This window comes from Pelobates fuscus, chromosome 9, assembly GCF_036172605.1.
Source record: "Pelobates fuscus isolate aPelFus1 chromosome 9, aPelFus1.pri, whole genome shotgun sequence".
Taxonomy (NCBI): Eukaryota; Metazoa; Chordata; class Amphibia; order Anura; family Pelobatidae; genus Pelobates; species Pelobates fuscus.
Window position 1 is genome coordinate 53,285,449 of NC_086325.1, and position 288,358 is coordinate 53,573,806.

A 288,358-nucleotide genomic window follows, 5' to 3' on the forward strand; every position below is an offset into this window, starting at 1 on the left:
GCAGGCTGAAGGGTCAGTGTTAGGACCCGCTTAGGGGGGGTCTGCCTTGACGTTGGCAGGCGGGCATCCCTCCAATGGCCATTGGAGCAACTAAATGACCTCCATTTGTCTAAATATACATAGGGATTAAGGAAAAAGCGCAAGTAACATTTTCTTTTCTTTGGTTTTTACTATATATTGGGGCTGATGTGTGTTGTAGTCCTTGCTGCTTAAGCGCAGGACTTCTCTTTTTGTATTTGTATTTACTTTGTATCACACAGCCTGGTTACAATGCTGCTACCCATCCCATGTGTTCCCTATTAAGGGTTAATAAGTAAAGGGGTGTATATAAAAAATACCCCTTTCTGTCTCATTAGAGATATCTTTGCCAGAAGCTCAAGGAAGCAGGCTGAAGGGTCAGTGTTAGGACCCGCTTAGGGGGGGTCTGCCTTGACGTTGGCAGGCGGGCATCCCTCCAATGGCCATTGGAGCAACTAAATGACCTCCATTTGTCTAAATATACATAGGGATTAAGGAAAAAGCGCAAGTAACATTTTCTTTTCTTTGGTTTTTACTATATATTGGGGCTGATGTGTGTTGTAGTCCTTGCTGCTTAAGCGCAGGACTTCTCTTTTTGTATTTGTATTTACTTTGTATCACACAGCCTGGTTACAATGCTGCTACCCATCCCATGTGTTCCCTATTAAGGGTTAATAAGTAAAGGGGTGTATATAAAAAAATACCCCTTTCTGTCTCATTAGAGATATCTTTGCCAGAAGCTCAAGGAAGCAGGCTGAAGGGTCAGTGTTAGGACCCGCTTAGGGGGGGTCTGCCTTGACGTTGGCAGGCGGGCATCCCTCCAATGGCCATTGGAGCAACTAAATGACCTCCATTTGTCTAAATATACATAGGGATTAAGGAAAAAGCGCAAGTAACATTTTCTTTTCTTTGGTTTTTACTATATATTGGGGCTGATGTGTGTTGTAGTCCTTGCTGCTTAAGCGCAGGACTTCTCTTTTTGTATTTGTATTTACTTTGTATCACACAGCCTGGTTACAATGCTGCTACCCATCCCATGTGTTCCCTATTAAGGGTTAATAAGTAAAGGGGTGTATATAAAAAATACCCCTTTCTGTCTCATTAGAGATATCTTTGCCAGAAGCTCAAGGAAGCAGGCTGAAGGGTCAGTGTTAGGACCCGCTTAGGGGGGGTCTGCCTTGACGTTGGCAGGCGGGCATCCCTCCAATGGCCATTGGAGCAACTAAATGACCTCCATTTGTCTAAATATACATAGGGATTAAGGAAAAAGCGCAAGTAACATTTTCTTTTCTTTGGTTTTTACTATATATTGGGGCTGATGTGTGTTGTAGTCCTTGCTGCTTAAGCGCAGGACTTCTCTTTTTGTATTTGTATTTACTTTGTATCACACAGCCTGGTTACAATGCTGCTACCCATCCCATGTGTTCCCTATTAAGGGTTAATAAGTAAAGGGGTGTATATAAAAAATACCCCTTTCTGTCTCATTAGAGATATCTTTGCCAGAAGCTCAAGGAAGCAGGCTGAAGGGTCAGTGTTAGGACCCGCTTAGGGGGGGTCTGCCTTGACGTTGGCAGGCGGGCATCCCTCCAATGGCCATTGGAGCAACTAAATGACCTCCATTTGTCTAAATATACATAGGGATTAAGGAAAAAGCGCAAGTAACATTTTCTTTTCTTTGGTTTTTACTATATATTGGGGCTGATGTGTGTTGTAGTCCTTGCTGCTTAAGCGCAGGACTTCTCTTTTTGTATTTGTATTTACTTTGTATCACACAGCCTGGTTACAATGCTGCTACCCATCCCATGTGTTCCCTATTAAGGGTTAATAAGTGAAGGGGTGTATATAAAAAATACCCCTTTCTGTCTCATTAGAGATATCTTTGCCAGAAGCTCAAGGAAGCAGGCTGAAGGGTCAGTGTTAGGACCCGCTTAGGGGGGGTCTGCCTTGACGTTGGCAGGCGGGCATCCCTCCAATGGCCATTGGAGCAACTAAATGACCTCCATTTGTCTAAATATACATAGGGATTAAGGAAAAAGCGCAAGTAACATTTTCTTTTCTTTGGTTTTTACTATATATTGGGGCTGATGTGTGTTGTAGTCCTTGCTGCTTAAGCGCAGGACTTCTCTTTTTGTATTTGTATTTACTTTGTATCACACAGCCTGGTTACAATGCTGCTACCCATCCCCTGTGTTCCCTATTAAGGGTTAATAAGTAAAGGGGTGTATATAAAAAAATACCCCTTTCTGTCTCATTAGAGATATCTTTGCCAGAAGCTCAAGGAAGCAGGCTGAAGGGTCAGTGTTAGGACCCGCTTAGGGGGGGTCTGCCTTGACGTTGGCAGGCGGGCATCCCTCCAATGGCCATTGGAGCAACTAAATGACCTCCATTTGTCTAAATATACATAGGGATTAAGGAAAAAGCGCAAGTAACATTTTCTTTTCTTTGGTTTTTACTATATATTGGGGCTGATGTGTGTTGTAGTCCTTGCTGCTTAAGCGCAGGACTTCTCTTTTTGTATTTGTATTTACTTTGTATCACACAGCCTGGTTACAATGCTGCTACCCATCCCATGTGTTCCCTATTAAGGGTTAATAAGTAAAGGGGTGTATATAAAAAATACCCCTTTCTGTCTCATTAGAGATATCTTTGCCAGAAGCTCAAGGAAGCAGGCTGAAGGGTCAGTGTTAGGACCCGCTTAGGGGGGGTCTGCCTTGACGTTGGCAGGCGGGCATCCCTCCAATGGCCATTGGAGCAACTAAATGACCTCCATTTGTCTAAATATACATAGGGATTAAGGAAAAAGCGCAAGTAACATTTTCTTTTCTTTAGCTTTACAAGAAGCTAAGAGACAAGGTGCACATGTGGCATTATTTCAAGAAACCCATTTTAAATGGGGGTCCAAACCCAGATTTAATTCCCCTTGGTTCCCGGTTGATTACCACACATGCTATCATACAAAAAAAAGAGGCGTGTCCACATTAATAAGCAATACTGTTGCATTTGAATTAGTACGTAAAATTGGAGACAAAAAAGGTAGATACCTTATTATACAATGTCACATTAACAACCAACCGTATACATTGATGAATGTCTATAGCCCTAATGAAAATCAAACTGTGTTTATTGCTAATATCTTCTCTCTCTTGTCAATGTACAGTTTTGGGGAGGTAATCATTGGAGGCGATACTAATTTTCTCTTAGACGTAGATATTGTAACGAGATAATACCCCTACACGCAGGATCCAGCTAAACAGAAGACAACACAGAGGGAAGATACGTCTACCGGTCCTTAGAGTGGCCGGACTCGACGTATATAGGAGAAGTACAGAGTCAGGAACGATCCAAGGTCAAGGGCACAAAGAGACAGCGTAAACTAGGACTAGCCGGGGTCTGGTACACAGGAAACAGCAAGCCGGCAAACAGAACAGATAAGGATAAAGCGAAAACTAAGTCAGAATACAAAGCCAAGGTCAAATACGGAGGAACACACCTGAACACCACAAGCGCTAAAGGGAACTGTAGCAGAAATCACGATAGGGCAAGGAACCAAGGGAAAAGGGTAAGTATATGTAGCATCTAAAGTAATGTGATTGGCTCCTGTCATATCCACACCCCCAAAAGGTAAGTGTATGGGGTGTGTGGCATGACAGGGGCCAATGGGAGCCTTTTGGCAATTTAGGCTCCCACTGTCTCTTTAAGAGCGCACTCGAGACTCGCGGCACGCTCTTAGATTCAGGCGGGACACGTGACCGCTTCTCGCGGTCACTGCCCGCCTTCCTGTTTGAGCAGTCGGATGAGCCGCGCGCGGCTCGTGCAGCAGCATGACCGCGCGCGGCTTGAAGAGAGGACCGCGGCCGGCCCCTGGAAAAGGTGAGTAACGCTACAGATATGGACCCATCCGCTTCTAGAACGGTAAATACAACCACCTCAAACAAATGACACACACAGACAACCAATATTCGCCAAACATTAATGACACACAACTACATAGACCCTTGGAGGATCTCACATCCGACAGAAATCGACTACACCTGCTACACAGCAGCACACAACAGTTACTCCAGGATAGATAGATTTCTGATCAAAGCTACATCCCTAGAGAAAGTGGCACACACTGACATTGGCGTTATCACATGGTCTGACCATGCCCCTATCATGCTGACATTATCAGATCACTACCCCTCGAATGGTCGCACCGCCTGGAGATTAAATGAGTCCCTACTTAACGACCCGGTAATAGTCTCCCAAATCACAACAGACTTCCAACACTATTTTCCAGAAAACATACAAACTGACACAACACCAGATTTCATCTGGTTAGCACATAAAGCGGTATTAAGAGGCAGCTTCATAAAACACGCGAGCCAGGCTAAGAAAACACGCCAGGCACAATATCTACAAATTATTACGAACATAACGTCGCTAACACACAGAAATAAACATACACCATCACCTGACATACAGACTGCCCTACTCAAGGCACATTCCGACCTACGAGACTTCGAACTGGCCAAAACCACATATCCACTGCAAAAAGCCAAACACAAATTCTTTGCCTATGGCAATAGAGCTGGAGCAAAATTGGCTTTGCAACTCAAACAAAGATCAGCCACCTCCAGGATTGCCTTCCTAAACAATAGCAAAGGTCAGAAAATCATAGATCCAAAGAAAATCGTAAATGAGTTCTCTGACTATTATCACAAGCTGTATAATTTTGGAAAGGGAGGGGAGGTGAAGGTCCCTACACTAGAGGATATTAATAGCTATTTGGAAGATGTCCAACTACCTTACCCGTCAGCAGACAAAGTTAAACAACTTCAACAACCACTAACCTCCGAAGAGGTAACCAAAGCCATAGCAGATCTCCCCCAAAATTAATCACCAGGACCCGACGGCCTGCCCAACCAATACTACAAAGAGTTCTCCAACCTACTAACACCACATCTAACAAATCTCTTCCGACATAGCATGGAAGAGGGAGCGTTACCAGCAGAGATGCTTTTAGCCCACATTTCCACCTTGCCCAAACCTGGTAAACCCCCTACTGTATGTAAAAATTTCAAGATATGCTGGAATACATATTATGTTAACAAAACATACGTGCAAATAGAATACCAGGAGCAATCGCTGTGATTTAACAAACGTGTATGTGGTTCACTGTTACCTTACTGTATCACTTTCACTGACCTCCTTATGTTTATCTTATTTGTTAAAATATATTTTTATCTCAATTGTTAAAATATACCCTTTCTTGACAATACTGATAAATTATTGAATGCTGAAAATCAATCAATAAAAATTATATTGGAAAAAAAAGTAGACAACCAAATTGGGTATGTCCAGTGTATTTTTGTAGCCACATTGGCCAAAGTTAGCATTCATATATTTGTTTTTTGCATTTTTCACATAAAATCTGCCCTTTCACAGATGATATCATTAGCATAATACATTTTACTGCTCAAACAACCTTTTAGTCACTTGTGTAAGATCTGTGATAAACATAGAACAAAACCAAATGAACTGAAATATGTCATTTTTGTCACAAATACAAAGTGACCCAACACACGGAATATTAACTCTCCGATAGAAAAAGGAATACTACCTAAACCGGACCTTAGAATGGCCGGACTGAAGGTGATAAAAGAGAAAGTCAAAAACAGGTCAAAGTCAAAGGGAACCAGAAAACAGCAAAAACGAATAACCAGAGCCAAGTCTAGGGAACCATAAATCATACTAGTCAATGAGGAAGCCGAGGCAAAACCAGAATAACTACAACACCAGAAAAGTACTCGCTTTTGGGATACTAGCAAGCTAGGAACCACAACAGGGCACTTAAACATTGGTCAAGTGAGATTTTATATGTCTGGGGAAATGATTGATGTAGTCACTCCCCCAAAACGTAAGAGGGTGTCTGTAAGTCCCGTCCATAGTACTGCCTCTCATCTGACATCGGCACGCGTGTGCTGTGTCATAAAAAGGGGCGTGCGCATAGCGCCCGGCTTCTAGGGGACTATCCGATCGGGTAGAAAGATTGAAGGAGGCGGTCCCCTCAATCGGAGGAACAGCTGATCGGCGAACCACCAAGGTTAGTATAGGATTCCTTACAATTCTTACAAATGTAATACTACAGTAGAAAAAATTCATATACCGCATGGAGATAGACATAAGGGTGCAGGGATAGTATCTCAAAATAGAATGTCAGGCTTTTATCAGAATGGTATCGCCTGTAGATGTGGCCACATTATTTGTGTATGGGACAAGGAGAGGGGCAGAAGAGTATGAATAAAGAGAAAAAAGAGAATAAAAACTGTCAATAAGAGCGTTTATGATTTAGGGTATGATGACCCTCTCTGATAATCATACTAGGAGGAGAAACCAAAATAATGTGTCTCTTACCCCAGTGGCACTCCAGCCACCCCAAATCCCTGCAAAGTTCCTCATCGCTGAGGCTACAGAGAAGTGTCTACAGCCACAAACCCTATAACTTCTGAAATTGAACAGATTGTTTTATTATTTATTTATTATGCTTTTTATTACGAAATGCATATATTTACATTCTTCTAATTTTAGCTTTAGATTACAAGACAACTGTAGTTGTATGGGCTGCCCTCCGGAGGAGCTCTTGGACATGTCTTTTATTCAGATTATTTTTTTTTATTTTTTTTTATATTCTTTATTTTTATTGTGCAAAGGGAGGTACAAACATATCTGTAGTGCCACAATAACAGTTACAGACCTTTCAAAGCTGACAATCTGTGACATAAGAGTACAACGGCACATTTTTTAATAGTTAGAATATCGCTGAGTAAGTCAGAAGATTAGTAAATACGTTTAACTATAGCAAGAGATGAGATTTGCAGGAAGTAAATTGACATGACATGCATAGTAACTTCAAGAGTTATAATAAATAGGAGACAGGAGTCTAACACGCTTGCTTGAGTAGCCTAATACCCTACTGCATCTTATACATAGGCCTATCGCTTAGTGGGTCTGAGCAGGCTGCTCTTGGGCTGGAGCCGCAGCGAGACAATCATTTTAAAACAGTGCTAAAGCATGGACATTACGGGTTAAACAGTAAAAACATTAGCATGGGGTGGGGTGAACCACGATTAACATAGCTAAAATAACCTCGCTAGAGTAGTTGTAGTGTGGTATTCTGTTTTGCAATATAACAATATATGGGCTTTGTATGATGAATATACATTTAACATGCTGGAATAAAATTCGCTGAAAAAACATATAAAAACAATAGGCCATAGTCACCAGTCACTGGTGGGAGCAGTATGAGGTATGAACAATTATCTCATCTGCAGTGATAAGTGTCCCAGTCAGCCAACTCTTGCCGGAGGCTTTGCACAGTCCCGGTTAGGTGCCCAGGCGTATCTTGATCTCGGGCGCTGCCTGTGCTCGGGAGGTTCCCCCTTCCGTGATTGTGTATCTTTGTTGGTCTGGTTTGGTGTTGTCGCCTTTTTGGGCCTTGTCTCGCTGGACCCCCATGGGCCGGGTGCTGTAGCGCGGCTGCGGAGTGTTGCAGGCTCATCATGGCCGCAGGGCTCAGTGTTTCTGTTGCTGGGGTCAGCTCCAGTAAGTCTCTTCATGATGTGCAGCCTCTTAGCCGCTTGTGTTGCAGCATTGGTCGGGGAGAGGTGCTTGGTGCTGCGCTGATCAAGGTCAGACGCTTTTTTCGTGTGCGTCGCTTGCTTTAGGGTCCCTGTGTTGCTTGTGTGCGGGTGGGAGCGCGTGTTTCTCAGGGCCCTCTGGTATCTGAGTTGCCTGACGGCCATCTTAGGTGCTCGGGGTACCTGCTCATAATATTTGCGTCTCGCCGCTGGTCTTATCCACGAGGCCACTGTTAGGTCAGCTTGTCGGTGGGTTGCCCCTCGCTTTGCAGGGCTTTCCTGAGGCCTGCACATAGCTGGTCAAACACTTCCACAGGGGATATGTGTGCTTTAGAGCGGTTTCTCCGTTTAGTTGATCTAGGCTGGGCGGCCATTTTGACTTACCTTGTGGGTCAGTTGCCCCGCCATGTCTTGTGGCTGTATTGCATGCTTTCCTTGCTGGTCTGTGTGGCCAGGGTTTGTGGACCGGGATATCCCCCCCCGGTCCAGTGGGGGGGGGGGGAACGGGACTCTTTGTATTCCTGCTGGGGGTTCAGGCAGGGGGCGGGAGACCGGCCGTCTCTCCCGCCCAGACCCGGCACCAGGCCGCAGCCTCGCTGTCTCGTCTTGATCGGGCAGCATTCCGGTTTTCGGTATCGGAACGCTCCGCCCGTCTTTCTCACTGATTAAGTCCCTGTTTGGTGCGGTTTGTGGGCGGCAGGAGTCCCGGTAAGATGCTCGGGAAGGTAGTTTGTTAGGGAGCTCCTGCATAGTGCTACCATCCGCCATGCTTGTCAGGCCCCGCCTATTCAGATTATTAAAAACAGAAAATATGTCTGCCTCCACAAACAAAAAATATTACAAAAACTATACATATTAGCGCCACGACTGAGTAAGCTTTAGTCTTTTTATATGCTCATAATTTACAGTTAGCATAACATTTTAATTTGATGAATTTATATTTCCAGATTGGAACAAAATTAATATTCTTTTAAACCTGTATCTTGGTTTTTCTTCCTGTGAGATATTATAATCTATTTCTATTAAGAAAGTCATACTAGAGCATTTACATCAAACCAATCTATATTTAGTTCTGATTTCATTAGGGACTTTGTAAATGAATAAAGTACTGTTGTCAAATATGGTTAGCCGTGTGCAGACATGATGACACAGGGATGATGCGAAATAAAAGAAAGCTTAATAATAGACCGTACGAAAGCATTTTAAATAAATAAATTACATATCAAAGTAAGATATACAGTGTACAAAAACAGGTTACAATTCTTTGAGTGGCCTTTCGTATAATTGGAGAAAATGTGGGTTTGAAATGTCTCTATTAACGTATATTAATAGAGGCTAATTTACAAAATGTTTAAATTGGTGACAGCTGTTCGTGTACAATAGAGCATTTTTTTTAAAGGCCTCTTTATACGGATTACTAAACAATTTTTAATTTTTTTATTTATTGTTTGCTTTAAATAAAAGTAATTCTGTCAAACTGTGCAAATTTGAAAGATTTCATGATCTCCTGCACATAACCGGCGTCCGTGTTTTATCTGACGAGAATCGGGTAGTGTTCACAGAATATCTCGGGAATAAGGCAACACCGATTAGTATTGATGTGTGTAAAAAAGTTACTGTCACTAGGATGCCAGTTCTTCAACAAGCAAATATGAATGATTGTTTTCTTGTTGGTTTGAGTTTTGTAAAATGCTTTCCTGGCATGTTATGAATCTTACCGTCGGCATTCTAATTTCTATGAAAGTCTGGACACTTTCTGGCTTTACTCTAGAGACTTTTTTTCACGTTGACAATTTGTTATTGAGTTTTGTTAAGTTACTGTCACGGGTTCGCTAGTCTGTTTCTGTTATTCCTTCATTTCTCCACTAGTCTTAGTACCAGATGTGCTGAATACGGTGATAGTGTTACCACTGTGTAGAGTTTCACCAACATAATGTATGCAACCAGTCGTATTGGGTAGAAGAAGCAATCTGACTTTATTAGGCCACACTTGTTTTTTTTTTATACAGTGCCCCTAGCATGGGGTTTCCAAGACAAAATCACAGGGGTTTCCTTTCCACAAGCCATTGTGTTTGAGAGATAATTGAGCTCCAATTAAGATAACTCAATTATCTCTCAAATAAAAAAACTAACATATAATTTTAACATATCACAAAAATACATAAAAACAGTACAGGAACCCCACAAAAATGATATTCCCGAAAAAAAGTCCCGATCTGAGCGCACAACATATCCAAAAAGTGCTCAGATCGGTTTGGTAGAACAAGAGTTAGGTTCAAACAAAGTTTTGACCGACTGGCCACGAAGTGGTAGCCCAAAACAGTTCCAGAAAATTGGTCAGGCTGGCTGGTAGACTTTCAGGGTTTACAAGAGGGACCACACAAGGGAACAATTATTTGGTAGTGATTCCATTCGAATGTAGGGGGATATCAGATGAAACAAAGTACAAATAAGGGAAGGATATAGCTTAATCCTTTAATCCTGTCGGGTGCCCATCTATTTGCCAGTTGGGATGATAATTTCATGAAGCAGTTCACTATACTTCAAATGCACATTCAAACTTGACATTTTAGAAATAAAATCCAAATTTGAATCAAAGTTGCAATATGGATGTTTACCAATGTTATATGTAGAGGCACAGGTATTTTAGGCAGTAGAAGGTTCATAGAAGCAGGGAAGCTGTGGAACACACAGTTAAAGTGACAAAATTATTATTATTTTTTTTTAAATTGAGATTGCTGCTGAAAGCCATCATGTAGTTCTGGTGTTTCCTATCATTGGGTCCTAGCTCCCAACCGAACATGAGATGTACACCTGTAAATAACATAACGGTGATCAGAGTAAAGCCCCACCACCAGTTATTTTAGGTTTCCATGTGCAGTTCATTTATGAGGTGTTTTTGCACGTGCTGAAATGCCCTCTCTGTCTTTTGCAGTGTAATAACTCTAAAAACACACTCATGCTGTGAATTGTGGGGATGGATGTGAAATACTAGAGAAAAATAGGACAACAGGTAATTGAGAATTTGAAACCTTAATTTGAGACATTTGTACAGTAAGCGTGAGATACACCACTATATATCTCATAAGTCACCCTACTTAGGAGGCACAGTCTGTATTTTGGGCCCAAACCCCTCCGTACCGCTTTTATGTCCTGATGTCCCTCTTTTCTAGGAGCTCCATATTGTTTGTGTGTCTGAGTGTATAACAGATCTCCACAGCAATAATACGCACAGTAATGTGTATTTAACCCCTTAAGGACACATGACGTGTGACATGTCATGATTCCCTTTTCTTCCATAAGTTTGGTCCTTAAGGGGTAACAATAAATGTGTTTAGAAATCAGTCTGAGTAAATAACATACATTGTTCTTGTTCTAAATTACATAAACTGTAATTAGTAAGTCACCTAGAATTTATCAAAACAGCCCCGACCCTGGTCACACCCCCACCCCCATAACACTCCTAAAATGAAAGTGTCCATCTTTGTCCATTTTAAATGCTGGGAGGTATGCCGCTATGCATCCTGCAACAGAGCGGAACTGGAATTTGAGATGTCATTTTTAGGTGGAGGAGATGTGAGGTGATGCAGTGTAGCCCAATTATTTTCTGTAAAAATACTAAGGAGTAGATCTAGTTCTATGTCTCCAGTGGAAAAACTCCTACTTCACGTTTTGCACTTTTTATTTTTGACAGGGCTTTTTTCTAATGAGAGATTTATCGGGAATTCTAAATGAATTTCAAATGTTATCCTAAAGTAGGTTCTGGCTATTTGGGCCTTAAATTTGAAATTCATATTTCTCTGACAATTCTCTCTTCAGCGAATAACCTTGTGAACGTCAGTAAATTGCATCAATTTCAGAACTTTCATTCTATTACAAAGCAAAGAACCAGCGACTGGGAATCTAGATTTTCTCCCTTTAACCTGGAAGATATGTCATGTTAGAAATGGACGATTGAGACCTTGAAATGTGTCATGGAAATACCTATCCCTTGTAGCATGACATCACTGAGATGGAAATAATTGCTCTCAAAACAACATCAGAGAAATTCATGGAGCTGGTAAACAATAGAGCTCTGTCTTTCTTAATAACATAATGGGTTATCAGTGTTTTTCTGAACAAACAAGGGGTAGGTAGAACTGTATCTGAATGGCACGTTTTTATATAAGCAAATGTATTTTGGTGTGAGTTACTTTTGGTCTCACGTCAGACACGAAAAAGGCTGTTTTATAATTCCTGCATATAAATCACATCAATAAAAGTAGTACTGTCCAAATATAGCGGATATGCTGCCTTGATCTTCCGTGTTTCCAAAAGAACACCTATATTTGAAAAAGAAGAGCATATAGTTTAAGTGATGAAAAAAAGGGAACAGTTAGGAGGTATTAAACACCCCAAATGCACTAGTTCTTGGATGTCTCATTGCTACAAGGTAAGAAGTGTTTTATAATTTAGAACTTGGAATTCCCCTTTAAAGTGTGTGTGGTGTGCTTTTTGCCCCTTTTTCCTATTTCTTTTCATCCCTTCCTGTCCCCTTCCCCCCCCCCCCCCATCTTTCTCCCCTCTCTCTCTTCCCTACCGCACGCATTGCCAGAAGGTTCCTCTCTTTCCTCTCTGCATCTATGGAATAATAACGTCCTGCGAACGCTATGGGCATCAGAGGGTATCAGTAGCCTTTCTACTAGAAATGCATTTTAGAAATAACTTGGCCCCAGGGATAAGAGGTACACCACAGGGTTGTTGTGAATAATAAATAAGTTTAAAAAGCAGGAGTAGCGATATTGATTGCACACACAATTCCTTTCAATTGCACAGCTTTTCAGGAAGACCCTCTCAGTAGATAATTATAGATTAGAAATAGCACAAGGCGGAGATGTCCTCAGTCCCCCTTCCTGTTTGCCCTCGCTAAAGCAGTTTCTGGAGGCAGTCCGACAGGACAAGGGTATAATGGTGTTCTCCCAGGGTGATATGAACCATAAAGTAGCGGCCTATGCCGACAACATGCACTACTTCGTGGAAAGACCATTGGTCTCACTGCCAAACTTCATTGCCTGGTTTAAGAAATATAGCCAGCTCTCTAATTTGAAGTTAAACATGGATAAATCCAAGATACTTTGAGTCTCATTATTGGAACAACTAACTGACCATCTTCTGTCCCAGCTCTCATTCACATGGTGTACAAGTTGGTGTATATAGGGGTTTGGTTGACAGTGGACTTGGGACACATATCAAGATAATTTTCTCCCGTTCTGAGAACACTCCCGCGGACATGGCGAAATGGAGTGGACAATGTATAACATGGTTAGAAAAGATTAATACTATTAAGATTAATCTGCTGTCAAGGCTGCTATACCTATGTCAGACAATCCCAATAAAGATCCCCAAAACCTATTTTAAATTACTTAATATGTTGATTCTTTGATTTGTGTAAAAGGAGGGGATGGCAAGGATTAATTGAAAACAACTCTCATACTCCCGAAGCAACAGAGTAGGGAAGGTACGACTACCTTGCCTGTTGACATTTTACCAAGCAGTTCATCTCCTTCAAACAGTTGATTGGTGTGTGAAAAAAAGTCTCTAAATTATGGGATCCCTTGGAACTCAAGCGAACATAGATCAGATCAGACTCCCTCTGTAATCTGGCAAGACAGGATGACAGTAAAGAAAGTGACCTCTAAGCATCCACTAATAGGGTGCACACGTGAAATGTGGCATGCAATAAGGTGTAAATACCAACTGACAACTTACCCTAACCCGTTGATATCAATCACACATTGGATTGGTTGGTGGAATACTCCCCTCCGAGTTTCAGGAGTGCAATATGGGGGATGACATATATTTTCAACAGATATACAACTGGTAATTCTTGAAATCATTAACCAAACGGATTCTAGAATGTCCTACTACGGGTCTAGAGAGGCACTGATATTTGCAGATACAACAACTTTATTCAACACTTCAAGGTAAAAACAATATATGCAGAGACCTCTCTGGGTTTGAGAACCTTTGCTCTCAAAGGTGGCACTTGATCTAAGGAATTCCGGTTCTGTATAATTTTGATCTTTACACTGCAAGTGCCTCCAGGGTTTGTATCAAAGTGTGAGATAAAAAAACACAATAGGAAAACTATTTCTATCTCACACCAAAGCTCAAAGATTCAGGAACCAAGCTATAAATTGCTGACACACCCAATATACTTTACCATATCTGTACAGGGGATTACCTAAGTTAATAGTGGCATTATTTTTAATTAAACACATTTGACCAGAAATAAACACAAACGGTCTATTTTTTTCTGTGTGTTTGTATATATATATATATATATATAAACCAAGAAAGTTATGGTGGGTAGCTTTGAAACAGCTTTATGGTGGACAACTTTGCAACAAAACTCAGGAAGAGATGCTAGGCCAGTGAACCACTCATGGACAGCCGTTTTATTGTTAATGCACCTCATCAGCATGAGGTTACTTACTGGCTTGCTATTGAGGCCTGATTGACTGGTGTGCAGATTTATGTTGATTTGTATTGACTACCCACTGACTTCAGGTAGAAGGGGTTGTCAATAATATTTTTTCCCCACCATAATTTACACACACACATATATATATATATATATATATATATATATATATATATATATATATATATACACACACACACACACATTTTTATATCTCCATTGAAATATATAGATTTCATATGCCCTTCATAATATTAATTAATAAAATAAATGATGCGCCAAATAAATTAACGTAGCAACAACAGATGTACAAGAAATAATAAAGTTGCTAAAACACAGAATGAACACAAATTAATTTTTCCCTGGTTCTTTATTATGGTATGAAGAAAACATCATTGATTCTGTGCTTGATGCAGACATTATATTACAAATGTATTACAGAAATATGGTGTGACTATTAAAATAGGATTACACAAAAAGTATGAACATTTGAGGTTTACAGTACAGTAGGTTATAATTATATATATATATATATATATATATATATATATATATATATATATATATATATATATATATATATAAAAACAGACTTTTAAATATACATAGGATAATATTAGGAGGACCAGAAAAAAAAAATTGTAGACAAAATATCATGTCTAGGCTTTTTCTTTCAAACAAAGTTTTTCAGTAAAACATAATTGTGAAAAAGCCTTGAAACCGGGGGGACGAGTCACCTGTATACTACAAATATATACAGAGGTGTGCAAACCAAAAATGTTTTTGTCACAGAATTTTACAAAACTTATTTTTCATTTTCTGTTGTGAATAGTTGTACTGCGGCAATATATGCTTATTTGTGGTGTGTTTCATAATATATATTTTATATATTATATAAATACACGAAAAAGTAACACCAAATTGAAGACTGCATGAATGTGATAAAAATACACAGTTTCATTTTTCAAGGATCAAGTTCATAATTTTGTATAACCCATGGGACTTTTAATATACTTTATTTTTCCAGGTAATTTATTTTGGGCATAAACAATTTTATACAGTTTGCTTGACACCTCTACATCATCTGTTATGTCAAAAAACATAACCATTATTTTAGATTTGTAATACACAGTATTACTGACACTAACAATAATATTTGCATATTTAAAACAAAGTATTATAAATGAAAAATCTATAATGTAACAAAACATTATGCTATAATAATTTGTATGTACACTCACTCACAGAAGTATTACTACTTCAATTTCTTGTTGGAAAAAAACCCCATAATTTAGAAAATATTTCAATTATGTACATGTTTTCAGAAAAGAGGTATTAACCACTTTGCTAACCTCAATTTTGAAAGGTTTTTTGATTTCCAGTCACGTGACTGATTGAAAGATATGTTTTGTCTACACAGGTCCGGGATTTTGGGTGTGTTGCCCCAAAATATCATCAAGTATTGTTAAATTGTTAAGCCAGTCTTCATCAGTACTGCTGGTGGTCCCACCTTTCATAAGACAATCAATAAAGTCTGCTTCATTGCAGTTTGCAGACAAGATAGAATTATTTTGTGAAGGAACAAAGTCATACTGATGAAGTTCTGCTCCCGAACTCATCCGTTCATATGTGTCTGCTGTTTGGACTGACGGAGGTCCGTAATTAGGCGGACCAAGTTGTCCAGGGTTAATTTGGTTAAAAGTGGATACACCTTGTGGCATTGATTTCATAGCACTGATAGCTGCCAATTGTCCCCTCGACAAATTGTTTCCTAGATTAGGATTGTTTAGAGACCCAACTCCTTGATTTGCCTGTGCAATACCAAGTTTCTGCATTTGTCTAATCTGAACCCCAGGGGCTATCTGGTTTGGAGGAACCACACCTTGATGAGTAAATTGCTGACTTGCCATATTTGGTCTGACATTTTGTTTGTTAAACAGTGGGTTGTTTGCAAATTGTTGCACGCTGGGATCCATTTGGTTCTGACCAGTCATTCTAGAAACGCCAGCTTGCGTCCACATCTGGGAAGAAGAGTTGGCATAGACATTTGGAATTCTCGATATGTTGGCCTGCCGTAAGTGTTGTTGAGCTGCAGAATGGTTTGTTAATGAATTGGAAGTATAGCCGGACAATGTCATCCCCGGTCGCACTGTAGATTGGCTGTGCATTGTTTGACAGCCGGAGGGCATACTTAGTGCATTCTGGTTCTGTCTAAGTGGAATATTAAAATCTGAAGAGGATGGAAATATTCCTTGCTGCTTTCCAGTGTTGTGCGACATCATCACCATTGTCCCGCTATTCTGATTAATGGCTGTTGGAGTTATTCCAGAGCCCATGCCTGTCTGAATAAGCCCTTGCGATGATGCGATCATGCGATGGTTTTGAGGAGGCATTGACATAGGCTGGACACAGTCTGTACGTAAAGTCTGTGGAAGTGCTGTTGAGATAGAAGAATAAAATTGCATTATTTATCAAGTAAATATTGAAATGGAAAATGGCTTGTTAGTGACCAGGAAGAACACAGAATTTTAACAGTATTACTTGACTTATGAACAATATATTTCCGTTTTGTAAGTTACTAATATTTGGGTATCATCTAATTCAGTGATTTTTGCCACAGTTCTCAAGGACCCTCCCAACAGTCCACATTTTAGCATTTCCTTATTCGGTTCCAATGAGTGTATTAAAAAGCTGCGCAGTTGTAGTGGTTGGGGTTGTTAAAGCGACACTGTTGGCACCTCATTGATATTGTTACAGTGTCTGGAGTCCCATGGCACTGTCCTTCCATTCATTGTTAACATGTTTCTAACATTTTAATGCTAAACAGTCACCAGCAGCCAATCCCAGTTGTGCAGATTGTCATTGCCTTGAGCAGCTGGCTGAAGGCAGTCAGCTGACACTCAAAGCAACCATTTCTGGTATAATTCCATAAGACTATACATCTGCCGTAGCCATAACTCCAATAGGGGCAAGGCTGTGGATGGCCAGTGACCTTTATTTCGTTTTAAAATGCTTTAACATGAATGGTGAAACCGTGTCAGATGATTCCAGGTACTATATCCAATTCAATGAGATGAATTAGTTGTAGTGCCTACAGTGTCACTTTAAGGAATCGTCTGAGAACCACTCATGCAACTACAGATAATAATCCATTTAACAGCTAATGGTGTCAGATACAGTGGAAAATAATAAGAGTTCATGTGGATTCAGTGGTTCCTCATTTCACCAAAAACAAGAGAATGTTGGCACATCAATATATATCATGTATATCTACATGTATGTTTGTGTGGTTAACAAAGATCATAGGGGACATAGTTATGAGAAAGTTCATGTTCTAAATGTACACATATGTTGATGGATTATATGGAGGTAGCCTCTTTTGGCGAGAGGTCCGACAGAGGAACTTTTAGAGGTCATGCATGAACACATATGTGACGAACCGAACCTCGTCACAGGCTCCTGGAGGAGCCTGCTAGCCAGCATGTTGCCCCAGGATTATGGGCCATACAAAATACACTGAAAAAAGGCTTGGTTTGTGCAATTTGGCTTATATTGTTTTTAAAAGAACCGCACGCAGGCGATGATGGAAGTCCAGAGGTGTTCAGGAGTTTCTGTGTCCGATTTTAGTTCCATAAGATTTATGCCCAAACACCGCTGCCTGCGTTCGGGGGAACAAGATGGTCACCACCTCGAGATCGTTAATCCGAAATGAGCCCACCGAGACGAACACTTAGAACACTGGGTTTGAAATTGCTACAAAGTATAAATTGGGCTTAACAAGCACTCGGGTGGTCTCTAGTTCGTGCGGCTGTTCGGTTCCCAAACAATATAAGCCAAATTGCACAAACCAAGCCTTTTTCCCAGTGTATTTTGCATGGCCCATAATCCTGGAGCAGGACCCTGGCTAGCAGGCACCTCCACAAGCCCGTGACGAGGTTCGGTTCATCAAAACATAGATCATCTGTCAAACCTGAAAGCTCTGCAAGATATGCTACAATTCAAAATAAATGTGTAGATCTAAAAAGGAAAGCTTGTATGCTGTAAAGAGGATGAACACAATGCATAGCACAGTGATACCAATATATTCCAAAGGTTTTATAATGGCAATATAAACAAAGCTCTTTCAGTAAATGTGTTAGGAGTATTACACACACACACACACACAACAAAATGTGTTTGAATATTCTTGTGTTTAATATAGTACTTGGCTCTTACTTTGAAATTGATTCATCTGCTGGGCTACAAATGTGTTGCGCTGTTCAGGGGTCACACCCATCATATTTGGTCGATGCTTTACCTGGAGAAAAACAAAACAAAACACAAGAGAACATTATTAAGAGTCATATTGGGTTACAGTATATAAAATGGTAAACTTTCTGGTTGTAGTTCAAACAAGTTTATATGGTACTACAATATGTTTTATTTTAGGCTGTTTCAGTGACCAAAAGGGTTATCAACCCCCCAAAAAAACGCTTACACTGTGTTAGATCTCACCAAATCACACTATTAGAATTAGCCTAGACAAGAACACACTCAGAGTAAATGTAACACTAATACAAAGTAACCTCAATTGCTCTTTCAAATGGAGTTGTAGAAATAACCTTAGCAGAACAACAAGATGTCATTGCATTAGATGGCGTATCCATTCTTAATGCAAAGCATCATTTAATATATATATAAATATATACACACACACACAAACACACACACACATTTACATCGAAGCAAATCCGTTAGAGCTGTGTAATATTTATTGAAGGTGTTAGTTTTTCCCCATTGGGTGGATTTTGATTGCATTTCAATTCACTAGGTCATGGCAGAATTCACCTCAGTAGAAATCTATTGTTTTCATGAAAGAGGCAGGTCTTTGGCAAACTACATTTATTTTGCTTGATTTTCAAGAACTCACCCCAGATTTTGGGTCTAGAACCAGACACTAGCGAAGATTGATTAATAGAGTGGCCGGTATGGGTGCAGTATGCTTTAGTAGCGTTGATGGTATTTGGTTTTGTCCAGATTGAGATTTCATTTTTAGATTCTTAGTTATCTCACTAGATGCAAGGTGGCAAGGCCATTTCTCACTTTATGGACAGGAAATAGTCACTTGAGGAATTCAACGTATGTCTTTTTCTTCTGCCATGGGTGAATGCTTAGATCAGTTAAAGAAAGACCGATTGGTATATTTAAAATAAATAAATGATATTTAAGATTTGATTTGACAGTCTTTATTTTTCTGAAAATAAAGTACAGATTGGTCACTAAAATTACTTGGGAACAACAACAACAAATTGTGCGGCTTCTTTAATAAGACATCTTGAGTAAAGGTAATGAGGAGGAATTGGGAAAAACTGTAGACTGTACTTTGTAAAATTGTGCAGTTTCAGCCAGTGATTGTATCAGCCAGTACATTATTGGCATGTATGTCAATGAGTATCAAAAAATTGGTCCTTACCATCATTTTTATCACTTGCAATCCCCTATTACAGCCAGGATTGAATTTTCTACTCCCTGTCAAGTAGGTCTACTACATGGCTTGCCAATTCTGAGATCTTACATGCAATGGCAGATAGCAAGATATAGTCCATGGGAATAATTGGCCAGACCCAGTGTAGCAGTACTTACCCTCTCCAGGGGCCGTCCGGGTCCTCTCTTCTCGCCGCGCGCGGTCCTGCTCCTGCACGAGCCGCGCGCGGCTCAGCCAACGATGAGATCAGTCGGGCGGGCAGTGACCGCGAGAAGCGGTCACGTGTCCCGCCTGACACTAAGAGCGCGCCGCGCGTCTCGGGCGCGCTCTTAAAGGGACAGTGGGAGACAAAATTAGAATCAGTCTCCCATTGGCCCCTGTCATGCCACGTTCCCCATACACTCACGTTTTGGGGGCGTGGATATGACAGGGGCCAATCAAAGTGAACATTAGGGTATTTATACTCACCTGTTCCTTTGCACCTTGCCCTATCGTGGTTTCTGTTCAGTTCCCTTTAGTGCTTGTATCGTTCAGTTGTTTTTTTGGTGCTTGACCTTGGCTTTGTTCCTGACTCCGCTCTCTCTTTATCCTTGCTTGTTTATCCGCTGGTTTGTCTTCTGTGTACCAGTCCTCGGCTTGTTCTACTTTACGCTGTCTCTCCGTTCCCTTGACCTCGGCTTGTTCTGGACTCTGTCTTTTCTTGTACTCGTCTAGTCCGGCCATTCTAAGGTCCGGTAAGACGAATCCTGGTTTCTTGTCTCTTGACTATCTGGACTATTCCTGCGTGTTGGGGTATATTACCGTGACACCCAGCCACATGTGGACACTTTAACAAAAGCTCTTCCTCTTTAAACACAGAGTAGTCCAAAGCCTCAATCCCAAAATATTTCACCTTTGGAACATTTATGCTTTGTTTTCAGTTAGGTACAGACACACGTAATAAAAAGATTTATTTGGGGGGCGGGGCCTGACTATCATGGCGGTCTGACGCATCTTGCAAGTGCTCCTCTGCCAATTACCCAATTACAATTCTACCCTGAAATATACTGTTTTCGGTCGCTGTCCCCAACCACCCTCTAGGATTTACATGAATTCCGCCACACGTCGTGTACCCGGTGAAGGGTACATGTAGTGGCTACAGCTGTTTTTCCAGAGGAACCGGGTGAGGCCTAGTAGAACCTCTGGAAGGAGTGGCGGTTACTCTCCTGTTCCATGCAAAGCAGCCTCAAGACAGAACTCTCTATGCTGCCTCGTACCCCCCCTTTGGATCGTGGGTTATCCCGGTCCCCACCTGGAGGGCTACTCATCTACGCAGGAGACTTGCGGTACTGCCGAGACACAAGCTGCAGCCATGAACGGCATATCCAACATGGCGGCGGCCGCATGCTCTCAGCACACCAAGATAAGAGGTGGACAGGCTGGACATCCACCTTAGAGCATTTTGGCTCCAATTGCACAACAGGTACTTTCTGCCAGCCACACATGTACCTCCCGCAAAAGTACCTGCACAGGCACACCGAAACCCTCACGACCATCGCATGGCTACTGGCCGATACACAGCCATGGGATGCGGAGGGACAAGTCCAAGCCCGGTCGGGAGTCTTCTGACGGGGCTGAGTTGAGAAGCAGACAGCAGATTACCATGTACTGCCTGACTTGCCACCAAGGTGCCATCTTGCCAGCCTTCATGGCGCTTGCCTGACTGACCAACACCATTAGATGAGACTGCGCCTTGCCACTGACTGGCATAGGCTGAGAGTCAGGAAGCCTTGATACACCCCAGTAATGCATAATGTCTATAGCATGTCCCCAACCACTAACTAATCTGGACTCACTCCTACTGCACAGAGCCCCTCGAGGTGGAACGCACATCTCTCATAATAGGCACTAAGCATGTTCACCCCGTGTCTTTCAGTTATTTCATACCGTTTCCCCTCACCTATAGATTTTTTAAAACGTGCCGATATTTCTATTGCCACAATGTTATACTATGTGTTTCTCAGACCTTGCTACTGCTTTTGGGACAATGCAAGACTGTCTTGTTATCTGTGCACAACAACAACAACAACAAAAAATAAAAAAATGTATTCCCTGAAATAAGAATAGTCATGACACATTTTCTTACTTTATTGGGCTTTGTGATGGGAGCTCCAGATATTGGAGTTTGGTCCACACAACTCATGTTTTCAGAAAACATGGCATAAGAGTTGTTCAAAAGGTGGCACATGATTATTTGTGACCATGCACTTCATTCTGTATACATTTTATATATGAATTGGGTGTGAGACTTTTGGCTGTCTTATACACTAGCACCTTCCTTATGTTTTCACTGTCCCTATTTAGTAAAATCACATCCTGGCACATCCCTTAGATATTGATCCCGTTCAAGTGAAAATCAAACTCATCTCCTTTTTTAAATAATTCAAAAACATTCTTAGAAAAGAGAGAATGCTACATTGACTATAAAAGAGGATCAGAAACCGAGCCTGTGAGGACAATAGCAAAATGATTGAATCACGTGGCTCTCATCTGCTATCAATTCTATATTTTGACTATATAAGGCAAACAGAGGAGTTAAATTGATCTTGGCAGACTAGAATATGTATCAATGCATTACAGAGAATAATGCATGTATGAGGTCACTCCCTGTGCAATACATGGGGTGTGACAACAAGATCAGCCAGTAGGATATCTACACACCGATGGTGACATCGTATGTGATTATTCCCCATAATGACAGAGCATAATACATGGTTTGCCATGGTGCACTAGGGTGGCCCTAATATCAGGAAGGAGTGGTGAGAGTTATACTCCTCATCGAAGCTGAATGAGCAGCAACAATTAGCTGCTGGCCTCGTGCGTAACTACTACTAATCTTTAGCAAACCACGGCATACATTTCCCAGCGCTGCCTTAACATTAAAATAACAGAAAAGTTAAACTACTTGACGTTTGCCCTTATAGCTTACTATAATATTTCTAGAACACCCCTTTATGAATCAATCTTTAGAAAAGTGCCTCTTTTAATCTGTACATTTGCTGCAGATTTGGATGCGCAATGTACAGATTTACATTTACACCTACTTGAAGCTGACCTTGTCATCCATACCTTTTATCGAGAACACACTTACTTTAAATATAAAAGTGATAAGTCAGTAACTTTTTGCAAGGCACACAGCTCACAATAATGCAATACTGTATCAAACTTGCATTTAAATTGCCAATCCTCAGAAGGTCAGTGCAGCCTTGTGTGGTCAGCAACACTAAACTACTACTGGACGATACAATGAAATCAAAGCGATGGGTAGAGGGCTCTATTAGAACATCCTTATCACCAAACGAATATTTAATATTCTTGAACAAGCACACAAAAATTTTTATATACCTATATGTCACAATTCTTAAAAGGCATCTAGACAAACTAGACCAAGCTGCATGTTCCTCTTTTATATCGTTCGTAGGTAATTTTAGAATTATTATCCCCTTGCTGCATGTCCTGATTGACCCACATTCAGAGCAAGCTAAAAATATCTATGGGATAGAAAATGATGCTCACGAGTGCAGATAAAGGGTATTGTAAACCTTAAGTCAAGAGGTTGGGGATAACCCACAGAAATCTGAGAAAGGGCTTAACTTTATATCTTGTTTTATCAAAATTGGTAGCATTTTGTAGTACTGTATAATATTTTTGGTTTTCATTGACCCTGTTCTTTATTCCCTCCTATCTGTTTTTTTTCTAATGGGTATATGTAGGTACACTTTTTCTTCGTGTGTGCCGAGGTAGCCATAGTATATACATCTACCTTTTTTGTAACAAGGCAAGTTGGGCTCCCCATATTTTGAGCAAGTCTGGCAACATCATTTTTTCTCCCTTACCGTTAAGGAATGCTACTTGGGTTATAGATATATTTTATTGCCCAAAGGCAGATGGAGGAATACTACCCCTTGAGTATGTTGAGGGATTCAGTGCTTTATTCCATGTTCTTAAATGGCCTTCAAAAATCGAGCTTACAATTCCATTCATATCGATTCACATCCAGTACTCCGTGATTTAGCCTTTGACACCAGACTTTCCTACAGACATTTTTACTCTCTGATTGAGTGTGTTCTACCTAGAGATGTTAGTTCACTAGAGGAGCTTTATTTTTTGCTTTTTTTAGATTATTTCCTTTGTCTGGTCTTTTGACCATTTAGTCAGACAAACATTTAGTTACTAAACCCCTAAACTTCGCAATGTGTTTCTTAGCAGCCTAAAATATATGAATACAAATGTGGAGTTTAGAGTCATTCTAGCTGTTTGTTTTAATAAGGGGGTACTCTATTATCCTGATTTAGGGCTGGACATTTCGGACAGATCTTTTTCAAATATTTATTTATCTATTATTATTTTAGTACACTTACACTTCTGCGTTTTAGGAGCGAATCTCTATACGTTTTGTGTATATTGAGTTTTTTTTAAAAAAAGGAGTATAATGTAACCAAATAAAAGATTAATAACTTTTTAGTCTTATTCTTGCAACCAACCAGACCATGTGTCTGGCATGGGTTCTACTCTCTGTTTTTGTGTTTGGGCTAAAAATTTACACCTAATTTCCCAAAGACTGAGAAATAGAATTGTCCCTATAGAAGAAAAGTGGAGCACAAAAATAGGTGATTCTAGTAAAATATGGGTGAGGTCTTGCCAAATGTGGTCATGAAAACTGGGTTGAAACAGCATGATGGAATGTTCGATATAGGTCTTGCACAAGATTCTAAGAACTGGTGTGAAACCTACAGTCTTGGAATGATATGACATTCTATGCATTCTATTTTTTTATGTGTTAGGTGAAAAGAAACAAGCAGTTTTTTTACAAACCTGCATCATCTGCCTCCTCATGATCTGCTCCTTTAAGATTGCGTTCCTAATGTAGCCGTTAGCTGTGGGTGGAGTGGGCCCAGGGCCGGCACTTGGTATGGAGCCTGGTTCTTGTAATCTGGGAACAATTCCAGCACTTGGATCCTGCCAAGAAGAAAAATGAATAAATAAATAAAAAATACTATAAATCTGATCAGGATGATTACTAATCTGAAATTTCACCACATTTTGTGGTGTTCACGTTATTTAATGTGCTTTTCAGTCATACTGACAAGACAAATTTTGTATTAAGGAGAACATAAGAGAGCTTATTCGAAATGTAGGCGACAATACTAGAGCATTATTTTGTGAAAGGGATAGCGTCTTAGTTTTCGCAGTTAGTTTGTCAAAAAAATTGTTTTTAGGTGCAAGCGGAGGAGAAGTCCAACTGTCCAACTGTCCAACTGTTGGTCAAACCACCTGAAAATGGTGGAACAGACACATTGCACTATAACTGCTGCAATAAGCAGTAATTATTATGGTGCATGGATTTCCCTGGTGTTACATCTTCCAGGACAGTATAAATTTGGAACCATGTGCTACTGTCCTGTCTCCCCCCACACCAATCTATCACCAGCAACAAATCCTAATAGTGGTTTTTCTCCCTGGTTTCTGACACACACTTAATCTTATAGCATATCGTTATTTGTTCTACACAGGTACGAGCAACAGAAATAGGTTTTCTTTTCTAAAACAAATTCTACATGGATAATCAGACGCTACCGTATAGACATTTATATAAGCTATCACAGTGTTAGGACATATATCACACATAGATTATCTTGTACGACCGCTACAGTAGGAGATCACTTATCTGATATTGTGTATCCTACAGAGCAAATACTTTATTTAATGCCTGTTGTATTTTTTATTATATTTCATATTGATAACAGTATATTTTATGTATTCAGTACTATATTTGATCTCATAGTACTAGCAGCACATGCCTGATAATGTATTCCATTTCATACTGGTAACATTAAATCGTGTATATGTGTTATTTAGGCGACATTTACTAGGATTTCAGTTAGTCGATGGACAGGGGGGCAGAGCGATCCGGCATCTGAACACAGACTTTGGGGTTAAATTTTTGTAAAGGTGAGCCAGTACTAGGCACCATAACTCATTTCAATGAAGTTGTTATGGTGGCCGGGGTGTTCCTTTAAATTGTGTTGATGCCAAGAGTCTCCCTATAAACCTTTCAGACTATTAACTCTTTCTACATCAACGGTGTTACTGTAGTTATATTTATTTACTATACAGCTTAAAAATACTGCTGTGTTTTAAGAGGAAATTCACAAATATCAGACAAATATGTCTGTCATTAAAACATCTGCAAGAAAACAGTGTATAGGCCACTTGAAACTATATACATCACATTGCAATTTACAAGATGTAACATGCTAATAAACACTTAGCACACCGTAAAATGACGGCTATTGATGGGATGTCCAGATTTTATGTATTCATGATGTGTGATCACTGGCCTCATACACCCATTAATACGGCTGGATGTCAACAAAACTCTACATTCCTGTCCAGGGAAAACCAAACTAACTTCTTTGTCACTGCATAAATGTTAAAAAAAAAAAAATCTAAACAGGAAGTTGCTCACAAACTTTAATCTCCGGAAAGATCAAATCCCTTGCCATGGTTATGGTAACTGAGAGACAGAGGTTTATTTACTAAATAGTAAATTGGAATACAAAGCCAATTCCATAAAAAATGTCTCCACATGTAGTTTTAATCAGTCACAGCTTGTTTGTTGGTTTTTTTAATTTCCCACAATTCACAGTTTAGAAAACAAGTCCTACAATGTACATTTGGAGACTCATCCAGTTGAGTGAACACGATGTAACCAGGAGATTTTGATTGACCTCTTTATAGGCTCATTTATTCCACAGTCAAATTAAAACCGGATAAAGAAAATAAATAAAGAGAATTCTGGAATTTGTTGGCACAAATCCCAATTTTTACAATTGTTTATCTAAAAATCTTTTGCTATCCACTAATTATAAAAAAAAGAAAACGAACATATATTTCTACTTGAAGTTAAACCTAAAACCAGCTGTAGGTAATTTGCTGAAAGTTGCACCCAATGGTTTTCCTCTCAGACAATTATTGACGTTGGATAGGCATAAGGCTATCCTAACTATAAGATAAGGCCAGGGACTAATGAAAGTATTTAGAAAATCGGGCAGACTAGATGGGCCGAATGGTTCTTATCTGCCGTCACATTCTGTGTCTCTATGTTATTGGGTTCGGATATTCAGCTAGTTAGATTAGTAAATACTCTACAAAAAATTAAAGAGAAATAAAAATACAACGTAGCATTTGCTTACACCTGCTAAAAAGTCTGTAAACTATTTTTTTTATCAGAGTTCAAGTCCAGTTCCAACTCTTCAGCAGTTTTACCCATGGCTGGGGACATACAAGGCTTACCAATCTCTGGGAATTCTGAAATAGTCTGCAATGAACACATTTACAGAGCATTCCAGCTACCAGTTGCATTGTGTTGTCATGGGTTATGCAGAGAATTAGCTGAGCAATAGTTTATTAGTCAGCAATGGGCGGTGGGGGGGGGGGGGGGGAGGGGGTGGTTGGCATGGGCTGGTAAGGCTGAGCCCCACCAGTTTTTGTTTCAATACAGGGAGTGCAGAATTATTAGGCAAGTTGTATTTTTGAGGATTAATTTTATTATTGAACAACAACCATGTTCTCAATGAACCCAAAAAACTCATTAATATCAAAGCTGAATATTTTTGGAAGTAGTTTTTAGTTTGTTTTTAGTTATAGCTATTTTATGGTGATATCTGTGTGTGCAGGTGACTATTACTGTGCATAATTATTAGGCAACTTAACAAAAAACAAATATATACCTATTTCAATTATTTATTTTTACCAGTGAAACCAATATAACATCTCAACATTCACAAATATACATTTCTGACATTCAAAAACATAACAAAAACAAATCAGTGACCAATATAGCCACCTTTCTTTGCAAGGACACTCAAAAGCCTGCCATCCATGGATTCTGTCAGTGTTTTGATCTGTTCACCATCAACATTGCGTGCAGCAGCAACCACAGCCTCCCAGACACTGTTCAGAGAGGTGTACTGTTTTCCCTCCTTGTAAATCTCACATTTGATGATGGACCACAGGTTCTCAATGGGGTTCAGATCAGGTGAACAAGGAGGCCATGTCATTAGATTTTCTTCTTTTATACCCTTTCTTGCCAGCCACGCTGTGGAGTACTTGGACGTGTGTGATGGAGAATTGTCCTGCATAAAAATCATGTTTTTCTTGAAGGATGCAGACTTCTTCCTGTACCACTGCTTGAAGAAGGTGTCTTCCAGAAACTGGCAGTAGGACTGGGAGTTGAGCTTGACTCCATCCTCAACCCGAAAAGGCCCCACAAGCTCATCTTTGATGATACCAGCCCAAACCAGTACTCCACCTCCACCTTGCTGGCGTCTGAGTCGGACTGGAGCTCTCTGCCCTTTACCAATGCAGCCACGGGCCCATCCATGTGGCCCATCAAGACTCACTCTCATTTCATCAGTCCATAAAACCTTAGAAAAATCAGTCTTGAGATATTTCTTGGCCCAGTCTTGACGTTTCAGCTTGTGTGTCTTGTTCAGTGGTGGTCGTCTTTCAGCCTTTCTTACCTTGGCCATGTCTCTGAGTATTGCACACCTTGTGCTTTTGGGCACTCCAGTGATGTTGCAGCTCTGAAATATGGCCAAACTGGTGGCAAGTGGCATCTTGGCAGCTGCACGCTTGACTTTTCTCAGTTCATGGGCAGTTATTTTGCGCCTTGGTTTCTCCACACGCTTCTTGCGACCCTGTTGACTATTTTGAATGAAACGCTTGATTGTTCGATGATCACGCTTCAGAAGCTTTGCAATTTTCCCTCTGCAAGATATCTCACTATTTTTGACTTTTCTGAGCCTGTCAAGTCTTTCTTTTGACCCATTTTGCCAAAGGAAAGGAAGTTGCCTAATAATTATGCACACCTGATATAGGGTGTTGATGTGATTAGGCCACACCCCTTCTCATTACAGAGATGCACATCACCTAATATGCTTAATTGGTAGTAGGCTTTCGAGCCTATACAGCTTGGAGTAAGACAACATGCATAAAGAGGATGATGTGGTCAAAATACTCATTTGCCTAATAATTGTGCACTCCCTGTAAAGTAACACCACTGTCTTTTTTATTTATATATCAAATCTATGGAGTGATAAGAACTAAGTGTGTGTTAGGAGAGAAGACATTGAAGTTATGCATTAAAAAAGGGTTATGTGCTGCAATGTGGTCTAAAGTACGAAAAGTGGCAGTCACCATGGAAACCAGTGTAGCCAGCAAGCATATTACCAAAAAGTCAAGTTCTGCCCCCAAAATCTCAATTCAACTTTAAAACTTCTTCACCAGTCAGAAAATATATACAAAAATACAAATACAAGAAGAAAATATTCTGTCCACATAGCACAAATTAAAACCAGAGGTGCGGATTCCATTGTTCCTCCGTAAAACAATGCGTCGTGCATGGCAAAGGAAACATCAGTCGAAGGTGGAAAAAACATCCTTTAATTTTATTTCCAAATCCCCCCCCCCCGCTTCATGTTTTCATGTTTGTAGATATTATATGGCTTTGTTTTTAACTGTGCCTAGTTATGTACACTAACGTGGTCTGAACAACTGCCACGTGTATAAATCATAACTTTTTTTATGCAATCACCACAGTATTTGTGATCGGATACGATATCAGTGCGGTTTCAGCTTTCATACTGTGTATTCACCAGTGACCACTGTTCGTCAATGAACCTGACCGTTAAGAACGTTTTTCATTTGGTTGATATTCCAAATGCTTCCAGGCCTTCTGTACTCATTCCTTCTAAACCGGTTCAGAAACAAACTTCAGGAGACGCATTAGCTATACATTTAGGTATTGCCTAAAGTAGGGGAGGGGGGTCACATTTTGTTGTTGGGTTCCCCCACCCCATACTTCTATTTCACCATCAAAGAAATGTTGACGATTAGTGGTTTCTCCTGAGAAGTGGTAATTAAGTTCCAAAAATACTCTGCTTGTTCATAGTGGAGCAAAATCAGTTATGTTGAGTAAAAATATAATGGAAAACCTTATTTTTCTCATTTCAGAAAATAGGATTTTATCAGACTGCCGACATAAGCACATGCTTTGTGAAAGTCCAGAGGCAAAATTCTATATGAACCAAAAACCTTTTCTGTGAAAGTCTCTGGCTCCTGTTTCCAACTCTGTCAATCACGGTTTCCAGTTTCACCCAAGATGTCTTTGAAAAGACTTTTAGTTTAGAATTTATTTGGTCACAAAATAGCCCGTAGCTATTATGTGGTATTGGTGTTGGGCTTCTTAGACTCCTATTCTATCGTTTGTTCTGTCATTTCAAGTTACCAGCTTTCTCAGTTAAACACTGGTTTTAAAACATATTTTAAAGTTTAATGGCTACTTTGTGTGCCTGCATATTTCAGCATGAAATTACACACAAGAAATATTAGGAGACATAGCATTGTGCAATATAGCACTATGCAAACATCTAAGGCTACACTGAAAAAACCCAAACATTACATTTATCGAATTTGTAAAAAAAAAAAACCTATATAATACCAATGTTATCAGCAGAAATAATAAAACCTGTATCTTTAAAACAAGTCATTTAACTTTGAGTTTTTCTCATCAGATCAGACAATTTTAGTGATGTGTGTTTGGTACTTAAAGTTTAGCGCTCCAAGTCTATTCTGTGTCTGCAAATTGTGGTACAGATTAAAACTATGTGTTGTGTTTTTTTTTCTATGTAAACGACAATTTTAAACAGTGTTATTTACTAAAGTGAGAATTCTTAGTGAAATCAAAGTTAATTTCAAATTTAAGGCCACATTAACTGACCTGAAAGCATTTTTGTCCTTAAATTTGAAATTTACTTTGGATTCTCACGTTGGTGAAACAAAGCCTCCAGTGGTTACACTTGAAGGTTTATTTACTTTTTTACTTACTGTGTTTTAATACCTTGCACTGCGCAGAAGAGACGCCCAATTTGCACAGATTTCACATTAGCAGCCCGGAACGCTTGTTCCAGGCTGACTAATCATGCCTCAACAACACGGTCAGAGGTGGAGTTACACCTTTGGCAGCAGAGGGGTTACATTCGGTATGTGCAGCTTTTCATAGCGAAATTCTGCACACACCGAGTCCAGGCACCATGGCCACTTCAAATCACTGAAGTGGTCATGGTGCTTGGAGTAACCTTTTATCTCTAGGTGGGCATTTCTGTCAGAAACATTGCTACGGACAGTACAGTTTCTGTGAAGTCAGGAGGCAGATTTGACGAAGTGAGTATGGACTACTAGCTCACGCCGTACAAAGTATTTGGATGACTGAAAATGGAAGCTATGCTTCCCCAAAATAACACGGGACACTTTGTGAACACCCAAGGTATACTCAAAAATATAGAACGACAGATAATAAAATGATGGAATTCCACTGATAGCATAATTGCTCCATAAGCACAACAATAAACTACAATGTTTATGATGAGCTGTCCCTTTAACTGGATTTAATATATTTCAAACCATCTGGGAATTTCTCAGCTTCCCACTGGGGGAGATTTTTTTCTTTGCACTTGGTCTTAAACAGTTACTCCAACCACTTCTGCTTTTAGAAGTGGTTATGGTGGTAGGAGTCTGGATTTGCATATACTGATATATTTGCACTTGTGTGCCTGGGGGCAAGTTACACCCATGGTGCACGTGACATTGGCAGCCCAGAACTCTGTTCCAGAATGCCAGATGTAAATTCTGTGAAAAATATACGTCTGTCGTCGCTGGTGACAGCCGTGGTCATATTCTCACTTACAGGCAGCCACCCTCCCATCTAGCAGTCCCTCCCGCCTTTCTGTATTGAATTGAATTGAATTTTTTTTCAAATGCTCTCCTCATCCTCCCTCCCCGGCTCAGAGTGTGTGCATGTGGGCTCAGGTCTGTGAGATGCATTTGATTGGACCACGATCAGACACTGCTGTTGTCAGACAGGGCGTGGAAAGGCATCGCTGGGAGCTTCACCTGGCCCTGGATACCAGGTTAGTTTAACCTTTAATTTTTAGATAATAAGGGTTGGAAAACCTAGTAGATAATACCCAGTAGTGCTTTATCAACAAAAAAAACAAAAAAAACAAAAAACGATTAGAGTAACCCTGTAGGGTATTTCCTGCACTGAAGATTTGCACATTAGCAAATGACAAACACATGGATAAAATGCTTCCGAAACTAAAAATGTATTTTCAAAACATAACTTTTACAAAATGAATCCTTTCATAGAGAAGAAACATGTAATTTAAATGTAGCTTCTCTTTAATGCGAACACTGTTCCAAAGCCTATATCCAGCTGGCTTTTTGCCTCTATGTCAGATAGTATTTATTATTCTGCAGTCACAGTTAAGCTTTGAATAATATGGATTGCCTCTGGGGGAATATTTAAAAGAGGATGGATCTAGTTTGTATACTCTACACATGAAAGAGGCTGCCCTTGTCCTGCCACCAAAAATCTTTCCTGTGTCTTCGTTCCTCCCAAAACACGCTTGTTGCGTGCAGAAAGTCTGCTATTATTGAAGCCAATAAACGTTAATGCAATGAAAATCATTTTGATGTCTAGCTCATGGCTATTGCATTAAAGAGTCACAACAATGGTGTTTCCAGTGTTCGTGAGCACCACAATTTAATTCCTGCTAAACGCATGCAGCTGAGAATGTCGATACATTGTGCTTTCTTTCCCTGAAACATTTGGCTGCTTAACTTTGAACTTCGAAAGGCCCCAAGGGACTGTCCTCTAATATAGAATATACAGAGAGTTTGATCTCCGTGCCCTCGTTTTCTGACTTCTAAGAATATGAAGTTTGTGTTTTTACTTGGAATGCTAATAATAAATCCAACATTGATATGTACAAGAGTTTTACTGAAGCACTTTGATGTAAAAAAGAAAAAAAGAAAGAAAAAAAAAGATAAAATATGATTGACACAAACAAAAACACACGAAGAGGTGCAGGCAGGCCGATCGCCACTAGTGGGAAGTACTGCGTTTCTTCAGAAACTGCAGCAAGCCATGCACGGTTTCACTTCTAAAATGTGGTCTTTGTTCAGTGATTACAAGAGATTCGTGAACTTAGTTGTTACCCTTTAAAAAACCCTTAGAAATAACAAGATGTGTCACTTTAACAGAGCAAACTCAAAATACAAACCTTAAAAAAGTTTGATGAAAATTATGGTTAACGAACGTAAATCTATATTAACAGAAACTGAGAATTCCTTCTTGGGTGGTCTCAAACTCCGGATTGTATACATGTCAGATTAGTTCTGTGTGATAGAATGTATAGTTAAAGTCATTACTAAATGATAATGTGCACTCATTTCCAAGCACAACATGAGTTCTGCTGTGCGATACATAAACTACTTTAACATATTTCATTCCCCATGGGTTCGCCTCAGAAATAGAACGGGTTTTTTGCTTCCGAGTGATTTCAAAACCAAAACACATTTCACCTTTCACACTTGCAAACAGAACCTAAAACATAATTTTATGAAAACTAGCAAGCCCCAGGTATTCATAAGAGAAAAGTAGTACCCACGATGCTCCACTAGCGGGTGCGCAGCAGGGAGAGCACAGTGTTGTAAGCAGAGATAAAAAATAACCCTAATATTTATTAATTCTAAACATATAGATATAAATATAGCTAAACACAATGAGGTAGCTTTAAAGTATATCCAGGGAACGGACGAGGAGGTAAGTGGAAAGGGATACAGACTTTACATCTGATATGCAAGATGTCCACCTAATACCAACTGCCCCTGGACAGGTAGATGTTTACTAGGCTAAAGGTAGCAAAAGTAGTAATAGTGTTAAACTCCTTACAGAAACAAAAAAGGAATGAATGGAGAGGGTGTATAAGGAGTAAAGAGTGAAAGTACTCAAACAAAATCTCCACTAGACCCACGGCCAACTCCTATAATCACCCCTCCCTAAATGGTACAATTGCTTGATGTCCAATAAGGACAATACGTTTTTTGTAGGTCACTCCCAGTGCATGAGTGGCACACTGGCATAATTGCCCAAAGTATATTAGTTATGATTGAGATGACCTAAATGGTACCAAATCTTCTGTGTGATCATACAGGTAGAGGTGCACAAGTAGCCCAAGATGAGAACCAGCAGTTGGTGTTTCACGATACATGTCAGTATGGGTAAAGTCAATGGCTAAAAAGGTACAATAACATTGTTTCAGCTATGAGATTGAAACATACCAAATACAAATCTGATATTCTCTTTATAGCACTGGATTAAACCATTGTTACAGGGCCCCAGACTCTCTGGAATTACAAATGGTTTCATGAGCCTTGGGTGAGAAAATGAAATTGAAACCAATGAAACCAATAAACCAATAAATCTTCGGGAGAAATTATAATCAAGTTAATTTGGCATTGAAGCAGATGCCAGATTAAACCAAAATGTATTTGAATCCGATCATGAGATATGATGTATAGTACCTTCCCAGCACGCCAAGATTTTGTGCCAACTCTGTAAGGACTAATAGGATATCCCTGCCTATTTAGCAATTATACGGTGGGCAACATGTCTTTCAATATGCTTAGTATGCTTGAATTTTTTGAGAAACAGGAGAGCTTGGAACACCAAACCCAGATTTTATATATTTTACACCAGGGGTGGGGAACCTTTGGCCCTCCAGATGTTTTGGACTACATTTCCCATAAAATTCTTACAGCTATAATGATAGCAAAGCATCAAGGAAGACGTAGTCCAGAACATCAGGAGGGCCAAAGGTTCCACACCCCTACACCGCAGCTTGTTAACAATCGTTAAAGCTCTTTGAAGGAACAAACCAAGCATCATGAAAACTATGGTTCGCTGCAGTGGTTATGGTGCCAGAAGTGCTCTGGTGCCTTTGCACGATAAGATGTAAAACCGTTCTGATAAAGTTTTATAAACTTACGTGTACGTGTGTGAACCACTGGCTTTCCAACTCTTCCCGAGTTGTGTTTCAAAGCCGTTGTATACAGCAAACACAAACCCACAGGAATCCATGTTTGAAATGGAATAATGAGGCAAACGGGTGATTCCCTGTTCTGATTTGCATATGTCCACCAAGAGTCCCTTGCAGTAGAAACATCACTGCAAATTTGAGATTTCTGTGGGAAATGCAATTCTTATGACTTGACTGGTGTGTGCAGATGTATTGACTATCCACCGACTTCAAGTAGAAGGGGTTTTCAGTCACAATATATATATATATATATGTATATATATATATATTTATAAAAGCTTTGTTAAGCTAATTTGCATATACCCACCCAGAATCCTTTGTAATATATATAAAAACATACACACACACACACACACACACGTTTTTAACAGAGTTTTGTTGTACTTGACCATTGTGCTAAAAAAGTAATTCAACACATTTTCAAGGCAATATTAAATCCCCTATAGTTACATATTTAGCTTTAGTTAGTCCATAAATGATTAATAAATACAACAGAATAATTTGAAATGTCAAATTCTCTTACTCTATATCCCTATGATAAGCACTGACTTCAACTTTGTTTCAAAACCGAACACAGATGTAATCAAACTAACAAGATTATTTTAGGGTTGATAACCCTTAGCTCTGAAGCCTCTGATCATTGTAACCTGTGGCTTTAGAGGAAACTTTTCTCCTTCTGATAGCTCGCTACAAGTTAATCATTAGTCCAATTTACTTTCTCAGATTTGAAGTTGCATGGTGTTAGATGCAGAAGTTAATTGTCCCATGGTTCTCTCCGTTTGCATAATACACATGCACAAGCAGGGAAACTTGGGAAAATGTTTATGTGAATCACCGCAAGTGTAACAGGGAATAGTTTATCCTATTAGATATTGCTGCCTATGTAATTCCAGTAAAACCGAGTCATTCCCTTTTTTTAGTATTTTGAAGACTAATACATTGAACGTTGCCACTGTTGTCTGAAACACATTTTCACTTTTGCTGCAGTTATTTCTTTGCGTTTTTTTCAAACCACATCTAATATGGTTTGCTTGCTCACAAAAAAGGGAGTTGTATTTACAAACTGTAGAACAAACTAACATAACAGGAAAAGAATGAGAATTCAGTAGCTATTGGAATTTTCTTTCCAACCAGCATTTTATTTTTGTTTTGGTATACATTTTGCAAGTTGGGTTTTCAGGCCACCACAACTTGCTGTTTGGTGAACTGACCCCACGGACTGGAGTTGACGAAAATGTAAAAGTACATTATGGTTCTATCAGACTTTTCTCGTTTTGCTTGATATACAGCTATGTGAAAATCAAAATCGTATCAAACACTGGCTTCTAAGCTTATCTCAAGGGCTGTCAGTTCCTAGACGTTTTGTTTGAAGAATGTAAGTGATCCATGAGTAGATGTTATTGTAAAGATGTTCTTTTAAGTTTGTCTTTATTCTGTCCTTGTGGTTTTAGCACATCGAAATACACACAAAGAAAAAACGAAAAAACCTTTGATGGGGAACTACAAGAAGATCCTCACACGTGACAGAGCATAGAACCTCTACATGAAGATTATGGACCAAAGTGAGTTGATATTTATAGTTAGAAAACGTTTTAGCGTGAAGAATACAATTGCTAATCTTTTCACGTACGTCCCGAGACACTCCAACAATACTGCAATGTGGTCCATGGCTGATAATCATTTTCAGAAATCAGTCTGAAAATGATTTAATTGAATGTTGAAAATACTTGCTGAGGTTTTGGACTTTACTGGGATGTGGGACATCGCCAGTGCTGCGAGATTATATTTTTTATGACTAAAACGCGTACAAGTATTTATTTCACTACAAAATGATATTAGTCAGGGAAGATGCATTCTTTGCCATAGTATAACCACACAAGTTATAAATAAAGATAACAGACAGGAGGTGATCAGCGCTTAAGATTATATTTACGTACGATACAGAGGATATTCTTAGTATATGAATCTATAAGTACAAAGCATGAAACAGATTATGGTGCAGTACAGGAGATGTTTGTGAAGGGAGTACAAATGGGCAAGAGTGCACACACGCTTTTTAGAGCTGTCTCAGCTCTATTATGAAGGCCTTAATGGAATAATCCCTGTCTATGGATATAAGTGGAGGGTCTTTGGAGCTTGTTTTCAGGATGGAGTAGGTATAGGTGAAAAAATACAAAATAGGAAATCCAATGGTATAGTATATACAAACAATTGGTATTGATGGAGGAAAATATGCTACTTACGTCACCCAGAGCAATGTCCTGCTCTGGTATGAGGAACTTGAGGTGGAACAATGCCCACGTAGGGATATATGCTGGAACCGGAAGGATGATGAGGCCTGTATGAAGGATGTATTCCATAGTAGGTTTATTAACTAAAATGCTGGAAACAGCTATATAAGTAAAAAACAAAAACAAACTGTGGATAAAATAAGTCCTCACCTTGGCGAAACGCGTTAAGTGAGGACTTATTTTATCTACAGTTTGTTCATTTGTTTTTACTTCTATGGCGGTTTCCAGCTTTTTATCTAATAAACCTACTATTTTATACATCACCTGTGGAATACATTCCTTGTGTGTGAAATTCATACATGTATAGATAAAAATATAGTAATGTCTGGCAACCAAAGAAAAACTTTTTAATTGGCTACACGAGACCCACATTTATAGAATGGTGGAATTAATACTATAAGTGTAAATGTTACTCAGATCAAGTTACATACTAAAGCATAGGTACATCAAATCTTGGTTTATCAGTTTGCAATTTAGTATGGAGATCATTACATTGTTGATGTTTGGGTGGGAGAATCCTAGTGTAACATATGCTTATAGAATGGCTGGACAGGAAAAATAATAATCTTTCCTTCAATGGACTACAAGTGCAAAAAAAAAGTACATTATATCAGTGGCGTACACACAATCCATGGGGCCCCGGTGCGAAACTGATCCATGGGGGCTCCCACCTCTCATAGACACACACACACATACATACAGACAGATACATACACTACACACAAAGACATACATACACATAGAAACACACACAGACACACAAAGAGACACACAGACAGGCACACACATACATACAAAGACACAGACAGACATACACAAGACGCACAAATACAGACACACACATATACAAAATATTTTAGTCACCCTCATGTTTTCTACCTTTTAGGTGCAGGTGAGTGACTTTCCCTGGGGTCCAGTGGTGGCTCAGGTTGATGGGAGTCAGAGTTCCCACTCTGACTCCCTTCTCTGCTACCTCCCGCATGGGCTCTGTGTGATAGCTGGGAGGAGTGACCGGGGCAGTCACTTCCTCCCAGAAGTGATGTCATTACAGCGCCCAGCACTGACCGGGCCCCCTGAAAATCATCTCCATCGGGTGGCCCTAACAGCATGGGCCACCCGATGGACCCCTTGGACGGCCGCAAAACATAGCGGCGGGCAACATGGCGGCCGGACTCCCTGGAGTGACGGGTCAGGTCGCAGCTGCGACCCCTGCGACCCCTATATGTACGCCACTGCATTATATATTATATCCAGGCCTCTGGTAGAGGACCTGAGAATATGGAGGGGAGAGAAAGTCAATTTCTATTAAAAAAAGAATTTAAAAAAGCGCATACACAGAATATTGTGGATGCCCTAAGGTATAATATATACACTATATGGACACAATTTTTGGGACACCTTACCATTACAAAAACCATTACATAAACAGGGACTATTATGACATTGCATTCTAAATAGACATTAATACACCTGAATTCAATAATTAAAACATGTGTCCCAATATAATCTCTCTCTTTCTCTCTATATATATTTCATGAGACTAGGAGACACTTCCCAATAATCACTTGACCCTCTGAATGCTCTACAAAATGCTGCTAAATTGATCATTAAATGAAAGAAATGCATTTATATAGTCCTAGGGTTTTGTATAAACATTCCATTGCATCCTCCATGACCTTGAGAGAAATAGGATCTATTACACAGACAGTATTGCCTCCTACACATGTTCACTTAGTGCGTGTCCTTTATAAAATACTTTATTACAATATAAAGCAGAGTAATATGAAGGGCTGTGTTAACAATGGTAATTGAACGTGATAACAGCTGTCTGGCTGCTTTTTTTTACTGGGTACAATAGGCCTCGGTGATCTCCATCATAGAGATCAGGTTGTAAAAGCAAGTTCTACGCGTTCCGACAGTCAGCACACGTGTATCAAATTGTCTCACGTTAATAAATCATATAATAGAAATAATGACAATATAAGATCCATTGTATTAGATCATCTCAAATAAATAAGGCTGGATTATTTCCATCCCTAAAATAATTAAAATGTGTTATCCCATCCTCTGGGACTTCTATATCTTTATTGTTTTCTGGAAGCTAGTTAGAGAATGTCATTCTGGATTTATATATTAAATTCAGAATCTCTACTGTTAAAGTATTGCATTTTTGTTATAGAATATAACTGTATGCATGCAACCCATTATACAATTAGACACCTCATCAATCTATACCCTAAAACTATATTGTTCAAGTCAGTCATTAAAGGCACACTATATGCATCCAGACCACTTCATCTCATTGAAGGGGTCTGGGTGCAGTGTCCCTGTCCCTTTAACCCTGCAATGTGAAACATACAAGTCCTAAGATTCCCATAGTTTTGTGCCATTTCCACTATTCTTTACTTATATGCAAGTCTCACTCAGCAAGTGTTCATTCCGTTTTGCACTTCCCTTTTTCCTCCTGTCACTAGTTAAAGTCAGTGCTCCAACTTGTTGCACATTCACTTCTTTAATAGCAGCTGTTCTCTCTGATCACATTCCGTCCTTCCTCTATGAATTATTTAACGTATCCTTCTTTACCTCAATGCCTGTCCTCAAATAGCTCTCCAGGCCTTTCTGCCAGTCTTCTTCCAATTCCCTTCATTTTGACTAAGTCCCTCTATGCCACAGGTGTCCAACCTTTTGACTTCCCCGGGCCACATTGAGAGAAGAGAAATTATCTTGGGCCGCACATAAAATATATAAAATCAATTTATTTATATAATAAAACTTCAAAAGCCATTTTCTTAATTTTGATATTTCATTTGTTTAGCAGATAACTCCCTTATTTATTATCCTGATGCGGTATTGCCATATTTAATGATACCAATTAGGGAGCTATCTACTAAATAATCACACACACATATATTATAATATATACACACACATACACACATGCAATCACAGACCCACAAATGCATACATACAATCACACACACACAAATCACATAAATACACACACACATTATCAGATATATAAACACACACACATTAGCAAAGACATACACAGTTACAGACCCACACACATACAATCACAGGCACACAATCAGAGACCCACACACATACAGTCACAGACCCACAATCTCATACACACATAATTACTGGCATACACATTCATACACACACTTAGTAACTAAGAGGTCCACACCGCCTCCCTACCTTGCAGAAAGAGCACAGTAAGTAATGGGCTCCCTGGCTCCTGGCAGCTTGGATGGCAACTGAACCTCATTACAAGCGGTTCAGAGCTGCATGTAGCCTGCGTGTCGGACACGCCTGCTCTATGCGGACCCCTCTATTTATGCTAGTGCTCCAAACTTAACTAACCCATCTCTCTTTGAAGTTGACTCACCCTTTAAAGACCCTTCCATTGGAGTAAGACCACCTTATTAAAGTCATTAATCCCAATGACATCTGGCCACCATCTTGAAATAAACACATTTTATCCTCTGCCTTTATATGATATGAGACCAGCTTGTACCACTGATCTACCACATACAGTAGCTAGGTCAACAGCGACGTAGGAGATCACGCTCTGATGGGATTGGGACTTCGGCGCACATACTGCGAAATGATCTGATGTCCATTCATGCACATTCTGATTCCGACACGTTTTCTTAATAACTTGAGCACAGCTGCTGGATATCGGTTTAAAAAAAAAAAGTTTTAAAAAACAGCTGTGCGGGGCAAAGGAGACAGGTGTTGTGGGGCCCTGTTAAAGGTTTGTACCCTGGACAGCTGCCACATTTACCCTAAATCAAGGAGGGCTATGATACAACTCTTTTGTAAACACCCCTGGATACAGAATTGTGAACATCTATCCAACCCATTCAACAATTCCTTTGCAAAGTATTCAGATACAGTGTTTGGTACACAGTTTTGAACATCTATCCTCTGGCTGACGAACAATAAAACAAATCTATCTGGCTGGACAACCTTTGAAACAGCCTACAATGAGTAAAGTAAAGTGAGACCATCCGTCCCTGATTCCTTATTGTATTTACAAACTATAACAGACCAATTTTTTTTCCTGTGTCATTTCATGATTGCAGTGTTAAAATCATTGCCATCTGCAGACTCATTTCATCAGACTTTTTTTTTTTCCATCCTTGGAGCAAGGTCATGTGGGACAAGCACATAAAATGAAGCTTTTCACAACTGACAGTTCTTTATGCCTTCCTGTAAATCTGCTCCTCTCCCTCATTTCAAATAATTTTCACCCTTCGGCTTCCTCTCTGTAGAAACGCAAGCTGAAATACATTAACGAGGAGAGTTGTGTTTCTCAAGATGCTCATGGGGCAATTAATGGTGTTTATTTGCAGATAAGTGAAGCATTGCAAGTTTCAGTTTAGGAATCTTCGGATGCTTCACGTGATTGGTCGGTTATTAGCTCCGGGTCACAGAATGAGACCCTCATCCGCATTAACATATGCTCTGAGCTCTTCTGTATACTATCAAGCAGAACAAAAACTGTAGTCAGTGCAGAAAAATTACCAGCTGCAAATCCTGCCCCCACATAACACAGAGTTCCAATAAAGTATTCATGTACATATGTAACAATACAAAGAGGTGGGTGGTCTGATTAGAGACACTGTGTGAAACAGTCTGACACTTTTCTGCACTGCAATCAGGACTCCTCTAAAACATTGCCTTACGGTGGCTGATTGACTTTTGCTCTGTTTTACTTAACAGCAGGGTTTGGCAGTTTTTTGTCTTTTTTTGTTGGTGTTTTTTTTTTTTTTTTAACATACACATAACAGATTAGCGAACATTTAAAAGACTTTTCACATTGTTTCGTGGCTAGTTTACAGCTCCAGTTTTAAACGGTGAGAATGAAAATGTAACAAGTCCTTATAGGAAAATGCATTCTGTAATCTAGAATATTTCATTTTTGCAGAACGTGTTTGATACCAGCTGCGATTGTCTCTTGAAGAGGTCATCGCTCATAAATTGAGTAACACAGGGTGACATCATCTCTTGCATCAACGACGAGGATAGTCGAGGTAAATCATCACCTTTAATGATTCCTTGTTAACAAAATCTCTTGACATATGGAACAGTGACCTGATCTGATTCGTGGAGTTGCGGGGGCTTATAAACCCAAAGTACGCGGAAGCACATACATATTAGCAAGGTTACAATCATCATTCTGTAAGAACACTGCCTTCTATTGACTTCTCCACTCGGGCTTTGCAGTCAACAAATCATTAAAATCTATTCCACTCTTCTGTAGACTGTCAGCAACACCGACCTCTGAAAGCGAACATTCTAAAAGTCTACAGAAATGGAAAACAGACAAAAGACAGAAAAACAGAAATGCTACCAGCCTTTTTACAGCCAGAGGGCCTAACTGCTCTCAAATCCAGTATCTCAGTGGACACTCTACAGCAACAATGGTCACATGCATTATCATACGCATCCACATTATCATAGAAAATAAAAGAAGAAAATACAACCAAAAGTATAATTAGACATAAAACACCTATTGTTTAATCATGTATTTAGAATTTCTGGAGAAGTAACCTATGTGCCCTGGAATATAATATGTGATTGTTTAAAGAAATTCCATTTATGGGAATAAATATTTATAAAAGTATTGTGGTTAATGGAACTGCGCAGGCATACTTTCTCACAATGTACAAACGGTTTTCCCATCTTCGCCTTCTACATACTTGAGTGTATTGTCACCAATTGTATTTAGAAGTTGATTATTTTTACAAAGGGATCAGGGTAGAATATATCCTGAGAAGATACTGTGTCAATGAAACGTAAAGTTAAGATTATCAAAAGTAAAACGTGCATTTAAAAAAAAAAAAGAATGCGTTCGTTGTGATAACGGTTAACGGTGTCTGGGAAGCGAAGGGTTTAATCTTGTTGGTGACCTCTGGAAAATCCCCTTAAATGGACAGCAACTAGTAAGGAATGATTTATTTTGCTGTTTGTAAACCAAGCGGTTTGGAGGAATTTACAATGGGTACCTGGTACTGCTTATTCCATATCTGTTAAGGGCCCAGTCATAAAGAGCACCCAACCTTAGAATGAAACACTGCAAGAAAACTGAATTAAAAAGGGAGCTGTTACTTTTTTGTTTTAAAGAAAATTGTATTAAAATATATGAAACAACTAAAAAATATGATAACAAAAATCTAAAAATAAAATATTGATACTAAATAAATAAAAGTCAACGTATGCCTCCCATAACGAGTTTAAACAGGGCCTTCTTCAACCTATTGTTCCTGTAAGTGGTCTTGTAATTGTCCTATTTATAGTTTTTTTTAAATTTATTTATTTATTTTAAATTATTAATTTTTGCGTGCAAAGAATAAGCAGTTACAAATGTGTCTGTAATGCCTGAACAGCATATACACACGTTTGAACAATAATCATTAATTCGGTAAGGCATAACATGGATATAACACTGCACATTTATTTATTTTTTTAATGATAATGACCTGGAGAGTAGTCAAGAAAAGATCATATTTGCAGAACATGCTGGTATCAATTAGTATAAAACACTCATCTTAGGTTTAAACAAGGTGATGATCAAAGATGCGGTAACCCTGCGGTTAATAAATCCTACGTTGTGTTGGCTGACTACATGAGCGAGAATTATAACTTGGTAAACTAGGTATACTAGTGCTTTACCTCTGTGACATATTAGGCAATTGAGAGACATGACATTAGGCTGACCAAGCACAGGGCACTTGTCAAGACTATCATCTATTGTAAAAGACATAGATTTCTCAAGTGTTAACTATGCTAGTATATGCATTTTTGCATCTGTTGTTGCCGATACTGGGAGCTCAGTATCACGGGTACTGATAGTCCTGACCGCAGTTGCTTGGTGTATGTGGGCACCCCGACGCCTCGGCAGAATGCAGCCAAACAGTCCTCTTACGAGCTTTCAACGCTCTACTGGGGAGTTTAAACCCTGGATCAGTCCATGCCACTCGAGCTCTCTCCTTCTCTTGTGGTTGAATCTTGCTGTCCTGGGTCAAGGCTGGTGCCTCACTGTCGTGCGGCTGCCGGTGCGCTCAGTGTGTTGGTGCTTAGTGCTGGAGGGAGTGAGTATGATTTCTCTCTGCTGCTTGTTGTGGGGCATTCTCCACTCTTTGTTGACACTGACCTCCTCGGCTTCCACTGCTCCGTCGCTGCACAGATCTTGTTAGCCGCCTGCTGCTTTGGTGTGTGGGACCGCTTGTTGGTTGAGGTAGCGTGGTTAGGATCGCCGCCATCATGTGTGGGGTGTTGTGGCAGTCTCCCGCCCGCGTCTCCCCAGCGGGGTCGGCTTGTGTAGTAACAGGCTTGTGGGGTGCTGTGGTTGACTGTGGTAACCACCAGCGGTCAAAGGGGGGGGGAGAGGTCTGCGTCTGCAGGACTTCGGGGCTGGATGACCGACCGCGTCCTCCGCCCCGCATCAACTGCTAGGCCGCAAGTCGGACCTGCCTCGGGTAGTGCGTCCGGAGACTCAATGTTGTCCCAAACCGGTCCTGCCGTGGGTTCCGCGATGCGGGTAAATATATAGCCCGGTTCGGGTGTTTAAATTGCAGTCCAGATAGCTTAAGGTCTGCTTTTTTGCAGGAGCTCCGGTTCTATGAGTCTTCTCCGCATGGCGGTCAAGCTCCGCCCCGTCCTATTTATAGTTAAATCCCCCCTCTCATAATATTGTAAAGCGCTACGGAATCTGTTGGCGCTATATAAATGGTGATAATAATAATAATAATAACATCCTGATGGCATTAATAAGTATATGTAAGGGCACACTCAATACAGCACATGAACAGACAATAGCACATATAATACATAAAACGCACATAACCAATGAGTACATGAATAGGATTAATATACTCATAACACAGGTATGGGCCAAGCTGTTAGAAAAAGCTTGAGACCCAGATTTGGCTACAGCCTAATGTTCCTTTCGTAACTCAAGTCCTTGATAAAGTTAAGGACAATTGTCTGATGGATAAACTGACAGCGCAGGTGAGAAACACAGCACACAAGTTTGAGAAAATCTGGGAACCCTGGGAAGTGACTTTATAGACTGAAGTAGGCTCTCTAACAGGCCTTGCATGCGATTTTTTGTCCCTGGCTAGACCTAAGGAATCATCATTAGGTTTATTTTAAAAAAAAAGTGAAAAAGCTACTCAAAGAGGGGTTGTAAGCAGGGCCGTCTTTAATGCGGGGCAAACGGTGCATCTGCCCCGGGTCCAGTTACTCGTGGGGGGCCCAAGGCAGCTGCTCCGTGGGCCCCGCTGTCCTTAATTATTTTTTTCCCTCATGGGCCAGCCGGTGCGACTGCAGCCGGGGCCCCACACACTTAAGAGGCCCACCGGGTGGCCCATGTACTTAGGGACACCCGGTGGACATTTGTCAGCAGGGGCCCGGTCGGGCGTTGTGGTCCTTTAACAGCGCTACCGGGCCTCCTTGCTTACCGACAGAATGGGAAAAAGTGACAGCTGCGAGTCACTTCCTCCCAGGGAGAGCACCCACGCGGGAGAGACGAATGAGGCAGAGAGGGGGGAGGGGGGGGACTGTGAGAGCCAGAGCAGCCTCCGAGCAGCCTCAGCCACCATACTGAATGGCAGGAAAACCAGCCTACAAGGTAGGAAAGGATGGGTTATGTGTCAATATGTGTGTCAGTATGTTTCAGTAGGTCTGTGAGTGTGTCAGTATGTCTGTTTGTGTGTTAGTTTGTCTGTTTGTGTATGTGTAAATATGTCCATTTGTTTCAAGCACATATCCAGGTATTGCTGTGCTTTGTGTCCCTTTCGAAGATGCAATAATGGGAATATAGAAAACGTGGATTAGAAAGATAATCTAAAATGGTCTTACATGGGAGTATTTAGAACAAATAATGCAGCCACAATAATATTGCGCCTGCAGATGAGCAACTTTATGCCAAAGCGTGGAATGATGAGATCGCTTAGAAACGCAAGTCAGTTCCGCACATGGACCTTAGTGCTGTGACCAACAACTGTATTTATAGCACACCCAAGTCAATTTTCCAAATTTTTTAAAAACCTGTAAATGATCATCAAGTATCATCAGATCGTGACTGGGAATAGTTTTCTAAGATTGGGAGCGGATGTAAATGGCTAATTGATGTGTATATGTACCTGTGTATGTGTGTATCTATATGTTGTCAGTGTGTGTATCTGCGTGTGTGTATGTGTGTGTAGCTACATGTGTGTCAGTGTTTGTATCTGTGACAGGGAGACAGCCACTAGAGGCTGGATTAACCCTGAAACGGCTATGTTTTCACTGCAGTATTAAAACTAGGGGGACCTGGCACCCAGACCACTTCATTGAGCCGAATTGGTCTGGGTGCCTATAGTGGTCCTTTAAAGTTTTACTGAAATGCTAATATGAACACATAGATATATATACATAAATATTAAATATTCCATTAGAGACAGTCTTGAAATGGAAAGCTTAAACATTTCATTAGTACAGATACATAGTATGTCTGTGTATACTTTTCCTATGGTAATTAACAACATAATCGTAAAATGACAATGACAACACATTTACAAAAACAAAGCCAAAATATGAATCAACAACAACCAAAAACGGGGCTCAGAAAACCGATAAGGTCTGCAAAAAACGTCATACGAAGCATCTAAACCTGGCATCCTTTCTGATCCCTCTTACTTCTCTGTGAAACACAAAATCCAATTACTCTTCCAGTTTAAAAGGTAGCTGAACTGTGCATTTAAATAGGTTTTCTCCAGGGAAAGAAGCATGAGTAAGCTTGATAGCTGGAACAAAATAAATTAGGTCATGAAGCAACTCTAGATTTCAAGTCTTGTCATATTTTGAACGGTTATTGGTTTATCACTCAACATCAAGCATAACAGGCAAATCATTAAACTCTTAAAGGGGGCAGATATTACATACAGTCACACACCTTATCAATATTGAGCATCTGGAGTGGCCAGGGCAGGGCTGAACTATTAGATTTTAGATTATTTACAAATATCAATTTTTGCAACTAAAACGTAATTTAGAAAAACAATGTATCTTGTTTGCCCAGATTGATTTCTTCACACATTTGTAGTAGTTTAAAGTCAAATTACTGTGAGTATTATCGCTGTGGAGCTCTGTTATACACTGTCACGTTAACAATACGGAGCTCCTAGAAAAGAGGGGCATTAGGATAGATAAGAGGGACGGAGCGATTTGGGCTCAAAACAGGGACTGTCCTTCCTAAATTGAGACAATTGGGAGGTATGATCCTATATTCCTGGTGGTTAAATAACCCATTACAGGCTATTCAGATTACATCATCACAGGTATTTTAGTAGCACCAACCTTACTGGAAAAAGAAATAAAAATTAGATTTAGCATGTGATTGAGAATAATACATAGATATAGGGCCAAAAGGGCTACTGGGACCCCCTAGGTGAAAATGCTGTAAACTAGAACATAAAATGTGCATGTGGAAAGGTAATGTGATTAGAACTGGTAAACATGCATCATATGTCAATCCTTAACAAGTAATACGCTAGCAAAATGTATTTCCCAAATAAAAGGGGGATAGCACCATCATTTGTCTTTAACCATCACGCCTTTTGTTCTGTATGTTGTATTTTCCCTTTAAAGAGAACTTTAATGGTGTCGCTTTAAAAATAAATAATACCCTTCCTCGGTATAAAAAAGTATTTTTCGGTCAGTTTTATTGCAGTTGGATAGTGGGAAGAATCAAAAACGTAAATGGAAATAAATAAATGTACATGGCATATGAATGCTAGAGATAGACCGCATAGCTTTCTGATGCTTTCTTGGGCTTTTCAATGAATCCGCATTTTTTTTTTCTATTTGTTTGACCACTTTTTGGCCTTGCTTTGCAGTATCCCATGCTGCCGTTTTGCTTTTAAGCGGAGAAGACGTGCTGATAGTGTAGCAGATAGCCCCTTTTATATAGGTGATCTAAACGGGGACTTGAACCACGGGCCCTCTGATTAAAAGACTGTTGCTCTCCTGACGCCTATATATTTTAAAAATTGTGACCAGTCTGGTAGCTGCTCAGATCTCAGTTACTTACAATATTTTTTTATTTATTTTTTTACAAACGATAACGTAGTAGTGTATTTCAATTTGCAAGACATGTTTTCAGAGGAAATTCAAAGATAGCTCAAAGATAGGTCTTGGTCAAAGATCGCTCATTATTCATTCTATTCTCTAGGTTAGGACTATTATGGCAAATTCACCAAATTTTCTGTAGTTCTCCCACAGTGCCGATACATAAGTGACACTGATGGTTATATGATGTCTGTGATTCTAAGTGGTTTATAAATTGATTTAATTTTTTATCTTTTCACCGTATCATGTCTTTTTGCTTTATACACTTCTCACAAACATTGAATCGAACGAAACAAAACCCCATCCCCACAATTTCATTTTTAAAAATCCGTTTTTTGGGGGGCGGAGCCAAGCAGCGATCCGAAGCGGACGCACTTTCCCCTAGCTCCGTGGCTAGCCACGAAAAATAACGGGGAAAATAAGCGCAGAGACCGGGACACAAATACCTCCAACAAGCAGAGGAAGTACTCACGAATACCCGGATGCCCTTCGTTTGTCCCGCGACCGCCAAAACCCGGCGCCGAGGCTCTCGGGCCTACCACGTGGGAAATTTGCGGCTGCAAAGCGACTCATACTGGCTCGGAGCGGGCCTAACAAGGGAAGCAACCCTAGAGTGCCACAGCCAAACCTCACTGATAGGAGATATGGTGCGCAAATCCCAGAAAACGACTCAACCCTCACCCAGAGACGGCCAGGACATCGGCCACATGCTGACCTCCAGGACCAGGGATGCAATACCCCCAGGCCCGGCTAAAGCACCCGACCAACCTGCTGCACAGCTCTCTATGCCGGAGGCCCCGGCGATCGCAGATGGACATGTACCGTCCACTAAACAGGACATTTACAACCTGTTGGTACACATCCAGCAAACATTCTCAGCGGAACTCAAAACAGTGCAGACGGAGGTACAAGCAGTAACAAGCAGGGTCCTACAGGCCGAAGGGGATATTGCAGGCCTGAAACAGGGCATGGACACCATTAATGAAACCGTACAACTACTACAAACAGCACAGGTTCACCAAGGCATCCGGATGGCCCAGCTGGAGGATAGAGAGCGGAACAAGAATATCAAAATCCGCGGAGTAGCAGACACCCTCCCGTCTGAGGAACTCCCTCACTTCGTTAGGCGCCTAGTCTCCTCCATCATGCCCGCAAAAAACGCTAAACAAATAGCCTTCGATGGTATGTACCGCATAGCGAAATCCTCACAAGCCCCAGCTCAGGCCCCACGAGACATTATTCTCTGCTGCCAAACCCTAGCCAACAAGAACAGACTCCTTAACGCAGTAAAGGGCAAGACCCCATTACAATTTGAAACGCACACCCTCACGTTTTTCCAAGACCTCAGCAGAGCCACCCTGCTTTGGCGGAAATCTATGCAGCTGATCACGAAAGCCTTGCAAGGAGCTGGGCTACCCTACAAATGGACTCTCCCCAGAGCTCTCACAGTCACCAATAATGGACAGACTTACAAGGCAACGGGACCCTCAGAAGAAGCCATGTTCCTCCAGACGCTTGGACTACAAGCCCGGACCAGTGCGGCGGGTACAAGCCACTCCTGGGATGCCTCCAGAATCAACCCTTTTGTGCCCAGCAGTACCGACGACTTAGTGACCTGAATCAGATCGGGACTTCCAATTATGTTATAATTCTGTTATATTTCTTTCATATTCCCTTCTCTCTCACAGTTTCACACCTTTAATTGTTACTAAGCCGACCGTTTAACTTGCATGCCTCGGACAGAACGCCATGTTTAGACATGGTACATATGTTTATATAAATGTTTTTTCATTCTTACTACTGGCTAGTGCAGACTGTCATCCCTAGACCGCTAGAGCCAATGTACCAAGCTATATACCTCCGGGACCCCCACTTACGCAACCTACGTAACTAATCGACATAGGGATCAGACGCACAAAGCGACAACCCCCTCCCCCCCCCATGGCCCCATAGGTTAGGGGGCAACAACACCACTACCAGGAGTTACACCTCATACCCATAGTCACCCACGGTTTGACCGAACCACCTAGTAGACCGAGATATATGATGTTAACAAACCTGCAATCAAACACTCCTATGTGACTTTAGCCATCACCTAGATGCATAAAATTTTAAAAAGGGGCCACCGCGTAAAGGACACCACCACTTTTGTACATCAACATTGTTTTATTATCTATTGTCTTTTGTATTGCACAACTGTATTACATCACCCGAACAAAATAAAGAATTAAAAAAAAAAAAATCCGGTTTTAAAAAAATAAATAAAAAATAGATGTCCATTATTAAGTTTGTATCAATTTATAGCTATTCTGGAATTCGAAATATTTGGTTTTTTATTTCCCCACACAGTGACAAAATATGTTCAGTACCAGGAAATTGTGTTATGACAGCATTGCAATGATAGGGACAATAGCTATTGTGTGAAGCATGTGGAGTATAAAGTATTTGAAAACAGAACAATCGCGGAGAGAATTCATAGAATGTAGATTTGACGGAGTGCCCGTGTGCTTAGGTAACTGATGGTTTCAGTGGAAGGTCTGATGCACTTGGCATCCATGTTCGGAAATGTTGAGGCTATTCCAAATGTTAGATTGTATGACTTCCCCCTCTATCTGGATAGTCAGATAGTCTGGTCATTTAAAATGACATGCTACTGGTTTTACTTTGTGAATTTAATTAGCCGTTCTCTTCACTAGTAGAATGTAACATACGGTACACTCATGACACAGCAGCACTAAGAATAGCTGTATTATAATTCTGCACGTAAGCATGCATAAAAAAAAAAAAACTGAAACCCACGTATACAAAATTTACGCTCATGATGAACTGTACCATCATATAAAGATAAAATGTCTATAGAACCGTATATTTTCGAAAGGAAAAAAAATAAATAAAACAAACTGTATTACACTCGTACATCAGTTGCCTCTTCAAATCCCCTATCGAATTTATTACATTCATTTCACAGATATACTAAATGATTTGTTCACACTTGAATGGAATTGTAACATATATAGAATTTCACAATTAAGTAGAGTGCTCGATTCTTCTTGATGATCATGATAGGTTATCTTAAAGTTAAAGCGGCACTGTCACGCCCCGCCCCACTCCTCCGGAAAAATGAGTATTTCATAAAGATAGAATCTTTCTGAAATACCAATTTTGACTGTATTGGAAATTCTCTGAAAGATTAGGCTGACCACGTGCTTATATCACTTTAGGGATCCTTTTATTACATATAATACTACTACTACCTCCCAGAGTGCATTTCTTCCTGGAATAGAGAGGGACAGTTTTATATTTTTTTTATAAAAAAGTGTCTAGCGTAAGGGAGTAAAAAAAGACTTGAAGTGGCAGGGACCTCTTTTCTGTCTTTGAGCACTAATCCAGGGTAATACCACACACTTTCAGAGTGAGCCAGAGAGGCCGGTGTCACCAGCAGTTATTTCCTGCTTGCCTCATGGACCTCGGGAGAAGATGGTGGGTGCAGAGCAGTCAAATTTCGTTGAGGATCAGGGCTTAATCACAACATAATTTCCAACACAGTTTCAATGTATCTCCAAAACATTTATGGTTACAAAGTTAGCCGTCATAGTTCTAGATGAGTTCTCGTTAATGGGGAACTTCCCCTTTCTCAGGTTTTACTCATGATGTTTTCATTTCCCTATAATTTTTGAGGTGTGAAAATTTTTAATTAAATTTAGAAAACAACCCCCTCTGCCTCCACATTCCTGCAACTGGGTACCTTCATGTTAGCTTCCTGTCAATCTAAAACATTAGCGAGTTATAGGTGATTTTCAAAGCGTTATTCAATGGTGTTACTCCCAGAGACGTGACAGTTCCTCTGTAGAAGAACAACACATTTGTGGTAGGATATATTAATGTGTAAGTATTTTCCAGTCGGGGACCACGATCTGAAACCTTGGGGTCTGGGTGGATTGTTTTTAGAAGATGGAGTTGTGGCTTTTCTACCTCCAACATCTACTCTAATCTAATCCAATCATCCAGGAAACTTTCTGCCACATTTTCTGCCCAAGACAAGGGAGAAGAAGATGTTCGGGTTTGCAGCCAAGTAGAATGCCTTCTCTGATATGCTCATTACATTCTCCTTAACATTACAGTCTCCCTAACATTAGGAGAAACCAAATCAAAAGTAACTTCCCCATGATGCATCTTGTATTGTTGAGGTCATGCTGTGTAAATGGGGCACGTCATCCCAAAGCCAAAGAACCTCAAATCTCTTCCCCGGCTGTATCCACAGCAGTTATAAACCATGTATCCCGGCTGTGAGTGATTCTTAAAAATAAAAAAATAAAAAGAACACAGGCAAATTGTGTGAAGATTGAAGGCAGAAGTTCTTGCATGCTTCTCATTCAGATTGCAACAAAGCAAAAATTTTTATTTTTTTACATACAACACATTATACACACACACACACACACACACACAGACACACACACAGTAAGTCATCGGCAAAAACATTTTTGGACTATATGTAAAACATAAAAAACACATTTATACACATATGGTCATAAACATGTTAAATATGCAGAACATTTTTTTTTAAAGAAGAAGAATTTGTGGCATTGCTCACAGCATTCCACGATGTAGCCTGAAAGCGTGTCCACAGTTTACTAATGTGAGAATGTTCGAGTGTCTCTTCCACAGGGTGCACTTGGAAACTATGTCAGGAATCTGATCATGCTTATGTCTGGAAATGTTGGAAAAAAGATTCCTCTGCCTGTAAACAGTTGCCTTAGTATTGGGAAGCAATGAACTGCAGAAATTTAACACTTTCTCGTTTACGGACTTAAAAACTACGTAAGCATCAACCCTAACGGCCTGGGCGAGCAACGTTCAGATTTAACTTGAGATACTGCTAAAAAAGTTATACAGAATAGGTACCTTAAAAAGAGCGCTCTGGGCACCATAACAACTTCATTGGGATGAAGATGTTCTTGTGTGTGAAGATCCTGGGCATCATCTTACCTTAAGGGCTTTAATGAACATACAGGTACTGTCTACACAACTTTGCTTACAAACAGTTTAACCCCTTAAAGAAAGCGCTCATTATCTCCAGGCACCATAACAACTTCACTGAGAAGATGTTGCCATGGAGCCCTGAGTGTTTCTTTAACTCTGTGGGTACCAAAGCCCTATTTCCAGCTAATACAGCCTGCAGGCCACACTGAATCTGTGCGTTTTTAAAAAAATCCCTATCAAAACGTTACATGTATAAAAATATTTAAGAATTAGTCCAAATTTGGCCATCCATTTGCTTAGTTCAAAGCAGCTTTTTCCTATGGTGGATCATGATACGCGTGTCTTTTTAATCATTACTCAAAGATCATTCAAATGCCCTGCTCACCTTCTGAATCTTTAAAACTGTTAAATGCCTTATTTATTTTGAAACAGTTGTACCGTAGCATCACATTCCCAGCCAGCAAACTGTACATATATTGAATGACTGTGAAAGGTCACAAATCACTACTGGTTTTGAGAAATGGATATTAAATATTCATGAGCACAGAAGATAGGACATAGATTGCTTATGTTGCATTATTATAAGTGAAGTGCTCTGAAGGTGGGATTTGCTTCGTGTTAACTTTTTAAATGACAGAAACGCTTAAAATAATGGCACGCTAGTACGTGTCGCCCCAAGGGTTATAAAGTGAAACTGTGGCTACAATTTGTTACTATTTGAAGTCGGTCCTAACTCTCAAAAAATAATGTACTGGGGTCAGCAAGCCATCTCTAATTAGGGTTTGCGAATGCAGTTTCAGTTCTTGCTGGAGACGAAGTCTGTGATTGCGCATGCACAGATTTCTCAGAACTTCCTTGCATTCTCTTGCTGTGCACAGTGTTCGAGTGAGTGAAACATGGAATGCTGGGTTATACATTCAGATCGTGACTTTCTCCGTATCACTCAGTCACTGATCACAGCACTTACCTCCAAGGCAACCTGGCAGAAGAGATGTACCACTTCCAGTATCTAAAATACTCTGGGTTTATGGCGGCGGCTCAGAGTGGAATTCTAAATATACATCAAAGCTTATTTTATGGATTGGAGGGACAGAGAAGTTTTGGTAAGGGGCCAGTTCATTTCCCATGTAGGAAGAACATTTTTACTAAATACATCCTGTCCTGAGATTTCAGATTTAACGTGATGGATTTAGCCTTGGTACAAAATATATTTATTGAGGGGAATATATGTTCATGGTACACTCCTATGTAAGCTTTGAAGACATCAAGACTCCCAGGAAATTCTATTATTAATTCTAAAGTAAGGAATGTCAAATGTTATGAAAAATAAAGACTTTTTTTGAAGAAAAAAAAAAAAAACTAACTGACTTAAAGAACCCTCAACCCCAATAAGTTGTTATGGTGCCTGGATTCCCCCCTGGTGTAGTCTCAACATTAAGTGTTAAATTGTTCTTGTTTAACATTAAAGGTGTATCTCCAGACATCAGTATGTCCCTCTTCTCTTCTGCTCGGTCTAATGGGCAGCAGTGATAGGTTGAGAGTGTAAGCTTAAAGAACACATTTTTTTACAAAAAAATATTTTTACATTTTTTTTTTAATTACGGATGTTTAATAAGCCTCAAGATTTTGAGAGCTAATTCAGGAAGGGTGTTGACAGGTCACATGACTAATATAGTTCAAAACTTTTGTGCAGACTACTACCCAAAAAAGCAACTGCAACACAGTAAACTGTACACCGCCTAAAATTCTGATACCGAGCACAATCTGACAAATTAGTGGGCTAAACATAAAACACATTGAATGGTCACATGAGAAAAGAAATACTATCACGATATAAATATAAGTATTCCTGGGAAAAGGTCCTCTGGACCGGGAATGGGAGGGACAATTTAAAGGGGCACTATAAGCACTTCTGGCAAGAATTCAAACTGTAGGATATATTTGGATAAGTCTATTTATTTGTTACTGTGGAATTTAAAGCATTGAAAACATCTTTAACGTGGGTTAAGCAATTTTATTTTCGATGCTCTATTTTTATTTATTTTTTAATAAACTTATATTTAAGTTTGAGCAAATTGCATCACGATCCAGTTCACGCAATGCAAAGCCAGGGAGAATAAATAGAAATATTGTTTCATTTCGCTGTATGCTTTCTCTAAGCAGACTGCCAGGTGCAAAAGACACAGTTTATAAGAATGATTAACAGCGAGCTAAAATGGAGGCGCCCAGTTGCAGGAGCTATGGATTTTTACATTTAATTTTTATTTATTTTTTACACCGCAAAAGTATTACAAATTAAAAATAGTGAGATATATATATATATATATATATATATATATATATTTATATTATATATTATATTATTTATATTATATTAGTTTTTTGTTTTTTTTTTTGTTTTTTTAACTCCAAAAAACCTTGAAAGTCATAGGTCCCTTTAAACTCTGGTTACAAGTAGTGGCTGAGCAATTTATGGTACTTGCAGAGGCCAGAAGGGTCTTTTTCTTCTGTAAAGCCAAGCTAATAGAACACACCAGTACACACAAACAGGCCAAGATTGCAGACTGTGTAAGAATTTTTTGTACACTCATAATAACATTGGATGTGGAGGTCTGCTGGGTGGAAAAGACAGAAAAAACAGCTGCAATCCAATTAGTTGTCACTGTCCAGTCAATCTAATTCAGCTTGGTGCCGCTCTTCCTTTAGCCTTCAGGAGCCTGCCAGAACTCAGGAAAGAAGTTGTCTGCCCACTTTGTCTCGGCAGCCAAAGGAGCCCTTCCCAGCTCCAACTTCCAAGGAAAGAGGACTTGGCCAGGGATACAGTCTGTATCAAAGCAGCAGATCCTTCACAAGACAGACATCTGTACAATGCACAATGGAAACACTTACATTTTATTGAATCCCTAATCTCTCTTGGTTTTAAAGAGGAATTGTCCCATTTAAGATATCTGCAGAATCAGCTAACTAGAAGTTAGTTATGGGTTTTGTATACAGTTTTTATTTTTATAGGAACACTCCGGGGACCATAAGCTCTACAGCACACTGTAGTGGTTATAGTGTGTGTCGTCCTTTCCTCTCCGCTTTTAGTACTGAGAGCAAGAAGATGTAATGGTTATAATGCTTGGAGTGTTCCTTTAATGCAAATGAAAAAAGACAGGTGGATTTATGGAAACAAACATTTATGCAGATATTTAAAAAAAATAATAATAATAAACACTCTAAAGATTTAAAATGTGAGATGCCAGTTCAGGGTCTTTGTGACACTGACAGACAGACAGACAGACACACACACACACACACACAATAACGGAATCTTGGGATTCTCATCATGGGTAATTACATAAAGGAACAATGAATAAAAATACAGAATTTAATTTTCAAACTGGCAGGTCTCTTATATCGATGCAACAAGGAATATCATCCTGAAATATGGTGTCAATAGGGAGGGGTTACTGCCCATACATCCAGGGCCACAATGGACATCCTGAAATAACTGTTTGTCAAGTGGATAATTTAAAGAAATTCCCAGATTACTTTGCCGCCACGTTTTCCCAACCTATTAAACCCCAATTACTTCCTGTGGGGATATGGTGTACATGAACAAACAGCGCATATTTGAGCAGCTCAAGGACAATATCTGTGCAGAAATATGAGCGCTAAATCCTCAAACATTAACTAATGTTATGAACAATCCAATCCAAAGAGCCAGAGTTTGCAAAGCGGCAAATGGAGCTCATGTAAAAGATGTCATCTTCCGTACCTAGTCAAACAAATCTCCATATGTTAAGCTTTCATTGTATATAATATCATTGAAATTGGTTCATTAATACAATTGTTATTGACTCCTCAAACCCCATAATGAATTTTGGCCCACCCTGTATATCATACACACACACTATATATAAATATATAAATTGTGTAAGTATTAATGCAACACGGCTAATATTTCAGCAACATTAACTCATTTTAATTGCAATAAAGGTGTCAGAATGTTATATAATTGTGATGCATTGGGCACTAACAGAAAGAAATGTGTGTAAAGACACAGGTAGCCGGCATTGGGAAATAAATCATATTTAATATTATATATTAAAAAAGGGAAAATATGGACACAATGCTCATCTTCTACAGACAGAAATAGATCACAGGATGCTATAGTGAACTTAACAAAAGGTGCTAGACTATAAAAGAGGATCTGATTTGCCTTTTAAATATTGCCTTCATTGTCAAAGGTTTGAGCTGCACTGATATGGCTTTGTTTTGTTGAATGCTTGGTTAATACCACTTGGCAGGGCCGGACTGGGAAAAAAATTCGGCCCGGGCATTTTTCGATCACAGCAGCCCCCTGAGAAAGGGGTGGGGCTAGAGAGGGTGTGTTTTGTCATCACTAATGACAAGCACGCCCCCTCTCAAAGTGAGCATATTGGTTTAATGCGCAGAGCCCTGCTGAAGAGCTCTAGCATGGGAAAAAGGCCCTGTATTTGTTCTGCGCAGCGTAAGCAAATGTAATAACATGCTTGCGCTGTGTTTGGTTTTAACTTGTCTCTGGTGTCTCCATAAGGGGGATACCAGAGGAAAAAAGGGCCAGAAAAGCATATGGTGCATGTGTTTGGAGCCTGCTTGTGGGATTGCGTGTGTGTTGAGTAAGCCGATTGTGGTGTGGTATTGTGTAAATAGGTCAATTTAATTTGTGTTTGTGGTGTAATATATGTGGCTACGGGCTGTAGCGAGTGTTTATAGGGGGCATAGTGTGTATAGGGGATGTAGTGAGTGTGTACATACGGGCTTTAGTGTGTGTAGGGGTTGTTGTAGAGAGTGTGTGTTTAGAGAATGTAGTATGTGTTTGCTTGCAAGGAATGTAGTGTGTGCATAGGGGATCCAGAGTCTGTATGTCAGGAATGTAGTGTGTGTATGTGGTGCAGTGTGTGTAGGGGATTTTGTGTGTAAAGGACCCAGAGTGTGTATAGGAGATTGTGTGTGTGTGTGTGTGTGTATAGAGGATTCAGAGTGTATATAGGGTAAGGGATCTAGAGTGTATCTGGAGCGTAATATGTGTAGTGGTGCTGTAGTATATAATATTGTAAAGTGCTACGGAATCTGTCGGCGCTATATAAATGGCAATAATAATAATAATATTATGCATGCTGCACCCTTCACACATACACACAGCACACCCAACACACTGCACCCTTCACACATACAATACCTCCAAACACATATGTGTTTGGAGGTATTGTATGTGTGAAGGGCGCAGTGTGTTGGGTGTGCTGTGTGTATGTGTGAAGGGTGCAGCATGTGTGTGTAAGAGGGGTGCTGTGTGTGTGAGGGTGTTCTTATCTACTGTCACATTCTATGTTTCTAATGTATTTGTCTGTTAACTTACTGAGGGTTATTTTATATATTAAACATACGTGTGTGTGTTGTATATGTGTGAGAGTGTGCTGTGTGTGTTGTGTGACTGAAGGTGCTGTGTGTGTGTGTGTGTGTGTGTGTCTGAGGGTGCTGTGTGTTTGTGTGTGTGTGTGTGTCTGAGGGTGCTGTGTGAGTGAAGGTGCTGTGTGTGTGTGTGTCTGAGAGTGCTGTGTGTGTGTGTCTGAGGGTGCTGTGTGTGAGTGTGTTGTGTGACTGAAGGTGATGTGTCTGTCTGAGGGTGCTGTGTGTGTGTGTGTGTGTCTGAGGGTGCTGTGTGTGTGTGTGTCTGAGGGTGCTGTGTGTGTGTGTGTGTCTGAGGGTGCTGAGTGTGTCTGCGGGTGCTGTGTGTGTGTGTGTGTCTGAGGGTGCTGTGTGTGTGTGTGTGTGTGTCTGAGGGTGCTCTGTGTGTGTGTGTGTGTGTGTGTGTCTGAGGGTGCTGTGAGTGAAGATGCTGTGTGTGTGTCTGAGGGTGCTGTGTGAGTGAAGATGCTGTGTGTGTGTCTGAGGGTGCTGTGTGAGTGTGTGTGTGTCTGAGGGTGATGTTAGTATGAGTGTGATGTGTATGAGTGCTCTTAGTGTGAGTGTTTATAGCAATGTAATATATAAATATAATTATTATTATTTTTTTTATAAAAACTAAAAACTATGTATCCCACCCCCTCCCTTCTTACCTTTAGCCTGGGAGGGGGTGGGAAGCCCGGTTTCCATGGAGGGGGGTGCCGTTCTGCCTGATCCCTGGTGGTCCAATGGTGAGAGTCTCGCGAGATCTGATCGTTGCCGCGGTAACCGCGGCAACGCTCAGACCTCGCGAGAGGATCCGGCGGAGCTGCTGGCTAGAGCTCCGCCGGTCCTCTCCTCCTCCTGCCTCCCTCCCTCACTCCCCAGGAGGCCGCATCTCAGTGTCTCTGGGCCGGTGAGGGAGATCTTTGATCTCCCCACCGGCCCATGGAGGCACAGAGCAGGGCCGGCGCTCGGGTAGCGCTGGCCCTGCAGGGGCTGGTAGGGGAGATCCTGTGATCTCCCCTGCCGGCCTCGGCCCCACGGCCATCGCAGCCCACCGGGCATTTGCCCGGTATGCCCGATGGCCAGTCCGGGCCTGCCACTTGGGTTAGTGTGGGACAGTGGGACTTAGGATTAGAGGACACTTTGCCTTGGAGATGCTGTGATACTGTTAACTCACATGATTCTCAGCCAGGTGATTGATGAGAGCGAGCTCACAAAATCTTGAGGGAAACTGCCCCCCTAACTCGTATATCTAGGGTTCCTAAGACTATAGGCCAGTATGTTTTTGTGCATGTATGTTGGTGTCTGACTCTGTCCCGGTGTCGGAGTCTGAATGTCCAAAGTATAACTGTGTTTGTATAACGGTGTGCTGATTCCTGGATATCTTAGTGACTTAATGTCTATAACTATGTCTGACTCTGTACCTGTCAGACTATGTGCATGTATGTCTATGTCTGTATGATTGTGTGCCTGTATCTATATATTCTCTGTATGAGTGTATGCCTCTAAGTTTGTGTCTGTATGACCATGTGTCTGTGCCTTGATGTCTATGTCTGTATGACTGTGTGAATAGTAAGAAACAACCAGGAGTAGATCACATATGGATCCACGGCACGTTCGCATATAAGCATTCACTGTCTACTTAAATCTCAGCTCCGCTACAATCTCTTTAGCAGGTGTCATGCAGATGACCCACAATTTAAAAGGGTGCAAACACACTTAGGATGAAAAGGTCTGTTATGTACGGTGTCATACAAGGCATTTTAATGTGTGTCATAATGCAGAGCATTTTACTTTCAATAGTGCTGCCTCTGTCACTGCAGAACATTCAGTCCCATATGTCTGAGAATGTATTATTACCCAATGTGCCAGTATTTATATGTATATAAATAAAACCAAATTCAAATATATAAGTTTGCTGGGATTGGGGTGATTAAAGCTATCCAGGTGGTAGATCGTGTTAACATGGTTATCAAAAATGTAGTTCCCATGTTTAGCCACTTCAGCTTTAAAAGTTGAGCCTCTAAAGGTTTTGTTTAGCAGCGGAGTGACTACGTCTATACTCAAGAGTCATTTTCACAGAGTCAAATGAATGGTCACCGTTAACTCTAAAGTAGAGGGTAGTTTGGGTGAGATGAGCTGGAAATTTGATTAAGAAAGACATGGAAATTGTTAAATAACGAGATAATGATGTCCAAATTCAAAATTCAGACAATAACGTTTCCTTTTGTTCAGTTGTTTTTGTTACACATAACAGAAGGGTTCAGCATAATTTGTGAAGGCATTGGCATATCACAAGAACAATTTTTCTTGGAAGAATTTAAATCCATACCTTGTATGGCACATACAGCAGGCACATCAATTAAAAAGAGATTAGAACATTTAGGCCGTAGGTCTGCTGAGAAAGAAAACATCTCCTTTTTTGGCAGTCCTAACAAAATTCGGTACCTTTCCGTGCTTAAATGGTACATCCTGAAACAGTTATCTTAAAGGATCTCAATGGCAGTCAAGGACTATGCCACAAATTAATATTTAGCTTGTGATTCTAACTACATTATCTATTTGCTGATGTGTGTGCATGAGAACGTATAAATGGTGGAAACAAATTTGAAAGCTAATCACTTCTCTAAAAATGATTCTAATGTTAGAACTGGGAAGCCAGGCATTTCTGTCCCACATGATTTCACTTAAGCTAACTATATATAGTATATTGCAGGTGAGGTTTAAAAATATAGACTTTGTCCCATATTTTGCTTTCATTTTTTCAGACATTGTTTGCATTCAGTTCACTTAATTAAAGATTAGGCAGCCTGTGTCAATGCAGCATCTCTGAAAACCTGAAAGGCAAGTCAGCAGTGCAAAAAAGGTTCACCAAAACCAAATCCGTCTATACACCGGGTCTGATTGAGACCTGGATGATTCTTGGTCCATACAGCTACGTGAATGCTTGTTACTTTGTAACTCTTTTAAAATGTTAAATGTAGAATGTTAAAATGTCCAAAGTGAATTTTGAGGAACCTTCTGCACTCCAGACGTTGTGGACTACATCTACCCTAATGTTTTGCCAGCATTATGGCTGTAATAGCATTATGAGAGATATAGTACCCAACATCTGGAGAACCACATTTTGCCTAAGGTCTTAGAAGATATATACAATTAGTTGTTTACCCAGAAACACTAGGTTTGAACGCACCCAGTGTGGTGACTCATGGTGTCATCACCCATGGTCCCCTTACTTTACTAAACCATATAAGCTCTTCTGGTCTACAACCTGGCCAACATTGTTGTGAGGCTAGGCTCTCTGATGGTGTCAAAGCATTGCCAGGGGTTACTACAGCAATGCTCTAATACAATTAGTGCAAGTGTTGAAGCTCGCTAGAGAGATATGCAATGTCTTACCTGATGAAGGTGAAAACCTGATAGTCTCTGGGTCCCCATGCAGTGGGTGATCAACAATCTCCCTCAATGGCTCATGAAGGGACACAGCACCCACACAATGGGCTAGCATTTTGCCCCCTGGGCTCCTTAAGGCAAGCTGCCTTTGCTGCTGTAATGTAGGGCCACCCCTGTTGGTGTAACCCCTTCTGATGGAGTCATACAGTGTTGTCCACATCCCTATAGTGACTCCAGTGGTAGAGACAATTGCTCAAAAAAAACCCTACTAAATAAAGCTAAAAATGCACTGTCCCTGTGGATAAGGTGTGGATAAATACACACTAACAGTGTATAAAACCATTCTGAAACATTACTGATACACTGAGCAGGATACCATTTTATTTTTGTACAAACATCCTCTTAATTTGAATGTTGCCATTCCATGTGTCATTTTGAAATTATCCAGGACTATATTATGTTTTTTTTTCCTCGGTAGACAAATGATGATCGCAGAAAAACATTTGGCCCAGCTAGTCTGCCTATTTCCTGCAATAATGTCCTATAAACTCCCCATTTGTTCCCTGGGGATTTATTCACTAAACCTGGAATTATCCACAACGGTAAACCAATCTGCACAAGTTGGCAAAACGTAACTTGGAACAAAAAATAAATAAATAACCAAATTAGTTCACTTGGATGTGTTGTTTTTTTTTTTTTAAACTCTTGTTTCTCAAAACTACTTCCTGATAACTCCCTTGGCTTTCTATATGATAGATATAAATATATATATTTAGGATAACTTTGAGTGGGAGTGATTCCAGACACATATGTTTATGCTTTATATATGCATTCATAATATTTTTCTGCATGTATTTTCAATAATTCAACAATATGCAATTGCCATTAGTATTGACTTTGAAATTTTAAATCTTGGAGAGGCAATGTTCAATGGAGACATGATAAATATATGAAAGTGTCCCTAATACAGTTGATTATCTATCTAAACCCAATAATGGCGCAAAGCTGTATAATTGGAGCTATCGCTAAGGAAAGCAGTGGGCAGATTCAATGTATTCCATAGGTTGCCGTTGTGATCATTCTACTTTGAGAACTTTGCGCCATTTTTTTCCTGGTAAATCCCAGGTCACGGAATCCTTTTAGATTGACTCAAGAGCTTTGGGTCTACTAAACATAATTTTGGGGTCAGAATATGAAATGGCAATGAGTTTTCAGTTTCAAATAGAAGTGCTCATTCAATTATATGCAAAATATATATTATAAACTGTTTGTATCAGAATATTAAGAAAGAAGAGGTTGTGGTGGCAATTCCTATCAAATCAGTGTTGTGAATGAAATCCTAGATATACAACACACAGCAGCATATTCGTTATCAGTGGGGCGTGAGGATTTTGCTCTAATTGATGCACCGCTCTCAGTCCTGATGACGATAAATAGTGGACCGCATCAGTTTTACAGAAACGGATTGCAGATTTTTTCAGAAATGACAGCTCGCACGGAATAGGATTTTTCCCAACAATTTATTATGTAGGGAGCTCAGAAAGGGATCTAGCCCCGTAATCCCACCATAAACCTTATTCCCAGACACCACAACCACATAACCCCTTTAATTTTCTTCAGCAATCACTTTACCCAAATCTCCTTAATCCCAACCAACTCACACCATGATTTTCTCACTACCCCAACATTCTCTAATTTCTGTAAATTATTCATTCCCCACTGCCCCCATTGCAGTACTCCATTACTCACCTCATCCCCATAACTACCTCTTCCCATCCCCATAGTCTCCTTACCATAGTCCCTATAACAAATAAAAAGAAAGAACTGTTCCATGGGAACCTCGTAATCTTGCCACCACCAGATGCAATCATGTAACACCATCACAATTTCATTATCCCATCCTATAATCCCAGCACTCTAAGCCCCAATCACATTATCCCACCCCATATTCCCAGACAACAATATACATTGTCTCGTAAACCAAACCCTAATTGCAAAATATCACCCCACTATGGCATCATGACTTCATGGTTAATAATATTTGACCGTTATTCTGATCTAAAAGTATGGAATGCTTAAAGAAAAAGGTCACATGGAACATTTTCTTTAACCTGCAATATTTGAAAAAACGTGCAGCTTTTTCCGCATTAGATGTTACCATCATAAGTACCGCATACTGTTATTTTGCTTTGAATACAGCCAGTCTATCCTAACCATAACAACATTACATCCATCAGAAATAATGGACATTCGTACTTTGCCTGTTTCCTAGAGAGTGCAGTGACTTTAAGAATACGTAGTGACTTCTTTTAATCCGTTCTCCTGGGTACTGAACTATTTGGACAACACAAAGTCAAAAAAGGCAAACAGACTTGTCATTGTTAGAACAGCAATCATGAACTATTCCCAACGCCCCTCAGATCAGCAAACAATCAAACAAAAATGGATTTGCATTCCAATAAGCAAATATGGAACTCTGATGGACTCTGTTGTGTTGCTGGTCAAGGTAGCTATATGGACAACCTTGACAAGGTAGAAGTTTGTAATGTATATTTCCCACAATTCTCAGCTAGTCTGACTCTCGTTTCTGTCAATGGCCATGCAATCCCAGTTTATAAAAATATTTTGATCATAAAATTAAATACAATTTCGGAACAATATATAGTTCATTATTTTATACTAATTGCTTGAATTGTAATTTTTTGAACAGTTATATTATATTTTTTTATTGTAAAGAGGGCACTTTTAAGTATTCAAATAATTCTTTATTTCAGTCAATGGTCATGTGCACACAGCACCAAACAAACAAAAAAAATCCAGCATTTCTCGTATAATATCACAATGTATGCAAACAGAATTCCATCCATGTACAAGCAATTATATTGTTCTCAAACTAAAGTTTATTGCATCATATACTGGCTGGAATCCGCAGACTTACAATACAAAAAATATAAATAAATAATAGTTTTATGTACGTTTGAGTGCAATACACTGTATTTTATTGCAGACCGAGGTCACATTAAATTATTTTTCCAGTCCCTGTATTATTTCCAGCCTGTCATTACCCAGAGTCCTGGTTTGCAAAGCATACGTATATTTATGGGACTAACAGCTAAGTTGATTTAAAGGGACACTATAGTCACCAGAACAACAACAGCTTTAATGCAGCAGTTCTGGTGAGTATAGTAAGTCCCTGCAGGGTTTTTAACTGCCTAGGCTTTTACTGCCTCAGGACACTGCCTAGGGACACCTCCAGTGGCAGTTACTCAGCACTCTCGTTCAGTGTCTCTACGCTCCACATGGAAGCACTCTACGTTTCTCATAGAGAGATGCATTGATTAAATGCATCTTTATGAGGAGACGCTGATTGGTCCATCTCGGAGATTTGCTGTGTATGCGCGTATAGCCTCCCAATTCTTTCCTATGGGAAAGCACTGGATTGGCTGACATCAAGTTTGATCACCTCCGCCAAGGGGGTGGGTCATCAGGGAGGCAACCCGCATAGTGCTGGAAAAAGTTGGGTAAAATCAAATTTTTAATCGGGGCAAAGTGAGGGAACACTATAGTGTTCCTTTAAAAGGATAGAATAGGCATCAAAACAACTTTAGGGGGGCGGAGCTAAGCTACCATGCTGAGAGGTCGCACAGGAGCAGAGCTCCGTGCCAAAAACGCTCATAATACGACAAAAACGGGGCAAAAACCTATCTAATCGTGGATTAAACAACCTGGAGAAAGAAGCCCCACACGGCAGACTCGGGCACCAAGCATCTCGACTGCAATCAGCGGCTACTAACCGGGGATAGACCTGAGGCCTACTAGGACAAGGCGAGGGAGGCGGCCGATCCCCACGCTGACAGTAGCCACTCATCTGGAGGTCTCCCCAGCATACTCACCTCCCCCCCCCCCTGCCGGTGAGGGATATCCTGGCAACCTAAGCCTGTGACAAAGCGGCAAGAATACAGCGGTGCCTATCCCATATTACCGGAGCGGCGTAAACAATCATGGCGGACGCCACGTGTAGCCCCCGGCACAATCATCAGCAACTCTCCCTAGAAGAAAGGCTAGATCGCCTGTTGGCAGCCTTCTGGGCTAAACTCTACTACCAGGGAGGCACAGGAGCGGAAACCCCACCAGCGGCAACCATGGGCCGGACCAAGCAAAGACGCGCGGCTCCTGGCCGCGGTAATAACAAAGTTAAAAAGGCGGGAAGGAGCAAGCCGCAAACCGGGACCAGCGGTGAGGCGTCGTACCCACCAGCAGGGACTACCCCTAAGCAATTTCATCTCCCTCCGGACGACCTGCACTCACCACGTGGAGTACCCTCACAAGAGACAGCAGAGACTTACTCCAGCAACCCACCGTACACCCACAGCACCCTGGAGAATGCATGTCCAAGAGGCTGTACCGTCCTGCACGCCGGCGATCAAAGAGGCTTCCAGCGGACTTAAGCACCTACCTGCTAACAGCCTCCCGTCCCTGGGCATCGGCTGACATTAATATTTCCTCCACCAGTCCCTTCCCTGACGGATTGAGTGGGACTTACTTTATGTATATACCGATATAACAGTGATTAACAGTGATCTCCCCTGCTCCCTTATTAGACCAGCCAGTTACAGCACCCAAACAGGATATCTCACTATGTTTTATATGCCGGTAATGCTCATCTTGATACTCAACTAAGTGAGATTTAAGCAGTTTAAAATGCATACACATATCGACACTATCTTGGCTGTCAGTTAGCCTAGTCTGTTGTTTCATTATTGTTTATTATTTACTGACAAATGCTTACTGTGTCCCCGTCATTGTGCACCAAAAGTGTGCCTAGCATGTTCCCACATAATGTGGGAGTCTCTATGCGGAGGGTATAGGTTAAACTTTGTCAGTGTTTAGGGATCACTACCCTGTCTCGCTAGGTTACTACCCGCGGGTATTAACTCCTTCATGTTATTCTACTGTTAGTGTGCCCTGTTATTAAGCCCTAAGCCTTATATGTAAATCGGTATGCCTAACACAAATGCCGATGTATTCAACGATAGGCATCAATTAATTTGTTATACAATTATTTTGTTATACTTTATACTAATCAATCATTTTTTGACAACGTAACCGTTTCGTTAAACAAGATGTACATTACACAATATAAAAAATGTGCAAATTTTTCTGCCACTGCATAGCTACTGTAACCTTGAATTACGCTGTTGTGGCGTCCGTTAATATTCTGTAACCACCTGCACAACCAAAATAAAGAATTAAAAAAAAAAACAAAAAAAAACAACTTTAGCTCAATGAAACAAGTTTGTTGTATAGATCATGTCCCTGCAGTCTCACGCTCAATTCTTTGCCATTTAGGAGTTAAATCACTTTTGTTTCTGTTTATGAAGCTCTAAACTAGGCATAGGCAACCTTCGGCACTGCAGATGTTTTGAACTACACCTCCCATGATGCTTTGCCAGCATTATGTGTACAAGAGTATTATGGGGGATGTATTACACAACATCTGGAGTGCCGAAGGTTGCCTATCCCTGCTCTAGACACACCTTCCTTGCCTGTGATTTATAGTCTGCTTGACAAAATGTTTCACTTTTTAATCAGATGTTAACTTGCTTTAGACATTTTCCATCTCCTGCTCTGTAAATTGCACGTTAATCACACACAGGAAGATCCTGCAGGGTGTAGATGCAGAGGCGGCTCTCTAATTAGGCGATTTAGGCGGCCGCCTAAGGCCTCGCGCTTATGGGGGCCTCGCGGCCGCCTAAATCGCCTTAGGGCAGTGTGACAGGTCGGGTCCTCGGTCAGAGACCGAGGACCCGACACAGGAGGGGGCCCGGCGGCTTGCCCTTAATGCCGCCGGGTGCGAGGCCCCTCCTATGCCTGCCCGTGAGAGAGCCAGCCTGTCTGCAGCTCCGCCGAGCGCAGAGCTGCAGACTGAGTGGCTCTCGCGATCTCAGCCAATCAGAGCGTTGCCGCGGGTTACCACGGCAACGCTCTGACTGGCTGAGATCGCGAGACTAAACTTACCACGTGGTCTGCAGCTCTGCACCCGGCGGAGCTGCAGACCGTAAAGGGAGCCCACCGGACCACCAGGGAAACAGCCTGGCCACCCACTGGACCACCAGGGATCCTAAGGTATGCCTCCGCTCCCCACCCTGCCCTCCTACCACCCTCTGTCCCAGCCCCCACACCACCATTGCCCCAGCCACCCCACCACCACTGCCCCAGCCACCCCACCACCATTGCCCCAGCCACCCTCTGCCCCAGCAAGCCCACCACCACTGCCACCCCACCACCACTGCCCCAGCCACCCCACCACCACTGCCCCAGCCACCCCACCACCATTGCCCCAGCCACCCTCTGCCCCAGCAAGCCCACCACCACTGCCACCCCACCACCACTGCCCCAGCCACCCCACCACCACTGCCCCAGCCACCCCACCACCACTGCCCCAGCCACCCACTGCCCCAGCCACCCCACCACCACTGCCCCAGCCACCCTCTGCCCCAGCCACCCCACCACCAATGACCCAGCCAACCCATCACCACTGCCCCAGCCACCCCACCACCACTGTCCCAGCCACCCCACCACCACTGTCCCAGCCACCCTCTGCCCCAGCCAGCCCACCACCACTGCCACCCCACCACCACTGTCCCAGCCACCCTCTGCCCCAGCCACCCCACCACCCTCTGCCCCAGCCACCCCACCACCCTCTGCCCCAGCCACCCTACCACCACTGCCCCAGCCACCCCACCACTACCCTGTCACTGTCCTCCTACCACCCCCTGCCCTGTCATAGTCCCACCTACCGCCCCAGCCACCCTCTGCCCTCTGCCCCAGCCACCCTCTGCCCCAGCCACCCTCTGCCCCAGCCACCCACTGCCCCAGCCACCCACTGCCCCAGCCACCCACTGCCCCAGCCACCCACTGCCCCAGCCACCCCACCACCACTGCCCCAGCCACCCCACCACCACTGCCCCAGCCACCCTACCACCACTGCCCCAGCCACCCTCTGCCCTCCTACTACCCTGTCACTGTCCTCCTAGCACCCACTGCCCTGTCATAGCCCCCCCTACCATCCCAGCCACCCTCTGTCCTCCTACCAACCCCTGGCCCAGCCACCCTCTGCCCTCTTACCACCCCCTGCCCCAGCCACCCTACCACCCTCTGCCGTCCTACTATCCTATGCCCCCTACCATCCCCTGCCCTGTCACAGCCACCATACCAACCTCTGCTCCCTACTACCTGTACCCTGTCACTGCCCTCCTACCACCCCCTGCCCAAGCCACCCTCTGCCCTCCTACCTCCCCACTACCCTGTCACTGTCCTCCTACCACCCTCTGCCCCAGCCACCCTCTGCCCTCCTACCACCCCACTACCCTGTCACTGTACTCCTACCACCCTCTGCCCTCCTACCATCCTATGCCCCCTACCATCCCCTGCCCTGTCACAGCCACCCTACCACCTTCTGCTCCCTACCACCCCGTACCCTGTCACTGCCCTCCTACCACCCCCTGCCCAAGCCACCCTCTGCCCTCCTACCTCCCCACTACCCTGTCACTGTCCTCCTACCACCCTCTGCCCCAGCCACCCTCTGCCCCCCTACCACCCCACTACACTGTCACTGTACTCCTACCACCCTCTGCCCTCCTACCATCCTATGCCCCCTACCATCCCCTGCCCTGTCACAGCCACCCTACCACCTTCTGCTCCCTACCACCCCGTACCCTGTCACTGCCCTCCTACCACCCCCTGCCCAAGCCACCCTCTGCCCTCCTACCTCCCCACTACCCTGTCACTGTCCTCCTACCACCCTCTGCCCCAGCCACCCTCTGTCCTCCTACCACCCCACTACCCTGTCACTGTACTCCTACCACCCTCTGCCCTCCTACCATCCTATGCCCCCTACCATCCCCTGCCCTGTCACAGCCACCCTACCACCTTCTGCTCCCTACCACCCCGTACCCTGTCACTGCCCTCCTACCACCCCCTGTCCAAGCCACCCTCTGCCCTCCTACCTCCCCACTACCCTGTCACTGTCCTCCTACCACCCTCTGCCCCAGCCACCCTCTGCCCTCCTACCACCCCACTACCCTGTCACTGTACTCCTACCACCCTCTGCCCTCCTACCATCCTATGCCCCCTACCATCCCCTGCCCTGTCACAGCCACCCTACCACCTTCTGCTCCCTACCACCCCGTACCCTGTCACTGCCCTCCTGCAACCCCCTGTCACAGCCACCCTACCACCCCATACCCTGTCACTGCCGTCCTACCACCCCGTGCTTTGTCATAACCCCCCTGCCCCAGGGGAACCCTACCACCCTCTGCCCCAGCCACCCTCTGCCCTCTTCTGTCCTCCTACCACCTCACTACCTTGTCACAGCCCCCCTACCACCACCTGCCCCACCACCCCCTGCTCCAGCCCCCCACTACCCCTTGTCCTGTCAAAGTCTCCTACCCTCTCACAGCTCCTCTACCCTGTCACCCCACACCCACCCAATCACAGCCTTCCCACACACACGCACTGTCACAACTTTCCACTGCACACCTTGTCATTCCCCAACCGGACCCTATCATTACCACACACACTTACATCCCCTTCACATACACTATCACCATTCCCAAACAGTTCAGACCCCACACACTGCCGCCCCTTACACCCAGCCAAACTTACATAACCCCTCCTAATCCTGTCACTCTCACCCACTGCAACCATACAATACTCCTTGCTTTGCCACACCTACCCTATTGCATTAACCCCCCCCCCCATCAACCCTGTCAGACTCACCTTCTCTTGCACTGTCACACTCACCCCCCGACCCTGTCACTCATCCTCTATCAGTCTGTCCCACTCACCCCCTTCACCCTGCCACACTCACCCTATTACATAAACCCTTACAATCCTGTACTCCAACTGTGCAACACTCACCCCAAACCCTGTCACACATAGGTAGACAATGCCAGATACACTCATATATACATATTCCGGCACTTATGTATACACGACTGCAAGGCTATGTAGCCATACCCCTCAGTCATGTATAAACGATTGGCATAATTGCTAATTAAATTTGTTTATTGCAAATTAAGTTAGTTTGCATATTATGCCATAACTACAGTCAGAGAGATCATAATGCGGCGGCACAGGGAGCCGCTACACTGCAAGCCTCTGAACGATGAATACAGAGACTAGCTCTCTGTATCCAGCGCTGCAAGCTCGTCCTTAAATACAACAACAGCTCCTTATACACACAATGCAACCCCTATTTTTAACTTTAGGTGTTAGTGGGGGCCTCAAGTTTGAGTTTCGCCTAAGGCCTCACAAAGTCTAGAGCCGCCACTGTGTAGATGGCTATTAACAGAGTAGGAGATACATTTTAAATTAAAATAGACTGTGTGCAATAAGTTTAAACATGAGATCTTTATTTACGGGAAGTGTTTAGTAAGACTATGCAATGCATATACAGTGAGGTGTGACTAGGACTGCATAAACAACTGGGATTTAACTCAAATGGCAGAGTAAAGGGACATGATCTATACAACAAAACTGCTTTAATTAAGCTGAAGTTGTTTTGGTGCCAATAGTGTCCCTTTAAGAATAAAGCGTGTGAAAACAGAGAGCTGTTTTGTCAGCACGAGAGGGACCTACACAATATTAGGCAGGTAGTGTTGTGGCTGATCAATACACACACACACTATAAGAATTATTTTTTTTTGCTTTTGAGATGAGAAGTAATATAGTACAGACACACAACCTTACATACACACAAAAAAAATATACACATGGTATGTGCGTTTTTTGTTGTTGACAGTATCTCTCTGTACAGAGTACTTAAAAAAAGAAACATTTCTATTAAATCAGACTGTGCTACTGTATCAGGGACCCTCTGTGCATCTTCCACCCATTATTTAACAGTGTACTTTCTCTCATCCTTAACTCCCGCCATTTTCAGAGTATAATATGACCTTGCGTTATGGCTCCCCTCGTTACGCTTCCCTCATCTACTTTACTAAACTATTTGATGTGTTACGATGTTTCCCATGATATAAAGGTTTGTTTTCTATTACACTGTGCAGACTTCTGACCCCGTAGCAGAAACTCCACATAATATAATCTTGCCACACAAACAAATTCACATTTTAAGATCAAGTCCATACATGATTTGAGAGCCGTTACAACATACAGCTTGTATAGCAGTTAAATAAAATGCATCACATTGGTCAGGAGTTCATACAACTCATACATTCTAAATAATTCATATGAACCTAGAGTTTTAAAGGGGAAAAATAATTAAAAATAATGGTCGAGTCAAAGGGATTAGTATGTATCAGTGTTGGCTAACTACATTTCCCATGATTCTCTATCAGCCTTAAATAAAATGGTGTTCACAAACATCTAAATGCCTAGATTGGCCATCATGGCATTCGTAGGACTGTTCAGCCCTGTTTTGTTTGTTCCAATATTAATCATTAAATTGTGAATCATCCCAGATTTTTCCACACGGTGAGATGTTCGGGGCAGCTAATAAAACATGCTGTGTTCCTTCAAGCAGCTCAGACTAGATCAGTTCCTGTTTACGGCTGAAACTTCCCCACCCACACATTGTAAATTTCTCCAAAATGCCCAGAGAGAAGAACTCTCTCCCCCTTCTCCTCGCCTTCCCTGCGATCGTTTTACATGGAAACTGGGTACTCAGTACTGCATCGTACAGCTAAATAGGTGGTCTGTTAATCTGGGGCACAGCTCTCCCTCTGAAGCTACAGGCTGGCAGGCTGCTTCCATGGCATTGATGGAAATATTTAATTGCACTGACCCGAAGTCCTTACAGAATATTAACTCTTTTACAGCTCATCATGAAAAATTAATGTAGTGGTTTGCCAGTTGGGAAAGTGGAAACCAGCCACATGACTTGAGCAGATCACTTGCACTTTCGATTTTAATAAAGCTTAATTCTTCATTTAATCTATATTTATAGTTTATGTTTAGTTATAGTTCACTTATAAGGCTACTTATGATTACTTTGTCATTATGGCTATAGAAGATTTACTTTGTGTTGCCCTCCATGAGTGAGAATACAAGCCAGTGGTACAAGTTCTCCTGGCGGATGAGGGTGAAGGGAGTCGTGGGGAAACATGGTGTCAGTGAGTACAGGGGAGCATGACAACATGGAGTCATGAAATCTGCACTGGCGTTCAGCGTCTCCTTGCTCTTCGGGGAGGCATTGTACGAACCCCATGCATAAATCGGAAAGCATTTGATTGGCTGAGATCATCATGACTGATAATCTCTGCCATAGAGTTGAGACTGGCCTGGCCTGGAAGAAAAGGTGAGTAAAATCACCTGTAATCTCAACAGAAAGGGGGTCAATCACCTAAACAGCCACTTCAACACTTCATGTCAGAAACATGTTTGTATTCCTGGCACTATAGTGTTCCTTTAAGGTCAAAATAGCCAAAAATGGAAACATACTCTAAGTCAGCTATATTTGTAGTTTGGCTATTTGGACATTACATTTTAAATTAACCTTGAATTCTCGGTCAAGTGACTTATTCTGATTGGGTTAGCCACGCTGGTGGGAGCTATATGCAGTGATAAAAAGATAGAGGATTGCAGTCTGGTCTCCCAGCAATCGTAGAAAAAGATTCAAAATATAGTATTTAAAAAAAAAAAAATTGTGTAAAACAATAATATATTTTAAAACATGGCCAAATAAGGTCTGAGAACAGGAGACCAGGCCAGTTCCCATGTTGGTATTTAGCCAGACATCAATACAGTTTTAACATCATTCCAAAATTGATGCTGTGTGTGTGGGGAGGGGTAGGGGACCACTTTTAACAGGACAGACAGGGTATTCACTACAGTTCATGTTACAAGACATTCAAAGTGAATTTCAAACATTGAGCCAAATTGCAAAAATACTTAAGCTTAGCTATAGCCACAGATTTTGACCAAATTTTGCAATTTTGTTTTCAAATCTATCTGAATACAACACAAAATCTCGACATGAATTTAAAAAAAAAAACAAAAAAACAACACATTATTTTACTCTAAATGCAATTTCACATTTTTCAATGAAAATAATTTTTCTTAAGGAGGAGGGGTGACTGCCAAGAATGTTCAAATGCCCGATGGCCAACTGATAAACGTCATAATCTTATAGCCTGTGTACTAGCCGCTAACTATAGTATCATGTTGTACAGTGTTTGTTTTCCATACAATTGGATAATATGAATGGATTCTTTATAAACTTGATCATTTGAAGACACTGTGTGGTTTAAACACCGCAGAACTAAAAAACTGATTGCAAAATTCAGAGTAAAACTGCACGCTATCACTGGTTTTTAATTCGCAACAATTCGCTGTTAAGTGAATAAACCTGCACATTTTTACAGCATGGAATGATATTTCTTGTATTATTAAGACTGCGGATGGATTCAACGTTGTGTCAATGTGTCAATCAACGTTGGTATCCAGACAGCATTTCACGATATCCATTTATAGACTGGCCCACTTCTACTGCCTCTGGACACCATCTAGTGGTCCAAAAACTTTAAAAGTAAAAGTTGTGTTACAAACTCCGGTTATAAAAACGAAAAGCTTTATTTTGTAAAACTAAAAATGCGCTCTACAAGATGCCAAGTACTTGTTATGTAAGAATTAGGATTGCGGTGTGACTTCTTGGGGCCATCATACACCCAGTTCTACAATCCCTCAAGATTAGTGATTTTTAATGAATTTGTTCTATTTATAGCAAATTATTGAATTTTTGAGCTTGTCAAATGGGCACGCCAACTAGACAACCTTTAAATAATTCACCTGGCTTAATACGCAGGACTGGAAATATCGATTAGCTCATCCACCTGTAATGAATACGATAATTGAGCAGAAAAGTGGATTGTCTTTTCTTTATTTTTTTTTTTTTTGTCAATCTTTATTTTATTGAGGCATGTGATTATGGTGTTACAGAATAAAGAGAGGGAGACATGCAAGGGTCATACAGGTTGTACATATCATGGTAAATTGCAATATCTCCGCAGATTAACGGCCTCATTTTATATTTTATAAACAAGCTTAACTGAGAGAGTGCATAGTAAAGTAAAAAGGTCAAGATGATGGACATTCAGTGTGTTAAACATGGCTTAATAACATATGTTTTTAGCAGTAACAGACGAGTGATTGTCATATTATAGCATAGATTTTTAAACAATGGCGTATTGAGAGTTGCCTGCACATTTTTGTCATTTAAGGAAAACACGTTTAAACATTTCGATAAGAATCTAAGTAGTATATGTTTCCAGCTTAGTTCAGTAGATTTTCTGCGCTTATTCCTAAATTATAATAAGGTCAAGATGATTATCTATATTTGTAGATTATTATACACAGTATTTTAACTCGCTTAGCAAACTGTATTGTTAGAGTAAGAGCAAACAAACAGGTGAGAGCACCCAATGGCCAACAGCTGTGGACTAGACACCGTCTTTTCTTTATTTCAACACTTGAAATTCTAGTAAGTTTACGTTTATTATGACCGGTAAGTTTTGATTTCTGAATTATAGCCTGCGTTGATATTTTTGAGCCCTGTTAATAGAAGGTGCCCCAAATCATTATAAAAACAATATACTCTATGCAGATTATCTTCACCCAATCTATAGTTTCCTCTACCGCTAACTAGAAACCGGTTAACATTTTATTAATCATACCTCCCAACATTTCAACTTACCAGAGACGCTCACTTTCATTATAAAAAGGGTTTTTTTTTTTTGTTTTTTTTTTTTAAATTCTTTATTTTTGAGTGCTTGAGTGAACATAAGTATCTCACAATGCCACAACAGCATATGCAAGATTGGTATTATTACAGCATTGTACAGTTATGACATTTAGGTTTAGCACATTTTTGGTATAAAGTTAGTCAAGTAATACATATACGTCTTATGGTTGTACACAGAAATGAAAGTAAAGCGTATAAACTAGACGTGGTGAGTAACCGATAGAAAAAAAAGGGTTTTGATGACAAGGTAGTCAGGAAGTAAGACGATATACTCTCCAATAGCCATTTATTTAAATGAAAATTACATTTAGAAGAATATTAACCTATGTTATTTACACAGACTCCTTTCTAGGTGAACTGTAGTTTAAAGACAGATTATGATGGGTTTTATTACTACATAATTGCTCCGTTACATGCTACTACTCAAAACAATCTGGAGCTCCCAGGTAGGAGGCACGTTAGGATAGAAAGAGGCACAAAGGGGTTTGAGGACAAATGAGGCATTAAAGCTCCCCTGTCACCCCCTCCCCTCCAAAATGAGTATTTCATGAAATCTTTAGTAAATACTCCAATTGACAATGTAGGAATTTCACTGATAGTCTAACGCAGTCAAAAGATATACTAAGACAACGTAGGGATAAATTGTCCTTATAGATTTCCTACACTCTACAAGATTTGACAAAAGGCAGAGCTACCACCATAACGTTTTGTCATTTCCCCATGCCGTCACTAGTGCTGTAAGGAAATAGGCTTGAATATGAAGGATCCCTTAGCAGTATCCTCCTTAGACAGTAGTTTGTATAAGTTTGGCCATAGACTTAGTGCAAGTGTAATTTCCTTAATAGCAGTATATATATATATATACACACTGTTCAAAAAACCGGTTCAAAAACAGTTTGACACAGAAACGGGGAAGGATGTGTCAGGAACATATTGGTACCATAACCACAAATGTTTCTAAATTGGTTTCTGATAGCACAGACAGGTTACAGGAACAAAGACCAGTAACATGCTTTACCAGTAAGACATTTATCATTCTGGTTGTAACGGATCGCCTGGCACCCCGACTGAGTACCTCCGTTAAAGGATGCTCCTAGCGTTTCCTGAGGACTCCAAGCACTCTGGCAGACACCACAATCACCGAATCTGAGAAGCATATAAATCCTCTCAAGCCTCTGAATGCTGTAGACAGTTGAATAGGAACCATACGAATAGGTTTGCACTCCTAGCAGTCAAACTGAAACAGCATGCAATAAATCCTCCCCCAAGAATGAGACGACACTTCACTTTGAGGGTTAAAACAGGAACTCTCGACTGGCACATCTAGTCTGGCTTTTATTACAATTGTACACTTACAGGCCACACCCAGGGGGAGGCATAAAATAACCAGTTACATACATGGTACAACCCCCACGTCTCCTCCCCTCAGATAAACATATAACATAATTAGAGCATACACATTTTTACCCAAGTTCTGGATGTACCCCAAACACAGGGGGTACACCTTTAAAAAGCTCTTATTCCGGGGGACAACATATCCAAAAATCAGTTCATTCGGATAAACGGTTCGGGAGTTATAGGGTTCCAAAGATTTGACCGACCGCACAGACCAACTAGCCGAAAACAGTTCCATAAGTTTTGGCCTTGCGGTCGGTCCTCGTTCGTACGATGAAAAGGAATGAAATTCGTGCCATCCAGTCGAATCTCGGTGGTCGCTAGACTCCCCATAGCAAATTAAGTATAACTACCGAACGGCCGGTTGTTCGGTAGTTCCAGCACGAAGTAATGGGTGTATGGAGGTCTCAGCGGTGTTCGCCTATATGCGTATCCGTTTTTAGTTCCATGCGTTCACAGGCAAACACCGCTGTTCGTGCGCAAGATGGCCGCGAACACGTGTTAGTCCCGAAATGGCGGCCACCCGGACACTGAGACAAAGGGAATGATTAAAACGACACGAACGGTTTTTACTACCGAATCCCAGCAACGTATTTAAACATATTCCAGGTGTCCATAGTCTCTGTACAGTCCATTTAAAGAGCCAGAGACAGCAATATAAAAATCCATTAAGCCCAGATATAGTTTTTAAAGTGCAATATGTCCAGGGGCCATAGTCGCAGGGCAGGAGGCGGGCAAACAGGCTTCTCCAATGCCCAGTGGCGAGGTTGGTTTCGCCACACTGGTCTATATGATCTGATCACATCCCATAAAGCTCTTCCAGCAGTGGTTTATGGGATGTGTAGTTCAACCCTAAGCAAGGGCCGAGATAAAACTTTCCCCTTTGAGGTCAGAGGGTGAATGGCCAGTCTGATGGCTGCAGGGATTTTGCCAATTGCTGCAGTTATATTAAAAGAAGTTATAATCAGCTCTGTTCAGTGACAAAATTACAGGAGACTTTTTTCCACTACATATATTATATATATATATATATATATATATATATATATATATATATATATATATATACACACACACACACACACACACCTTTTTATTGCTCAGAGTAACCGTAAATCTTTATTTAACCCCTTAAGGACCAAACTTCTGGAATAAAAGGGAATCATGACATGTCACACATGTCATGTGTCCTTAAGGGGTTAAAGCGAAGGTTCTAAAATTTTGTGGAATTAATGGTCAGGCTTTTTTTTTTTTTTTTAAATGTGTTTACAGTTTAAATTCTCTATATATCTCTCAATTATAAACTAATGGCCTGCTCTATTTAAAAGACTGATTTAAAGCAATTAAAGCTATCTATTTATCAAGCACCAAGGTGGAATTGGTACAGAAGTCCTTATGCAATGCATCGGCCCTTCCCTGATGTATCAGTCTAACAGGGGGAAAGTTTACAAGACTACGCTGTTGCCTAGAGCAGTAGCTGTCACACAGTCTGCATGGTAAATGAATGGTTTAGGATTTAAGGATTACCCAATTGTGTTAAAATGAGGAAATCTGTTCATCCCAAATTGGTTTGAGAACCGCTGGTAGATATTTAGTAAACAATACCATTTTAAAATGTGGCTGCCAGTTCCATTTTTTTTTCTTTTCTTTTTTTTTTTGTTAAAACCCCCAATCCATAGAAATAAGGTACTTTATGTGAAATAATATTCTTCTTCAGGTTATCATCACAGATAGAAAGACAGGATGACGCCCTTGAAAGAAAGATTGATTTATGCCTCGGTCCTACCCTTTTTAAAGGGCAATAAATGCTTGTGTTAAAGGGAATCTGTCATCAAAATGATATATAATCATATTTACATTGGAACAAGCCCATTGGAGGTAGCCTTTAGTTTTATAACCGTGTCATGTTACATATCTATTTTCGTGCATTATATAAAGAATATATTAGAATAAAGAAGCAAAAAAAAAAACTTGTACAACATTTACACCAATAAGGAGGGTCATGATAGTTCAGAGATCGCTGTTTAGCAAACTGTAAACTGTACAGTCATTGCATAGAGAGACAACCCAAACACCATAACAACTGATGCCCTTTGTATACGTCCTAGCAGTTCTGCAATCTTGACACCGTACAATTATTAAAATAGAGAAGTTCATTAAAATCTCAGTTCCAAACCCCACTCCCAATAGATTTCATAGGAAAAAAAAAATAAAAAAAATAAACAGTTTCCCTGTAAGCCATACCAGATTACACAATGGAAGACACATTTGTTCCAGAATGTAAGGATTTCAGTTCAGTAAAACATAAAATCCCTAAATAAACCTGACATACAAAGAATATCATTTTTTTTCATACATATAATATTCCATAAAGGAGAGAAATTACACACGCACTCATGTAAGGGTTACAATTAATATTTTATTTATTCATAAACACACATTTTGTCAAATATTTTTCTGTCGAAATGCTGACTTCAGTGTAACAAAAGACTGATTCATTCTTTATAAGTTCTTCTCTGAAGATAGAGGCATGATAAGGGAAGCATGAAGTCATTCGAAAACCTGTACTATTTAATTGACGTGCATTCTCTCTCTGTTTGTTTGATGGTGGCACGTTAAAGATGGATAGTAGCGCAGATTATTCACGTGTGGCATGCATTCATGATTAATAGCTTGCGGGACCACAAGAAATAGGTTCAAGATGAAAGGTCAGAATATGAAGCCTCGGATCCCATTACAACTCAGCTCCCTCCCCACTCTTATAATAAGGAGACAAGAGGGAAACTTTACACAGTGACACACAAGGGAACGTGTTCGAGTTTTCACTGTCAGACTAGTTATGTATACGGATTTCTCCTCACCTTATACGCAAGCATCTTGTGCCTGGATATTAGTATCTGTAATAAAAATCAGATACAATATTCGAAGTAGAAAAGGTTTTGCTTTGTGGTCATTTTTTTTTTTTGTCTCCTTTTTGTACTGCAAGCTTGCTATGCAACTCCGCCCAAAAATACTAATGGATAATAATGGTGAGAGAGACAGGCCAAACATTATGGAACACGTCATTAAAGGGACACTGTAGGCACCCAGACCACTTCAGCTCATTGAGGTGGTCTGGGTACAATGTCCCTACAGGGGTAACCCTACAGGGGTAATTAACCCTACTGGGGTAATTATTGCAGTTTTTACCATGCAGGGTTAACACCTCCTCTAGTGGCTGTCTACCAGACAGCCACTAGATGGACTTCCAGGTGCTTAGACAACTTTTGGTCATCTAAATAATGCTGGACGTCCTCACGCTCTGCATGAGGTCTTCCAGCATCACTGGAATCCTCATAGGAAAACATTGATTAACGATTTCCTATGAAGAAATCCTAATGCAAGCTCAGGCATTGCCGCGCATGTGCATTAGGTCTCCCCAGCCAGCTGATGTCGGCGGGGAGGAGCGTGGCCAGAGCTAGACCTAGTACCGAGTGACTTCAGCGCTGGATTCAGGTAAGTGATTTAAGGGTTTTAACCCTTTCAGTTCTGCAGGAGGGGGGGCGCGAGGAAGGGGGCACTGTAGAAACCTATAGTGCCAGGAAAATGGTTTTGTTTTCCTGGCAATATAGAATCCCTTTAAAACATGGGGCCATGAACAAGCTAGTGAACAAGCTAGTCTGATGCTATAGCACAAAGTTTTGGAATGATAGAACAGAGCATCTGGATGATGAAACACACCCGCAATTTGCATAAGGCAATGATCGCAGACTATTAACAAATAAGAAACCTTGGGCTAAAGAAAAAAAATTATAAAATCCTGGCTGGACCTAAAAAGCAAGAGGTCACCATTAGAATTTAAGTCTTTGCACAATTGTATTTTTTTTTTAAAAAAATCTGTGACTACAAAACTAGTGTAAACCCTGGGAATTTGCCATCTTTCAACAGAATAGAATATAGATGGTTATCGTGCTGCCGTAACATATTAAAATCCAATGTAAAAAAAATAAAATAAAAAGTGCAAGTGTAAGTTTACACTAGAAACTGCTTTATTTCTATCTGACCTTTCTATGTGAATATTCTTATTATCTGAATTGTTAAGCACCACTTGTCTTGTGGTTATACGGTTATATCTTTCTCTGCATAAAATCTAACCGGCGGAAAAAAGTAAGAGCAATAGCTAATCTTGTCACCACTTTGTTCCGGAATAGGACCGTTTTGTTTGCCCTGCCTGCTGTATCTCATCCAAAGAGTACAGGTCTATATCATTCATTAATTGGGCCTATATGGGAATTTCAAGCCTTGACTCTTTATGAAGCCACAGTAATAATAAAAAAAATAAGATAAAAAAAAATATTTTAAAAAAAAATTGAAATCATTGACAGTGAATTTAAATACCCAATTTCTTGTGTGTTATTCTGGTTATGCTAGTGTTATTCTAAGATTCAGGGTTTGATATCGGCCTCGCCAAATGTTTGTATTTAATCATCTCTATTCTAGTCATTTTCATCTTTACAACAGCTGCTTTTTATATTTGACTAAAATTAAAATCATTTTGTGCATTTGATTAAAAACATTTTAAGCAGCGTAATAAACAATATGGGCAACAGTAGCTCATCTGCCATAATGTTCTCTTTTCTTGAGGGCCTCATTATAAACTTTACAGTCAATAGGTAGCCTTTTAGGTCGATTTATGTTAAACCACAGTAATTAGGATTAGGGTTCTCCACAATCGTATCACCCTGTCTACGACAACAATAGATTTTTTTTGTTTTGTTTATTTTTCTTAAACACGATAGTGAATTTTGAATTTTTTTTTTCCTGGGCATTTTTCCTTTTTAAAAGCTTGTACAAAGAGAGGACTTTGCAGGATTTTGTGACCCTAAAGTCTTTAGGTTCCAGTGAAATCTTTCTAATATTTGATGTGAGTGACAGCCTGATGCATAAATTATGGTGCCAGGAAGTCCTCTCCCCCCCCCCCCCCCCATGCACGTACTTGCTTGTAACGTCTGCTATTTGCAAACACTGCTGCAGCTATGATGTCCATTTTTCCATCTGACATCAACAAAAGGAACCTGTACTCTCTCCTTTCAACACACAAATATTTGTACATGCGCAGTGTGGGTGCATCTACATTTTAGGCTCTCACATTGATCTGGACTTGCATGCCTCCTCCAGTCCCTGCCCATCTTTCATATCTTACAATTCTAGGAGGAATATATTTGTGTTTAACTATTAATTTTCAGAATATTTAAAACTTCTGCCATACTATTTAACAGCTGTAATTGTACACCAGGAATAGCCAACAAGGAGACCTCCGTTGAAATTTCTGTCGATAGCAGTCTTTTAAAAACAAAACAAAAAAAAACAAAACTATTTTTAAACCAAACTTTCAAGATAAAACGGACAATATTCACATGCTACAGTAGGATTACATACATGCCGGTCATGACACGTTTATCTCTTAGAATATTATACCGTGTTAATTCTTTGTTACCCGCTTTTTATTCTTGTTGGGTTTTAAGGTCACGTTATCTATAGGTTATAGATAAACATGAATTATCATATTTATATACTCCGTTTCGAATGAAATGCTGAAAATGAAGTGCCTTTCGGTATTAAACTTCCCATGTGAGTATCTAAAAGGCCCGTTCTTGTGGGTTTATGTCACAACAGCTGCGCTTTCCCCTCAGCTCTGCTGTTTGCTATAAGGATCAAATTTCATGTCTTTGTGTGTTCCCACTCCAGCTGGCAATGGCCCACATTCCTTCTCCTTACACAAGCTGCACTTCTTTCCATTATAGAGGGGAAATAAAACAAAAAAAACTATCTCGTCTACAGCTTGAGTTCCAATCCTAAGGCACAGGCCCTTCTCATTCAGAGAAATGGCTGTGAATACCAATTCTTTACTCAATTAATGAACATGGATAGTGAAATACAAATCAACAATCAGGATGTACGCCAGTAAATATTACCAGCAATCCAGACCCCAGTATAACCGAAGAAATTAAAGGGATACTCCAATGATCATAGTCACTAGATTTTATTTTTCTGGTCATGCCGCTAGAGCACTATGGGTGCAGACATTGACAAATCCGTTAAAAATGGTTTGGTAAAGAGATCGGAGAATTCCCCAGCATCCAAAGCTCACCCCCTTAAGACATTTTAACAAGGGAATCTACTGTTCTCCTGTCCAATATCTTGAAAGCCCTGCAAGGACACAATCTCGGTTTTCTGACTTAACACAAGCAAAGAGTGGTTTAGATTGCTGGGGTGTAGGATGACTCCACCACCCAAAACTGCAGCTGGCCCTTGTAGGTATGGCACTGCTGAATGAATGGACACAAGTCTCCTGCATTGATTTGGCTTTGCCAGAAGGAATAGTGGCAGTTGTGATGTGCAGAAGTGGCTGCCGAGATGCAATATGACCAAATTACTCTCTACCCCAGCACCCAGCAGATAAGGAGGAAGCCAGATTTCATCAAATATGTCATGTGAGTTTGCAGAACTAGACAGTCCTATGTTTTTGACTCCACTCACAACTACCTTCAATTTATAAAGTGTCCTTTTTAGATACAAGAAGTATATAAATCTGACAGCCACTAGCTGAAGCATTAGAAGGCTATAGTCCATCATAGACAATATCTATCTGAGCCGGAGAACATGAAGGCTGTGGTCCATCATGGTGCGATCCTCCAACCATAAAATTTTGGTGGTTGAAAGGGTGGAAGAAGAGCCGCGGACTTTGATTTAATGACTAAAAATTTATGCAAACAGTTCTCGCATACTTGAGTAAGGCCAAATGTATTTAACACTTAAATGTGTCACCTGGACAGTTGTTCCTGATGTTCCAGCTATGGTTGGCTGACACCCTGATGGAGTTGTAGATACCAGCAGCTGGAATGCCAGATGTTTCCTTTGTTCTTCTAATGCACTGAAAACAATTTCGTGAGCCATGTTTTCAAAGGAATTGGTAATTACATTGTGCTATAGCACAGCTTCATAAACTAGTTATTTCCTACCTGCTCCAAAAATCCCAAACCATGGTGCACTTTAACAGAACTCTATATTGTTAGAAAATACAAAACTCTATTCCAAACACTATAGGATCCGTCTGCTCGAGTGGTCCCTTCCCGACGAATAAAGGGTGCTTCCTATGGGGTTTTTCAAGGAGCAAAGCGTGAGGACGTCCAGTGAAGGTTCATGGAGTTAATCTCTGCGTAAGCCCAGGAAGTGCCACTAGTGTCAGTCTGGGTGATGGCCTTGCAGGGTTAAGGGGGCAGGGACACAACACCCAGAAAACTTTAATGAGATAAAGGGGTCTGGGTGTCTACATTGTCCCTTAAAAATTCACACAATCTTAAAATGACCTTTAGTTACCCAAATATTTTAAATTCATCCTCCCACACAAATAAATACTCAACTTGCTACCATTTCAGCTACGATTATATTACAAATAATGCACTGCATTTCCTGTAAAATTGTGTTTACGTTCGTTTCATTACATGATTCACCAGTTTTAACTTTAATATACTTCCTTCCTGTACGTTGTTATATTGCAGGATAACACTATAACTTGTATTTGATAGTATGAATAATGCTCCAGAAATTGTTGGTCCTCATATTAAGCACCTCCTATGGTTCATAATCAAAAAGCTAGGACATGTCAATTGACCCCCTCAAGACTGATTACTCAAAATTTGCAACCTTTTGGCTAAAATAGCCCAAATGTAACTATTACCAAGTTGCTTCATTTTCATAATCAGCTGTTTTTTTGCAAATTCACTGAAGCAGCACAGCAAAAAATACAAACATTCCTTTTTCAGAAGCTCCTAGGGTGCACTGATCTATGAAAAATATATGGGTTTCAATGGTTAATTATCCTGTAATGCTGTACTTGTTTAAGTATATAAAATGTTTCACTTCCTCTTTTATACATAATTATGTACAGTTTTATGAATGAGAACTGGCCAGCATGTTTGTGTGTGCTGCAACATTTATTCCTACTTCATACTTAACATGTATAGCTTGGAGGAAAGACGAGTCAGGGGGGATATGACAAAACATTTAAATACATAAAGGGAATCAACACAGTAAAGGAGGGGACCATACCTAAAAGAAGAAAAACTAGCACAACAAGAGGACATAGTCTTACATTAGAGGGGCAAAGGTTTAAAAATAATATCAGGAAGTATTACTTTACTGAGAGGGTAGTGGATGCATGGAATAGCCTTCCAGCTGAAGTGGTAGAGGTTAACACAGTGAGGGTGTTTAAGCATGCGTGGGATAGGCATAAGGCTATTCTAGATATAAGATAAGGCCAAGGACGAAAAAAAAAAAAATTTGGGACAAGAGTGGGGATGGCCATAAAGACAGACCTGAGGGACATTATTGGACTTTGGCGTCTCCAGAAGGCTCCTAATTTTCAATCTATGACTTGGTGTCACTTTAAACATCCAGCTTTATATAATGAAAAAAAAAAAGTTTTTCCTAAACTTCTAAAAACTTCAATGCACATTCAGGTTTCAAACAATGACCTATTTTTCAAAACCTTCTGATTAATATATAGTTGGTCGCTTACCGGTCTCGTTTGAGGAGGTAAACCACTCGACTGCATTTGTCTTTGAATTCGTTGTGGCTGCATAAGCTGCCGTATCTGTTGCTGGAGAAATTGGTTGTTGCTAACTTGTTGAGTTGGTTGCACAGCTGCAGACTGGTGCTGCTGCTGCTGCTGCTGCTGCTGTTGCTGCTGTAGATAATGAATTAGTGAACCGGGGCTTGAAGATAAATTCATCTTTTGGCCTGTAGAATCAGGTGCAAAATGAGAAAGTGGCTTGGTGTTATTAAAAGAAAACTGATCATGAGCCACCGGTGTCTCGCTCACCATACCAGGCTGCATGCCATTCGATGACTGTTGCATAATCATATTCATATTTTTGGTCTGATTTGTAGACATGGACTTGAAAAGGGAGTTTTGCATACTGGGCTGATTGTTGGAAGGGTTGAGACTGGAAATTAATGTATTCTGGGGACTAAATGGCTGCTGATGAAGTGCCGGACTTGAAAGTTTTTCAGGCTGATATGGTGGTGATGGTCCAGCGTTGGAGGCCACCATGTTGTTTTGTGGACTTTTGATGGCATTGGCTGGGTTGCTGTTTGACGTAATGTTAGTTAGCATTGAGTTTTGAGGGCTGAAAGGCTGCTGGTTCAGAGCTGGGCTTGTTATCTTTTCAGAGACATACGAAGGAGAATGTCTGTTGGTTGGAGTGCTCGTGGAAGTCATGTTTGAGAGCATAGCACTTTGGGATCCTTGTATATTGTTCCCTTGTAAATTGTTTGTGTTCATACCTGTCACAATAACATTTTGTGGGCTGAAAGGTTGCTGGGGAGAAGAACCCGGTCTGTAAGGTGGAGATAGACCTGTAGGTGAAATGGTCGGCCAGTTTGAGGTCTGCACCTGTTGCTTCGATGAAGACCCTTGTTTACTTGCAGCCAGCTGTTTCAGTTGCTGTGTATGCCAGTTTGCTCCAGGCATATTCGGCATAGATACTGGTAACATGGATTGAGGTTGGCTCTTATTTTGAGATGGGGGAATTGGTGACTGGACTGGTTTATTTGAAGGAGGAACTGTATAATTTGTCCCAGCAGATGATGGTCTAATTTGAGGGGAACCAGCAGAAAAATCTTTGCTTGAGATATGGCTGTCCAAGTGAGATGTGGTCTGTGGGGACAGCTTTGGTGTTGTACTCAAGCTTGATTGTGAATGACTTATAACTATTGGATCCTTGCTACCCAATATATTTTCAAGGTCCAGTTCATTAGGAGATGGATCAGGCATTTTAGTAAGTTCCTCCAAGAGATCCTGCAATTCTTGGTCTACAGATTGCAGGTTGCTGGTCTTTTCATCGTATGAAGTCTTTTGACCAATTTCGGTGCCCTGTGACACAGAAAATGGGGAGGTCATACCCCTACCATTCATATGGTTGTTTTCCAGCAGAGCAGAATGACTGCTCACTCCCATGGATGAAGAACCGTGGTTGGTCGAGAACGGAGAATGCTGCAATTCTGAGCAAACTACACTAGAGCTGGTATTTTGGGACTGACCCATTGAAAGTGTAACATCATCAAGACAAAGTCTTTTACCATTACTCGAATATAGTAGATCATTCATTCCAGAGGACACAGGGGAGCTGTCATCATCTAGCTTTCTCTTTATGGATCCTTGCAGCTGGAAGAGAAGAAGGATATGCAGTTTTAGGTATACTTGAAGATCAATATAAATGTAATAAAATGAGAACAGTTGAACAGATTATACATATGTAAAAATGGATCACTCAATGGGAAATGCCAATACAAATTACATCAAATATATATATGCAAAGTTAAAGGTAACCTATAATCTAATAATGGAAATTTATACCGGCGATAGAACTTCTTGGTGGATGTACATTAACTTTATTAGCATGGGGATGAAATATTGCAGTGCACAAATTCATTTCGATACAGCAATCTGATGATACAAGACAAATCATTAATTTACAATACTCCCTTAAAAGTGTTTTTCGAGCATAACGGCCACGTCTATTATAAGACTGAAATATAGTTTTAATTTTTAAGCAATGAATATTATATATGAATTTAACCCAGGCAGAATTATATCAACGATAATCTCTTTTTTTTTTTACCTGTGATTGGCTTCTTTCTTTATACTTTGGTCTGCTGTAATATTTTGTTTTTTTATAACTCCTATCATAAATTTATATATAAACATATACACACACACCCACACCCATATCTAAGAGTCTGATGCATCTAATAAAAGTCGACTAACAGTCAACAACTAATTAAAAACCCACAAGTTGCAAAAAGATATGTCTTAATTATATATTATATCCCACCAGCATTAGCCATTATCCAATATTTATTCTTGCATTCAGACCTGCCATGTCCTCTCCCTTCGCACGCCAGCAGTAGTGAAAAGTCGGTGGGAGGACAAGAAAAATAATTACACGGGCAAGTGTGTATGAGCGTGAATGTATATGTAGATTTGTATGTCTGTTTTTAAATCTATGTTTGTATACATGTATCAAAAAACAGAGAATAGAGTCAGCGCTAATATATCAGAAAGAGGTACAAAGGGCAGCAATCCCAAACAAGGACTCCCTCACATGTCCTTGAAATAAATGAGAAAGGCAAACAAACAAAGGGATGGGACTGCGCCGGTGGGCAAAGTAAATGGAATTAAAAGTCCTGGTTAAGGAAATAATATTGAAATAGAGTCCAGTATAATGGAACTTTGGTCCTATGTTGGTCTCTGAAGTTGTAGAGTATCGCTCCTTGCAGATATATGGAGGAGGGCGATGAATGATGAAGATAATAATGATAAAGGGTGATCCAAAAGGTATCCAAATAAAATAGGAGAGATAATACTCACTTTTTGTAGAGCTTAATCCAGCTCAGGTATGAATAGCTTGCAGACATCCAGGGGTGGAGATAAAACAAAAAACAGTGATGGTGCAGTATGTTCCAAAAGTGGATAAAAAGTATTTAAATATAGTAGATCCACTCACATTTAATAGAGCTTATACTAGCTCTAGTGTAGTAGGCATACAGCGGTATAATACCCGCCTCTGGGATATGTGGTGAGCGATCTTGAAATGGTTCTTAAGATGGTAACAGGATCTCAGGGAGAAGATAATAAAACAGCAATAGTGCTCCCAGTAAAATAATGCAGGTATATAAAATATAATAAAATATACTCACAATGTATAGGGCAGGCTAACTGCTCTATGATACAGGTACGGGTAGTATAATCCCCACCTAAGGATTCTTTAGAGTATAGGAGATACTTTTGTAACATACTGCACCATCACTGTTTTTTGTTTTATCTCCACCCCTGGCTGTCTGTCACTACACCGAAGAGGACACTCACCGCATATCCCATAAGCGGGGATCATACCGCTGCAAGCTATTCATACCAGAGCTGGATTAAGCTCTACAAAAAGTGAGTATTATCTCTCCTATTTTATTTGGATACCTTTTGGATCACCCTTTATCATTATTATCTTCATCATTCATCGCCCTCCTCCATATATCTGCAAGGAGCGATACTCTACAACTTCAGAGACCAACATAGGACCAAAGTTCCATTATACTGGACTCTATTTCAATATTATTACCTTAAACCAGGACTTTTAATTCCATTTACTTTGCCCACCGGCGCAGTCCCATCCCTTTGTTTGTTTGTATACATGTATGACTGCAAGTGTGTGTCACATTGTCTATATATTCATGTGTGCAAGTGTATGTGTGTGTTTGTGTCTGTATCTTAGAATGTATGTATAGCAATTTAGCAAATGAGTTTTAGGTGATGGACCAACTTTGTTTGTAGATGTGTGTGAGTGAGGAGCTAGTTATAAATGCATGCAGCTCATTTGAGAATGGCGGATAAATGTATGTAAAAGGGTCGTGTTTTTCTACTTTTGCCTAGCTTCTATATTTTAGGGAAATTTGTCAAGCCCTGTTTTAAAGGGAGTCCAGTTCATAAAGGGACACTATAGTCAACAGAACCACTGAAGCTTAATCTATAGCATGTCCCCGCCACCTTAGCACTGTAAAAACTGCTGTTTCAGAGAAAAGGCAATGTTTACTTTTCTGGCTAGTTACACCTCTAGTGGCAGACAGTCAGATGCCCACTAGAGGTGCTTCCTGTATCAGTGCTGCACAGTGTGCTGCACTGGTGTTCAGCATGTCCACGCTCTCCTCTCTATGAAGAGATGCCTATTGGCTCAGTGCTGTGTTTTGCTGCGCATGCGCAATAGCCTCCAAATGCTTTCCTGTGGGACAGCATTGGATTGGCAGAGATAATCAAAACTGGTGACCTCAGCCAAGGAGGTGGGGTCAGCTGTGGAGAGATCGCCATGTTGTTGGAGAAAAGAGGAGTAAAACCACTTTTTATCTCCGGAAATACGGGGGGCAGGGACCAAATGCTGCATCCCAGTACTGTATAGTGTTCCTATAGGTTCATTGCAATGTATTGCTTACAAAACTAACAAACTTCATTAATTTAAGCAAAAGAAGATCACAATTGGATTTCCACCAAATGAAGTGTTGTACTGTTTTATGTACAGAGTAACAGCTATAAGCGTAGTCCTCTCTCGTATATTGCTACTCTGCTTTTTCTCAGTGTTAAAGATATTTCATAGTAAATGAGTAAATAAAAATTAAACAATTTGCAAACGACAGGGTTGTCCTCATATTGTCAGCATGCTTTTAGACAGATTAGGCAGTAATGTGTTCTAGGTTAAGGCCAATCTTCTTCCGTTGCTATGTGTGTGTATAATGGTTAAATTTGCATTATCCACAATGTTTTTATTTAATTTGTTCATTAAGTAAACCAGTGAAGTAGATGATGGGGTTAAATAATTTATCCGGTGATCTGATTTAACCAGATACGGCTAAAGTGAGATATAAAACACCTACTTCAAACTTTCCTTACTGTGGACCGAGTGTGTGATGGAATCCCAATCCTGTCTTGGCTCTCTATAATTTGCTCCCTATCCTTGCAGATACTGTTGAAGAAAAGCAATGGAATACCTTCCTCCCATCCCTACCCCGACAGGTAGACAAAGAGACAATGTTTCAATAATGTGCACTTCCCCTGGAAAGATATCTGCAGGCACCCATACCCATCACTGGTAAATAAAGGTATGTTTACACAAATCAAAGATCTCACTAAACACAGCTCACAATTCCAATCTAGTAAGAGTGAAATTCTGTGAAGCTTGTCGCTTTAATCACAGTGACCAAGGTGTCAACTTGATTAATCTATCATTAACACCACTGCTTCACATAATGAGAAACAACCTTTATAGCCCACAAGAACAGCAAACAAAGAAAAAAAACGAATCATTGCGTCGTTAACAAGACACAAACAATACAAAGCGGCTTATGAACAAAAGGGTAATAATATAGGTGTGGATCAATTATTTCTGCAGTCCAAATGAGGTGTAAATTGGGACGAGTAACAAGTAGCACATCAGCTATTTTTGGAATACAATTCCCATGATACCCATTCAACCTTAAGAGAATTTTCGCCTAATAGTTGGTGTATGTATCACCAGTGTTAATTTTATCGACTAACAATTTTAGTCAGATTTTAGTCGTCTAAAACTAAAACAATTAAGATGACTAAAATAAGACTAAAATGACTGTTTAATCAAAAGACTATTACTAAAACTAAATTGGAATTTGCTGCCAAAATTAACACTGTAGATCACCATTTTTTTTTGCCTCTACGGGCAATAACCTAGTTATTAGCTCCATGGAGCTGGTAGGCATTTGAAGGGACAGTATGAAGTTAACAGTTCGTTATGATGGGTTTTTCTTCTCTCCCTCCATTAACTGTTAGTGGGTTTTTTTTAATTTTTTTTTTATAGTTTTTCATGCCATGGCCGACGACACATGCTTAAAATAACACTGCAAGCAGGTTACTCTTGGCACCATAACAACTGCCTTGCACTGTAGTGGTTATGGTGCTTGCATATCTTTTAAAATATATTTTCAGAATAATATACTTAAAAATGTATGGAATTAACTCAAGACCACATTAATTTCAACAATTATGAGATCACTGGAAGTGTAAGCACTTTCCTTTGGGATTCTCAATTTTTTTTTTTTTAAATCAAAGCAAACCAGAAACTAGAGGGTAACAAACAAGGCCCTGTCCTCTCGCCGCTATACCAAGAACTTGTCACATGTCAGGTTTGTCATGGAGATCAATACAAGTCCATCTTAAACAGCCTCATCTTCTTCTTTGAATGTCAGTGAGTGACTCTATATTTGAGCAGGATGTTGAGATAACATCCAACCCGTGACTTTACAAAGCCTTTCATGACTTTACCAGGCACATGACAAGTGGGATTCCTTGAGGGGGTTTTAAAAGACAGATGCAGAACTATGGGCAGAGTTTATTTTTGGTTTCCTAAATGAAACCATGAGCTCATGTCAGTGGGCTCTAAAATAGGAAACACTTCAAAACAAAGCCGGGACCATGTAAGAGGAAATGCCTATGGACATCAGTGATGCTTGTTCTGTAAGCGGTTTTAAAGAGATCCTGTGTCTGTGATGGACTGTAACGTATATAAAGCGCTTTAAAATAAGATACGTTAAACAGTGTGCAATTCATGTTGCGGAAGTACATAAGTGAGGATCAAAGTATTGTTTTGATTCTTCCTGTTTTTTGATTACATTATTGACTGTGCCTGCATATTGGTTGCCTTTAACCAAGTGATAGTCATATATTCATTTATTGGAAATCCAAAAAAAAAAAAAAACATTCTAAGAATCTTCACAGTTAGCTGTACAAAAAAAACCAAAAAACACAAAAACAACTCTGCATTACTGACTTGCTTAATCAGAAACGATAAAGCACAGCATGATTGATCAGATTTACTAGACAAATCACCTGTAGATTAAAAAAAAAAAAAATATTAGATGACGTAATAAACTTAAAAGTTTTTTTTGTTGTTGTTGTTTTGTCTAAGACAAAGTACTAACTACCGGTAGAGTATTAAACTTTTTCCAAATGCTCAGGAATACTCTGTAATCATTTTGTAATCTGGGAGGTTATTTTTTTATTTTTTTATTAGGTCACTTGTCATTTATCGAAAAGCTGATGTCATAAGGTACCTTCCTGAAAAAAATTTAAACATTTTTTTTAAAAACCCCCACACATTTCTGAGGCGCGTTTTTCAATTTCTTTAATACATGTAACAGAGGGACACAGTTTTTTTCAACGAGGTCCTTCTCGTGTTTGTACAGACAAATATCCCTCTATAGATCCCTATATAGAGAGTAAACATGGAAGGCGTATTTTCTCTCTTTATATAAATGTCGGTCTATATGTTTCTAATATTGTTAGCATTTGGTTAAGGTTTTAAAAGACTTCGAAGTGCAATGTAATGACACCCACCATTACCCTGCTGAATAAAGACTAAAGAGCTTGTTCTCAAATTTATTTATTCCACAAACATTTTCTAACCTTTGTTTGTTGCAATTATCACTCGAGAGCATTAATCTCTAAAAGCATCCATTTCTAAACAGCGGGAGATAAAATAAAACACACACAAAAAAAAAATAAATGTCAAATTCTACATCTCAACTGCTTCATTCACCGAAACCAAGGTCATTTCAATGTGACAGTATTAGATGTCCTATGAAATGTGTTAAAAAAAACCTTTAGTGCTTTTATTTGGAAGATTTTTTTCCCTAAAATTATGCTTAGAGAGTAAAAAAAAATTCAGTAAAATAAATAAATTTTTTACACATCATATAAAGAAAATAAGATAAAAAAAACCCAAAACAAAACATTTTTCATGTAAGAATTAGCCAATGCACACCAAAGTAATCCACTGGTCATGCATGGGCCGAACAGGTTGCGTCAATGTGTTACAATTCCTCTGATAAAGCAAGACAGTTCTGCCGAATCCCTTGCGGTATGAAAACCCCACGCGCTGAATCTTTATATGGAATACGATTAATTAATAGTGCTTCTATTTCAGAAGCTTATTTACATTTTAGAGGGCAGTATGTTCTACCACCACACACTATATGCAGTGTGTATTGAATGTTAAGGAGAAATTAGACCATTTGTTGTTGCCTGATTTGTTACGACGGCTGCATTTTGATTGCATAATAAATATTTCTTTACTCGGGTCAACTAAACGAGGAACCGTCCCTCCATGAAGCTTTCCTATGCCTTTGGCATTTGCATTTACTGCTGTATGTGTATAAACATATTTGTGACTTCGAAAGACATGTGCCTTGACTCAGAGGTCTTTAATTATTCGAATCCTTAGGATTCAGCACAGTGGTAAGAGACCAACTATCCTAGAATATTTAATTTTGCAACATCTGGAGAGCTACCTGTTGCCATTAAACTTGCTAACCATTTGAGAATTTCAAGTAAAGCAGTTAAACAGAAACTATGAAAGAGACCCCCCCCCCTCTTTTTTTGTAGAGCCAAATATTTTAGCCTATGTATTAACTAGTGACTTCAAGCACCATAAGCATTAATGTAATTTGACTAGGTCCTGTCCTATGGTGTTTTATACCCCACCTTCTATAGACTGTAAGCTTGTTTAACCCCTTAAGGACCAAACTTCTGGAATAAAAGGGAATCATGACATGTCACACATGTCATGTGTCCTTAAGGGGTTAAGTAGGGTCCTCTTCAACCTATCGTTCAGCAGGGTCCTCTTCAACCTCGTTCCTGTAGGTTTTTTGTAATTGTCCTATTTATAGTTAAATCCCCCTCCCCCCTTTTAATATTGTAAAACGCTACGGAATCTGATGTAACACTATATAAATGGCAATAATAATGCCTGGTGTCTACATGCAGACTCTAACCCATAGGCTGCCAGAGGTGTAACTCCACCTACAGCAGTGTCATTGCAGCATTATACGCCAGCACAGGAGAAGAGTTCTGGGTGGGTAATGTTAATTCTATGCATGTTTGGCGTCTGTCATCAGAACACACAGCCTTCTGGCGACAGACAGCCATTGGTGGCACGGACCTACCCTAAGCCCGCTGTCCTAATGAGGAAGAGTGATGTCAGCAGGGGAGGCTAAGGCTGCAAGGAGAACATGATTGGAAGAGTTAATCATAACAAAACCAGTGTTTTCTTAAAACACTGTTTCTTTGGCAGAGTAACTCTTTAAGTGTGTACTTGATAGAATATATATATATATATATATATATATATATATATATATATATATATATATAATTTTATTTTACTTTTTATTTTTTTAATTATGAGGGAGTACAAAAGGTTTAAGAATTCCCTTCCACATTCTCTGAAGCAAAAAATTAAATAAAAAAATTAAAAAGCAGGTCTATTTGAGTTAAATAAAACAAACCAGAAAACTGCTAAACAATTAAGCACTTGTACATCTCTGTACACCGGAGGTAAGTCCCTAAATCTTCTTGTATTACACAATGCTCTAATAAAATGCTTAAAGGAAACCATTTATCCACAAATTGCATGGATGAGAAGATCACATATAGCTAGGTACAGATTAAATATACACATTGTGCTGATGAATTGAAAGGTATACTTTCTTGTTGAAATTGTGTTCCTGGACTTCCCTTGTTGGTGGGCAATGTGCACATGGATTAGGTTAATTTTGTATCATAATTGCAATCCTACACTGATCATAGCTTGTAAAAAAAAAAAAAAAAAAAAAGAAAAGAAAACAAGACTTCAGAGACTCAGATTTTGATTATGCAACAAACAGGAAATGGTTATTTGAGCTCTGGTGATTAGTCTCTTTGCCTTGAAGACTCACAGTTTGCTGGGAATATGTTGTTTACCCATGCTTTCAATAAAAATTAGTAACAAAAAATGATGTTATTGTTAATGTGTTGTACTATGTGGTAACTTTTCCAGAAAGGAATAATATTGATAAAATATATTAAAAAATAAATAAAGAAAATGTACATATATTTTAATCTACACAAAAATTATACTCTAGTAGTCGGTTTACATAAAATTTGATCATAAAATAATTATGGCCCAACACCTGCCCATTAACACAATAAAAAAAAAAAATCACATTAAATTATAGTTTGTGAGTTCAGTACGCTCTTTTTAGGGAAAGTGTATCGTTGCAGTCATTATCTACTTGTACTATGTACACATTACATAGGTGATTGACATTTTAACCCCACGCAGAAAAATTGGGTGCCCCCTCTTTCCAAGATGGCGTTATGCCTCTCTGAGTTTTAGAATGTTTTTAAATGAGCCCCTTATAAAATAGACCCGGTTCAAGTGGTCACCCTTACTATGGTGCTAATCTATGGATTATGGATGCACATGACCCCCTAGCGCAATAACTGTAAATACCCTCTTTCATACAGGTCTCATGCCCCACTAAGATAAACAGAGGTTGCGATAGAGTCTTTTTCAGAACCCCCACCTCTTCATAAACATAAAATGATGTCCTTATGGGCAGTGAGGTAGGTGATCACTATTTGAAAGGTTATCACCTGCATTCTAAGAGGACAACAGACTCCTTGTTTGAAGGGAAAGATTTAATCAGAGCCCCCCCTCCCGCTAAGGCAAAAATAATTTTGTGCATATGTTGCAGCCGATTGCCTATTTTGTGGTGGTTACCGTAAATTTAGTAGGACAAATGCCCCTCGAGGGGTGTACATATTGGCCCCAAAAGATAGCGTACCTCTAAACCACAACAACGAGGAAGTGCCAATACCATGTAAGGTGCTGGGGTGTCTTTAATATCATTTGATTCCTGCTTATACTCCAGAAACACAGAAATGTATTGGACAACAAGGTCTTCCTCTGTAGCCCAGAAGCACTGTGATGACCCAGGCATCACCTGCACTGAAAGAGTTTTGCTGTATTGTTATTGGGACAGTACTGCAGATGAGAAGCAGAAAGTCAGAAATCTACTTGGATGTTTCTAGAGCTTAAATATAAGATCTACCATATAATCCATGTGCTGGGCTGGTGGCCCATAATCTCAAAATTTATAAAGATGGTGTGATGGGGTGAGAACATTGGCTGGTATGATAATAAGTGGGCTTTTTGATTGTACTTGCCCCAGGCCAAAAGTTGCTAGCCCTCTCCTGGCTTATAGTACAGCTCACATTACTCTGTAATAAAATCTTTCATTCCTTCGACACTGAAAAACAAGTTTATTTGTGGTTTCAAAATGCATGAATAATGAATGACATGAATAGAGAACATACGTTCCAAATAGTTCCCCCTTTACAACAAAAGAAAACCCCAGCAAGAAACCAAAAACAGGCTGTTCACTTACACACAGACATTAAAAGGAGAGGGCAGAAAACTACAAAGATCAACAGTCTTGTGGTTTTAGACATTTAGCAGAGCCAGGATATGAAATGGCATATACACCAGGGAGTCGACTTTAAAGGTTTTATTCTGTCAACCCTATTACTGGCGATATTAAAAGGCTTGGCCATCCACTTCTAAGATGTTGTTACCTAGAGGACTAAATCTAAGAATCAAAGGGGCCACGTACATCACTTCCGATTTAAGTAATAAAGGGCTGAGTCAGAATGCGAAGAATTTTAAAAGGCTACTCTAAGCAGTGCTTGTGTATTGCAACATTCTAAACTCTGGCCCCCCAATTTTTTTTCATTTTTTAGAATTCTTTATTTTCGTGAGTTACAAGTAAGAAGATAAGCATATACAATAAACAAATTGGCATGCATGCATAAAAAGTATTAGATGCAACTGGATCCAGAATGGACAAGCATCAAATGTTACTGTATCCGTTTGGCAATGTCAAGTAAAGGAATTATTCTACACATTTTGTGTTCATTGGAGAGGAGGTTAAATAAAGCATTTTACAGAGAAGTCGGGATCTGGAGTACGTTATGCATGTGAACCTGGTAGCTATGTAAAATACAAAAAGGAAAAAAAGGGGGGATGGGTTTGGTATAGCATGCCTCTGATGTTAGCTAGGTGGAGGTTTTGATGGTCAAGCATTGTGACAATCATCCCTGGAATTTGCAAAAAAGGCAGAGGTGGCATGGGGGAGGAGGGGTATATGGATGGAGAAAAGGGTGAGTGTATATTATAAATGTTAAATGGGACCGGTCCATATAGGGGAGTACAGAGATATGAACAGATTAGGAGTAGAGTAGCAAGGAATATTACAAAGTTCCGAGGATCACAACCAGAAATAAGTAATTAGAAGAGAGAGATTTTCTTTTAGATTTTCTTAGTAGGAATGTCTCTGTTCAGCCAAGAATTGCTAATTTTATGGAAGGATTTGGGTGCATCATGTAACTGTGAAGTCGGTTTATCCACTTCCATTGCTTCCAAGGTTATCTTCACTATTGTAGTCTGCAAAGGGATTTCACCTCACCTATTGTTCTGCATGCGCAGCCTCCCAATTTAAACAGTTTAATTGTCATAAATGTGACAGCTCGCAAGAAAAACCACCCATCTATATCAGGGGTTCCCTAACCAGTCTGCAAGGCATATCAACAGTCCAGGATTTAAAGGAAAATTTAGGAAGACAAACATGTATGACTATTGCAACAGTGTTCCTCTACCTATTTAGGTCATTCCCCTCCCAACCTTGGTGAGGGTTTAAAAAGTGAATGTTACTAAAGTAAGAATTCAATAGGAGTTTTCATATTCTTATAAATATTTCAATGTAAATTTCAAATTTAAGTCCAAAATAACCAAATGAGAAAAAAAGTCTCTATGCCCGTTGGGCTTCCAGTTTGACTACTTCAATTTGAATTCTCACTTTATTGAATAACCCTGTGTCATTGATAATGCGGCAATGTTACCTACATTCTCCACGCTTTTAGAAATCACACTGAACAACGTAACGTAAGAATAGAACATTAAACTATGCATGCAAAGCTAATTAATCTCAAAGGCAGCAAGTGAGCATTCTGAGACTTGAGATAATGGCTTCCATCGTGCATTTTACTTTGCCAAGGTTAATTTCCTAGATTTGTAGTTAAAAGGGGAATAAATATGAGAAAACCACCGTAACAAAAATAAAATAAAAAAAGAAGACTATTCTACATATTTTACTGTAATGCTGCAGGCTAATTCAATGCCTATCACGTTGCTAGATATATTTTTATTAACGCGAGATCACAATATTTTTTGCTCTATAAATTTCATCACAGAGTAGGTTCTGAGGAACTTCCCAGTGGAAAACCGGTGAACATTGCCACGATTCTAAGATGTTCGTAAGTCCTAGAACCAAAAGCTACAGTAACGAAATCCCAATATGGGCACTGACGTTTGGGTCCTCCAAAGACTGTATCTCAATGGTATATCCGCAGAGTACTGTAGTTATGAAAGATGTCCTTGATTGCCTTGGCTGCCCAAGCAAAGAATATAAACCTTGAGAATATGTAATTTGTCAAGCCCTTTGGGGTCGAAACGTTGCTGTTGTGGTTCCTAATAAAGTACCTGTCTTGAACCAAGGAGTGCCTGGACCTCTATTACTCTATTAATTTTTGTAAATCTGGTGTTTGATTCCGGTTCAGCAAGCACCCTGGCTCAGATTTATGGGAGTGAGTGCAGTTCCACACACACTACTAAAAATTTGTAAAAGACATAACCATAAAGAATTTCAAATGTGTTATTAGACAGTATGAACCAACATGAGGACACAATTTGACCACACATTGCCTGATATCATATATGGTTGAGTTGACTTCACTTTCTTACAAAAATAAATAATAAAAATTGTATAAATTAGCAATGGGCAGCATGAAATTATTAGACTCATACCCTACCTTTTGACTCAAACAATTGTATCTGCTTTGTGCTGTGGATGTGAACATCTTGACATAATGCTTATCAGCAGGTCAGTTTTTACCCCTTTTATCGGTGTATACATCAACTCTAAGAATACATCAGATTAGCTCTTTCATGAAAGCGATTTGATGACCAGATTGAGCTACGCATCACCCAATACAATACCCAAAAATAGCTACTTTTATAGGGCTCACGCCGACCTCACACCAGAAAGATTCTTCAACACAGCAGCAGTAAAAATGTTTTAATGAGTTGTTAAATACAGATATTTCCCACCCTCACACGGACTTTCAAATTATCTTTCACTGTGACCTGCTTTGGTCCCAGACGTCTTGGGTTTCTTCCCATGACATCAATTGTTCTGGACATCAATGCACTTACTGCTGTTGCATTTAGATACAGAGTAGAGTTCAGGAGAATTGGAGAAAATAGCCTGCAGGCGCTATGGTGAGAAGAATTGAGCAGTAAAGGGACGATAACTTGTTAAATGGAATATGGTGGAAATGTAAAATGTATAGATCTACTGACACTCCCCTCTCATCAGGACTACAGTAATTATAATGAATTATATATACATACACTTAAATACATGTATATTTAAACAGAGTATACACAATGGCAAACTCTAGATTGTAGGATCAAACGGGCAGGGTCCTTATCAACCTATTGTTCCTACCAAAATCTGTAATAGTTTGTCTAATTTGTTGTTAATGTTCCCTTAATAATATTTCAAAGCGTTTTAGCATTGTTGGTGATATATAAATACTACTACGACTACTAATAATAATCTCAAAATTAGTGTGTTAGGATTAGAGTTAGGATTAGGGGTAGCATGTTTATAGTTTAGTATATGGCCCACTTCTGCCCAAGATTAGGACCCCCTAAACTGCACAAAGAGGAACTGTGCATTGTTCTACATGCATTACGCGGAAGAATTGCACAGATTATGTCCGTACCCATTTAGTGCAGAATTCATAAATATGATGATAGATACACACACAGCACTCTAGCACTTGAACTATTTTCTCTATTAACCCCTTACGTACCATGAACATTTTTCATTTTTCTTCTATTTGGAAGATTTCAAAACCATTTTAGACATCTGAGGGCTTATTTAACAGAAAGAGGATTAAAAGGACATTGTTATAGACCTTGCAACCTTTAACCTTACATCAAAGTCTAGCGATTGCTGCATTTCTTTACAATGATTATAGTTTGTTTCCACAATTTCTCTTGAATAGGAGAGCATTCCCGTCCCTGGGTAAGAGAACCTTATTAAAAGATGCCAATGTCTGCACAGAGAGAAAGCAGATGTCTAATTAGGTCAGCAAGACACAAAGAATGTTGCAGAGTCGTTGTCATATATATTTCTTTCAAATTACATTAGAATAGAAAAATGTATAAAAGAAAATGTATTCTATATATGAGCTGCCTTTCTCTGGATAACAAATTATGTATTCTGTGAAATGCAAAGTATAACTCAGCATTAATTTCTGTGCTAATGAAAATAAATAAATAAATAAATAAATAAACAACATAATTAGCTCAAATTCGGCATCCACTGTAGAGGCAGAAAGGAAAATATACAATCTTCTTACAGGTAACCCAAGTGGATCAAAAGTCTGGAAGAGTCTCAGTAGCTCTTTTTATTTTTAATTATAAATTATATTTAAATTATTATATAGAATTTTTTATTATAAAAGTTGGTTTATATGCAAAAGATCAAAAAAACGGGTCGCAAGAGTATTCTGAGAACGGACAGCAGCTGAAATAGCCTGCCCTTCGGTTGGTCCCCGCTCAGAACTCAAGCTGGTTTTAGCTTATCTTGCGCCATTGCAGAGAGAACATATCTGAAGCATATCAGACTGGTCCCACCCATACGGGCAGTCTAGATCCGAAATGCCAGCAAGTTCTCTTTGCACGAGAGATACAGCAACCCCAGACGATCGTTTCAGCCTTGTTAGGCATCATCAGTGAGGCATAGCTGATATCTCTCTAGGCACCGTGAGCAAGGGGTCCACGTCTGGATTATATGCAAAAGATGACTATTGTCCAGTTAAATAAATGGCACCTAAACAGAGTAGAGATGATCAACAGTCATCTCTCCAGATCGTATTTACCATGTTTCCCCCACGATGATGGTACACAGAATTGTTAGGTCCTTATTTACAGGTATTAAAGAAAGATGAATAGATGTAACCTCTGTGTTTTAGAAAGGTCACCTCATAGTCAATATTGTCCGGTAGTATGGTGAAAGAAAAATCCAAACTTTCCTGTTCCTCTGACAAAGATGAAGGAGACCCAAAATACTGAATCAGTGCTAGTGTTGAAGGTGGGCAAAACTGAACTATACGATGAGGTATATTAAACCCTTAAAGCATCAAATGTTTGTTCATATTGCCAGGAGTTTCGTTTTTTTTTACGCCAGCTGTATACCTTATTCTTTTGAGATTTGTACAAAATACTAACTTCATCTATTCTACACATCTACCTTACAATAGCCATATATCTGTCCTAATCCTAGCTCCACCAGTAGAGGAAGAGAGAGGAAGCTGGTGAGCCCATTTAGCAAGAGGCGTTGAAAGTCAAACTCTCTTGCAGATGAAACTCATACTTTTGTGCTGGTTCTTGCATTTTGAAACAATTCCCCGCAATTTTATAGACTTATGAGACAAAAAATAAATAAAAAATAAATCTCAAGAAGGTTAATTATGAACAACAGGAAAAGTTATCCGTTCAAATGAATTTAAATGGATTTGTGAAAAAGCAATATCCCCATGCCCAGTGTTTTCCTCTTTCAATTAATTACTGCAAGTCATTCAACCAAAACAAAAATAATTGGTTAGAGTAACCGTTAGCAGCATGGTGTCATTCACCCCAATCCCCCCACCCCTTCCCCAATGCTACATAAAAAAAAACAAAAAAAAAAAACACTTACCTGTGATCAAACACAGAGGCCAAGTTCTCCTTGCAGCCTGTTTATCTCACTGCCAGAGGGAGGGAAGTCCAGGATGACTGGCTGAGGGAAGGACTTGCGCAGCATGGAGGGGGATGGGGGGGTGTCACCATTAGGGATATGTTGCCGGCATGTTTTGCTCGCCGACAACAGGTGCCAAATATGCACAGATTTAACATTATCCAACCAGAAGTGAAGTTACACCTCTGGTATCACTGTGCTACATGTACTGTGTTTCAAACCGAAATGCTGCACATACAGACTCCAAGTACCATAACTACTTCAAATGATGTAGCCATGGTGCTAACACTTTAGTTCATTTTGCTTTCAGAGATGTTATATATTTCTGTTACGTCCTTTACTTGTTAGCCATCACAAAGGAAATATGGTTTGCCCAGTTCCCCTGTATATTCCGCTATCCCAGGAGATCTTCGCTCTAGATCTCCATGCATACCAGATAGATCTCCTGTAATGGAAGAAAGTTATCTGGGGTATCGAAGAGACTGGCAAGCTTCAGGACGCAGTAGAGTAATCAAATATGTTCCCAAGAGTCAGGAGACACATGCCACTCTCCATCATTCCCATGCTTGGCATGCCTGGGCACCCATGTGTTCTATTAGTACATGCACATTTTTTATCTTTAATAAGAAGAGTTCTAGTTATTAATCTTAGAACTGGAACCTAATTCAAATAAGTTTTGAAGAAAAAAAATATCACTTGGGATATATCGAACTTAGAGGGAATATGTCTGAGGTTCTTTACTCTAGTTACTGTCCTCAGAAATTTACTGACCCAAATCTGAATTTTGTAAAAAAAAAAAATAAACAAATCATAATCAAACAATCCAATAATTATTTTAGTTCTAAATATTCGAACATCAGATTTGCAATTTCAGGGCTGATTCGGAGTTTAGTGGAAATCCTTTTGCCCGTTTATATTATTTAAAGGAGCACAGGGCCGGCGCTACCATAAGGCGGCCCAGGCGGCCGCCTTAGGGCGCACCGGCCCTGGGGGCGCAAAATCAGGCTGAGCGGAAGGAGGGAAGCGCACTGCGCTCCCCTTCAACCGACGACCTGTTGTAGCGTGGCCGAGCGCCCGGTTCTGCGGGCGCGCGAGGGAGCACTCTCCCATGTGTCCTTCCTCTTCAGCTCCCTCGCGCGCCGCATGCTGATACCGGAGCCGGAAGATGACGTCATCTTCCGGCGCCGGCATCCCTACGCGGTGCGCGAGGGAGCTGAAGAGGAAGCACACATGGGAGAGTGCTCCCTCGCGCCCGCCCGGGAGCCAGCCAGCCAGCCAGGGAGGGAGGGAGCCAGCCAGCCAGCCAGCCAAGGAGCCCAGGAGCCCAGCAGCACCACTGGACCCCAGGGAATCCCTTCAGCACTCCAAAAAGGTAAGGAGGCTGAGGGATTAAATAAAAAAAAAAAAAACATGTGTTAGTGTGTGTGTGTGTCTGCTAGTGAGTGTCAGTGTGTGTGTGTCTGCTAGTGAGTGTCAGTGAGTGTGTCTGCTAGTGAGTGTCAGTGAGTGTGTTTGCTAGTGAGTGTCAGTGAGTGTGTCTGCTAGTGTCAGTGAGTGTGTCTGCTAGTGTCAGTGAGTGTGTCTGCTAGTGTCAGTGAGTGTGTCTGCTAGTGTCAGTGAGTGTGTCTGCTACTGTCAGTGAGTGTGTCTGCTAGTGTGTCAGTGTGTGTGTCTGCTAGTATCAGTGAGTGTGTCTGCTAGTGTCAGTGTGTGTGTCTGCTAGTGTCAGTGAGTGTGTCTGCTAGTGTCAGTGAGTGTGTCTGCTAGTATCAGTGAGTGTGTCTGCTAGTGTCAGTGAGTGTGTCTGCTAGTGAGTGTCAGTGAGTGTGTCTGCTAGTGAGTGTCAGTGAGTGTGTCTGCTAGTGAGTGTCAGTGAGTGTGTCTGCTAGTGAGTGTCAGTGAGTGTGTCTGCTAGTGAGTGTCAGTAAGTGTGTTACTGTGTGTCTCTTACTGAGTGTGTTTGTTTGTGTATTAGTGAGTCTGTTTGATGTCTGTTAGTGAGTGTGTGTTTGTCAGTGAGAGTGTGTGTTTTGTAAGTGAGTGTGTATGTATGTCTGTCGCTGAGTGTGTCTGTCAGTAAATGTGTGTGTCTGTTAGCTGGTGTGTATGCATCTGTTCGTGAGAGTGTGTGTGTGTCTTCAGCACTTACCTTTCTCTAGCGCCGGACTCCCTTGGCGCTGGGGATCCCTCCGCCTCTCAGCTCCGAATGCTCTTGCCACGCACGCATTCAAACCGCCCATAGGAAAGCATTACTCAATGCTTTCCTATGGACGTTCAGTGTTTTAGAATAGCGGAAGCTCCTCTAGCGGCTGTCAGTGAGACATCCACTAGAGGCTGGATTAACCCTCGGTGAAACATAGCAGTTTCTCTGAAACTGCTATGTTTTCAGCTGCAGGGTTAAAACTAGAGGGACCTGACACCCAGACCACTTCATTGAGCTGATGTGATCTGGGTGTCTGTAGTGGTCCTTTAATTGTGTGTGCATCTGCATGCACTGGCGTACATACCGCGGTCGCAGGGGTAACCACCCCTGCAACCCCTGCGACCAGGTGCCCGCCGCCATGTGTTGGAGGGGGCGAGGATATGAATGACATCATATCCCTGCTCCCTGTGTACCACACAGCGCGGCTGGCGCCCTGTGATGGGGCTGGGCTGCAGGACAGGACTCCAAGGAGCCAGACAGCATGCATCCAGGGGACAAGATTGAACTAGTATGTAATTGTGTATGTCTCTGTATGTATGTATGTATGTATGTATGTATGTATGTATGTATGTAGGTCTCTGTATGCCTGTATGTCTTTGTATGCATGTTTCTGTATGTTTCTGTATGCCTGTATGTCTCTGTATGTACAAATGTATGTGTCCATATGCCTGTATGTCTCTGTATGTACAAATGTATGTGTCTGTATGCCTGTATGTCTTTGTACGTATGTGTCTGTATGCCTGGATGTCTCTGTATACCTGTATATATGTATGTGCCTGTATGACGGTATGTCTCTGTATGCGTGTATGTCTTTGTATGTATGTATGTGTCTGTATGCCTGGATGTCTCTGTATGTATGTTTCTGTATGTCTGTCTATGTATGTATGTGTCTGTATGACGGTATGCCTCTGTATGTATGTCTATATGCCTGCATGTATGTCTCTGTCTGTGTCTGTATGTCTCTGTATGATTATTTCTGTGTTTGTATGAACCTTATTTTAAACGAGGGTGGGGGGCACCAAAATGCATCTTCGCCTGTGTAACTAAAAATCCTAGCACCGGTCCTGAAGGAGCACACATTATGTTGCTTAATTGAAATAATACCCAAATTGTTACAAACAGAGTTTTTTTTTAAAAAAAAAGTCTAAATAAGGCTTGGGGAAATGGACAGTACTGTACACTGGTATGTCTTTTTAAAATCACAACAGACTGCAGGCTCTTTCTGTCCTTCATAGTATAAGAGTTCTAGAAACTCTATAGCTTTAAATAAAGCACTAATGACTCTTGCCAGAGTCACACATAATGCAGATAGTTTTCCATTCATTCACCTGGCAGCAGGGAGATAAGCTATGTAAACAACTGTGCTACCAGATCAAAGTTGAAACCAAATGTCTGCTAGATTTGTGTGTGTGAGTTATACTGAACACAGTGAGACGTTTAATTCAACTGCAACGATCAAAGGTAAAATGACATTTCGGAGACTTGCACGGATCCCCGTTTATGAAATATATCCAGATCATACATTAAAACCAGCTATGCAACAATGCAAAAAATAAAATGAAAAAATCTGCAGATTTTACAGGTTTTTCTAAAGATAATGAATTCTTCAGAGTTAGCACTGACTGCAATATGTAAGCCGATCCCTATTTTCCAATGCATTTAAACAGAACAACAATGCATATGCACGATGTGACATACATGAAATGTCACCTAGTGTCACAGCCAATCTGCAGTAATTATTGGCATCTCTGGTTATACTGCAGTGATGTTAAACAGGTACAGGAGGTCAAGTAAGGGTCCCCTCTCTCAATATTGTGTAAAAATAATAGCGCTTTAAATTTCATTGCTTCCAATGGAAACCATGCAGACAAGGGATATGCTGCCTCAAGTGACAAGTGACATCAGTGATCTGTTATGGTACTATTAATGCAGGACAATATAGCATCCGTCTGCATTTCAGCACAGTGTTTCCTGTTGAAAACAAATGCTGAAGGTGCAGCTAGCTGCTACAAATCTTCAGGAAGGTAAGTATTTTTTGTAGCACCTGTGCAAATTCCCAGCCTGCATTTTACATACCTTAAGGATTAATGTGCATTACTGTAAGTATATGTTTAAGTCAATATATTTAACCCACAGTAGTTTGAAGATCCTGCTTCAAGTGTGATGGTTTATGTTGTAGTTGCCTTTAAATTTTGTAAAAAAAAAAAAAAAAAAGAATATTTTAGAATCCTATCCTTGTCGCGAGACTTCCTGTTTCCTGTCGCCCAACATTTTTGGTGTGTGAACATGTGCTAGCGACAGTACTGCAACATTGTGAGACACAGACATCTGTGTGCCAAACACATGACCAGTCATGGACTACAAAACATATGTCCAAACCTTCAAGCCAAGTAAAAATCTGAACCAAAACACTTAAAAGTAAGATTGTTTTAAGAATTCATTTTCCCTTATAGAGTTACAGATAGGTAGATATGTAGCTAGACAGATAGAAATACAGCAAGTGCTAGGTACAAAAAAAAGATTGTGATAAGACCAAACACACTATAACTCCCTACAGTGCAAATACTAAAATTACTGTTATGTATCACCTGCATACTACAAGACTGGTTTGTGATCACAAATCCTTTAGGAATATACCCCATCTCTTGGTTTAAGAAATAAAAAATAAAAAAATAAATAAAGTGTTAAAACAAACAAACAAAAACAGCATCCATTGCAAAGGGTATATGTAAGTATGCATTAACAAGTCTGAAACATAATGTATGTCTGTGTTCATTTGCGTGTCAAGCAGAAGTGGTTATGGTGGTTGAAGTAACGGTTTAACTTTATTTTTCGAACCTCTTAAATACATTTATTTTTTCCCTTTGGGAAACACCATGAAAGATCGAAAACTAAAGTTTAATTTCCACAAATTCATTACCTGTAGTTTTAAAATGTATTTGAGTCTATTGATGTAACGTTTTAATTCAATAAACAAATACACGTTGAATATTTAATTCTTCTGAAAAGATGGATATTTGGTTAGAAAAGATGGCCTCTCTAAAAAAATGAAAATAAAAAAAAAGTGCAATATCTTTCACTTTCCATGTTCCGGTTTCCTAATGTATGATGGTTATAGGGCTTGTTCATGCTTTTGCGCCAGTTTGTGATCCTTTGCACAATACAAAATAAAGAAACGATGGCCAAGTAGATTTGTGTCCCAAAATCAAGACACTTTGATGGTAAGAATACATCCTGTATGGAAGGAATAACCTATTTATGGTAAACAGCATGAATGCCAATGGCTGAAAAAGCACAGGGGATATTGCTTGTTGCAGGCAAGTTGACCCAAATAAGCGGATCTGTATTCTAATTAGTTATAACAAATGTAGCTCACAGCAGTGAAAGAATTACATTTTCATTCAACTACTTTTTAAATTGTATCACATATCATAAAGAGAAGCTACTTTCAGACTTCTGCATATTCTATGAACTTCATATGCTTGATAAGCACCTAAATATCATAATGGAGACAACAGCAGAAAGTGCAATGCCGGACTTGACATAAATACAAAAAAAAAAAGAAACATCGGTTTGGCTTTGTACAGTGAGGATGAGATTTGGTTAAAGAAAGACTTCAAGTACCATAACCACTATAGCACACTGTAAAATGGCTTGACAAGTTACACCGGGGGCTCTTGGGCACTCCTGGCACCATAACCACTACTACACATAGTAGCGTATATAGTGCTTGGAATGTTCCTTTAACCTTCAGTTTAATACATGTTAAAGTATCTAAATTAATACTTAAAAAAAAATTACAAAACATTAAACCTGTATGTTTCCTTTACCATAAGCAGTTGATGGCACCTAAAAACGCTTAGCAGCCTAGAGATGAAACAGACAAAAAAGACGTTCAGGCACCAATTCTTTTCTTCAATTAAAAAGTTAATTGGCAGTAGAATAAGTCATGCAAAGAAATACATTTTTAGCTCATATAACATTTAACTGGCAAATAAGAACTAACAGTAAAGATTTGCAAAATGAAAAAATAGATAAAAATGGAAAAAATATTTTAGGTTTATATAGCTTTGCTATTTAAAAAAAAAAAATTTTTTTTTTTTGCCAATTAGTTCAGAAACAAATCAACCTGCCCGTAAAACCCATTTAATTTCACATACGCTTGGCAAAACCGAAAAACAAGTCCTTTCCCAAGTGCAAGAGAGACAATTTCTTGAAATAATGATTTTATATTTTTTCTGGGTAAGAGTTGCATTTGATGAATGTGAGAAATAACGTTTCTGTTGCAGCTTCCTCTTTTTTCTGTAGAAGGCAGAATATTTTTCCTATAGCTGTAATTAGCAAACCATTCATTTCCCATGATCATATCTGACCCCATGCCCTGCACTACTTTAAAAGTCTGTTTGAAACGTAACCTAAATAAGATAAAATAACTCACAATAATGCGTATTTTGCAAACAGCGCTATTAGTAATATGTACGTACTGACATTATGACCAGCTTTTAATGTTTAGATGTAAAAAAAAAAAAAAACACCCCAAAAAAAACCTAATTAATATTTTTATTCTTGAGAAGGGATTTTTTTTCTCCCCCTTTTATTCATTTTATCCATTTACCAACCCATCTGTTTCCTGAAAGAAAATTTCTTTCCCTTGGTAACACATGGCAACAGAAAAGCAAACACCAACAAAAACAAAGAAAAGCAATAGACTAAAATATGAGGAAGTGCTTCAGACAAAAAAATAGCATTAAAAAAAGCACTAACATGACCCACATAGTGTCTGATCTGCACAATCAATAAACGGGGCCAGGGAATCCAGCACTGGATAGCTTTTGGAATACAGAAAATTCGGTCAATAAGTTTGGGAATATGCATAAAACATCTACTGAAAATAATAGGAGGACCAGCACAGCTTTGAAATCAGAAACTTCAGATTTGCATCAAATTAGACTCTCCCTCATTTGCTATTGGTTTTTTATTCCAGTTTTTAGATCGGATCTTCATAATAACTCCCCCCCCCCCGCATGCTGGAATATATAGTAGATTTGGCAAGCGTTGCATCCATGTTCGGGAATGACCGTAAGTTGTGCTTATAGTGTATATGGTAGATGCCTGGCCAATATTTTAATGTCGCAGATGGTTATTTGGTATCTAACCGGTGTGAGTATTGCAAAAATACTGTAATAGTTGGTATTTTTCTCTAATCAGAATCTGGGAGAATGGTGAGAGAATTGGAGACAGAATATCCATCTCTATTATACGTGCAAAGTACACACATTGCTGTATGTAAAACAACGATAGATACAGACACATTAGACACACAGTAACACCCACTGCCACACACGCTAATATACATACAATGACACACATTGAAACACAATATGCATAAACTCTTATACACACACACAAACTTAGACAAAGTGTACACACACCCCCCCCCCCCCCCCCGCTTATGTCACTCCTTGAGATGTTGCGTCCAGGCCCTCAATGTTCAGAAAATAAGCAGGTTTATTGGGAATGTGTAAAGCAGCGTTTCGACCTCCGAGGGCCTTTGTCAAGCTCACTTGACCTGTAATCTATGTGAGCTCCACAAAGTGGCTTAACCGAAATTTGACTAACTCGTCATTCTATTATATTTATGCTGTTAGCATTAACCAAGCTTTAGTTCAATAGTTTTTTCAATGGAACTTAGAGGGTTATTTATGAAATATGTAATATGATCTGAGGAGTTTTTGAGATTTTAGACCAAAGTAGTGAATCTGGACATATAAACTATATATATATATTTTTTTGTAAATCTTTATTTTATTATGGCACATGCGTTATGGGGTACAGAATAGAAAAAGGAGGCATTGCGGGGTAACACAGGTTAACAATAACAAGGTGGTATGCAATACACTCCTAGGAAAGACTGCCATATTTTTTTGTTTTTGTTTAAGACGTCATGTGTGCAACATAATGATACAAGCTTGGTCAACTGAAGTGCATCAAAATTAAATAAAATAAAGTAAAGAGAACTATCAATGCTTAACAATATTAGAGCAGCTACCCTGGTGCAGTCCTAAATTACCAACAGGTCTGTCAATGTACCTCATCTTATATTATGTCAACAAGCTTAAACCATTGATAAATAGCAGGTAAGGTATGTGCTGGACAATGCACATTTTTGATAAATAGGAACATAGCTATAGTTTCCTGCAGGCATTAAATCTGTGCACTATTTGCTGAAAACATGCTTGAAATACTTGCGTAAATGATATGTTTAGGTGATGGGAATAGCATGTGTTAGCCTAGTAGGCAGATAAGCTACATATATTAAACAGCTCCTATTGCGATTGGCAAAGTAGTGAAGCAGCTGACTATGATTCACTGGTAGTGAGTGTCAGAAAAAGCTGCGTTAGACATGCATTGGGCAATAGGAGTTGTGCCTATGGTGGAAGCTGTATGGCTTTGCGTTTTCTAAATAAGAAACATGTGTAAATAGGCTAAACACGACAATCCTGCACTTTGCTCGTCTTAGGCACTGCTAACAAGAGGGTAAGCATAAATAAAAGAGGCTATGGGAACATGCTGTAGGAACCGCCAGTCCATCATGGCAATGCAGGGCAAGAACGGAGTAAAGAAGTGGTTGTGGTCATTGAAGGCAACAAGGACAGTTCAGGTGCCGGTTATACGTAGTGCAGTCCATTACCGGGGTTTCTGCGGGCAAGTCCTGCGGGACTATCGGTTCAGCCGATACCTCTGCGGGTAGACGCTGACATTTGTACCTGCACTATCCCCATGGTTAGGGTGAGGGGCGAGTGGTGGGGAGCCGCCCTCCTGCCCCGGGTCGTTGGTAAGGCCAGCACCCGTGAGCCACAGACTCGGTGTCTCGATGAGGCCGGGTCTACCCCTTCATGAGCGTCCTGGAAAGCCCGGTTGTTCTGCCGCCGCCTGTGGTGGTCGGGCTTCAGGCGGTGTGGTCGGTGCTGCGGAATTGATCTCCGTGTGGCCTTCGGCCCAGGTAGGTTGCCAATGTGAATAGTGAGTGCGACTCTGCGTGAAGTGCCCGAGGGCGGCCCCTTCCCGCTCTGCTCCCTCTGCTTTACTGCCCTCTGTTCCGGGACAGGGGGTGTCTGCTTACTACGTTGCTCCATGTTGTCCCAGAAGCGTTGTAGTATGATGTCTAGTTGTGTGGAGTAGTACTCCGTTAGAGTGAGCTGCTTGTCAGGATGTTGTGGTGACTTGAACTCTGCTCCCATGTGCTTGTCCGCCATCTTGCGCTGGCCGTCTCTGTTACCGCTTGGTCGGGAGAGTGGCAGTGCCTTGTGCTTCAGGCTGGCGGGGACCGGGATGACCCCCACCGGTCCATAGGGGGGGGAACGGAGATGCAAGCGTGGTCTTTCTATGGCTGATAGGCACAAGGGAGCATCCGTCCCCCCCCGCGCCTGCCGCGTGTGTAGGCAGCAGGTGCCGATGCGAAGATTCCTTGCATTTGGGCAACATGTTTAGTGTCCCCCGGTATGTCCCAGCTTTGTCTGTCTCGTTAGGGACTGAGAGTGTCTCGTAACCGCTTTACCAAGCAGGTTACCGACTCAGTTAGTCGCTTGGTGCGGAAGCCCCAGGGAGACACGTCTGCACGGCTCAGCGGTCAGGCCCCGCCCCCATATAAACTATATTTAATTCCTCCCCCCCCCACCCTTTGGCTAGTATGGCCTTTGCTTTGCAATTTTCCAGTCCCCTGTAACATAATTCACAGCTATGGAAAATTGTGGATAGTCCCCAAACTGTGGCAATTACCGACAGATAGTAGAAACCAAAGAAAAAAAAAGTTACCTGCGCTCTTTCCACATCCCTATGTATTTTTAAACAAATGGAGGTTTTTAGTTACCTCCAATGGCCATGAGAGGGTATGGCCACTTTTTTTCTTTTCTTTCTGCTTTTTTTTGTTTCTTTCTACTATACGTATTTTGGCTGTTGTGTACTATGGTCATTGCTGTCACCCAGGAGTAGTGGGAGTTTGAGCGCAGGACTAGTTGCTTTGTAATTACCGATAGAGGTCTTGAGGCCCAGTCATAAAACTTTGATAAACTTTATCTGCTTAATGCCCAATTGTAGTAAATTGAAAACCGAACTGATAAACTGATTTGGAAAAGTTTCAAATTAATCTATAGTTGCAGTTTGAATATTTTACCTTAAATTTTGCAGTTTACTTTTCAATTCACTATTTAGTTAAGAAGCCTCTAATTATCATTCTGAATGATATTGTGTCAAAGAATCAAATTATAAGTGATTAGTTGAAAGACATTAAAGGGACACTATAGTCACCTGAACAACTTTAGCTTAATGAAGCAGTTTTGGTGTATAGAACATGCCCCTGCAGCCTCACTGCTCAATCCTCTGCCATTTAGGAGTTAAATCCCTTTGTTTATGAACCCTAGTCACACCTCTCTGCATGTGACTTGCACAGCCTTCCATAAACACTTCCTGTAAAGAAAGCCCTATTTAGGCTTTCTTTATTGCAAGTTCTGTTTAATTAAGATTTTCTTATCCCCTGCTATGTTAATAGCTTGCTAGACCCTGCAAGAGCCTCCTGTATGTGATTAAAGTTCAATTTAGAGATTGAGATACAATTATTTAAGGTAAATTACATCTGTTTGAAAGTGAAACCAGTTTTTTTTTTCATGCAGGCTCTGTCAATCATAGCCAGGGGAGGTGTGGCTAGGGCTGCATAAACAGAAACAAAGTTATTTAACTCCTAAATGACAGTGAATTTAGCAGTGAAATTGCAGGGGAATGATCTATACACTAAAACTGCTTTATTTAGCTAAAGTAATTTAGGTGACTATAGTGTTCCTTTAAATAGAACTTCAATGGGATATCTAGTTTTCAGCAGAACAGATTTATCAGAATTCTGTAATATTTTTTCCAGTACATTTTCTGTATAGAGCGCTCAGGCGGCGCCCCTTCCTAAGGTGCGCCCTAGGCGACTGCCTAATTTGCCTATAGGAAGCGCCGGCCCTGATTTTACCATATCCAAGACACACCACCCAATATTATCTTTCAATATTATGCTGGCCAGTAAAGGAATTATTAATTCCCAAGTAAGCCTTCAACTACAGAGAAATTCAACACGGCTTAGAATATAGAATTTCTCTCTTTGTATAGAAGAAATAGCAAAGAAATCCCCCCAATCATCTCTCTGTTGGTAGATGTCACTACAGAGTAGGTTAATGGATGTGGGATTTGCTTTAATGAGGTACTTCATTTGCTATTTTGTCATGGCTGTTTGGCAGCTCTTAAGTGTGACATTTAGTGTCTTGTCTTCTTCCCAGAGCCTTACTGATATTTCTCAATGAAGTTACAAACGTACATACAATATGTCACGGCTTGGCAAATTTGCTTGGAATCTAGGAGCCAATTGAAAAGAGAGGGTTTTTCTTTGGTGTTAAAGTTTAATTTTCAGCAACAAAACAGCTTAATGTAGTTGTTCTGGTGAGTATAGTCAGTCCATGTAGGCTTTTCAATGTTAACACTGACTTTTCAGAGAAAATACATTGTTTACATTGGTGCCTGAAAGCAACTCTAGTGACAGTCACTCAGAAGGCCATTAGAAGTGATTCCTAGCAGAGATCATCAAGATTGACCAGCATGGCATGGGAAAAAAGGGGATCGGAGGGGGTCCAGTAACCTAAATACACACACACTTTGTTTTTATCTTAATTTAAATCCACCCAGCCTCCCTACCATTAGGAGTGGTGTGTTTTCCTGGGTTCAGTGGGGCTTGTGTAATCTTAAGGCTCTTCTTGCTCTGCTCCGTCAAGCTCTGTTTAGTGATGTCAGAGCAGGAGTGACGTCATATCCTGGCTCCTGGCATCACTGCAGGGCGCATGGGGAAGCAGAGCGAGAAGAGCTTTAAGCTTTCGGCTCCCTCACCACATGCCTTCACACTCCCCTGGCTGATAAACACCCAGGCTTTGACAATCACACTCCCCAAACATAGCAAATTTGAGCACAAGAGTCATTTGTGCATACTCAAGCAGGATTACTCTTACAGAAGGGAAGAGAGAGGAAGAGGGAATGAAAGTATGTACAACGTATAAAAAAAAAATAAAGTATAGAAGTACATCATACACTATAAATCTAACCGATCACACTCAAATTGCCGAGCTGTGGTACTGGGTTTCAAAGCATATATTAAGGTCACCATAAATGGACCACAGATAGGTGGGAGTCAGTCTATTGTACCTCTGCAAACTCCCCGTCCTGACCATTAACTTCTCACATCTTGGTCATCTTTCAAACTGGTTTCACCCATTCTCCACCCAAATTCCACTCATCACCCCTGGACCCACTTCTTTCTGGCCCTATAAGATAAAGTAATCATCAGGATGGAAACCATCTGTGCCACCAATGACCGGTAAATGAAAACTTTTTTTTTTTCTCCATAGTGCAGATCCTAAAGTTACAATTAGAACCCAAGACCTACGGCTAAGAATTTCAATAATTTGTGCACACTTTCATTCCCTCTTCCCTTCTGATAATACCATTATGAACTGGATTCCGAAATACACATCTGTGTGACTTTGTTCTTATTTTTTTTTTTAACATTAAGGTTTGTTACAAAGTCACATCAATCAAGTCATTTTAGATAACATTTATTGGCAGTCTTTGTGCTATTTTAGAAAATACCGGTTTAGGGTCCTCACTTACCATCAGAACCACCCTAATGCATATTTATTTCTTAAAAATGTATGCTACCAATATCCAAACTCAAATGACCCTTATTTTAGGGCTGTTCACCAAGTAAAAGCAGTGTGCAGCCATTATTTGTGATAAACTGCCATGCCTACCGCTTTCTTTAAGGCCATGACATGATAAGGACTAGATTTATGCATCACCTCTTCCAATACATTTTCCAAATAAAACCGTGTTTAAAGAAAATGAATATCATGAGAATATTTACATCATTTTCCCTTTACAGTCTTGTGTAAAAGATTAAGATCCATTGTCTCCAAAAGGCAGCCTTTTAGCTGCGGTTATTAATATTTTCTACATCCGTATACTTGGAGAATTTGTGATTCCTAGGCCCCGGGATATGGCCATCTGTTTCTAAACACAATGAAATTGCTTCACCAGCAGGTATCTTGTCCTTCGAGAGTCACTACTGTACCTGTATGACTAATTACACAGCGACAAGGATGACTGGTAGCAAGAGAAACAATTCTCTTTGGACAACGATGACTGCAATGAGTAACTTGGCATTAAATCACAGGTGCCCCCTCCTCCCAACAAAAATAAATAAATTAACCATTGAACTAAAAAGGTAAAATTCCCAATCCGTAGAAATTGATATTGACTTATAATTAAAACGTGGGTAAGTCTTGTAGAAAAAAAGAAAAAGAAAAAAAGAACCTTCAATTAAGACCATGTCACAGAGTAAATCAACTCCCTTATGACAGGATACAAGCTTTTGTTAAGCAGACTTCCTGCCACATTCCAGAGTCTAAGAATGATGACTCCATTTGACTCCAGAACCCAGCCAGCTCAGATCTTACATTCCCTAACAAACGCGGTCATCTGTTTTAGGTCTTAAAAAAAAAAAAGGCATTGTTTCAGCATTTTGACTTAACATTATGTGATTTTAATTTTCTGGATATTGAAGACTTTGTTCATACTTTCGGTATATTAGTCCAATAAATCCTCACCTTATTAAGCATCTGTTAATGTTGTGATCTAAATGAAATATTCTTACAAATAACAGTTATAATGAAAACAAAATGCATCTTTTTGCCAATTAGAAAAATGTTTCTAATTACTGGGTATATTTGCGGCTTCTCTGAATAGCACAACATATTTAGAATCTTGTTTGTTTGCACCAATATATTTTAATACCCTATACCTATGTAATTACATTAATTGATACATTGATATTAAATATAATTATATGTAAAGTAATGATGGATAACGTGACAATAAAACAATGCATTTCATTTATACATAAGAATGTGCTAATATTTCTATGTTCATGAGTAACTTAAAGCTTTGTTTTGCCAGCTGTGCTAATACAAATAAGACATGCCCTATTCTTCCCTATGCTAACCTTTGTTAGCAGAACGGATTGATGGCTGTTATAAACATAACGTTTATTCAAAAAACATGATGAGGAAATTGAACATTTTTTGCCAATCTTGAAATATTGCTGGGTTAGGGAATTTTTCAGCTAAGCGATTTTTCCCTAAAAAATGCCATTTCGTTGTCAATTCACCCCAATATCTGCTTTATTGAATAAAAACCAGTCAATTCACCCCAATATCTGCTTTATTGAATAAAAACCATAGTGTGGTTTGTTACTAAACAAGGGAAAGATTAGATGCCAGCCTGTTAGGATAGATTAGCCACATCATAAAATAAAGGAATTGCTTCTAATATGGAAAAGGATTCTGCAACAAATTGAAATAAATATTTATTGTTTAGTATATTGTCAAAACCTACATTAGTAAACTGAAAAGTCTACTACATTCCTAATCTGAGATGTAAAGCATTACCTTCATCATTTGCTTAAAGGTGGGAGAAAATGAGACTCGACCATTTATGTTTAAAGATAGGGACTATTTTTATGTTACTCACAAATGACTGAAGATGCCAAATTTAACTTCCTTTAAGTAATCCTTTTTACCCTAAGGCATTTAGATAGAATATTTTATGCTGCAAGTGCATGTTGCCATGACAATACAAGCCTACAAGCAACATAGTAAAATCAAACTTTAGTGAGGTCAAAATGCCCATTAATAAAACATTGTATCAACATCAACTTTTGAAGAATCACTGAGAAGCTATTGGAGATAAAATCTGGTACCTACAGGCACCACGAAATAATAATATAATGAAAAAGATAATCCAGAATGGATTCTCCCTCAAGTGCTAAAATGTTGTATTAGAGTCTTTATATCTCGTATTGGGGATGTAGTACACTTGACAAATTGTAACATGTTTTGAGGCCATTAAATTACACACAATAATACGTTTGATTTTATTGACCCTCCAAGAGAAAAATTATATTTGATCATTCCTTTATAAAATGGTCTCTCATTAATTTCAAAGGGTATATTTGTGTGAATAGAAGAATCATGCAAGAGCTTCGATAGACACGAGTGCTCTTTATTCATGAAAAAATAAATAAATAATCAAACCATTCCGAATGGAACAGATGTACTTCCCAGAATCCCCTGCACAGGAGGTGTTCATGATAACCATACATATTCCTTCGAACGAAGAAAGACATTTGGTTGATACCATGTATCTGGGATAATACCACAAAAATAATCAGGAGTTAGAATTTATTAAACAATTACAAAGTAATGCATTTGTTTCAGATACTTTGCATTTAGGTTGGATGTAGTCACTCATTATACAGCTCAACATGTCCACAATAGGTAATTGGCAAAACTGGCTGATCAGTTCATACCCTACAGCAGGGGTAAATAACCTTTGGCACTCCAGTTGTGGTGGACTACATCACCCATGATGCTTTGCCATCATTGTGGCTGTAAGAGCATGATGGGAGATGCAGTCCACAACATCTGGAGTGCCGAAGGTTGCCTATCCCTGCCCTACAGTGTGTTCGAGAAACAGGACACTCAACAGGCAAACCCGCGATGGAGGATTGCATATCCAAAACAGACGGTACTGCCAGGGCACTTGGGAGGTTTGTTACGATTACATTATTCCAAATTGAATGTGTAAAATGATAGTAAAGACAGATGGGCTGTCTCACTAGCACTATGAATACTAAAACTTCATAATATTGCTTTTTTCATGCCAGGCTGCACAAAGGAACAAAAAGTGCTTCGAAATATTACAAAAAGTGCCTGTAATGGATTAATCTGTACAACATTAGTTTATTAATCTGCAACACAATTCAACAGTCCCTCTAGCACTGGAGATGTTAAGGATTTAATAACGATAATACAATCTTAACAAGCTCTTAGACTGGAAGGAATGCATTTGCCAGATTAAAGTGCTTCTTCTGCAGTCATAATCCTTCTAACAATGTAAATTAGAAATGATAACAGAACATGCAGAGTTTGATGATGTCGATAGTTTTTTTATTTTTTTTTGTAAATGACAATATTAATGACTGTGTAGTGTTTGCTTCTATGGTATAAACACTCACAGAGAAACATTATAGAGCACATTTTTCAACATATTTTTCTTTTAGATACCATCAAATTCTTAGGTTAGGGTCAGTGTTAAGGTGGTGTAAGGATTAATGGTTGGGGCAGTAGGAGTTTATGTTGAGAGTTAAGTGAAGGGTAGGGATAAGTGTTAATGTTTATTGTAGTCTAGTGATAGATGAAGTGTTCTTTGGAATAAACTATGTGCAGAAATATATAGGATAAGAGACCCCCAAAGAAAGTTTGGAGATAAGTTTTTTTTTGTTTTTTTTTTTATTTAATTTTTTACAATATTTGTAGTATATTATCTGTATAACACATTACATCATGGAATCCGTTTAACCCTGTCGTTTCCCTTTAATCCAATTCTTCATGCATATATGCAGAATAAAATATACAGTCTGCCACCTAAGGAATGTTTATAGAGTTAATATAAGAGTGATTCTGGACATAGACAGACACTATGTGTCATCCAGAAGAAATAAAGGTCTATTTATGGCTTTGGCGCAAAAAGCTCTAAATATAGCAAACACAAATCAATTAACTGACTTCTAGGAAACATTTTGCTCTGATATAATGGAACAATCCGTTTGTTCAATAATTGCCCTGGCATGGACATTATAAATAACACCAAAGTTTTATAACTTGGCATAAGACCTGATCAAGAATTCTAGGATATATTTTGTTATGCCCATTGTCCCCAACAGCCGGTGTTCAGTGAACGTAATGTAGGACAATTTGTTCCTACAGAAAGATATTGAACTTTGTTAAACATTGCAAAACTATTAGGTTTCTGATCTGTTCATACAGAGATGGGTCTTTATGGATTTTCAAAATAATGGAACCTTAAGGATTCATTTGAATATAATAACAGTAAATTGGTTGTTGTAGGATTTTAAAGAAAATAAATGTAAAAAATAAAAAAAAAATCTGCGGGGATCAAGAAATACTTACTTTTTTCCCCCCACTGTTGGCAGGTTTGGACAAAATAGGTAAAATACCTGGAAATTTCACAAATATTAGAGGCATAGGACAGACAAGGAGTCATGAAAATGTGATGACTTCTAGAAATTAAAACATCCCGGCCATGATTTGTTTTTTAATTTAGCTTTCCTTTCCTCCTATATTTTAAGGATTATACTTCCTCCCTCACCACTTGCCACTTATTGGTAGTTATCGTTTCTTCCATGCCATATATCAATACCTGGGAGCAGCCATTTTGTTTTCCTCTGTCCATGATGTCTGCTGTTTGACCTTATATGGGATTGATTTTGTGGATGGATTGGCAACTTAAACTGATCCTAGCTTTTAGCGCCGCCCATTGTCTAGCCCATTTGTCAACTTGACCGCTATACGTAAGAAATAGTAGTCCCTACATTTCTTTATGTATAAGTATGGGTCATCCAAGTATGCAACGTGTATTGAAGGATGATGAAAAGCCTGTGGTAAAACAATCACCATTTAGTGGCTTCATCATCAATAACCTGTGGACTATGTAGGCTTGCAGAATTTTATTTTATTTTATATTTCCACATTAAAAGTATAATTGATATTTTCTCAGACAAGTAATCTAAAATCGGTCCCTCACTTTACTAAGCTCCAATATCCACCAACCACTCGTATCTGTGCATTATACAAATTACCACAGTTACTGCCTTATTAATGGGTTAACAGTGACCCCTGAATTAGATGTTTAATGGTTTTCTTAAAGGTCTGCTTTAAGACTTGCAGTCAGTAACAAGTAGAGTACAATTAGCATCACTAATAACTTTGTCAAGTCCATTTTTGGTTCAGAATTCTACACAAGGCACACAATGTATTTAAAATGTCAAAGCACTAATTAACAGAATGAGGCTTTTAACATAATGACCAAGTCCAGAGTATAAGAAGATGCAAATTATGTCTTTATTTTAAAATCATTACAGTTTTATTATTGTCTTAGTTTCTATTATTTTAGACAGTCTGCTCGACCTTTCAAAAAGTAGTTTAAAGCAGTGGGGCGGACAGGGGAAGGCAACCCCCGGTTTCGTTGGGGAAAAATATATTTTTTTGGCATTGGACTACAAATAAATGTGTGTTAGCAAACACACTTGTCTGTCATGATTATATCTGCAGTATCCATTATTCTTCCCTTAATCAGATACATCTTCAAAATTCCTTTTCAAATATTTAAAATATGGCCAGGGTCCATTATCACAGGAGACTCTCAAAAGGACCTGAAGGTCTCAAGGACCTGCAGAAAAGGTTAAACAAAATATATTTCTGTTCCATGACCCGTATCCTAAAGCTGATAAATACGTGATCTTCCATATCCTAATTGCAGCATGATCACTAGTTGCTAAAAACTGTCTCTCCTCATCCACTGCAACCATGCAGGAGCTTATCAGATACAGCTCTCAAGTAGATATATATGAACTAGCCACAGGGAATTTAATGCTAAAAACAAAGCTGGAGGCATGAAGTGTGGGAAACCTGGGCCAAAAAACACCCAACGTGAGACCTCAGAGGAAGACTCCTGGTACACACACACAACATTGACATACGGTATGTCGTCAAACGGTATATTCAGATGCCTTATCGATCAGCGAGCTACCCACTGCTCGCTATGCTTAGACCCATGCTGGAGCTCTTGTTTCCTCTCCCCCCACTCTGTTAAACCAAGTTCTAACCCCATGCCTTACAGATGTATGCATGTTATACTAGTCCTACTACAATTCATACAATGCCTCACACCCCATTCCCACTTTTCTTTTCTGTACCCCTAAGCTTTATGGGAAAATAAAAATTGTCAAAAAACAAGACAAAAAAACCCCTTCATCTTCAAAGTAAACCTGATAATAAATACATCTTTAACAACATTGTAAAACATACCCTACAGTCCCGGCATTGGCACCCTTTAAATTGGGATGCTGGTGGGAGGTAAAAGGGGCAGTTTGCCACAAGGATTGGCAGGAGAGCCTGGCATGAATGAATGCCACCTGTCAATCATCTATGATAGGCCCATGAGGACGCTGTTTCAGTGCTCTCTGCCGGGTCCAGGTGCCCTGAGTGTGATACAAACTTGACTAATAATGCCCTAATGCTACAATTTTTGGGGAAGAGTTCCCTGGTGCCCCCCATACCGGGACACCGGTGAACAAAGTCGGGACAGGACCTGAAAACTGCAAGTGGGAAAAATGTTGGGAGGTATGCTACACAATTAACTGCTGATGAGTGAATCGTGAGCGCCTGGAATTTATGTCATTTAACTTATTACATATTGAGTGAATGAATCCTAACTGGAATTTGCAAATATAGGAAAACACTATCAAACATTAACATTCTTGTAAACAACCATTAGCTATATGCAGTTGCTGAATAAAATCAACATTAGAACATCATACATATATAACACTGCATTAGGAAGTGAAACAGAAAACAAACACACAAAAAAAGGTTACAGGAGAAATATGACGGTTTAAAAAAATAACATTAGTCATAGCTTGCAAGGCTTGCTCAGAAAAAGGGCATGCTGCATTGTATTTTCCTGTAAATGATGTAATAACATGATGATATGATAGTATGTGGCATGTGCTATATAAAAACAGCTTTAAATGGACACTATAGTCCCCAGAACCACTACAGCTTAATGTAAGGGTCCTGGTGTCTACAGCCAGTCTCTGCAGGCTTTTCAATTTAAAAAACAGAAAAGACAGTGTTTACATTGGTGCCTATTAACGCCTATTAGTGGCCACTCCTCAGATGGCCACTAGAGGTGTTTCCTGCATGGAGGCACTGAATATTCCCCATAGAGATGCACTGATTCAATGCATCTATATGAGGAGATGCGAATTGGTGCAGTTCAGCATTTTGCTGCACATGCACAATAGTCTCCCAAACGTCCCTATGGGAAAGCTGTGGATCAGCCGTGATCATCAAGATTGAGGTCTACAGTCATGGAGATGGGACCAGGCAGCGCCAGCTGTTGGTGAAAAGGTACATATTAATTATTTTCTCTCCACAAGCATATGTCAGGGCAGCACTTTAGACTGGCGCATCAGTGAAGTCCTCCCAAGAAAGTGCCAAATTCATCTGAATCATGGGAGCGTCTCCTCTACTTATGCGGCACATGCTCAGAACATGGGCTGTTAGCTGTGAATACCAACTTCTACAAACTACTTAACATTCCACTGTCTAAGAGAAAGCCATAGATAAATATAGGAGCTGATGCAAATCAAAGTAAGATAGTGTACCACAAGCTGGTGAGTTTCTTGTGAGCAGAGCAAGTTGTAGGAATGTTTGACGATTGAGAAGCAAAAAAAATAAAAAAACAAGAAAACAAACAAACAAAAAAATATAACCAAAACTCTACTGGTCGAGAGATTTGGCCAGATGAACAAATATTCTATTCTATGTGAACAGCAGATTCGCAGGATAAGGAACTGTGAACCACTCAGTTGAAATGTACATATACAAAGGCAACGTATTTTGTGTAACGTGTGTCCATGACAAGTACCGTTAGAAATGTCTACAATGCTCCTGTGATTAATTCACAGACATTTTGAAACATTTGAAAAGAATTTGGAAGTTCTGCACAATGCAGCAGTCATATGTATATTGGAGCATATGAAATCATTCGTGGACAGATGGCAAAACGATTATTACTAATAATATTTTTAATTCGATTACATTACTTGGCATGCAGCCTTTAATGTCTAATAATGAGAAAATGATCTGTTTATCTATCGAGTATATATATATATAAAAATGTGTCTACTAGACTGTCACTAGAGGCACTTCCTGGCCTTGACGGAATTTGACTCTGTGAACCAACTATGGACATCCTGACGCAGAAAAACACAATGGAACACAGTAGGAATACCTTTCAACTATTAAAGTTGAATTTGCATCAATCTCTTAAATGGGCAACTTGTTTTTGATCTTCTACATCAGGTCGGTGTAGCATTTCTCTTGGGTACTTATAGGGTAAAAAAAAAAAAAAAAAAAAGTTAATTTTTGGCTAGCCATAATCCCAATGAAGGGAATTTAAAACCCACCAAATTTCAAGTCATCCAAGTGGAGTCACACAGCCTACTTTAGGAATAAAATTAAAATGAAGGAAACTCCCCCCCCCCCCCCCCCCCCCAAACATTCCATTGTTAAATGATCTGTTAAAGAAATAGGGCCTACATCTGAAAGGTGCACCTTTATCTGCTTGTATAATGCACTTAAAACAAAATTAGCATTATATAGTATGCTCTATTCTTTGCTTTTCGTGGGAAAATTTCTGTTTTTGCATAAGCAGGAAATTAAGCCTACAGCTGGCATGGTTTGAGTATCCATTACAAAACACATGGTCTGGTTGCACCATACTCTTATTCTCTAAATATAAATTGTGAGATCATAAAATTGAATTTCAAAATATTGGAAACAATTGCTAAACTGAAAACACAGCGGATTTGAAGAATGTGTTTGAGTAAGCCTAAAATTCTAAATTCACTTTAAATTCCTGACAATTTACAATTAAGTAAATAACGTATAATCTTACGTTCTCTTACCCGATAATATTTTTAGACATAAAACTGGTTGAAGTTGTTGCATCCCACATAGTCTCTAAACATGTTCAACGGGAGTCTCGGTATTTAAAAAGAATACAAAAATTATACGCTTTTCTTCCTGCCTAAAATAACTACATAAAAACAGGTTATTTTGTAATAAAAGCATTAGGTAGACAAATATCTCAATGCAACAAAGTGGCCTTGCCAGTCTGAAAAATGTTTCTAGGGCTTAATTTATTATTTTTCCATTCTTTGTACAACAAAATCCCTGGAGTCTATAACAAATACACAATGCCCTTTAATAAGGTAGTGGCCTTTTCCACAGTATATCAAATCTACTGACACATCCTGTGTTGTAAAGAGTTGAAAGAATGAAACATCTTGGCTAGGGATTGGGCAATAATACACAAAGAGCCCGAGGCACAATTTCTTTTGATATTCTATTTGCCAAGTTGCAGTTTGTATTGGATATGTAGATATAAGTCTCTGGGTCTGCAAGATGCTAAGTAATTAAAGTTGTTATTAATGGTTATGTGTCATAACAAATAATTATTTTAACCATTACCTACAATATGTAGCACATGCACAAACAAGCAATAACCTTTTTTAACAAATCTCTAACGGAATGCAGACAATATGACTATTCAGCTTAAGACAAAGAACGGATTCTCACAGGTACAAAGCATTTCTCCAATTTACAGACAGCACATTCCAGGAGCAAGTCAATGAACAGCCAAGGGAGTAAAATTTCATGTTGATTACGCTCTCGAAAAACTAAGCCAATTGTGTTGCAATTATATCTAAACACCAATATCTAAAGTAAGTCAGGTTAACTCTACAAAGGAGCAGGGTCATCTCTGACGACAGGAAGCTCATTATGACGATGAGTACAAATAGAGGCAGGACTGTAAAAAGTTTGAAGGACCAACCGATTAGCGGTGGAATACATTACTGGTAAATACTTGTGTGGTTTTAGTGAGAAGGCACTATATTAAAAACAAAAACAAAACAAAAACACCTTTCCTGGAAGTTAATAGTAAATCTCTCAACCTACTGGTGTTTGATGTATTAAGAACACCATTAACCAGATCCATAAATTCTGAAATGTAGCCGCTTATTTGGCTTCAAATTAAGGTAGACTTCCATATGTATTATATAAAAGCACCTCACAGGCCTCCTTTAACCCCTTAAGGACCAAACTTCTGGAATAAAAGGGAATCATGACATGTCACACATGTCATGTGTCCTTAAGGGGTTAAATCTAATATTTGCAAGATGGAAACCTATTCAGAGCTCAGCCAAATCTAAGTGGCACTGAAAGAGCATTGACCAACTTAGGGTTTTGTCAAGAAAGTACGCCTAACTAAGTGATTCCTGATAAATTTTCTGAAGAAGTATCCAATTAATTTATGATGGTTCCCCACAGATATCATCTTAAATGCAGGGGTCCTGGAGGAATGCTTAGCCCTGTGTACACACACAAGTGTGCATTTAAAGGGTAAATAATATGGCGGGTCAAGCCATAGCTGCCCTTCTCATCCCATCCTCTGGACTGTGGGAGAGAGGGGAGGGAGGGAGAGACATAAAAATAGAGGTCCACAAAATCCATTATTCATAGAAAAATTTACTCAGTAGTTCCTTGTGTGCTCTCCTCCATGCATAGACGTTGAATATTTGAATATACAATCATGGGGATGACCAGTAGATATTGCGCCAATATACCCACCACCAAGTCAAGAGTAAACTCATTGTACTCAAGGAAACCCTAACCTGATTTGAATGCAACTCACATCGGTCTAAAGCTTCTTTGAGGTTTTGTGTAATTTTATTGGCAAAGTTGGGGCAATATGGCTCTTTCATTTCAATAGTGAATGCAATCATGGAAGTTTTTAGAATGTCTCATAAATTACCAACTTGGAATTCCCTGGTCAATGTGCCCCTTTATGAGCACACCTGAAAATCTTGGAGTGAACAGTTTTTGATCTTTGCATTTAATGATCTTTTTTATATATAGCACAAATGATTTTGAGTTTGAAGTGTGCATTAACCTATAGATATTAATACAGGCTATAGACAAAACCACTGGATTGTGTTTGCACATAAATTCTAAAAAGCTGTGTACGAAAAGCACAATAAAGATAGATCTAGTCCAATCCTGGATGACCATTTACATCTTATGTCATATGTACTATTATGAAGCCATACCTGTTGCAGTGTTTACAAACCTTGACTTTAAGTCAAGAGAAACAGTAGAGTCTTTAAATCACAAGTGGGACCTTTGAACACAATGTAACAAAAAAATTATTTTGCTGCTCTTTAGTTAATAAATCAGTCAAACTTATTTTTTTGTAGAACCCTAAAATAAAATAAATTAATATATACTGTCCAATATCTGGTTCATCTCATTCCCCGAAGCACAACCCCTCCGCCTCGCTGAGCTCAGCTACCCGTGCTTCCTCCTTCTCCCCCAATCCTCCGTCACTCTCCATTGCCTCCACTCAGTACTTTTAACCTACCCCTCCTTCCTTCATTGTTCCTCCCACCCTCTCCAGCAAAAGAAAAAAAAAATATCTTGAAAAGACTAATAAAAGCCAAATTCCCAATGTGAAAAAGGAGGTGGTTTATACATTTTCAGGTATCAATGCCAATCAAAGGGATACCAGCATTGAAGCACATAAAGTTAAAGGTGAAACCTCACCTGCATACTATACTTATTTCTTTTTTTTATAACAATGTATTGACTTCCTGTTATTTTATAAAAAGTGGAGTGCTAAACATATAATTAAAACAGACAAATGGTGCATATTACAACGGAATTTGTATCAATGTTTTAAGAAGTTAAAAATAAGCATAAACATGTCCAAGAACTAGCATTTCGCTCTTAATACAGCACTTTGTTCATTTAAGGGCAGTCACAATACACATGTAAATCACGAGTCTTTGCAGGATTTCTCCTCTGTGTATTGCGGCAAACTGGCTCCACCCACTACTTTAGCGTCACACCTGTAAATTTCCCTATTGGAGCTTTATCAGGATCTGGATAATCTATAGTGAAAAATAAGCCTATGCATATGAGTGACAGCTTGTTCTGAATTAATCAAGTACGAGCAGGTTTTTTTTTTTTTAATTCTATTTTTAGTTTAACCCCTTAAGCACCAAACTTCTGGAATAAAAGGGAATCATAACATGTCACACATGTCATGTGTCCTTAAGGGGTTAAAATGATGTGAACCCATTAAGGAACTCTATAATCCAAAAATAACGTTTAGTTCCCCCTATAGTATATGGATTATTGCGATGACTGCTGTATGTGGGTGACTAGCCTTAAAGGTTCCAAGTTCTATGTGGAGAACTGAATTATACCTCTGATGTAAGTGTTTGAAATTGCGAAAGGACAATAAGCAATAAAAACATTTGATCTTGGTTAGCAAATGGGTTTAGGTATAAGGACCGTGTTCCTTGATTTGGACAATGTGAAAAGATGACCGATTCCACCTCCCTTATGGAAGTGGAGGACATTAGAACCACAGAGAAGGTCAATCATACCATGTCAGTGTATATCACTTTCTACACAAGTTGGGAATAGAAAATAGAGTATGTTTCCCCACAAATTCCACAATCTACTAAATCATCCACCTAATCCAAGACAGTAACGCTTGACCCTGATAGTAACCAACGTGACCCTCCTGAAATCCAATATAAAGCTGTTAGGTGCCAAATTTATTATTTTCTTTTCCTGGTTAGAGTGCGTATTCGTGTGTTGATGTTCGATTGCATTACCTTTGTTGTCACTATATTGTTTATTTTTTTATTACCATGTTGTGCTTTAATTTTTGCAATCTTGTGTCATCTGCAATGTTTTTTGAATGAGAATAACAACAATAACAAAAACATGAAAACATACCTGCCACCTCCAGCAGTCCAAGAATCGGGACACCGGTTGGATGGGGGGGAAAAAACGATGACCCATCTAGAAAGGGGACGGGTCGGCCAAATTAAGTGGCAGCCCACTGCAGGCAGGGTCCTAGAGTCCTGAACGCCTAATGATCTGCTCACGCTATTCCTGTTATTTTTTTTCTAAGCCTGTTCTAGTACTTGTATGATGTGCGCACGATATAGGAATCCTTACCTACACTATTCGGGTCACAGACTACCCTGAAAGAATCTAAGCTGGATGCATTGGCATCTTACAGCTGCATTCACAAACTTTAAAAAGAGCTGTCAGAAGCTGTGCAGCTGCTATTATCTTGAGCTGTAGTTCCTTTAAACTTACATTATGGTTGGATTGCTGCCAAGTGCTGCACTTCATGTCCCATAAACTCCTGATGGGCAGCAAAGTGTCAGCTTACAACCAAAATGTTAAGGTGGGGGGGAGGGGGGGGGGGAGTGGAATCAGGACTTGCTGACCCACATCCTGTTTTTTTGGCAGTTCACTGTAGATGCTGCAAACTCTGGACAGTTTCAGCAAATGCAGAAATTTAAAAAAAAAAGTTATTATTTTCATAAATGTTTTACTTTTTTTGATAAGACATCACCAAAGCTTTACAGAGGAACTGTACCTTCATACCCTACTGATACTTCAAAAAGACATGAGCTGATATGTAGCGTGGTGGAAGCTATGACCTTTAAGGACCTTGTCGAATACATAAAATAAAACTGAGCTGAAAATCATCCTGCCTTATATGAACTGTACAATTCTTCACAGTATGACCTCAAGATGTCTTTCGCCTGTATCTTTCTGCTGACACAGGCAAAAAGCTTAGTAGTCAACCAAGTGGAACAACCAGCAAATTATCTAGTCACCACGAGGATTGCTGGGGTATTGTCATTGGAGTACATTATTAACAGTGTCTACAGATAGCTCTCAAATCCAAACTGAATTTTTTTTTTTTTTAAGTCTATTTAAAAATGTGATTGAGATTTAAAAAATATATTTTTTTTAAATATTGCTTAGATTTATAGTTTTCCAATTAAAAATAAATAAATAAAAAAAGGAAAGCATGAAAAAAAAGGGGAGTTATTTTTATAATCATTTATATAGTGCCATCGCTTTACAATATAATATAGTTTGTAAGTGAATCATCGTAACCAATGAGGACATTGGTAACAAACACATAATGTAATAGGATTATTTGTAAAACAAATAAAAAACTGAACAACGAGAAACCAAATAGAATTATTCACCAAAACAAACTGGTGTGAATTGACTAGACTGTTAAAAAATTAAGGGCAAAATAGGTGATCTGGCATCATAGCTGACCTTGAGAATGTTTTTAAAATGTACTACTCTTTGTCTATAGGCTTCCAATTCCATTGTGAATTCTCACATTTAGTGAATAATTCTGTGTGTACGGTTTTATTGTTATCGAAATACAAAATGATCACTAGGAAAAATAATCATGCTGAAAAATACTCGACTAAGGAGGTAAATATCGAATTTTATTTAAAGCAAAATAATCTTGTATCTAACCAACAATACAATCTCGATACACAGTCAAATATTTTAGCAGTCTAATGTTACACTAACCTTCACAAATTGGCCAACTAATGAAAATGAAAAAAAACATTACAATCTAAACGAGATTGCATTAGGGCAATGAACGCTAAAGGCACATTTTGGTTCAATCAGAGCTTTGCAACATAAAATTAATGTATCACCTATCGGGCTCTCAAAAATTATTTAATGATATATCGCCTCATGAAACAATAAATCATTTTCTTGCCCAGACAATTCAATAACCTTTAAGAGAAATTGCTTCTTCCTCCAGTAAAGCGAAATGTAAAACAGTGCTGATTACATTGGTCAAGGAGAATGGGAAACGCAATTTGTAAGCCTAATTCTCCGACTGAAGTCAGATTGTGATTATATATGTGTTACAGAAAGGCGAACGCTATTCATGAGGACTCTGCCTATTAAATTTCTCTTCTGTAAAAAACTAATTCCATTTAAACATTAGTGAATCAACACCTAACAATGCTGAAGTAGAATGGCTCCAGTTTATTGTTCGCTACAAGTACAGTTCCTTGCAACAACAGACCCAGCTTGTGTCAGGGATACATTTAATGTTGTGCAGCAAATGTGCAATTGCTTTTAGCTTTCTTTTTTGAGGGCCCTTGAGCCCAGTTATATTGCGAACACTTTTGAGAACACGTGGATCTGTTAAATAGGTCAACTGACTGTATCATGGTATAGAGGTATTTAAAACCTGATGAAGCGTACGTATTTGGGGGCTAGGGGAAGAAAGATTATATCCTATAAATTAGGTGATACACGTTTATAAGACAAGTTCCCAAACAACAGATCTAAAATACCCAGATGCCACAGCAACATTATTTGTTTCCTGATTTTGCCAGGAATATAGTGGCGAAGCTTCAATACGAGAAGAATCTCTTTAAGTCTATATTAAGTCTATATTACAAAAATAATAATAAATTCAAGCTGTTTGGGTCAAGTTTGGACACTTGGAACCACCACATAAAAAACAAAAAACATTTTGTATTTATTTATATTTTTAGGTATTTTGACAAAACTCACAAAACTCTGGGCTCTCTAGATACCTACATTCTGACCCTCTGCTGGGGCACGGATAATGTGAAAGTGAACCCCAGCATAAGTCAGTTTGAATTCTGACGTCAACGACAGGCTTAATTTCAATTTCTCTGTGAGCGTGACACGTCATCAGGCACTCTTTTATCACTGGGGGTCTTAGAACTCCCACTCACTTTGTTCTATAAAGAGGGGATTAATATCAGGTCCCATTTGCTACAAAAGTTCCCAGAGAACCAAACACCATTTTAAAGCTCTCTTGCATGTTTATATTTTTCTACTTTGCTGATTGGAAGGGTTTAATTTAATAAAGGTTACAGAAATTAAACTTTCTGAGTAATTGTTTAGCTTTTTTTAACATTTGTGCAAAAGGTTAGTGTGTAGTCTGGCAAGACAAGAGGGGCACATAGGTTTTGAAACGTCCCTTTGCTTGCAGTAGATCTTAGAGGAGTGCATTGAAGGGAATCTTAAGTTTCTATTAAAGGAACACTATAGTGTTTTGGAACACAGACATGTATTCCTTACCCTATATAGTGCTAAAACCCACATTTAGGTGGCTTGCCCACTCTTAACCCCCTTGAAAAGGTAATAAAACGTAAATTTCCAGTGCCGTGCAGGGCTGCTGGTGCTGGCCCTGCCCCTGATCAGAATCAGCATTTATGATTTCAGCCTATAAGGAAAGCATTGGACTGGTTAAAATCGACAAGGAGTCGGGGCGGGGGCTATGAGAAAAATTCAGCATCTCCATGCAGAGCGTGGAGACACTGAACGACATTAAGCTTTAGTTGTTCTGGTGACTATAGTGTCCCTTTAAGTTCAAAAATTAGCAATGGATGCTGTTGGTTCGGGTAGCATTATATTAAGAAAACTCACAGTATCTCCAACATACTGTGCAGATTAACACAGAGATGCAAACCATTAACTAGAAAAGTAAGCTTTTGGAGAGACCTTAAAGGAGATTCCAAGAGTAAACATCTACATAAAACAACACAACAGTGATAAAGCAAGAAGCTAATGGAGTGAGTCAAAGCATTTACCAGCTTTTAACAAATACTAGCTTTCAAGCACCAAACAAAAAGCACATTCACTGTTGTGACAGCAGCTTGGACAAGTTAACAAGTGGCATTATAATAACAGCTTCAGGTCTGTTCCAATTTTCATTCTTCTCAAAAGAAAGCTTCATTTGTGTCACTTTGGCTAAAAGGCTGTATATTTGGCCAGATATGAATCATACTCCGGCCTTGTAAAGTATATACATCAAAGTTGGCAAAATAGAAATCCCCATCGCTTACACTACAGACTGTCTAATTTATTCTGACTGTGTTCACAGACGATCAATGGGGATAACAAACAAACAAACTCAAACAAAAAAAAAAATGCAAAAGAAAACCAAACAGTACCATATAAATATCATGGAAAGTAAAGTTAATCGCTTCAGTAAATCCTACTACTATTCTGTTCATAGAAGGGTTTGCTACATCTCCCAAATTTACTTCTACTTCATGCATTCTATACACATAAATAGGAGGGCCACTCCAAGACACAAGCAAACCTGGAATCCTCTTATGGCAATGTAGCTGTGATGGTTGCCAGCCAAGTTCTTCTTCAATGCCACAAAAAGGGGGAAGACTACTTGAAAAGGGGGGCGTATCAGGATTGTACACAGGACTGCACATGTGTACTCCTAAAAAGGCTTGGGCGCAGCTAGGCTTCGCACCATGCAAGTACACGATTCACCTGCACCCCCATATCAGAACTCTTCTGCCAAATGAAAGGATCACTATAGGGTCAGGAACACAAACATGTATTCCTGACCCTATAGTGTTTAACCCACCATTTAGGTGGCTTGCCCTCCCTTAGCCCCGCTATAAAAGTTTAAAACTCGCCTTATTTCCAGCGTCGCGCAGGTCTGCCAATGCTGGCTCCGCTCCCTTTGTGACATCAAAAGGGAAAGGGACACTATAGGGAAAGCATTGGATTGGCTAAAAGCCATTTTGGCCAATCAGGACCTCCTCATAGATATGCATTGAGTCAATGCATCTCTATGAGGAAAATTCAGCGTCTCCATGCAGAGCGGCACTGCTGCCTACTGTGCAGCCCTGAGCCAGGAAGCCCCTTCAGTCGCCTTCTGAGGAGTGGCCACTTGGAGGTGTCCCTAGGGGCAATGTAAACACTGCCTTTTCTCTGAAAATGCCTGAAGGGAGCTATTATACTCACCAGAATTACATTAAGCTGTAGTTCTGGTGACTAAAGTGTACCTTTAAGGACCGTTGGAGAGAGCGTGATAAATGTTGATGAACTGGCATGACGTAATATATCTGGTTGTTGGTGCCAGCGATTTTACTTCTCCTGCGAAATTCCCACGTTCTTATTTAGTGACAGAGACTATATTGTAAGAACACCCAAAAGCAGTGCTTATTTTTCTTCCGGTCACTCATTTAAACTGCAAACTACATTGTCACATCAATTTTTGTTGTAGGTTATTAAAGTTCACCCAAAAAAATGGACTACGGTGATTATACCTCCAATTATCACAGAGCAAATATGTGGAACCTTTTTTTTTTGTTGAATTATTTTTTCAGTTAATATTTTAAGCTGGTAATTGAAAATGCTATTAAAAATGTAATTTTCCCGATTAAAACGCATCTCTTTTATGACTAACACGTACATTTTGTTTTCTAAAAACAAAACCACAGAAACCCCCCCAAAAAAACAAAAAAGAAGTGTACATTATGACGAAATTTGGAGTGCACTTGTATTTTTACTGAATTCACAAACATTGTTAATCTTAGTGGTATGTTGGGGCATAATATGTAGGGGAGTTCAAATAATTTTGGGGGCAAGGCTTCTTTCCCCCTCTTGTTTGACATCATTCCAATTACAGTAACATTTTAATGTCCGAGGATGTTACCAAAAGAAGGTTATAAGGATACGAACAAAGACAAGGAAACAAGACTTAAGGAAATAAGCAAAAGTAGTGGTATGCGTCACACCTTCTCTTATAAATTTACAATCAGCGCAGTGCACTGTTTATTCAGCACTACATTCTTAGTTCACCAATGCTGTAGATAAGAGACTGTGACGCTATAAAAAACGTCAGTGCACCTAATAAAGTTTAAAATAACTTTTGCTTTGTTTATAGAGCATAGGCAACTTGTTAAGATGCCTTGGAAAATTTTAGAAAGCATTTCCTCTTGTGACAATCTTTTCTGCTTAAAGTTGAAAGCTGGTAGGGGCCTCTGGTTTGTGACAGTATACAATTATTTATATAGCGCCAACATATTCGGCAACACTGTACAATAGGTAAACAAAACAAAATATTAACTAGAATTGACTGCCACTGTGCCAAAAGTAATCTTTCAGCTGGTTGAATGGATTTGTTCTGCATGGAGGGACCATTAAATTTGGCAGGTGAATAAAGTGCTGTGTAACTTAAAATATATTCGTATGTTTTCTCAACATTCCAAGGTGTAACTTCTAATAAATAAAAAATAAAATAAAAAAATTATATAACACCTTGATAAAAAAAAACTTGCAAACATTATTTGTCGGTTTAAAAAAAAAAAAAAAAAAAAAAAAAAGACATTCATTGAATTAACTTTCTTATTTATAAAGATTAATATTCCATTGGGAATAACATTAATAACATTGCAATGTATAAATGGCAGAATATAAAATTATTGTTTTCAAGAACAATCTAAATCAGTTTTATTTTTTGAGTATTTAGCATTTTCTGCCATTCATTTTGGGAGACGTCCAGTTCATCGAATCTCTCCCATCTCACAAAAGTAATGATCTTGCACAAATCTGATCTCGAGCTTGTTGCCAGCACTATACAGCTGCTGGAGGGACTAGCTGATTTTGTATTGCGTCTAATGGAAGCAAATGTGCATGTTGTTTAATTTTTTAACAAACAAAAAAAATTTAAAGTAAAAAAATCAATCCGGCCCAGACATTTTGCCCTAATTTTGTTATCCATTCACACCAATACTAATCATTACCAAAGTGAGCCAATTTGGAATTTCAATAGGATTTCAGCTTAGCCGTGAAAGGAGGGATGCGCTAATAGTGCTGTCATGTTGCCTCTGGCTACGCTAACATTCAGAAAATCAATTATTTATAGAAACACATAGCCACGGGATACATGACCCTGTTCTAGAAGGCACCCCAGATTCACATTATACATTTTGTGTGTGTACATAGCACGGATGGCAATACTTCTATTTGTCCAAGAACACAAAAATAGGGATACAGATATGCATGTGTATATATGGAATGCTAACTTTTCCTCTGTATTTGCTTAATAGGCTACATTACATTTATTTTAATTTGATTTTGAATGGAAGACAAATTAAACCACAAGCTTTCTCCAAACACAGGATGATTTGTAATACACAGTATTAGAGACAAATAAGAGTATTGTAAGCTTAAAGTAAGGGTCAAATGGACCCTCCAAGCATTATAGCAGCTCACACTGTGAACAGTGGTTGTAGTGAATGGAGGTGTCCTGTCCCTGCCCGCATTACTATTCTATTAAATACAGCAATTTCTAAATTGAGCTAATGCTTTAAGCCCACTCCATCACACAAACACAACCCTGGCATAATCAGGGCATACCATGTAAATTAATCTAACCCATACAGTGCTATGCATGCACATGACCCTACTGACGGAATGCTTAAGAGCACATGCACACAAAGTATTTATTTGTAGATGGCCAAGCGTGCACCTAGAGCACTTGCAGGTACTGTGTAAGGAAGTTTTTTATTATTTCAACTACACTACTCACCCCAATAAGCTCTTCAACAGTGTTTACTGGGGTGAGAAAACAATTGAGAAGTGACTGTTCCACTTTAATGTAAGGCTTTGCATTACAAAAATGGGTGCTGATGTTTAACTACACGTCCCATAGAATCCTACTGCACAGGGATTCATTGGATTTGCTCAGCTCTCTCATTGGATACAATTATAAATAGGACAGTCAGGGCTGGCTGATACTAATTGACGCATTAACTGGTATGAAGAAAGATAATTGAAGCAGCTGAAAATCTTTGTGGTTTGAGTCAAACTCAGAAACTGCAAAGTAGCCATTTATCTATGTAATGCATTATAGTAATGCTCTAGCCCAGGCATAGGCAACCTTCGGCACTGCAGATGTTTTGGACTACACCTCCCGTGATGCTTTGCAAGCATTATGGGAGTAAGAGCATTATGGGGTATGTAGTCCACAACATCTGGAGTGCCGAAGGTTGCCTACCCCTGCTCTAGCCTAAAGTGTCTCTTTAAGATGTTAGCACTGTGCAAGACTTGTTTATGGAACAAACGGGATACAGAAATTTACCCAACCTCTCAAAGTCGGCAGGCTACGGGGCGATTAGGAAAAATTCTTAAAGCTGTGCGGTGATCACAAAACAAAAATTGAAAGATCACTTATTTCTTAATACATATTGTTCTTCATAAATGACTGGATACAATAACCTGTTGTGTTGTTGGATCATATAGAGAGTGGCAGTGTCAAGTAGTAGAAGTCTCTTCATTTTCAGGAATTGCATTACTGACATTTCCAAATAATAAAGTTGAGCATTGGTTTCACAGTCACTGGCAACATCTGACGGCAAGCTACTACAACAGAAAGTCGTTTTTTATCAAGAACAGCAAAAATCACTCGGCCGGTTTGCACGGATTCCTGGAATCCTCTTTTCCCAAAAGAGTCGTTTAACCTAACCAATCTAAACAGGTATTAACTCAAAACGTAATTTAATACAGATTTGCAATCTCCTTTAAAGCAATTATTATTATTATTATGTTATTTATAGAGCGCCGTCAAATTCCGCAGCGCTTTACAATGGGTGGACGAACAGACATGTAGTTCTAACCAGACAAGTTGGACACACAGGAACAGAGGGGCTGAGGGCCCTGCTCAATGAGCTTACATGCTAGAGGGAGTGGGGTAAAATGACACAAAAAGGGAAGGATAGTGTTAGACTAATGACAGTTGTAAGAGAGGAATCAGTCGGGAGCCATTAACAGCAAAAGTGGGGCACTGTGCTTACAATGCAATAAGAATATGATATAAGCTGTTAAACAACTACAAAGCCTCATGGAAGTTGTAGTCCTACAATAAGAGTCATTCCCTATTTGAGTATTACCCACTCAGAGTAATGTCTTAACCCCCTAGGTTCCAGAGGAAACTGAATCACAATTCGTTATGCAAAACATGTTTTTCCAGTGCTTTGCAAACTCAGGTTAAAATGGAACTGGCACGTGCCCAAATCCTACATTTTTACAGCTCATTATACTAAACTCTTATGTAAGGGTGTTTACAGATTCAGGTAATCAGTGACTCTGTATTAGACATCCACACCATGAAGGTATGTCATCGGTCATCTCAACGAGCTGTGCACACTATCTGCAGAATTCCCCGACCTCCTCATTTAGTCCGTACTCTCCCTTGGATCAAGCGGTCAGCCTTAGAATAGTGATGTAGAAGAGGTGACTTCGGGACAACAGTTAAAGTCTGTGACTAGGGTGTAATCAATAGTCCCAACGGGTTAACCCAACTATATGTAAGAAAATGTAAAATTACAAAAAACAACAACAAATGCCTCAATTAATAATCTGAGACATTATCGCAACTGTGCAATAATGGTAAGAAGGACAACACACAAATACATAGAAGTAATACATTTGTAAAAAAAATGTTTTATTTACATGCACATCCCAGGTGAAGTCTCAAGTATGTGTCCCCTCTGCTCCTAGAATTGTGTTTCATTTGATTTGAAGAATATCTATCTAGGACAGTTTATGCAGATTATGGATAGGCCCACCTCTACTTAGAAAGCCAAGATAACCACCAGGTGTGGCAATGACTTGCAAATATTAAAATAACTGAATATAAACCTACATCCTAAAAAATCCCCCAAATTTCCAGAGACATTGCTCCTTTGTATTTTCACATTGATTGAGGGTTGAAATCAACTACTATGTTTTTACAGTAATTATTATTTATATAGCGCCAATATGTTACGCAGTGCTTTACAATCATAGAACGGTGACAACTGGCAACACGTAGTCGACATACAAAATATTACCAGAGACACGAGGTGAAGAAGAAAGGCCCTGTTCAAATGAGTTTACAATCTATGTAATCTGTTACAATTGATTGCAGTTTAGAATGGTTGGTCTGTATGAACATATCATAGAATTCCACAGCAACAGAACTAACAGACAGAGGAATTGAATTGGTTAAAATGGCTCTGTCACTTAAATATTGCTTTAAATAAATGTGTTCAAAACAATGTTCCCAATAGATTAACATTGTCATGTAACCATTATATAAATGAAAGGAGCTATAAAAATATAAATAAAAATAAACAGTTAATTTGATGCCAATTGCCACTTAAATATTTTTTTAGAGTTAAAAGGGTCATCTTGAGTTCTTTCAGAATTTTAAACCCTCAGAGACATTTACTGTTGCATAAAAAGGCTGCTTACTGCTCCTGATGCCAATAGCCAATCAGAAACCGGTATTTCCACAGCTAGCTAATAAGCCTCCACTAATCCACTATACAAACAAGAGGAAATTCACATCTCCTTCAGAAAGTCTATGTTACCTTAAACTCTGTTTACATCTTTTTAAACAATAGGAAAATCGAATGCAAATTTCTAAAATTATGTAATATTTATCAAGAAAGACACAAGGAGACACAAGGCTCATCTCCATACTCAAGTTACTATTATTTTTTTTTATATACCCGATAATGCATATCTAAACTTTAAAAAAAAAAAAAAAGTATACTGTACTCCCCATTCTATGCAGCTTATTGTTGTGACACAAAGTCTGAATTGAAAAAAATAAAGGTTCACGTTAACTCAATGCTTAAAAAGCTAGAGTAACTACTGTAATACACATCAAATTCTCTATAAATAAAAAAAACAGAAAAAAAACCAAAACCCAAATACAAAGAAAATACTTTGAATAAAGATAATTTGCTCAAGCCAACTGCCTTGATAGTACAATGCCCACTAACGAACCTTGACCGATTTAGGTGCTTTCAAATTCAACATTATTACACCTACCTACCGGAGAGTAGTAAAATACAGAGATCTTACCCACTTTGAAACATTGTGCTCTGGTAGCCTATATTGAGAAGAGCATTTTGACCATTTACCACATGCTACTGAATATGGTTTAAGAGGATTGTCCCATGTTGGGCGACAGACTTGGGTAACACTCACCGAGAGCCAATGAGGAAAAACAAAATAATTATATCCTCACGCACCATAGTTCCATAGATTTAAAGTATCAGGAGGTACAAGCTGCTCACTAATTGGTACAGAAACCCTGAAATATTACACAGGATGTCTAAGGAGGTATCAGTACTATGTTGGAGGTAAGGGCCAGTACTAGTCTGTATATGTGGTGGTCTTGCCCAGCTATAGGTCTGTATTGGACAATGATACATTCCAATATTGTAGAGATCGAGTCAGATATATCTTTCCAGCCTTCACCTATGCTCCTGCATTATACTACAATGCCTCTGAAGAGGTACAGGAAATCACTGACAAAACACCTATTGATGGCAGCAAAGTCCTTCATTCCGACTATGGAAAAAGCAGCTGGCCCCCACTCTTCAGCAAATGTTAATTTGCCTTTGTTAACTAGATATTATAAATGGAACACAAACATATCAGGACATTGCACGGAGTATTATTAGACATTAAATAAACCAATTTAAGACGTGTTAATATAGGTATGATGTTCAGCATTCAAATAGGATCTCCAAGATTTTACAGACGTGCACGGATTATCAGATTATCCATTTAAAAAAAAAAAAAAAAAGTAATCTAGAAGTTTGGGATCAAAATGTCAGGAGAACAGTTTGGGACTACACCTCCCATGATGCTCTGTCATTTTATGGTTGTAAAAGCATTATTGGAAGATGTAGTCCCCTGTTCTAGACACTGTCTCTAACATTTTATCTATTTACATCACGGGTTATATATTGTAAGTTATGTTAATCGGATCTTACAGTCATGGTCAGCATGGCTGACTTTTGGCATTGCAGCAGTTGTGGAACCGAGGTACTTACTTTCCAACTCCAACAACTCCAACTCCAACAACTCCAAGTCCAACTTTCAGGCTGGCTAAGCATCAGTTAAAAAAAAAAAAAGTAAGCAACAATTACAGTACCAAAGGTTAGTAGCCATTTTTCGGCAATAAATTTCAGTTACAAATTTCCAATTGGTATTACACAATTCTTTATATAAAAAAACATTTACAAAAAAGTAGCTGCACAGCAACATTGCATTAACTCACTTGACCTAGAAGCTGAAAGTCAAACCTCATCTGATTAAAACCCATATAGGAACATTACAGCTAATAGATGTCCTTGCAAGCTGAACAGTTCTCCTAGCGAATGCTACACGTGAAGATTCCTATTGGCTGCTATCGGAGTCTGGATGTAGTACTTGTGTAATTAGGCATGACTCATTGGGCCTTTAAATATTTCAGCAGATCACAGGCATGCAAATGTAGAATTTAACCAATCTAGTGCTGAGATCCAGAAGTGAATTTTAGTTGGTTTATCCCCAATCCTAAATGAGTGGCTTCTCAATTTAATTTGACGAATTTTTTTTTTTTTACCCGTGAGGATGGCAACCACAGACTAGCCCGAAAACCTGGATAGATCAATTATACATTGTTTATAATAGAAAGGGAAGGGTGAATGTGATAGGTTTAATAAGACAATACTGGGGGGGCTGGTCACTAGAATGGACAAGAAGACAGCTTTTAATTTTTTTTATTATTTCATCAGAGAAAGTGATGATGGGTATTGAATTTGAAGGTAATGAGTGACAATGCCTCTGGGAACCATTACTCTTAGTATATGACTGAATGGTGAGATTGCTAGATACTCCACAGATCAAATCTCACAATGCACGAGAAAATGCCTGTGGGAATGGACAAAAGTCGATTTATAAACTCCAAAAATTTCTCAAGCTTTGTCAACTTCCGACTTGACCCACGTGTAATTTCATTGAAATAGCATTAAAGGGACACCATATTCACCAGAACAACTACAGCTTATTGAATTTGTTCTGGTGAGTAGAATTATTACCTTCAGGCTTTTTGCTGTAAACACTGCCTTTTCATAGAAAATGCAGTGTTTACATTACAGCCTAGTGATAACTTCACTGGCCACTCCTCAGATGGCTGTTAGAGATCCTTCCTGGGCCATGGCTGCCTAAAATGCATCCAAACATTCAGTATCTCCTCCCTCTGCATGCAGACACTGAACTTTCCTCATAGCGATTCATTGATTCAATTCATCTCTATGAGGAGATGCTGATTGGCCAGGGCTGTGTTTGAATCATGCTGGCTCTGCCCCTGATCTGCCTCTTTGTCAGTCTCAGCCAATCCTATGGGGAAGCAATGTGATTGGATCAGGCTACCACTTCTGATGAGGTCAGCAGACAGCTTGTTTTCTTTGAGGCAAACAGCATGCAGAGTTACAGCTTCTGGCTTGAATACATTAATATTTTGCTATATTTATGGAGGCATGAGGGGCCCAGGGGGGCTAGATGGTGGTTTTAACACTATAGGGTCAGGAATACATGTTTCTGTTCCTGACCCCATAGTGATCCTTTAATATTCATCCTGAAGGAATGCTAAAAAAAAAAAAAAAAATACTTGTGGTATATATTGTGGTGGCAGAGCCTCTTAAGAAAAGAAAAAAAAAAAAAAAGTGAATCTCAAGAAGTTGGCATTCCCATACATGTAGTGTATAGGTTTTTTTCCCCACTTTGCAATAGGCTTAGTTACTTTTTATACCACCCAAAGAATTCTTTCCACAGGCTGGTGACGCAGTTTTACACACATCACTCGCTCCAGTATTTGGCTCAGATTTCTTATTATAACTATGTAATAGATTAAAAAGGACATCATTCCTGAAGAAAAAAAAAAAAAAAAAAAAAAAGTTTGCCAAGAGACTAAAAACTCCTACGTTATTTTGAAGATCTTTAGCTTTGAACAGAGCATGCACAAACCTGCCTCTGTCTTAACAAAATGCACTACAGATGACGATGTCCCCTCAATCGTGTTTTGTACAATCAAAAGAGACTAGCATGGGATGGACAAGCTACAGTCAACACCTTCATAAATTATTACCCACAAGAACTGTGCTTCCTCCCCAATGTAATGCACACTGCAAAACAAAACAAAAAATATCCCATGACTAAATGTTATTGCATGGGGAATTTAATAGGCTGGATTCATTGCTTAGGAAATTTTATACATTTTATAATGTAGATACAGAGTCATTCTCCAACTCATCTAGTCACAACTTCGGATTTAAAGAAACACTCCAATCACCAAAGCATGTGGCTTTAGTTATGGTGGCAAGAGTGCCCTGGTGCTCCCCTCCATTAATAGCCAAACTGTTTTAGAATGATTTGACTTCTTACCTGGGCTTATCATCTCTATAATGATTTGACAACTTACAATAAGGGTCTGCAGTAGTTATGGTGCTTAGCGTGTCCTTTTAAAATTACAAAATTCAGATGAATATAGTGAAGCTGTGACTATAGCAGATTAAGAACATTTTTCCAAGTGAGCTACTTAAGCCTAAATGTTGCAGGTCAAATTTCAGTTCAGTACGTGAAGTTTAGTGAAGAACGCATTAGCGGATTCTCATTCACATTTAGAGGTTTATTCACTTAAGATAAGGCAGCAAACATTAGGCCAGCAGAGTTTGTGAGTATTTTCTGACTTTACTTTTCAAAGGAAAAGGAAATATGTTTTTTTTTTTTACAGGAAGAACAATAAGGATGTGGAATTATCTGCCCGAAGAGGTAGTTTTATCAGAGTCTGTATAGATGTTTAAAACAGCAACTGAATGCATGCTAGCGACAACATAATATACAGGGATATAATTCTTCATTTCTAGGATTGTAGCATCTTGATCCAACAAGAGATCGGATTGCCATTCTGAGGTCATGAAATATTTTTCCTAGTTTGTTGCAAAATTGGAAAGTGATTCAAACAAGCAAAGACAGATGTGAGAGGGACTGAACTTGACGGAAGCATGTCTCTTTCCAGCCTATCTAACCGGTGACACCGCAAGTCATAGATTAATAAATAAACCCTCTGCACACCTGGTTGATAAATGTACTTAAGTCACAATACAGAGGCCTGAAGGGATCAAAGGTTAATGTAGCATTGGAATTCAAGGCACTTCGGTGTACAGACACTTGTAAAATAGTGAAGAAATATTGTCCCAGCCTTCTGATGCAATGTAGGTAAAAGGCATGCCGTATATAATGGATTTATTCCACACCCCTTCCCCGACATGTTTTATTAAAAAAACCTCTGATTTTAATGCAGACAGAGATACATATATCAGGCCAGTGTGTGTGGGCAGACTATGAAAAAACATGCCTCCCTGTGTGATGATTATGGAACATTTCTTTTATATATTTATACATGTGAGTTAGCATCGAGGCATGACTTTAACTAGATTATGTATTTCATTTATACCAGGCAGAGCTGAGCAAACTGGTTCAGTGAGGTAGCCTGAGATAACCTATTGTAGAGTGAACAGTATATTCATTGCCAAACTATTCATTACACTCTCTCTGCCACGGAAGGGTAAAACCTAAAAAAAAAAAATATATATATAATACAATAGGAGGCGGCGACTAATTTATGAAAAGGTGTTGGCTTACTGCAAGAGAACGGCTATTCATACAGAGATCAAGGTAGATCCAATCTTGGCAATGGCTGAACTAATGTCAAGAGGGCCATGGGCCATCTGAGCGTGCCTGCTCCGGTGCAGTCATAACAGTGATTGTTCCGCCCCTGGATCTTCGTATAGAAAGCAGTGGCAAAAAGAATATGTGTATGGCAGATTAATACGCATACTAGTGAGTACACATGAAGGTCTGGGGCAGGCTTCCCCAAACTCCGGCCCTCCAGATGTTGCTGAATTACAACTCCCATGCAGAGGCGGCTCTAGACTTTATGAGGCCTTAGGCGAAACGCAAACATGAGGCCCCACTAACAAAAAAGTGTCACATATACACATTGATGCAGTGTCTACCTGTGTATGTGCCTGAGAGTGTGTCTGACAGAGAGTATCCTTGTGTGTGTGAATGTATGTCTCTGTGAGCATGTTTGCGTTTTTGTCTGAGACCCTATGTGTATGGGGTAGCTGCTTGAAGTGTGTTGTGTGTATAAGGAGGGGGGGGCGGTGATGGTGAGAGGGAGAGGCGGGTGATGGTGTGGGGGTGATGGTGAGAGGGAGTGATGGTGTGGGGGTGATGGTGAGAGGGAGTGATGGTGTGGGGGTGATGGTGAGAGGGAGCAGGGGGGGTGATGGTGAGAGGGAGCGGGGGGGTGATGGTGAGAGGGAGTGGGGGGTTGATGGTAATGTGAGAGTGAGAGGGGGGTGATGGTAATGTAAGAGTGAGGGTAATGTGAGAGTAAGAGGGGGTAATGTGAGAGTGATTGGGGGTAATGTGAGAGGGGGGTAATGTGAGAGTGAGAGGGGGGTAATGTGAGAGTGAGGTAATGTGAGAGTGAGAGGGGGGTAATGTGAGAGTGAGAGGGGGTGATGTGAGAAGGAGGGGGTGATGTGAGAAGGAGGGGGTGATGGTGAGTGGGGTGAGGCTGAGGGTGGTGACAGAGGGTTATGCTGAGGGTGATGATGATGAGGGTGGTGAGGGGGGTGATGCTGAGGGTGGTGAGGGTGGTGAGGGGGTGATGCTGAGGGTGGTGAGGGGTGATCCTGAGGGTGGTGAGGGGGGTGATGCTGAGGGTGGTGAGGAGAGAGGCTGAGGGTGGTGAGGGGAGTGATACTGAGGGCGGTGAGGCTGAAGGTGGTGGGGGGTGAGGATGTGGGGGTGATGCTGAGGGGGGTGATGCTGAGGGCGGTGAGGCTGAAGGTGGTGGGGGGTGAGGCTGAGGGGGGTGGGGGTGAGGCTGAGGGTGGTGATGCTGAGGGTGGTGAGGGGTGATGCTGAGGGTGGTGAGGAGAGAGGCGGAGGGTGGTGAGGGGAGTGATACTGAGGGCGGTGAGGCTGAAGGTGGTGGGGGGTGAGGATGTGGGGGTGATGCTGAGGGGGGTGATGCTGAGGGCGGTGAGGCTGAAGGTGGTGGGGGGTGAGGCTGAGGGGGGTGGGGGTGAGGCTGAGGGTGGTGATGCTGAGGGTGGTGAGGGGTGATGCTGAGGGTGGTGAGGGGGGTGATGCTGAGGGTGGTGAGGGGGGTGATGCTGAGGGTGGTGAGGGGGGTGATGCTGAGGGTGGTGAGGAGAGAGGCTGAGGGTGGTGAGGCTGAAGGTGGTGGGGGTGAGGCTGAGGGGGGTGGGGGTGAGGCCAGAGGGTGGAGAGGGTTGATGCTGAGGGTTATGAGGGGAGTGATGCTGAGGGTGGTGAGGGGGGTGATGCTGAGGGTTTTGAGGAGAGAGGCTGAGGGTGGTGATGGGGGTGATGCTGAGGGTGGTGAGGCTGAAGGTGGTGGTGGGTGAGGCTGAGGGGGGTCGGGGGGAGGCTGACGGTGGTGGGGGTGATGGTGAGGGTGGTGGGGGGTGAGGCTGAGGGTGGTGGGGGGTGAGGCTGAGGGTGGTGGGGGGTGATGGGGGATGGTGAGGCTGAGTGTGGTGGGGGTGAGGCTGAGGGTGGTGGGGGTGATGGTGAGGGTGGTGGGGGGTGAGGCTGAGGGTGGTGGGGGGTGAGGCTGAGGGTGGTGGGGGGTGATGGGGGATGGTGAGGCTGAGTGTGGTGGGGGTGAGGCTGAGGGTGAAGGGGGTGAGGCTGAGGGTGGTGATGGGGGTGATGCTGAGGGTGGTGAGGCTGAAGGTGGTGGTGGGTGAGGCTGAGGGGGGTCGGGGGGAGGCTGACGGTGGTGGGGGTGATGGTGAGGGTGGTGGGGGGTGAGGCTGAGGGTGGTGGTGGGTGAGGCTGAGGGGGGTCGGGGGGAGGCTGACGGTGGTGGGGGTGATGGTGAGGGTGGTGGGGGGTGAGGCTGAGGGTGGTGGGGGGTGAGGCTGAGGGTGGTGGGGGGTGATGGGGGATGGTGAGGCTGAGTGTGGTGGGGGTGATGGTGAGGGTGGTGGGGGTGAGGCTGAGGGTGGTGGGGGGTGAGGCTGAGGGTGGTGGGGGGTGATGGTGAGGCTGAGGGTGGTGGGGGGTGATGGTGAGGCTGAGGGTGGTGGGGGGTGATGGTGAGGCTGAGTGTGGTGGGGGTGAGGCTGAGGGTGAAGGGGGTGAGGCTGAGGGTGGTGATTGTGAGGGTGAAGGGGGGGGTGAGGCTGAGTGTGGTGGGGGGTGATGGTGAGCCTACCTTAATTTCCCTGGTGGTCCAGTGGGCTCCCTGGTGGTCCGGTGGCCCCTGCTCCCGGTCTGCAGCTCCGCAGAGCTGCAGACCGTGTAATCTCGCGAGATTTCAGAGCGTTGCCGTGGTAACCCGCGGCAACGCTCTGATTGGCCAATTCTCGCGAGTCACATGGTCTGCAGCTCTGCACACTGCGGAGCTGCAGACCAGTGTCTGCGATGGTGGCCGGGCAGCCAGGAGGGGCCTCGCACCCGGCGGCATACCGGGCAAGCCGCCGGGCCCCCTCCTGGTGTCAGGTCCTCGGTCACTGACCGAGGACCTGACACACTCTGCCCACAGGCGGTTTAGGCGGCCGCGAGGCCCCAGCCAGCGCGAGGCCTTAGGCGGCCGCCTAAACCGCCTAATTAGAGAGCCGCCTCTGCTCCCATGATTCTATGAATGAAAAAGATAGGTTGAGAATCATGGGAGTTGTAGTTCAGCAACATCTGGAGGGCCGGAGTTTGGGGAAGCCTGGTCTCGGGTGTTGATTAATATGTTCTCACCAAAAAGGTACAATATATATATTCTACAAATCTGCATTCTCTACAAAACAGTCTGCATAGCAAAAATCGAGGATCACATTAACTAAATACCAAATGGTGCTAAACTGAAAAGTAGTCAAATGTGACTCTAGAGGAGATGGAGATTTTTTTGGAAGTTAGCTATTTTGGCCTAAATTTTGCGGTTCTGGTTCACATGTGGAGAGGAGCATGTATTCTGTAACATCATAACACAGCTCCACCGCAATAATACTCACAGTAATGTGTCTTTAAACTACAATAAATGTGTTTAGAAAGGTCTGTGTAAATAAGATACATACACAAAGAAAATAATTTTGGACATTTTTAGCAACAAGTTCAGAAGAAAAATCTACCAACGCAAGCTAACAAAAAAACAAAACAAAAAAAAGTTCAGCTACGACTAACTTGTTGCTAGACATTTTTAGGTCAAACGTTATGAAGTGGTATAATTTTCACTCCTGTAAGAAGACTGTGTATATTGCATTTTTAAGGCTTGATTTATCAAGGAGAGCCGTTTCCTTTGGTGTCTCGATGAATTAGTGTAACAGAAAAAAAAAAAAAGGAAAACGTTTCAGTAGCAAGACCACAATTTCACCATTTCCTGAGATTCAGAGAGTAGGCCCCAGTGACAAACAGGGCCCTCTGTTGTCAGACCGTACGCATGTACACATTATAGCGGAAATATGACACACATTGTGTTCCTGGGTGTACAGAGTACTGAGACATAATACCCTGGAGTCTTATAAATGAGTGATAAAAATCACATTAAAAAGGTTTGCTTGATAGTGAGAAGATATTTGTTTGTTCCTAAATGGAATAAAGCGACCTGTTCCTCATGGGGTTTTCACAGAGTTACAAAAAAAACCTGATAAAACTATTTAATTTTAAAACCCTGTGAATTGTTTAACTGATGCGTCCCTCGAATGAAAAAAAAAAAAAAAAAAAAAAGCCTTTACTAAAAACCAGCATTCAAAACATGGCGAATTTACAGACAAAACACACAAGGTAGTTCCAGCTAATTATGTTCAGTAGACACGCTTGCTGTTTCTCCTCTGTGAGTGTTTATTTCAGATCCCAATGCTCTGATAGCTACTGACAGCTTGCTGGGACACAAGAACAGAAGTAGGTCAGGGTAAGCAGGCATCAGCAGTGGAGGGATCCCATTAGACAGGCTTGTAGGGCAATAGTGAGTCTGTGATGTAGTGACAGTGTACGATACATAGAACAAACAGCCTGAAGACAGCTTCTAGCAAAACCAGTACACTTATCTTCTGTGTGTTATAATGATCCCTCGTATAGCTTAGACAGTTTGTGGTTCACACTACAAAATAAAAGGTAAGGAGAGAGGCAACTCATCGGAAAATGGTTTTATGGCAAACCCAAAAGGTGTGAAGCCACAGGACATAGTAAACACAGTGAACTGGTTTATTTATCCTAACCCAGAAACATTAACTGCCTGTTCAGCAATGCATTCCCTCTCTTCTTTATACAGATTCCAGGGTTCTGTGCTTGAGAGACACAATCCTATTCTACATTTTTTTTTTATTCTGTTTTTGTACATCAAGTGCTCTGTGTAGGGATGGCAGAGTTGGGTTGCTGCCAGGATTATATAGATGTATCACTCAGCAGACATTAGTTAGAACATCAGAGGGGAGATGGATAGTGCAGGTGAGAGAAGAAAGTGTTTTATTGAACAGTGTATTTATAGGCAAATCTGAGGTTCTACAGTCTGCTAGTTAATGAAATGACACAGATCCGTGCTTTTAGCAGCACGCAACACTATTACAAATTCTACAGTCAGGTGTGAATAGCAGATAGGTTATTCACAAAGTACACATTTAGGAAAAAAAAAAAAAAAATCTAATTGTGGAAAAAAAAAAAAAAAGTAGGACATTCCACTTGTTTCTATGACGATTGCTCCAATTTTAGAACTTGCTTCAGACTTTATCTTTACACATAGCTACTAGGGTTTCTGGGGAAACCGGTTCTCAAAAAAAAAAAAAAAAAGATTCTGGAAACCGCACGAGGCTGGAGAAATTTTAAATTCTAAAAGAAGCAAATAACAAACTAAAAAAAATATTGTTTCCAAAGGATTACACATAAATGTTATTTATAGAGTGTCAACACATTCTGTTGTGCGAAGCGATGTATCTAGGGATTCTCTTGTCGTGGCAGCATCCTTTACTATTAACTGCACTATAAAGCTGTTTGAGTAGTTCTATAGAATGCATATATATATATATACACACATTCCTCCCAACCAAGCCAATTGAAGGCGGGACAATCACAATTTTCAGGTCCTGTCACGCCTAAGTTCTCTGTGGTCCTGTTTTTGGGGACACCAGGGAACTGCCCCCAACAATAATCTATTGTTAAATTCCCCCTTTTATAGTATTCGAATGCGCTGCGGAATAGGTTGGTGCTATATAAATGCTAATAATAACATAATCGCATCTCTGGCCCACCCCTTTTAACTCTCTCCCACCAGCGTCCGAATCTCAGGTTTCCAGAGTTTGGAGATAGAGAGAATATATATTTTGGAGTTTGCTCTCTCTCTTTTCTTTTCTTTTCTTTTTTTAAAGAATCATTTTCCATTTTGGTCTCCACTTCCTCTAACACAAGTAAAATGTGCACGTCCCTTTAAAAGAAGAAAGCAAAAATGCTTTAATGCTGCTACAAGCCGTGACCCCTATATAGACTTGTGTTCTGTGTAATATGTTTAATCCATTGTTCTAAAACTGGCATGGAGCAAATGCCTCAATCAATTTTTCATCAGCAGTTCTTTCATACTCTGTCATAATGGAAAGTCTAAATGGGCCATTCCTATCTTGCACATGACTAATACTCTCAGCTGTGTATTAAGTGTATCGGCCGGAGAGCATGAGATTTCTCCTTCCAGGGAAGCAGTATGTCTTTTCTGTCAGCATTATTCACCAACATGTGACTTGTCAGAAAATCAAAGCCATTTTAACATTTTTTAGCCAAATTGGAAACATTCATCTAGTCAGATGTGCACTCAGCACGGCTACATTGTCCTAAAATGTTACCTTTACTTCGAGTTCTTAACGATTCACACTTGGTACTGTATTTATTTCAGCACATAATGCTTAAATTGACAGTTTTTATGAAATAATCACGTTGATTGTGTTGGAATTTAACTGAAATTCCAACACAGTTAAAAGATATTCTAGGACAAAGTAGAGACAACTTTGCCTTATTATATTCCCTACACTTGACAAGAGGCGGAGATACTGCCGTCAAGATTTGTCATTACCCCCCGCCTTCACTAGTAAGGCCGTCTCCTCCATAGATCGCAGTTTTGTACTCTAGCACATGCACAAGAAAATAACACTGACATGGGCTCCTGGCAGGTGGACACAGGGGCAAGTAGACGATGGCAGTGGCCACAAGGGGCAGGTTCAGGTAAGTAAAATCCCCCCGCGCCGCACGCTCACTAGAGACAAAGTGGAGCAGTCACTGTCCGGGGTCTTTGCAAAATATGAAAGAGCCGCTTTAAGAGATCAAGCGGATTATTCTCAACATGCGTTTACCTCTCAGTTTGTATTTTCTTCATCGTGAGACTTACTTTTGTTATTTTATTTTTTATGTCTATTATATGACTTTTCCATAATAAACTTTCAATTGAAAAAAAAAAACAAAAACAAAAAAAAGTCAATCAATCAAGCGCAATAAGACGTTTCTCCCCAGTCTAATCAATTAACATTTATATAATGTCTGTTAAACTCATTTCCCAATCTTACAAAATATATAAAAACACAAAAAGGATTAGTCCCTACATTTATCCGCTGGCAATCTTTGTTCTGAAGGGTTAATAACAAAGTGCAATTTCCTTGTGACACTGAAAAGGATTGGAGTGTACATCCCTCCTCCCCTGACAAGGGCAGCAGACATCTGTCACGATTCAATAGGGTACAATTTTATTACCACAACAAAAGCATCCCATACAATTAATTTCTAACAGGTTCTACTAAAAAAAAAACACTACTTGCAGTATTGCTGGGCTCTGCGCACTCTGGGTACGTGACAGTTACTGCCATTTTGGGAATACGGTCTAAATAGTGGAATACAAAAAACCTGGTGAGAAAGAGTTTGATTTATAGTTCAAGAAACCATTAATTGAATCTCCCCCTTCCCAATAAAAGCACCCAAAAGGATCCTAGTTGATAATACAAAAAAATAAAAAAAATACAAAACAATTCATTATTGCATAAATCTAAATTGAGCATTTATTTAAACTACATAGATAAAACATAACATACTTTAACTTTATTTCTACCCCCTTAGCAGCGCAGCGAAATAGGTTGGCGCTTTTTAAATAAACAAATAATTCTCTTGGATGGGAATACATTTATATATTCATATTATTCATTAAATTGTATGAATTTCAAAAGCTTACTTAGCTCTAACATATGTTAATAATTACTATAATTGGTTTACTTATTCAGCAAAACCTAGCGCAATCCTTCAATAATATTGCTGGGTCATGAGCACCGATTAACCCCTTCTGGACAAAGGCTATTGCAGAAGTCCTAACTATCCATTTATTCTGAAGGGTTTAAAATTGATCAACTAATCCTTGCCTTATTGGGAGAATGCTTTTTGTCCTTTTTTGCATTTGTTGTTCCCCCTCCATATTAATTATATATATTTTTAATATCTCTGTAATGGACCCCACCTCCAACAGGACCAATAAAATGTTCTCAAACCCAGGTTTTGTAAGAGTTAAGGAGTAGTGTGAAAAAGAAGGAGACAAACAAAATACATTTTAAAATAATATGCAGCGTAAGCAAGAAAAACAAACCATGAGGTAGATTTTTGCAGAGTAAATAAAATAGGCCCAAATAAATCATTATAATAGGACCAAAAAAAAAAAAATGAGAAAAGCTATAAAGTACTACAAATAAGCTGTAAACAATATTTCATCACATCTAAATAAACAAAAAGTAAAAGAAACAACAACATAGCAAACAAACCATTTAGCAGAGGTAGAAAACTACTATTCTCTCACAGTAGTTATATAGATGGGAAGATGTTAATGTTAATAAGTTATTTAAATTGTATACATGGTTTACTATCTGTAGTGGTTATGTTGTCTAGTGTACAATGTTTAAAGGAACATTTCAAATACCTAAAACACTGCTTTATGTGTGAAGTGTGTAATTTATTTTCTTATTTTACAAAGAGTGCAGAATTTAATACAAATTGGCACTTTTCTAAATAAACATGGTTACAACCGCCGGGTGTCATTTAAAATCCATTTCTGGTTGCTTAGCTCAGAGGAGCTAACTCAAGAGGTAGGCAATTGATTAGAGCACGGTGTGTCTGAACAATGCTATTGATCAATGTCCACTCTGAGCTACATTGATTGGCTGAGAATTCTATGTTATTCTGTCCCCATTTTCACATTATCAAGATCAACTACATCCAACATGGATGACACTGATTGGCTAAGATTGTGCAAGTACTGAATTCGCACTATCAACAAGCTCGAGAAGAGGGCAGTCCCTCAGCACCATGAAAAGCCCTGTGTTTTATCCAACCATTGTTAAACACTTTTAAATTAACCTGTGGAATGATATCAGGGGACTCAGGGCAATCTAGTGAGTTACAGTGATTAAGGTTACTCAGAGAGTGTTCCTTTACATTTTCTTTTAAATAGGTCACAGTCTGTTCCTTGCATATTCAGATTACATGACTGAGTAGAGTTGGTTTTTATCTACTATTCCACACAGAGAACATCGTATAGGTCATTGCATTTATATAAAATATAGCATGCACTAATCCAAATAGCTCACACATACACGTCACATATAGGACTCATCAGTAGCACATGGCAAACAGCCCACATTCACTCAAATGGTATACTTGTAACCAGACAATAGATCATTTCACAAATGTGCATGCATAGATAAGTGTGCATGCTACACCCTGAATCGCAAACTTTTTTTTTTTTTTTTAAAAGGACTCTTCATGATCAGTTGTTTTATTCAACAGATGATTCAATATGAGACCAGGAAAGCAATATTTCATAATTATACACATGTGCCCTTTAATATGTCAGACAGCTTGCTCTCTTCCTCGTTTTAAAGAAATGGCTTTGTCTAACCTCACATCAGCAAATGGAATGTGTGTGTCTGGATAATGGAGGCAATATGACACAAATTATTTTTCAAGGAAAAAAAACCCTCATGCTTGCAAGAAATGAGGCTTTCTAAGCACTAATATATAAAATTGATTTGTACACATTTTAATAAAAATCAATACAATTAGCAAGGAGCTGAACACCGGAGAGGGAAATTAATTGTCACGGGGCTCAGCAGACAACGGATACTGAGCGAATCCTGATGTGTGCTAAACTATAAAAATATTACTTTTTAATAATCCTTTCCTTGTTTTACTGTAATTAATTAAATTGACATCTCCTTATTTGCTGTGATCATGCTTGAGCAAACCAAAGGCATTTGCAAAGCTGAACATTTGGGCATCTCTGTGTGCATTTTCTTCCAAGTATATTAGGTAATGGAAATGAAATTGGTTTGCTTAATATTTTATGTATAGCAGTTTAAATAAATGTTTAGTGTACAAGATTGGATGCGCTCCATCAATTTTTCAATTTTTTAAGTGGATTCACATTTATTCTATAAGCAATAATTTCATGTACAGTGACCAAGAAGAATTTTATTTGTCTTTACTAAAGATACCCTTGCATGAAGCAATGTAAAAAAACAACAACAAAAAACACATTAAATTGTACAGCTATTTATGAGTAATAAAAATTCAATTTACACAATAGATAATTCATATTCATTCACAGGGTCCAAAAAAAAAAAATCATCTGGGTTTGATGTATCTTTTGTGCAGTAGGCCACTCAGAAATCTTCCCCCACTTTTAAAGGAACACTATAGTCACCTAAACAACTTTAGCTTAATGAAGCAGTTTTAGTGTATAGAGAATGCCTATCAGGTTTTACTGCTCAATTCACTGCCATTTATGAGTAAAATCACTTTTGTTTCTGTTTATGCAGCCCTTGCCACACCTCTCCTGGCTATGATTGACAGAGCCTGCATGAAAAAAAAAACTGGTTTCACTTTCAAACAGATGTAATTTACTTTAAATAATTGTATCTCAATCTCTAAATTGAGCTTTAATCACATACAGGAGACTCTTGCAGGGTCTAGCAGGGGATAAGAAAATCTTAATTAAACAGAACTTGCAATAAAGAAAGGATAAACTTTAGATGACTCTTTATAGGAAGTGTTTAGGAAGGCTGTGCAAGTCACATGCAGGGAGGTGTGACTATGGTTCATAAACAAAGTGATTGAACTCCTAAATGGCTGGAGGGGTATGTTAAAGTTGATTTGGTGACTATAGTGTCCCTTTAAGCAAGAAAAGTAAAAGTTGAGTGGTGGGGATATAGGTTTGGGACCCCTATTAAATAGTCAAGTCATTGTTGATGGAGTGTTAATTTGGTACAATGCAAGTTTTAGCCCTGCAATGCACACCAATATATGGTCACTCAGAGACAAAATATGTCCCAGTACAGAGAAAAGAAAATCCCAAAACACTCAAAAATAGTGTTAATGTCACCTACTGTATTTAAAAATAATTATTTAAAAAAAAATTGTGGTTGTTGTGTAAACACTACACTAGAAACCCTTTCAAAATGTGCCAAATACTGATCATTTAGTAGGTGGCTAAATAATATAAATCTAGTTGCGCATTAAAACAGTTTCATGTTCACAAGCTGTCGGGTGTTAAGTCAGAGAGATGTGTTCACACTTACATTTTTTCCTTAGGATTCGGTGCTAGGCAAACCTGTCTACTGTTGTAAATTAGTTTAAGTGCATAGTTCTGCTATCCATTAACCAAGTCACTCTCCCTCCCCATCCCTTTTTTGTAATTGAACACCTCTCAGTTACAGACCTCAGGCTGTCTACCAGGAATATTATTAGCCAGGTGAAAAAAAAAAAAGCATTCCTTCTTTAGATGCAGTGAATTCTCTTTAGTGACACAAAGAAAAAAAGGGTCTATAAGCCCTCAATAGGGCAGTATACACAGGACACAAAAATGCTTTGTTGCTCCAGCAACTAAATAGATTAGAAACGAGAAGGCGCCTGTAATCAGCACTTAACTTAAAGTACAAAACAGTACAATAAAGATTCACGTATTATGCAGTAAGCTCATGAACCATGCACAGGATTCTAAGCAGACAACAAACCCTCAAAAGACTTGAAAATAAATGTATTTATGAACACAAACCATAGGCATTTTATATGTAACGTATTATGTAGTATTTAAAGAATTGCAAAGAGGAAAGGGAAGCAATCAATATTTATTTAAAAATGGATATAGTTAAGATAATAACATGAAATTGATTAGTCATGACAATCCAAATAAATGGATGTATACAAATAAGGAAAAAAAAAAAAAAAGGCTTGGGTCATGGGAAATCCACTTTCTAGGCCAAATAAAATCCTGTGTAGAAATTTTGCAGTTCGATTTTCAATGGCAGTCCTTGTTGGGTTTTCCCTCACTTTGTTTAGGCTTGCTTGTACCTCTGGCCTTGTCTGACTGTCATTAAACAGAAAGGCCTTGACTAAAATCTAGGGTTTTTTCCTACTCATTCTTATCAACATAGAGTGATAGCCAGTACAAATCAGCAAAACATGGGGATATTCATCGTACACCATGGCCTCTGCTGTTCAAGGGCAAAGCAAGTCCCTGTAGTATGTGGGAGCTACCATTTCTACTGTGGCTCGGATTCCAAATGGAAAGATCCTTCTACCTTAGTAGACAGTAAGCAGTTATTGTCCCAGATAAAGGATTTCGCCTAATGGAACAAATTCAACTTACCATGACTCACACAGACCTCAAATTAAGAGACTGCACCAACATCAGTTATTACTGACTGGCATGTCGTTCAGACGCACTCGAATATTACCATCAGCTAGCATAACAAGTTCTAATGTATAAATTTCCAGTTTGAAAAGAAGCAAACGCACAACTGATACCCATGCCACAAAACACTGACCAACTAGACAGTCTTGGACTGCTGCATGGCACTCTACACGGCTCATTGTAGAGATTATATAGTACTACAAATCCTTGGGCATGGTCAACAACCATAGTCCTTCACCTCGGCAGAAGCACTGCATCGTCAAGTGTGTCTCTGGTTAACTCTAGACAGCAACAATGGGTCCACGTGAGAATACTAGGGGAGAACAAAATAACTATTTGCGGTATACAGTTTATACATACATACGTACATACCAAAAGGAGTTGTGGTGGGGAAAAAAAGTGTGAATGAAAAACGCCTTATGAGCCAAAAATGTGGTACTTTGTTGAGCACATTTGCATACACCTACCCAGAATCCCTTGCAGTAGTGAGAGCACTGTTAAAGTGAGATTTCTGTTGGAAAAGCAAGTCTTATGGCTTGCCTGGTGTGTGTATTTGGGTTTAGCAATGTATTAACAATATACACATACACACACACACACACACACACACACACATATAGGAGGGGACAAAAAAAACAAAAGTGAAAATTTAATATATAAGTATATCCACATATGCTGTACAATCAACATTATAAGAGCATCACTCTTTATATTTGTTGTGTGCACTCTTATAATTTCACCTGCAGGGTTCTTTTATCCTCCCAAGAGTAAATAAAGATACAATACTCTTAAGATGTGTAATGCCCATTGTACAGTGCAGTTACATTTTGCTGGCACTATATAAATAATAAAATAATAATAATAATAATAATAACTGTCCAGAGTCCAGCTACAACCCAACACTGGCTTTACAAACTCTCTTGTCTAAGGGAAGTAGCAACATCCCAACATCAGAGTAATGACAGAAGTACTTCAAATCTATCAGCTTGTTTGTCCTCTGACTGCTGGATTGGCTCAACATTCCCAAGGCACAGAGATTTATTCTTTTAGTTTAACACTACAGAGTAATCAAATCACTCCATAACAGCTGACAGGCTGTAAGAAGAGCTCTGGGGCCATCACAAGGCATTTCATCTTCAATCTTCTTTGAATAGCGTTTTCAGTCTCAGTGTGCTTCTAACATCTTCTCTCTCCAAGCTGACTCCAAGTACCTGTTTTATAAAATCATCAGATGCTTCCACGTAACATGGGTTTTCCTTCATTTCGTTTAACTAGTTAGTAGCTTTATCTAAAAAAAACACATTTTCTTTTCAGTTCTGGAACTGAAAAGGCACACATGATACAAGATGAAATTATACATTTTGTATGACAGTATCGCAATCAGAGACAAATTCAAAAGAATAGTGAACTTGGGGTTGCTTGGTATAGACCGTGACAAAAGGCTGGACTATGAAGTCCAACTAATGAATGGAGTTGGAAAAAGTGAGGGATGCAGTTTAACATTTGCTGCTTACAGTTGACAAATGTGATCTGTCACTCATGTAATCGGTCCGTAGACCACGGAACGTCCATCATTGCATATTATGACTTAGAATCTTTACATACCCTTATAAAAAAAGAAAACAATAATAATTTTATTAGTCTCCTACTTCTATTGTTTAATCCTCTGCTTTGAAAAGAAAAAAAACAACATTACCTAGAGTTCTATTTAAGATAAACATCAAGTTCTAACCTCGGACCCCAACAGCAGGTGATTATGTGAGTTGACTGTATAGCGATTTTACGTTGGTGTTGACTATAATCGACACTGTATAAGTAAAAGGGATTCTGTTCCTGAATTTAAATGGCAGCTAACCCAGAGAAATATGTTTTTTAAACCAACCATTCTATGGTGTTTCACTCTGACCATCTAAATTATCCAAACACACAATACTTTTCACAAGAGCAAGGATTCCTAACAGCCGTAGAGTAAAAATGAACATCTCACAATGATGGCCTTATCTGAACACAAACCATGAATCAAAAGGCTACAGCATGTGGCATACAGCATATTCCATCCCAAATCACATTACTAGCCAACTATCACAGCTTTCAGTAGGTTTGTCCAATGCAAATAGAAAAACGCCACGCTTTGGACAGATATCTGTTCAGCCATTTCTAAAGTCTTAATTACCAACTCGTATTATATGTTTGTTAGAATGGAAAGGAAGCTTTTCCTTGGCAGCAGATAGCTTCCAAAGTATAGTATACTGAATATTTACTGAATGGGCAAATTAGAGACTTCCCAACTCCCATGATGCAAATCTATTCAATGTCAAGTGGTATTGGACTGTTAAGAAAAAAAAAACAACAAAAAAAAAACACACACACTCAAAACAAAAAACATATAAAACAATAAAAAGACCTACAAATAACAAAATTGGTCTAGTACAATGCCTACATAATGTGATGTTAAAGTGGTAATAAAATACTAATGAAGAATTAGAGCCCATTGAATGCTCAATTGCCCCATATAATTATGAATGTGAGCCAGGTTTGTTATAGTATGCGGTGTTATTTGACAGTGCTAAATACACGATAGTGCTATAGATAAAATAAATGACTCAGACATGACTTTTTTAATCCAACATATCGTTTGGCTCATACATTGGCCAAGAGCTTTTAGCTTATGCTCTAATGCTAAGCCAATGAATGAACTCGTATGTTGGCATACTGCTTCTTCCGTTTGATGATGGATGAGGCATGGATACCTGACGGGACACAGGTTAGTTAAAACCCATGTTAACATCCTTTGCCAGATGATGCTGGTATGGTGTTAGGGCACTTCTGGCACCTTAATCACTACAGCAGGCTGTAGTGGTTATAGTGCTTCAATTGTTTCTTTAACTGAACCTAACCTAGAGTAACATTCATGCTTGCAATCAAAATTGTAGCAAGGGTAACTCCTATTCATGTGTGCCTGTTTTAGATTATAATTGGGGCAACGTGTAGCAACCCATCACGCAGTCCATTTCTTCACTGTATTGTCTTGTGTATATTATGGAACTAAAGCGTTCTCTCTTTTAAAATCAGCAGGGGAAATTCTTATCTCGAAACTCAGAATTTGCAATTAGCCAAGAATTAAACAGTGTGTTCAGATTCCCTCTAACTACATACAGTTTGTTTTATAGCCAAAGAAAAGCCTTGCGCTGCAAAATAATTGTATATATATATATATATATATATATATCGATATCTATATATAGATATATACATACACACACATATACATACACACACACACACACACACACACACTCTTTTTCCAAAAAAACAGCAGACATAAAGTATTTGTTCTGGAAATTTAGATTTCATGCTGTAAATAGCTTTTTAAGTCTGTTATATTTAGTCTATTTCTATAACAGCACAGTACAGACAAAGTGCGATCACTAGTTAAATTTATCGCAATAAGTTTACATATAAGTTGCTTTAAAATGAGTCACGACACGTTTCTTCCATAGTTGTATCTTCAGATACACATAAACTAAAATATTTTCTGACCGCTTCCCACAATTTTTTTTTTCTTTACATTTGATAAAAATACCACATATATTTTTAACAAACAATGATGAAAAAAGTAACGAGTCTTAAAGGGTTTTTCTTACCCGAATTTACAGTATTAATTACGATAATACCTTTATTAATTTAACATGTATTATACATGGATTAAACTGAATAATTATATAAACCACTGGGGCTATTTTATTATTTGTTACTTTTAATCACCTTCAGGATGAGTGATATTTTGTATCACACAACAAAACAAATTTGTCATCAAAACCATGTGATCATTTTGATTGGCTATCATAGCAATCACAAGACCAGGAATATAATGGCTGTGATTTGAACAGAATCACGGGCTGGGAGGCTGGATGTTAAATTATTGCAGTAATATAAAATGGGCCAAAGCTTTCCAAATGATTCAACACTTTAAAAAGAACTTTCCAATTGATTTTTCTACAAAAATTCCCATAGACTTTAATGGCGATTTCAGTAGATAAATAATCATTTGGAGACTTTTTCTAGCAGTATTGAATCATTTGGAAAGCGTTCTAAAATCCAAACCATGGTTTCAAATGTGAAAAATACTAAGGTATTGGAATATTTTAGAGATTATATGAAATGGTTACAAATATAGTTCACAATTTTTAATGAAATACATAAAAATGGTGTTAGATGGTTTAAGGCAGGATGGGGCCCTGTGCATGACAACAACACTAGCCATTGGCGAGTGAAAATGTAGCCCAGGCTAGTAGAAAAGCCTCTGCTGAATATACCATGCACTGACTGGTAGCATAGGAACTGAGTTTTTAAGCCCTGATAAATAGACAGGAGATCTGGGCCATGTAGGCACAGATCTCAGCACAAGAAACAAAATACTCTGCGCACAAGTTCCGCCCCTATAAGACGTCCATCTATCAGAGGTGGTCTTGGGAGCCGAAACGTCGTCGCATTGTTTGGTTGGGTTGCTTTCCCTTAAAAAAAAAAACAACAAAAAAAAAGCATACCCCATCGGAATCTTAGAGTTTAGCGTGTGTTCTCGATTTTCTCGTGGGCACAGATCTCATCTAGGTTTCTCTCCAATATCTTAGAAGTAAGGATCCATTTAAACTTACCTCTAAAAGCGTGGATAGATGTGCCATTTTCCAACAATCGGTTTGTGTATAGTACATGCTGCTGTCTAGCCCAAAGTAATCACCGTAATAAAAATACATATAGTAAAAAAAAAATTAATCACCTTATGGAGCAATTCTGTGTTAATTGTTACTGTGAAATTGATATATACTGATCTAGTCTATACTTGTTTTAGGCTTCCATGTGTAGGATTTAAGACTGGGGTGCTTTGTGCCCAAATGATTGCCTAGTGTTTGAGTGACATCAAAGAATGAATTTTAATTTTCTCCTTTGCTGTCCAAGTTCTGTCCAATATGGATGCAAGTATCTTTCCTCTTCAGCTCTGGACAAGGCTGTCAGTAGGCTGATCGTGGTAGCCGTATGAATGCCATCTACCTATTCAGCTGTTCCACACATCCTACTTTATAAAAAAACATTACTTCAAATTATACCCAGACAAATCTCAGGCGTTATCATTAACAGAAAAGAAAATGCAGAGGAAGGCTTGAGTAGACTTGTCCAAGAGTCAAATAATAAAATAAATAAAACAAATCTATTTTGAATTTGACAAACTAAATCAATTTATATTGATGTTTATATAACAATTGAATTGCCAATATACATAGTATTTAATTATTTCCTTGCAGCACTGACCCTTCAGAGCCTCAATTTAACAATTTCACTGTGATGTTTAATATATGGCCCTTAGAGAGCTGCCACACATTAATTTAACAAGGACACAATATAGTGAGAAGGGTAGCGGTTCTCAAAATTAACAGCCGCCTGTTTGTATGGATTTTAGTAACTAAATGAACAGATTTCTGAAATTGATTTTGAGAAGCGAAACAAAAAACTAAATTTCATAGTACTCATATGTATATATATATATATATTTAACAGATCAATACCGGCAGTGATCAATTAAATCTTACAGGGTGGCCGCATAGTAGGTCTGTTATCTTAAAAGGGACAGTAAAGCAAATAAATATAGCTGGTTTCGTTATATTTTATGTGTTCTACATTCCGAGTCTGAAACATAAACCCATTGCTAAAAGATTTCCATAGAGTTAGGAAAAAAAGATTAGTTAGTAAGGTTTCTTCTCAGCGTTTCTAGAGCCAGGTTCTTATCCAAAAGTATCTCAATATCTTCTGCTAGTTAGAAGTACAGGTAGTATTGTCTAATTGAGCTGCACTTGTAGAACACAACACTGTATGCACTTCAGCTGTCTGAGCAGTGTTCTATGAATTAATTTTAGATGCATCATGGAATCTTGTAATGTCGCAAAAGCTGTGTGCCATGTATTATTTTTTAAAATAATTTTATGATTCTGTCAATGCATGAGTTAAACAAATTACGAGTGTTCCAATCTATTTATACAATGACTAGGATGTCATGTCCTTACACGTTATGTCAATAAACTTGGCCAGTTCTGAGAACCAATCCAGCATCCATCCATTCACTGGGGCAAATGGGATCAACCCACACGCTAAGGACACAACAGCCTAGGACAGTGGCTGTAACTCTGTTTTGCAAGCTATGATCATCAGTGACACGTCAGACACCTTACACGTTTTGTACAATGTGTAGGTTAGACTTTTGTTTTTTTTATGTGAATTTTGTTTAGAATTTTTTCTTTTTTAATGAACAGTACTGATCTGGTTTTCTCCAAAAGTACTGTTGTACAAGAGTTAGTTTGATAAAGAATTTTGGGAATTGCAAACCTGATTATCCATTTTTTTAAATGTTTAAACGGTCATAATCTATTGCAATACACTTTCTATGGAACACATTAGATCCTGTATAGAGTGTCCATTTAATTTGCCAGGTTATCATAGGTCAACAGCTCACATTTTCCACTTAGTTAAGATCTACTAGGGTTAGCCATTCTAGTTTTATGTTTTTCTTCCAATTACTTTAAGAACATAATCCTATTACACTATGGGGGAAAAAAAAACACTCATAAAAATATAGTATTTACTTTTACAAGCAATATTATCAAACGTGCAGTAATAGCACTTAAGATACGGCTACATTCTTGTCAAATGATTTTTTCCATTTAATTCTGTGGGTGTGGATGCTCTTAATGATATCACAGCTTGCGAACAGGTGATTTTAGTTAATAAATTGATGGAAAATGACTTCAGACTTCTTTTCAGGCAAGAGAGAAATGCTTATTGTGGTTTCGTGGTAGTTCCAACACTCAATGAGTTAATGGTTGTCATGGACATCGTTAAACACAGGACGAGCTCTCCACTTTCAAAGTGTTCCCATGAAATATATCTTATTAAAACACCAAGAACTCTGGAATCTCACTGCAGGTGCCTCCGGAACATAAACTACAATAGTCAGCAGGAGGATTGTACAGAAGGGTGGGACACAGTAAGAATCAATGGGCCCATATCTGCATTTTCTAGAACACGTGCAGTAAGCGATGAGAAAGGTGTACTAATTAGAGGTTAAGGTAATCAATCCCTTGATGCCAGCCCAGCTGCGCCTCTAAACAAAACAAAAAAATAAGCATTGCAGACACACTGCCATATGTATAGGAAACTACATCACAACTAGAACACAAAGCCCGAGTATAATGGTGGAAATATCTCATTCATGGTTTTAGACTTAAATAAAAAAAGGCCATTTACAGATAGCCTGTAGACCAGGGGTGGGGAACCTTTTACCTGTCAAGGGCCATTTGGATATTTAGAACATCATTCGCGGGCCATACAAAAATTATCAACGTGAAAATTAGCCTGCTGTATTTGGTCAAACAAACATTTAATTAACTCACTCCTAATGTGATGGCTGGAACTGCTTCTCTTTGGTGTGATGTCAGGTGGTATGGATGATATTGCTACACGCAATGTGTGTGTGTATGAGAGAGAGGGAGTGCTGCAGTGTGTGTGTGAGGGATGCAGTGTGTGAGGGGGTGCAGTGTTTCTATCCCCCCCCCACACACACACACACCCACCCCATCACACAAACACACTGCACCCCCACACACACAGAACCTGTTACATAAAACATGCTGCACCCCACACACACACATAATCCCTCACACAGTGTGTTTGTGTGAGGGATTCTGTGTTTGTGTGAGAGGGTGTAGTGTGTGTGTGTGTGAGAGGGTATCAGGGAGAAAATCTACATACTTTATTTTATTTTATTTTTTTACTTAAAAAGAGGAATACTGGGGTACTGTAAAGTAGTGGTGGGCTTAACACAATATAGCCATTTAGTGGAACTGAATCCCTATATTGGTTTGCTGAGATAGGCGATTTAAACAAGTATTATAGAATTTAGAAATTTATTTTTATTTGTGCGCGGTTCCTTAATCTGTATTATGCATACATTTTGCTCACTACGGCAGCACCATTCCTGCAAGAGGCATGTTCCGGGTGTGCCCCCAATTTCCTTTTGGTCTTTAACACAAGGCTGTTCACTACTCAATAAATAAATCTTCTTGGTTGTCAACTCCTCTGTGACTGTATATAAGGCAATTGTATTCTCGGCAGCAGGAATAAGAGGTTACTAATCTCTGTTTGGCAACAACTAGGATTAGTTTTATTACTATCAGCTAAGAGAAAGCCAAACTAGCTTTTAAACTTTTGTTTCAGGAGGGGGTATGGTCTGTGTTTGGTAAATATCTAGGTAGTTAAACATTTCACAAAACGTTCGGTTCATCTGGTTAAGGGATAACAAGATCAAATTGCAGGTTGAAGTTAGTGACTTAACACCAAATTGTAGGAAACTGGTATATGAATGTCAAAATGCAGGCCAACATCATGGGAAATTGTCCAAATTTGCAACAGTCACAGCTTCGCTACTTTAGCCTACATGTTGCCATTCGATGTTAAATTCCCTACAATTTAGAGTTTAAATTCATAAAATCCAGTGATTATTATGACAATTTAAAATTCGCTTCGAATTCTGGACTAGTCACACTTTTTGAAATAACCCTACAACTTTACTAAATGAATGGTACTTGCCCCAAAATACGAAGTGCTTGTAATCTGAAAATACATTAAAGAAAGAACTAGTTTATTTTTGTAGCTGATGAGATTACATTTAGGATAAAAAAAAAAAAAAAAATAATAACACCCATTAAACAAAGGGACTGTTATGTATAAAAACTGTTGAAGCAACATATTCCCACTGCAACAGTTTCTTATGTACAAAACGGTTAAGCCACTCTCTCCGTATTGGTGACCTTTCCCCCCCTATTAGTCATTCATGTAACAGAGAATCCACCATTAGGATTGTTACGGTTACCCTTAGGCTAGCTGAGAGCTGGACCGTTTAGTTGTCTGGATTCCTAGTTGCTGAAGAGGGGAGAGCCGAGTTCCATAGTATTCCATACGAGTCCTGTAAGTGTGGAATCATCCCACTAGCTATAGCATAGCTAGGATACCTTTTCTACCCACAAAACGAGTCAAAGCAGCGATTTGAGGGTCAAGTAAGAACTGAGGACTGGGTTGACCAGCCTGCTTTTTATTGTGGTTACATGTAAACAGGATACTCCCAGGGGGAGGCCTAAAATCACCAATCACATATTGGGTACCTCCCACACATCTCCTCCCCTCAGATAAACAGTTAACCCAATTATACAGTACATATTTTCAACCAAGTTCTGGATGTACCCCGAAACCAGGGGGTACCCCTTTAAATCCTACACCGCTGTACAGGTCTTGTTCAGGGGAGCAACATATCCGAAAACCAACCCGTTCGGATGAACGGTTCAGGAGTTAGGGGTTTTCAAAGTTTTGACCGACCGCACAGACTTTCTGGCCGAAAATAGTTCCCCACGTTTAGGCCTTGCGGTCGGTCTCCGTTCGTACGGGAAAACTCCACGAACCCATGGTCATCCATAGTTATCCTGGAGGTCGCTGTACTCCCCATGCGGAGAGTAATCGTCCTACCGAACGGTGGGCTGTTCGGTAGGTCCAGCACGAAGTTATGCTATCCTGGAGGTCTCAGCGGTGTTCGCCTGGGTGCGTGTCCGTTTTTAGTTCCAGACGATTGCTGGCAAACACCGCTGTTCGTATGTAAGATGGCCGCGAACACGTGCAAAGTCCCGAAATGGCGGCCACCTATACGCTTACACAAAGGATTCGTGCTGAACCATACCAACGACTGCACATAAGTCAGAAAGGCGAAAATAGCATTTAAAGGTACACAGTGCAATAAGGTTTTTGTAACAGTTTTTGTAACAGTGCTCCCTTTTTGTGGAACACTCTGGCAGACACCGTCTGACCCCTTTTCGGGGCAGACTAAGGCTGTCCAGACCGCTGGTTATGCTGGGCTGAGGTCCGTTTGTCTGGACAACCCGTCCGCATTGCCATTCTGTTTCCCGGGTCGGTAGGAAATGGTGAAATTGAAGGGTTGTAATGATAAGCTCCAACGTAATAACCTGCCGTTATCTCCAGAGACCCGGTTTAGCCACACCAACGGGTTATGGTCGGTGACCAGAGTGAACTCTTGTCCATATAAATAGGGAGTCAATTTCTTTAATGCCCACACCAAGGCCAAACACTCCTTTTCAATCGCTGCATAGCTGACTTCGCGGGGCAGGAGCTTCCGGCTGATGTAGGCCACTGGGTGCTCCCCTCCATCTTCACCTACTTGGCTAAGGACGGCTCCCAGCCCGAACATGGAAGCGTCTGTATGGACGATAAAACGTTTGTTAAGGGCTGGGGCCGCCAAGACAGGAGCATTAACCAAAGCATTTTTGAGGGCCTGAAAAGCCGTTTCACAGTGGGGAGACCACAGGACCTGTCGAGGTAAGTTTTTCTTGGTCAAGTCAGTCAAGGGTTTGGCAAGTGTGCTGTAGTCGGGTACAAATCGTCTATAGTACCCTGCTGTGCCCAGAAAGGCTAAAACCTGGGTTTTTGTGATGGGGGTGGGCCAGTTGGCAACAGCTTCTATCTTGGCCGGCTCTGGTCGCTGTTTTCCGCACCCCACCCGATGACCCAGGTACTGTACCTCGGCCATCCCAAAGTGACATTTTTCTGGTTTCAGAGTCAGGCCAGCCGCCCGGATCTGATCCAGAACCATTCCTACGTGAGCTAAGTGGTCCTCCCAGGACTCACTGTGAATCGCTATGTCGTCCAGGTATGCACAGGCAAAACCCTGGAAGCCATCCAGGAGTCTATCCACCAAGCGCTGGAATGTAGCGGGGGCGTTCTTCATCCCAAACGGCATTACCTTAAACTGGTATAGGCCGAAGGGGGTGACGAAGGCCGACTTGGGGATAGCCTCCGGGGCCAGGGGAATCTGCCAGTAACCCTTACAGAGGTCGATAGTGGTCAGGTAATTTCCCCTGGCTATGCGATCAAGTAGCTCGTCTACCCTGGGCATAGGGTAGGCGTCTGTTACGGTTTTTTCATTGAGTCTCCTATAGTCTACACAGAACCGGGTTGTCCCATCTTTCTTGGGTACCAGGACAACCGGGGAGGCCCAGGGACTATCGGAGGGCTCAATCACCCTGAGTTGGAGCATCTCATCTATCTCCTTCTTCATTCCGGCTCTAACTGCCTCGGGGATGCGATACGGGGGTTGGCGTAAGGGTGTTTGTCCGGGGGTATCGACCTGGTGGGTAGTTAAGGTGGTGTACCCTGGTTTCTGGGAGAACGTGAGGTGCTTGGCCTGGAGGAGTGTATTGAGCTGCTCCCTTTCAGTGGGGCTAAGTCGGTCTCCTATCTGAACCTGGGTCACTACCCCTGTGGGTGGACTCTTTTCCAGTAAGTCGGGAATGGGTAGACTGTCGGGGTCTTCCTGGGGAGGACAACATACGGCGGTCACGTTCTCGGGTCGCTCCAAGTATTCCTTGAGCATGTTTACATGGAATGTCTTCCTGAGGTTGTTGTCGTGACAACTGGCTATAACATAAGTGGTGTCGCCCCTTTTTTCTACGATCTGGTATGGGCCCTGCCATGATGCTTGTAACTTGTCGGTCTTTACCGGCTTAAGTACTAACACCTTTTGTCCTACGGTGAAGATTCTCCTTCGGGCCCCCCTATCGTACCATACCTTCTGTCTTTTCTGGGCCGACTGGAGGTTAGCCTGCACTGATTTGGCTAGCTGCTCCATGCGGTCCCTGAGTTCCAATACGTATGGCACAATAGGGACACCGTCCGTTTCCGTCTCTCCTTCCCAGTGTTCTCGGATCAGGTTTAGGGGGCCCCGTACCTTTCGTCCGTAGAGCAACTCAAAGGGAGAGAACCCTGTCGTTTCCTGGGGCACCTCCCGATACGCAAATGGGAGATGCGGCAGAAAGCGTTCCCAATCTCGGTACTCCTGTGTGAACGTTTTGAGCATTTGCTTGAGGGTTCCGTTAAACCTCTCACAAAGTCCGTTCGTTTGGGGGTGATAGGGTGAACTCAGGAGGGATTTAATTTTGCACACCTGCCAGAGTTGTTGGGTCAATTCTGCTGTGAATTGGGTGCCCCGGTCGGATAGAATTTCTTTTGGAAATCCTACCCGGGAGAACACTTGTACCAGGGCAGTCGCTACCGTATCCGCTTGGATGTTGGACAGGGCGACTGCCTCGGGGTACCGGGTAGCGTAGTCTACTACGGTAAGGATGTAGCGCTTACCGGAGGGACTAGGGGTGGCCAGTGGTCCTACTAGGTCAATAGCAACCCTGCTAAAGGGTTCCTCTACAATGGGCATATTGACTAGATGCGCTTTAGGGTGATCGCCTCGCCTTCCCACTCGTTGACATACATCGCAAGTATTACAGTAATTCTTAACGTCAGCGTGTACTCCTGGCCAAAAGAATGTGTGGGTAATGCGGTGTAGCGTACGTGTTATAGCTAAGTGACCTGCCAAGGGGATGTCGTGTCCTATTTTGAGGATTTCCCGACGGTATTTGTGGGGTACTACCAGCTGTCGCCTACGTTGTCCCTTTTTCTCTGTCAAGCGGTATAGTTTCCCTTTTTCCCATAGAAAAGTTTCGTTATCTGCCCCGCTCCCCCCTGTCTCTGCTCGTTCCCGGTATTTTTGTAAGGTCGGGTCAGTCCTAGACTCGGTCTCAAAGGTAACTGGGGTGTCCCAGGGTATGGGGTCTAACAGGTCAAGAGAAGTCGGGGTTGGTCTTACCTGGGTCTCCCGCACTGGTGAGGGTTCTCGGTCCGTCCGGGCTTGTGCTCGTGTAGTCACTGGGTTCGCTTCATTGTTATATACTGGTGCATAGGCAGAAGTCATGGGGCCCAAATCGTTGCCCAGTAGTACTTCAGCAGGTAAATGGTCCATTATACCCACGTTCACAGCTCCTTTCCCCGCTCCCCAATCAAGATGTACTTTAGCGGTCGGGACTATGTACTTTAGCGGTCGGTACACATCCCCTCCCGCCACTCTAACGGCTACGGTCTGCCCTGACCGCTTGTGTTCTGGCACCAAATGACTTTGTACCAGTGTTATGGTAGCCCCTGTGTCTCTCAACCCCTCGGTAGATCGCCCTTCGAGCCATACCTTCTGCCGATGGTGCTGTCGGTTATCCGAAGCCGCATATACCGGGTCTGCCTCGTGAAGCGGCCCCAAATATTCCTCCATAGGGGTCTCCTGGTTAACACAGAGGGCTCGGGCAGGACGGTAGGGCCCAGAGGGGTAATTGTAATTCCTGGGCGTCTGGTGTGTGCCAAGCGGGCAGTTGGCCATGAAATGTCCTGGTTGCTTGCATCGGTGGCAAGTGGGCCTAGGACGATCAAAATTGTTATTGGATGACCCTGAGTGTCTGGGGGGTCCGGCGGGTACTGGGGCCCGGAACTCCGTACGAGGAGGTGCACGGTAAACCTCTCTGGGCTCAACCCGTGCTGGAGCCCGGTAGTTTGTGGACTCGTGAAGACGTGAATCATAATGTTCATCAGCTAATTTGGCCGCTTCTTCTAGAGTGGAAGGTCGCCTGTCTCGCAGCCACTCCTTCCCTTTTTGTTCCATGCCATCGTAAAAATGTTCTAAGAGGAATAATTGTAAAATTTCCTCACCAGTCACAGCTTTACTTCCGCTCATCCAGTGATTTACCGCTCTCCGCATTCGGTGCGCCCATTCCATATGTGTATCGTTAGGCTTCTTTTTCGTGCCCCGAAACTGCCGGCGATACGTGTCTGGAGTCACCGCGTATCTTTTTAGCAGAGTCTCTTTAACTCGTTCATACTGTGTCACTTCCTCAGCACCCAAGGTACGAAAAGCTTCCAGGGCTCGCCCGGATAGCTTCCCAGACAAGATCGTGGGCCACTCTCTGGTGGGAATCTGGTGCAGGGCGCATTGCCTTTCGAAGTCTGCCAAGTACTCATCAATTCCTGTCTCGCTCTCCAGGAAGGATCGGAATGCCGCAAAGGGTATTTTAGGCTTCCCAGCAGTTTCAACAGGAACGATTACTTGTGGGGCTTCAGCAGTGCGTTGTGCGTTGGCCATTTCAACGTTGTAGGCTCGGGTCTTTTGTAAATCCGCATCTGCCTCCACCATCAATTGTTGTATCAGTTCTATAGATGGGTTTGGCCCGTATAAGGGAAGCCTCCCCCGAACAATTCTTGCCTTTGCATCATCATCCGTGATTGGTGTTTCCGCCATTGTGGAGCTTTGATCCAGTTCTGTCAATTCTGCGATCAGTTCCCTCTTTGGCCGGTTGCTGGCGTGCCTTCCTCTGCTTTCCAATAAATCTTTCAGGGTTGTACGTTTCAATTTTGCGTAGGTGCTCTCCATCCGTTCCGTGCCTCTCCTAGGATATCCAGAATCATCCCACCGCTGCCACCAAATGTTACGGTTACCCTTAGGCTAGCTGAGAGCTGGACCGTTTAGTTGTCTGGATTCCTAGTTGCTGAAGAGGGGAGAGCCGAGTTCCATAGTATTCCATACGAGTCCTGTAAGTGTGGAATCATCCCACTAGCTATAGCATAGCTAGGATACCTTTTCTACCCACAAAACGAGTCAAAGCAGCGATTTGAGGGTCAAGTAAGAACTGAGGACTGGGTTGACCAGCCTGCTTTTTATTGTGGTTACATGTAAACAGGATACTCCCAGGGGGAGGCCTAAAATCACCAATCACATATTGGGTACCTCCCACACATCTCCTCCCCTCAGATAAACAGTTAACCCAATTATACAGTACATATTTTCAACCAAGTTCTGGATGTACCCCGAAACCAGGGGGTACCCCTTTAAATCCTACACCGCTGTACAGGTCTTGTTCAGGGGAGCAACATATCCGAAAACCAACCCGTTCGGATGAACGGTTCAGGAGTTAGGGGTTTTCAAAGTTTTGACCGACCGCACAGACTTTCTGGCCGAAAATAGTTCCACACGTTTAGGCCTTGCGGTCGGTCTCCGTTCGTACGGGAAAACTCCACGAACCCATGGTCATCCATAGTTATCCTGGAGGTCGCTGTACTCCCCATGCGGAGAGTAATCGTCCTACCGAACGGTGGGCTGTTCGGTAGGTCCAGCACGAAGTTATGCTATCCTGGAGGTCTCAGCGGTGTTCGCCTGGGTGCGTGTCCGTTTTTAGTTCCAGACGATTGCAGGCAAACACCGCTGTTCGTACGTAAGATGGCCGCGAACACGTGCAAAGTCCCGAAATGGCGGCCACCTATACGCTTACACAAAGGATTCGTGCTGAACCATACCAACGACTGCACATAAGTCAGAAAGGCGAAAATAGCATTTAAAGGTACACAGTGCAATAAGGTTTTTGTAACAGTTTTTGTAACAAGGATAGCAGCAGATTTTTTTTTTTAGCACAATTTATGGTTGAATGTTTCTATACACAGACCTAGACCACAGCTAGCTAATAATTCCGGAGTGTAGGAGCGTAAAAAAAAAAAAAAAAAAAAAAATCAGAACCCAAAAGTCACAAATAAGAACATACCAAAGTAATGACAAAATCTAACCGCCATAATTCATAGATTTGGTAGTCTTGCATCCATAATAATCCATATGGACTTGTATTGCACATACCATTTCTCATTATCCAATCACTACTGCTTTAACGAGAGCAACTTGTCTTCTGACAAACTGAAATCGATTAAATAAACTTGCTAAAGATATAAAAATATTTACAATTCAATAGTAAGAACAGTTATCGCAGTGCAGAGTTAGCAGAGCAGAGACTTCTTTGAAAACCGTTAAGTAAATTAGTATCATGGAATAACATGGGAGTCCTGGAGTTCTGTCTTGTGATGGCTCATTACCATGTTTTATAGTTTCTTTACACTTCTAAAGTCGATTATGTGTTGAGTGACACAGAATCCAGGGGTTTCACCCATCAATAAATCTCTCCCAGAACATGAGAAGCGTTTTTTTTTCCATTGAGAGACTAAGGGTTCTTCAGTAAAAGATTCAAGAAAATGTATAGCTGGGCCTTATAAAGAATGTCAAGATGATGATACCCAAACACAGCAAAAAGTATAAAATCCCATTAAAAGGCTAGCTGAAAAAAAAACAAAAAAACACTGATTATCCAACCGTCTTTACACAAAGATCATTTGCAAGATTATATCAACACATCAGTGTGTCAATGTATTTGATTTCTGTGTAACATTAAACACTAAGGCTTCTTGACATCTCTTGGTTGGAGTCAATCGCAAAAATGTCTACGTAGTTGACGTACTATAAAAGGTAAATCCACTACTTTGCCGTGCTGTATATGCACAATTAGAGCGCACTCACACAAACCTAACCTGGGATACTTCATGTACAGTCTCTACCAGCCTTGCTACACACCCGAGAACACCCAGCATGATATATCGTGCTCCGAAGTACACTGTACCGGTAAATCTAGCTTGACTGATGTGCTGCATCATGGTGAAGGGGCTGATTTGCTTAGGTATTTCCCATGTTTTCAAAACACCATCATATGTTCAGCAAATACTAGTTACATGACCCAAGCTTGTTTTATTCCTTTTTATTTTAACCTGCCACACAAGACTAAAGCTCATAAAAGCGTAACTTAGCATACAAACTCCAACTTAACTTTTAAAAATGTACAGATATCTCCATGTCACTAATGTACAAAAGCTGTGTTTACACCTCCTAACTCTCCATTGTGGCATAGTCAAACGTTCTGTAAATCTCAAGCAACGCTAACCCACTGTTTATATTTTCTCTTACACAACTAAAAATGTGCTGTATACTCATATGCCACGATATGTTTCAACTGTTTGTTATATTACTGCTTGTGACTGCTATTGTGGCTGGCCAAGCCTATTGTTATATCATGCACAACAAAAATAAAGAATTATATTAATGGTAAATAAAACAATCAAAGTAATACATAGCGTATGTTTACTGGTAGGGGGTCTTCTAGGATAAACGAGTGAGTGTTTCATTACTAGATAGAGTGGTTTTCCCATTCTTTGCTTTAATTCTAATTGACAGGGGAAATGAACACAGAACTAGGAAGAGTTACACAAATTAAAAAAAAAAAATTGTTGAGAATTCAAAGTTAATTTCAAACTTTAAGTCAAAAACATTGGAAAAAGTGTTGACTTTGCAGTTCATATATTTTTATAGCACTGCTGTACTTTACAAGTGGTTAACTAAAACAGTAAAAAATTGAAAAGCAAAATAAAATATATATATATATATATATATATATATATATATACATATATATTGCACTTTAATATTTTTAATATTTTATTAAAATTGATTAATAGAAACTATATGAACATTTAGAATTGAAATAAAAAACCCTTGCCATTTTGTAAACATTACAGCACATTTATAGATAGACATAAATATCTTGTGAAGATAGATAGATTTTTCCTGAATAGTTAAGATTAGGTAAAAAAAAAGTACACATCTAGCATTTAAAATATATACAACATGTATGGAATATAAATCAAGATTATAATTTTTTTGCAATTATAATTATTTAATAACCGGATAAGATTTATATACCAAGGCCTGTCTCTTTCCGCACATCAGACCAGTCAACTGTTGCAACACACCTGACCGCTGAGGTTATCAACACAGATCTCAATTACAGAGAGAGCAGCTGCAGGATAAAATGATTGGCAACATTCAATCACTTTGCCATTGTGTCACTGCGGATGCCAATCAGACCAGCGTATAGTACGTGCAAAGGATAAAAAAAAAAAAAAAAACACCATAAAAGAAAAACCCCAAACAATCAATAATATTCATCGAGGAACGCTAAAAATATAGAATAGTCAATTCAATATGCAGTAGTTTTCCCTCTATTGAAGCCTCTAATATAATCTTAAACTGAAGTTCCTCTAATTAGAAAAATTTTTACATTCAATGCAGCAAGGCATATTTTCAAAACATTGTGTGTTCTTTGTCCTAGCTTGTGATGTTGTACATGTGTATTTACAACAATAGTTTTCAGGAAAAAAATTGTGTTCATGCCTCAGCAGCTGTGCCAATTGCAATACCTTAAGACAAGTGACATTTACAGCACTGGTGCGGAAGATTTGGAAAGAAAAGGTTGTATTAATAAACTTAATTTCAAAAGCATCCATTAAAAGGTTTGAAATATTTTGATCAGAAGGTGTTTAGTAACCTTAACATCCATTAACTGGTCTTTAATATCTCATACACTGCCCTAGATACAACGCTGTGGAAGGCAAGTGACATCATAGCACTTCCTGTTTCACGGAACACCAACACCATATGACTTCCTGATCCACAGATACCAGTTGCAAGTGGAACTGAGAGCTCTGCCTTGCTGCTGGAAATCAATGATTACTTTTTAAATAAACTATGAAATAGACAATACAGACAATATATGACTGCCTTCCCCATTTTTTATTAAAAAAAAAAAAAAATAAAAAAAAAAAAATAAAAACAAGCAAAACAATAAAACCAGCAATCCAAGAATGGTACTTTACTCCGATCGTTCCTAATGTGCAGCATCTGCAAGGAACAAGCTTTGGCTGTAAATGCTCAGCCATTCCCAGTATTCTTAACGTTAGCACTGTGCATATAGACTCCACTTATTCATGTGATATCATGCAGTACGCTGACTTTAGAGCTGCAGCAATTTTTGTAAATTGCTGCACCCACACTTAACAGAAGGAAGATAGGGTGTTCTCCTTGCATTCTAAACGAATGCAAAACCCATAGTAGCTATGGTACCAGGTGTGTCCATGTAAGCAAAATACCTGTGCTACCTGTACATACGACGGAATAACCTTTAAATAACTGACAAAAATAAAACTGATATTTTTTTCTCCCTTTTTCATAAAAGACAGAAAAACATTAAAACAATGATTCTACACTCTGGATGAAAAAAACAAAAACAAATACAAAAATAAAAATAAAAATAAAAGAACACACACACACACACACACACACACACACTGGAGAAAACTTACAGTTGGCTTGATCTACCTAGGTTACTCCTCAATAGCATTAAATCTGGTATATTATCAAGAGAGGTGTATGATGGGAATTGGTTTATTGTGCTGATCCACAGCAACCAACCCTGTTCGTCCATCATTTATCTCCCGAGCCAGTGACATATGGGTCTGTCTATTCAGCATTCTCTCTGCTCCAACAAACACCCTGCCATTTCTGCTTGGATAAGGAGATTTTTTTAGTCACATCCATTATGTGTGTATCAACATTTATGGCAGCAAGATAATTGCCCCAGGGCTCTGGAGAATGAAAGCTCTCTCTTTATAACATAAGCCCCCTTAAAGATAAATAATAAATTAAAAATAACACATTTACAAGTATATAAATAAAAAACACTGCAGCAAAAGTCAGACATTAGCTTTTGCTACAGTTAAAAGACTTTGGGTTAACAGATATTTTTGGCATAAAGTTCTCTGTCAACGATAAAGAATAGCAGACAGAACTGTGATAATAAGGAAGAATAATATTCTGTACAAATCTATTGTACTTGTATGAAGAATTAAATTGAAGATCGTTAGCTGAAAGAGAGCCAATAACAGACACTTTCTGCTTCTATTGCGAGAAATGATCTCACAGATCTCCCAGAGGTGCGTGCAGGTGACCCTTATCTGTACATTTTAATAAACTACTGAACCAAAAATGTTATTGTGAACTAATACTAGCAGGGGGACCCTCACTAAGAATAGATGGAGTCAAAGGAAATACTGAACAAGCCACTAAAGTTAATTTTTAAACCATATAATATGTATTAAAGTTTAAATTCTACGGTACAACCCTTCAGTTTCTAATGGAGATGTAACAAGGTGTTAAGAGTGGTGGAGTGTCTTTTACTCTTATGAAGGTGGAAATCTGTTTAAAACACTTGCCATTTAGAAAATGTCAATAAAAGATTAATTAAAATTATTTAAAGGGACACTCTAAACACCAAAACAACTTTACTCAATAATGCAGTTTTGGTGTAAAGATCGTGCCAATGCAGTTTGGCTGATCAATTCGGATGTCTCTTTAATAGTTAATGTTGCAAGTTTTTATGGCCTGCTCTGTTAACTTAAAGGACCACTCTAGGCACCCAGACCACTTCAGCTTAATGAAGTGGTCTGGGTGCCAGGTCCAGCTAGGGTTAACTAATTTTTAACTAACTAGCTATGTTTATCAATTAGTTAAGCCTTCCCCTATTTCCTCTAGTGGCTGTCTCACTGACAGCCGCTAGAGGCGCTTGCGTGATTCTCACTGTGAAAATCACAGTGAGAGCACGCAAGCGTCCATAGGAAAGCATTATGAATGCTTTCCTATGTGACCGGCTGAATGTGCGCGCAGCTCTTGCCGCGCGTGCGCATTCAGCCGACGGGGAGGAACGGAGGCGGAGAGGAGGAGGAGAGCTCCCCGCCCAGCGCTGGAAAAAGGTAAGTTTTAACCCTTTTCCCCTTTCCAGAGCCGGGCGGGAGGGGGTCCCTGAGGGTGGGGGCACCCTCAGGGCACTCTAGTGCCAGGAAAACGAGTATGCTTTCCTGGCACTAGAGTGGTCCTTTAAACCCCTTAAGGACACAACTTCTGGAATAAAAGGGAATCATGACGGAATATTTCCGTCATGTGTCCTTAAGTGGTTACGTTTAATCATAAACACAGGAGGCTGCTGTGGGTTCCAGCAAGCAATTGAGAGAGCAAGAGATAGGAAATAAATGAAGACTATTTTTCAGGATGTGTGTGGGAATGCTGTGTGAGTCTCAGCCAGGTGAGGTGTGGCTAGGGCTGCAAAAACAAGGTGATTTAACTTCTAAATGGAAAAAAGTTGGGCAGTGAGACTGCAGTGGCATGATCTGTACACCAAAACCACATGATTAAGCTAATGTTGTGTTGGTGGTTAGAGTGTCCCTGCAAGAGAAAGCATGTCTGATCATTCTGTAACCCCTTAAAAAGGAATACTTTAGGCACCCCGACCACTTGGTTAATTGAAGTGGTCTGGGTACAGTGTCTCCGTCCCCTTTATTCCTGCAATATAAAACATTGCATTTTCAGAGACACGGTTTGCATTGCAGCGCTAAGACTGCCTCTAATGGCTATCTAATGGCGCCTTCTGCTGTTTCATGGAGTTTGACTCAGTGAAGACACGCTGGACATCTTCACGCTTTGCATGAGGATGTCCAGGGTTTTTAAAATCCCCGTAGTAAAGCAATGAGTCAATGCTTTTCTATGTGGAAGGCCTAATGTGCTGTGCATGATGTCCCCCCCAGTTGTCTGATGTACTACACTGCGTAATGGGAAAAGCAAAACTCAGACAGACAGAAGCTGTTTTGTGGCAAAACAAGTTTAGACATATGGAAAGAAAAAAGGTGAAGTGCGCACCGATGGAGCTGCTGCAGGAAGACAAAACATTCTTTAAGATCAATGTGTATAGTTCCACTTAGGCTGCAGGTGGGAGGGGGGTAATAGTAACATATTTTTTTGAATATCTTAAGATCTCCCCAGTCTAAAAAACAAAAAAAAATAAACTTTGTTATAGCTCAACAGACTTCTTATTTCTAGCGCTTTAAGGGTTAAAAACTAAAGAAGCTGACCTGAAGTTTAAAGTATCAAGTTGGAACCAAAAAACACAGTAGCTGAAAACTATCTTATGAAAAATAGTGTGTTATAAAACCACAGGTATTTATCAGCCCGCCTGGCTGGGAAATACATCCAAGTTACTAGACATCACTTTATTAGACTTTGTTTTCCAGCCTCTAAGCAACAGGCTATTTCCTGGTTGAGCTCAAAACTCTGTGACGTCCCAGTCTCAACCCACACAGCACATCTTTGTCACCCTCAACGTCAGCAACAGGAAAAAATAAATAAAGAGTGTATATACTTCTCAGCATTGCCAATCCCTGAAAAATCCATGTGTTTCTTTTTTTAACACGGTAGTGCTAAGTTGGTGCAGGACATAGCTGAGAAACTCAGACTGATGGGGAAGTGAAGATGCGAAGATGCAGTGTGTATTTTCACACAATGAGACAGGATTTAAGAATTTGGCGCCCATAATGAATAATACGCCTTTGATAATTAGGATCATTAGAATTGATGTCAGGAGCATAGCTGGGCTACAGAAAAGAAGAAATAGTTTGGTTCTAGTGAAACAAAGCGGTGATTAGGGGTTGTAAATCATTGCGATAATGTAACGCACTTTTTTTGTTTTTAGTGTTTCACAGGACTAGGAAAAATGTGGCCACCTGAAAAGAAGGCAAAAAAAAAAAAAAATTTAAATCTGAAAACTAAACTTTTACCGGATGCAAATTTTCCATGCCTACTGCAATTAGGTTGGCCTATTAAGGATAAAATATGCTTTGGTTTATGTGCTGGATATTTATGATTGGCAAACGTTGGCACTTTTCAGGTTTACCTAAAGGGGCAGTCTAATTACCATAACCACTACAGCAGTGCTAGTACGCTTTGACTGCCGTCACACTGTTAAAATGTCTACGTGTTTTGATAACAACTGGGGGTTGCCTTGGGCACTGTGGCTTTCCCTTTTACTTGCTGCATAATTACCAATGCACAATTTACACATTAATATTAATCTAATTTGATAAAGGGAGGGGAGCAACGTCTTGGAGAATGCCCTTAAATCTGGGTTCATGTAACGAGAAGAGGACAGAGTGCAAACTATAGTGTAGTATATTGGTAGAGGAGAAGGAAAAGAGAAATGGAATTGCACTAACAGTGTGTAGAGCTGATAGTGGCTCCAACGGATTGCGCCCAGGAAGTATAATCCCCACCAGTGGATTAATCCCACACTACACACTGGGAGTCACCAGTAGGCTACCAAAAAAAACCACAAAAAACTTCTAAATCAATCGCCATTGGACCAAGACAGTGAATACATATCCATGGGTGGGAATTATACTGCCGAGACGCTGCTCCCCTCCCTCTACACAATTACCATTCACGACCAGAAAGATAAGACTCAGGTAATTGGGTAGGCAACTGGAACGACCCAAACATGTGCTAGATCCCATCACCTGTGTTAACTTTCCACCTAAAGAAATGTTCATCACATAATGGAAGCCAATATACTTGCCATCACAAAAAAAAAAAACCCAAAAAACAAAAAAAAAAAAAACACACACAAAAAAAACCCCCAAAACAAACAAACAAACACGGCAATAGAACCAAAGTTGAAAAGGTTTTCCCCCCCTCCTTCTATTGACCCCCCACCCAATGGAAATGATGAGTTTAACTAAGAAAGAACATCTGCATTTTTCAATATCAAAGTGGTGACACACCATCTTATTAAGAGGGGGGGGAAAAAAAGAGCAGGGATTCAAGATTCAAGAAAAACGAGTTTAAACTGACAAGAGGATAATTTAATAGCTACTTTACAGGATGTTTGGTAAATTTGTAGAATAGACTGCCAAAAGTAAAAGAAGCAGAGAAAAACAAAAACACAACTACAGCCCTCGTACACTGCTGCTGCCTGTCCAGTATCATGTGGGTTAAATAACCTGTAACAGACAAGGGATATTTGTTCCCCAATCCACAAAGCACAACTAATTATATACTGTGCAGGAAAATCCACGGATCTGCAGAGAAGAGGACTCCTCGTAGAAGCCGAAAGCTGATTAGCCGTTCTTGCTAGCAGAAAGCAGCTGTCCAGTCCAGCAAGTTCAAGGCCATGCTGATTCCCCTCTTATGAAGGCACCATATGTTAAATCTCTCACATCAGCAGCTTTAGTTTTTGATAATCTCACTCGAGAGAAGTACAGAAGGGAGGATATGAAAGGAGCATAGCGGGGAGGGATATTTTAGAGACAGGACCACAAATTTGCACATGCTTGTTAACCTCTATGCGTAAATGTAGTCATGTTCTATGCATGATTCCAAACGATGCAAAACAGGCCACGTTTTCAAGACAATGCTTAAATACCCAAGCAGCTGCTTCCAATGGTTTGCTATAGAATGATCTTAAAGGGACACTAGTCACCAAAACAACTTTAGCAGTTTTAGTGCTCATGCAGGCTCATTGCTCAATTCTCTGCCATTTAGGAGTTAAATCACTTTGTTTATGCTGCCCTAGTCACACCTCCCTGCATGTGACTTGCATAGCCTTCCTAAACATTTCCTGTAAAGAATCATCTAATGTTTACACTTCCTTTATTGCAAATTCTGTTTAATTTAGACTGTATCTCCTGTTCTGTTAATAGCCGGCTAGACCCTGCAGGAGCATTCTGTGTGTGATTAAAGTTCAATTTACAGAGCAGGAGATATAAAACTTCTAAAGTAAGTGAACACCTGATTGAAATTGAAACCATTCTCTTCCCCATGCAGTCAGGGTCAGTCACAGCCAGGGGACACTTGGCTATGGCTGTATAAACAGAAGAAAAAGTGATTTAACTCTTAAATTGCAGATAAATGAGCAGTGAGATTGCAGAGGGATGATCTATATACCAAAACGGTTTCATTGAGCTAAAGTTGTTTTGGTGACGATAGCATCCCTTTAAACATTGAACCTTCGTTTTGCCCAAGTGTATGGGTTGTAAACATGTAAAAAAAACAAACGACATACTGGTTAATTTAAAAGGAATAAATGAGTATCTTAATACGTAATATTTTATTCTAGAATTCCAGTCAACTTTCTGCCGTGGGCCTTAGGTTTTTGAATGCACAGCAGCACCAAGAGTGCTTGAACCTGAAGCAATGATTTGTTTAGCTTATGCTTTCCACAGCTAAGCATTAAAATGTAGAGAGCATCACGTCATGTCACAAGTGCATTTGCATTGTCACACAGGATTGTTCTCTGTATTTGTATCCCAAATGCACTGACTGACAATGCATCACAACTTCCTTGCTGCTCAGTAAATACTTTGCAAAGAGGAAATGGTTTTTGCATTTTTAAGATAAATAATCAATCCGGATAATACAATCAGGCATCAAATCTAACTTTAGTTTTCTTTATGGCTGTAGAGGGGAATTTGTTTAGGAGGCAGGGTATTACTAAAAAGTTTTGATGACTTCATTGCCTATTGATAGCTATGTATGGAATTGTGGAAGTCATTCAGAAGACATAATTGCAATTTAAACGTGTCCAAAGTGGGAGGAACACTGAGATACATGTGCACGTCAATGAAAAGAGGAACATTTAGATCCACAAGATGCATTGTTCCTTTAAAAAGACAACATGAAGAAGTGACAACATTCTGTAATGAAAAGGAAGACTCTAGTTTAGGATTAAAAATGTTCCTTGCTACTGTTTAAAAAAAAAAAAAACAAAAAAAAAACAGGAAAAACAAACAAACAAAAAATAAACAAAAAACAAAAAAAACAACAAAAAAAACAACAACCACCAACAAACAGGTTTTACTGCTGCATCCAATGGCTGTTGGACTATAATTCCTACAGTTCTTTTCTAATTGATGTCTGGTAGAAAATGACTACTTATGACTGAACTGACAAATACCAAATGAACTTACAGATGGCACATAAAACGTAATCAGAAAAAAAAAAAGAAATTAATAAATACCACAACAACTGGAATTCAGAAGTTTGCATAGTTCTTATAAACCTATAGATTTTTGGTTTATTCCGTAGTTTGCAAAGCAACATGCGCGCTGATTGTTAAAAAAAATTAATTTATATCAGTTTTTGCTTAAGTAATATGCAGCAAGACGCGGTAGCGGTGACTCCCTGTATTTTCAATAGGAGTCTTATGTAACGGATATGGAGATTTGCCATGAAAAGGACACACACGAAAGCAACATGACCACAGCAACAGGAAACTGGTAGGGAAATAAGCCTATTTATGGCAAGAACCTATGCGGTTGTGAATGTGTCATCCGATCAGACTTAACCTCTTCATGTCTGAGCACTAAAAGATTTTATAGTCCCGTTGCATCACGCATTTAAATTGGTTATATTTATTTAAATAGTAAGAAACACAGATATGAAGGTAACCAGGATCAGATTTTCTACTTGCCACTAGCCATTGGCAAATTAAAATTTAGCTCTGGTGAGAAGATATGAACGCCTGGTGAGCATGGATTTTCCAGGCTTGCTATGGCAAGTGACTTTTAAGGTCTGGCTAGTAGTGTATTACTTGAAATATTAAGCCCTAAAAGGTAGAGTAAATCCTTTACATGCAAATAGACCACACCACCCCACTCCAACTCCCCCCCCCCTCCACATTCTACTCTTAGTCATGTGACATACTGTATAAATTTCTGCATACTTCCCAACATTTTTAATGGTCATAGACATTGCCATTTTCAGACCTTCATGGTCTGTAGATTGGGGAGCAGGGCTACTCCAGGACAAATCGGTTGATGTCATGACCTGCCAATGACCATTGAAGAAGATGAAATTATAATTTATAACAAGACCAAATATTATATTTACACAGAATAATGTGTGGACGTATCTATTTCGGTTTAGAGATACTTTTCGGTCAAAAGTTTAGATTATTATACAAAAATAAAAATGTGAAAAAGCCCAAGGAATAAAATTGGAAAATTCCAATTCCAAAAAAGTCTGCTATGGTTCTATTTAGGCCATTGTGGATCTGAAATTGAAAATTAATTTGAAATTCACTTTGAGTTCTGTCAATTTACACTTTAGCATATAACCAGGTATGATTTTTTTTTTATTGCTGTATAGCTCAGTTGCTCAACAGCAAAATGTTTGCAGAAAAGTGGAACAGAGGGCCCAAACAGTGTTCCTTAAAATGGACAGACTTGGGAAGAATGCTACTTTACACATAGCGGGGCACAATTTGTCATATGCTGCCCATTGATCTGAAAAATTCATAACTTGCCTAGAAATGCATAATGGATTTGTCAGCCCCTTCAAATGGATTAAGCTGCTTTCTCCTACGTAGCTCTACAAATATGGTACCTATCAGACATCACACACTACAATCCATGACAACATCGGTCGTTTCATATTCAAAATCCAAAAAGCAATTTCAACAACTTCAGATTTTTCGTGATCTTATAGGTTCTGCGTTTAAATGTGTACCATGCATGTTATTGTACGAACCCCCTGGTGGGCAAAAATAGTAGAAAATGCTCTTGGTAACACTTTATAAAAAAAAAAAATTCTTCAGTTCCAGAAAACTTTTTGAAAATTAGCCCTACTTCACTTTGATTCTATGGCAAGAGAATGGCATCCTGTACTTCGCTTTCCTTGAAACATGCTTCCCCCTTGTACTTTTAATTCCCCTTTGTTGAATTGCTTAGTGTTTAAAAAGAATAAGGAGGGTGAGAAGTTAATTCACAATTGGTATGTCAGTCTTCTTCGCAACTGCCCCCCTCCTCTCCCGCAACCGCACACATTTCTCATGCAAATCCAGATTCTTGCTACTGCCTTGACTGATGCAGACACGGGGAGGAGGGCAAAATTATGGTAAGGAATCTCAAAAGACTTTGCCAGTGTCATGGAAACAAAGAGGATCGCAGCTTACATTTTAAAACTGAATATATACAAACATTAGAGTTCATCTAGGAGGGGGTGGGTGACAATAATTAGTCTTTATCTTTGCTCCTACCCCAGCAGAAGCAAATGTAACATTCTATACTGAGAACCAGTTAAAGATGTTGGGAAATTTATCCAACTAATGAGCTCAACACTTATAAAGCATAGAATATTAAAATGCCGGTGATACAGCCAAGTGGCTTAAATCTTCCTAATTGAGTATTATAAAACATACATACTGCGAACCAACACTTTGTAAACAGGGTTATGTTCTGATTGGATTTGTAGATATTTCTTCTGCCATGTAAAGGAGACGTTCCTTCCATGTTTTTAGGCCGTATTGGTTGCTATGGTGATTGCTCCACTTTAAGAACTTTGTTGCAAGATTGTTAGACAGACCCCCCCCCCCTCTCCCTCTTCCTCCCCCCTCATAAGTCAGGATGGAGGCAGGATAGCAGTTCCCATTAGTCTTATACAAGGTTTTTCTCTAAAGTGAGAATTTAAAGTGAATTTCACATTTTAGAACAAAATAGCCAAACTGGAAAAATTATTTCAATCACTTATGCTTCCAGCTCAGCTACTCTGGCCTTAAAGATGAAATTCACTTTGAATTCTCACTTTATTGAAAAATTCCGATAATTTTATAGATGGCGTGTATGTGTGTGTTTTTCCAAAAACAAAACCCAGGAGGCATCTGGCCTACCCGCCCCTGTGTTAGTCTAAATGCCAAATCTATTGCCAGTGAATTGCATGGAAAATTAATTTTTGGATGATTAAAACTGGACCCTTTGAGTGCCAGCAGGTACAAAGCAGTTTCACAACCTACTGGCACATAGACTTTAGATAAAACCAGCTGTTATGGAACAAGTTATATAAGAGTCGTTTAAATATTTTTATAGAAATAATTTTAACATAGCCATAGAGGTTTATAGACACACACCACAGTCTCCTACTGGGCATCTCTGCAGTAGATGTTCTTGAAGAGCATTAAAGGGCTTCACATCCATTGCAACAGTTAAGATGTTAGCTGTTGCTAAGTCTTGTAAGTAAACTGTGCAAGCAGATGTTTAAAATTGATAAAGATCCATATGTAGGATATAGATATGTTACTGTTAATGTTAAAGTGTCTGTGTTTCCCCAATTAGAGTTAAACATCAACATAAAAAACCCAAATACAATATAGGCCAGTCTGGCTGGTGAGACTATGTACAGTATCTCACAAAAGTGAGTACGCCCCTCACATTTTTGTAAATATTTTATTATATCTTTTCATGTGACAACACTGAAGAAATGACACTCTGCTACAATGTAAAGTAGTAAGTGTACAGCCTGTACAACAGTGTAAATTTGCTGTCCCCTCAAAATAACTCAACACATAGCCATTAATGTCTAAACTGTTGGCAACAAAAGGTCGTATACCCCTAAGTGGAAACGTCCAAATAGGACCCAATTTGTAGCCCATGGATCAGCGCAGCTAAGAGGAATAGGCCTTGACAGAGCCAGGAGGTAGGCATAGCAGCCACAGGAAGTTAGTGACAGCTAGCATGCTGGGTAGGGCGGAGCCATAAGGGGAATATTTACACCAGCCATTATATGAAGTGGCCATTTTAACTGAACCTATGCTTACCTGTCAGTTGTCCCTCCCACCCTCCCTGTATTTGGTTAGGTTAGTTGATTTCCCGTTTTTTCACAGCGGCGGGGAATGGCCTGGTTAAATCGGAGGGTAGATGGAGGAGAAAGTGGGCATCCTGAGGTTTAGTGTGGATTGGGCAGTGTTGCACGTGGTTGGTAGGTTCGAGCCAGTCGGTGGCTCCGAACCTGGGGGTGTGGTGGTGTCTTGGTACACCCTACACTGGAACTGGTAGGTAGCAGTGTCTTGGTACACCCTACACTGGAACTAGTGGGTAGCTGTGTCTTGGTACACCCTACACTGGAACTGTTGGGTAGCGGTGTCTTGGTACACACCTACAATGGATATGGTGGGAAGCGGTGTCTTGGGACACCCCTACAATCGATATGGTGGGTAGCGGTGTCTCGGTACATACCTACAATTTAACCTGGTGGAAATGTGGTCATATTGGGCGGGCAGTTTCTGTATTAACATGTTATTTAGATTGTTATCTATTGTTATTATTGTGGGTTCATTGCTAGGGGTATGTTATGTATATGGGGGGATGTTAACTTTAATAAGATTTGTTGGCAATGACCCCATTTGTTATTCCTTAATTATTTTATTAATAATTTAATAAAGCTGTGGACTAATTATTTCCAACAGTATAACCTGTGTCCGTGTTTTAATGGGGGTTTGGCTAAGGTTAGCGCATTTGCCGGCAAATCCGACTGTGCGCCTGTCAAGCTATTTTGCCTCCCCTGTGTCATGTGACTCGTTAGTGTTACAAGGTCTCAGGTGTGAATGGGGAGCAGGTGTAATATATATATATATATATATATATATATATATATATACATACACACACACACACACACACACACATATATATCTATATCAGATGCTTGCAATAAAGCTGTTTCCCATGATGCTCAGTTTTGGGTGAACTGATTATAATGAGAAATGGATGAAATGCAATTCACAAGTGACAAGATTTGTTATTGAATCATTAAAGGACAATTGATAGCCATAAACAGGGTCTGAACTTTCCATAGTGGTCATATGATCTCTGCCTTTAGCCAATGAGGAAACAGCTCAGTGCAGGAGTCAGCTTATTTTATATCTGAGATCACTTCTATTTGAGCTTTTCATTAACAGCTTATTAAAATACACAAAACCACTGTGAGAGCATAAGAAGGTTATCGGAAAAGGAAAAAAAAAAAAAAAAACACTGAAAAGAAAAGAGGCCTGATCTATTTTTTTTCCGTAACCACCAGCCTATTTTCCATGGGAGTGCAAATAAGCATTGGCTCTGCTTTCCAGATAGAGACAAGAGGGATTAAACTCAGGATGCCACAGTAACAAAAGCCAAGTGTGTGATCCAAGGGCCTGGCACCAGTGGGACAAGGGAGTGGGAGGAGGAAGTGGGCTATACACAGGAAACTTATTTGGTCCATCCCAACAAATTAAAAGTGGTCATTGTACAGGCATTGGAAGAGGGGCTGAACTGGAAGCAACAGATGTATCAGTGATATCAGCAACTACAGTACACATTATTTACTGGCCACAAGCAGAACTAAAATATTAAGTCCTTTTTAGTGGAAAAGGGGCAGGTAACATTTCACAACTTTATAACGTTGCAGGAAGGAGAAGGGGGGAAAAAAAGCAAACATTGTGCTGCCAATTGTCTCAAAGGTGGCATGTATTATTAACCTGTTCAGTGCAAAAAAGAGTAAGCAACTACAATTTGCCATCAAAAGGGTTAATGATAATGTCCCAGTTGTCCCAAGATTTTATTGAAGCTAGTAGAAAATAAAATATGACTGGACATCCAAAAGTGGTTACATTGATTTGAGGTACTCAATGTTAAATGGGTTTGTTGGTGTAATCAAAATTGCTTTTCTTTCCAATATTAAAATGTTACTATAACTGCCAATTGTCAGAAATATATGCAGGGATGCCCACAATTAGTGAGAAATAGGGAGTATAAGCATTCAAAAGTCTTACATAACATTCACCAATTTGTTAAATTGAGAAAGTTCTTTGGAATTCAGAGTCAAAACTTTTACTCGAAGAGTGCTGACCCCAAGTTGCCTTATTTATATATGTTATTTTCCATACAACATTCTCTTGTATTGTAAAATTACCATTCAGATCATTTTTTAAAAAAAAATTTCTCTACACTCTTTACAGAAAAGCTGTAACTACAGAGAGGAGTCAACCAGCAGAGTTGGTAGAGAATAATAAAGTGAAAAATTCAACAGGGCTTGTTATGACCAGTTTCCACTGAGAGGTACGGTTCGGGTAGGTACGGTCTGGTACGCTATTTGAGTGTTTCCATCAGGAAAATGGCCCATACAGCCGAACCAAACCGCACCATTCCTGGGCCCCCTTCAGATTTAGGTCAATAGGAAATGGTATGGTTAGGGCGGAGCTACTGGCGTTACACTATACAATCCATTGATTGGCGAACAGGAAAATGTCAATGCTCACGACAAATGACACGCTAGGCCTTTGATCTAAACCCTGCATGCCCCCTGGCGGTCCGACTTGCAGTGGAAACGCTCACCTGAACCCACCTGCAAAGGCTGAACCATTCTAACCCTTCCGAACCGTACCGACCCGAACCATGCCGCTCAGTGGAAACGAGGCAGTAGAGACACACTCCTACTCCTTATCAGGACATAAAATCTGGAGCACTGACTGTGCAATGAACTAGAATAAGTAGGCCAAATGACGTTCATTTTGTTTCTATTTTGATTTTAAAAGGTTAAAAAACGCACCAATAACACAGCATACATCCCCTGCCTTGTTAAACCTTACAGTGAATTACAGAGAGATCAAGGATCAGTGACTAAGCATTGAAGGCTTATAACTTTCCACCTGTGTCATCAACATTGTACTTATTCACTGTAACATTCATTTCCTCTACACTGTGTGTACAGAGGGGGTAGTCAATTAAAAAGAGGGGGGGGGGGGGACAAGGAGATTTGCTAAAACAATAATACTTGGCGTTGAACCTGGTTCTATGACATTTCATTGCAAAACTAAAATGTGCCTCAATTTTAGAAAAACCTTGCTTGGCAAACAAGGGATTACCATATTCTAAAACAGGCGTTTTCAAACAGTTAATAATATAAGTGATAATACGCATCAGTAATAATATTCTGTGATCACTCCTATAATCCTTCTAAGGCCTTTGGAGCTCCAACTACTGTGTGTTATGGCTGGAAATATCCCACAAGGCTGGCTTAGCGTAATGGGACTCACAACCACTGGAGTGCCATCACTTCTTTATATACTGCTCCTCTTTGAGAAGGGATGGGTATAGGGGCTGGGTTACTTGGATGATTAACCCCTGCAGTGCATAAGGGCGGTGATATTTACACAATGATTTCCTAACTAATAGCCGAGATATCTCCACTGAAATCTAGCTTCACCCCCTGCTGGACATACAGTCTTTTAAAGCTTTTGTCACTCTCTACACAGCACTGTGAGGCAGGTGTCATTTTACAACAGGAATCATTTATCAAAGTCCTCAGACACAGGGGCACAACTAAATGAGAATAGCATCACCCGCTACCTCATAGAAAAATAAAGTAAAATTAAATAAAATTAAAAATATAAAATCCCCCAAACTTCTTGACCATACTCGAAAATTAAATAAAATAAAAAAAAATCACACTGGATTCTTCATGGTAAAACATTTCCTAAATTAATAAAATAAACCCAGAGGGTGCTTGAAAAACGGCATTATAAAAGCCCACAAAGAAAGGTCGCTGTCAGCCATTATTAATAATGCCTGGATTAACCTTTGATAATCTTGGTTGAATGGAAAGCGCCAGTGATTACATCATTACCCCTGACACACAATGGGTTAATTAATAACAACCCTTTGAATTCATTATTAAAAATTAAAAAAATAAATCGTATCATCTTTAAATGTATATATCTAGTGCATGGATAGGGCAAACCTAAAATATTCATTACTATTGACTCTCTGCTGACCACTGACCTCCTTAAAACACCGCACAATGCAATTAAAGAAACTGATACCCTTACTACATCAAGCATGTCAAGCTTCAGATAAAAATGAAAAAAAAAGTAAAAAATAAAATCCAGCACAAAAAGTACCTCTTGCCCCTGTTAGGGGTCCTTTAATTTGATTTCATTTTGATCAATAAAAATACAAATCATTAAATGTGAAAAGCAAAAAAAAAAAAAAAAAATTATAATAAAAAAAAACAAAACAAAAAAAAAAACACACCACACAAATTCAGATATATACAAACTATAGAGGGCATACCACCTAAGAAAACCAAATATATAGATTAAAAACCTGAGGATATTTCCAAGAAATATCAGATACATAAAAAGCTGCTGTTCTAAGGAGATCTTTCCTCAGTGCCTCATACAATACAGTATATAATAACATGACAGTTAAAAGATGACTCTGGTGCCTCCCAGGACACTTAACCCATTCACTGCCAGACACTGTCACTGTGTTTTCTAGACTCCTCTCACCCTCTGGCTGTGAAGGGGGTTAACGCAGCCTGTACTATCCTCCAAAAAAAAAAAAGCCCCCAAATCATTAGGATATAAAGCAGACCTTTCCTGCAAGACTCTGTTTACACAGGGATATTACAGCTTTCAAGCCAGAGTTTATTGGCAGGTTTTAATCCTATTATTCCCTATGCAGTCAGCATTAATCTAGGATAAATCAGACGGCATCTTACTACTACTAGACCTGCTGCAAAAAGGATACATTGTATTCCATACATACACACACACACACATACACACACACACACACACACACTCCAGGGAGGAAAAAAAATAGTTGTCCTTGTTCTCATGCACACAGAAACCACATCTGTTGTACATGTTCTGTACGGAGTATTCTAGATATACACAGGATTTGATGTATTTATAATATGTGAGGTTTGGGAGCATTGTCACACACATCATTAGTTCAAGGTTACTACTATCCCCATAGCAGACATTTAGAAAGATCTTTTGATACATTGTGACATCAAACACTTGGCTGTGTAGTTCTGTGATCCAGCACACCACCCACAGTAATAATACTATTTAGAGATGTTCTACTTAAAAGCGCAAACACACACACACACACACACACACACACACAAACCATATTGTCATCCTCTTACTTTAAAGGACTTACATGATGTGAACGTTCCATTTAATGCAGCCATTAGAATCAATGCATTAATCAGGAATTCTATTTCACCTACTTATTACAAGTACGAGCAATTCAGCAGATACTTATTACAACTCCCATAGGGATGATGGGAATCAATGACTCTAACCCCCTGCTCCCTCTGCCTCCCCCCTCCTCCCCCACCACCCGAATAAGGTAGGTACTGGGGGAACATCACACATGTCACAGGGCTACTTACTGGTAAGTATGGCTCCATACGTGGTGCTTGTATACGCTGGGAAACCACCAGCATTTTGGACTGAAGATCCAGATATTACATCCACTTTGGTGTATTGGTAAAACCCCACAATAAAAAAAAATATATATATATATATTAAAAGTCAGAAGAAAAATAAATAAATCAGATATTGTAGTAAATATGCGTGTTTGTTCTCGCTCGCTCTGTGTTTTAGACTCCAGACAAATTCATCCCAGGGAAGCAGTTTGGGCTAATGATTCACTCAGTGCCTGTCTCAGACTGCTTGCAACATTTCCATCTGCCCACAGTTCTTCACTGAAAGGAGGAGTCTTTGGGCTTTAAATTACTGATAGGACATTTACAACTGCTGTGTCACCAAGAGAGGAGGAGGCGTTCAGGCGCCACTCAATCTTAAAGGGGAAACAAGCCTTCACTTAATACAGGAGATTCCTTACAATTAGTGCTAACTGGGTGGATGATCGGTTTTGTACAGTGAGAGAGGGTTCCACCGTGGCTGAGGATGATGGGATTTGCAGTGCACGGAGGCTGGAGTGTCAGAGGCTTTCTGGTGCCTGGAGGGCACAGACTGATGGTGACAACATGCCACCGCAGTTAAAACAATGTACTTAACATTATGCCATTAGAAGGGTTGTCATTTACTGTATACAAACATCAGCCTAATCATGGCAATTAGAGTTTCATCGTTATATATATATATATAATGTTTCATTAATATTGCTACAGTGTTCTATTTAGAGTGTGTCACGATGTTACACAGCTACAAAAGCAATGTGACAATGCTGATTAATATTACAACAGGCAGAGACAATGGGTAAGGAGGGTTAGTAGAATATTTATTTACAAAATGCCAATGTATTCCACTGCATTATATAGAATACAAGAATATACAATAACTATTAAAAAAAATTGCTATGTTAGGGATCTCTCACACAATTTGAATAATATAAAGAAATGTATGGAAACATGATTATATGACATTTATAGAAAATACTTCAGCATTAGAATATATGTATGTGAGAGCAGGGGGAGTGACCGTAAATTGAAGCATTTTAATGAAGTATCATTTTTACAGCAGGTAAGCCAGTAAGGTTATTTTAATGAAATTGCTACACAAGTGTCTGTTTATTGAATGTTGAACTGTGTACATTTTTTTCACCAGCCTATTTAGGATAAAATTATGGGGAAATATCAGCTGAGTTTGAAATGTTTTTAATGTTTTATTAATTTAATTTACATTTGTGAAGTCTATAAATATAGGGACACTCTAAGGCTCATGGCTGCTTCAATGCCACTAGTGGTTATGGTGCTAAGAGTACCCTGGGTTCTCTCCAGTGTAAATAGTCAAACTTTGCAGTTTGGCTTTTTACTTGGGGTACACCAGGAGCTTCTATTAGCTCTCTTGACGTAAGCCCTGCAATGTACAGGTAGCTCATTGGCTGAGAGTGTCAGCAGGTTGTGCTAAGCCAACGAGCACACCCTAAATTACCAAACTTTCCTCATAAATCTTCTGTCTCTCTGTTGGAAATATTGGAGGAAGATATGGCGCCCAGAAGAGCCCAAGTAATATGTCACACTATTCTACAACAGTTTGACTCCTAACAATAAGGTGGAGGGGTGTCAGAAGTGACCTGGCATAGCCACTACAGCGTACTTCATTTAAAGGGTTTTTCCAACCAAAACACACTTTTTATAAAGAAAATACTGGTTTTGGTTACATTAAGCCTTCCTATCCTGCCCCTCAAACTTAATTTTTTTGTTTTTACTAACTTACCTGTGTTCCAGTGCTGAAGCCAAGTTCTCTTCTGGCATGATCCTTCTACTCTGACGTCATTACCCCTAACTGTCGGGGTAGAAATATAGGAGTAGGACAGGCTGAGTGGAGGCATGGGTGGCATGTAGGGAGGGGCTTTCAATATGCACAGCATTGCTATTAACCAGTCCAAAACTCCTCACGTTGAAGAGCCCAGAATCGGGTAAAACACACATTGGGACTATGGTCCCTGTGTGTGTCGGAGCTGATATTAGGGATGATTTGACTCACACTTATTTTAAGTTATGATGACACTTATATTGATCACCTGACCTTCCCCTCACTCACAAGGATCCTAGACCATTTCTTTTAGTAAGTGATTTTTGGGAACGATGGGTGCCCTCGAAGGCACAGATTAGGACCATTCCTACCTATTTCTATGTATTCCCTACTTTTCCCTAACCCTATTCGTTATATACATAAGCTTTCTATCGGTTTATTTTTTGTCCTGCGATTGAAACTTTATGTCTCCTTTCGTTTCTGACTCACAGTGTATAAGATGCATAGAACACACACATCACTAGGTGGATTTTTAGCTAGATTGGAGCATACATAGAGTACATATTTGACCTAACCACTTATTATTTATTTGATACTTTGGACGCATGTATCTTGAGATATTATGTGTCTATTTAGTGGTTTAGTGGAAATAGATTTATAATCTGGTTCATTACACCTTAGGCTAGCATTATCTTTCAATAGACACATCTAAATTGTATATTTATAGTATTGTTGTTGGGATCTACATACAGTTGCAAGAAAAAGTATGTGAACCCTTTGGAATTATATGGATTTCTGCACAAATTGGTCATAAAATGTGATCTGATCGTGATCTAAGTCACAACAATAGACAATCACAGTCTGCTTAAACTAATAACACGCAAAGAATGAAATGTTACCATGTTTTTATTGAACCCACCATGTAAACATTCACAGTGCAGGTGGAAAAAGTATGTGAACCCTTGGATTTAATAACTGGTTGAACCTCCTTTGGCAGCAATAACTTCAACCAAACCTTTCCTGTAGTTGCAGATAAGACGTACACAACGTCAGGAGTAATTCTTGACCATTCCTCTTTACAGAACTGTTTCAGTTCAGCAATATTCTTGGGATGTCTGGTGTGAATCGCTTTCTTGAGGTCATGCCACAGCATCTCAATCGGGTTGAGGTCAGGACTCTGACTGGGCCACTTCAGAAGGCATATTTTCTTCTGTTTAAGCCATTCTGTTGTTGATTTACTTCTATGCTTTGGGTCATTGTCCTGTTGCAACACCCATCTTCTGTTAAGGTTCAGTTGGTAGACAGATGGCCTTAAGTTCTCCTGCAAAATGTCTTGATAAACTTGGGAATTCATTTTTCCTTCGATGATAGCAATCCGTCCAGGCCCTGACGCAGCAAAGCAGCCCCAAACCATGATGCCCCCACCACCATACTTCACAGTTGGGATGAGGTTTTGATGCCTCTTTTTCACCACACATAGTGTTGTGTGTTTCTTCCACACAACTCAACTTTGGTTTCATTTGTCCACAGAATATTTTGCCAGTACTGCTGTGGAACATCCAGGTGCTCTTGTGCAAACTGTAAACATGCAGCAATGTTTTGTTTGGACAGCAGTGGCTTCCTCTGTGGTATCCTCCCATGAAATCCATTCTTGTTTAGTGTTTTACGTATTGAAGATTCGCTAACAGGGATGTTAGCATTTGCCAGTGACTTTTGTAAGTCTTTAGCTGACACTCTAGGATTCTTCTTCACCTCACTGAGCAGTCTGCGCTGTGCTCATGCAGTCATCTTTACAGGACAGCCACTCCTAGGGAGAGTAGCAGCAGTTCTGAACTTTCTCCATTTATAGACAATTTGTCTTACCGTGGACTGATGAACAGCAAGGCTTTTGGAGATACTTTTATAACCCTTTCCAGCTTTATGCAAGTCAACAATTCTTAATCGTAGGTCTTCTGAGAGCTCTTTTGTGCGAGGCATTATTCACATCAGGCAATGCTTCTTGTGAAAAGCAAACCCAGAACTGGTGTGTGTTTTTTATAGGGCAGGGCAGCTATAACCAACACCTCCAATCTCATCTCATTGATTGGACTCCAGTTGGCTGACATCTCACTCCAATTAGCTCTTGGAGATGTCATTAGTCTAGGGGTTCACATACTTTCTCCACCTGCACTGTGAATGTTTACATGGTGTGTTCAATAATAACATGGCAACATTTCATTCTTTGTGTGTTATTAGTTTAAGCAGACTGTGATTGTCTATTGTTGTGACTTAGATGATGATCAGATCACATTTTATGACCAATTTGTGCAGAAGTCCATATCATTCCAAAGGGTTCACATACTTTTTCTTGCAACTGTAGTTTATATTGCATTATCCATTAGATTTTTTTAGAGGATTTAATAAAGGTACCATAAATTAATTTTTGTGGGCTGGGTTCTTTTTAAACTTTAAATATTGTATTCCAATGAGGATTACCCCCACATATCTTTCCAACCGGACACTTTCCCCCTTTACATATCTTTTTCCCAGAACACTTGTTCCAGGTGGGCTAATTACACCCCAGTGATGGGATGGGTTAAGCTAAGGATGTGCAGTGATTCATAGTAAAAACCTGCACATGCAGACTTTGGGCATTATGACCATTTCAAATAGATGAAGTGGTCATGGTGTTTGGAATAACCCTTGAAGTGCTAATGTTCTTTGTGTGTAATTCAGGCCAAAGGCATAATATGCTATATACTCAGATTTGTTCTCTAAACATTCTTTGTATTCTAAGAGCTTCTTTTATATTATACTCCTATTGTGAAAAGAATCCACAACCACACTACCTCCTCTGGCTGCTTTGGTTACCAACAGGCAAATATTGTGGATTTCCGCGGGTTTATCTCCAAAATAATTATTTAGAATTTGTCAGATTTTTTCCTGGATTATTTCATAGTGAATCTAATTGAATGACAGTGACTGATAAATACGTGTTTCCTATATTTCATATAGGATTACTGTTTTTTTTTTTTATTCTTTATTTTTGTTATGCAAGTAGTACATAACAGTGTTAAACACCACAACAGTGTACATAGGGGTATACAGGTTAGAGACTGTGGCATGGGTATTTACACATTTTTCATTTATGAACAGGCTTAATGTATCTGATGAGGTTCAGTTGAATATTTTAGTATATGTATGAAACAAGAGAGTGTTACACGATAGTCGCTTATGTTAATTAGGCTAGGGACAAGATATTATATAGTATCCTGCATGGCTGCCCTTTAGTATGGGCATGCGCACAACACAGTTATTTTATAATAGCATAATGCAGGTACATAGAGTATGTGTTATGAGGTAAACCCCTGGGTTGCCGCAACATATCATGGAGTGTGTGTAGATAGAGGCATGCAAACAAAACATCAATTATGGTATAACAGAAAATTAAATTAAATTAGCAGCATCATCAGCACGGGTATAGAAGTGCAGCACAAGGAAACATGTCCTAGAGATTACGGGTGCCACGCACAGGGTGGTATAGTGATATCAGCCGATGCCTCGGCTCAGTATTTTGGGTGAGTCTCTGGGTGTTGCTATGTACGTTAGGTATGCCAGGGTGTTTTCTCTCTCCCTCCGGGTCTGCGAGGGGGCCCTTGTCCGGAATCCGTGGAACCAGGCTATGGGATATGTCAAGTCCCTCTCCGCCGCTCAACTGTGGGGGCCCGGAGTGGTCCGCCTCTGGATGCGGGTGCCGCGACTCTGCCGTCGTGGAACATGCTTTGCGGCTGTTACTGGAGCGGCCCTTCGTCTTGGTAGGTTAGGCTGAGGGTGCACTGGTGCTTTGGAGGGTGCTTTGCCAACAGGAGACCCAGGCTTTGTGCGGTTCCCGTCAATTCGCCTTCTCCCCTGTTGCTGAGGGTGTGGGTACTGCTTTCAAGCCTCTATCTTGTGCCAGAATTGCTCAAACAATTTGTCAAGGCGTTGTAGCATGCCTTCTACCGAGCCCGGTAGATCATCCACCAGTCTGTGCAGTTTGTGCCCCTGTTCAGGGAGCACGTCCGCCATCTTGAGTGAGTTGGCCGGGTTCGTCTCGTGGTTGGTGTCTGGCAACTGAGTGTAACGTTTGGGTATGGTGCTAGCCAGGGGGGGATAACCCCCACCGGTCTTCAAACGATTGTTAACACCTGCATAACGAAAACAAAATTAAAAAACAAACAAACTATTAACAGATTTATTTAACCAATCATTGTTAACAGAAGTAGTCCGAGAAGATTGGAAGTTAGCAAATGTTGTGCCCATTCACAAGAAAGGTAGTAGGGAGGAGTCGGGCAACTATAGGCCAGTAATCCTTACTTCAGTAGTGTGGAAAGTAATAGAAACCATGTTAAAGGATAGGATTGTTGAACATCTAAAAACACATGGATTTCAAGATCAGAGACAACATGGGTTTACTTCAGGGAGATCATGCCAAACTAATCTTATGGATTTTTTTTGATTGGGTAACTAAAATAATAGATCAGGGTTGTGCAGTAAACATTGCTTACCTAGATTTTAGTAAGGCTTTTGACACTGTTTCACATAGAAGGCTTATCAATAAACTGCAATCCAGTATTGTTGAAAATGTAAGGCAATGGCTGAGTGACAGGCAACACAGGGTTGTAGTCAATGGAGTATATTCGAAGCTTGGGCTTGTCACAAGTGGGGTACTTCAGGGATCTGTACTTGGACCCATTCTCTTTAATATTTTTATTAGTGATATTGCAGAAGGTCTTGATGGTAAGGTATGTCTTTTTGCTGATGATACTAAGATATGTAACAGGGTTGATGTTCCAGGAGGGATAAGCCAAATGGCAAATGATTTAGGTAAACTAGAAAAATGGTCAGAGCTGTGGCAACTGACATTTAATGTAGATAAGTGCAGGATAATGCATCTTGGATGTAAAAACCCAGAGCACAGAATATTTGTTAGAGTCCTAACCTCAACATCTGAGGAAAGGGATTTAGGGGTAATTATTTCTGATGACGTAAGTGGGCAGACAAAGTAATAGAGCAGCAGGAAATGCTAGCCATTGCACAGAACACTGGTGAGACCTCACTTGGAGTATTGTACGCAGTACTGGAGACCGTATCTCCAGAAGGATATTGATACTTTAGAGAGAGTTCAGAGAAGGGCTACTAAACTGGTTCATGGATTGCAGGATAAAACTTACCAGGAACTTAACATGTATAGCTTGGAGGAAAGATATGATAGAAACATTTAAATACATTAAGGGAATCAACACAGTAAAGGAAGATATTATATTTAAAAGAAGGAGAACTACCACAACAAGAGGACATAGTCTTAAATTAGAGGGGCAAAGGTTTAAAAATAATATCAGGAAGTATTGCTTTACTGAGAGGGTAGTGGATGCATGGAGTAGCCTTCCAGCTGAAGTGGTAAAGGTTAACACAGTAGAGGAGTTTAAGCATGTGTGGGATAGGCATAAGGTTATCCTAACTATAAGATAAGGCCAGGGACTAATGAAAGTATTTAGAAAATTGGGCAGACTAGATGGGCCCAATGGTTCTTATCTACCGTCACATTCTGTGTCTCTATGTTTCTATAATGTTTTCAGTCAGTGGCGTACATACCAGGGTATGTACCCACTGGGTCAGCCTCTTCTCCTGGGGGGCCCAGGAGCCGGCCACCTCAGAGCCCCCCGAGGCTGACCCTGCTGTCACCCCACGGCCGGTCCTGCGGGCGCACAAGAGAGCACTCTCCCCTGAGTGCTTCCTCTTCAGCTCCCTCACGCACCGCACTGATACCGGAGCCGGAAGATGACGTCATCTTCCGGCGCCGGCATCCCTACGTGGCGCGTGAGGAAGCTGAAGAGGAAGCTCTCAGGGGAGAGTGCAGGACCGGCCGTGGGGTGACAGCAGCACCACTGGACCCCAGGGAATCCCCTCAGCACTCCAAAAGGTAAGGAGGCTGGGGGGATTAAATAAAAAAAAAACATGTGTGAGTGTTAGTGTGAGTGTTAGTGTGAGTGTTAGTGTGTGTGTTAGTGTGTGTGTGTTAGTGTGTGTGTTAGTGTGAGTGTTAGAGTGTGTGTGTCTGCTAGTGAGTGTCAGTGAGTGTGTCTGTTGAGTGTGTGTCTGCTAGTGAGTGTCAGTGAGTGTTACTGTGTGTGTCTGTTACTGAGTGTGTTTGTGTGTGTGTTAGTGAGTCTGTTTGATGTCTGTTAGTGAGTGTGTGTTTGTCAGTGAGAGTGTATGTTTTGTAAGTGAGTGTGTATGTATGTCTGTCGCTGAGTGTGTCTCTGTCAGTAAATGTGTGTGTCTGTTAGCTAGTGTGTATGTGTTTGTTCGTGAGAGTGTGTGTGTCTTCAGCACTTACCTTTCTCCAGCGCCGGACTCCCTTGGTGCTGGGGATCCCTCCACCTCTCAGCTCCGAAGGCGAATGCGCGGCAAGAGCAGCGCACGCATTCAAACCGCCCATAGGAAAGCATTACTCAATGCTTTTCTATGGACGTTCAGTGTCTTAGAATCGCGGAAGCGCCTCTAGCGGCTGTCAGTAAGACAGCCACTAGAGGCTGGATTAACCCTCAGTGAAACATAGCAGTTTCTCTGAAACTGCTATGTTTTCAGCTGCAGGGTTAAAACTAGAGGGACCTGACCCCCAGACCACTTCATTGAGCTGATGTGATCTGGGTGTCTGTAGTGGTCCTTTAAGTGTGTGTGCATCTGCATGTACTGGCATACATACCGCGGTCGCAGGGGTCGCAGCCCTGCAACCCCTGCGACCAGGTGCCTGCCGCCATGTGTTGCGGCCAGAGTAAGCGCGCGGGGGGTGGCCACGGATCAATTTTCGCACCGGGGCCCCATGGGTCATGTGTACGCCACTGTTTTCAATAGAATTATTTTTTTTTATCACTATCATGTATACATCAAACATAGTGGATGGGTGCTCATTAGTGCATTTAATGCTAACATGTTTTCTGGGTGTAGCTTTGCTTTAAAACAAAACCGTTCTCAATGGATTCCCTAAGTGACGTTTGTCATACTTATTCCTTACTGAGCTATGACAAACAACACTATTTATCTAAGCTATTTATTTAGTGCCTTTCCCTGAAAGTTCTCACTACACTTTCCAACACATAGGAGAAGGACAATAGAAGTGTAGCAATTAACAAATACTAGGCAGAATATCTCACAATCTTTACAATGTCCTGGTTCTCTGGTAAACCAGACACCTCACAAGTGAATTTTAAAAGAATGGCTACAATCTATAAGTTAGACGATATATATGAAGATATTTCATTGGTTTTGGTATTTCTATAATGCTCTAACATTATAACAACTCCATAAACCTGCGCGTTTTATATCTAACTGTTTGCTAAATATTTTATCCCATAATGCTGTTTGTCCAGCACAATAATGAACTTGAACTTGGTTTGCGCCAAGGCAAATATAAAGTACAGAAAAATGAAACATAACACCTATAATTCACAGTGTGAAATCTTTTCAAACTATTTCAAATCACCTGTTCTGTGTTAAGAGAGTATGGCCGTAAGATGTGCCCACATTTATGTATTTTCTGCATGAGATGAGTGATTTGAAATAGCCTTGGAAGAATTGAAACTGTACACACTGCTTTGTTATTTTTCCCATTTAAGTATCTCTATGTTGATCCCATTGGAGTTAATGTATCCATTCACAATCCTGTAAAAAGTGTCACATTTAAAAGATAATCTACAAATTGAGATTGTTAATTTTAATGGAAAAGTTTGTCTTTATTTGACATAATATTGTCCCCTAAATAAAAAAAAACTACATGATTTTCTCAATTTGAAGCTGTAGTAACTTTGTTTATTAACATTTATCAACCCCCACAGTTCTATTACATGGTTAGATGGTATTCCCTGACATTTTCAGAAGTATAAATGTGCTCCCAAAGATCTCTCAGGGAGCATTTTCCCACTTCTGTGCATTACACTCACATAAGCTTTGTAGCAGTAAAACACCTTTATGTGATTCGACTATAAACCTTTTCACATAACATCAAGGGCAATGCTCTTACAAGGGAAATCAGAGGGACGAGGAGAGGATGTGGCAAACCATTAGCCAGGGTGCCCCAGCATCATGAATTTAGTTCAAAATATCAAAGAGGTAAGTGTAGACTGCGTAATCTACAGACACCCCAGTGCTGTGATTGCTGTGAAATTTAAAGGAATTTTCCAGACAATAGCTTCACTTTTACAACTTTGCACCAAATCTATATAGAAAACTGTAAAGATGAGTGTGAAGTCTGTAAAGCAATAGTCTGGATCTAGCCTAGGAAAGGTTCTAAGGACAGAATAAAAATACATTTTATTCAGGCAATATGACATTCCTTTTTGTTCTGGTTGTAAGTTTACATTCATGGTTCAAAATCTACACATTATGTAATCATACAAATGAAAACAAGGCTGCATACACGAAAGCCAGTCTACTTGGCCAAGTGTGCTTCCAGTTGCTCAAAGGTCCTCCTTGCTTCATACAGGGTGCCCAGTACTTAGTGCCATCCCTTGCCTTCTTATTTTGAACAACACTGACTTGATTAGGGTCAACCAGGCCAAAGGATCTGAAGGATGTTTTGTGAAATAATTGGTTTTGTACAAGTGCAAGATGGTTCACTAGCTAAAGCATGATAAGTTCTTGCCACCATTCAGATGATCAAACTTACTGCTAATGTGTGAAAATCTTCTTAAAAATCTCCAGAAAAGACTTGTAATATCCGTTGGGTAAACAATAATGGCCTGAACCTTTTACCATTTTTCAATGTCAAAATGAGTTCACAAAATGTGAGGGAGTTACCAGAGACTGATTGGAATCTGCTTACAAAGGGGGTTCTAGACGTTGTTTCAATGTCACACATTTCAGAAGCTTTGTGATATATCTCTTTCTTTCCTTCCTTCCCCTTCCTTGCTTTTGCTTGGCAAATAAGAAGTCCCAAATGGCTGCTTTGTGTGCCTACCAGACTGTCAATTGCACTACCTTGGGCATTGTATTTCAGTAAAGTACAGATACAAGGTAAAGGATAGCTATGAATGAAGAAGGTACCCAAACTAAAAAAGCTTTGATCCTTTTGGTGTATTCTATAGATTTAAAGAGAGGGGTAAAAAAAAGAGACCTTTCTGGGTAATCACTGAGCCAAAACAAATAATAATGGTATTATTTATGAATAGGTTGTATATCTTGAAATATGGGTTGTTCATTTGTGAAAAGAACAAGTAATCTTGTCCAGCTGGATAAACAACAACCAGGTGATATTTAGCTAGTTTCAGTTTAATACTGCACAGTGGTCCGAGGAAGAGTCAACTGCTGAGTCAAGAGTTTATGTTGAGGTCCACTCCTAGTATCAAAGCGGTGGTAGCAAAACATTCCGTGGAATGGAATGCGGCTTCTTAGAAAAAGCAACAGTGTCATCTAATAGGCAGAGTCTCATCTACAAAAAGGTAAGACACACAAGAAAACAGACTGTAGGCAAATAGAGCAACTGTCATTATCAGAAGGAGACTTTTCACATTCAAATAGAATATTCTTAATTACCAGAAAGTAGACCTAGTTTTGGGTCCTGACTCCGTGTTTTAGATCCACTGGTTCTGTGCTATTTGAACAGTTTTGTTTGGAAACCTCTCTTAGCCTAAGCATCAATGCATATTAGTGCAAAGTATTCTTATCTAAGAAATACAAACAGAATTAAGAAATTGTCTTCCGGTTGGATCCCATACCATATTTATTTAAGAGGTGTTGCGATGGTAGGCCTATTACCTTTTGTACACAAGCAGTGCTTGAAGATAGCTTCCAACTCTCCCACTTACATTATATTTAAAGTTTAAATTGTTTCTCTTCATTTTGTTCTCATATGCAGCAAATAAAAATCCTATAGAAGTGTGTTAGACATTCACAGGTTTAACCAGCATCAGCTAATAACATTGATTGTATGTCTTGGGGGCACTAAACATTAGCATTGACATGTCTGTCAATAACATAAATCAGCAGTAGTGTAATTTGTCTGTGAGGCGGACAGAATTCTACAGCCCTGTAATATATATAAATGGTCTAGTAATGCATCATTAATGTTAACCATGCGCAGATTATGTTATTAAAGAAAAGAGAAAACAAATTGAAGTCCTGGAAAAAAAAGAATGCAAAGAAAATAGAATATTGATATATAATGATATGTAGCACCCGGGAAGATAAATGTAAAACAAAATGTTATTATCCATGAAGAATTCCTTGGAAGGTGCCTTAATGCAAAGTTGTCATTCTATAGCCAAGATGTTCTCAGACTACACCTTCCATTATTCTCTGCCCCTCTATTGCATTCAGAGAATTTCGAGAGTTGTATTCCGTCAGCATCTTGGGGTCCAGAGTTTGACAACACAGTCCTAACACTATGTGACAGTTACCACTTCTTCAATGGATTTAATCTATTGTTGTGGAAGTCTTATTGGACTGCACATTATTTTTATTACTATTTTATATTTTAGGGACCAACTTAGTCACTAAATTGGCTCTAATTTGGGATAGGCTACTTGGACAATTAGTCTCTGAGCCAGTCTGAATTTCATATGAATTCATCTATGTCATGTTTTACTCCCAGTTTAGTTTAATGGAGAGTCCTGACCCTCCCAAAGCAGCTGAACAAATGAACCCTTTTAGAAGACCATTTTACTACCTCATCATTTCTACTCCTTTATCTGAGATATGTTTTGTAGTAAACATGATATGTTTTGTAGTAAACATGACTTTTTAAAATATACCTTAAAAATGCTGAACAGCATCGGACACCAAATTCACCTCCTAGTTGATACACTTTCAGTAATAATCTTCTAATTGTCTTTTTAAAATTTGGATTTTCACAGTTTACTAGCTCCCAGGACTACATTGGACAGGGAACAGAACACTGCTCCTCGTGGACTGTCTGATAATGTAAAATACCCACCAAGTAAACACGAAGACCAAGCTGGCTCTTATGCTTAGGATTATTGTTTTGTTGGAAGGTTCAATGATGCCCAAGCTTTGGCTTCCTCACGGACAGCATGATGTTTTCTTCTACAAACTCCTAATACTACAATGGATCCATCTTGCCTTCCACACACTGCAGGTTTCCAGTGCTAGATGATGCAAAGCAGCCCCAGAGCATCACTGAGCCACCACTATGCATAACTGTAAGAGAAGTGTTCAGCTTATGCTTCATTCTTTTTCCTCCAGACCTACCGCTGATCCATTGTGCCCAAAAATTCTAGTTTCATTTCATCACTCCACTAAACAAAATTCCCAAACTTCTGTGGCTTATGTATATGATTTTGAGCATACTGGAGCTGACTTTTATTGTGCTTTTGGTAGTAGTGGTGTATGTCTTGGAGTTCTGGCATGGAAACCTTCTGTTTTAAGTACTACCTGCCTAACTATGCTCACTGAAACCAAAGTGCCTGTTGCCAGCAAGTCTTTCTGCAGGTCGTTTGGAGTCACTCAAGGGTTTTTCACAACCTACCTTCTCATGAATATGGTTTCCACCATTGATAGCTTCCTTTAACTTTAAACTTGCTAACTAAACTTCCAACAGTGTCTCTAGGAGCATTCAGTGCCTTCGCTATTTCTTTGTATTCTGTTCCTTGTTTGTGAAGGGTGATGATTTCTTCTCTTAACTTTGTTGACCATTCTTTTGACTTAGCCATATTTCTAACATGCAGTCAATTGTGACGCTCAAAAAGCCCATAGCCAAATCAGGTATTTCAAGTGTTCTAGCTCAAGCACACCTGGTGGAACTAATGATGCCCTTGATTTGTTGCATCAGGTGTAATTGAGACAACACCTGTGTATTACATATGTGTGCTGCTACAAGGGATTCTATTCAGGGGGTTTAATTCATTTTGAGATTGTAGAAATCATTATAGGTTGCATTTTCAGATTAATTTGGCCAAACCACTTGAAGCATTCATTGTGTTGAGCAATTACAAATGCATTTATTTGATTTGTTCATTGCAAACAGCTAAACATATGTACATTTTGGCAATAAACTGGATTTTCAATGGGGGTTAAATAATTTGTATAGTCACCTCCAAATACTCTTTTTGCCTGTCCGGCTAGATCCTATTTTCTCATACATTCTATAGGATGATCATTCATTATGAGTGCACGTGATTTTGTATCTCAGTCTTTAAAAGATGTATGAGCGTTGCTTGTGAAAGTCAATGAAAGTTGGAGGCTACGTCAATCCAATTGCCCAAGAGCCTAGAGTTTTACTAGACTGGCCACAGCTACATTACGATTCATTCTTCAACCACGTACCCCTCAATCAGTCAATATTTAGCATCCTTTAATTGCATAGTAGAACAGTCTAGGGAACGAGAACAGTCAGATTTTAAATGGAGGAACAAAAGGGTTAAGATAATTATGCTTTATGCTCACACTTACAGAATGCAGGCATCTTGTTTATAAAAAACACAGGAAATCAAAATGCTTACTCATAATAAAAAATGTTTTTGTTGTAATTTAATGTGAACGTTGAAAAGGAAACATAATGGCTTGATTTTTTTTTTCTAAGTTAGTGGGTGCACATCGATAAAATATCACAAAGGTCAGATTATTAAAAGGGGAACAACATGTGTTTTTGTTTCAACTACTCTGTGTAAACAGCCAAAAGCAATGTATATGTTTAACATTATGCATCTGTACAGAACTTTATGCTGTGCTTTCTGTATGTCAACCTGCCTGTACCTGTAATATTGTGTAGTACTGTGGACCTGTCTAAGCTTTTTCCTGGGTATAAAAAAAATAATACATTCGCAATTAGATGATATAAAAAGAAAGCATTAAATTCCTTATCATTTGAGAATGAAAAAGTTCCTACATTGGTCTTATGATTGTTCTAACAGGGATAACTCCTAGACTAATAGGAGTTTATGATTACAAGACTGGGCTGTTAAGAGTCAGAATGTGTTAGAAATCGGGCTTGGCTCTAACTGGGCAATATATATAGATGAAACGTATGAGTATGAGCTCCTTGTAGCTATGTTTTCTTGGGTTTTGTTGTCTGTTCTGTGTTCTGTATTGTCACAGCTTCAGGATTCTTAAAGTTTCTTGGCCAATGCACAACCCAGAATGAATAAACATGCATCTAGTGGTGTTTTTTGTATTTTGTGGAAAACGTACCCATCCAGGGCAAGCTCTCTTACATTGTTCAAGGAACTGCTGCTGCAGTAGATAAGAATGGTTAACAAGTTAAGTTAAAGTCACATTATGTTCAGTTCTGCCATTGTTATGTTCAATAGAGCTGTGGCCACTGACTCTATTCATACTTATGTGTCAATGAGCTTTGAGTAGAATAGAATGGTCATAACATTAATAGCTTCAGGATTGTGATACCCCAAAGATACATTGGACTTTATGAACCAATGAAAATTCAGGAGTGAGATCGAGGTTCTTGCTTCTCAGAGTGGACAGGTAGGTGGGTACTGTCATCTACAATTTGGCATGACCATATCTCTATTTCTCTAGTATCTCCCAATGGCTATTTTGCCTGTGGATCCTGTTTTACAATCAATGGGACTAAGCAAAACGTCTTGTTTCAAACAGAATTGCTATAATAAATCAATTATACCAGCTCCCATAACAAAGTAACTCTCATCTTAATTGGGCTTTTTGTGAAAGAATCTATGAGTGAAATAAGTATCTTGTATCTTATCAATGCAATGAGGCTGCATAGTGATTAGGACTACCAAAATGCCCCTTTTATGACATATTCTCTACATAATAGCTATCAATATATTATCAGTAACAGCTACTGGCATATTCTTGCTTATACCCTCCTCCCTGCCACACCCGTAGAAAATCCCACCAAAACCCAGGTGACTCACTATGGTCATTTGGAATGTTGGGATAGCATTGCATATCGAACAAGGGGCCAACTCTGAAATTGTATTCCTCATTAAAAAATAAGTATACGATAGTATATGCCATTGTGTAATTATTTTGTAGTGGCTGTTTGTGTTTAGACAGAAATATTGAAAGATTAGCTCCTCTAGGTTACTGGTTGTCAAAAAGGCGATGTGACTTTATAAATGCAGAGGGCTTGATTGTCTTAGCAGAATAAGGGATTACTCTGGTTAGTGAATAGCAGAGTAACATTTCTACAGTAAACAGAGTAAACCCTTATTCTGTGAAGAAAATTCAGACCAGAGCGTCTATCAAATATTTTGTTTGTATTTTTTTGCTTAATATTGTTGCAATGTATTGTATACTTACAATTTACATTATATATTATATGTTTTTTATGTAAAAAGAAAAAAAAAAGATATGTACAATTTGTTTCTCAATGTTACATTTCTCATAATAGGTCTTTTAAAGTAGGAAGACTTGTGTAAACAATCCTACCAGATTATCAAATAAACCAAGGACGTCTACGAACCAAATTAAGATTTTCTCTTTCTTTTTCAAACCACGGATATGGTTTTGTCTAAAACATATTATTCCAGATTAGTGATGTACCGAACTGTCCGCCGGCGAACAGTTCCTGGCGAACTTAGCGTGTTCGCGTTCGCCACGGCGGCGGACACATGCGCAGTTCGATCCGCCCCCTATTCGTCATCATTGGGCAAACTTTGACCCTGTGCCTCTCGGTCAGCAGACACATTCCAGCCAATCAGCAGCACTCCCTTCCTTCCACACCCTCCAACCTCCCTCCCAGCATCCATTTTCGATTCATTCGGAAGATGCATGCTTAGTGAGAGGAGGGAAAGTTTAGCTGCTGCTGATTAGATAGGGAAATTGATAGCTAGGCTAGGGTATTCAGTGTCCACTACAATCCTGAAGGACTCATCTGATCTCTGCTGTAAGGACAGCACCCCAAAAAGCCCTTTTTAGGGCTATAACATCAGGCTGCTTTTTTTTTTTTTTTTTCCTGTGTAATGTAATTGCAGGTGCCTGCCTGCCAGCTTCTGTGTGAGGTTCACATTGGATACTGTGCCTACTTGCCCAGTGCCACCACTCATATCTGTTTTAACAATAGGTTAAGCTTTACATTTAAAATAAATATTTTTTTTTCACTGTAATAGAAGAGCAGTTGCCTGCCTGCAAGCTTCTGTGTGAGGTTCACATTGGATACTGTGCCCACTTGCCCAGTGCCACCACTCATATCTGTTTTAACAATTGGTTAAGCTTTAGATTTAAAATAAATAATTTGTTTTCACTGTAATAGAAGAGCAGTTGCCTGCCTGCCAGTTTCTGTGTCAGGTTGGATGCCTTGCCCATTTGCACAGTCAGTGCCACCACTCATATCTGTTTTAACAATTGGTTAAGCTTTAGATTTTAAATAAATAATTTGTTTTCACTGTAATAGAAGAGCAGTTGCCTGCCTGCCAGCTTCTGTGTCAGGTTGGATGCCTTGCCCATTTGCACAGTCAGTGCCACCACTCATATCTGTTTTAACAATAGCTTAAGCATTAGATTTTAAAGAAATCATTTTTTTTCACTGTAATAGAAGAGCAGTTGCCTGCCTGCCAGCTTCTGTGTCAGGTTGGATGCCTTGCCCATTTGCACAGTCAGTGCCACCACTCATATCTGTTTTAACAATAGCTTAAGCATTAGATTTTAAAGAAATCATTTTTTTTCACTGTAATAGAAGAGCAGTTGCCTGCCTGCCAGCTTCTGTGTCAGGTTGGATGCCTTGCCCATTTGCACAGTCAGTGCCACCACTCATATCTGTTTTAACAATAGCTTAAGCTTTAGATTTTAAAGAAATCATTTTTTTTTCACTGTAATAGAAGATCAGTTAGTTGTCTGCAAGCGTCTGGGTGTCAGGCCTACTTCAGCGTGTGCTCTGCAGACCTGTGCCAGCGTGCTTTGACAGTTGCCAATCATATCTGGTGTCTCTTTAGCGTGCTTTTACAAAGAAAAAAGGTTTCCAGTGTAAGCTAATAGCAGCCAGTCAGTGTCCTTCAAGCGGCTCTGTCAGTCCTTCCTTCAGCGTGTGCTCTGCAGAACTGTTCCAGTGCACATTGCCAATCATATCTGGTGTCTCTATAGTGTGCTTTTAAAACCAAATTTTTTTTTCACTGTTATAGATTGAATAGCAGTTACTTGTCTTCAAGCGGTGATGCGCAACCATTATTGCTAGAGGATGTAGATAACAGGGATATCATGTCAGTGTGTATCATGGTCTCTGTGGACAGGGAACAGTCTCTATTCTGCTCTGTGTCAGTGTGTATCAGGGGTTTTGAGGACAGGTGTCAATCCATATCTGCCAAGTGACCCTATGTAGGAGGAACAGTCCCTATTCTGCTCTGTGTCAGTGTGTATCAGGGGTTTTGAGGACAGGTGTCAATCCATATCTGCCAAGTGACCCTATGTAGGGGGAACAGTCCCTATTCTGCTCTGTGTCAGTGTGTATCATGGTCTCTGTGGACGGTGAACAGTCTCTATTCTGCTCTGTGTCAGTGTGTATCATGGTCTCTGTGGACAGGGAACAGTCTCTATTCTGCTCTGTGTCAGTGTGTATCAGGGATCATTAGGATAGGTGTCAATCCATATCTGCCAAGTGACCCTATGTAGGGGGAACAGTCCCTATTCTGCTCTGTGTCAGTGTGTATCATGGTCTCTGTGGACGGTGAACAGTCTCTATTCTGCTCTGTGTCAGTGTGTATCATGGTCTCTGTGGACAGGGAACAGTCTCTATTCTGCTCTGTGTCAGTGTGTATCAGGGGTTTTGAGGACAGGTGTCAATCCATATCTGCCAAGTGACCCTATGTAGGGGTAACAGTCTCTATTCTGCTCTGTGTCAGTGTGTATCATGGTCTCTGAGGACGGGGAACAGTCTCTATTCTGCTCTGTGTCAGTGTGTATCAGGGCAGGGCTTTGAGGACAGGTGTCAATGTTAGGTGATTTCTGCCCTTTATGGATTAAAAGCAGACTCTGCATCAACTGTGCAATTTTCCATGGGAGTTTTGCCATGGATCCCCCTCCGGCATGCCAAAGTCTAGGTGTTAGTCCCCTTGAAACAACTTTTCCATCACTTTTGTGGCCAGAAAGAGTCCCTGTTGGTTTTAAAATTCGCCTGCCCATTGAAGTCAATGGCGGTTCGCGCGGTTCGCCGGTTCGCGAACATTTGCGGAAGTTCGCGTTCGCCGTTCGCGAACCGAAAATTTCGGGTTCGCGACAACACTATTACAGATTAAAGCAGAAACTTACTGCATGCCTAACGTGTCACTACCTTACATAAAAATCTCAGTTGTATTCTAGGAATTTGGAATTTTAAAATGTTGATCTGTGACTGCTCATTTGAGAAAAATCATATTAACATTTTTCATTGTGATTTGAAGCGATACAAAAAATGAAGACAGTGTCATACCTTGTTCTCCCACGGTCTTGGGCGATCTCTTCTGATACCGTGGTTCCCACGACTACGGATACTCCATCGATCTCCCTTTATTCTAATTGCGGTCCAAGGAATACTGGTAGAGCGCACACACAAGATACGGACAGCAACTGGGAGAATTATTCCAGTTCAGCTATTATTTAGATCTTCAATTTGAAATTCACTTTGAATTCGTGACAATTCCCACTCTAGTAAATAACCCTTTAAGTAACCACACAATGTCTAAAAATTAACTTACATTAAGTGACATGAGATCTTTGCTAACTACTGAAAATCTCACACAGAACTGCCTAAATATTAATGGGTGCTTTCCTATATTTCCCATAGGCTTTTTTTTTTTACAGCATAATAATCCTAATTAAACCTCTTTGCTCCTTTGTACAGCCCAACAATAGTTACTCCTGTCACTTCTACATGTTAGAGAAGCATAGTGTTAGCTTAACTGGTAGAATTGACATACTGCAATGTGAGGTTGTTCATTATACAGACTAGGCTCACTCCAATCTCCTACATCAACTCTTCTGTGGTCTTTTTTTTCTTTTTCTTTTTCGCCTGCTGATGTTCGTTTCTTTTTATCCTTTTTATTTGTCTATCGCATTGTTAACATTATGCGGTAGCACGAAAGGAGCTTGTTTTATGTTTTTTTCCCCATACTTTCTCTAAAATGATGACCTTGTGGCACAATCTTAATGTTCACTTGTTTAACACACAATTTGTTAAAAGGCCTGTTATTCTGTCACATGACTGTCTATAAATAAAGAATGAAAAAACAACAACTGACATACTGAACATCAATAAATATATTTAGCTGTATATGAATACCATAAAGTTCTCATTCTCCACTCACTGCGCTGTTAGTGAGAGGCCAGTAAAACAAACAGAGACCCTCCACGTCCCTCACAGTGTCAAATGTAAGCTGAGTGGCTTCTGTATAGAACCCTACCCAAACACAAGGTGCGTGGGGGGACCAGCCGACCATTTTGTATCAAAGTAACAAGAATTGTCTTGACAAACAATTCTCCATATGACTTCACTCTGTGTGTAATGAAACAAAGATTAAGTTTACCACAGGGGGGCTGCATGTTCCCATGAGGTCCTAAATTCTCCAAAACTAAAGTGAGGTAATTTATTTAGTAAATACAAGTGTTTAGGAGGCAGACAGCCTTTAAATGGCACCATATTATACTTACCTGGAGCAGAGCGTATTTTAGGATCCAATTAAGGTGAACAAGGTTTTATGTGTGCATTACATTTAGTTTGATGTCCATTTCTGCTCTTTGATTTTGTGAATCACGCCCTAATATCTATGAAGAGAGGTGATGTGCTACCATAATGGAACAGAGGACATAAGATTAGAGCCTATCTGTAGGCTCCATTAAATGTGAGTTTGTATATTCATATCTTATCACATCACAGTGTGGTTTTATTTTGAGGTACTCTACTATTTATCTTTTTTTTCTTTTGTCTTTTATGTAATACATGAAAATATATGAAAATACACATCACGTTCAACAGGGTTAAGTGTGTATTGGAAGTCCACTTTCACATTGTGTGTGTTTACCACCAGAACGTATTCTGTGCAGACTTTGGCAGGTTAATGTGTCTGTAGCTTATCTAATATTTTAATTTTAACAGGTTATTTTCCCTCAGGGCCATCCATAGGAGAAATAAATTGCCTGATAAACCTAGAGCGTTTATTACACAAGCTGGCTTTTTTTAAAATCAGCCCTAATAGCATAGAATCCTCAGACTGTTGATGATACAACAATCTGCAAACGTACTGGTAATAGTGTAATATTAGCATAAACCTATGTACACAGAACAGTTGCTACATCCTGGTGATTCCTTTCAGTTTCAGTAATGTTACCACGATAACAGGCCCTGTGTCACATTTATCTTGCAGTATCCAATGATATATACCCCAGTGGTGTCATAGTGAAATCATTATCATGACAGGACAAAGATAAAAAAAAAAGTTAGACTACATAAAAACAGATTTATTGTCTTCCCCTGTACAAAGGATATAATTGGGAAATTTTACTTATTTGATACGTGTTTCCTTTGGTTGGAGTAAAAGCTTTATGGAATATCCAGATTAAAGGAGATGGACTAGTTTATTACTATTACACAGTTTTAAAGCACATCAATCCTTGCGCACAGGAGAGTAGAGCTTACCTTCTTTATATAACATGTTTTATAAAAATGGGCACTGTTGTTGCATTCCTGGGAGGGGAGGTGATATTATACAGGTGTGTTGTTTAATTGGGTATCAGCCTACTAGAATGTATTTTTGAAAGGTCTTTGTTTGCTGAACAAATTCAGTATTTCTGGATTCATGCCACAGAGAACCTCTGCAGACACACCTCTTGTTCTTTTTTCTGAATTGCACAAGTAAATGCAGCAGTTTTGTGCAAGACATTATGTCACGTGACTCACGTCCCTGCCTCCTGCTTCATTTAAAGTCACTGAAATGGACTAAGACTCTAGCCTGCAGGAGGCACATGTGACTTGCCTCGTTGCAACGAGGATGATGGGCTGGTCAGGGATCTCCTACCCATTCTTTTAAGTGACTGTGATGCCAAAGGCAGCTCTAGACTTTGTGAGACCTAAGGTAATGTTTCAGTTAAAGGCCTTAGTGCTGTGAGTGGTGACAGTATCTGATATGTGTGTGTTGGCTGTGTGTGAAGTATGTGTTGGCTGTGTGTGCAGTTAATGTTAGCTAAAAAGGACCAGTGTATGTATGTGGGGGTGTATTCCTGTAAAGAATCAGTGTACAGATGTGGGTGTGCATTTCAGAGACTGAGCTTGGAGAGGGTGTTGTGAGTGTGTGGAGACTGTGTTGGGGGAGACTACTTGTTGTGTTTTGTATGTGGTGGTAGGCTTCCTGAGTGTTGTGTGTGCTGTGATTGCTTGTGGTATTGCATGTTTGTAAGGGTGCTGTTTGTGGTGTTGAGTAGACGGAGCCTGCATGTGGTGTGGAGTGTTTTGGAGATGCTGCTTGTGGTGTTGCATGGTTGTGATGCTTTAGGCTGCATGTGCAGTTGTGTGTGTATGATGTTTTCAGTGTAATGTGTGGAGAGGATGTTTGTGATACATTGTGTGTATGAAAATGTGCATTAGTGTGTCTATGGGGGGAAATAAGGATGTAGTGCATGTGTGCTGGAAATAAGGGATGTAGTGTGCATATCTGGGGGAGTTAATGTGTTGGCTGTGTGTGCAGTTAATGTTGATGTATTATGTGTATGGGAGAACATGGCCTATCGTGTGTAGGGAATAGGAGCTGTAGTGTCTATAGGGTAATTATGAGCTGCAGTTTGTGTGGGGAAATAAGGGCCATACTTTGGTGGAATAGGGGCTAGATTGTGGGAGATAGAGGCTGTTGTATGTGTGTGTGGGTAATACTGGTAGATTTACAAACAACAAAATATAAAGTTTATTACCCCCTCTCCTTTGTTTACCTTGGACCAGAGAGGGAGGGACATTGCAGACTACAGGCGACTCTCCCTCTGCCTGGTGCTTGATAATGAATCAGAGCATTGCCATGGTAACTTATCGAAGTGCTCTGATTCCCTTCAGAGACCTATGCACTCGGTCTGCATTATCTGGTGGAGCCAGGGACGTTTTAGCCACGAGGCAAACAAGACATTTGCCTTGGGCGGCATTTTCCAGGGGGCGGCAAAAAAAGCCGCCCCTCAAATGCCCAGGACAAATGTCTTGGTAGCCTTGCAGCTAACTGACATGCCGGTCGGGCTGCTGGGCTGGTTGCAGGGCGGGCGGGCGGCTGGCGAGGGAGCACTTCCTCTGAGCTGTCTGTTCAGCTCCCTCGCGCGCCGCAGAGTGAGGATGAGAGCTGGAATATGACGTCATATTCCGGCTCCCAGCCTCACTCTGCGGCGCGCGAGGGAGCTGAGCAGACAGCACTGGGGAAGTGCTCCTTCGCCAGCCGCCCGTCCGCCCATGCTGCCCGCCTAGCAGCCCGACCGGCAGCCCCACTAGACCCCAGGGAGAAAGAGAACCCCCCCCCCCAGAATTCCCAAAGGTAAGGGGGCTGGGGGGGTAAATAAAAAAAAAGTGTTAATGTGAGTGTGTGTATATGTCTGTCTGTTAGTGAGTGTGAGTGTGTCTGTTAGTGAGTGTGAGTGTGTCTGTTAGTGTGTGTGTGTGTGTGTCAGTCTGTTAGTGTGTGTGTGTGTGTCTGTGTGTGTATGTCTGTTAGTGAGTGTATCTGTTAGTGTGTGTGTCCCTGTCTGTTAGTGTGTGTGTGTCCCCGTCTGTTAGTGTGTGTGTGTCCGTCTGTTTGTGTGTCTGTCTGTTAGTGTGTGTGTCCCCGTCTGTTAGTGTGTGTGTGTCCGTCTGTTTGTGTGTCTGTCTGTTAGTGTGTGTGTCCGTCTGTTAGTGTGTGTATGTCTGTTAGTGAGTGTGAGTGTGTCTGTTAGTGTGTGTGTGTGTCAGTCTATTAGTGTGTGTGTATCTGTGTGTGTATGTCTGTTAGTGAGTGTATCTGTTAGTGTGTGTGTCCCCGTCTGTTAGTGTGTGTGTGTCCCCGTCTGTTAGTGTGTGTGTGTCCGTCTGTTTGTGTTTCCGTCTGTTAGTGTGTGTGTCTGTCTGTTAGTGTGTGTATGTCTGTTAGTGAGTGTGAGTGTGTCTGTTAGTGTGTGTGTGTGTGTGTATGTCTGTCTGTTAGTGAGTGTGAGTGTGTCTGTGTGTATGTCTGTCTGTTAGTGAGTGTGTGTGTCAGTCTGTTAGTGTATGAGTGTCTGTTAGTGTGTGTTTCTGTTAGTGAGTGTGTTTCTGTCAGTGAATGTGTGTTTGTGTGTGTGTATTTAGAAGGCAGGGCGGGGGGAAGGGTTGGGCGGGGGGAGGGGGGCGCCTGAGATTTGTCCTGCCTAGGGCAGCACAAAACCAGGATACACCACTGGGTGAAGCACAATAAACTAGGCAACCTTCTAACTCACTGAATTAAAGAGCCATCTCTGTGTGATGCCACGTGTTACTGATGGAGAAGAGCAGGCCTAACTCCAATCTCTGAGGCTTATAGTGATATTTTAAGTTGCCTACTCTCTCCCTGAGCAAAACTCACAGGTTGCTTACCAATAAGGCCAGTACTGAGTCTCGTCAATACATGCTGTCATTTTCTCTTATTCATGAGATGACTGAAGGAAAAGTTGATACATATTACACTTGAACTTCCCAAACTACAATAACAGTGAACTAAAGCCAAGGATATTTGTATTGGCTTTATTCATGATGATTGAGAATTCCAAACAATTCGACACACTTGTCTTTTTTTTTAATACTTTTTGAAAGTTGCCTGGGAAACATTCACAAACATTGTAAATTGAGACTTTGGATCTTTTTTTTAATGATCTCATCTTCTTTTCCTGAATGTCAAATTCTCTTACATTTACCAAATGCAGCTCCATTCAGTGTTTACATGCAGAGGGTTTGATTTGATTGGGAAATTGAAGGGAAGGCCAGATGAACCGTGTGTTGTAAATGTAACAAACATACATTCCAAGATGAGGCTGTGAACGAGATCCATTTATGTCATACTCTGGTCATAAGGTGGAAAAACATCAGTAACTACTGGAAGCACATCAATTAGATTTCATAATGAGGCAGGTAAATTTAACAATATAGGCTACTCTATAATAAAAAAATTCCATCACTTTACCTTTATCATACTTGGAACATTTCCTTGGACACTCGTCCTGGTGTATCTGTGACAAGTATTGGTGGTTAACTGACAAGTGCCTTGGTAGATAATTAAGGGGCTCACAAAGCTTATAAATACAAATTTCAGCAAAGAAATGTGCAAAAAGACTATTTTATTTTGATAAAAATGTGCTTTATGCCTTGACACTTAACCATACTCATTAAAGTGGTAATGGTCGGACATTCCAAGGAAATTTCGAATGTAATGCCAAAATTGCCAATCGGGAAGGCTTGGAACATTTTTCCAACTTGTGTATTTTGACCTTAAATTTGAAATGCTTGTTGAATTGACTTTGACTTCTACATGACTCTCAATGACTTCAATGATTAACACTGTTAGTTTTACAGGATGTCAGGAACTGACTATAAAGAATTATTTCCATTCAAGAATTTAGTCACAAGAAGTGATTTAAAACCATCTTTATAACGCACCCTAACATCAGAGTGCATGCTGGGGCTATACGATGGATCGTGGTGGTATATGTAAAACAAGCAGCAGAAGGCATAAAGCAAGAGATGATATTTAAGAGGTTATCCAGAGTTCACAGAGAGGGTTTTTTGACCCTGTAGGCTAATATGTCCACGTAAAGAAACCTATGCCATTTACTAGATTTTAAGTGAAAATAGACCTTTGTTTAAATCAGAGTCTATAGAGGGAGATTAAGTGCAAGATTCAAAGTTACTCTGGGGAATTTTCTTTGACAATTATGTGAATTCATTTAATATTCAGATTCAGTTGTGGTTGGTTGAAAACCAATTCACAAAGTGTAGGATATAAATCTTCAGTGGAATATTTTTGGTGGTCGTCAGAATGTTATCGAGTTCAAACCATGATTTTAGGAATTACAATATTGGGAGAAAAGTCATATATTCTACACAATCAAAAAATATCAAACTAGTATAACATAAAAGGCTAAAGAACACAGACTTAAAAAAAAAAGACCAGATGCTCTGATATATTTTATGGAATAACACAGTTCACCCAGAAACGACATTGTATGTTTCTTAAGCAAAACAATGATTACTTGATCCAATTGATAATTTTGATTCAGTATTGTAAAACCCTTAAACGTTCACATGACATTGTGGATCTTACTGCTTTCAGTGGGCCCTTTGTATTACATAAACGGTCAATGTATCATGTGATTAAGGGGTTGCCATGGTGAGTATACGCTGTGTCACTGAATAGCAAGGAATGTGCACTTCCAAGATACAATATTATCAGAGTTACCAGTTCCAATCAAAGTTCCCATTGTAGTATGTCTATGTCTTCAGACATAGCTTGAGCCTTTCAAAACTGAACTCTGGGAATGAACTCTTTTAGCACAGCCTTTTTAGAGCAAAACTTAATTGTAATTCGTTTTATTTTATCATTTCACAAAATCAAACTGAGTTCATAAATATAAAAGAAAAACATTTTATTAGCAGTATAAAAAAAATGAACACAGTAAGACACAATAAAGCTGTTTTGTATGTTTTACACTAACTACCAAACCACCATTATATATGTTAGTGTGTGAATAAGGTTACAGACAGACTTGTTTTACTTTATCAAAAGACGCCCAGATAAAATACAATACTGAGGAAGTTCTCTAATGGTTTATTATAAACTGTTATTATAAAATTCTAGTTACAAATATGATTGGAAATTTTAAGCCGAAATAGCAAAACGGATAAAATCCTACAGCCTGACCTACATTTTTCATCTTCGCTATTTTGTGTAAAAATGTGTGATTTCCTTGCAATTCACCCTAGTTTAGGATTTTAGTTGTTAAAACAAATAAAGAAATTCCTTTATAAAACTAATATAAAATGTGTTGTTTTCTTTCTCCCTTTGTAAGCAAAAAGACTGCTATAAGCTGTTGAGATATTGGACTGGGAACATTTTCGTCTTCCTAGAGATGAATTGGACTTATTTGAAGCTAGCTTAGCAAACCACCCGACATTCAATTAAGAAATCATTAATTAAGAAAGTATTAGTCAAGACACATTTCAAGACATATTTATAACATTTGGTATGCAATATTTTAAGGGCTTTATAAAGAAAAATCATTCGGGCCCTGAACAAGGAACACCCCACTTATATTTTTGACTATTGACAAATACAAATGCTTCCAAATATAGGGAAACACACACACACACATACATGCAGTAGTTCAGTCACACACACACACACAGAAACACACACACACGCAGTAACTCAGTCACACACACACACGCAGTAGCTCAGTCACACACACACACACAGTAGCTCGGTCACACCCACACAACCACTCACACACACTCTCACACATACATGCAGTAGCTCAGTCACACACATTCAAACATACATAGTGCATCACAATCATACAGAGCAAAACACTTACAGGGTTATTCACTAAAGTGAGGACTTGAGGTGAATTCAAAGTGGATTTCAAATTTAAAGTCAAAATAGTCAAACTGGGAAAATTCTCTGTCAGCTATGATTTCCATTCAGCTATTTTGACCTTGAATTTGAAATTCACTGTTAATTTCCCTTGAATTCTCACATTAGTAAATAAACCTGTTAGTCAGAAACACAGTGCGACACCATCGCAAGGACCATGCTGTGCCTTGGGCAAACTAGGTAAATGCCCAGGAGACCACAATAGTCCTGGGCCAGGCAAAGATAGGGGAACTCCCGAACTGGAAGAAAACTTCATAGAGGCATTGTCTGTTGTAGAGTCCACCTCTATCCCCTGCTGACACTTTTATCGCTGCAATTTGTGGGACGTTTGTGCATTTTCCTGGAGGGGCCTCTGATAATTCAGTTCCAGAGACAAAGTTGGAAAGGAAGGAGTGTATTAATCTTCTTCAACAAGTCTTTATACTGTGAGCTGGAACTGAATAACCAGATGGGGCACCAGCTCAGCTCTGGTCGTTCTGGCAGCTCGGCCCTGCCCAGAGTTTCTGGATAAGATAGGATAAAAGTTCAAAAGGAGAGAAGGACTGTCCTATTGTATGCAATTCCCCACTAAGCAATGTAATGATATATTATGGGTTGACATAAAGTTCAAGCTAGCCAAGTCCTCGTCTACAAAAAATAAATAAAAAAAATGTTACAAACTCCACACACTTAAACAGAGAACAACAGACACAAAAACTACAGAAATACAATAGCATTTCACGGAGGTTTTTATAAATAACAATGGCTTTATGTTTAGAGTTGAGCTAAACGTATCCATAATAAAATATAAAATGCAGAGGTGGATAATTAAAATGAATGTAACAAAACACTATACTGATTTTTTTTGTGTGTTTTTAAATCCTTGAAATCCACAAAGTCCTTGAATTAAAACAAAACAGAAAAAAAAAGTCAGGGTTTTTCAATTCAGTTATTTTAAATAAAAGATGTGTAATTCCCCGGTGGATTTCAGACAATTTGCAGTTAGTATAACCCAGATTCAGTCATTTTTGGGTTTTTTTCTTCATTTTATTTGTTGGCTGTTGGAGAATTGCCCTGCATTGTTTTCTCATTAATAAATACAAGTCATTGTGAAAGAATCCCCACACACTTCTTACCAAACTACTAACGGAAGAGAATTTACAGAGATTAGCTTTTTTTTAAAAGACACACATTGCGGCTGTGGGGGGGCAGGGGAAGGGGGGGTGGGGGGTTGTGTAAGTTTGTATATCTAATAAGTAAAAGTGTGCAGGAGGCATGATGAGATAATGAGGAGGGAGTCAAGAGCACTTATGCTAATTGTAGAGTATCTATGTGTATAGCGAAGAAGTATCCACCAAAACTGAAAGATAATTCTACATTCCATCCTCTTCTTCTTTAAAGCTCTCAATCTTGCTAATATTGGACAAACAGAGACAGGAAATTCCTAGTTCTGTATGAAATGTTCATTTCCCACTAGTGAGACCTAAACAGTGACTAATTTTGGCTCCACGTCTGAGGCTATCGGGTCACTAGGGATCATGCTGAGTGACCCTATGCAATTCATTTTCCCTCTCCATTCAACAGTGAAGTGACATGATGGTTGTGGCAGAAAATGCTATAGCCACAAAAAACAATTACCCAAATCAGTATCAGTTATCATAGGTTTAAAGGAACTCACAGAACATAAACCGTGATTTATTTTTATTTTAGCTATTTTCTTATACCACAAGAATGTTAACTGTGATAGTATGACTACAGTTAAAAGGAAACAGTCGCTTACTATTTTTATTAATAATATGTTTACGTATCCATCTGTATAAGAAATATGTTTTTGTGAGGCTTGAAAAATAAAATTAATTGTAAAATTCACACCTCTTTGTCATACAACTGGGCGCCTCCATCTTAGTTCCCTGCCAATCATTGTTGTAAACATTGTCATTTGCACCTGGCAGTCAGCATACGGAAAGCATACAGAGGAGAGGAGAAATTAAACGAGGTTTCTATTACTTCTCTTCATTTGGAATGTTTGTCTTGTCTGAACTGGATTATGAGACAAGTAATTTGATAAAACTTCAATATAAATTTAAAAGAAAATGGCATCTCATGAAAAAAAGTTCGGCACAAGTTATAGGTAATTTTCAATGTTTTATTCAGTAGTGGAAATACCAGAGGAGTGATGTTTCCCCTTTAAGTTATTTTCACGATAGATACATAGCTTGTTTGGGTGAGTGCAATGTTCTGCTTTTAAATCTAACAAATGCAACAATATCAGTAACTAGCAATACATCAACTCTAACTCATTTGAATCAGCTATAGTCAGCTCTCCAGCAAATTGGCAACACTTCGGCAACAACATCAAAACAAGACTGTGCTGCATACGGATATATCAAAATGGGGCAAGGAATTTAAATATTAGCTGGGAATATCCCACGTTTTTGGAATGATATGCGTTAAGCACATTGCTGATAACTTTATTGTTTTAAATATGTTCATTAGGAGAGGAGCAGGCATAACAAATAAAAACAAACAAATAAAAAACGACTGATAGTATACAAAGTAAACAGAGCATAACGGCACTGATATGAATATAACATAAATGTACAATGTTTATAAATATTTTAATCTAAAAGTCAAAAATACAAATTGAGCACAAAGTTAGTAAAGTACACACCTACACAGTGCTTTTAAACCTAAGAAAATGAAATAGCTGAAACTTCATACTAGCCCCATTATACATCTGTGTTCCCTCCTTTCCTGCTCATAAAAAGTGTCTTATCTGTGCAGTGTCTATCTGCTTTCTCTGTCCTCACAGGCTCCCCATACAGATCAACATATTGCATATTTATTTACTACAGGAGAGTGCTGTACCATACTGAATGTGTGCATCAAAGAGCAAGTGTTGTAAAAGAGAGTTTGGCTATTAATATTGCAAAGATAAAATTACTTTTAAGGGGACCCTATGGGCACCAACACAGCATTAATGCTTTTGAAAAATGTTTGGCCTCATTAATATCCTTTTTTTTTAATATATAAATTCTCATATAGATCTGTGTCTGTCTGTGTGTCTGCATGTAAGTGCATGTATGTGTGTTTGTATGTATGTGTGTTTGTTTGTATGTATGTATGTGTCTGTATGTCTGTGTGTGTGTATGTCTGTGTGTGTGTCTGTGTATGTGTGTGTTTGTATGTATGTGTGTGTCTTTATATGTTTGTCTGTTTGTCTTTGTATGTGTCTGTATGTATGTGTGCCTGTATGTGTGTATGTGTGTGTCTCTGTATATGTGTGTATGTTTATTTGTGTGTCTGCATGTGTATCTGTTTGACTGCATGTGTGGGGGTACAACGTATGGGAGGGGGAGGGTAGACATATGGGGAGGGTGGTGGGGGTAGACATATTGGGGGTGGGGGGGTCCCAGGGCAGTTTTCGCACCGGGGCCCAAGATTTCTAGTTACAACTCTGTTTGGGGTTGGTGGGTAATTAAATTAATAATGGAAAGATTAATGAGATTATTCACTACCATTATTAACTTTATCAAGTGTGAGTAGAAATGTAAAGTAGGGGGGGCGGAGCCTGACCAGCATCCTGATCACACGCATGGCTGCAGAGCTCCTGCAGTTAAAATCGGAAAACGACTTAAAAATAGGCAAAAACAGCTCTCACCCACACAAGACCACCCTGCCTGAGCTCAGTGTGCCCCACTGAACACAAGGATACCCGTCTTGTGAGGATCGGTGCAAGAAATCCACGGCTGCATGAACGCGGCCTACAAGCGTGGGAACAGGGGAGAGGCGGCCGATCTCCCCATCCTCTCGTTAGCAGCACCGGTGGCATGATGCTCCCCCCCCCCCCGGATCGGTGGGGGTTATCCCGACCCAAACCTGGTTGTCCAGGACACAAGCGACGAACCCGCACAGTAAGCCTGCAACGCCAACACCCAAGGCAACGTGGGACTGTTCAGGCCCTAACAAAATGGCGACACGAACACGGCAAACCACAAGCCGCACATTAATCAAACCTCCTAGGCGAACACAGGAGTTTTATGAGCGGATCTGCTCCAAACTCTGGACAATGCTTCATACCCAGAGGCGATCCTATCAGATGGCAATTAAAGCGGTGGCGGCCTGGATTCGCCCGGCACTTCTGGGCGGATATCCCTCTCGTGCCTCAAGTGAGCCTCTTCGCCGGGGACCGGCACGGGGAGAAACAGCAACAGGTATCTCCGAGAGGGAGGAAAGTGGGAAAGGCAGGCCCCAGCAGGCTCGCTGCAAGGGTACCCGAAGGTGGACAGGTCTACGTACCCCGCAATGCCGAATCCGCCCGTAAGACTACACACCGCACACCGCGGATGAGAACCCACCCCTGCAGACCACACCGCAGACACCCATGGTGAAACTAGCTCATAAGAGCTCCAACGGACACTCCAAGCGGCTCCCTCTGCTTCAAAGGTACGGGTCACACAACGCACGAGTTGACAAAAAGGGAAACCGGCTTGCACAACCATCCATGCTGGAGACATCACACAACCCGACAGCAATCCCAACCAAGATGCAAGAATGCACCAACACCCACAGAGACAGCACCACCCAGAATACACACCTGCCCACACTAAGCTTCACGACCCGGGGCATAGGCTGACTGCTCACCTGTGTAGCAGGGCAGTTTCACCGTGCGTACCATGGACTTACCGATCCGCGGCTGTGGACAACCGGTCCCGTATGGACTATGAAACTAACAAGCATTTTGACCTGCCACGTATGATTATGATTTTTGTGCTTTTATTTCTTTTTTTTGGTTGGAAACCAGATATAACCGTGGTTTACTGTTCTCTGCTACATCATAGCCTAGACCAGAATAGTGAAATACATATATTGCATACTTTCTACCCTATTAAGCCTGTGTAGTTAATAGTGTCTTACACACAAACGCAATGGTTTAGCATGTATATAACGCTCAGATACCTAAGTATAGTCCCACTAAACAATACTAGGGTACAAACACCTGACAAACCTAGGAGAGACGCCTATATGCCTCCACTAAATATGACCAATGCAAAGCGTAACCACACTAGCCTGATTTCTTACATAGCATTGAATACATGCATTACATAAATCGATACTAGACTACCACAAGCACTAACCAAGCCTGCGTACAAAGCAACTTACCTTAAAGTCAACGTTCTATCGTTAACAAGTTTATGTTTTATTATGACAATACCTTAGAAGCGTAAATCCATACTGTTAATAGCCTAACCAAAAAATGTGCTTGATCTAACATGTACCTCTGTGTATAACTGTTTAAATGCGCTGGAGGATTGCCTTTGGGGTACCTCACATGCGAATGTTATAAGCTTACACACAACAAAAATAAAGAATTCAAAAGAAATGTAAAGTAGATGGGTAAACAAATAAGCAAAGGAGAGGGTAAAAGAAATATGAAGGGAGAGTGCGTATAAATGTGTCATAAAAATGGAGGGGGAGAAGGAAGAGGGGGGTAGGTATTGAAGCTAATGAGTAGGGTTCAAATCCTTTGAATCAGCAATCCCTTGTGAAAAACAGCATTAGCCGTGTTTGACGTCATCATGTCGTGTGTAATGTCATTAAACTTTGAGACGTTAAAGAATTTGAAGGTCTTGAAGGAGACACTGCATCTAGTCTGACTGATGTGTTCTTGGACACATGTAAACATTGTTGTTCCTCTAAACAGTAATGTTTTACGCAGTAGGAGAAAATGAGCAGCGTGTTTGTGTCAAATCCAACTCACTTAGATGTAATGGTTTTGGTGCTTAGAGTGTCCCTTTAATTCCCTCTTGTGTCTTATGGTTATCCAGATCTATGCCAGCAACTAGTATTCAGGAATTGCATTTGACCTTCTTTTCACATCCTAGTTTTTAGGGCTCATTTATTGGACACTGAAATTAATGTAACACCCTCACTGCAGAGGCCTTGTCAAGGAGGTGTCAAAATAAACATTTGCAAATGAAATCTTTTCAATAATAAGGATGAAAACAGTGACCTCTTCATTGACTGAAAGGGAAAGGATAAGCAGATGTGCAAACCATCCTGCAATAATCCAAATAATGTATAATTAACATAATACTACCCTGCACTAATGGATGTCATTTTCTTTCCACAGTATTTAACTTACTAAGTCGTTCCAGTGTTTGTTGGAGAAACGTATGAAATTGGCATTGTATTGATTTTCATTTCTTCAGAATCACAAAGCAGAGAAAGTGACTACTGCAAAAAGGCCTTTCTAAGTGTATAGTTAATTAAAGGGCTTTCCAACAGAATAAATTGATTTGTTCTCCTGAAACAAAGAGCATTGTTGATGCAAGATATCTTCCCCTACTGAAAACTGCATATTAACACGTTGAGTGACGGAACACTAAGAATGTCAACGGCGCTACTATAACCTCTACCTCGCAAGGCTCGCTGCCTAGGGGTTCTTTTTGATTCTGACCTCTCTTTTACTCCCCATGTCCAATCGATAGTCAAATCCTGACGCTTCCAACTCAAGAACATAGCGCGCATCCGCCCATATCTAACGCCGGACGCGGCTAAGATACTGGTTCATGCTGTTGTTCTCTCTCGCCTCGACTACTGCAATCCCCTTCTCACCGGTCTTACATGTTCCCAGCTTGCACTGCTGCAATCTATAATGAATGCAGCTGCGAGGCTTATTTTCCTATCCGGTCGCACCTCCCACGCTTCCACGCTCTGTCAGTCCCTGCATTGGCTTCCAGTTAGATATAGGGCCCAATTCAAAATTCTGGCGCTTGCTTACAAATCCCTACATAATGCTGCTCCAACATACCTATCCTCCCTCATACACAAGTATGTCCCGTCGAGACACCTGCGCTCAGCCCAAGACCTAGGCCTATCCTCTGCCCGGATCCCCACCTCTGACGCTCGCCTTCAAGACTTCTCCAGGGCTGCACCTATTCTGTGGAACTCCCTTCCCTCCTCAATCAGACTTTCACCCAGCCTCCACTCCTTCAAAAAATCTTTGAAAACTCACTTCTTCATTAAAGCATATCAATTACACAGTCAGCAGGTTTCTCATCCCCCACCCCATGACTCCTTTCCTGCAACTGTCAAAAATGACCTACCAAGCACTCAACAAACCCTTCTCTAACAAACTATTTAATTCCCCTACTTTAACCCTTTGTGTCACTATACCCCACTCCCTCTAGCATGTAAGCTCATCGAGCAGGGCCCTCAACCCCCTCTGTTCCTGTACATCCAGTGGTCTGATCTCAATTATGTGTCTGTTAGTCCACCCATTGTACAGCGCTACTGAATTTGTTAGCGCTATATAAATAATAAAATAAAATAAAAAATAAAAAAAATGTCATGCAATGCGTCAATCACCTGTTCAGCCTTCAAAGGGTTAGCCTTTAAGGTTGCAACATTCAGTTGTGTTCTATCAAGACTCTTAGTAGCAATGATAGAGTATTTTTTACTGCAAAGACTTTTCATTGTACACCTTATATTTTGTGCCAATATATATGCATTTCCTGATATGCTAATGAAAGCTTAGATTACAGGTAAGGTTCATTCTGTCTACTTTTCGAGTGACATTTGTGAGCAGGTGTCTGCCTCTTGCTGGGATCCCTGGTGTGAAAATATTGTTTATGTCAGATATATGGTTCAGCAAGGTCAAAACTATAGGAAGGGACTCTGGCAATTATTACGGAGGATGAAGAATTTGAAACATTGAACACATATGAGACCTTGGAGGATTTAAAAAAAAACCAAAACCAAAACAAAGTTTTGGGAAGATGCTTTCAACTTACACCATTTTATTTCTGTTATCATGATTATGTGTTTTTTCCCATTCGACTTCTGTTTTCCATGTTGCACGCTGCAATGCTATTCGCCATCCTGACATCATGTTCTCAGAATGCGGCCTTTTGCTCAACTTGGATCACTTTTTGTGTTAAATGGTTTTTATTTCATTTACAGTATATGAGCAGACATATATCAAGCTTGTAAATGTAGTATGTCAGTGCCTACACAGAGGCTCAGTCAGTTTCATATCAATAATTACACATGTGCCTACGCAGAGGCCAAACTTAGAATGGCATTGTATGATCTTGCTTCAGCACTTAGTGAGTGTATTAGGTAATGGTCAGGTGCACGAGCCTGCGTAGTGTGTAGTGTACATTTCTGGCACGTGCGAGGTGTGTGGGGATGACAATGTGGTATGCTGGTGATGCTTTCCTTCTCGTTTCCCGTGTTTAGTAGCATAGTTGGCCAGTTCCACGTGATTTCCTAATGGGGGTGTGTTGCATATATAGCTGGGTTCTTGACGTGCGTTTATGTCGCATGGTGTAACGTTTAGTCCTGGTTCAGTTAGAGAGTTTGGTGTCGTAGTGTTTACGTATAGGCTGAGTATGGCCTGTAAGTGTATCCTTACATGGGTCTGCGTAGTGGTTGGATGCGGCCTGACTTTCTGATAATAACGTGGGGTATCGTGAAGTATGTGCAATGGTTCTGAGTCGGGTGTTTGAATTGTGTCAGTTTCTCAGTGGAGTTTCTGGTATGTGGGGGATGGATCGGTAAAATAACGAGGCATGTTTGTGTTGCCTCCCTTCTTATTTCTTGTGGGTAGCGATTTAGTCATTGGATCACTTTTTGGATGCTTTTTCTGTGCAACTCCTTACATGGGTGTTTTGGAGCCATGATTATGACACCAGCCAATGCAGATTCCTTTAAGCCTATTTACACTTGCACCATGTACAGATCAGTGCTCTGTAGTGGTTTTCTCCTGGTATCCAATAGCACATTGTATGTTTTGTGTTCTATTTTCTATTATCCTTTGACCTTTGGCTTGTTTACTTCCGTATGCGACTTTCTATGTTCTCTAGACCTTGGCTCACTCCTCACTATTTGTTCCTGTGTTTCCAGTGTGCTAATACATGTCTCTGTTGGAATGGATAGAGTTAAATCTGGATATTCCAATGTTCAGTTTATGCATCTATCCTGATTTTCTTTTTTTCTATGCCCTTATATAGCCTAAAGCAGGGGTTCTCAGCCTTGTCCTCAAGGACCCCCTACCAGTCCAGGATTTGGGGATTACCTGGGTGTGTCTAAGGTGTTTAGAAAAAGGGGAAAAAAACACCTTAGACCAGGGATAGGCAACCTTCGGCTCTGCAGATGTTTTGGACTACACCTCCCATGATGCTTTGCCAGCATTATGTGTGTAAGAGCATTATTGATACCGGAGAAACTGACGGAAGCCAAGCACAGAGAGATGGACACAGGTTTCTTCAGGAAGGAAGAGATTCTTTATTGGATCACCGATCGGGACTCAGAGGGACTAGCGTCACCAAAATACAGCAAAGTCTGAGTACTGAATACATAGAGTACATTCCTTATATAGCACTGTAGCTCCTCCCACAATTAACTACACCCACACATACCCTTAACCTATTTAATAAATAGAGTCTAAACTCATCCATCCGGTCTAACCACGTGGCTCATCTGATACAAAGGAGAGGGACGCGTAATTCCAGTTCTTACATTCCTGCACCTGGTCAGTACAGTGATAACAGTATCTTAGCTACGTGTAATTAACTAACTGATACTACAAACACATATACATACATATGCCTTGTGGCAATCTTAGCCTGCTAAACTTGTATTTTACTGGAATTACATCACATTCCCCCCTTTGATGCCTCTGATATTTCACAATTACTTGAGGCATCACTTAACCTTGGTTTGCATATACCTCAGGTTACCATGAACCAGACCAAACTTATCTTATGATGTGAATCTTTTAACACTCATCTTCCTGCATTGGTTCTCCTTGATCTAGAGCCTTATACTTATATATCGCCATTATCTGTGCAGCAGCCTTCCTCTTTGCTATACTTCCTATCAGGCTTTGCACAGACCTAACTACTAAGGGTATAAGACACGGTAGGAGTAGACATAACAGTAAAATCAGTAGGACTCCACCTACCACTGCCTTAAGCCCTCCAAACCACTCATACCAGTTACCAAACCAACTACTTGGATTGTACCCTTTCCATACCTGAGTAGGCACATGCGCTAGTTTAACCATATGGCTAGTAAGCTCAGCTATTGCTTGCCCTTCGTCATCTATTTGAAGACAGCAATTGCTCAGGTTAAACTTCCCACATACACCTCCCTCTACTGCCAAAAGGTAATCCAAGGCTAATCTATTTTGGTACACTGCTGTCCTCATCCTGGTATTATGCTTCGCTAGAAGATTGAGTGCTTGTGAGGTCTCATTAGTAATAATCTCAACCACCGCCTGTAATCTTATAATACGGTTGAGCATATAAATTGGGGTTCTATAACCAAAGGTACCATCTTCTGCCCACGTGGCTGGCCCATAATAATCTATGATACGCTGGGGAGGCCATTCATTATCTTCCCAGGTGCCTATCTCTAAGGGTCCCCTTTTCTTCCTATGATTCACATCATACACTTTAACACCTAAAGTCTCACCTGTTTCAATCGGTAACAAGAAGAAGGATGGTTTGAGCATACCCAACACACATGCCCCTTCCCAGTCCTGTGGCAACTCCGAATAGGCTTTCTTACCACAGATCCAGTACAAATTTGCTGGGGCTCTCCAGGTAGATGTGATGGATAAATCAAACCACACATCCTTTAAACTGGCATATCTAGCAAACGGGTTAGATGGTTCTGAGACATTTGAAGCCGACCACCAAGTTGTATTTTTAGTATCATCATCATAAGCTTTTTGCCCTAGACAAGTTAATTCTCCTACAGAAGTATTATACATTATTCCTTTCCTTGCTATGCAAACATAACCTATGATGGAGGTCTTTAATCTCCACTCAGATTTACCTCTAACACTCAAATGATAATCGGCTTGTGTAGATATTAGTTGGTCAACTGCCTCAGAACCGGACATTACCTCCTTTGCTTCCCAAGGCCATTGGTCTCCCATGTTAGTACCTCCACACACATAGCAGTTGGTAACATTAAGACTACCGGCAATACTTTCAGCTAGGTCAATGAACAGGTTTTTAGCGTTATGGGGGATCTTATTATCTATACTCATCTCTTCATAAAAGGAATGGTATACTTGATGAGTCTGGGAGGATACCGTATCAGTCTCTATTCCTATAAACAATAATGTCCCAGGATCTAAACCCGTCCCGTATATCTGAAACCCAAATAAATTTCCATACTTATCTAGGAACTTGTCGGGGTTATTAATAAGTATATGGACTGGGTTGCATTCCATAGACTTACAATAAGGGCTAGTCGGCAACTTAGTCACTATCATGTCTTTATCTACTGTCTGTCCCCAAGTCGCCCACCCCACACAAGACCAATATGGACAAAAGTTATAGTCTTTATTTGGGCATCTAGGACTCACATATTTATTTTTACTACTGGGACAAATATATTTATTATTAGACCCATACGTCCTCTCCCATCTAAGATCCCCACATACATTCCACGGTTTTCTACCACTTGATATCGCCTTACATGCATCAAATAGCAGAACACCCGAAGAATGTACGGATTCTAACACCGTCTTATTAATTAGGGTCCCCTGAGGATCTCCATTCCTGAGAGTCAACCAAATTGTACGAGGCTGATACTCCGGACTGAAGCACTTAGGTTCTCCTACTCCTAAATGGCACACACTATAATCTATATTTAAGTATCTACATCTCGATACATCTCCTTTACATTCGTATTGTGAATGCCAAATTAGGGTTTGGGAAATATGGTTACCTGTTCTCGTAGTCTTAATGCATACCTCACAGCTAGGATAGTCGGTACCTCTACCTTCCTGAATATAAAAACACATATAAATAAACACAATCAAAAGCACATCTTTCGCCGTCATCCTCAGTCTTCGTCCGTGCGATGGAACCTCAGCTTCCAGGATGTGAGGGCTGCAGGGAATGGAGTTCTGCTCGTCTTCACAGGTGTCCCTTCGAGACTTTCCTGGCTTATACACTATGTGATGGTAAGCGGACAGGCTTTATTATGGCCTTCTCACTCACACCTGTAACAATAAAATTTGTAATCCACAATAATTCCTCGTTACTCCGACTGAGTAGTGCGTTTCAACCGGATCTTGCAGGGATTCTCTGGATCTGCTGTAATTTGCCAAGAATCGACTGCTGCTGGTTTAACCCTGGAGTGATGTATCCACGGAGTCACTTCTGCTACTTTTATTGCTGTAGGGGTAGACAAAAGAACAACATAAGGACCTCTCCACTTGGGCCCTAACGGTACATTATTCCACTCTTTAATCCACACTTGGTCTCCTGGATGATAACTATGAACAGGGGGATAAATATTCACAGGTAATCTATCTTGTACCCATTTCTGTACCTCCTCCATAGTCTTACCCAACTCTACAACCTGCTGCCGGGTAATTCCTTCTCCCAACTGACTCAAGTCCCCCCTTAAGTTACCAAGTACGGGAGGTGGTCGCCCATACATGATTTCAAAAGGAGAGAGGCCCATCCTTCTGGTAGGGGTACTGCGGATTCGCAATAAAGCTATGGGTAAGAGAACGTTCCACTTAAGTTGGGTTTCCTGACACATTTTAGCCAACTGGTTCTTTATAGTTCTATTCATTCTCTCTACCTTACCAGAACTCTGGGGTCTATATGCAGTATGAAGCCTCCACTTTATACCAAGCATATGAGTCAGTTGTTGTAGGCACTGATGAACAAAAGCTGGACCATTGTCCGATCCTATAGAACAGGGTAGTCCATATCGGGGTATTATTTCTCGTAGCAGGAATCTCACAACTTCTCCTGCTTTCTCTGTACGAGTAGGACATGCTTCTACCCAACCTGAATAGGTGCACACAATTACCAACAGGTAACGATGTCCACCCGATTTAGGCATCACTGTAAAGTCTATTTGTAGATCGGACATGGGGAGTCCCCCCATAAACTGAACTCCTGGTGGCTTTACTGGTCCTTGTCTTGCATTATTCTTAGCACACGTTACACATCTGCGTACAATGGCCTGAGTCAAGTTGGACAATCTTGGTATGTAGAAATGTTTTCTAAGAGATTCTTCAGTACTGTCTCTCCCAGAATGTGTCCCGTTGTGATAATTTTGGACAATTTCTACCGCTAGTGATGCTGGTATGACTATTCTTCCATCTTCTAGCTGATACCACTTGTTCTCCAAATACTTTCCCGGTTCAGTCTTTAACCACTCCTCTTCTTGAGCTGTATAAACTGGAGTCCATTGGGACAGTGGAGTTGGTATAAGAGCAGCTATATGCCCCACATACTCCTGTCTTCCTGATTCAGCAGCACGCTTAGCTGCACTATCTGCCATCCGATTTCCCTTGGTTACATCACCATCTCCTCTCAGATGCGCTCGACAATGTATGATACCGACTTCTTTCGGCTCCCATACTGCTTCCAATAGTTGTAGGATTTCAGCTGCGTACTTGATTTCTTTGCCTTCTGAATTCAGTAGTCCTCTTTCTTTATACAAAGCTCCGTGGGCATGAGTGGTTAAAAACGCATACTTAGAGTCCGTATAGATATTTACTCTTAAACCTTCAGCCAATTGTAACGCTCGTGTTAGTGCTATTAATTCTGCCTTTTGTGCTGATGTTCCTTTCGCCAGTGGCCGAGCTTCTATCACCTTGTCTATTGTTGTCACTGCATATCCTGCATAGCGGATCCCTTCTTTCACATAACTACTGCCGTCGGTGTAATATTGAACATCGGGGTTCTGGATGGGAAAATCACGAAGATCTGGTCTACTTGAGAATACTTCATCCATTACTTCCAAACAATCATGTTGACTTTCAGTAGGTTGTGGCAAAAGGGTAGCTGGATTTAAGGTGTTTACAGTCTCTAAATGCACTCTTGGGTTTTCACACAACATTGCTTGATACTTGGTCATACGGCTATTACTAAACCAATGATTTCCTTTGTAATCCAACAACGTCTGTACTGCATGTGGGACTCGTACATAAAGTTCTTGACCCAGAGTGAGTTTATCGGCTTCAGCTACTAGCAGGGCGGCTGCAGCTACGGCTCTTAGACAAGGTGGAAGTCCGCTGGCCACTGCATCCAGTTGCTTAGACATGTAGGCAACAGGTCTTTGCCATGATCCCAAGTACTGTGTCAATACTCCCACAGCCATTCTTCTTTGCTCGTGTACATATAAGTAGAATGGTCGTGTGTGATCAGGTAGACCTAATGCTGGGGCACTCATCAAAGCCTTCTTCACATCTTCAAATGCCGTTTGCTGTTCTTGGGTCCATAAGAAGGGGTCGTGCTCTGTACCTTTGATGGCTGCGTACAGAGGTTTTGCCAGTATCGCATAGCTGGGAATCCATATCCTACAGAAGCCTGCTGCCCCCAAGAATTCTCGCACTTGTCTTCTATTCTTGGGTATTGGTATTTGGCAGACAGCTTCTTTTCTCTCTGGCCCCATAATCCTTTGACCTTCAGAGATATGGAATCCCAGATACTTGACAGTTGGCAAACACAACTGAGCCTTCTTCCTGGACACCTTGTATCCTGCCTTCCAGAGAATATGTAGTAGATCGTGCGTTGCTTGCTGACATTTTTCTTTTGTAACTGCTGCTATCAACAAGTCATCTACATATTGTAACAATACACATTCTCCTGGGATAGACTCGAAATCCAGTAGATCTTGACTTAGAGCTGAACCAAATAGGGTAGGTGAATTTTTAAACCCTTGGGGCAGTCTTGTCCAAGTCATTTGGCGTTTTGAGCCCGTTACAGCGTTCTCCCATTGGAAAGCGAAAATACATTGGCTTTCTGCGGCAATTCGGAGGCAAAAGAAGGCATCTTTGAGATCTAAGACTGTGAAGTAAGTAGCCCCGCCCGGAATTAAAGCAAGCAGGTTATATGGATTGGGTACAACTGGATGTATGCTAACAACCGCATCATTGACTGCTCTTAAGTCCTGTACAGGTCGATACTCATCTGTACCGGGCTTTTGAACAGGCAGCAATGGGGTGTTCCAGGGGGAAGTACAGAATTTTAGGATACCATACCGTATGAACTTATCCAGATAGGATTGGATGTTCTTCTTAGCCTTCTGCGGAATGTGATATTGTCTTAGGCTCACTGGATAAACCCCATGTTTCAGTTCAATTTTTATTGGTGGAATATTGCGGGCCAGTCCTGGTGGGTTGTTCTCTGCCCAAACTCCTGGTATGTTAAACAATGTCTCATCACTCCTAGGGTTTTGGCTAGTCAACACTGTATAAAGTCGCCACTCTTCTTCCTTTGGTACGGATAAAGTCATAATACCTGAAGGTCCATTAAACTTTAAGGATGTTGTTCCATTTGGTAGGAACGTAATCTGCGCTTGTAATTTTGATAGCATATCACGTCCCAGCAATTGGACTGGACATTCAGGCATATAAAGGAATTGGTGTTTTACTACGTGGCCTCCCAATGTACAGAGTCGACTTTTAAGAACCGGTTTTTCAGCACTTCTTCCAGTTGCTCCTATCACAGTAATAGTCCTTCCAGATGGAGGAGCAACTAGATTAGTCACCACTGAATGTTCAGCACCAGTGTCGATCATGAACGCACTCCTTTTCCCCCCTATTGATACATCGACCATAGGCTCCGCTCGACCAAGGGGGATGGAGCCCGGTCGGTATCAATAGTCCTCCATGACAGTGTCAGCCAATCCTACAAAGTCCCTACCTTCTCTATCGCGGGACCTTTGCGCTGCTGGAATATACCTGTCTTCCCTAACACTTCCTCTGTTCCCATTACTCCCTCTATAACCATTACTCCCTCCGGGGCCTCCTCTACCTCTCGCTCTACCTCTAAAGTTTCCGTAGCCTGCCCTGGGTTGGTCTCTCTCGTACTGCTCTCTTTGCGGACATTCGTTCCTCCAATGCCCTTCTTCCTTGCAATACGCACACTGATCCCTACTCAAAGGCTCCCTACTCCATCTATTATTGCCTCTATCTGGGCCCCGTTTATCTACGCCTGCGATCGCTACCGCTAGCATATCAGCCTTTTTACGCATCTTGCGCTCCTCCTCTTTCTTGCTTTCTGTTTCCCTATTCATATAGACCTTATTAGCTACCTCCATTAGTTGGGAGATTGACATACCTGCAAACCCTTCTAACTTTTGTAGCTTGCGCTTAATATCTCCGTAAGCTTGGCTGACAAAGGCGGAGTTAACCATTCGGGAATTGTCTGCGTCTTCCGGATTAAAGGGGGTGTACAAGCGGTACGCCTCCAATAATCGGTCATAAAAGACACTGGGCGCTTCATCGCTTTTCTGGATCACCTCAACTGTCTTCGACATGTTAATAGCCTTCTTTCCTCCGGCTTTCATGCCAGCAATTATAGCGTCTCTATAGGCTCTGAGTTGAACCATATCAGCACCATTTACGTTCCAATCGGGATCGGTGTTGGGATAGTGTGTCGCGGCCCATGCTGCTGGATTGGCTTGGTTCAAAGCACGGGCTCTATCCTCTAATGCTTTAATGGCTGCTTGATTTATTCTTGTCCTTTCCTCATTGTTAAATAAAGTCATTAGTAACTGCTGGCAATCAGCCCATGTCGGATTATGCGTCTGTACTATTGAGGTGAACAGATCAGTCATAGCTTGTGGTTTCTCAGTATACGAGGAATTATGGGTCTTCCAGTTTAAAAGATCGGTTGTGGTAAATGGGACATATACGAAGACTGGGTCAGCGTGTGCCATTTGACCTGCGGCATCGATATAAGCTGACCCGGGATTCAGACGAAGAGGCATCTGATAGTGCTTTAATTGTTGGGCACCAGTCAACTGTCGGGTTTGGATGGGGCTACGTAGAGAGGCGTCAGTCATGGGTTCCGGTCGGGGAGAGATAGGGTATGGGGATGTGGGAGGTCGGTTTTGGGAAAAGGTCGTAAATAAAACACTTCGAGCCGAGCTAGATGAAGCTTGACCGGAAGTCTGAAGTGGCGCCAAATCAGGATATTCGTTTCTAATGGGGGTGGATTCTGGTTCCGGAAGGGGAGATTTAGTACGAGGGGGGGTGGATCCTGTACTGGAGGAGGAAGCGGAAGTGGATGAGGGTAATGAGGGGAGGGGTGCAGGACTTCCTGCGTTTGCGTCACTTCTTCTTAACGGAAAGTAAGGGGGCGGCAAAGGGATCTCGGACTCAGGGGGCGTGTCCAAAATGGGCCTAACACCGGTCCTAGTGGACGAACAAGTCCTAGCTACCATGAGGCGACACTGCTCCTCGTGGCATGTCTGGAGCCATTTTGGCGAGTCATTTACGGCCTGTCTCCAACAGTCAATATAAGGAAACTGGCCGTAAAGTTCAGGCCTACCCGATACAGCCACGTGTAAGCGCTGTACCAGAGTTGGATCCAAACTGCCACGTGGCGGCCATGCCGCAACCAAAGTAGGCCACTCCCTAGTACACAAAGTGACCAAACGTACAGGAGACATCTTTACCCCAAAATCACAAACTTTGAATCCCTTTTTAAAATTCTTAACCATACATCCTAAGGGATCAGGAATCGTTGACTGCGACGCACCCATACTTAACAATGGAACGTCGTCGACAACGAATACTATACACGCGTACTATTCAACAGTCACACCCGTTTCCTCTGGCAACAGCACCACGTGGTACGGTTACCAAGTGAAACGTACACAATAACAATAAACACTCAGGGAATTCCCGTACACACACAGCTGTTACACCAGTCACTATATAATCAATATTATGCCCTTTGGCGTAACTATACAGTCACCCACGCTATAATTCTCTATATACGAATTACCCGTCTATAACACACCCCAGTAACATCGTCTTTTACAAATAGCGGTTACAGTACGGTTAGCATAGGTCAAAGCACAAGTTAAGGTCACAATACAATTATTAGTGGTTATGGTGTTAAACATGCAATGGACGACAATGATTAGTACTTATTATACAATGTCAGTAAATATACAGGGTTATGGTACCGTGCACTATAATACAGCAACACACTATTAACACTCTCGCTAGACGGCTGAGCTCGCGCTATCTAACAAGATATACACTTTACTAAACAATCGTTAACACATTTACAATTCCCAACTAAACTATTGGCCAGTACCTTGAATGGACTACCTAAAACTATATACACCCGTTTTGGTTAGCCACACTGCCCAATCACCACATATATAGCGAGCTAGAGAACCGAATTTACACAGGCGCCTCTTAGTCGCACTATCAAAAGTCTAGTGGGTTCCAAATTTACACGCCTTCCCACTTAGCCCAGATAGGATGAGAACTAGCGAACCGAATTTACACAGGCGCCGCTTAGTCTCCCGGTCCCTCCGACCTAGCGAACGTAATATACACCCTAGAACGCTAGTCTAGACAAGACACCGGTGTCCGGCTAGGGCTATTTACACCAGGACCCCGCCTGACTAACCAAATCAAACGGTCTGACTAAAGAGCGTTCGATCGAGCGGTGCGCCTTCGCTCCTTCCCTCCGACAGAGGGGGCAGATACAGATTCAAAAACCCCTTTGGGCCTACCGCACAATCGGTATACCCCTAGCGGGTCCTGCCGTCTAAAACAGCAGTTATCTTACCTCCTCGTTCCTGAACCTGAGTTCACACTCATCGACGGGGACACCCCAGCACTTCTTACGTAGAGGCCGATGATCTCCTGGACAACAGACCAGTGGCGCCGAGACGAAGGGAGGTCCACGCAGAAGTTCAGGGGTGCAGCCGTAGAGAACGTGGGCAAAGATAGACCGTCTCACGCCTCTGCCTCTCAGCTACCGTTGAACGATGAGCTTCCCGGCCAATGCACCAAATGATACCGGAGAAACTGACGGAAGCCAAGCACAGAGAGATGGACACAGGTTTCTTCAGGAAGGAAGAGATTCTTTATTGGATCACCGATCGGGACTCAGAGGGACTAGCGTCACCAAAATACAGCAAAGTCTGAGTACTGAATACATAGAGTACATTCCTTATATAGCACTGTAGCTCCTCCCACAATTAACTACACCCACACATACCCTTAACCTATTTAATAAATAGAGTCTAAACTCATCCATCCGGTCTAACCACGTGGCTCATCTGATACAAAGGAGAGGGACGCGTAATTCCAGTTCTTACATTCCTGCACCTGGTCAGTACAGTGATAACAGTATCTTAGCTACGTGTAATTAACTAACTGATACTACAAACACATATACATACATATGCCTTGTGGCAATCTTAGCCTGCTAAACTTGTATTTTACTGGAATTACATCACATTATGGGGGATGTAGTCCACAACATCTGGAGAGCCGAAGGTTGCCTATCCCTGCCTTAGACTCTAAGGTGTTTTTTTTCCTTTTTCTAAACACCTTAGACACACCCAGGTAATCCCTAAACCCTGGACTGGTAGGGGGTCCTTGAGGACAAGGCTGAGAACCCCTGGCCTAAAGTGATAATGCAAGATCAATTCAAAGTGAATTTCAAATTTAAGGCCAAAATAGACGAACGGGAAACATTTCAGTTACTTTGGCCTTAAATTTAAACTTCCCTTTTAATTTTCCCTTCAGTGAATAAACCTGTATCTATTGACAACAAACGTGAGAAAGAGAGCACATAAAATAATAGTTAAATATAGCTGCGTCTTTACAGATAGGCTATTGAGTTAAACAGCTCACTAAGGCTATGTATGCATCTAAAAAGTGACTAAGTGCAGAAAATGGTACCTAAGGTAAACAATAATTACCAGCAGCTGAAGCAGACAGAAAATTTCCCAAATTCTTTAGATACAATGTAAATAGATAATTTCAGCGCTTAGTAGATAACCCCTTTTAAAGTCATATAGGAGTATTAAAAATGTAAACCCAAAACTGTAATATCACAAATAGTCTAATTAGTATAACTTAAGTAATGATAACCAAAAATGAGTCAATTAGAGTCGCTTGTAGGGAAGGTGGTCTAGATCTTGTATACATCAATGTTGAACCACGTAGTGTGCTGGGTATCGAGATCTTGATAAAGCCCTCAGAAGAAGGGCGAAATGCGTTGATGGTGCTCGCTCTCAAGCTCTGCAACTTGCTACCCCTGAAGGGGCTCCAGTGTTCAACAGGACTCACCTCCAGCGTTCTTCCACCTTAGATTGTGGACAGCTTAGTGCACGAGGTAGACGCTGTCTCTTCTGGAGAACCGGGTGCTGCAATCCGAGGAGAAGCTGTTGTGTATTGAGCTACTACTGTGGTCCTTAGAGTTAAGTACCACATTTTTATCCTGTAAGAGTTCCTTATTTGTTTTTTGTTTTTTTTGTACTGGGGTATTAAACATATGGTGTTATCTTATACAGTGTCACACTATATTTTCTTTTCTTGTTTTAAGGTATACCCAGCACACTACTTGGTTCAACATTGATGTACACAAGATCTAGATCACCTTCCCTACAAGTGACTCTAATTGACAAATTTTTGGTTATCATTACTTAAGTTCTACTAATAAGACTATTTGTGATATTACAGTTTTGGTTTTATATTTTTATACCCCTATGTGACTGTATTTATTGACATATAGATAATTCTGACAGATGCGTGGTACTTTATTGATCTCAACACAAAGTAAACCCATACATTGTCTGTGTATATAAGCATATTTATCATCGGTTGGCCTTCTGAACACGGATACTGACAAAACCAAACCCAACAATTACAGGCTTTTTACAACGATGTTTATACCTATTTGTGCTCTATTTAACCAATTAATTAAAAAGGTGCCACTAAATCTTTTTCGAGCGAAGCAAATTTCAAATAGCTCAAGAATAAAATGGAATGTACCTTTATTGACGTTTAACATTTTATATAACGTAAAGTGCCTTCAGGATGTAGCATGCAGGCTGCCACAATGCCAATAATCAATCATGTACATGGAATTGCTAGGGGAGGCCATAATTAAGTACATAGTAGCATATTTGTATGAACATGCAGCTCTTACACTGCAGTAGGAAGAAGTGCGAACTGATTATCCCGATTATCCCATTGTTTTGATTTTAAATATAAAATGTAAGTTATTTACGTTGCTTTAAAAATATATATATATATATATTCAGTGGTGCTATTCTAGGTCCATGTTACACGTTGAGGTAAAAGCACATTTTTAAACACTTCTAGCATAAAACCAATGACCTTCAAATGACCAATTCTTAGTTTCAGCGTGGTAAAATAGTATACAGAATCACATTTCATGACACTATTTGTAATTTAAAAATAGAAAAATCTCAGGCACTCACTGCGATTGTTTGCAGGCAGATTTATTACAACGTTTCGACCTGTTAAGGTCTTTATCAAGCTGTTTATCAAACTATTTGTTATTTAGTGAGAAAGTTCTAAGAGCTAAACATGATAAAACTCTCCACTGATTGATGCAAATTTAGACTTTTAAAAATATCTGCTTGACATAGCATTTCTAAAATATTAAGATTCCACATTTCTCCCAGAATGCAATGTTGCATATGCCAATGAGCACAGACAGTAAGGATTTTTTCACTCTGCATTTCAGCAGACACCCTCTCCAATAGGGCAATGTTTCATCCCTAGTTTTTTTTTTTTTTTAAACATTCTGTGTTTCTTGAGTCTTTTATAGTCAAAGTACTCGTTACAGAATGGGTTAGTGCATATACAGTGGTACGATGAATCAACAATTATTCGGATACAGAGAGTAACAGAATAATTCCATGGTTACTCATATAGTTAGCACATCTTGTGAGCTTTATATCTGTGTTGGGGTAGTCCGAGTGCTTTTGATCTGACGTAGGGTGTTATTCGTTAGCGTTTCCAGCCTGTGTTTGAATTAAATTATGGCTAGATAGCCAATATTATAAAGGAACCGAATATAGAGAACAAATCGAGAACTAAACAAGAGAAAAGATATATCCATCCCTAGGTTTTTAAACTTAAACACGGGATGTGATCCAAACAAGGCCAATTTGTGAAGGCTACTTGTAGATATGCAGATTTAAGTCTAAAACTGATGCTTGTCTGTGCTCATTTGCATATCGAGCAGGGTATTCTCGGAGGATTGTGGAAACTCGATTTCTCAGAAATGCTGTGCCTAAGAAACTTTTCCTAGGGCCTGACATGACATACAGGTGCCGAAAAGCAGTACATTTACTTTAGTGATATGAGAAAATTGTTCAGGGGTCTCAATATTTTCACTGTTTTTATGTTCAAATATTGCAAATTGTTGAACTAATTGTTGAATTTCCTGAATTGACCATCAGGCATTTTAAAGGGAAACTATAGGCTAGTAACACTAGATTTTATTCCTAGCAGTATAGCACCCTATAGTGCCTTCCTCACTTCAGCAATCCCCCGAAGCACAAAAAGGACTGAAAACCCTTAATTCACTTACCTGAATCCAGCGCCGATGTCCCCTGGTGCTGGGTAATTCTCTACCTCTGCTACTCCTCCCCATCAGGGACCTAATGCGCAGGTGCAGCAAGCGTCGCAATCGCATTAGGACAACCCCATAGAAAAGCATTGAAGCAATGTTTTCCTATGGGCTTTTAGCTGACATTGGATCTCCTCACATATAGGTGGAGTTAATACTGCATGGTAATTATTGTAGTTTCTCAATAACTGCAATAATTACAATTGCAGGGTTAAGGGGACAGGGACACAGCACCCAGACTACTTCAATAAGCTGAAGTGGTCTGGGTGCCTATAGTGTCCCTCTTCCCTGCAATTCAGCTGACAGACATCGTTTATGGGATGTAGATGAGCCTTAGCCCCTAGGAATACAGTGAATATATATAACTATATTTATTTTATTTTTTTATTTTGGTTGTGCATAGAATATACAGGTATGCTTCATTGTCACAACAGCTGGTGCAGGCTTTACAGTAGAGATAGAGAAACATTCGTATGGCTTACTAACATTGCACATTTTTATGAGTTAATACAGAATTATAGAAACTAGCTATGCCTGTAAGGGCTACGATGAGTAGTGCAAAACCACTGAGTTATGAATTATTTTATTATTATTTTTTATTATTTTTATTATTATTATTATTATTATTAATATTTTAACATTGCTACACATAGCCCTTGGTAGTGTGAAACAAACACCACTGGGTAAGAAAATGAATAGTAAAACATATATAACTTGCATCACAGTGACTGATAAGTTGCATTGTTTTAACTGATAGTTCAGCCTATGCCCAACAATAATGTCCCATTGTCCAAGACAAGTGTTGACAAATGGCACACTTAACTGCTAGCCACCAGCCGTGGGCCGGAGCACATTCCCACCAAGCTGCCTCACACATCTCTCATCGAACCGCATACAGGACCTGATTCCAGGTAGGTACTCCCGGGGTCTGCAACTAGGCGTCTTCATGTCACCCAGGGTAAGTGCCATCTGGGATTGTAAGTTGAGTATATGGGGACCTCTCCTGGCCCAGACAGATAGCAGCTCACGGGAGTACCAGCCCTTCTGCGGTGATGCTGTTTTGGAGGCACCCGCCTCCACGCTCCCACGGTCGGCACTGCATTAGGGTCTCGCCCAAGATGTTTTGGCTGAATTTTGCCTTGCTGTGGTTAAACGTGGAACAGTGCTGCAGCAGCAGATCCCTGCATTGCGTCGTGGGTTTGGTCAGGTGAGGCAGGGGTGTGAATTTATATTTTAACTACCACTAATTGCACTGACCACTTATGTAAGAGTTTGCAACTTCTGCAAATTTTTCTTCTTTTTTTTTTTTAATTCTTTATATTTCGTGCATAAGTTGATATAACAAGCTTTCATGCCTTGCCCAACAGCAGGAGCATGTACCGATATAAACAAGAGATAACAGTTGTGGCATAGGAAATAGTTGCACATTTTTTGTATAAATTTGTCAAGAAAAAAACAGTGATTGTCAGTGGTGCAACGACACAACATGTGATGTGAGTTCAAGCCATACCGGCTGACTGTATAGGCAAATTCACTAGGAGCTAAGCGTGGTGTATTCGTGAGATAGACAAATACGCTGGTTTCTGGCGTAGTGCACCAAGCATTAGAGTCTCACGAGGGAAAGATCACTTAGTACTGAATAAGTGTCGCAGTTCTTAGTGGTTAGTGCAGCCAGTGGCCACTCGTCTCGGTTAAGCAGTCCAGTTTCCGCTGACACCCACGGCAGGTATGTGCTTAGAAACATAGAAACATAGAATGTGACGGCAGATAAGAACCATTCGGCCCATCTAGTCTGCCCAATTTTCTAAATACTTTCATTAGTCTCTGGCCTTAACTTATAGTTAGGATAGCCTTATACCTATCCCACGCATGCTTAAACTCCTTTACTGTGTTAACCTCTACCACTTCAGCTGGAAGGCTATTCCATGCATCCACTACCCTCTCAGTAAAGTAATACTTCCTGATATTATTTTTAAACCTTTGTCCCTCTAATTTAAGACTATGTCATCTTGTTGTGGTATTTTTCTTCTTTTAAAGCTTCTTTAGAGTTGAGGAGCGGACGGGGAAGCACGCTTCACCCTATCGGCCTCGGGCCTGGTTAAAGGCCAGTATCTTTGAGCCATGGGCCTGGGGGCTCGGAGAGTCCAAGTCCTGTCCACCACATGGGTGGCGGAGGGTCCTGGTGCTTGATCGCCGCCTGCGGTGGAGTATTCTCCGTCAATGTGGTGGGCGCATTGGGGTAAATGCCTTGGAGCCCCTCGGTCTAGGCGTGTTGTGCTTGGGTTTAACAGCTTGTCGGGTGTGTTCCTCACCCATTTGGAGGCCATCCTTTCCCGGACTTGCGCCCTTCTGGGTTCCTCCTGGAGTTGGTCGCTGTGTGATTGTCGCCCTCCTTTCTAGCGTGGCCCAGAATCGGTCAAACAGCTCGTCTATTCATTGGAGTGTCCACTCCATGAAGTGCGTTGTAGCGTGTGAGCTGTGTGCGTCGCCCATCTTGGATGCCCAGGGGGACCGAGGCTGCTGGTGGGATATACCTGTTGGGTGCTCCCTGTGGCAGTTGTCAGCCGCACGGTTGTGTCGTGCATGCCAGGGAGAACTGGGATAACGCCCGCCGGTCCATGGGGGGGGGGGGCTGTCTCTTCTCGGCCCGGTCACTGGTAGGCCGCAAACCTCGTGTTGGCCAGTGGAGGAGAGTCCTGCAAAAGGCATCCCCAGAACCACCGGTGTGTCAGGATCAAGTTTAGTTTTACTTTGCAGCCCGGTCGGTATTTGGCTCTATATATTTGTCTAGTTTAGTGTGCCAGCCACAGGAGCTCACGTCTGTACAGCTCGGATGCCAGGCTCCGCCCCCCCCAATTTTTCTTCGTTTTTATTACATTGAAGTATATACAAATGCTTAAAGACCAGTAGAGCAAATGTAGCTTCATATAGTATTCTAGAATATTGCATATAATATTAATTCTGTAAGTCTGAACATATAGTGAGAAGTTTTAGCAATCGTTTTATCCTTACCAGTTTATTCAGTCGATATTACAGTCATCACTCAATAAAATAATCTAAATATAGAAGCACACGATGTGTCAGCAGATAATGACCACGGTTTTACCCAGTCGGGCCATTTTTCCTAATCTTCTATAAAGCTTTTAACCTCATTTAATCCATGATATGTATTCAAAGTCAGGACTCTCCGCTCACTACTAAAAATCTTTTTTTATTTGGAATAAAAGACATCATGGGAGATGTATTTCAAAACACCAGTAATGACAGGCAGCACAGTTATAACACGTTAATGTTATAATAACAATGTATAATATATGTTATTATCACTTAATATTAACTATATACAAATAAATTTTCTGAGCACGATAACTTTAAACTTAGTGACAGACAGACAAACTTATCGCATTTGTATTTACAAATGTGAGGTATGAATGATGCTTTCAAATGCTGAAATAAATATTCTGTCATAAAGAGATATGGGTCAACTATTAATAGAAATAGTATTCAATCAAGAAATATACTTCCTCAAAAATTACTTTTCTGTGTATTTTCATAAAAATATTAAAGGGTCAATAATACAATGAGCAGTAGTGATTATGGTGTCAGGTGTCAGTATTTCTGATACTTACCTAGGTTCCCCGGGTGCGTCTACCTTACCCCTTCTTCTAGAATTACCTTTGCAGAAGTTCCCACTTGCATAGCAGTGGCATAAATTCAATCCTCAGTCAGTGTGAAATTGATATATCTAATAGGGGAATACAGAGAAGGGGAACTATTGACTATTTATTAGTGTCAGGGCACTCTTGGAACCATTATCACTACTGTGTGCTGTATTGGTTATGGTACCAAGACAGCCACTTACAGAAAATGCTAAAATGTTCATGTGATGATACAGCCTTAATATATCGTCCGTGGATATTCTTCTTACATAACTTGCTGCATTAAACTACTACACTAAATGCTAGGACTCCTCTTTGGTAGCGTATACAGGATATACTGAGGTGATATCTGGTATCTATATGATATTCTATCCATCCAGTCTTCTGGCAATACTCTTATTAGTAATTACTCTATAGAGGACTATGAAAAGCCATATCTTGTGAGACCTCAAGGAAGAGACAACACCGGCTTCTTCCTTGGCAACTCTACATAACTCAGACTCACTCTCTGACTGTTTATTGTATCCGGTTCCAGCTTACAAAGATCACAGCATACAGAAAAATAAACATTACACAAAACATTCACCAATGGGAATACAGAACAGATCACAGGGAAAGAACTACAAAGCAACAAAGTGATTCCTTCCACTAGTTACCACCTCCCCCTGTACCAATACACCATGACAACAAAAGGTTATCTTGATTGGAACCACAGTCCCTTCAGAGCAATCCCTTTGCTGTAGTAGATATATTTTCTGGCTCCCACAGCAGGTGGTCACTCACAGTGCAGCATTTAACTTGATTAGCCTACAGAATACATTTCATCCCTAACTATACTTTATAGTTTATAGAGCTGCTGCCCCCCTTCCCCCTTTGTTAACCCACATCTGCATATACAGACACACACTGCTCTATGTATAATACGGGTACACAATACAGCGATATCTAGATACATGGAAAACAGTCACAAAAATGGCGCTGCAAGCTTGTGGCTTGCGCCAAACAAATCAGGCAATCCATCACAGTTCAAATACTAAAGAATGGGTTATGGCAATATTATTTAAGAAAACATAAAGTTCCATAAGTAATTCCATAAAATCAGTGTATTATTGACATTACAAAGAACTTTAGTATTGGAGGTTAATGATAAAGTGGTGAATATAATATCCTACCCCGACTTTTATATCTTTTTAAATCACTGCCAATGACGCTACCTACGGCATTCTTCTCCTCCCTGAGATCCGCAATCATAAAATATGTCTGGAAAGGCAATCGACTGAAAATAAGACACGAAACCCTGTGCCTACCAAGACACTGGGGTGGCCTTGCACTCCCAGACATAAAGAAATACCACCATGCCTCCGCGTTACAATGCATACTGGAGTGGCACTCCGGCCCACGCCACAAGCAGTGGATCACACTAGCGGAGGCCAGTGGAATCGCACATCTACTCGAGGCAGTGTGGATGATTCAACCCACCACCCAGAGAGATCCAGACTGGATGTCCCCAGCTGCACACACCCTAAAAACATGGAACACCATGCGTAGAGCCCCGCAACTCTCCCCAGTCCTGAGCCTAATGATCCCGTTAACCAACAACCGCTCAATCGGTGAAGGACTAACTGTTAAAACCTGGTACTTCCTTGCCGACCATGAATTCACCCCTATACACAACGTTCTGGATGACAACGGACTAAAACCACTACTGGATCTCACCAATAATCGAACCCCGACACTACTGCACTCATTCCGATACACTCTATTTCAATACTTTTACAACTCACTCAACAACAAATCGGCCACACATAGGGCCCTCACACCATTTGAGACTCTCTGCCTGTCCAAGACGAACCTCAGCAAGCCGATCTTGTACCTCTACCAATACACCCTTATAGGAGACCACTCAGAAATACTCACATTCAAAAAACAATGGGAACTCATCATGGGACACACATTTACCCCGAACCAATGGGCAAAGATACTCATCTTACACCACAAATCCTCAGTAAGTTCCCGGTATCAAGAAGTCAATTACAAACTCCTGTCACAATAGTACAAACTCTGTCACGCTTACACAGGATCTTTCTGACTGTCTAGGAAACATGCTGGAGGTGCGAGAAGGAGGAAGGGACCTTGCAACACATTTGGTGGGATTGCCCTGGCATCAAGCCATTCTGGGACTTGATCAACACCAAAATCGCAGAGATCCTGGGAGACCAATCACGCACTACAAAAAATCCATCCTACAACACTTGCTCGACGCAGCTAAAGCGCTCATACCCGCTCTATGGAAACAATCGCAGACCCCGACACTAGCACAATGGTACAAACGGGTGGAGGAAATCTACTCCGCGGAGACTGTGAGGGCATCCTTGATGGGATGGAGTGATAGACATACCGAGATGTGGAGGCCGTGGATTGAGTTCATTGCTGGAGGAGGAAGGGGGGAAGGGGCAGAAGTGGAGGGGAGGGACGGAGGTCATCGGCACTCGGTCTGACGACACCTTTCATCCCTCACCAATATGGTACTCCATACTTCATAACACCACGCTAATCTACATTACCACATTTACGACAGACATGGGCAGGACACACTGCTCTGGGGGAAGGAGACCATGGTACTTTGATGAAAAGAATGAAAAGAATACACACAACAATCAAACAGAGACATAACCCCATGGGGACTAGATACACAGCTTAGAACCAAGGGGGGGACCTAACAATACAACCACTCTAATTGACCATGGGACAACCAACAGTCTACGAATCACTACTAGAGAACACCACCTGGGCTCCTCACCATAACCAAATGGAAGGAGCAGACCAACACGGGGAGAGAGGAGGGCAAAGGGGTTGGGGGCCAATTCATAGAACTGAGACGACACCGCAATGAGGCGGCGGGGGGATGGATGGGGGGCGGGGAAAGAGGCCAGCATGCCACACAGTCTGATCACAGACTGTGTGGCATGTTTGGTAAAAATACATTCAAGGCATATTGCATTGGGTCAATATTCTCTAAATCATTAGTCAAATGTATTTTTACCATACATTCAGCATAAAATTATAGGCACACTCACAATGTGTTTAAATGCAAATTTGTTAAACCATGTGTATAAATTAATTTACTTTTTTTTTTAAAGTAGGACATTTTAATGTGTTGATGTAATTATTTTAATGCCATTTACTTATAGAGAGAGGTTTGGTATTAAATTACCCTTGATCTATATTAGACTTGGAAGTAACAAGGCAATCCAATAGTCCATGAGTTAGACATTTTTTAAATCCGTTCTAATGGGGATACTTAGATATAAATATATAAACTTGGAACTTTGGTATGTCTGGGTGGCAACTACAAACAAGTAGCCTAACTTAAGGTCAAACCAATCCATTGTCACATCACACTCTACTTCCTGTCTTAATTTTATTTTAAGTGTTTATACTAATACAGCAATAAATGGACTATAATAACAATAATAAAATAATGTAGTAACATAATATATTTGGTATTGCGCTGTGAGGTAGCAGCCCTCAAATCTCTCTATACTAATTTCTGGGGGGCAAATGCATACTTGCCCCTGTTACCACCCTTTCCCTGGGTGTGTCTTGGGGACTGTGTTGGGATCCACTGTTAAAGACTTTTGTTTATTCTTGTCTGTGTGAAAATTTGAATTTATTATTATGTGGAGTAAAAGGATCTAGCATCAGTGCTTAAAAAAACAATTCCTTAGGAAGCTCCATAGTTCAGAAATTAGGGACTATCTGATGCAGCTCTACTGAAAACATTGATAACAATAGGTTGAAAACCACTGGTCTAATCAATAAATAGAGATTAGATAGAGATTGCAGTTGACAAGCATACGACTAACCAGGCTTGTAACACCATTGCCTTTAATTACTTAAATTAAATATTTTCCCCAAGTTATCAATTTAGGGACAATCATATACTCCCTTTAGATGTTAACAACGTAAAAAACAATATTGACTTTATACATTCGTAAGATTCCACTGTTATTTGTCAATGTCTGTTACGACATGTGCGTGCGGCCATGTCTGAGGTTTGATTTCTAAGGATAAATGAATGTCAAATTAATGCTGAAAATGTGCATTCAGTAACCAAAGAGAGCTGATGAACATGTATGTAAATGGATTACTGAAGCTGTAACCATCAGGGAATTAGATAGGATGCTGCCAGTTCAGAATACAATAGGCAGTTAGAAAATCCTGTCTGGTCATAGTTTTGATTTATAGAGATACTAATGCATTTGCTAATTAGTGTTTTTTTTTTTCTTCCTCTGCTCGGTTATTGAAAAGGATCTGTCACTGAAAATGATACCCCAAATGTGTTATATCACTGATGTGTGACTAAATTCAATTTGGTCTCTTTGTTGCTCTCTTTAGACAATGATAAATGTTGTATACCTTATATTCTAAAAAAAAAAGATTAAATGATTAGTTATTAATATGTATAGGCTGATTCTTCATAAATTTAGTTTACTAACCCTAGATTGTGAAAGAAACATGTGTATGCATCCCTTATTGTTGTAGTGTAATGCTTTCATGCATGTGTGACTGAGAGTGATGGGAGTTTTATCAAAAATCACCAAACATCACAGATAGTGTCTGTCTCTAACTTGAAGGTTGTTAAAGAAGGTTGTTAAAGCATTAATGAGTTGTTTAACCCCCAAGTCTGCAAGTCGGCGGCCAACGCTCTGCCTCTGCACTTCCTCTGAATGTCTAAGGCTACAGTCAGCTGACACTCGCAGTCTGTCAATAGCTCCCCTTTCAGAAAAGTGACTGCAATAAGATACATATCTTTCTCACTCACTTTTTTTCAATGGGGAGCTACTGATAGGATGAGGAGCTGATCCAATCAGGATCCAGCTTTCAGAGTTTGGAGTAAACCCTTCAGGTAAGACAGTGTCTAGAATCTCCATGCACCAGAGCAACTTCCTTTAGATGAAATTGTTATGTTGCCAGGCAGATGTGTATTTTGAAACGGGGCGGCCCAAGGCATGACAGATCTCGGGCACCCCCTAATTGAAATTTACCCGCCCCTTCCTGCCAAGGCCACACCTTTACTGTTAATTAATACACATTTTGACTGACAGACAGACACTCACGGACTAGCACACACTCTCAGATACACTAACATATACACACATATACACTCACTGATTTGACACAATCTGACAGACACATACAATCATTCAGATACACACTGACAGACGCATACACTCACTGACAGACACACATAAGCACTGAAAGACGCACCCAATTACTGACAGACACGCACAATCACTCAGACACACACATTCACTGACAGACAGACACAAATTCACTGACAGACACACACACTCACACAATGACACACACACATTCACTGACACACATTCACTGACACACATTCACTGACACACACTCACAATTACTGACACACAAACACACTCACTGACAGACACACACACACTCACTGACAGACACACACACACTCACTGACAGACACACACACTCACATTTACTGACAAACACACACATTTCCCCCCCAACACTCACAATTATTATTATTTAAAAAAAAAAAAAATTCCACCCAGCCTCCCTACTTTTTGTCCAGTGGAGCTGCTGGCTGGATGTGCAGGCAGGCTGGCGGGCAGCCACACTATCAGTGAGGGAGCTGTGATCTTCCTGCTCAGCTCCCTCGTGCGCCACAGAATGATCCCGGGAGCCGGACTGACGTCATATTCCGGTTCGCGGCATCACTGCGGGTTGTGCGAGGGAGCTGAGCAGGAGAACTCAAGGGAAAGTGCTCCCTCACCACCCTCTCGGTAAACAAATTGCTGCCTGCCCCGGGGGGCCTAAAGGTGGCCAGCCGGCCAGCTCTTCGGCGCCCATAAAACGAGGAAAAAAGGCATTAGCATGGGCATTTGGGGGCAGCGTTTTTTGCCGCCCCCTGGAAAGTGCCGCCCAAGGAAAATGCCTTGTTTGCCTCATGGTAGATACATCCCTGGTGCTAGGAGTGTTCCTTTAATCCTTTACAGTGTAGTACATTGCGTGGTAGGCTTTCCTGAGTACCAAAAGTAATTTGGGTCACAATAACGGCTATTGCCTGCAGAGTCTATTATAACTTATAACAAAAAATATATATATTATATTTAGACTTTTAGAAATTAACTTTGTTACACCTCCCTGGCTTTTCAAGCAGACAACAGGTCTGTTACTTCCTGGTTTGGATATCTTGTTTGCACTGAACTCAAGAGGCAGCAATTGCACAGAGCACTTGGCTTGCAAAGACTTCCCATTGAGCTGCGTTGGGAAGTCTGTGATTGGACAGCCATAGAAAGTCTGGGCTGGGTTAGACTGGGAGGGCCAGCAAATTTAGCAGGCAAGAGATCTGCAGAGCTGATGCTATAGGTTTTTGGTGAAATCCTGATAAAGAAACAAGGTACAGAAATGTTTTACTGAGTTCATGATAAAGCAATTGTGAGCTAATAACGTTGAACTTCAAACAATATTTTACCTCCCACCCTTAAAATGTTAACATTCTGGAGGACCCATACCTTTCTGTTGACCAGCAAACACATCTTTACAATCTAAGCATCATCTTATGGAATGGCATCTGTTTTTTGTTAAATATATGTTCTAAGTTTAAGAAGTAGATATTGTTGAGAAATGAATCACATAGAATATGGTGTAGGTTTCAAAGGGTATTGTAGTCATACATTAGGGCATAGAAAATTGTAGTTTGTAGAATCAATAACGTGCTTTTCTTCGTAGAGTAAATCTTGCCGGTTTTCAACTGATCTCTGTACCATTATTCTATGTGAAAATAATCCTCTGAGTATGTTACAAGCATGGCATATAATAAATCAAAGTAAATATAAAGTTTTGCAAAAACAAAATGTGTCAGTGCAGAAAAGTCCATTCTGATCAAAATAACACCAGGCTTAAACAAAAATGTATTAAATTGCTAATAGTTTTACAATTTGAACTGTAAAGAAACAGTAAAAAATTTTGTTTGAAAATCAATATCCTATAATGTAAAAAATATGTTATAAATGTGCAGAAATCCTTCCTACTCTAAGAGCAAACATTATTTTTCACCATGAATGGCATTAAAAAAAAAAATTAAAAAAATAATCATAATCGTAAGTCTTCTTAATTATGACATTTAATCATATCATGCAAAAACGGTTTTACATAGATCTATAAACTGTAAGCTCGTTTGTGCAGGGTCCTCTTCAACCTATCGTTCCTATAAGTTTTCTTGTAATTGTCCTATTTATAGTTAAATTCCCCCCTCTTATAATATTGTAAAGCACTACGGAATCTGTTGGCGCTATATAAATGGCAATCATAACTGGGGAGTGTTGCTCGCAGATTAATGGAACCATAGCTACTTGTTGTGGTGTTTAGATTGGCCCTTCAATACCTGCAATAAAATAAAATATAAACGTTATACAGCGCTTAGTGTTTGTCATTTATTCTCAAAAGAGAACCAAATGAATTACAGATCAAACAAGGTTTGTTGTCTCTGACAATATAATTGACGCTAACTACAGGGTGGGCCAAAATTCCGAGTAGAATTTGACAGGTAAATAACTTATTTGTTAGTAGTTCGATTTTTTTTGTTGCAGGTACATATTATAACTGAGTCTTGGGAGATTCATCATGGGTAATTTCACGATGGAACAATTAATAAAAATACAGAATTTTATTTTCAAAAGGCAGGTCCATTATTTTGACACAAAGAGAAAATTGTCCTGAAATGTAGTTTCAACAGAATGGGGCTATTGCCCATACAGCCACGGCCACAATGCACCTCCTGAGACAACTGTTTGGCGAGCGGCTAAGTTCAAGACATTTCCAGATTAATTGGCCGCCTTGTTCACTCAAACATTCATCTCCCGAATACTTCCTATGAGGAAATTTGAAGGAGCGGGTGTACGTGATCAAACCGCATGCACATGAGCAGCTCAAGGAGAATATCTGTGCAAAAAACGAAAGAGCCTTAAGCACCTAGAGCCTTAAGCACTAACTAATGTTATAAACAATGCAATTGAAAGAGCCCAACTTTGCAAGGCAGCAAATGGAGCTAATTGAAAACATGGCATCTTCCGTATCTAGTCAAACAAATTTTGAAATGTGAAGCATTCCTTGTATGTAATATCATGGCAATTATTTCATTAAAAAAGTTGTTGACTCCTCATACCCTACTCTGAAATTTGTCCCGCACTGTATAAATCTAGCACATGTTTATTGATCAATAAAGTAATAAAATATAAATAATAATACAATTACAGGGGAAATAACTAGCTGTGTCTTATAATTGTTTTTTTAGATTATTTGTAATACTGTAGATCCAATGATTATTTTAACTTCTAGAGGTCGAGTTGATTAACCCATTTGTATTCTACTTGCAATTAGCTGTCTTTAGCAAGTCTTTTAAATATGGCATTCCCATTGGATTCTACTCTATCCCACTTACCTTTGAGCTTTTCTGGTTGGTTCCATGATATGCACGGAAATGTGTTGCTAAGGTCATTTACTTGTTTTAATGGATCTACAATGTTCTCTAAATCTCACCATAACACTTTAAATACTTTCCCTAAATTATTTAACTGACATTTGTATATAAGTAGGTAGAATATATAAATACTATTGTAGGTTATTTTATGTGATATTCCACATATTGGTTCTAAAATGATTAAAATGTACCAATGCCATACACCAATCCCCAAACCCCGCCCAACAATTTAGCCAGCAATTTACAATTTAGCAATTTACAATTTACAATTTAGCCAGCTTAGGAGTCCAGCAACAAAATATACATTTTTATTGGTATGTAACCCACTACATTGTAATACATAGTACATGCTTTTTGCAGTTTAGTGAGGGCAAAATATTTTTTAATCTTATCAACCCATCCTTGACCTCACTAGCTTCTAAACTCCTTTCTATGACCTCCTCTCTTGGCCTATCACAGTGAGCTAATACTCCCAAACATGTAGCTGGCAGTACCCTCAATCTTATTTTTTCCAATGCATGTACTATCTTTAATCGCCCCTCAGCTCAGAAGAAACCTGAATTCTATTGACCTCCAGTAACTCTCAGCTAATGTCCATTCCAAACTCTCATCCATCTCTACCGTCTCATGTCCCTCTCTGGCTATCTCCTCATATAATGCAACCCTCACCTCTGCTCTGAATGCTGCAGCCCAGCTCAAAACACGCACCTCAAGTAAGTCAGGCCTCTAACCGTGGCACACTAAGTCAACCTGCTACCTACAGAGATGCTCCCATTCAGCTGAACGCTGCTAAAGGAAGTCCTGCATTTTGTCAAACTTCCTCTATTATAAGTTTGTGTTCATAGAGCACAGCCCTCACCCTTGCTAAACAATCCTACTTTTCCTCTCTCGTTAGTTCATGCTTGCGCAATCCCAGGGTCTCTTTAATACCTTGAACTCTCTCCTTCGTCCACCTCAAGCCACCCCCCAAACTAACCTTTCAGCAAATAGCCGTGCATGCTACTTTATTGACAACATTGAACAGCTAAGGAAAGAATTCTCCCTCCTTTGCTCCTCTCTCTCGCAACCACACCTAGAGCATACATTTCCTACCCTTCAGGCCTTCTCCCCAGCTAGAGAACAGAGGGTGGCTGTGCTTCTCCTCTCCTCTCATCCCACCACCTGTCCACTTGATTCCATCCCTTTCCACTTTATCAGATCTTTCCCCCTTTGTCTTGTACCATCCTTAACACACATTCTCAACTGCTCTTTTTCATCTGATATTGTTCCTGCTCTCCTTAAGCATGCTACTGTTGTACCCATCCTAAAAAGCCATCCCTGGACCCATCTTCTCCTTCCAGCTATTGTCCCATATCCCTGCTTCCTTTTTCCTCAAAGCTCCTAGAAAGACGTATTTACTTGTATGACTCAATTCCTAAATTCCAACTCCCTCCTCGATCCTCTTCAATCTGACTTCCACCCCCTCCATTTTACTGAGACTGCTCTTCTTAAAGTTACAAATGACCTAATCACAGCAAAATCCAAAGGGCACTACTCCATACTAATTCTTCTTGACCTCTCTGCTGCCTCTGATGCTGTTGATCATGTCCTCTCGGGTTCTCCTCCTATCTTTTCCAATGTTTGTTCAGTATCTCCTTTTGCAATGACACCTCCTCTTGTCGTGCTGTCTCAGTTGAAGTCCCCCAAAGATCTGTTCTTGGTCTCCTTCTGTTCTCTCTTTGTACTGCCTCACTTGGCAAACTCATTAACTCCTTTGGATTCTGCTACCATCTGTATGCTGATGACACCCATGTCCCCTGATCTCTCCCCTATGGTCCTACAACATGTCACTGCTTGCCTTTCTTCAATCTCTGATTGGATGTCGTCCTGCTTTCTGAAACTCAATCTCTCTAAAACTGAGCTTCTTATTTTTCCTCCTCATAATGCTGATGCTCTCCCTTCACTTTCCCTGCAAGTTAATGGTACTTGCATCAGTCTGTCCTTGCAAGCTTGTTGTCTTGGTGTAATCTTTGATCCTGGCCTCACCTTTGCGCCTCATATCCAGTATGTTGCTAAAACCTGTCGATTCCACCTTAAAAACATTGCCCACTTCCGCCCCTTTCTCACGCAAGATGCTGCCAAGGAGCTTGTTCATGCGCTATAAATCTCTCGCATGGATTACTGTAATTCTCTCCTAGTTGGTCTCCCCAGAAGCAGAACAGCCCGCTACAATCTGTGATGAATGCTGCTGCCAGGCTGATCTTTTTCGCCCATCTCTCCTCCCATACCTCTCCCTCTGTCGATCCTTACACAGACTTCCTGTATCATATAGGTGTCAATTCAAAATACTAACCCTTACCTAGAAAGTTTTACACAACTCTAGCCCCTGTTACATTTCTTCACTGATTCATAGATATGCCCCTTCTTGTCAGGGCCGTTTGAAGGAATTTGGGGGCCCCAAGCAAAATGGACATAGATGCCCCCCACCCCCTCCACCCCCTCCACCCCCCAGACTCCCACATGCACGCAAAGCCTACAGGAACCACAGCATAGCCATCCAGTTTAAGTTCACTCACACTTTATATAAATAGAAAAGGTTTACAGTGAAAATACTGCTTAGAGATCTGCCCTGCCCCTCAGTGGTCTTTCCTCTTTCCCCACCCTCCCCTACCAGTCTCTTCTCACCCCCCCCATATTCTCCTCACCCCCCTCCCTGTGTTCTCCTCATCTCCGCTTCTCTTCACTCCCCTCCCTGTGTTCTCCTCATCTCCGCACCTCCCCCTTCCCTGTGTTTTCCTCATCTCCTCACCCCCCTCTCCCTGTGTTCTTCTTACTCCTCCCCCCATTTTCTTCGTACTACTCCCCCCTCCCTGTGTCCTTCTTACTCCCCTCTCCCCTCCCTGTGTCCTTCTTACTCCCCTCTCCCCCTCCCTGTGTCCTTCTTACTCCCCCCCTCCCTGTATCCTTCTTACTCCCCTCTCCCCCTCCCTGTGTCCTTACTCCCCCTCCCTGTGTCCTTCTTACTCCCCCTCCCCCTCCCTGTGTCCTTACTCCGACTCCCCCTCCCTGTGTCCTTACTCCCCCCTCCCCCTCCCTGTGTCCTTCTTACTCCCCTCCCCCTCCCTGTGTCCTTCTTACTCCCCTTCCCCTCCCTGTGTCCTTCTTACTCCCCTCTCCCCTCCCTGTGTCCTTCTTACTCCCCTCCCTGTGTCCTTCTTACTCCCCTCTCCCCCTCCCTGTGTCCTTCTTACTCCCCTCTCCCCCTCCCTGTGTCCTTCTTACTCCCCTCTCTTCCTCCCTGTGTCCTTACTCCCCCCTCCCTGTGTCCTTCTTACTCCCCCCTCCCCCTCCCTGTGTCCTTACTCCCCCCTCCCCCTCCCTGTGTCCTAACTCCTCCCTCCCCCTCCCTGTGTCCTTCTTACTCCCCCCTCCCTATGTCCTTCTTACTCCCCTCCCCCTCCTCTTTTTACTCCCCCTATGTTTTTTTTACTCCCCCCTCCCTCCCTATGTTCTTGTTACTCCCCCTTCCTCCTTATGTTCTTCTCACCTCCCCTTCTCTGGCTGTAGCGTGGCCGAGCTCCTCTTCCTCCTGGCTGTTAGTCCGTCCGGGAACCGCGCGGTACAGGAGATTCAGTTTCCTGTTCCTGGCCGAACTGAAAGGAAGTGAGCACTCAGTGTGCACTTCCTGTCAGTCCGGCCGGGAACAGGAAATGAAATCTCCTGTACCGCGCGGTTCCCGGACGGACTAACAGCCAGGAGGAAGAGGAGCTCGGCCACGCTACAGGGAAGGGGAGGTGACGAGAGAGGAGTGCTGCAGCCGCCTGAGGCTCTCTATAGAGCGCTCAGGCGGCTGCAGCCTTATAGGAAGCACCGACTCTGCTTGGGGGCCCAGGCCAGCTCGGGGCCCCAAGCAGTTGCTTGGTTTCCCTGTCCGGTAGCGACGGGCCTGCTTCTTAGTCTCTCCGCTCTGCGGGTTACCTTCTCCTGTCCGCTGCTTGCACCCTTACTGCTAACTCACGCTTGCAGGACTTCTCATGGGTGGCTCCTTTCCTTTTGGCAGCCTTCCTACCCCTATCAGACTCTCCCCTAGTCTGTAATTGTTTAGAAGTCCCTCAAAACACATCTGTTTGGAAATGCATATGGACTCCCTGAGTAACTCATCCATATCTGTCTTTTGCTCTCCTAAAGTGCCACACTCCACTCTCACTTCTAGTTCTGCTACTTTTCCATCTTGTTTGGTGGCTGTCACCCAACAGCCTATTGTGTTTTTGTATCCCACCTCAGCTAGACTGTAAGCTTTTTTGAGCAGGGTCCTTATCTACCTATTGTTCCTGTGTCACTGTTATTTATTGTAAATTCTCCCATTCCCATTCATAATATTGTTAAGCGCTACGAAACTAGTTGGCGCTATATAAATACCAATAATAATAATAATAATTGCTTCTCCCACACTAGTACTAAGCACCCAAATTGCCCCAGTTTGACTTTGATAAATATGGCCACTTGGTTTTGTCACACTGTTTAAATTTGTATATGAGCTCATTATACATTACCTTTTCTTACACATTGAGCATGCTAAATGTGCAATTGTATCATTGAATCAGGCCTTTCTGGAATTAAAAGTACACAGAAAAGATTATTTCATGTGTTGCCAAATCACCTCCCCCTAGAGTTATACAAAGAATATTTTGGATAAAATTCTTCACTAAGCTTTCAAGACAAAGATGTCAAGCTTGGCACTCAAAGGACATGTTTTAAGAACTTTTATTATGCATAATGTGACATATTGTGGTAGAATCTCATTTAATTTTGTTATTTTATGTATTATTATTTTATGTTATTTTATGTATTTTATACACAAGGAGAAAATGCACGGCTTAGATTTCTTGCTATATGTTTTCCAATCTGTATGGAGCAAAAAAGGCATAAAAGTGTCCAAAAGTTCAACGGTAAATCCAACAGCCAATGTTATTTTTCTCATTAATCTGAAATCACTTTAGGAACAATTCAAGCCCAGATTTTAACAACAAAAACTCTGGCCATCTGGATACAACTTGATTGAATCCCAACACGTCATTGAGAATATCGGCAAACTCACCAGTTGTTTAGCCCTATAACGGCCTGGGTGGATTAGGAACTGGTTGGTGCCAAGTGGCACTGTGACAAGGGGACTGCTATAATATGTGAATGTAGAAATATGTCACTTAAAATTAAGTTTGCCTCATGGCCTATTGCAAAGTCCTCCATCAAGAAAATGTCTGCATTTTGTGCCAACAATGTTGAAAATACCATACGAATTATAGAGCATTTCTTTATTTTTATATAAGGATGGGGGAACTAGGGAGAAGACGTGGATGAGAGGAATAGAGAAAAGGAGAGAATGATATAAGAGAAATTTGCTGGATTAGTATGGCATGAGCAGAGAGGAGGGTGTGTGGGTAAACCATGAAGAGAACCATAACATTCTTTGAATGCTTGCAATGTCCGATGTAACATGTACTCTTTGCCTTGCTTGTCTTTAATTTTGGATATTTAAAAATTTTGTGACCTCTGTTTAAGGGCTTTAGCTAAAATATTTCGTTTTCCATTACCATGTGCATAGAAGGAGTGTTGAGTCAGTAATATGTTTTTTTTTTTTTTTTAGCTTAATGGCCTAGCAATTGAGAGAGTTCAGTTCTCGATATGGTTAGTTGTCTTCAAAGGTCTATGTTCTGGTCTATTTTGTGTCATGTTTCTTTGTCATGAATGCTAGCAAGAAGAGATACTACTTTCGTTTCTCTGTCTTTCTTAATCTTGGACCCCAGCTGTATAAAGAAACCCCTTAGTACACATTTATGTGTTTCCCATGTATTTAAAGGTGAGTTATCGGAGGCTGGAATATCATGGAAGAAATTTGTTATTGTTTCTTTATCTTGTCGTTTGTGATCTGGAGCATGATACATTGTATCATTAAGCTTCCAGTTCCACACTTTTTGCGGGATATTGTAGGTAGGAGTATGATGACAGATACAGGGGCATGATCAGTTAATGTTATAAAACCAATTTGTGACTTTCGTAGTAGGTAGAGGAATCTATGGTTAATAAAAACGGTGCCTAATCTGGAGTACAAATTCCTGGGATTAGATAAAAAATTTAAAATTATTTGTATTCAGCACTTTCCAGCAGTCTACTAATTGGTGCCAGTGAATACTTTTTAACCCCTTAAGGATCAAACTTCTGGAATAAAAGGGAATCATGACATGTCACTCGTGTCATGTGTCCTTAAGGGGTTAAGCACATTTGTTTGGGGGCATAAGCAGCTGGGATCAAGATCATATTGTCTCGTTAGCTTTTTCTTGGTGATGTTGAAATTGCCTCCACATAATGTTATGGCATTAGCAAGATTTTGTAATTTTGACAGTATTTTCTTTATAAAGAAGCCTTGCTTAGTGTTGGGGACATATATGTTTGCAAATGTCTAGTCTCAGGAGCAAATCTTTTAAATGGTGAACAAAAATCTGCCATGGGGATCAGTCACCCGGTCATACAGCATCAATGCTCTGAGAGATGCAAATAGAATTGCAACCCCTCTTTCATTGCCCCCTTCCTAGTCACTAAAATAGCCTATTTTAGCGGTGTGCACTCCTTGAGGGTAAATGGGTTTCCTGTAACATTAAGATCTCTGCACCCATTCTTTTTTAAATATGACAGGAGTTTATGTGTCCTCTCTGATATATTAAGCACCCAGACATTAAGGGAAATATTATTAGCTGTCATAATATGTGTAATTTTTGGGATTACTTATCAGAAGCATTGTCTTTATTTGTAGTGAGGTCTTGTGAATGCAGTCATTGAATCTTGAGAACAATATGATAAACAATAAACAAGCAAAACATATTTAACTTAAGATAAAGTTGGGAGAAATTAGATTTAGAGAGATTGGTGTCAATTCCAGGGGTAGAGGACTGGAGTCAAAGACCCTGAGAATAAGAAATTCATGACACTGTCCCATGGGAGGGGGGTAACCTGGTGCCATAGTATAAAAAATGATTCTATATAGAATAAAAAAGAACTCATGAGTAGTCAATATTAAATGAGCTAGTTATGTAGCTTATCTTCCATTTTCTGTGAAATATTTTGATGTGGTAACTTACTAGGGGTTCACACTTCTCATGTGTAATTAATGTATATAACAACTAGAAAAGTAACAATAAAGCTTGAATTGTATACATTCAATGATGTTGCGAAGACCGTGAACCATGAAATTTTAATTTCATGCTAGTATAATAAATAAGCCCAAGAAAGAAAAAAAACTATAATTATTTTTCCCCTTTAAATTAGCAAATGTAGCAGGTGTATGTCTGCCAACTTTACTTTAACTGTGTAAATAATATTAATAATGTTGGTTGGAAAAATCAGCTGGCACCCCGTGACTCCAAGCTCCCCACCACTAACATCATTTTGTAGCATATTATTAAGTCAGTGACTACACTTTGTCTGAACATTAACTAAGAGATAATTGTATATTAACAATGAGCTGTTATACTTCCCCAGAATGAGATGGGCTAAGATATATCCAGTTGAGTGACATAAGCGATTTGGGCAATGGACAGGTCTTATCGTGGATAGAAAAAAGTAAAGATAACAAGAAAATGTAAAAGGTGAAAGGTAGAAAAGCTAAGAGTAAAAATCTCAGAGTTCAGGTCCAGTCTACTCTTGTAGGGTGGTCATCTTTCCTTGCATTAGGTGTCGATCTCTGAGGTGCTTTATAATTCTTAGTGGGCAATTGCCATCTGTGCCTCTGTGGTTATCATGGTGTTGCCAGGATATTAAGGTCTCCATACCAGTTTTTTAATGGTGACTTCTTGTTGGCGCATAGCTTGAATAAAGGTAGGAATGTTCTCTGATGTGGTGATCCCAGAGGTAACTTTGTTGTGTGATGGGATGAGGGAAAAGGTACTTCATCTGTTTCCCCAATGGTACTTGATTTGTTTTAATCAGAGTTGTCCAGTTATAGGTGCCAGAGCTCTCCTTCTTTGGATAGTGGTCCATGAAAGATCCTGGAATAATAAAAAATTGTGGGACCATGGAGCGTAGTACTAGAGAGTCACGTGCTTTCCTCAAAATAGGATAGTTTAGGGAAAGTCGTGTATGCAGCATATGATATCGCGAGGTGTATCCCCATCCCTGTTTTTTAGGTTTTAAGGTCCCATGGAACCAGTCAAATTTAATAAATGTATTTTGGGGCACCCCAGGATTGAGTAAAAAGGAAGTCAGGACCAGATTGCTATCTTCAGTCCCATTTGTGGGTTCAGGAATTCCCTATACTATATTATTGCTGCTCCCTCACTTGTGAGTGTAATGCTGAAATTTGGGACTCCTGTTTCTCCATCCGGTCCTCCAGGCCCTGCACCCGTGCTCTGAAGGCCTTCAGGTTGGAGCCCAGTTTTGTGATCTATGATTGTATGGACTTATTCAGAGTAGTGAGCATAGGTGCGACATCTTCTTTTGAAAGAAGTTTGTTTACAAGCACTTTTAGCTCAATGTCAGGTAGCGTGTAAATATCAGTTGCTGACTTGCGATGCCACATGGGAAGGGACACAAGACTTAATATTGGATCTGGAGTCCTCTGGATCTCCACTGGCTTCATCACCAAAATATTTACTTAGAGGTTGAAATCTTGATCCCCAAGGATCCCTGAATGAATTTGTAAGTGCAGTTTTAATAAACCTTCTAAATTGCAATAACAAAATCTCACTACTGGGGCTTTATTCTTCCTTCTATATTATCAGGTCTAGACTGGTGGAAAAAGAAGATTTTATATGATTCCTCAAGTGCATGAAAAGTGCTGTTATCAACATTTGTGGTGATTTTGGAGATATATCTTCACCTTGATACTACAAAACAAATGAAACATAGAAACATAGAAACATAGAATGTGACGGCAGATAAGAACCATTCGGCCCATCTAGTCTGCCCAGTTTTCTAAATACTTTCATTAGTCCCTGGCCTTATCTTATAGTTAGGATAGCCTTATGCCCATCCCACGCATGCTTAAACTCCTTTACTGTGTTAACCTCTACTACTTCAGCTGGAAGGCTATTCCATGCATCCACTACCCTCTCAGTAAAGTAATACTTCCTGACATTATTTTTAAACCTTTGCCCCTCTAATTTAAGACTATGTCCTCTTGTTGTGGTAGTTTTTCTTCGTTTAAATATAGTCTCCTCCTTTACTGTGTTGATTCCCTTTATGTATTTAAATGTTTCTATCATATCCCCCCTGTCTCGTCTTTCCTCCAAGCTATACATGTTAAGATCCTTTAACCTTTCCTGGTAAGTTTTATCCTGCAATCCATGAACCAGTTTAGTAGCCCGTCTTTGAACTCTCTCTAAGGTATCAATATCCTTCTGAAGATAGGGTCTCCAGTACTGTGTACAGTACTCCAAGTGAGGTCTCACCAGTGTTCTGTACAATGGCATGAGCACTTCCCTCTTTCTACTGCTAATACCTCTCCCTATACAACCCAGCATTCTGCTAGCATTTCCTGCTGCTCTATTACATTGTCTGCCTACCTTTAAGTCATCAGAAATAATCACCCCTAAATCCCTTTCCTCAGATGTTGAGGTTAGGACTCTATCAAATATTCTGTACTCTGCCCTTGGGTTTTTACGTCCAAGATGCATTATCTTGCACTTATCCACATTAAATGTCAGTTGCCACAACTCTGACCATTTTTCTAGTTTACCTAAATCATTTTCCATTTGGCTTATCCCTCCTTGAACATCAACCCTGTTACATATCTTAGTATCATCCGCAAAAAGACACACCTTACCATCAAGACCTTCTGCAATATCACTAATAAAAATATTAAAGAGAATGGGTCCAAGTACAGATCCCTGAGGTACCCCACTGGTGACAAGCCCAAGCTTTGAATATACTCCATTGACTACAACCCTCTGTTGCCTGTCACTCAGCCACTGCCTTACCCATTCAACAATATTGGAATCCAAACTCAAAGATTGTAGTTTATTGATAAGCCTTCTATGTGCAACAGTGTCAAAAGCCTTACTTAAATCTAGGTAAGCAATGTCTACTGCACCACCCTGATCTATAATTTTAGTTACCCAATCAAAAAAATCAATAAGATTAGTTTGGCATGATCTCCCTGAAGTAAACCCATGTTGTCTCTGATCTTGAAATCCATGTGTTTTTAGATGTTCAACAATCCTATCCTTTAACATGGTTTCCATCACTTTCCCCACTACTGAAGTAAGGCTTACTGGCCTATAGTTGCCCGACTCCTCCCTATTACCTTTCTTGTGAATGGGCACAACATTCACTAACTTCCAATCTTCTGGGACTACTCCTGTTATCAATGATTGGTTAAATAAATCTGTTAATGGCTTTGCTAGTACACCACTAAGCTCTTTTAATAGCTTTGGGTGTATTCCATCAGGTCCCATTGACTTATTTGTCTTTACTTTTGACAGTTGAAATAGAACCTCTTCCTCTGTAAACTCACGTGTAATAAATGACTCATGTATCCTTTTTCTTAACTGAGGTCCCTTTCCTTCATTTTCATCTGTAAATACCGAACAAAAATATTCATTGAGGCAGTCAGCTAGACCTTTATCCTCATCTACATACCTTCCTTCTTTTGTTTTTAATCTAACTAATCCTTGTTTTACTTTTCTTTTCTCATTTATGTATCTAAAAAAGTTTTGTCTCCCTTTTTTACTGACTGTGCTATTTTGTCTTCTGTGTGTGATTTGGAAGCTCTTATAACTTGCTTAGCCTCTTTCTGCCTAATCTTATAGGTCATTCTGTCTTCCTCACTCTGGGTTTTTTTATAATTACTAAATGCTAACTTTTTGTTTTTTACTATTTTGGCCACATCTGTGGAGTACCACAGTGGTTTCTTGAATTTTTTGCTTTTACTGACAAGCCTAATGCAATTTTCTGTTGCCTTCAGTAGTGCAACTTTTAAATAATCCCATTTCTTTTGGACTCCATTTAAATTGCTCCAGTCTGATAATGACTCCTTTACACATATTCTAATTTTAGAAAAGTCTGTTTTTCTAAAGTCTAAAACTTTTGTTTTTGTGTGGTGTGACTCAGTCACTGTTCTTATATTAAACCACACTGACTGATGATCACTGGATCCTAAACTTTCACCTACAGTAATATCTGATACCAAATCTCCATTTGTTAACACTAAATCTAGTATGGCCTCTTTACGAGTTGGCTCCTCAACGACTTGTTTTAGAGACAATCCCAGTAGGGAGTTTAGAATATGTGTGCTCCTGGCACAAGTAGCTATTTTTTGTTTTCCAATTCACATCAGGAAGATTAAAGTCACCCATGATGATAACTTAATGAGAGGCGGTGATATACCTTTTGAGTTTTGTCTTCCTGCTAGAGCATTTCATAAGTAGCTGGTGTCTATTTTAATGGTTAATACCCTATTATTATTATTAAATTATGTTTTTTCAGTATCACCCGTTTTGTTTGTTTCCTTTATAATGTATGCATGTTTAGGGTAGTGCTTCCTAGTTTGATATATATGTATATTTGGGAGCCAAGGTAAATTCCTTGGGTTTTGCATCTCTCCCTGTCCAGGGCTATTTAACATTTCACTGCAGAGAGCCCCCGGAGGATGGATTTCACTGAATACATGGGTCAATCTCATAAGAGCAGACATTAGGTTGCTAGAATAGGACCTGCCAAAAATGGGGTACATTGACGTTGTGGCAGGCTTATGCAATGTATGATCATATAATGTAACTAAACCCCCATTAATTTTACACATTTTTTTAAAATTACATTTTGTGGGCTTTGAAGCTGGTGTTTAGTGAGTAAGTGCGCTGGGTTCTGTATTTCATATTTTTAGAAAGCAGTCCAATGGTTTTAATATTTACAACTAGCTGGATTGCCATTAAAATGTGTGCATGTTACGTTTCCCTTTTTTTTATTTTAGAGGCTATATCGTGCTCTGCTGTCGTTCTTTATGTCAGTGCGAATTTGCTAATGGAAGTGTATTACACCATGCCTGTCTCTGGAACAGCTGAGCTAATGCTGCAGGCATTCTCTAAGGACTGGTCAGGGGAGGCAACACATGGCCAGCATTTTTCCATTTCTCAAGCACTATTTGCACACACACATGCACATATACTAACACACACACACACAGATACACCATGTATTTACACTGAAAAAAATGTCCAAATTACAGGAAGCTGTGGAAGTTTGTACAATGACCCTCAAATTAGAGAACAACATACTATGTTCTGGGAAACTGGCATGTGTGAGTCTGGTCTTTCATATTTTTCAATTTCGCATTTAAAATTTTAACTCTTTAGTGCCTGATGGATGCTCAATCTGCTATGCAATCTTCCTCAACCCTTACTCCTTCAAAAGATATAAAAGTATATAAATATAATGAAACAAAACACTTGTGCTATATACAAGAATAAATCTCCAGATGGTTCTGGCTATTGAAATTCAAATTTAATTACACCGTGGATAAATCAGATGAATCTATAATTTCTTCTATCATTTTTGTTTCAAAGATTATTGTTTTTTTTTTTATAAACGGTAGCTGTCTGACAGCAGAGGAATGTCCAGGGCTATCCATCTGTTCACTACGATTACTTTTTTATTGACCATGGTCTGACTGAGCAAGCTCTGAGATTTTACATAATAATACTGTCACTTGTGGGAGTGATTTACTGAAGAAAAATAACTAGACAGCTAAGATCTATACAGGAAAAATGATTAAAAAAAACCCTGATAGAACAGGATTAACTATAAAGTGGCGTGAGGTAGATACCTAGCGCCATGGGGGTAGACAAAGGCCCTGGAACATGAATTTGCATGGCTCTATTCACCATCCCTATGTAAAGAATAAAGGACTGCCCAAATTTAGTAACTTAATCCTTTTATAGATAGCAACATGGTAAAAACAGAAATGAACAAAACAAAAACAACAACAAAAACAAGAGTCTACTGACCCAACTTCTGAAAATATGGTGACAATTTGGCCTCTGACGCACTGATGTTGACTATGAAGCTGGACTCCCTATCCCTTTGATCGATTAAGAGTTTGGGGAATCTGTCATTTTTATTGAAGCAGTTCCCAGAAATGTAAGAACTTTGCTTAAACGAGAATATTATGTAAAGAAAACTTGATAATCAACTTATGAACTGCTTTATAAAGTTGTCTTCATGTGCAATAGGAACTTTTGCATAATAAAACAAACAAAAAGAAAATAAAAAGAAACAGGTTTGTAACTCTGCCCTGACTTGTAGTATACAAATCTCTCTGTACAAAATGGCAAGATTTTCCAAGAGGAAGTAAAATTAATCAGAATCTGATTTGAAGGTTATTTTTTTATTGATGCCATAGCTATTTTTACTCTCTTATGTTATTATATATACAGCTCATTTGTTGAAATGTCTTTAATAAAGATATTGGGAAAAAAAAGTAAATGGGAGTCTCATCTTTAAATGAATAGAATTATTTCTCTGCAAGAAATAATGGCAAATCAATCAGACTATGACTGCACTTTATGGACTGTGTCTCCTGCTTACATGATAGGAAGCAAAGTGTGGGATGGATTCTATTGTAAGAGATAAATATAACTCTGGTAACCAAATGAAAGTTCTCTATTGACTTCTCTGGAACAACTGCTATTCAGTTACAAGAGATAAGCTTATCTCTTATGAAAGAATTTAGCTTTAATGAGTGTAAAAAAAGTTCAGTTCTTTAGTGAATCTTTTAAAATGTGTGTATAATGCAATGGGGGGCCTAGAAAGGGGAAACAAGAACCACAAAAGATCTGTATGTGTGTACACGGCTAAAAGACAAATCTAAATTTCAAGAGTAAAAAAATTATAAAAAAATAGAACCTGTACCCATAAAAAATAAATACTAATGTGGAACAAGGAGGGAAAAACGGATAAGTATGTGGCGGTATACCCTACTGAAGATGGGTTAATACCACCTGTGGTCGTATGAACCATACGAACAAACCTACTGAATGGTGCTCTCCTGATGTATGTGGGGAAGGAGCAAGCATTTAAGTTCAGCAGTGTTCGGGAGTTTCAGTGTCCGATTTTAGTTCCACACGATCGACGCCCAAACACTGCTGTCTGCATTCCTGCGAACAAGATTGCCACCACACAGTTCCCACACGTTTGTTCATACGAATGGCGGCCACCCAGCCGCACAACTAGAACCCATACTGATATAACTGTCAGGAGAGATTAACAAGGTCAATATGCTCAGAGGCGGTCCGCAGTTCATTGGTTGGTTCGGTTGCCGAACAGCCCAAGGAAATCCCATGAACCCAGTCTTTCGATAGCCTTTTAGCATGGTCTATAGTCCTGAGGCAGGAGGCCAGCAAGCAGGCTCCTCCAGGAGCTCATGGCGAGGGCACGTACGCCACAAAGTATATGTGTTTTTTTGGGGAGATCTACATAATGCAGATGCCTGACTTTAACAAGTTAACTGTATTTACTGTACAATCAAAACGTTTATATTCTGTTGACCTTTTTAGAATCTGCATTCCCACAAATTCCAGCAGAATCCTTGCAAATACTCATGGAACATTCGAATATTTTACAGTTCCTCTTTGATATAATATACTAGCTATATCATGCCCTTGTTTACTAATTATTCCGATCCTGTTAGAAAGGATTGTGAAAAAAGAAAACATATATAATCTTTAGTTCAAATGATGTAAGTGTATGGCCTTTAAATTTTCCAGATATCTTTGAACAATATTCTATAAGCAAAATATACTATTTATTATAAAATAAATATACTATTTATTATAAAGCTACAAACACTATCTTATAAGTAAATGTTGCACATTTTCTTCCAAGAAAATAATTCGGTAGCGAATCGGTTAATATACAATAAAATGTACTGAGACATGGGAAACGCTGCTGCAGAATTTTGCATTGATGAGATTGGAAGATATTGATCTAAATGTACAAGTCATTTTTTCCCAAGTATCAATAAAATTTAGAGATGTTTCAGTGTCTAATCTACACATGAAACTACCGGTACTACATGTGCTGTCTGCCAGTAATGGTTAGTCCATACTAATGAAGCATTTAAATCAGAAACATTTGACATAGAAAGGTTAGCCCTATGTTACTGATGTGAATCTACAATCTAAGATGTCATACATACGTTGCACTGACAAGATCTCAAGCAAATGCAACCATTAGAAGATATTTATTTGAAGCTTTCTACTCACCCCTAATGTTGCAGCAGTGAATAGGAACTCATATACCCACCTGTAATAGTCTCATAGTGCCTACCGAGTGGCATGGGAGTGCCACACACAGGATTGGGGACAGAAAAATAGTGTGCAACCAGTTTGGTGGTCGTACTTATAGTGGCTAACTCTTCTGCGAGCAGCATAGAGTAAGACTATAAACTAAATATAGCAATTAAAACCGCTAGATTTTCTAGAAGTTTGCCTAGCACAGTCTATATATGTGTTATCCCGTTGCAAGAATGATCTTGAAATAAATAAACATGAAATGAAGAAAATATGTAATAAAATTGTTACTGATGTATAAGAAGAATTTGCTAATATATCAGCGTTCAGGGAATGTTCTTAGGGAGCAAACACTATTGTTCCTACTATAGTGAGTAGGCAATCTAAAATTAGCGGACCTCACTGGCAACTTAGTTATGCACCTGACAATTCTGCTGGATATATGGTAATATGGTAATCCTGAATTTAGCAATCAGTTCTGGAATTTGCTTTTGGAGTGGTTATATCACCATGGGTTATGCAACAGTCTAGCTCAGGGATAGGCATCCTTTGATACTCCAGATGTTGTGGACTACATCCCCCATAATGCTCTTACACCCATAATGCTGGCAAAGCATCATGGGAGGTGTAGTCCAAAACATCTGGAGTGCCGAAGGTTGCCTATGCCTGGTCTAGCTACTCTGCTGCAGGTCTAAACTGACGTCATGGCAGCTCAACTCAACAATGTAAGATTGTCTCCATCTCTCTAAGATGGCCATTATTACTTAAAATGGCACCATATCAACTTTATCAGAATTAAGTTGTTATGGTACTAGGAGGTCACAGGGCGCTTTCCTACCTGGAGGAGTTAAGCTGTTCTAGAATGGTTTAACTTCAAAGATTTCCTCGAATGCCAGATCCCTAATTCCCCTAGCAGCATCGGCTTATGAAATTTGCTCTCAGGAAACTCTAAGTATCGCCGGGCATGGTCGCAACTGATTGGCTAAGGCTGTCAGCTGGGGAAATTAGAGATCTGGCGTTAGAGACAACCTTTGGAGTTCAGATGTTGGTTTAACCCTTTCAAGAAAGAAAGCGCCAGGCGACAGCCTGGCATCATTTCAATGAAGTTGTTATGGTGCCCAGAATATTCCTTTAAGATTTCAGAAAACAGATGGCTTGCACTACCATGGCACCTATCGTTAATATTGATATGCAGTATACAGGGACCTATTATTTTTGTAGGGTGACCCAGGAATGACACAATTCTATTTTCTGAGATATTGACACAGTGTCGTATTAATGATCATATCTGGTTATAGATTCGCAAATTGCTCCATTTAACGTAGAACTTATGTTGTGTTTATTCCTTTTTCTGTCAATTTATTCTCACGGTTTCCCTTTATTTCACATCCTTTTCTTGTTTTGTGTGCTGAGCTCATACATAAATACTTTATGGTGTATTTTATAGATATGTATTTATTAAGTAATAATGCATTTCGTTTACCTTCAGTTGCTTCTAATCCTCAATCATCATATTCGTTTTGATTTATTTCTTATGGCTAGATTGCAGCATTTACCGCTGCAAAATAAATATTCTAAAGCATTAATATTTAATTTTATTTTCATTCTGTTACAGTGAACACGAGCAGAATGTTTTCAATAACACCCTCCAGTGATATAGCTGGGGTCCACAACATGCAATCAGTGGGCATGCTAAATTATTCTAGAGACAAAAAAAATGTGTACATGTCGCGGAACAACAAAGACTGAATAAAAGGTACAATAAATGAATAAAAATAGCCATGTTTATCATTCGGTAATTAAATCATTTTGCACAATTAAGTTAGTGAACTAGATTTAAAAATGACCTGTAAGTTGTTTTAGAAAATTTGCACTCAAATATGTACATTAATAAAATGAGAAATCTTCGATATTGTGATATCATGATGAGGCGAATCCATGAATTTTCTTTGTAGCAGCTGATTTACATACAAGACTGCATATTACAACAGAACCAACTGACACGTCAGAGTATGTTCTTTAACTTTCTATACATTTCATTGCCTTTTTGATAGTACAGTGTATTGACATTATTTTGTTGCTGAAATGCAGAGATACACAGTTTAGATGGTAAGATCCCTTTAAGAGAAGCTTGTTTTATTTCGACAAAGAACACAATTAAAACATATATATTACTAAGGATTTAGCATAGCAATGAACAACAAGACAGCAGGAATATTATCTTTTCTGTGCTCTTGAAAGTAATGTGTAACAGGATTTTTACGTGGGACTGAATCTGGACAAAGTTTGACAACATTTGGTTAAAATAAGAGAATGTCAACTGGGTTTCCAATTCTCATCTTTGCCAAAAGCAAATCTGGTTAAAACTGAGTTATTTCAAAGGAAAATCAGTTTAAAATTTAGTAGCTTTCATTTGCAAATGCTATATAAAGGGTCCTTTGTCCTCCACAGACAGACCACTAGGGCTAAGGCAGGGCCCTGTTAATCATTCCAATACATACAAGCTAAGGGGCTGGCTGTAATAGTCTAAAAGCAGTCAGCTGACACTCTCATCCAATCACCACCACCCTCTGCTGCTCAAGCTATTGTTTCCTCGTTAGCCTGAGCAGTACAAAGGAGAAGGGTTATGGTGAGATAACATTGGAGGTCTATTCTATACATATACATATATATATATATATAGTAGTGTTATGGTACTTTTTAGCAGTAAACCAAACTGTTTAAATGTCTATCTGTTCCTGTCCAAATCAATAAAATAAATTGCGTATATACGCTGAAGTAATTAAGTCTGACACACAAGGTTCAGGTTAAAATAACTTCGAGAAAATTTATTGGCAAGTGATTAAAAAGCGGACGCGCAGGTCCTTTTAAGAGACATTTTACGTCATCATTGATTATTAGAATATCAGCAAATAAACATCATTAATTGGATTAATTGTTAAGTGTCAGGATTAGTGTCCACCTATCAATATTATTAATTGGCTTGAAAACTAAGTGGTTAGTCCCGTGTCCACCCACCAAGAGGTGGGATTGTTCTGGACACGGGTGGGGGACAAGGGGTCTTGAGCGTCATTTTACACGGTCGGTGATCTCAGGCCTCGTGGCCAGGTGCAAGGTCTCTTATGAATAGAACATTTCATTACTACTGTGTTCTCATGGCCTTCAAACTATACTATGTTGCAAATCTAAGGAAAAGTCAGCAATTTCTGTGTTAATCATGTCTTTATAGAAAATACAGTCTTTATTCTATTGTATTAGATGTGCTGGGAAATTCTGTCATGTAAGGTAGTTTTAAAATGAAGAAGTCAGGTTAGGAGGACAAAATGGAGTATTGAAGAAGTCAGGTTAGGAGGACAAAATGGAGGATTGTCACAGTATGAAGTTAAAATGGAGTTAGTGCAATTATTGAATACAAGTACAATAAGGTTTTTTAAATAATCCCACATCAGTCCCCCCTATGAAATGTTAGATTCTAAGAGATAAAACTTTATTAAGTTAGTACCAGGAAGACGTGTTAACCCAAAGGCACAGAAACCCCGTGGCCGCTAGCTTTGGTGTTAATGCAAAGTGCAAGACTGTCCCTAGATCTGACCCTAATAGGCTAACTCATCCGTCAGTATGGCTCTCGAACACTTCACACCCACGGGTATCCCATGGCAGCTAACCCACCACTTCTCCACACAGGGCCTTTACCATTCACTGACAGATGCTGTCCCTGAGCTAGTCCCTTCCTAGAATTCCTGCACTTTATCAACAAAAGGGATTGTTTGCAGCGGCAGACAGGGTGAGTTGATGTCTTGGAAATCTTGGTCATCAACTTCGAGATGGGTGAAAGTGGGTGCCGCTTGGTCAACAGTCTTCATGAGGGATTTTCTCAGACATGGGAGGATACAACAAAAGAGAAGAGCAAAGATAAAAAGAAAAATTAGTATAGCCATACCAATATGCATTAAAGCCTTTTGCCATCCTGTCATCCAACCAAACCATCTTTCCCAGGGATCTTGTATCCCAGAATTCCTTTTCAACTCTATAGACAGGTCATTTAATTTCTCTATGGCTAATGTAACTTTACCATTAGGGCCTGTGTTTTCTGGGATATAGGTACAACATGTCAAGGTGTCGGGCAAAATTTTACAAACCCCTCCTTTTTCGGCTAAGATCATATCTAGGGCCATTCTATTCTGGAAAGCCATTTGGGATGTGGCCTGCAATTGTTCGGCCAATCCCTGGAGGGCGTCTCTGGTATAATTAACAAAACGCTGTTGATTATAATAAATGTAATTTATCCAATTTAAATTCTTGTTTGTGGTAACTATGGCAAAAAGTGATTCAAATCCTGCAGCAACTTCATCTCTTGCTTTAAATTCATTGGGTACCCCCCTAGGCACCCCAATAGCATCAATATAAACATGAGGATCAAAACTTCCTTTCACCGGGGCGTCACGCTTAACCTTAGTGTGTCTGGACTCATGGGTGACGAGGTGTGTGTCAGAGATGATATGTATAGGCATAATAGCTTTAGCCAAAGTACACTCCCCCCACCACTCCTTGTCCATTCTGGATCTCAGCTGTAAATCCCCACACAACCAGTAGATGTCCCCTAATGACCTGGTGTGAAACTGCAACAAGTTCATAGAGACACTCCTGTAGGTAGCACAATACCCCTTAGAGAAGTTACCCAAGAATTTACCAATTCCATCATAATTAGCATAACAAGTGTAATTACCTTTATACACGGTAATACCATCTGGGGGTTTGACATCCTTGGTTAGGAGAGGATACTCCTTTGTCCATGCAATACATATGGACCTGTTAAAATCATAGTGATAGGCAAAAAGGCTTAAAACACATTCCTCTATATCTACTGGCAGGATTAGAGGTACAGTACCCAGGTGAGGCCGGGCACCACCACACACATAGCATGCAGTCTTATTATGCTTATTAGCATTATATTTCATCCATTCTAACCATAAATTTACATCATTAAAACCTGTTTCAGCGGCCATGGTATCTTCAAAGGTGGGGTTTGCAATGGCCATCATGTCTTGAAAGGTCTGGATATGAGGTTTTAATGGGTTAGGGACCATATGGGTGGCCCCTTGCCACTCAGAAGAGTTGCACATATCTTTTAAGAAGAAATGCCCTAATTTACGGTAGGAACCCTTTTTCCAATACATTCCCATCACATACTGGTCTGCATCCGTTGGGCTTGGATGCTCAATGTTAAGGATTAATTTCATTGGTGTACCCCCCCCAGGCTTTCTCAAAGTCATTCTCTGGAGAAGGGATCTACCTTGATCATCTACTTTAGATAAGGCACTTTTTGGTTTGTAACCCCAGGCAGGCCCGGCATTCCATCCCGCCGCCCACCAATGATTACAATTGTGCCCCCATTGTTTGTCAACTACACAAACATATGGATCTTTTGAATGAGGGATATCTCGGTAAATACTCTGGATTTGTGATGTGGGGAACGGGCATTCTACAATATCACAATAGTCAAAGGTGTAGGTAGCCACATGGGTGCATGATGAATTATACCAGAAGGTATACCCACTAATATCTTTGGTGATGGCTACTTGTTGGGCCTTTATAAGGCTGATTAAGGAGAAGGTGTACCAGAGGTACATGCTTGTGCGGTATCTGCTTCCTCAGGGGCTGGAGATTTCTTGCAGTGGGAAGCGTGGATCCAATTTGGCCTACCGGCCAGTTTGACGGAGGTTGCGGTAATCAGGAGAACTTGGAATGGACCGTCAAATCTTGGTTCCAGGGTATTTTTCCGCACAAACTTCTTGACCAGAACCCAATCTCCGGGAAGCAGGTTATGGGTACCTGTATCCAATTCGGGATCTGGAATTGAAGAGAAAACTTGGGCATGTATTTTGTTTAAGGCACTTGCAAGTTCAGTTACATAATCTACTAAAACATCTGATTGGAGCTGTAACTGTTGCGGATAATAACAACCTAGTCTGGGTGCTGTCCCAAATAGAATTTCATATGGGGACAGTGAATACTTCCCTCTAGGTGTGTGCCTAACACTAAATAAAGCTATTGACAGGCTTTCTGGCCAGGGCATCTTGGTTTCTTGTGACATTTTTAACATTCTGGCTTTTAGAGTGCCATTCATGCGCTCTACTTTACCACTACTTTGTGGGTGGTAAGGGGTGTGGAAGGCTAGGGTCACCCCTAGAGCAGCCCAAATTTCTTTAGTCACTGTTGCTGTGAAGGCTGGGCCTTGATCACTTTCAATGACTTCTGGGAGTCCAAACCTACATACTATCTCTGTAAGTAGGCGTCTTGCGGTTGTTTTTGCAGTGATATTGGCCACTGGGTAGGCCTCTGGCCATCCTGAGAACATGTCCACTATGACTAGTGCATATTCATGGGGCCCACTCTTGGGCATTTGGATGTGGTCAATTTGAATTCGCTGGAAGGGGTACATGGGCTTTGCCAGGTGTTTTGCAGGCACCTTGATTGGTCTTCCTGGATTGCATTTTGCACAAATGACACAGGCCTTACAGAAGCTGCTAATCAATGTTGTGATTCCGGGTGCTTCATAATACTTCTGTATGAGGGCGGCCATCAATTCCTTTGACAGGTGTGCAGGCCCATGTGCCCATTGGACAACTGCTGGGTATAGATTTTTTGGAAGACAAAATTTGAAGTTGTTGTAATATACTCCGTCCTTTTGGACGGCTCCTTTCTTTTTCCATTTTTGGATTTCTTCAGGAGTGACGGCAGCTTGCTGTTCTCGCAAAATTCGCAAGTCAGTAGGAAGAGTTTGCAGAGCAAAGATAGGGACTTCTTCTTCTTCTTGTCCGGACACTTCTTCATCCACTTCCTGCAGATCCCTGGCTGCTAGTTTAGCAGCCTGGTCAGCCAAATGGTTGCCCCTTGCTTCATCTGTATCCAATTTCCCATGGGCCTTTACCTTCAAAACGGCCACTTCTTCAGGGAGTAGGAGGGCATCCATTAGCTCCTTGATTGCAGTACTATGTTTGACTGGTGTACCGGCGGTGGTAAGAAATCCTCTTGTCTTCCAAATTAGGCCGAAGTCATGTGCCACACCCAGAGCATATCTTGAATCTGTATAGATGTTGGCACGTTTTCCTTCGGAAATTTTGCATGCTGAGGTCAGAGCCTGTAATTCAGCTTCTTGCGCAGACATTGCTGGCGGTAAGGATGATGATTTGATAACTTCGTCTGTTGTGGTTACGGCATATCCTGTATGATATCTTCCTTCTTCATCGGCATATCTTGAGCCGTCCACAAACAGGGTAAAATCTGGATCTTGTAATGGATTCTCATGCACAGTTGGTAGGTGCACTGTCTCCATCTTCATCTGTTCAAAACAGTCATGAGGTGTTTCGGGGTCATAATCATTCACTATGACCAGATCTTGAAATTCCTTTTCTAGGAAGTGGCATGGCCATGCTTCCAGAAGGTCAGTTGTTGGGTATTTGACAATACCATTCTCCTGTAGCTGTTCTTCATCCATGGTGGCCCATAGCTTTGCCATGGGCCCAAGATCATTCCATGATCTTGTCTTCAATTTGGTAACAGGAATATGTGGGATAGCAGTATCCCAATGGCGGTAGAGGTAGTTAAGTTGTTGAGGTAGTTGGATCAAGACCATGCTATTGCCTTCAGAGTCACAATAGAAATCTTGAGCAGTGAGCTTCACATCAGTCCAGTGGTAAAGCTCATCTTCATAGCAAGGTTCGGGAGTAATGTCTGGTTTGTACCACATGGTACAGAAGGCGTAATCTGGGCCTTCACAGAGAGGCTTCTCATCTTCATAAAATGTTAAATGTGGATGCATGACTTTCTTGATACATCCACAAAGTAGGTAAATGTAGGTTTCATCTGTGATAAATCCATAATAGGTACCCCCCTCAGGGAGTGGAAGAAGAGTGGATGGGTTAAGAACTTGACATCTTTGGATGGAAATGTTGTCAGGTAGAAGAAGATGGCACTGGAGGCGTAGGTGTCTGGCTGGAGACACGTGCTTGAGCTGGACTTGGTTGATGATGGCAGAAATGTCATGAGGAGCCAAAACAACCAGAGGGTGGCCAAGGACCAGGTCTGAGGTTCTTTCTATGAGCTCTCTTGCAGCAAAAACAGCCCTGAGACAGGAAGGAGTCCCTCTGGCCACAATGTCCAGTTGACATGAGAAATATCCAATAGGCCTCTGGCGGCCTCTTAAGTCATTAGTTTGGGTGAGAACTCCTGTTGCGTGGCCTTGTCTTTCAGAGACAAATAACTTGAAAGGTTTTGAGTAGTCAGGTAGGCCCAAGGCAGGAGCAGAAGCAATGGCACGTTTGAGAGCATTGAAATTGTCCAGAGCTTCATTAGGCAAACAGAAAGGGTCAGACTTAAGTGCGTCATAGAGAGGCTGCATGAGCAGGGAGGCTTCTGGGATCCATGCTCTGCAGTAGGAAATGAGGCCTAGGAAGGCATGGAGAGACTTTGAAGTCCTTGGGGTTGGAATATCCAGTACAGCTCTCACCCGGTCCCGGGTAAGATGTCTGGTACCTTGAGATAGGCAATGTCCAAGGAAAATTACTGAGGGTTGGCAGAACTGTAGCTTGATGAGCGAAGCTTTGCATCCTTGTTCTGCCAAATAACAAAGCAGACTAATTGAGCACTTTTCAGTAGTGGGTATATCATCTCCACAGAGCAGCAGATCATCCACATACTGGAGCAGAACAACTTCTGGGTGCTCAGCTTGCCATGGGTCAAGGATGGTGGCCATGGCCTTTGCAAATTGGCTTGGTGAATTTTGTGCCCCTTGGGGCATGACAGTCCAGGTATATTGTTGCATTTCATGGGTGAAAGCAAACAGGTATTGGCAGGATGGGTCCAGTGGAACACTGAAAAAAGCATTTGCTAGGTCAATGACTGTGAAAAATTTTGCGGATGGTGGGACTCCAGAGAGCAGAGTATGGGGATTTGGTACAAGAGGGGTGTCCAGGACGGTAGCTTCATTAACAGCACGGAGATCCTGAACCATCCTGTACTTCTCAGGCTCACCTTTTGGAGTTTTCTTTTTCACAGGGAATAATGGGGTGTTGCATTCAGATTTACATTTCACTAGAGCACCCTTTTCTAAGAGTGCCTTGATGTGGGTAGAAATGGCAGCAGCCTGTGCTGGTTTTAATGGATATTGTGGTTTTCTTGGTAACTTAGCTCCTGGAATAAGCTTTACCACCACAGGGGGAACATTTAGGTGACCTATGTCCTCTGGGCCTGAGGACCATAACTTGGCGGGCACCTGTGTTTTTAATGCCTCTGGGAAATTGGACCTTAATTCTGCTGCTTTCTCACGGGGCTTTTCTAAATGCAGCATTAGAGGCAAGGAGCACAAGGCTGAGGTGTCTGATTCAGATAGGGGTGTGGACATTTCTACCTGCCCATCCGGGGTGAAGGTGATAGATGCTTGCAGGCGTGAGAGAACATCAGCACCTAACAGGTTAATTGGGCATGTGGAGGATACCACAAAGCGAGCTAGCAGGCTGGAGCCAACTCGGAGTGGAGTTGTTAAAGGGCTATGTCTCGGCTGGCCATCCACTCCAACACAAGAGACATCAATATTTGACAAAAAGGATGGGTCTGGCAGGTCTTGCTCTCGCAGAACACTACGGGCTGCACCTGTGTCAACTAGGAATGTGGTAGGGTGGCCTTCAATGGGCAAAGTCACTGTGGCAAGTGGCCCCCCCTTATCCCCTGTAGACACTGCCATTACAGGGGTTACAGACACAGGCTTGCCAATTTCCTAATCATCGGGTTCCTCAATTATCGGAACCTCTTTCTCGGCTTTGGGGCCCGGGGCAGGCCTGGATGGTTTCCTTGGCTCTCTCTTGGGTTCTGGGCAGTCACTTTTAAAATGTCCTTTGGCTTTACAATTAAAGCAGAAACCATCCTCTGGTTTGGTGCCCCTGGGGACAGGGGTACTGCGTGATACCATAAGAGGGGCAGAGCTTGGCCTTCTGGGGGTCTGGGCAGATTCTAAGCCCCTAGCAACCAAAAGTAGGGTATCCAGGGGAACAACCTTATATTCAGGGCGTGCAGCAATGATTCCCTTGCGTATAGAGTCTTTAACACCTTGGACAAACGCACCTGACAGCATTTGTGAATGAATCTTGTCAGTAAGATCAAACCCCAAATCTGTAAACATTTGATACAGTCTTGCATGAAACCTTTCCACTGATTCTCCTTTATCTTGAACAACATCAGTAAGGCCAGCAGCCTGATCTGCAAGTTTGTCCTTAGCCCATTCTCTCAATTGGGTGCAAAAAGTTACTCCAGAGGGGTAATCAACATCGCTGCTGAGCAGATCTGTACTGAGGTGTCGGGCCATGCTTGGCCAATATGCATCCCCTGCTTTAATAGCACAAATGCTCAGTAGATCACGCCATGCGGCTGAATAAGTCTTTTGAATTTGAACTATCCCTCGGTAGAAGGGCATAGGCTGTTTTTCTGGGTCAGGGAGTGATTTCATTAGAGCACTAGCTTGAGTGGGATTGAAAGCAACATATTTAGGAGGGGCCCGTTCTCCCCGACCCTTGTGGACGAAGGGATCATCGATAGAACGATGAGTTGGGGCTCCTGCAGCAAGCTCCGATGAGACATGGGACACCCTGTCCATCTCGTCATCATCGAATTCTATGATATTGGCTCTCTTGCGCGGTGCAGGGCCCGCATGAGGTGAAAGGATCGGTGGTTGGGAATGAGCCCCAGATGCAGGGGTGGCTAGCGAGTCATAACCTGGGGACAGGTAGTCACCGGGGATTACCGGCATCAGGGCTGAACTGGGGGCCGCCATATTGGAGGCGGGGAAAGGAGTTGCTTCAGGATTAAGGGAAGAAGCGGCGGCCATGTTTGATATGGGCACTTCCGGGGCAGACTGAGCCGAACTGGGCATGACCGGAACTTGGGGAGTGGCTTGGGGAAAGGGAGGGTAACCAGGGTAGGGCAGGGCCATGGGATATGGGAAGGGGTAGGGCCAGGCAGGGGAGGGCAAAAGAGTAGGGTGGGCAGGTACGGTTAAGGAGGTAGGATATTGGACTGGGGCGGAGCTGGTTATGGGAGGAGTCAGGACGGGATTAGTGGGGATGGATGCAGAAAGAGGAGTAGCAGCAAGGGAAGGAGGGGTAGTTAGTTGGGCGGGTGCTGATGGAAGGGGATTAACCATGGAGAGGGATTGCAGGGAGGAGGTGGCAGATGAGATGTTAGGAATAGGCATAGAAGGGAGCGTGGGGATGGCTGAGGATGATGGGACCGTTAGAGAAGGGGAAGGGGTAAAGAAAGATCCGTCAGAATTCAGGACCGGGCAGACAGGGGAGGTGATGGGATGGGATTCGGGAGGATTGGGAGTGGGGAACATGGTCAGCTGGCTATCACCTATGGCTGACTGAACCTTGGGGATAGACATCCCCTGGGCGCCATTTTGGGGCGCTGGCTGAGGGTAAACCCCAGCAACACAATTTTTATGATACACAAACAATTTCACACCTTTGTGATTTATCTCTTCCTCAACCCAACCTTCTAACTGAATAGCCTTCGCTACTCTGTACCATGTTGTTATAGTACTTTTTAGCAGTCTTTAATAAATCATTATCTGTAAGCTTGCCTTTCATTTCTGCTAGTAACTTGCGCCAACTTTCTGGTTGCAATCTTCCACATGTCGGTACAGCAATTTTACATACTTTTGCAATCTTTTCAACACCTTTAACCATCTCTTCACCCTCTCTGTTCTCTACTAAATCACATGCTAACCAGCCCTTACTGGGCTTATCTAAATCCTGTCCCATAGTCCCTTTACCCCTATACCAGCGTCCTAGATAGAGAGAGAGAGAAGGAAAATTGAACAGGAACGTCTACAATGCTCGACTGCCACCTGAGAATCGTGGGACTTTCCCAGGTGCGTCTTCCCAAAACGTAGACTAGTCACTGAATCCGCCTACCCGGGGTGGTAGACACGGATTGGAGCGAGGTGAGAAGTGTGTGACCAATCACTTCTCTTTTAAGAGGAATGGGAGTGGATAGTATAATAATATAGAAAGTGTAGGAAAGATGAAAGGCAAGGAAAAATCCTTAGAGACAGACACAGGAGTACATGAGACTCCTCATTAAACAAACAAGACAACAATACAGTTGAAATACAGTGCATGCATCACAGTTCAAATAAAACCAACAGTAATTCCTTTCCTTTACTCGTGTGCTTACTCCAAAGTCACCTCCCTCAATCCCGTAGTATCTTACTACCAACGGCCAAGGATAACAGCTAACACCGGTCCGAAATCCATATGCCTCCCTCGACACAGCAGCCCACTAATAGTGTCTGCGCTACCCTCACCCCTGTAGTGCCCCTATAAAAACCCACTTTATAAGTCCCACTACTGCGTGGTGATGAAGACAGCAATGCCTGCCCGAACTCACACACCACAAAAATAAAAATTGGAATAGCTCCAGCTCAGCGCTCAAAGCTGGAGGGTACCACCACTCTGCAAGCAGAGTAACGTGCACAGAGAAGCTAGCTAGGCTATCAAAGTGACACAAGAAGGATCCCCAGGAAACTATGAGTCTACACAATCTCCACAGATCCAACACACCTCTTTTTCCCTACAGCCCCAGCCACGAGGCTCCTAAAAGAGTTAAACAGGAAAAGATGACCCCCAGGAACACATCCACAGGTCAACCCCCCTTTTTCCCTACAACCACAGCACCGTGGTTCCTAAAAGGGGTAAAACAGGCAACAGAAGACCCAGGCAAATCCCCTCAGGTCCACCCCCCTTTATCCCAAAAGGGGGTAAAATACAAACAGATAGACAGATATACTGAAGACCCAGGCAAGTCCCCTCAGGTCCACCCCCCTTTATCCCAAAAAGGGGAAAACAAGCAAGACAGAACCCCAGGCAAATCCCCTGCAGGTCCACCCCCCCTTTATCTCAAAATGGGGAAACAGGCAAACAATTCAAACACACCCAGGCAACAGATAGACTAAAATGCAGGTAAACAAATGAGTAACGAGACACCGGGCAAGATATTACCTGTCTTTGATGTCCTCCCGGGAAGCAGTCACAGACACGTGGACGGGTCAATCAAAGGGGCCGGAACATACCGGTGGCTCTGCAGAAGTCTCTACCGTGTACCTGGAGGTGATCAATCTCCTTTCCTTCCCCCTGGATTCCTCCATCCACCCTTGTCTTCCTTAGGACGGCTCACCGGCCGGACATAGCCCGATGCCCCACGTTGGGCGCCAAGTTGTTATGGTACTTTTTAGCAGTAAACCAAACTGTTTAAATGTCTATCTGTTCCTGTCCAAATCAATAAAATAAATTGCGTATATACGCTGAAGTAATTAAGTCTGACACACAAGGTTCAGGTTAAAATAACTTCGAGAAAATTTATTGGCAAGTGATTAAAAAGCGGACGCGCAGGTCCTTTTAAGAGACATTTTACGTCATCATTGATTATTAGAATATCAGCAAATAAACATCATTAATTGGATTAATTGTTAAGTGTCGGGATTAGTGTCCACCTATCAATATTATTAATTGGCTTGAAAACTAAGTGGTTAGTCCCGTGTCCACCCACCAAGAGGTGGGATTGTTCTGGACACGGGTGGGGGACAAGGGGTCTTGAGCGTCATTTTACACGGTCGGTGATCTCAGGCCTCGTGGCCAGGTGCAAGGTCTCTTATGAATAGAACATTTCATTACTACTGTGTTCTCATGGCCTTCAAACTATACTATGTTGCAAATCTAAGGAAAAGTCAGCAATTTCTGTGTTAATCATGTCTTTATAGAAAATACAGTCTTTGTTCTATTGTATTAGATGTGCTGGGAAATTCTGTCATGTAAGGTAGTTTTAAAATGAAGAAGTCAGGTTAGGAGGACAAAATGGAGTATTGAAGAAGTCAGGTTAGGAGGACAAAATGGAGGATTGTCACAGTATGAAGTTAAAATGGAGTTAGTGCAATTATTGAATACAAGTACAATAAGGTTTTTTAAATAATCCCACATCAGTAGTAGTACGGTCACAAGGCGCCTGATGAAGTGTGGTAATTCTTCTAGCGGCATATATATATATATATATATATTGTAACTCAGGTTATTGAGACTTTAACAAGAACAAAATGGGACACGCAGGTCCTAACAAAGTCAGGGATAAAGAGTTATAAAAAAATCTAAAAGCTAAAATAAATATTATCTAAACAAAAATCAAGACGGATATATATCAGACCATGCCATATGTGAGAGCAGTGACATATACCCACCCCTGCACCCAACTACCCACCAGAGTCGAGAGAGATTGACTTTTATCGTTCCAACAGGGGTTGTGGGCCACCTTATTCACATAGGAGAGTTTCACACCACTGCCGTCGCCAATAAGGAAAGCTATCTATATTTCAACTCAACTAGAAGAGCGGAAGCATTAAATATATATGATCCTAAACTACTTGATGTGATGCAATGCTAGACTCCTACATTCCATGGGTTATTGGGTATGTAAATGAACACTGAAAGCTGACAATCACTACAGTATGCTGTAGTGGTTATGGTGCTGAGAGTGTCCCCCAGGTCTTAGCTCAGGAGTCAAAATGGAACGAGTAGACACACTCTTCACATATAAAGCACTTCAGAAAGCTGAAGTCCTTCTTGCGTCTGTCCCTTTAAGCAGGAGCGCGTTTCCACCTTGCTTTGCAGTATCGCACGCCATTTATATATTTGAGGGAAAGTGAGTATTAAGATATATATATATTTTAATTCTTTATTTTTCATGCGATGAAAAGACAGTCATACTCGTAATACCACAACCGTATGTACATGGCTTGCAAAAACATTTCACATTGAATACACTGTTGAGGTACAGTTTGCATACATTTTAAATTATATTGGGCTGGTATGTTGTAACGGGGGCCTTAACTAATGAAACTGTGGGTGAGTATACACCTGTCTATGTGTGTCAGTGCAGTTATCTTGAAGCCATCCAGTGTGTGAGATGTGTGGTATCCGCTATGCTTCTGGCTATGGGGATCAAACCCCGGTCTGGCCTCTTAAGTCTATTGTAGACTTGTGTCCAGGACTTGAGCCATGTTAGGTGTGTGGTGTGTTGTGGCTTTCGCTCCAGAGGCTCCTTGCTTGGACCAGGCCTGTATTTATGTTGCCTCCCATCGGAAGCTGCGTGGCTAATGCCTGTAGTGGAAGTGCGCTGTGAGTCATGAGCTATGTATAGTAGTGGAGATGACTGTGTGTAGTCGCAAGGTGGTTTAGTGTCTGTGTCGAGTATGTGTCTAGGTGGGAGCTGTAGGAGAGCCTATCTGCACCCGGAGTGCGAAGGTCTAACGGTGGTAGATGAGGCTGAAAGTGTTGTGCTATGTGAGAGTCTAGAGCTCCTGTGCTGATAGTACCCTGTTGGAGTGGTTTAGTTAGTGGCTGCACTTGTTTGCGCCAGAGTAGTGTGGCCCTGCTCAAGTCCTGAAAAAAGGAGAGTCGACAGTCCTTGAACTCTAAAGTGTCTTTCCTTTTAGCACTGCTAAGAGTCCCAATTTGTCTGACATGGATTGGCAACGTAGTATGATGTCTTGCAGAGCTGCGTTGGGTGCTTGCGGGGGATTTAGCAATTTTATAGACTTGTCGAATAGGAAAGTTTTGGCTTGTCTGGCTGATAGTAGTACGGTCACAAGGCGCCTGATGAAGTGTGGTAATTCTTCTAGCGGCATGAATTTCTGTACCCCCCTGACTTTGACGTTTTTTCATCTCCGCCTGTCATCCAGTAGGTTGATTGTCTGGACGGGGTTGTCTGTGTGGTGTGTAGTTGTTGTACCTTCTCCCCCAGCGCTTGTAGGCCTTGTTTGAGGCTCTCAACTTTGTTCTCTGTTGCTTGTGTATGTGCTGTCACTGCTTGTACAACAACTTTTATCACTGCCAAATCACCCTCCCACATTTGCCTGAGGTTCTGCTGTAGGCCCTGTCAGCATGGCCTGTATGTCACTCTTTGAAAGTTGGGCACTGTCCTCTGTTACCCGTGGGGGAGCTGGGTGACGGGGACTGAGTGATGGGCTGTCTGGTGGTTCCCCTTCCTCTGAGGGCAGTGGGGAGGCGTCGCGGTGGGACGTGGTTACATTACTGGGTAAAAGGAACAGAAAGTGATTCAGCTCTTTTAAAATTATTTAGATTACATAGAGTAGGAAAATAGGAACCCGAAAGATTGTCGGTCAAAATAAGATTTTAGCAAAGTTTAATGTCATAATCTAAAAAAAAATTTGCAACTAAATAAAATGTAAAAACTTGATTACAGTTATCATTTCAATAATAATGTAATAATAGAATCATAATGAAACAAGAGAAAATAATATGACATATCAACTATATGTAATATATAAATATATAAATACATATATATGCTAATTTCAAAGATAGAAGTTTTTCAAAAGGTTTAGAATTTGCACGTTGGTGGGTTTTCCATTATCATGTACGATTTATTTCAGTTGATGACTCATCTATTTACTACTGATATGAAAAAGAAATATAAGTTTATAAGCTACAGGATGCAAAATCAAATAAATAAAACTATATTCTAAATTTTGAAAATAGGATACATCAGAATTTTTTTTATAGCAAAATTAAGAAAATAAATCATATATGTATATTCTGTATAATTATAATTGTAGAGCACCAGCGGGTGTTCTAGAGCGGTTACAAATAGCAATCTTGACATGAGAGATTGCTGCCCTATATTTGAAAATATTTGGAATATAAGACACGAACCTATTGCAATGCACTTCATCTTTTACATAGTGAATCTAATGTTCAGAAAAATTTAGTGTTTATTTACATATTTATAGTACAAAGTGTTATAGGGGTTATGGTGCCTGGAGTGCTACTTACCAATGGTAAGTAGCCAACTCTTTTTAGAACAGTATGACTTCTTACCTGGGGTCCATGAGAGTGTCAGCTGATCACTCTCAGCCAATGAGCTTCAGACAGAGAGCTTCTGGTTCACTGGCTGAGGTAGTGGAAGCAAAAAAAAAATCTTCAAATCTATTATAGTCCCAGCTTGGCTACTTTGCCTCAATTGTCTAATTGCAGGTTAGAGAAAGGGCTGCATAACTCTCAAGTGTCCTATTAAGGAAGGACAGACACTATTTCAGGCCCAAATCCCTCTGTACCTCTTTTCTATCTCAATGTTCCACTTTTGCAAGAGCTCCATACTATAGGTATGTCTGAGTGTGTAACATAGCTCCACAGCAATAATACTCACAGAAATGTGTCTTTAAACTACAATAAATGTGTTTCCAAATTAGTCTGCACAGAACAGATAAAATGCATTTTCTTGTGCTGAATTACATTTTACTTTCATAAATTGTTATTATTAAAAGTCATCTATAAGTTTTCAGCACAATCCCATCACCATCCACACCCCTATTCACACACCTAAATTTAAAGTGTTCCTCTTTGTCCATTTGATATAATGTGAGGTATGTTGAGGGTACGTGCAGTTGCAGTGTGTAAATGTGAAATAGATGTTTTCCTAACTTACCATGGGGTAGTTGCAGTCTCCAGCAGCATGGACATACCCGCACAATTCTTACAAGCACTTTGATTGGCTGCAGACTTCAAACATGTACCCTGATGACATCAGAGGTTTTACAATAGTCTGCTGCTCAGCCAAAGCTCAATCGGGAGGAGAGGTAGGAGAAAGCCAAAGGATTGACAGGAATGTTTGATTTCGTACCAGTGGTTTGTTTATGCCTATCAGGCATATCAGCAGACAGTCTCAACCAATAAGCTAGCCTTGTACTGCCCGGCTTAGCTCACGAGAGCTAATGGAAGCTTTATCTTCAGAGATCCTGGCTCTCCAGCAGACCTCAGATAAGAAATCTCATCCACAAGAATCCTCTGCGTCAATTTGGATTCTATTTGTTGTTTAAGAGAGAGAATTTACCAGACAGAGTCGTATGTTACCAGACAGTATGAAAAGCACCAAGCATGACTTAAAATAACTTTTTTTCATTGCTGTCGGTTTGTTTAATTTGTCCTGTCTCATATAACTGTCAGATATTGTGGTTAGGAAAACTTGTATTTTTAACTTGGTTTGTCAGCAAATTGGATATTATTAAGCAGCTGCTTCATTTACTTTTTGTGGACCTGCCAGTCAAGACTTTTTTCGTTTTTGCTACAAGTACATTTAAAGGGTCCGTCAATTCAAAACACGTGAATTGTCCGTCCCACTAAGGACATATTTCCGACTAACTGAATGCTCAACCTTCACTTCAGCACTATCTGATCATAGTTTATCGCACAAGAGAAATAATGAATAACATGAGAAATTCGGGACCATAGGCGTGCACAGGGGGGGGGGGGGTGGCTGGATGTCCCTGGGAACACTCTATTCCCTGCAAACCGCGCTGTGTGCCTCCATGGGCTGGTGAGGGAGATCAAAGACCAGCCCACAGGCAGGGCGGAGGCAGGAGAGGACTCGGGGAGCTCTAGCCAGCAGCTCCCCGGGGTTCCTCTCTGTAACAGATCACCTGGCACCCCGACTGAGTACCTCTGTTGAAGGATGCTCCTAGCGCTTCCTGAGGGCTCCAAGCACTCCAGCAGACACCTCCAGGCCCTAGACGCTACCCAGTCCTGGGAACTCTGGAACTGAATGGGGAATTAGCTTTCGTCCTTACAAGGACTTTCCCCATTGAATCTCCTGCAAGCTGGAACAGCAGACACAGGAGCAAATATTCTTCCCTCCAATAACTGGATGACACACAGTTTGGAGTGTAATCAGGAACAGACTCTGGTTGTGGTTTAATTGCTTCTTTTATACAGGTTTTTACACAATGTTACCACCCACATGGTTTTGTAGAACAGCCAATCAAACACGTACAATACAGTTAAACACTCATTCATTCCAGAAAAATCCTCCCCTCTGCCTGTGATATGATTACTGTACACAATGGGTTAATCACAGGCAGGAAAATATAGTTTTTATACAATTCTTATAACTCAAACAATATACATCCAATCTCCATAATAGTTACATATTATGAATCAGTATATTTCAAATACAAACATACTCAAAAATCAAACAATTCCCTCCAGTGGTTTAAAAGTTAGTTGGAAGTCCCTTTTGACCGACCGCAAGCATGGCTTTCCTGTCCAAAAAAGTTCCATAGATTTGGGCTGTGCAGCCGGTCAATTTTCTCCTCTATACTGGAGATAATTGGCTTAAGCAACTGTAGTAAACTCAGTTATCTCCAGGTACAGAAAATATCACTAAGTCACAACTGCAACAAAACACATTAAAATACATAACTAATATTCTATAGAACTGAACCCCAACATTTGACCTATCCCCAGATAGCTTGCATCTGAGCGCTCAATATAGCCGAACAGCGCTCAGATACCACGAACACCGTCAAATCGCCATGTGGTTAAACAATAGCAAGGGCTGATGAGAGACCGAGGAGGGACAAAGCAGCCAGTTCCAACTGGTCTGGCAGTGTCCCTGGGACAACGCCCTGCTGGAGAACAATGGGACAGGAAACAGGGGAGGGGAAGAGGTACACCTTCCCATGGATTCAAAGGGGCAGAAAAAGTGTCCCAAAATCCAATAAGCCCAAACAGACTTTTTAAATGGCAATACTTCCCGGGGTCATAGTCACAAGGCAAGAGGCTGTCAAGCAGGCCTCCCCAAAACCAGTGGCGAGGTCCCTTTCGCCACACTCTCCCTGCAGGCTAAAGTTCACTCACTACTCGGACCACCATATCAGGGATGGCAGCAAGGATCCCTCCTCCTATGCAAAAGGTAAGAAGGGAGGGGGCCGATTTCCTAATCTGTTCCCCTACCCCCACACACAATCCCTCCAAACAAATTGACACACACACACACACACACACACACAGCACCCTTACATACACACACACGGCACCCTCACATACAGCACACTAACAGAACCCTCACGCACACACAGTACTGTATGTATGTATGTGTGTGTGTGTGTATATATATATATAAAACAAATAGAAAGCTTGGCACTCTCCTTACCAGGACTTGATATCCAACTGCCTGGGTGCAATCCAACTGCGTTCAAATTGTATATAATAGAAATCCTGGATTTCTATTTTATATATATATACATATATATATATATATATATATATATATATACACATACATATACACGCGGCGTGTGTGTTTGTGCTTTAGGGTGCACGCACGCCTATGTTCGGGACATAGTTAAGTATTACATACATTTTACAATTTCCTATTTAAAATGTATAACTAGCCCTTCAATGTAAACAGTGTCAACAAGTTGAACTGTTAAGCAAAACTGTATTGCCGAGGTTAAAGTCCAATACAGCGACACGCTTTATTTTATAGTCAGTTCTTTTAATGTGCTGCTTTGTAAGATCATTAACTATGAAGATATCATCACTTCTGCCTTCAGCCACAATCAGTCAGGGTATGCAAATGATTATAGAAAGCCAAACACAAACTGTGCTGCCTTGATTGTAACTGATATATTCATTATCATTAAGTATTATGCAAAATATGGATATTTTGCCCCTCTGGCAGATAGGGGGTGATATTTTTAGAGATAAAAATCTCTTTTACGTTTTCCTTTTGCTTTTATGTTTACCAGCGTTCCCTCTAGATTGCAAGCTTCAGTGTGCAAAACAAATACTGGATTATATTTCTATGCCCCATAGAATATTGTAGATGTAAGGGTCTCCAAGTAATTAGGAGCTAAAGTGAATTTAAAACATTTTCTCAGATTTACATTGATACTTTGTGACTTTAACTAGACTTGCAGTAAAATTACACAATACATATTTTTAGTCTGTGTCTCGTTTGGAGGGACAGTCCCTTTTTAGAAGCCAAATTATTCTATCCTGTGCTCTTGTATAACTAAGTGCACATCAGGATTACTAGTAGATCCAGCACGTAGAACTGTATCACACCTAGGACTAAAAGGTAACGTCTTAACGGGCCTTAGAATGGCTGGACTTAACATACCAGAGAATAGTCAGAATCAGTGGCGTACATACCAGGGTCGCAGGGGTCGCGGCTGCGACCGGGCCCGGCCCACCAGGGGGCCCGGCCGCCCTGCGACCCGGTATGTACCCACTGGGCCAGCCTCTTCCCCTGGGGGGCCCAGGAGCCGGCCACCTCAGGGCCCCCAGAGGCTGGCCGTGGTATCACCGGG

The 288,358-nt window shown here is 40.5% G+C and overlaps 1 protein-coding gene across 1 annotated transcript; it reads right to left on the bottom strand.

Moving 5' to 3' along the window:
* Positions 1-14,693: 14,693 nt before the first annotated feature.
* Positions 14,694-190,247, bottom strand: MAMLD1 (mastermind like domain containing 1). Its single transcript, XM_063431972.1, has 5 exons — positions 189,960-190,247; positions 85,472-87,118; positions 24,419-24,562; positions 18,316-18,397; positions 14,694-16,537 (listed from the first exon to the last, which is right to left on the bottom strand). The coding sequence occupies exons 1-5, from the start codon at positions 190,011-190,013 to the stop codon at positions 15,513-15,515; spliced, it is 2,952 nt and encodes a 983-aa protein (XP_063288042.1). The 5' UTR covers positions 190,014-190,247; the 3' UTR covers positions 14,694-15,512.
* Positions 190,248-288,358: the final 98,111 nt, after the last annotated feature.

Bases quoted from the DNA above. Each gene is read 5' to 3' on its own strand.
- MAMLD1 (XM_063431972.1), bottom strand. From the start codon at position 190,013: ATGCTGGTGGTTTCCCAGCGTATACAAGCACCACGTATGGAGCCATAC. The intron at 87,119-189,959 runs GTAAGTAGCCCT...CTTCTCTTCCAG, and splicing joins GTATGGAGCCATACTTACCA to CTGCAAGGATCCATAAAGAG. The intron at 18,398-24,418 runs GTTTGTAAAAAA...GTTTTTCTCCAG, and splicing joins TGAGGAGGCAGATGATGCAG to GTAAAGCATCGACCAAATAT.